General features: G+C 44.3%; 1 protein-coding gene and 4 pseudogenes across 3 annotated transcripts; 3 read left to right on the forward strand and 2 right to left on the reverse strand.

The window, feature by feature from the left end:
* The first annotated feature begins 8,775 nt into the window (after window positions 1–8,775).
* On the forward strand, window positions 8,776–192,038 carry DLG5 (discs large MAGUK scaffold protein 5). Of its 3 annotated transcripts, none has more exons than XM_075535107.1 (32): window positions 8,776–9,157; window positions 81,600–81,668; window positions 96,321–96,483; window positions 99,790–99,933; window positions 100,788–100,971; window positions 117,788–118,047; window positions 121,201–121,513; window positions 127,721–127,905; window positions 129,448–129,573; window positions 134,158–134,290; window positions 134,704–134,831; window positions 136,275–136,450; window positions 136,753–136,856; window positions 150,521–150,613; window positions 152,366–153,382; window positions 154,597–154,720; window positions 155,061–155,205; window positions 157,237–157,349; window positions 158,552–158,641; window positions 159,621–159,771; window positions 166,839–167,001; window positions 167,231–167,364; window positions 168,023–168,169; window positions 171,223–171,406; window positions 172,444–172,592; window positions 173,394–173,564; window positions 174,205–174,401; window positions 185,843–185,986; window positions 186,375–186,502; window positions 187,751–187,860; window positions 188,564–188,673; window positions 190,393–192,038. In XM_075535107.1, the coding sequence occupies exons 1-32, from the start codon at window positions 8,854–8,856 to the stop codon at window positions 190,494–190,496; spliced, it is 5,763 nt and encodes a 1,920-aa protein (XP_075391222.1). In that variant the 5' UTR covers window positions 8,776–8,853; the 3' UTR covers window positions 190,497–192,038. The 3 variants fall into 3 exon arrangements, with proteins under 3 accessions (XP_075391222.1, XP_075391223.1, XP_075391221.1); XM_075535108.1 differs by having other exon boundaries at window positions 99,790–99,897; window positions 159,618–159,771; XM_075535106.1 differs by having other exon boundaries at window positions 8,777–9,157; window positions 159,618–159,771; window positions 190,393–192,037.
* LOC142429521 (cytochrome c pseudogene) lies at window positions 16,803–17,117 on the reverse strand (annotated as a pseudogene).
* LOC142429522 (proteasome subunit alpha type-2 pseudogene) lies at window positions 168,955–169,583 on the forward strand (annotated as a pseudogene).
* Window positions 192,039–197,365: 5,327 nt separating the features above from the next.
* On the forward strand, window positions 197,366–197,750 carry LOC142428584 (activated RNA polymerase II transcriptional coactivator p15 pseudogene; annotated as a pseudogene).
* Window positions 197,751–228,816: 31,066 nt separating this feature from the next.
* Window positions 228,817–229,243, reverse strand: LOC142428585 (nuclear cap-binding protein subunit 2-like; annotated as a pseudogene).
* Between the last annotated feature and the right edge of the window lie 59,115 nt (window positions 229,244–288,358).

Here is a 288,358-nt window from a genome sequence, read left to right on the forward strand (position 1 = left end):
CATATCACTCATTTGGGTGTGCTATTCTGTCCTATTTATCAAATGATGTGAAAAGCTGCCAGTTTCAATTGGGCTAGAACAAGAAAAGGCCCTGCAACAGGTCAGGCTGCCGTGCCAGCTGCTTTGCCACTGGGATCATATGATCCAGCTGACTGGATGGTGCTAGAGGTGTCAGTCATAGATGGAGATGCAGTATGTAGTCTTTGGGAGGCCCCTTTTGGTGACTCACAGCACAGACCCTTGCGACTAGAGTAAAGTTCTGCCATCCTTTGCAGACAATTACTCCCCTTTTGCGAAACAGCTTTTGGCCTATTACTGGGCCTTTGTGGAGACTAAAAACCTCACCACGGGCCACCAAATCACCATGTGGCCTGAGATGCCCATCATGAACTAGGTATTGTCTGATCCACAGAATCATAAAGTTGGACGTGAGCAGCAACACTCCATTGTCAAATGGAAGTCGTATATACAAGATTGGGCTAGGTACAATTAAGCTGCATGAAGAAGTGGCCCAAATGCCTACAGTTTCCACTCCTGTCATGGTACCTTCCTTCTCCCAGTCTGCACCTAAGTCCTCCTGGGGAGTTCCTTATGCTAAGTTGACTGAGGAACAGAAAACTCATGCTTGGTGTACTCATGGCTTTGTTCGATAAGCAGGCACCACTTGATAAGTGGAAATCAGCAGCTCTACAGACCCTCCCTGAAGGACCGTGGTGAAGGGAAATCCTCCCAATGGGCAGAACTTTGAGCAGTGCACCTGGCCATGCAGTTGCCTAGAAGGAGAAATGGCCAATTCATGGGCTGTGGCTAATGGTTTCGCTGGACGGTCAGGTAATTGTAAGGAACATGATGGGAAAATTGGTGATAAAGAGGTTCTTTGCCTGGTGGCGTGACCCAGACCTTCATTCCTGATGGGTCTGGGTCACTAGCAGGGCATGGTAGTACTAAGAGATAGCCTATATGAATCTCTTGGATTCCAGACCAACTTACATCCAGTCCAACTTACCCTGGGTAGTCAGGATCATTCACACCACTCAGTACAGTGACACCCTTTTACCTCTTGATCCAAAGGCATGAGGAGCCCTAAGTGGTGAGGTGGCATTCTTAGCTGCCAATTCAATGGAATCCATGCTGTCTTTCAAGGTGGGAGAGTTCCTTCCTTCTGGACTAGGACCTCCACACCTGAAGCACACAGGGTTGCTGGGACAGGAAGTAAAAATGTTGCAAGTGTATCACTAGGAGTAATAGTGAGTGGTGCCACTCTGGGTTCCACCCCTTGGTTCCTGGACTTATGAATCCTGTGTATTGGCAAAAAACCATCACCACCTGAGGTGCTGGCTGAGGGAAAAGGGAATACAGAATGGGTAGTGGAGAAAGGTAGTTCTACCTATCAGTTACAACCATGTGATCAATTGCAAAGGTGAGGTTTGTGATTCTATTTCTTCTTTATATGTGCTTATTGAATATCTTTGTCTTGTTTGTGTGTAAAATACTAGATACAAATGGTTCAGTGTATTTTCATTTATATGTGTGCTAGGTATATGACATTAGGTGGAAGTATGATTTCACTAATGTCTAGAAATTATATATGGCTAAAGAATTGTGTACAAGTGCCAAGTTGTCAAGGGGTGAACTGTGATAGTTATTTTTGTGTGTGCCAACATGGCACTTGTAGGAACATATGGGTGGAGTTTAGCCAGTCAGTCAGGTTGTAGCTTGATGACCTCTTGGGGGCTTGACTGAGATAAATGGCTTTCGAGGCTGGCCCTTTCTCCTTTCTCCCTGGTGGTTGGACTAGCATGCTGCCTGATTTAGCTGTCTTCCTCAGTTAGCTGCCCTGCCTCTACATGTGTATTGTGTTACCTGGGGGCCGAGCCAACCCATGGACTGTGATGGACCACATCACTGTGGTTGCTGTTCCATGCCATGGTGCTACCCCACCTTGCTGTGTCTGCTGCCTGTGGGCTGACTCCACTTGTCTTGCCACCACTCCAGATGCCACAGCACCTCCTGCCAGCCACTTCTCATTGCTACACCTTGAGACTCCACCTTGACCCATTTTGCTATGCTGCACTATTGGCCTCTGCTCCACCTTGATGCCCATCTTCCTGCTGCCTGCTTCCTTGACTTTGGATCAGCGGCCGGCATGAGTTGGGAGGAACTTTAATAAATTGACTGTCCTATGAAAGTGAGTTGGACTAAGCTATTTGTACAGCTGTGTGAATTAATTTGCTGTTGTATTCCTTTTCACTATATAAACTTATCATATATACATATAAATATATATTCATAAATGTCTTTGCTTCATTTCTTTAGAGAACCCTGCCTAACACACACAGTCCAAAGAATGGTGACCCAACAGAATGCATAAACTATAGAATAATATCATTATTATATCCGGTAGTTACATAATCTGGTGTCAATTTGGGACCTGAGAGGATTAATAGTGAAGGGGTGGAGTCTAGTCAATCTGGAGATAGCCAATGAGACCTCTGGGTAGGTATGACCTTCTCCTGAGAATTCTGGGAACTGCTATATTTTCCTCCTTGGAGGCCGGAGACACTTCTCTCTCTCTCAGCTCAATTCCCTGGGAGATATTGCAGCTGACAAGACACATGAAACTACATTAGTGCCCTGAGCTGGAGAAGCCACATACATGGACCTACCCTGATACAACCAGACCTCTGGAGCCAGAGAAGTCATGTAGAGTCCTCTGCCAGTGCTGAGATGCTTACAACACCAGTGGGTCCAAAGACTTTCTACCCACCGGTCTGTGAGCGTCCTGCATTCGGCGTCATTACAATGTTCCGTGAGTCTGAAGAGGACTTTATAGATTGGTATCAGACATTTGGGCTAATATCGGACTTATGGGCTTGGACTGGCCTGGGATGCTTTCTTAATGTATAATTACCCTTTATATAAAACTCTCTCTTATACACATATATATGAGTTTCTATAGTTGATCTTAGCCAAAAGGCCGAGAAGCAATATATGTGTTTCTTTTTTATAAAATCATTTTATTGGGGGCTTGTACAACTCTTAACACAATCCATATATCTATCCATTATGTCAAGCACATTTGTATATTTGTTGCCATCATCATACTCAAAACATTTGCTTTCTACTTGAGCTTCTGGTATCAGTTCCTCATTTATTCCCCCTCCCTCCCTGACACCCCCTTATGAACCCTTGATAATTTAGAAATTATTATTTTGTCATATCTTATACTGTCTGACGTGTCCCTTCACCCACTTTTCTGTTGTCCATTCCCCAGGGGGGAGGTTATGAGTTTCTATGGATTTGTTTCTCTAGCCTACCTGGACTAACACAATATCACATGCAAGTAAAATTTTGCTGAAGATCATTCAATAATGGTTGTAGGAATACATTGACAGGTAGCTGCCAGAGGTTCAGATGGATTTGGAAGAGAACATAGAACAAAGGGTATCATTGCTGATGTCAGATAGATCTTGGCAGAAAGCAGAGAATTCCAGAAAGATGTTTATTTGTATATCATTTACTATGCCAAGGCATTTGATTATGTGGATCATAACAGACTATGGAGAACCTTGAGAAGAATGGGAATTGCAGAACACTTCATTGTGCTTAGTTCTAATCACCAACCAAATCTGTCTCCAATATTTTTTCCTTCCATTTCTACCATTCTTCCACTCCCTAGATGCTTAGCTAACCCAATTGGTTGAGAGGCGTGTCCTTCACTCACGCCCTGAAGGGCAGACATGATTGAGGAGGTACAGTTGTTGTAAGAGAAGTCTGTGGGCAGCATGGGGAAGCTATTTCAGGTGGGGTAGGAGAAGAGCAGACAACGTGCTTCCATCAACCTAAAACTTTGCTCAGGCATAGAAACCAAGTCATTTCTTTTTTCAAGTTTTATTGGCACCTAATCCACATATACAATTCAATAGTTTAATCGTTCAATCATATCGAGAAGAATTGTACAATCATTACCTTAATCAATTTTAGAACCCCCTACCCCCAAGGTTAAATGGCTTTAAAATGAGTGGTGCAATCACAATCAGTTCTAATGCTCCCTCCCCCTCCCACCTTCCTTGTTTGCTCTCCAAATCCCCGTACACTCCCTATAATCCACTTCCAATCCCTACATCCCCTATAAACCCTTGCACCAGTTATTGCCACTATGCATCCACTCTTTCTGTGATTCACATACTGGGAAATCCAACAGAAACAAAACAAAATAGAAATAAAGTGAAACTAAGACATTTTAGAGTTTATGTTGGATTATGGAAGCCTTATAGAATTTGGTGAGTGTTATGCAGTTCCTAGATGAGACAAACAAATGGGTTTGGCTTCAAGGTTGGATATTGGAATTTACCCAGAGGTACATTAAAAGAAAGGTCTGCAGTTATCAGACACCAAAGAACTAAAAATCATATCAATGGGTGCCCACCTCCCAAATACAATCAATGAAGACAAACGTGTATATAAGCAAATGTGATGAAGAGAGCCGATGGTGCCCAGCTATCAAAAGATATAGCATCTAGGGTCTTAAAGGCTCGAAGATAAACAAGTGGCCATCTAGCTCGGAAGCAACAAAGCCCGCATCGAAGAAACACACCAGCCTATGTGACCACGAGCTGTCGAAGGGATCAGGTACCAAGCATCAAGGAACAAAAAATCATATCATTGAAAATGTGGGTGAGTGGAGACTCAAAGCCTAAAAGTAGCCAACCGGACATCCCTTACTGAAGGGTTTTGGGGAGGAGATGAACCAGGTAGGGTGCAGGGTAGCAACGATGAAACATATAAGTTTCCTCTAGTTCTTAAATACTTCCTCCCCCCCCCCCACTATCATGATCCCACTTCTACCTTACAAATCTGGCTGGATCAGAGGATGTACATAGGTACAGGTAGCAACTGGAAACACAGGGAATCCAGGACAGATGACTCCTCCAGAACCATTGACGAGAGTGGCGATGCCTGGAGGGTGAAGAGAATGTAGGGTAGAAAGGGGGAACCGATTACAAGAATCTATGTATAGCCTCCTTCCTGGGGGAGGGACAGCAGAGAAGAAGGCAGGGGGGTGAGACATCAAACAGTGTAATATATGACAAAATAATAATAATTTATGAATGATGAAGGGTTCATGAGGTAGGGGAGAGTGGGGAGGGAGGGGAAAAATAAGCAGCAGATATTAAGGGCTCAAGTAGAAGGCAAATGTTTTGAAAATGATGATGGCAACAAATGTATATATGTTCTTGACACAATGGATGTATATATGGATTGTGATAAGAATTGTATGAGCCCCCCAAAAAATGATTTAAAAAAAAGGTCTGCTGAGTTACTGAAAATGCATTCATTGAAAACCCTATGCAGGTTGATGTTTTCCATAACAAAGGAAAGGTTCCTCCATCCCTGCTCCTTGGGCCAAAGACAAGTGATGGACTCACCATCTCTGCACTTTCCTTCGTAGATCCCACTAGTCCTTCTCTAGAACCTAGCTTTGCCTGTGATCTCCCACACCCCTTGCCCCTCACTATACAGGTGCCCCAAACAGCTCTAAGAGACTACTCTAGGAGTCATGGCAAGATGGTTTGATTTGAGTTTAAAACTTGAAATCAATTTCTTTTCTGCTGCCGGATGTTAAGTTAACCTGCTAGATTGCAGTGTAGTGTCTTCATAGTCATATCCATTTAACTTATTATTTGATAATAATAATAAAGTTCATTACTCCTTACTTGTTGTTGCTATTATGACTTGGCTTAGACCCACAGTAACTCTGCACAATACAATACAACAACAGGCCCTACGGGCTGCCCAGTCCTGCGCCATCCTCACCATGGTTCCTGTGCCCGAGCCCATTGATGTGCCAATCCATCACGTCCCGGGCCTTCCTTTTGTTCACCATCCCTCCACTTTACCAAACGCGACGTTTCCAGGGCCTGGTCTCTCCTGTCAATATGTCCAAAGTATGTAAGATTAAGTCTTGCCATCCTTACTTCTAACACAGCAGTGGTTCTCAATCTGTGGGTCGAGACCCCTTTGAGGGTTGAACAACCCTTTCACAGGGGCTGCCCAACTCATAACAGTAGCAAAATTACAGTTATGAAGTAGCAATTAAAACAATTTTATGGTTGGGGAGTCACTACAACATGAGGAACTGTATTAACAGGTTGTGACATTAGGCAGGTTGAGAACCTCTGCGATACAGATCGGCTTGTCCTTTCAGCAGTCCATGGTACTTTCAGTATTCTTCTCCAGCACCACAATTCAAATGCAGTCTTCCTCATTCAATGTCTTAATGCACTTTATGACACAAGGTGGGTTGGAAAGAACCCCAGAGAACATGAGTGTATTACTTAAAGATGCAGTACATCTAGTTCTCATTTTAAACAGCGCATGTGTATTAAATGAAAAAAAGTAACTTATGAGTATTTAAGATACAATGTAAGAGTAGAAAAAGGAAAGGCACTCCTGTGGAGCACAGCTCCACTCTGGCATCAGGAGGTCATTATGGGAAGGCATCCGGTCGATCGCAACTTTAAAAATGGAGCCTTTGACCCTCAAATACATCAATGCCCACAGAAACGTTTCAGGAAAAACAAAAGCTGCACGCACCTCGGAGCTTGTCCATGCACCTAAGACCTGACCTTGCACCCTATTTTCAAGATGAGAAAACCAAGACCAACAAGTGATTTCCCTGGGTTTTACCAAGACCAACAAGTGATTTCCCCGGGCTTTCTACATCTGTAAATATTTGCCACCTTAAAAAAGAAAAAAAAGAAAAAGATTTACACTCTCTGGAAACCACACAGGTTAGTTTTACTCTTGTCTGATACTCATCCAGCCCGGATTTACTCTGATGGCAAATATTGGGAGAGAAAGTCAAGAGGTACTTCGGTTCTCTCCTGCTTGACTGCCACAGAGTGAGCGGCCCTATAAGGTAGGGTAGCGCTGCCCCAGTCTTTCTGAGGCTGTAACTGTTGCTGGGCCTTTCTGCTACGCAAAGGGTTACAGTATGGGAAACCCACAGGGGACTCCTGCCCGCAGGGCTCCCTGTGAGTTGGCATGACCCAATGGCAGGGTTTGCTTTTGTGGCACTCTTATGGGAGGAAAAGCCCCGTGAAACTGCTGTCCAGTGCCTAACCACCGTGCAACCAGGGCGCCTCGTGTGCAACCCTCTGAACTGTCTAGTAAACTTCTGTTTTCCTGTTTTTCACTTCTAATCGGACTTCTAAAAAGGTTTAAGTAATGTTATTATTTTTAAAACCTTTCTATTGGTATATAAGTCATAAATTGCACAATCCAATAGTTCAATAATATTAAGAGTTGTACAATCATCACCACAATCAATTTTAGAATATTTACTTCGTTCTTATACGAGTCGTTTTAAGCAGTGTTAAAAAAGATCACTTTTGTGGTTTGTTTTTTGTGCAGAGTAGGGCAAATGATGGTGGTGGCAGTGCCAGAAAAGTATGAGCGACCCCAATGTTTGTCAGTGAGATTTACTCTACTATGGTAGGCAGAGCAATCACTTGGGATTCCGGCTTTGAAGGCTTGTCTTCCAACCCGGGCTTTACTGCTATAACTGAAAGAAAATATTCGTGGGTTTGGTTTTGCAGAGGTTTGATGAGCCTTGTTGAGATCATCAGGAAAGCTGGTTTTCACAGGCTGCCTTCTAAAGCTAGATAGAACCTAGGGTGACATCGAGGGCGGGGGACTCCTCTCTGACGGAAAAGATCAACTAGTTTGGAGAGTCACATCACCTTCTTCCTTATCCAGCAATATTCCCTTACACGCTCCTCCCTCCCCCCATCTAAACCCCTTTAGGATCCGAGACCAATCCATCTCAGAAGGGGGCAAAGGGTCTGGGGGAGATATTGGGAAAGACCCGGATTTACAGAGTCTCCGTTTAGTAGACAACACTGGGAAATTCTCGAAAGAGCTGCTTGCAGGAAGAAACCTCCCATCTTTGAGGGAGGCCGCACTTGGAGATGTTCAAGTTTAGGAGACTCCCTCGACTGTCTCCTGGCTTTATTTTGGAGTTTTCGGGTCCGGAGCCCCTGGAGCGGGGCAGTCTTTTGTTCGCTGGGACCGCGGGAGATCGGGGGCTGGCTGCGAGCCCGGAGGAGGGAGTTGGGTCGTAGGTGGCTTCCCTCAGGGCTCCTGAGCTCCGCAGCCCCCTGCTCCCAGGGCGCCTGGGCCTCCAGGGACCGGAGAGCCAGCGGGCTAAGGCAGCGCGGCCACCGCACGCCCGGGCCAGCGACCGGAAGGCGGGGACCCTCCCCCTCGCCCGTGCCCTTGGACGCCACCTCCCCCCGCCCCGCCCGCTCCCCGGGCGCCCTCGGAGGAACGGACGGGAGAAGGGGGGGCGGGCCGGGGCACCCCAGGCAGCGGCCGCCGACTCCGAACCGGCGTCGTCGGGGGCCCTGCGGAGTTGTGCTGTGCCGGGGCTTTGGCGTGGCGGGGCGAGTTTTGTCCCGCAGCGCGCGCGGAGGGGGAGGGGAGCGTGCCCGGCTGCAGCCGGGCCTCCGGCGCGCCCGGGCCGCCGTCCCCACCTCCTCCGCCTCCTTCTCCTCCTCCTCCTCCTCCGTCTCCTCCTCCTCTTTCAATCCTGCCGCTGCGGCGGCCAACATGGCTGCGCTCGGGAGCCCGGGAGGCGGCCGCCGCTGAGCGCCGCTCCCCTGGCCGCTGCCCAGCCCGCTCGGGCCCCGGCCCGCGGCCGCTTGGGCCCCCGGCGCACGGGCCCCGCGGCCGCGCCTCGCTCCGCGCGCTCGGGGTGCAGCCCGGCCCCGCCGCCCGGCCGGCCGGCCGGAGGCGCAGCGGGCCCCTCGCCGCCGCCCGGCCGCCCCGGAGGCGGGCCGAGCCGCCGCGATGGAGCCGCAGCCGCGAGAGCTGCTCGCCCGCTGCCAGCAGCGCCTGGCCCGAGCCATGACGGAGGTGGAAGCCGTGCTCGGGCTGCTGGAGGCCTCGGGCGCGCTGAGCCCCGGCGAGCGGCGGCGGCTGGACGAGGAGGCGGGCGGCGCCAAGGCGGAGCTCCTGCTCAAGCTGCTCCTGGCCAAGGACCGCGACCACGTCCACGACCTGCGGGCGGCGCTGGAGAAGACGCAGCCTCACCTGCTGCCCATGCTGCACCTGAACAGCGCCGTCGGGCCGCCGCCGCCCGCCGAGGGCGCTGGTGAGTGTCGCCGCCCGGCTGCTCCCACGCCTCTCTGCCGGGCGCCGGGAGAGGCCGCCCGCTTCCTGCCACCCGGGGGAGGGGCGATCTCCGCGTCCCCCACGCACACCTGATCCCCGCCCCTGCCATTCGCGGGGACAATTCTTGGCACAGAAGGTGTCGCACCTCCTTGGTGCCTCAAAAGCAGGTCTGAAAGAGGCCGTCAGAGCCTGTCATCGGATGGGCGCTCTCAGACGTCTGTTAGTCCCCTTTAAAAAGTCACCTTTCGTTATTAGTACTAGTCTTTTCTCTGCCTTCCAGTACATATTTTGTCTTGTGATGTTTTTAGTAATTAGGATTAATACGTATATCCATTCATTCCGTAGTTCAATCACGCCCAGCCGAATTGTACGTGTACCACCCCAGTCAGTTTCCAGACATCCTGTACGGACCCCTTGGCATCATCACCCAGTAATAAATAGCCCTCAATCAAGGCTAGGGTTCACACTCAAAAGCCCTGCCAGCTAGTCAATACTGACGCATAGTGACCCCGTACCACAAGGGAGATACGTATACTCCCGTGTGTTTCTGAGACTAAATCTTTTCTAGTAAGGAGCTTCATTTTTTCCCCTCCGTGGACCTCCAGGTTAGTAGCCCAACATAACCCGCTGCTCCACCTGGACGCCTAGGACTGGTGCTCCTAAATTTGAACCCAGCTACCCCATTTCAGGATCACCTGTGCCTTTTCTGTTTCTGGCTGCTCAGCTCCCTCTAATCAGATGTTTGGCTGCCTATGCACCATGCTTGCTAAGTTTTCTTGGCCTGGAAAGTTGCACTGTACCATGGGGAAATCTTAGTAGCACCTACTGGCTCAGTCCCCCCCCCCCCCCCCATAGGACTGAATTGCTTGAGGAGAGAAGACCAGTGGGCTGGTTCCTATGGGGGGGGGGGTGTCTTTTGGGTGAGTGATTGAGAGTGACATTTGTGGTGAGAATGATCGTGTGTGTGTGTGTGTGTGTGTGTGTGTGTGTGTGTGTGTAACTGCTGGGAGATTAGAACAGTGATAGGCTTAGCCTGGCCTGGTTGGGGGTCCTGTAGCAGCCTACTAAAGGAGGAAGAGATAGACTAGCATTTATTGAACACTTACTGTTTGGCAGGCCCTTTACTTATAATTTCTTTAATTGCTGTTAATACCTTGTGAGCCTTTTTTTTGTGTTTTGCCATCTCAGAGAGGTTTAAAGGCTGAGGAAGTTTTGAACATCAGACTTTAAAAAAATTATTTTAAAAAATCATTTTATTGGGGGCTCGTACAATTCTTATCACCATCCATCCATCCATCCATCCATCCATCCATCCATCCATTGTGTCAAGCACATTTGTGCATTTGTTTCCATCATCATTCTCAAAATATTTTCTTTCTGCTTGAGCCCTTGATATCAGCTCCTAATTTTTCCTCCTCCCTCCCCACTACCTCCTCCCTCATGAACCCTTCATAATTTATAAATTATTATTTTTTTCATGCTACACTGTCTGACCTCTCGCTTCACCCACTGTTCTGTTGTCCATCCTCTAGGGAGGAGTTTATATGTAGATCCTTGTAATCAGTTCCCCCTTTCTACCCCACCTTCCCTCCACCCTCCTGGTATCGCCACTCTCATCTGCCCTGGATTCCCTGTGTTTCCAGTTCCTATCAGGATAGTCTTCTCTGGGATGGTGCTTTGTCAGATGTAGTGAAGGGAAGAGGACAGAGGAAGTCCTCAGCAGGAAACTTTTCTCTTTTCAACTCCATCCACCCATCCATCCACACACTCATCCATCCACCTATCCACCTATCCACCCATCCATCCACCCATCCATCCATCCATCCATCCATCCATCCACCCACCCACCCATACACCCACCCATCCACTCATCCATCCACCCACCCATCCATCCATCCATCCATCCATCCATCCATCCATCCATCCATCCATCCATCCATCCATCCATCCATCCACCCATCCACCCATCCACCCTTCCACCCTTCCACCCATCCACCCATCCACCCACCCATCCATCCATCCACCCATCCATCAGTCCATCCATCCATCCATCCATCCATCCATCCATCCATCCATCCATCCATCCATCCACCCACCTCTACTTACCTACCCACCTACTTATCTATTATCTCTGGATGGCACACTTTGTGCTAAACTAGTAACTTAAAGGTTGGCAATTTGAACCCATCCATCCATGCTGAAGTAGAAATATTTGATCTGCTTTTGTTGCAATTACAGCCAAGAAAACCGTATTGGTCAGTGTTCACTGTAACATAACAGACCTTCAAGAGTCACAATAGACTTGATAGCAGTGGGGTTTTGGTTCATTCTGTCTATCATTTACGTATACATATATTTGCTTTTGTTCTATTCTAGATGTTAGTGTGAAGACTAGTAGTCCTTGATGGAATGTATTTGGGTTAGTGCTAGCTTTAATCTCTGGAGCTGATGGATGAATTGCCATTAGTCCCATTTTTCCATGCCTGGGAGAAAGTGGAGCCTCTTTGACTGGAGTCAGCCCTGACTTCTAAGAAAAGAGTTGAATAGGGTTTAGATTTTACTTCACAGGGCAGTGATTTCAGATCCTAGTTTTACTACAGTGCAGTGTTCTGTGGCTTTGCAGAGGGTTCGGAAATCCTCAGAAAAACAATTTCCAGTTAATACATTAGAAAAAAGGGTAATACTATGTCACGATCAAGATGCTCCATAGAGATTCTTGGGATGTGGGGCGATGTGCTGCACAAGGAAAGAGTGGAGTCTTTGGATCTTGGAAAGGCTGAATTGTTGGGTTGTGGTTTTCCATCTCCCCACTTTAGCTAGAGGACCCTTCTCATGGTGTACGCATTACCAAGCGGAGGAGACCAAACCAAGGAAACCCAGGACTGCATTCTGTCTCCCTCCGCTCGCCAGCAATTTCCATTCTCACACAGCTCTACATCTTTGATACAAGACCTTTGGGGACCTTAGTGAAAGGCTCTTGGAGGATTTTGAGAGGAGAGCCACCTTGCTTCCCCAGAATGCGTAGTGTCAAGAGGAGTCCCTGTCTTGCCATTCCTGTACTTTGGAGGTGGACTATTTCACACCTGTGTAGGACACCGAGTCTCAATGCTCAGCCTTCTGGCTTGCAGTGTGGCTTGCAGGAATCTGTGGTGCTGCAGGACAGTGATGGCTGGAATTCTGCCAATGAGAAATAGACCTGGAAGGTGACAGCCTCTGGGGGAACTGGCAGATGAGTAAGCCAAACCCATCTGAGTATCTCCTGCCCAGTGAGGTCCTTCGATATTTATATCCCACCAAGACCCTGGAGTGTGACGAGAGAGAAACATCCAGTATCACTGTTTTGAGGCGGGGGGCGTGGGGGTGGCTCCCAGATTGATAGTATGTTCAGCATTTTGTATCTTCTCATAAACCTTTTTATTGTGAATTAAGTGAAAATTTCTAAAGCAGATCATCAGTCAGTTCAACAGTCCATACATATTTTGTTTCAACTCATCCATTTCCATCCCTGCAGTGTGTTTATCTCACTTCCTCCCTGTTTCCTGTTTGCATCCCTTCTTCTTTCCTAACCCTCTAAACTTTGTCCTGGTGTAATCGATGCCCTTTTGATCTTAAATAGTTGACGATTCTTAAACAGGGGTAAGTTCAGTTCTAGACCTGAACGGTGAACTTGACTGGCACCATTGTCTCATATACTTTCGTATTTCACTTAATTCTTTTGGAAACCTAAATGAGGGAAGTGAGGTCCATGGGTGTGCAAATAGTTTGCGCTAGAATACTAAATTAAAGGTAGGTAGTTCTGAACTCGGAAGAAAGACTGACAGTCTGTTTCCGTAACGAATATAGACAAAATTACCCTCCGGAGCTGATGGGGCTAGCGTGCGTGCGTGTGTCAGCATTGATTTGATGGCTGTGGTCTTGGTTGGGGGCTTGACTAGGTTAGAGCTGAGCGCTGTTCATTATCTGCATTTAATAGGGTTCTTGGCCCGTTAGCTGTAAGGTGTGTAGCCGGCTAGATGTCAGAGGGAGAAAGACACTGCAGTTGGTAAGTGGAGAACGGATTGATGTTGTCCAGCATTTCTTCAATGCTTGGCTCCCCAGTCAAAGCTCCTGGACACAGCAGTCCAGAGATCATTGGCTCGCTGTGAGTCAGTACCCACTCGATGGCACACAACAGTGACAGCCACATTGGGCAGTTATGTAGCCTCTTCTGGTCCTGACACAGATTTGTGTCCATTTTTGCTCCAGGGAGTTCTGGTGTGATAGTGGTTTTACGCTGGGCTGCTAACCACAAGGTCGGCAGTTTGAAAGTACTAGTCACCTAAGGAGAAAGGTAGAGCTTTTCCCTACTGGAAAGCGTTGCCAGCACGGAAACCCGCTGGGCAGCTTTCCCGTCCTATACTCTCGCTATGAGTCACAATTGACTAGATGGCAGTGAGCTTGCTTTTTTGGGGGGATGGGGGGTGAATTTTGCTCTAGTGGGTCATAGGGAGAGAAGAGAACATCTTTTGGCTCAAGTCTAGCGGTTCCCCAAAGTTGTACCGAAATCTTTTGTGACCTCAGATCCCATGTAGCCTTTTCTTTTTTCTCTTTGCATTATTAATACAACTTGACTGGCCTTGGCCGGGAGGCCCTTCCTGAGTGTCAGGGCCTTCATCGAAAAGGCGGGCGTTCTGCTGCCTGCCTCAGTGTTACTGAGGGCAGCGCGCGTCCTGGAGAAGACTCGAGTGACCCATCAGGGAGTTAAATCTCATCTTTTCCCTAAGAGAGGCTGGTAGTTCCAACTGCTGACTTGGCATTTAGCAACCCATCACGTAGCCCAGGGTGTTCCCGGCTCCTGGAGACATGTTGAGATGGCAGTGTGTGAGATGTACTGCTAATTCCACGCCTCCCGTTTGCCGCTGGGGGGACTGGGCCTCGGGAGAGAGTGTTCCATTTTGTAGTGGATTCATTGAGTTGGACAGTTGAAAGCAGACACCCCCCCTCCCATTTTAAATCTCTGCCTACCCTTCGCCATTCTAATGGCTTTAATTTTAAATATGGAGGTCTTCCCATTTTCCTCCCAAATTGCCCTTCTTAGGGCAAAAGTGGTAGAAGTTGCTGACTGCCCACTGGACTTCTCCCTGTGTGCTCAGAGCCTCACCTGTTCCCTTTGGTGTCCTTCCTCTGGGGCCTCAGTTCTCTTCCTAGATAGAGAGCTAGCTGCCATGTCCTCACCAACGCTAAGAGAATGGAGATAGGAGTGTCTGTCGGAAGCTGAAGCAGGCTCATAGCAGCTCCGAGGTTACGTTTTAGAGTGTTGGAAGAGCTGAATGTGCAGAAGTCGAGAGGGAAGTTTGAGGCTTTAGGCATAACCAGAGCTGATGCTGAGTGGTGATGGGAAGTGTGTTTTTGCTTTACAGTGAGTCGAGAAATTGTTTTGACCCGCTTGAGTCGAAAATGCGTTTTGCATGGGCTCTGGGTGCAGGAGGGCAGGGCAAATGACAAATGAACGCAAAGATAAACTGGAGAACCTAGAAGATTCTGCCGAGAGAGGGAGGAGCTTGACCGTTACTTGGAATTTAAGCATTCTGCTGGAAGTTAACTTGAAAAAATTAGGGTTTTAAAAGAAAGAAAGCTACCACACTTTTTTGGCAGGATGAGTGCATTTGGCTGCTGATTGTCAGGTATGGGCTATTATTATCTTTCCATAACTGGTATTTTATTGATTGTTTTGAGGATCAGTACAAAGACTTTATGAACAATTTGTACACAATTCTTAATATACTTGCCAAAATTATAAAATGGCATGTAGTTATAATTCTTTATAAATTCCAGTGACTTTCCAGCTTTAAATTTGGAGGCAAATTTTCCTTTCCTAAAGTACCAATATCTTCAAATATTGACACTCTTATTACATCATAACGCAATGATAACAACCCTATAGGGTAGGACAGGGTAGAACTGTCCCTATGGTTTTCTGAGACTGTGACTCTTTACACAAGATAAAGCCTCCTCTTTCGTCCCTGCTACATAATAAGTCCCACCAATTCACAATTTAATGTTTTACACGCCAAAATTTTCAACCTTTAACAACCCTTAACAAAATTATCAGGAAAACTGGACTACCACAACCAAGGTTAGAATGTGCCCAAATCTGATAATAGAGCCATGATGTTGGACTGGTTTTAAGACTAAATTTTACTAAAAAGGAGATGGAAACAGAATTTAAGATACTCAAGTCATACAAATGTCTGACCGTGATTCCAAATTGCCATTAAGTGTGTTTTCTTGGGGATACAAATTCCAATATCCCATCTCATGGAATGCTGTGTTGGCATCCAATATAGTCAAATTTTCCCATAATTCAACATCCCATAATTTTCTGGTTGTACCAAAAAAATAAATAACCAGTAAATGATTTCACAAATATGAAAAAAGCAATTACACTCAAAACAAATATAGGAAGTGGGATTTCCACCTTCTTAAAAATGTCTCTAGAGCTACTAAATTTTAGCATTTGCAAAATGCTGTTATGTGCCATTGAGGGAGTTCCAACTCAGTAGCTCTGTGCAACAGGATAAAACATGCGCCCCGCCCCCCCCCCCCCTGCCACTGTGACAGTTGTTACGTTTGAGCCCGTTGTTGCCGCAATGCTGTCAATCCACAATGTCAAGGGTCTTCCTCTTTTCTTCAGCCCTTTTACCAAGCCTGACATCTTTTTCCAAGGCCTGATCTCTCCCCCTAACATGTTCAGAGTACGTGAGACAAAGTCTTGCCATCCTTGCTTCTAAGGAGGATTTGGTTGTTCTTCTTCCATGATGAATTTGTTCTTTTGGGTTTAAATTCTCTTCTCCAGCACTTTAGTACAAATACATCGATTCTTCTTTGGTCTTCCTGATTCAATAGCCAACTTTCGCATGCATATGAGGCGATTGAAAATACCGAGGTCAGGCAAACTTCTTCTTCAAAGTAACCTCCTTGCTTTTCAGCACTATAAAGAGGTCTTGTGCTACACATTTACCCAATGCAGGGCATCCTTTGATCTCAACTGCTGCTTCCATGAACACTGATTGTGGATCAAACCAAAATGTAATCCCTGACAATGTTAATCTTTTGTTTGTTTCTTTTTGTTTTTGGACAGGAAATTTTAATTAGATTAACACATCTAAGAGCCAAAAAGACAAAGTGGCCATGGTCACCTTTATCTTCCACTCTTGCATTTACACAGGCTCATGGACACAGACTGACACAAGTGTGACTTGTTCTCGCCTGTTCCATGAGGCAGTGTAGAGACTTCCCAGTATTCAGATATATGCATGTGTTCAGATATACAAATCTAAGTGGCATTCACCATTTTTGTGAAAAATTCGACGTTACCAATCCATCGTAACCTCCAGAGTCCAGTTACACCTTAGGGAAAAGCAGTGATAACATTAGCTGGAACAGAAATTTCTATAAAAAATTCACAAGTTTGATCAGAGTCATTTAACCACAGCCAATCTTTAATTTAAGACTGACCAAACAAAATATTCTCATCCGTCATTCATGCTCTGATTTCGGTTGTATGAGATCGATTTAAATATGGTACATGTTTTTTAAAAAGTCACAAGACAATCCTATTTTACATTAAAAAAGGCAGTGGCCAACTATGACTCAATTGTAGCTTTCTTGAGATAAGATATCAAGTCTGCACTTTCTCCCTCCTTAATGCTGGCAAAGATCATTTTTGTTCCGGGGATGTACTTCTTGGGATTTTCCACATACTCTATCAGTGTGTCTTCTCCCCAGTATATCTTTGCACTTACTGGGATCTGTGTAAGTGAGTCCAGGGGCTTGGCCATTTTTCTGCCCAAACAAACTATGAAGATTTGGCCCAGTCTTATATTTGCCCACCTTTCCACAGTGTGGCACTGGGCACACTTCTGAACAAAAATCTTCTTGCCCTCCTCAATCTCACCCATCGTGAAGGCACACTCTCGTTGTGTGTCACACAACCGTTACCTTCCAGAGGCCGATGTCCCACTTTAACAACCACCTTCATCCTTTCTCTGTTTATCATGATGGTAACGACTAGTCCAGTTGTGAGAACTGTGTTTTTCTTTAAATTAAGTACTAATCTGTATTGAAGGCTGCAATCCTTGAGCTTCATCAGCATATGCGTCAAGTCCACACTTTCAAGCAAGTTTCTGTCATCTGCATATCCAAGGTTTTTAATTAGCTGTGTTCTCAACATACAGATTGAATAAGTATGGAGAGAGGATACAACCCTGATGTACACCTTTCTTGATTTTCAACCATATCGTATTCCCTTTTTATGTTCCCATGTACAGGTTTTGTATGAGCACAATGGAGTGTTCAGAAATTCCCATTCTTCCCTAGGCGATCCATAGTTTGCTATGATCTGCACAGTCAAATGACTTGGCATGGTCGATAAAGCTTAAGTAAACCTTTTTTTTTAAGTCATGTTACTGGGGGCTCTTATAACTCTTATCACAATCTATACATCCATTCATTGTGTCAGGCACATTTGTATATATGTTGCCATTATCATTTTCAAAACATTTTCTTTCTATCCCCCCATGAACCCTCGATAATTTATAAATTATTTTTTTCATGTCTTACACTGACCGCTGTCTCCCTTCACCCACTTTTCTTTTGCCTGTCCCCCCTGGAAGGGTGTTATATGTCAATCATCGTGACCGGTTCCCCCTTTCTCCCTGACCATCCCCTTACCCTCCTGGTATTGCTACACTCATTCTTGGTCCTCAGGGGCTTATCTTCCCTGGATTCCTTGTGTTTCCAGCTCTGATCTGTACCAGGGTATATCCTCTGGTCGTCTAGCCGGATTTGTAAGATAGAATTGGGGTCATGATTGTGGTGGGGAGGAAACATTAAAGAACTAGAGGAAAGTTATTTTTCATCGATGCTATACTGCAGCCTGACTGGCTCATCTCTTCCTTGTGACCCTTCTGTAAGGGGATGTTCAATTGTCAATAGATGGGTTTGGGTCTCCACTCCACCCTCCCCCTCATTCACATTGATATGATTTCTTGTTCTGGGGCTTTGATGCTTGATACCTGATCCCATTGACACCTCATGATCACATAGACTGGTGTGCTTTTTCCATGTGGGCTTTGTTGCTTCTCAGCTAGATGGCCACTTTTTCTTTCTTCAAGCCTTTAAGACCCCAGATGCTATATCTTTTGGTAGCTGGGGACCATCAGCTTTCTTCACATTTGCTTATGCACCAATTTTTGTCTTTAGTGATTGTGTTGGAAAGGTGAGCATCACAGAATGCCGGGTTACTAGAACCAAGTTCTTGTATTGAGGAATTGAGTAGAGGCCCGATGTATATAAATATATGTACATAGATCTGTTTTCCTATCATTATATATGAACTTTATATATAGATATATGAATGTCCTTTGCCTCCTAGTTCTTTGCTCTATTTCCCTTTATCAAGTAAACATTTTAATGGAATTTTCTACTTTCAGCTAAGATCCATCTTGACATCAATGATATCCCTTGTTCCACATCCTCTTTTGAATTTAGCCTGAAATTTTGGTAGCTCCCTGTCAATGTACTGCTGCAACCGTTGTGGATGATCTTCAGCAAATTTTTTACTTGCATGTGATATTATTCTATAATTTGTACATTCTGTTGGGTCATCTTTCTTTGTAATGAATATAAATATGCATCTCTTCCAGTCAGTTACCCAGATAGCTGTCTTTCAGAGAGTTTGGCATAGGTGAGTTAATGTTCCAGTGCTTCGTCAGTTTGTTGAAACATTTTACTTGGCATTTCTTCAATTCCTTGAGCCTTAATTGTGGCTAAAGCTTTCAGTGTAGCTTGGGCTTCTTCCTTTTGGTACCATTGGTCCTTGCTCACGTGCTGCCTCCTGAAATGGTTGAATGTTGACTAGTTCTTTTCTGTATTCCTTCCCACCCGCTATCGTTTGATGTTTTTTTGCATTGCTCAGTATTTTGTCACAGAATATTTCTATCTTGCAACTTGTGGCTTAACATTTTCTTCAGTATATCCCTTGATATATATACCTTGAGGCTATCCCACCTGAAACTCATGAACATTTCCAGAACAGATTTGATCCCTGAACACTGACAGAAGAACTGGTGGGCTGTAGGATGCATCAAGAGTATCATATACGAAGAAAGTAACAGTTCTTTAAAAAGACAGGAAAGAAAGAAAAGATCCAAATGGGTGTCAGAAGAGACTTGAGCCTTGCTCTTAATCGCAGAATAACGAAGGCAAATGGAATAACTGATGAAGGAAAAGAGCTGAACAGAAAATTTAATACAACAGCCCAAGAGGACACAATAATGTATGATAAAGAAATGTGCCAAGACCTAGAGTTAGAAAATGAAATCAGCATATTTACAAGATACGTGATAGAAATACTGGATTGTAGAAGAAAGGAGATACAGGGCTCGCTGCTAAGCCATGGTAGATAAACCTTAATCAGACTTGGCTTCTTTATCTCCTGCTTCTTCAGTCTGCAGTCTCTTCCTTTCTCCATTTTCATGAGGTAAATCTTTATTTTCTTGGTTAGCCATTTCAGCACGTTTTTTCTTTGCTCTCCTCTTCCCTGTTGCTTATACTTTTTTATGTGAAGATTTATCTTTTACATGCCTTTTTTTCCTTCATCTGTACTTTTGCAGGCATAGGTTTTGTACAGCCTCGTAAAGCAGCAAAACCATTGGCATTCATCGATAGGCGTGTGTATGAAGGAAGTAACCCAATATCAAGAAAGCACCTAGCCCAGGCCAACTTACGTCCATGGGTCTGATGCTAGTCACAGCCCTCCTAGGCCCTGCTGGCCACAGGTCAATGATGTGGACCCGTCAAGAAGATGCCAGGTGTCCCCAGGCTGGCGGGTGTGGGGTAATGTGGATCAAGCTCAGTGGAGTTCTCATGCCCCTCTTGTAGAAAAGGCCACCCCCGCAAAGAGGCATCATCAGACTGTGACCTTATTGATAGGTTGGACCCCCTGAGCCCACACCGACCAGTGGAGAAAGCAGACTTTTGATTGGCAAAGTGGGCGTGTACCTCTTGAACAATCCAGTGTGGGTTATTTATTACTCAATAGCAATTACCTTGGCCTTCTCTCTACTCCCTTCACTTTGTCTTGGAGGGCCAGTGGGGAAAGGAGCAGAAATAAAAGTTATAGGCATTATAGTTTTTCTTTTCTTTCATTTTTTAAACTGTTATTTGAGAGGACTTGGTGGAAGAACTTGACAGTGGTGGCAAAGGGGAGGCTTTTATATTAAGGGCAGATTTGTGCCTTTTGTGTATTCATTCAGGAGGGTCTTAGATATGCAGATACTGACGTGCAAATGCTTTAGCCCTTTCTGCTAACCGAAGTCCTGGTGCTCTGCTTCTAAAGAAGCAGCCATTGAAAACCCTGTGGGGGGTGGGGTTGGGGTGGGGCTAGGGGGGCTGGGGCTGGGGGTGGGGGCTGGGGTGGAATGAATAAATAAAACAGCCACACCTGCATACATAGACAGCAATTTTTTTTCATTACCAATCAATAAATAAAGGCACACCCTCCATAGAAATAAAAGTAAAAATAAATAGATCAAAAGAAAACCCTATAGCAGAGGTTCTCAACCTGTGGGTCGCTGACCCCTTTGGGTGTCGAACGACCCTTTCACAGGGATCGCCTAAGACCATCGGAAAACACATATTTGCTCCTCTATCCTTCTCCAGGCGGGTCTGCCCACATGCAGATACACCCACATACAAAGACCTGGCGTGAAGACTGTTACCCATGCTACACCATGCTTCAAGACAAAATTTCGCTTATTTGTAATTAGAAATGAATATTTCACAATATATAATGACATAGTGTTTTTGTGATTAAACACTATGCTTTAATTATGTTCAATTATAACAATGAAAGTGTATCCTGCATATCAGATATTTACATGACGATTCATAACAGTAGCAAAATGACACTGATGAAGTAGCAGTGCAAATAATGTTGTGGTTGGGGGTCCCCCCACCATGAGGAACTGGATTAAGGGTGGAGGCAGGAGGAAGGTTGAGTTCTACTGTGATTCATGACCTCTCTGTGGATTAGAGTTAACGATGGCAGTTGGTTTGGTGTGGGTTTTAGTATTCATTCAGGACATCTTCATGGCTAGTGATAGAAACGGCTTACACTGGCTTAGGCCAAAGAGGCTTACTGACCTACATTACAGTATTCTAAAACCTTTGGAGGGTGTAGGGAACTGTCTTGTGACCTCTAACTACTTCAAGCTTTTGCTCGGGGCCTGGAACATGGCTGCAGGCCCCTCTGGGCTTTCCTCTTCTTTTTAAACAGTTTTATTGGCATTTCACTCGCACATTGGACAATTCAATAGTTCAGTCATATCAGGAAGAGTCATTACCACAATCAAGTTTTGAACATTTTCTTCCTTGAACTCATTGTTATTAGTGCATTAAAATTTTAAATTGTGGCAAAAATATACACAACATAACATTCTCCAACTCAACAACTTCTACTTGTATAATTCAGTGTCATTGATTCTACTCTTCATGTTATACAACCATTATTGATTTCCCATTCCAAATAATTGTGCCATCATTAACATAAATTCACCATAACATAAATGTAACATGCCCGCTAATCCAAAACTCTTCCTCCTTCACCCACAGTAACCACTGATCAACTTTGGTTTCTTTTTCCAGTATTTTTCTTGATATAAAATTCACTTCCATAGTTAAGTCACTTTTAAAAAGAGTTGTTATACATCATCACAATCAGTCCTAGTGCCACTTGCCCCCTCTCACATTCATGGTGTGCTCCCCAGTTTCCTTCACCCTCCCCACCCCCAGATAAGCCATCACATTAATTATTGTCCCTAGGAGTCTATTCCTTTGTGCTTCATAAACTGGGAAACCTAAAAGAAACAATGAAAAATAAAACCAAAAGGAAACAGATTAAAAAAATGAAGATAAGGGTAAAAAGTAAGAAAGAAAAGACCACCAGCAGTTTTTAAAAAGCCAGAGAAGAAACTTATGTCATGGAACAAGTGAGAAATATTAAGCCTAGAGCAAATTCAGGTTGGCTCAAGAGGGAAGTCACCTGATCGAGTATCATATTATACCACGTTCAAGCTACCATATCAAGTTTATAGTAATCTTTGTCTCATCCGGAAGCTGTTAGAATTCACTGCCTGTGGCTAGAGGGAATCTTCCAGAGGCTTCATCTAATTAGATGCTCTGCAGATGGATTTTGGGCTCCAGTGTTCCCCATAGCCTTCTACATATTGGGGTTTCACGATTTAAGCTCTGATAGTTTCCCTTCATCATATTCAGATCTTGTTATTGTCATCTTTGGAGCACACAGGCTGCTGTGCCGCTTCTATGTGGACTTAGTTGGCACCTTACTCAGATGGCTGCTTGCTTGAATACTAGGGCTTTCTAGTCCATAGCTTGGACCCAAGGAAGGATGGGCTATGCCATCCACTTCAGGCGAGAAGTCTGCATGGATTCTAATTGGTCAGCTTAGGGTCATATACCCACCTGAGGGCTAGGTGCTGTGACCCAGGTTTTGGGTCTTTTTGGACCAACCATTAGGGTGGGCTGTTGGGATGCTGTGATAGGCAATCAGTAGTGGTGGAGTTTTAGAATTGTATAGTAACAATTCTTTAAAAACAAAAGCAAGAGCCATAGCGAGCAGGCACAGACGACAGATGAACGCTCATTACATGTGGTCTCATCCTTGTGGGATGACCTAGTCAGGACAGCAAGTGAGGACATCACGGAGCTGGAGTGGAGGTGAGGAGTAGTGTGGGGTAACCTGTGCACGGTTTTAGATTCAGAGTAAAATATTAGCTCTTCGGAGTTTATCTCCTACTGGACAAAATAATCAGATCAGTGGCTGCTTCCCCAGGCTATTGACAATCAGCTGTGAACAAAACAGAGGGACATTTTGTCAGAGTGGTTAACCCAACCACAAACCAAGCCTACTCCCATTGGCTCAATGATGGCAGGGGCAGACTGGAAGGAACATGTTTGAAAAACCAAAAGATTTCGATTCACCTACTCGTTCATAGGCTTATTGTGAAGATCATAATATGAGGGAGCCTCAAAAAGTTCATGGGAAAATTTAATTTTTTAAAAAAATTAAATTTTCTTTATCTTCATTTTTCCATGAACATTTTGAAGTTTCTTGTATGTAAGCCTTATAGAAACTAGATGCCAGACATGTCAGGTGTTAACCTCACTGCGGTTGTAGATAAATAAGAGTAAAATATATTCTCCATGAAATTTTTACCTGCCCAATTCACTGTTACATTGTTAATGTCTAGAGCATTGTATTGTAGATGTTGGATAAATATGGATTGAATGGCTGAATAGTCAGCTGTATGTATACAGTGTGTTGTGTGTCCCTTTGTAAATCTAGATCCGCTTCAGAAATATGAGGGATCTTCCAAAAGTTCATGGAAAAATGATATTAAATGATGATGGAATTTCACCATGAACTTTTTGAAGTCCCTTTGTACATGACTCAACAGTGGCAGAGGCGTGGCAGAGAAGAAAGGCCTGCTTACGTCCTAGTGCACACCTGGAAGTCGCCGCTGGAAGTATGCCTGTGATGGAGGCAGGTGGTGTGACATTGGATCTACAGTCTCCAAGGTCACCCATTATGCTGCTGGCACCATGAGGCTGGGTGCTAGGGACTATGTGGAGCTATGCCTGCAGTGCCTATTGTAGGTTTGGAGTCTTTCTTTTTTTACACTTGGAATTTGAATGTTAGCTCAGTCACTTGAAAGTGCCCTCGGCGGGATCTGGACTCAGCTGACCTTGGATACGCCCGTAATTAGCTGAGGTTTGGGTGTTTTCAGTTCCACAGTAACACTTGACAAAATTTGATATTGACTGAGGACTTGATCAGTCCTGTGTGAGTCTCAGCATTTTCAAGGTAACAATTGTCCAGAGAAGTATAGCAATTGGGTTGGACTAGAGTTTTGGGGCCTCTTCCAGTTCTGTGCCTGGACGACTATTGTCCACTGTCATGTTAGCATTGAGTAACTTTCATGTTCAGTCTTCCTATTTCTTCAAGAAATAAGCGGAGCAGGAGAAATACTTCTCAGTTTTTTGTTCCGCCTCTTTCAGCCCCCTTTACCTCTTCAGGCCCGGTTGAAGGGGTCTCTTCAGTAATTCTCTGTAAGCCTGGGAGATGAGCTATGCACCCCCAAGCCAGCAAGCCTGGGGTGAGGGTGCTGAGCTGTGCAGCCAGTTGTGAGGCAGGGCTGCTGAGTATTTCCAGCAGACACAAATTTTAATGAGATTAAGCTGGGCAAATTTGATTTTTGTTTTTTTCTGGGGCAGATTGTCTATCTGTGAATCATGTGCCTATATGCTTTTTGAGACAGAATTCTGCTAAAATGCAACAGAAGCATAGCAAACTAAACTGAAGTTTAGGATCTCTCACGTGGCGGTGCATCCTCTACACCTGTAATTCTGACAGGATGGTGAGTAGTTTGACTCGAACCTTTATTCCACGATTTCCTTTCCTTTTCTCTTGTGAACATTATCTATACAACATTGTTTGTTTTTATTTCTTGATTTCCCAAACATATTTTGGAAAGTCCTTTAGACAAAAAAAATTGTGAATTAGGAGAAAGTTTACAGTCTATAATCAGTTTTATATTCAACTCTTCATACACATGTTAATCCATACATTGCGAACTCCTTAATGTTCCATTACTTACCTCACCTCTCTCTGTGTTTCTTGTTTTCATTACTAACCCTCTAGAATTTGTTGTTAGGTAAATGCTACCCTTTTGGGCTTAAGTGGCTCATTATTCCAGACCTGCAGGATGACTAGGGTCCATAGTCTTAGGGGGTCTCTCCAGTCTCCCACTCGACCTAGGGCCTTTTAATAGGATCCTGTCAGAGCAGTTGGTGGTGGTAGCTGGGCACCATCTAGTTCTTCTGTGCTCCGGGTCCTGGAGACTGATGTTTGTGTGGCCATTAGTCCATTGGACGAAATGTTTCCATATGTCTTTTAATTTTCATCTTTCTTTTTCTCTCCAGATTGGGAGAAACATAAGGTGGCTGCTCATGAGTTTTTTATTTTTTAATAAATCATTTTATTGGGGCTCATACAACTCTTATCACAATCCTTACATACATCAATTAAGTAAAGCACCCTTTATACATTCGTTGCCCTCATCATTCTCAAAGTTTGCTCATGAGTTTTTAAGACTTCAGTTGTTATTCACAAAAGCAGGATATAGAAATTGTCTTTTGTGAACTGTGTTATGCCAGTTAACCTTGGTGTCCTCTGATGCTATGGCCCTGATTCCCCAACCCCAGCAACTAATTTCTTCAGCATATTTGGTTATGTCTAAGACATTTTCATAACTTTGCCTCCTGCATGCTATACCACATTCATGGGTATGGGGATATTTATGGAGCGGTGAACACACACATCCAGATATCCTCTATACATGCTTGAGTTTATTCCCACATTCCTTCCACCACCTCTTCAATCGTTGCGATCTTCTCGCACATGATTACTGTACTGTCTCTCTGCCCTGCCTTCATCTTGCCTCTTACACAATATTGCCTTCCCCTTCACCCAACTTAATACTTGTCTCCCTTCTAGATATTGACTTCTCCTCCCTTTCTGCTCCTGGTAACCATAAATAATGTTTCTTTTAGTGTGGAAATTTTTTCTGGACTTTTTATAATAGTAGTCACATACAGGATTTGTCCTTTTGTGATTGACTCAACTTTACTCTGGACTTTAAAGAAAGATTTAGTTTCAGTAATTTTGTCTTGTGACATTTGTATCAGACAGTTAAGGGATGTTCTCCAATTTCCTTGGTATTTTCAGTACTAACATCTTCAATACCAAACACCTTGAGTTATGCAAATGATTTCTCATAACATTCAATGATGGTTTGGTTTTTATTCTTGATTGTAGGATAACTTTCGATGAAGATTATTCTCTCAAAAGACCTACATCAGCATTTGCGAAGGAAACAGCCTCTAAAAACTCATTGATGTGATTTTTGGTGGGATTGTTTGCAACAGGGCTCTGCGATCAAATACATTGGGCAGTGGTGGTTTGGCTAGGTGGTTTTAGCCTCCTGTATTGTGGGACTCTGTAGAGCATTATTGAATGCTTTGGGGCTTCACTCTGAAAGGCTCACTATTGGAGAATTTCCCAAATTTATTGACCATACAATTCTTTTTCATGTGCATCTTGTGACACTACTCCTCTGAGGAATGCATTTTTGAGAAACTTTAGCATCGACGCAGTGAATATCAGTATTTCCCCTCTTTAGTTGTTGTGTGAGTCTGGGTTGACTAGAGAAACAAATCCAGAGACACTCCTATATGGGTAAGAGAGAACTTTATATCAAGAAGTAATTAAGCAGGACTCCCTTTAATTCCCATGGGAGTTTTGAAATTTCCATCTCTCCAACGAGCCCACATAACTGATTTCAGACAACCTTGACCTTAACCAAGCCTAATTCTAAGACCATGTCCAGACTTGGCAACTACTCTCAGCTGGAAAGAAGAGCTGGCCATTCTGCATCACGTGAAAAGGAGTATTTCCTCTGTGCTATTTGAGATCCTTTCCTCCTGTTCGCTTCCATGGCTCTCCCATTATTTAAAAAATAAGGTTTTTGAAATATATCCATTTTCTTCAGAGGAGCCATGACCTGTAACTGCCTACTACATACCAGTACTACCCAGAGATAGAAGATTCATAATCCACTAACGTTATTAATAAAAGTATCTGACACTGAAAGATGAGGCTTTCTACTCCCATAAAGATTTACAATCTGGAGAACCCACAGTTCTACTCTGTCCTACAGGGTTGCTTTCAGCCAGAATTGACTCGATGGCAACGAGTTTTTACATGCCATTTACTCTCTGCCAAGCTATGTCCTAAGCACTTTACATAATATAAATGCAATTCAATTCTCACAACTGTGGCAGTTACATAATTTCAAGTCAACTTGATAAATAAAGTGCAGGTGTGGAGTTTAGCCTGTTAATCAGGTCGCAGCTTGATGACCTCATGTAGAGGCCAAAGATAAATGGCTGGCTGAAGGCTGACCTCTCTCTGCCCTCACCTTCCTGCTTTTGAGTCACTTGGAGAGCTGCCAAAGTCATGCTAGAGACCTGCCAGATCCCTGTGATACTTCCACTGCCATTGGATCCACAAGACTTTGCACCCACCAGTCTGTGATCTTCCTGCATTCTTCATCATTGCGTGAGTCTGAAGAGGGATTTATGGACTGTTATCAGATGTATGTAGTACTGTCAGACTTAGGGACTTGATCTGGATTTGGCTGGGATGTTTTCTTAATATACAATTATGTCTTAATATAAAACTCGTTCCTTTTTTTTAAAAAGAAGTAATTATGCATCAATTAAACATCCCAACTCAGTCCAAATCAAGTCCATAAGTTCGATATTAGCCTATGAATACCTCTTCAGACTCGTGCAACTCATGCTACGAAGCTCACTGCAGGAAGATCACAGGTGGTGGGAGGAAAGTCCTGTGGATATAATGGCAGTGGATACATCTCCATGTGGCTTGTCAACAGGAATGTGAAGCAGAGAGAGAGGCCTATTTCTCTCTTTTTTTCATCCCCCGCTGAGGCCTATCTTTTCTGAGGCAGAATCAAGAGAGAGGAAGTTCTGAGAATCCAGATGAGTAGGCCATGCCCATGACAGGCTAGACTCCACCCTTTTACTCTTAGTATCCTCAGGTTGACACGAGATTATGTAACTACCTCACTTGTTCTTTTCTCTGCCCAAACTCCAGACTTCCCTTTCTTTCAAATACCAGCTGAGATAATCACTTACCATTAGCAAGCTAATATTTGTTATTTTCAAGATGTGTAACCGTGGGCAAGGTGTGTAACTGCCCTGGGCCTCAGATACCCTTATGGAGCTCAATAAGAATAAGTCCGTCTTGGAGATGGTGCAACCACTTCCGGTCTCAGGACCGGCGTAAGCAGGGCTGGGCTGTGGTCCACAGTCAGGGTTTATGGGGGAGACTGGCCTTGGTTGTTTGGCAACTGCAGTTGAACTGGCAGTCTTGTCACTAGTGTCGTGGCCATGTTTTTGTGTTCCTGTCTCCTTTCACCTAATGGAGTCAGCTGTCCTGACAAGCATTTTCAACAATCACAACTAGTGGGTCACAACCACTATTTATTCCACTACCACCTGATCACGAAAGAAATAAAAATATTAAGCCACTTAATATTTCAGAGACAACAGTCAATTTCTATTCATACAAAGAAGAAAGACAGAATGATATAAAGGTGTGAGCAATTCACAGAGCCAAAAGATGTTTTTGATGAAGAAAAGACATCAGAAATACCAGGAAGGAATTCAAGAGAATAATTCTTGGGTACTTTTAACAAATGGAGAAAATGACTTAAGGAGATATGGAAAAAACAACAGGAGAAAAAGCTGTAGAATAACTCAGGAAAATAACATAAGAACGACCTGAAAAAATAAATGAAAAAAATCACAAGCCATAAAAACACCATAAAAACACCAAATAGAAGTCCAGAAGATTAGTGCTATATATATATAGAATAAATCATTTATAAATCAGCTCTTATAGCAATCCAGAATACTAAAACATTAAAATTAGACAAAACTTTGAAAAACAAAGCCGTAGAATTGAAGCAATGAAAGCCAAAGCCAAATTAGTGAACTTGAAGACAAATCTCTTAAGAGCAATATATAGAAAACAACGAATAAAAGAACAAAACAGCCCCACAGTCTAGCTCTGAAGAAGGTCTAAGGGTTATGTGGGACGTGATTGAGAGGAATAACACCTCACTGGCATTCTCCAGCAGGAAGGCACAGAAACCCTACAAAGAAAGTAGTCCAAGAACTGCTGGAAGAAAACTTCCCCATGACCATAAAAGGTGAAAATACCCGTTGAAGAAGCTGAAAGAACTGCACACAGGGCGGCCTCCAGAAGCAAATCACCACAACATACCGCAGTCAGACATTCGAAACTCAAGGACAAGAAAAGAATCCTGACAGTAGCTTTGGGGAAGAAAGAAAAATTACCTATAAAAGGAAACTAATAACAATAAGTTCAAATTTTGCAACAGAAACCATGCAGGTAAGAGGCAACAGAATGATAGATTAAGTTTATCCTTAAGAGAAACTCATTTGTCAGTCAGGGTGCGAGGTAGTACCGATGAAGAGCACAGCTTTCCCCCAGATCCTGGATGCTTCCTCCCCCTAACTACCATGATCCGAATTCTACCTTGCAGGACTGGATAGGGCAGAGGTTGTACACTGGTACATATAGGAGCTGGAGGCACAGGGAATCAGGGTGGATGATACCTTCAGGACCAGGGGTGTGAGGGGCGATACTGGGAGGGTAGAGGGTGAGTGGGTTGGAAAGATGGAACCGATTACAAGGATCTATGAGTGACCTCCTCCCTGGGGGACGGACAACAGAAAAGGGGGTGAAGGGAGATGCTGGACGGGGCAAGATATGACGAAATAATAATTTATAAATTATCAAGGGCCCCTGAGGGAGAGGACGCGGGGAGGGAGGGGAAAAAAGAGGACTTGATGCAAAGGGCTTAAGTGGAGAGCAAATGCTTTGAAAAAGATGAGGGCAAAGAATGTACAGATGTGCTTTCTACAACTGATGTATGTATGGATTGTGATAAGAGTTGTATGAGTCCCTAATAAAATGTTAAAAAAAAAAAAAAAGAGAAACTCAGTCTTCTTAAGTCCCCTTTCTCTCACTCTGGGCAGCCAGGTGAACTCTGCTACATTGTTTTGACCATTTGACAATTGTGAATCTGTGTTTCAAATGTGATGAAAACCTGTCCAGCCAATATTGAGAGAGATGATAACAAAATGGAAAGGAACAATTTTGTTTCATTATTTTTATTAGTTGGAATTTAATACATATATAATTCCATATTTCTTTTCTTTCTTTTTTTTTAAATAATATTTTTGGGACTCTTACAACTTTTTTTTTTAAATTGCAGACATGTGTTTAATGAAAGAACCAAGAATACAGGATTTTAAAAATGTCCTTTTCACTTAGAAAATTATCAGAGGAGTAGACAACTTTAAAGAAAATCTTACAGGTGGAAAAACATTGAAGGTAGAGTGCTAAAGGATATCCTACGTTGAAAACAATTTTTTTGCGGGGAAGCTGGTCTTAAATACCTAAAAATAACAGAAGTCATAAACGTGTTTCACGAAAAGGAGCAAAATATAGAGAAACATATCTGCTAAGCAATTCCAACAGAGAAGGCAATTTGACCATCTGTTAGAAAACAGAAAGAATAAAGAAAACTTTAAAGGGACAGGAGAACAAATGAGCAAATGGAAATGCAAGCCTTTAGGGAAAATCCTAGTGGGGAAGCTAAGGAAGCACAGGGGAGACCCGTTTATGGTGGCAGCTCAAGATCCAAGCTGGGCATGGATACTACAAATAGAATCCATTTTTATTCAATGGGGGAAGAATGTGCTGTATTTGGAGGATGTTAAGAATGAAAAGTTCCACCAGGGGGAAGGGGGGAGCGGGGAGGGAGGGGGAGGGGGAGGGGAAAAAAAGGGAAACCGAGGTGATTCCAGGAACCCAAGTGGAAGGTGAATTTTGAGAATGACGAGTGCAACGAATGTATAAGGGTCCTTTGCTCGATCGATGTATATACGGATTGTGATAAGAGTTGTATGAGCTCCAATAAAAAGATTTATTAATTAAAAAAAAAGAATGAAAAGTTCCAAAAAAATAAAAAGAAAGTTCTCTGTTTGGAGAGAGGCTTGCAAGTTAAGATTTTCATAGTAAGGTAGGAGAACATAAAAAAAGGGAAAGGTTTGAGAATCTTCAAGAAAGAAAATTTTGGAAGCAAGCATACAATAGTGTGAATCAAATAAATGGAAATCTAACCTCAGAGAGCTAGAGGAGTCTTTCTCTATACATCTCTGAAAAGTGAGGACTCACATTGAAGCACATGTTTTCAATGTATGATCTGACACCTATCATGGATGCGAGGCCTTATGCCAGTTAAATCAACTCCCCAGACATTTCCCCTTAATGGTTTTTGCTCACACACCTGAAAAACCTACACTATAGTTTTTTTTTTCTCATACAGACCACAGTTGTTCTCCTTGTTCCAATTGAAACAAAGCTTCTGGGTTGACAACAAAATAACCAATTCATGAGAAATTACAAAATAGTAGGCACAGCAAAATTAAACATAGGTTTGTGAAGCCTGTAGTGGTGTATTTCTGGGAAAATAATATTCAAAGCAACAAAGCAAAGGGTGTTCACTCAAGTGTATTAAACGGCACCCTCTAACCTAGGACCAGAGAATGCAATGAGAATCTACCTCTTTGAGTTCTCTCCAGACACTGCAAAGATTTTAATACGCAAGGAGGGAATTCTCACCAATGCAAACCAAGTTACAATAGTTCTCCAACATCACATCCTGATATAGGGACTTCTGATCAGGGTTCAGGAGCTGCCATTCCTCCCACGTGAACTTTGCAGCCACATCATTGAATGTCAGTGATTCCGGAGCCTTGGTCATTTTCTTTGGTCCTTGGGACACTGCTGGCAACTGGGATGCTCTGTTTGTCTTAACTGTATCAGCTCCAGTGATGCTCACAAATGTCAGTCTGTCATGAGGACATCCCAGAAATAATAATACCCAAACCAGGCACTTGTTCCTTCTTCCTCTAAACTGCTGGTTGGTCAAAATCTGCAGGTTCCCAAAGGTTCCACAGCCCCGCCAGAGCGCAGCATCCTTGTCAAACTCCCGCCTCCGCTCAGGGGCGTCACGGGGACACTCTCTTACAACTCTTATCACAATCCATGCATCCATTCATTGTGTCAAGCACATTTGTACATTTGATGTCATAATCATTCTCAAAATATTTTCTTTCTACTTAAGCTCGTGGTATTAGCTCCTAATTCCCCCCTTTCCTTCCACACAAACCTTTGATAATTTATAAATTATTATTATTTTTTCATGTATTACACTGACTGATGTTTCCCTTCACCCACTTTTCTGTTGTCCGTCACTCAGGGAGGGGGTTTTATGGAGATCCTTGTGATCGGTTCCCTCTTTCTCCCCCACCTTCCCTTTACCCTCCTGGTATTGCTACTCTCATTATTGGTCCTGAGGGGTTTATCTGTCCTGCATTCTCAGTGTTTCCAGTTCTGATCTGTGCCAGTGTACATGCTCTGGTCTAGCCGGATTTGTAAGGAAGAATTGGGATCATGATAGTAGCGGGGAAGAAGCATTAAAGAACTAGAGGGAAGTTGTATATACATTTCATTGGTGCTTCACTGCACCCTGCTGGCTCATCTCCTCCCTGTAACCCTTCTATAAGGGGATGTCCAATTGCCAGTAGATGGGCCTTGGGTCTCCACTCTGCTCTCCCCCTCATTCGTATCAAGGTTCTCAGGAGAACTCAGAACTGGTCACGCTTTTTCCCTGTATGTCATACAGCCTTTTGGGTGGACAGAGAGCCCTGACAAATTGATTCCTAGATTTATGTGCCCATCAAGCCATCATCTCCTCTGTTCTCCATGCCAGACTCTATCCGGTGCTTAGCATCATCCATAAATAACACCCCAGACCACATCGAACACCAAAAGTCTTCCTGGCTAATTGGCCTGCCTTATTCTGGAACTCCAGGAAATGCAGCAAGAAACCAGCCAGCTTCTTGCCACACACCCCACTTCTCAGCTTGCATTTTTGTCATCAGTAGCAGATAGCAAGTGAGTTTTCATTTCTTTTAAACCATTTTAACTAATTAGACTCACCATGCTGTACAACCATCACCAGTAGGCAGATGCTTTACATACAGAAATCTGCAAGAAGAGTGTCAAGGAAGATGGTTTCTACCCCAGGACTGTGCTGTCTCGTTGGAAAGTCCAAAGCGGAATGAGCAGGTATCTTTAGTGTTCACCGGGGGGGCTCACGCTTTTCCAGCATACGGGCTACTTATAAAATGACCAAGTCAAAATGATCTACCAGCTACACAAATGCAAAACATTTAATTATTACACTTATTCATAAGTGCATCGAGAATTCTTTACATGTACAATGTATGTGTATGTTCCTTGCATAACCAAATGAGTCCATATTGCACAACACAATTAACTGTGTACATTTTTTGTCATTGCCTGAGTTTACTCTGATGACTTGCACTGAATGGAATGAGCCAGGGATGCATAGTGCGGACAGTAGCTGCTGACCCCCAGCCTCAAGCAAACTTTCAAATGATCCTCAGTCATGGTGGAACGGTACTGGGACTTAATGATCTTTATGTGGGAAAGGCTGACTCACATCAATAAGTAGAGCTGAGTAATGCAGTCAAGGAGGTAGCATATTTTCTCAAGTTTGGGTGCTTTCCCTCTGTGAGTAAGTTCAGAACTGCTCATGTGCTCTGGACTTCAGCTGAATGTCGGCTTGTAGTGTCAAAATCTCCCATTCGCGTGCAAGTGATATGATTTTGTCTTCTTACTTGGTCCAGCTCTCCTGCTCATTTTCTTACCCTTTCTTACGTTTAAGGGAAAAAACCCCAGGTCTGAAAATTGACAATAACTTAGCTTGTCAGTTTTGTTGCATTTCACACAGTTTTCTGTGCATGTGTTTGACACCGAAGATTGCATCTGATGGGCTGCGCTGTCTATCAATTAAGTGACAGGATTGATGGTAGGCTTACATCTTTTTTTAAAGGCCATGCTATCTACCCACACTGCATTTGCGATCGACTGGTAGACTGCGATCGATGTATTGAGTAACCCTGGTATAGACCATAGACTCCCAAATGCTTTGGCCTTTTACACCCATTTTAGGAAAAAAGAAATTACTCAGTGTTTCTTGGCAATTAAACACTTCTGTACAGTTGTCCACAGTCCAGCATAAAGTGTAGGCATCTGCTTTTACAGCTCCCTCGGGGGTATTATTAGGTACTTTGGGAAGCACTGCACCTTGTGAGGGACAGGCGAGGCAGCTTGGACGTCGAGACACTGAAGGAGAATTACAGCGAGCCTCAGAGAGCTTGGAGCAAGGCAGGGCAGAGGAGGACAGAGGTAGCTCTTACTAGAGACTTGGAGGAAACTTATTCTGTGAATGGGTCTCTGTGTGAGTCTGGTTTTCCGAGTAGCCTGGGAACACCAAAGGTCACCATCCAGGCTTCAGGAGATTCAGATGGGCCTACTAGTGGTTCTCCTGAGAGACTGCTTAAGCCAGAGGCATAGGGTTAATGGTCGCAGTTGGCACAGATGGGAGGGAGGGTAGACTGAGAAGTGTGGATGAAGGCAATGGATGAGGTGAAAGGGTTTGGAGAGATGGGCTGTCCCCCCACCCTCACAGTGCCTGATTAGCCCAAGTGCGGTAGATCGGAAAGCCATTTGATCCCTCCATTTCAGTCTGAGAATGACAGTGGGAGTGGTTGGAAATCTGTGGTTGTGAGTCCTCTGGGGGAGTTAGAGTTGAATTCTGACCTGCTGCTTTTCTCTTTGGGGAGGAGAGGGGAAGTGGTTGAGGAATGAGGTGGTTGAAGGGAATGACTGATCACTGCTGTCTACAGTGTCCCCACGACCATTTCCCATAGCCTCTCCATGCCTCCGACGTCCTCCTTTCTGCTATGGGATTGTGATAGCACAATTTCCCACCAGAGTTCTGTTTTAGGTCAGGAGGTGGTAGTGCAATTCACGTGTTGTGTAGATATTGAGTGTATTGTTTTTGTTTTCATTTACTTTCTTATATGAAAGCAGCCTTCTTGGAGATCATTTACCTGTCTTATTGGTGAGTGAGGGAGGCCAGGTAATGGTAGTCAGTTTAGTAGAATGTTTATGAACCTGGACTTGAGCCAAGGGACTGGGTTCAAATCCTGAATGTGTCACGTACTGTAACCCTAGGCAAGTCATTTGGCCTCTGTGGGGCTCCGTTTCCTCGTTTGTGAAAAGGAGAGGCTATTAGGACCTGGTATTGTAAGGATTAAAAAAGCTAACATTTCTAGAAGTGTTTAGAGCAGTACCTGGCACTTAGTAAGCACAGCTATTATTAGGAAGCTTTGGCTGTTAGTGTTATTTGGCTTTTGTGATGTGATGCACTAAACAGGGACCGTCCTTCCCGATTATCTGGTACTGAGAATCCAAACCGCAGAGCAAGTGTCACTCTGAGAGACACGGACTTTACTATTTAGGGGAAGGTTACTTACAGAGGGGCGGTCCGACTTGTCACCCTATGGCAGCCCACAGGGAAAGGGTTTGGTCCACACAGCCCACCTTCCCCCTCCTCTTCCTGCTAGCAAGCAAAGGCTTTTCTATTGTCCAAGGGAGGGAGGGGGAAGGAGTTTGCGAAGCGAGTGTGCTGGCCTGGGGCTCCCTGGGAACCACTCCTCCAAAGCTGCCCCATCAGCACTGTCCTGCAACGACCTTGGTGATAAGATGTGCTTGGTGGCCTGCTCTGGCATGATGGCGCCTTGAAGGGCATTCTTGGAGAAGGCCAAGGACATAACACGTGGGGGCGATCGTCAGCTCTGAAGACCAGAAATTCACTTTCTTACAGTTTTAGAAACTTAAACATCCAAATGAGGGTCTCAGGTGAACTACTGTTTGGTTACTACCAGCCCAGCCCTCTGGCTGTTTAAGTGTCATTATGAGGTCAGACCACAGCTGTGACTTCTAGAACAAACTCTGTCCGACACTCGGAATGTGGTCACAGACCGGCTGCTTTGAAAGACCCATGGTTCCTGATCTGAGATAAAAGAAGTATGGAAATTGAGAGTAAGCTTTTAGAAACCTTCAGAGCCATTTGACCATCTAGGATTCACTAAAGGATCCCTGGTGGTGTAGTGGTTACAAGTTGAGCTGCAGTCCGCAGGGATGGCAGTTTGGAATCACTCACAGCTCCTCTGGAGAAAGACGAGGCTTTTTACTCCCATAAACAGTTACAGTTTCAGAAACTCACGGGGGCACTACGTGTCAGCATCAACTGGATGGTAGTGAGTGTGGTTTGGGTGACCCGGTGGGGACTGCTTCACGTGGTGCTTCCTCTGTTGAAGAGCCGTCCGTAGTAGGCCATGCGAGGAAAGAGGGACACAAGGCACAGTGGCTCCGAGTGGCTCCATGTGACTGTTGCTTTTTCTGGGAGGACTCTGGCTGGTGGGAGCTGGAGGGTTAGGCACTTTGAGGCCGGTGGATGATGTTTGTGCCCCTATGATAATCCAAGGCAGCAGCTGTCTGTCTCCCTGTTGGAGACTTTGTGTTAATGGGCAATTGCTTCTATTCAGCTGAAGTTCTAATAGGCATGGTTTCTGCATGCATGGTATTCATGTCCTACCACAGCGAGGAGCACGGTACCATTCTGCCAAGTAGACTAGAAAAAAACGAAAAAGTTGGTCAATGATGGCCACTGGTGGGTGCACGATGTGGGAAATCTGAGCCCTGCATTGGTTGCACTGCAACACCTGGCAGGCCAGCAAAGTGCGGTGCCACAGTCCCTCTCCTGGGTGTGGAGAATGCAACTCCAGGATGCCCACTGCAGGCCTATGCAGTAGAGGCAGTTGGGGTGTCCATTTCTGTGAGAGTCAGTGGTGGACGCAGCTGCAGTCCTCAGCATCAGCTACTTGATGGATGTCTATCAGCATAGTGCTGAGTGAAAAAGCCAGGAGAGTGTGATTGATCCCAGTTGCCTTGGCATTGATAGGGACTCAAGGCAGCCCCATGTGTCGGTGGAACTGTCCACCACAGAGTTTTCAGTGGATGATGGTTAGGGAAATCGGTTGCCTGACCTTTCTTCCAAGCTATCTTTGGGTAGACTTAAACTTCCAACATTTAGGTTAACAGCTGAGGGTGTTAGCTGTTCACACTACCTAGGGACTCCAACATAGATAGATAAGTAAATATGAAGCAATACTTATTTTGCAAAAGACACATTAAAAAAGAGTAAACAAACAAATCAGCAAACTAAAAAAAAATAAAGAAGAGTAAACATGGAAGAGTGCTTCCTAATGCGTATAGGGGAGGCGAGTGGGAAGGAAATGGAAGCTATGATAAGACATAAGACCAGAGGGTTCCTCTACTGTTTGGAGTCAGCTCCATTTTCTGCTGTACCCTGAGCACTCAGCTTCTGACCGGGTTATTTCCTGGCTGAGCCTGGCAACCTCAGACTTTGAGCAGGGCTGTTGAAATTCCTGAGGTGGTAGGAAGGGGGTGGGGAGTAATAAAGGACTGGCCATTGCAGTTCAATGAAATAGTGTTGGGAGAAAAGGTGTTTGCAAGGTCCTGTGTGGGTTGTGGGAGCCCTGGTGGTAGAGTGGTTATGCGTGGGGCTGCTGGCCACAAGGGTCAGCAATTTGAAACCCACAGCTAGCTCCGTGGGAGAAAGATGAGGCTTTTTACTCCTGTAGAGTTAGTCTCAGAAACCCACAGAGGCAATTCTACCTTGTCCTAATACACTCTGTTCATAATCAACTCAGTGGCAGTGAGTTTGGTTTTATGTGGGTTGTGTGGAACAAGGCTTGGATAAAAGCATAAATGAACAGTTCTTGCAAAGATCTGCATTCTCTCCTTGACCATGGTGGGTGGTCATCCAGTGTTGTTTGAGCTTATGATCAGACAAACTGGATTATTCAGGAAGATGGACTTTTAGCTTCTGGAAGGTAAAATTCTGCTTGGGTTGAGGACCAACTTTTTAATGACTAGAAACTCTGCTGTTTTGTGAAGGAGGGGGTGGTAGCTCATGCGTGGACGTATTTCAGTAGAACCTCCTAAGGGCAGGCAAAGAACGCTCCCATTTTGCTGGTGATTGAAATGGGAGCCTTCTGCAATTTCTCTTAGTTCTGATTGAACTGGACTTCCAGTCCTGGGGCTTGTTTAAAAAAAGAGGGGGAAAAAGGCTTGTTTAAAAAAAAAAACAAACTTTGTTTACCTTCAAGCCTTTAAGACCCCAGACGCTATATCTTTTGGTAGCCAGGCACCATCAGCTTTCTTTGCCACATTTGCTTATGCACCCATTTGTCTTCAGCAATCTTATCATGGAGGTGAGCACACAATGATATGACCTCGCTCAGAAGCAACAAAGCCCATATGGAAGAAGCACACCAGCCTGTGCGATCAAAAGGTGTCAAAGGTATCAGGTATCAGGCATCATCAGAACAAAAAAATCTTACCATAGTGAATGAAGGGGAGAGTGCAGAGAGGAGACCCAAAGCCCATTTGTACACCACTGGATATCCCCTTACAGAAGGGTCTTGGGGAGGAGACGAGCCAGTCAGGTGCTATGTAGCAACCATGAAAAATACAACTTTCCTCTAGTTCCTAAATCCTCTGCACCCTCCCCTCCCCTCCATCATGATCCTAATTCTACCTTGCAAGTCTGGCTAGACGAGAGGATGTACACTGCTACAGATAGGAGCTGGAGGCACAGGGAATCCAGGGCAGATGATTCCTTCAGGATTAGTGGTGTAAGTGGCGATACTGGGAGGGTAGAGGAAGGGTGGGTTGGAAAGGGGGAACTGACTACAAGGATCTTCATGTGACCTCCTCCCTGGGGGTCGGACAACAGAAAAGTGGATGAAGGGAGACGTAGGACAGGGAAAGATATGACAAAATAATGATTTATAAATTATCAAGGGTTCATGAGGGAGCGGGGAGCTGGGAGGCAGAGGCAAAAATGAAGACCTGATGCCAAAAGCTTAAGGGGAGAGCAAATGTTTTGAGAATGATGAGGGCAATCCATGTACAAACGTGCTTTACACAATTGATGTATTATGTATTGTGATAAGAGTTGTATGAGCCCCTGATAAAACAATTAAAAAAATTAGAGTGAGAAATTAAAAAAAAATGAAGACAATGAAACTAATTAACCAAGAAGGAGAAAACAAAACAAAACAAAAAAGCTTTGTTGAAAAAATTTATTGTATATATAGCCATGTTTATTTTAGAGAATTCAGAAAATAGTCAAACAAAAAGAGCAGATAATTTTACTAATCAGAGAAATATTTTTTTAAAAGGGCTTAAAAAAGATTACTTTTAGGGTGTTCACCAGTATTATGCTGTTGCAGTTTGTGTACCTATGTCCCCTTGACTGACGAGAAAGACCTCCCATTTCCCCGTGTGAGTAGCACCAGAGAATGTCCTCGTGCATATGTGCTGTTCTCTTCGTTTTCCTTTGGAATACATTCCTGGATGGGTCCCAGTTGGATTGAAAGGTGTAGACATTTTTAGGTGGTTGGTACAAATTGCCCAATTGGCTCACTTGGAGTCACCCAATTGGAGTCACCCCCACTTTCTCCGGGGGCAGACTTTGGATTCAGTCTTCAAAATCACTGGAGAAGCTTCCAAAAAATGAAGACCCCTAGACCTCACTCTACTCACTGTTATTAAATCAGTCAACGTTTCCTTCTTCTAAGTTCTGGGGCAGAAATGACCTGGAGGGCCAGAGCTGACCTCTTCTGGCTTCCTATTACCAGGAAGCAGAGGTCAGACACATGGTTCCCCCTCCACGTGCTTCCACCCACCATCTCACTTTACCTCTTCTGACATCAGCTATCCCTCTTCATGTGGGGTTTGATAACTGGGTTTGCAATGGCCATGCCGAACTCATAGACAGTACTCACGACTAGGGTGTGGTTTACCAGGGTAGATATCAGGTTTCCACAAGTCAGGATCAGTAAATAGTAAGGATCCAGTCTTTGTTCCACAGCAGCGCCTCTCCTCAGCCAGGAGGCAAGTCTGGTTCAGCTATGTGGTCCCTTGGCCACTGCCTCTATGGGCCAGGAAGTGAGCCCACTGCTTTGCATTACAGTTTGGTGGTCTGGCCTGTCTCCTTTACTCTGTGCCATGGTCTTTGAGCTGCAGCCTCTGGTGCCTCTGGTCTCAGCCACCACCGCTTTAGGCCCTTTTCCCTGGATGGTTCTGGGGCTTCTCTGTATTCCTGCTTCTGAGCTGGCATATTCTTATATGGAGATGTGGTTTTTCTCTTTCCCTAAGGAAATTAAAGGTTGTGACTTGAGTCATACCCTCAACATCCCACGTTAATACTGTAACAGAACTTATTCAAAAAAAAAAAAGGGATTATAACCACAAACATAGAAGCTAGACCTTGTAATACATCACATAAAGGACTACAGCTAGAAGGGCCATATTAAGTAATAGATTATATCTCAGGTAATGAAAGTGTTTTGGAAATAGAAGTTTTTTACAATATTGTGAATATACTGTGCCACTGAACTAATGTCATTTTACTTCTTTAAATATTTAAGTGTAAGCTTTTTGGTAACATTAGGTATATTTTTTCCACAGTGTGCCAGCATTTTCTTTAATTGTGCCTGGTACTCTAGTTCTCTTTTTTTCTTTTTAAATCGTTTTATTAGGGGCTCATACAGCTCTTATCACAAGCCATGCATACATCAATTGTGTAAAGAACATTTGTACAGTCATTGCCCTCCTCATTCTCAAAACATTTGCTTTCCACCCAAGCCCTTGGCATCAGCTCCTCATTTTCCCCCTCCCTCCCCGCTCTCCCCTCCTTCATGAACCCTTGATAATTTATAAAATATTATTTTATCATATCTTGCCCTGTCCGATGCCTCCCTTCACCCACTTTTCTGTTGTCTGTCCCCCAGGGAGAAGGTCACATGTAGATCCTTGTAATTGGTTCCCCATTTTACAGAGGGAGAGCAAGATTCTGTCACTTTTCCAGAGCCCAAGCTAGTTAGTAATAGATCTAACCCCAGATGGGTGGCAGTCAGAGGGTATACCTCCACCTACTCCTCCCCCTCTCCCCTCCAGAATTAGGCTGAGTGGTAGTGGGAAGTTGAGCAGCTTGTCGGACTTCTGGGTTTGGACATCATCATTACGAGCTGTTGCTGGCAGGTCTTGGTTTCTTGTAAGGATGAACATCTTGACATGAAGCTCTGGTCAGCGATGCGGTATGGAAGGATTGGGTGGTATCATCAGTGTCCCTTGGGAGTGTGTGTGTGTGTGTGTGTGTGTGTGTGTGTGTGTGTGTGTATGTGTGTGTGTGCAGGGTATCAGTTCCATAGTCTCTAAGGAGACAAGTGACATTCCTTCTTAGCTCCTGCCAATCTCAAAGGTTCATGGTTGATGCCTGTCTCATTTTGCCCCTTCCTGCCCTAACTCCTCGAGGACCTGGGTTTTGAGTTGGGATCCCAGGTATCGGGCACATGAGTGCCTCTGGCGTGGAGGCAGGCGCGAGCTGCTGCGTATGAAGTCGAGAACACTGCTGCTCTCTTCTGGGTGGCTGCAGGGGCATGTGTGTGGGCCGATGCAGAGGACATAGGAGTCATCTCAGAGTATGGGTAGGTCTGTGGCCGCCGCAGCTTGATGACCGTGCACTGGAGTGGATGGCAGTGCTCCCTGTGAGGACTGCCCTGCAGTAGGTCTGTCGGTCAGGGTTACACCTCCTGTCAAGTGCTCAGGCAGTCAGCACAGACAGCTGATGATACAGCTGCTTTTGAGCTTTAGACCTTTTTGTGCATCTGGGCAGAAGACGGACCTGAGGACTGCTGCCACATCCTGGGAGCGACTTGCCTCTCTGTGACTTGGGATGATTGATTGTCCGTCACTTCATGGTTTCACAGTTGGCATTTAGTGACCCTGCTCAGCATGGTCGTCTCTTCAAGCTTCTTTACCCTCTCAGGCTTGCTGAAAGCTAGGTTGTGAAGGGCCAGGGGCTGGGCTTCCTCAGGAGTGCAGGCAAGCTCTGACCTGAAGGGACAGCCCAGGCCCAACCTGGTGACTCATCTGTCTTAGGTGCTGGTGCCAAATTTGAAGGTCAGATTAAAAGATAACTACATTGGCAGGAGGGTTGAAACCTTCTCCTGACTTTTCACAATCCACACATCCATCCATTGTGTTGAGCACATATGTACATTTGTTGCCATCATCATTCTCAAAACATTTGCTGTCTACCTCAGCCTTTGGCATCAGCTCCTCATTTTTCCCCTCCCTCCCCACTCCTCTCTCCCTCATGAACCCCTGATAATTTATAAATTATTATTTTGTCATACCTTGCACCATCCCACGTCTCCCTTCACCCACTTCTCCGCTGTCCATCCCCCAGGGAGGAGGTTATATGTAGATCCTTGTAATCTGTTTCCAGTTTTTCCCTCACCTTCCCTCTACCCTTCTGGTATCGCCATTCTCACCACTGGTCCTGAGGTATTCATCTATCCGGATTCCCTGGGTTTCCAGTTCCTATCTATACCAGTGTACATCCTCTGGTCCAGCTGGATTTGTAAGGTAGAATTGGAATCATGATAGGGGAGTGGTGGTGGTGGTGGGGGGGGGGGGAGGGAAGAAGGCATTCAAGAACTAGAGGAAAATTGTATGTTTCATCTTTGCTACAGTGCACCCTGACTGGCTCGTCTCCTCCCTGCAACCCTTCTGCATGGGGATGTCCAATTTCCCATAGATGGACCCTGGGTCCCCACTCCACACTCCCCCTCATTCACAATGCTATGATATTTTTGGTCTTTGATGCCTGATACCTGATCCCTTCGACGCCCGGTGATCTCACAGGCTGCTGCGCTTCTTCCAAGTGGGCTTTGTTGTTTCTCAGTTAGATGGCCGCTTGTTTATCTTCAAGCCTATAGACTCCAGACTATCTTTTGATAGCCGGGCACCAGCAGTTTTCTTCGCCACATTTGCTTATGTCCCCGCTTTGTGTTCAGAGATCGTTTAGGGGACAGGCTGTTGTGCTTCTTCCTTGTGGGTTTTGTTGTTTCTCAGCTAGATGGTCACTATTTTATCTTTAGGCCTTTAAGACCTCAGACGCTATATCTTTTGATAGCCGGGCACCTTCAGATTTCTTCACCACATTTGCTTGTGCACCCGTTGTCTTTAGCGATAGTGCCAGGAAGGCGAAACGCTTATGTCTTACCTGTACCTGTGCATATTCCCTTGTCTAGCCCACAATGAAAGGCAGTACTAGGGTTTTGATAGTGTGGGGTGAGGAATGTTGTGTTTTTCATCTATGCTTTACTGTACCCTGATTGACTTATCCATTCCCTCTGACCCCTCTGTGAGGGGATGTCCCATTTTCTACAGATGGGCTTTGGGTCTCTGCTCTGACTTCACTCGTTCTCAACAATATATTTTTATTTGTTTGTTTGGGGCCTTCTGGTGCATATTCCCTGGTCTCAGAGATACCTCGTGATCGCACAGGCTGGTGTGCTTTTTTCCATGACTTGTTGCTTCTCTGCTATGTGGTCATTTGTTTACCTTTAAGCCTTTATGACCCCAGATGTTATATCTTTTGATAGCCGGACACCATCCGCTTTTCTTCACCACATTTGCTTTTGCACCCATTTTGTCTTCTGTGATTGTCCCAGGAGGGTGAGCATCACAGAATGCCAGGTTGTTAGAACTAAGTGTTTTTGCCTTGAGGGTGGGTATGAGTAGAGGCCCCAAGTCCGTCCACAGCCCCAGTGTATTGCCATAAAATATATGTACAAGGGTCAATACCTCTTTTTATGAATCAGTGTACTAACATGTACACACCTATGCTTATTCCTCTATCTGTATCTTTGTTTCCTGGACCGTTCTTCTGTTTCCTTTCACCTTCCTCCTACCCCACCATCACACTCTCCCTATTTCTACCTCTAAGTAATTCCTCTCAGCTGATTGCTATTGTTCCAGCACCCTCAGGATTTCCATGTACTCCTCGTTGTTGTTGATTTTAACTCTCTAGTTGTTCCCTATCTATGGCATTGTTTGCTCACCGCTCCCTTCCTCCATCCTCTTCTCCCCCCAGTCCCTCTGGGACCATCGGCCCATTGCTTTCTCCTCCAACTTGCTTCCCATGCCTCTTAATTTTCTGGTCTGGCATCAGGCGTGCAGGGGAAGGTAATTCTACCTAGACCCCAACTTGACTCCAGCCTCCATAATAACTCTTTAAACATTAAAAAATGAATATACTATTTAGTGGAACTGAACATTGCTATATCTTTGTATATAAAGTATATGAACTTCCAATTTTAATAAACATTTGTTAACTCAATTGAATATTAGCAGATAACTTAGAGATCTTGATTCTCAAGTTTTATATATATATGTATAACTTCATTTATTTCTTATACTACTAGAACAGCTTGATTGATACGCATGTTAATGAAAGTTGAACTTTTAAGGAAAAAAGACACTCATATATACTTAATCTGATTATCATCAGAAGACCTTGTTATACCAATTAAAATAAAATAGTACACATTGTAGAAGGACTGTCCTATTAAAATGTATAAAGCCATTTGTTAGCAGAGGAAGTTAAAAGGATTTCCAAAGTGGAGCCTGCCTTACTGATGGAGGAAGCCCAGGCGGCCCCTGGGTAGTCGCCATTTTGTCTTAACAGGTCCTTTCTTGTGGTTGTCATTTGGGTATAAGGGCGAGCCCACACATTCAGAAATCACACAGATCACACACATCACCTACATTTTCTTATGCCTAAGGATGCAGTTGGCTATAAACCTCTTAAAAACACTGAAATCCCCTGTTCTCTTTTCTACTTCAGGCTCACAGGAAGACCATTTCAATTTCAGAACAAGCTCAAAGAAACAACAGCATATTTTTCAAGGTCAAGGCAAGAAACACTGATGAAAGCCAGTCAGTCTCACATACACAAAGAAAAAGTAGGGAAGCCCCCAAACCCACACCCTAGACAGATAGACCCTAAGCCCAAAGTGACAGATAGACCCTAAGCCCAGGACCGTTCTCTAATGATGATGGTTCTTTCACCTCTTAGGTCTGGCAGATTCTCACCAGAGAGGCTGAGAAGAAGCAAAATTGCAAGGGATTCTGGTATCCGTCTGCCCTGTCATGGTGAAGAACAGATCTTTTTTTTTTTTTGGTTCCATGTCCCCTCTTTAACGGCCAGGCTGCCGGTTTGTTACCAGACTTCAGGCTCTGTCTCAGCGAGAGAAAGATTTACTTTTGGAAAACTTTGGGACTAGCAAGAGAAGTTTACTTGAAGACTCCTCAAAAGCAAACTCATTTTCATCAAGTTGATGCCGACTCATAGTGACTCTGTAGGACAGGGTAGACTTGCCTGTGAGCTTCCAGGACTGTAACTTGTAATTTTATTTTATTTTTTAAAAATTCAAATCATTTTATTGGGGGCTCATACAACTCTTATCACAATCCATACATACATCAATTATGTCAAGCACATTTGTACATTCATTGCCCTCATCATTCTCAAAACATTTGCACTCCACTTAAGCCCTTGGCATCAGCTCCTCATTTACCCCTCTCCCTTCCTGCTCGTTCCTCCCTCATGAACCCTTGATAATTTATAATTTATTTTGTGATATCTTATGCTGTCCGACATTTCCCTTCACCCACTTTTTTGTTGTCTGTCCCCCAGGGAGGAGGTTATATGTAGATCCTTGTAATTGGTTCCCCCTTTCCATCCCACCTTCCCTCTACCCTCCCAGTATCGCCACTCTTACTAATGATCCTGAGGGATCATCTGCCCTGGATTCCCTGTGTTTCCAGTTCTTATCTGTACCAGTGTACATCCTCTGGTCTAACAAAATTAGTAAGGTGGAATTGGGATTATGATAGTGGGAGGAGGAAGCATTTAAGAACTAGAGGAAAGTTGTATGTTTCACCGTTGCTACACTGCACCCTGACTGGATCTTTCCCTCCCCACGACCCTTCCCTAAGGGGGTGTCCAGTTGCCTACAGGTGGGCTTTGGGTCCCCACCCTGCATTCCCCCTCATTCACAATGATATAATTTTTTTTGTTCTGATGATGCCTGATACCTTCGACACCTCATGATCACACAGGGTGGTGGAAACTTAACTTTTTAAGAGAGTAGAAATCCCTGTTTTCTCCCACAGAGAGGCTAATGGTTTCAAACTGTGGACCTTGAGCCTAACTCATAGGCACCATGCCACCAGAGCCCCCCCTCCCCCCAAGAGATTCCTGGGAAGAAGAAATTGTTAGTAGTCAGCATGGAAGGCCCCATTTTCTCTTGCTTCCCCTTTCCCTGTGCTCTCCACCCGCCATGCTGCTTGGGAGCTTCCATCAGGGTGTCAAGGGATTCTGGAAACTGTCGCTTTCAGATGTTGTCATGGACTCCAAGGATGCAGTATCCAACGGTCCACCTTCCCTCCTTTGCCCTGTCTCATTTCCCCCCAAGAGGTGTGGAGGGCAAGAAATATTGAGATTCACCATGTTGGCTGGTAAGGATGTCTTCCTTCTTGGAGTCTCTAAATAAAATTCTCTGGTAATGCCTATGTCTTCTCAAAGTCCATCTTTCTCTTGGTATTAGAAGAACCTAAATCCCTGTACCAATATTAAAAGATAGAATTGGAATTTACTCATCCATCTTTTGAGACTATTTTATGACGCTTCAGTGAATGATCTTAGCATGAAAAAGTCCTTTAAAATGGTTCTAGAAGAATCATCATTTCAGAAGCTCTGCTTTCAGCCTGCTCAAGCCCTGTTGTTACAGTTCTGTCTGATTTTCTGTCTGTCGCAGTTTTATTGTCCCCTGCTGCTCACATTCCTTTGTATCTTTTCACCTCCCAGACCCACAGTTTATCGAGGAGAGAGAAGTACGAATGCAAACTGGGCGCCTTGGAGCAGAGAGTTTGGAGAGAGGGATTACTATTTTCTCTTCCCATGTGGCTCCGTCCAAGGCTCTTTCTTTGTGGCTGACCTCAGAGCAGGCTGAGCAAATAGGCTACCAGTGCCTTTGGCTCCTAGGAATTCTGTGGAGCCCCCGGCACTTCGTGTTTGCGCTGCTTTTGCTGCTCCTCGACAGCCCGCCCCACCCACTTCTCTCGTATTTGCGTTAGTCACTGTGGACAAAAAGCTCTGGAAACGAAGGAACAAGTTGCAGACTGAGAACGTTTCCACCAGGGAACAAACTTGTTTGTGCAAAACCCTGTCTGACAATTTCCATTTAAATGCAGAAGTTGGTGGGGTGGGTGGAGTGGGCAACCGTCCCCAGGACATATGAAAATTGGTATTTTGTTGGACAGGATACTCATGGTGGCTGGGTGTCTGCACTGTGTCCTACGCCGGAGGCCTGCCTTTTCCAGAAGGAAATTGCTGGTGGGCTGCTGCTGCATGGGCCTGTTGCTCCCTGTGACTCTGAGCCCGCTTCTCTACCCCTAAGGAATCCTCTTTTTCTGAAATATGATGAAATGGACTATGTAATTTCTGGAGATGGCCTAGATGGGGTTACTGCCCGGCCCTTATCTCTGCTGATGGGACATGGGCAATGACTGGTTGCATTAGAACATATCACTGTATTTTTAATGGTCTTTCTAAAGATAACATATTTACACATAGGCTGGAGAATCTAAAGAATTCTGTAAGCATCTTTTTAAAATAGACTTTTCCTCCTGATCACCAAAACAATACAATGCTTATTAAAACGAAGAGATGGCTGTGGTGCCCCTACAGGCTAGAATTGGATTCACAAACAGGGCTTCTCCTTAGAAGCATCTTAAAAGTCCAGGTTCATTGTTACCGGTTCTCCCTTTCACCCCCACCTTCCCCCTCCCCTCCTGGTATGGCTACTCTCAATATTGACCCCGAGGAGTTTATCTGTCCTGTAGTCCCTGTTTTTCCAGCTCTTATCTGTACCCATGTACATGCTCTTGTCTAGCCAGATTTGTGAGGTAGAATTAGGGTCATGATAGTTGTGGGGAGAAAGCATTCAATAGCTAAAGGAAAACTGTATGTTTCGTGAGTGCTATACTGCACCATGACTGGCCCTTCTTCTCCTTGTGAACCTACCTATAACCCCCTCCCAGGAGGATGGACAACAGATACAGGGGTAAAGGGAGATATCGGACAGTGCAAGACATGAAAAAATAATAATAATTTACAAATTATCAAGGGTTCATGAGAGAGGGAGGGGGAAGGAGGGGGAAAATGAGTTGATACTAAGGGCTCAAGCAGAAAGCAAATGTTTTGACAATGATGATGGCAACAATGTGCAAATGTGCTTGACACAATGGATGTATATATGGACTGTGATAAGAGTTGTATGAGCCCCCAATAAAATGATTAAAAAAAAATCCATCCAAGAAAAGCCCAGGACCAGATGGCAGAATTCTCTACCAAGTATTCAGGGAAGAGCTGTTACCAATTTTACAGAGATCATTCAAGAATATAGAAAGAGACAGCAAAGTCCCAAACTCATTTTATGAGCTTTATAACCCTGATATCAGAACCGGGCAAAGACCCCACAAAGACAGACAACTACCGACCAGTATCCCTCTTTAACATAGATGCAAATCTTTCCAATAAAAAATAATTCTGGCCAATAGAATTTAATGACATATCAAAAAATAATTCATTATGACCAAATAGAATTCATATTAGAGATGCAAGCATGGTTCAACATTTAAATAACATTATAATCTATTTACCTAAACAAACAAGACAAAGAATAAGAGCCATATGATCATATCATTAGATGCAGACAAAACACTTGAGAATATTCAACACTCATTTAGGAATAGAAGGAAATTCCTCAACATACCATATATACTCTTGTATAAGCCAAGTTTTTTTAACAATTTATTGGGGCTCATACAATTCTTATCACAGTTCATACATATACATACATCAATTGTATAAAGCACATCTGTACAGTCTTTGCCCTAATCATTTTTTTCTCCTCTTTTCTTTTTTTACATTTTATTAGGGACTCATACTACTCTTATCACCATCCATACATATACATACATCAATTGTATAAAGCACATCCATACATTCCCTGCCCCAATCATTCTCAAGGCATTTGCTCTCCACTTAAGCCCTTGCATCAGGTCCTCTTTTTTTTTCCCTTCCCTCCCCTTTCCCCCCTCCCTCATGTGCCCTTGGTAATTTATACATCGTTATTTTGTCATATCTTGCCCTATCCGGAGTCTCCCTTCCCCCCTTCTCTGCTGTCCCTCTCCCAGGGAAGAGGTCACATGTGGATCCTTGTAATCAGTTCCCCCTTTCCAACCCACTCACCCTCCACTCTCCCAGCATCATCCCTCACACCCTTGGTCCTGAAGGTATCATCCACCCTGGATTCCCTGTACCTCCAGCCCTCATATGTACCAGTGTACAGCCTCTGTCCTATCCAGCCCTGCAAGGTAGAATTTGGATCATGGTAGTTGGGGGGAGGAAGCATCCAGGATCTGGGGGAAAGCTGTGTTCTTCATCGGTACTACCTCACACCCTAATTAACCCATCTCCTCTCCTAAACCCCTCTATGAGGGGATCTCCATTGGCTGACACTTGGGCCTTGGGTCTCCACTCTGCACTTCCCCCTTCATTTAATATGGTATATGTATACATATATACATATACATATATACGTATACACACATATACACATACATACACACATTTATATCTTTTTTTTTTTTTGCATGATGCCTTATACCTGGTACCTTGGCACCTCGTGATCGCACAGGCTGGTGTGCTTCTTCCATGTGGGCTTATTTGCTTCTGAGCTAGATGGCCGCTTGTTCACCTTCAAGCCTTTAAGACCCCAGACGCTATCTCTTTTTTTTATTTTTTATTTTTTTTATTTTAACAATTTATTGGGGCTGATACAATTCTTTTCACAGTTCATACATATACATACATCAATTGTATAAAGCACATCTGTACAGTCTTTGCCCTAATCATTTTTTTCTCTTCTTCTTTTACATTTTATTAGGGACTCAAACAACTCTTACCACAATCCATACATATACATACATCAATTGTATAAAGCACATCCATACATTCCCTGCCCCAATCATTCTCAAGGCATTTGCTCTCCACTTAAGCCCCTTGCATCAGGTCCTCTTTCTCCCCCCCCTCCCTCCCCATTCCCCCCTCCCTCATATGCCCTTGGTAATTTATACATCGTTATTTTGTCATATCTTGCCCTATCCGGAGTCTCCCTTCCCCCCTTCTCTGCTGTCCCTCTCCCAGGGATGAGGTCACATGTGGATCCTTGTAATCAGTTCCCCCTTTCCAACCCACTCACCCTCCACTCTCCCAGCATCTTCCCTCACACTCTTGGTCCTGAAGGTATCATCCACCCTGGATTCCCTGTACCTCCAACCCTCATATGTACCAGTGTACAGCCTCTGTCCTATCCAGCCCTGCAAGGTAGAATTTGGATCATGGTAGTTGGGGGGAGGAAGCATCCAGGATCTGGGGGAAAGCTGTGTTCTTCATCGGTACTACCTCACACCCTAATTAACCCATCTCCTCTCCTAAACCCCTCTATGAGGGGATCTCCATTGGCCGACACTTGGGCCTTGGGTCTCCACTCTGCACTTCCCCCTTCATTTAATATGATATATATATATATACATATATACACATACATATATACATATACACATATATACACATACATACACACACTTATATCTTTTTTTTTTTTTTTTGCATGATGCCTTATACCTGGTCCCTTGGGCACCTCGTGATCGCACTGGCCGGTGTGCTTCTTCCATGTGGGCTTATTTGCTTCTGAGCTAGATGGCCGCTTGTTCACCTTGAAGCCTTTAAGACCCCAGACACTATCTCTTTTGATAGCCGGGCACCATCAGCTTTCTTCACCACATTTGCTTATGCACCCATTTGTCTTCAGCGATCCTATCATGGAGGTGTGCAGTCAATGATATGATTTTTTGTTCTTTGATGCCTGGTAACTGATCCCTTCGGGACCACTCGATCACACAGGCTGGTGTGTTCTTGCATGTGGACTTTGTTGCTTCTGAGCTAGATGGCCGCTTGTTTATCTTCAAGCCTTTAAGACCCCAGTCACTAGCTCTTTTAATAGCCGGGCACCATCAGCTTTCTTAACCACATTTACTTGTTCACCCACAAGCCAAGTTTTTTAATGCAGTTTTTGTGATAAAATTAGGTGCCTCAGCTGATATTCGGGTCGGTTTATACTCGAGTATATATGGGAATAAGGATGATATATAAAAATGTAGTGACCAACATCATGCTCAATGGGGAAAAACGGAATGGCAAGTAGATAAGGATGCCCCTACCACCATTCTTATTCAACATCATGTAGAAAATCTTAACCAGAAGCATTAGACAACAGAAAGAAATCAAGAGACTACAGTTGGGCAAAGGAGAAGTGGAACTCTCACTGTTTGCAGATAAAATGCTTTTATATAGAGAGAACCCCAAAGACTCCACAAAAAAGTTTGTTGGAAAAAAAATGAGGAATTTGGTAAAGTAGCAGGATACAAAATTAGCAACCAAATCAATTGGATTTGATTTACTAGTAAAAAAAGACATCAAGAAAACAGTACCATTTATAATAGCCACATAAAAGAGTAAATATTTAGGAATGAATCTAGCTAAAGAAAAGACCTATACAAAGAAAACGACAGAACATTACAAGAAATCAAAAGAAATACAAATAAAAGAATATCCTATGTTCATGGATCATCAAAATGAAACTTACTGCCACTGATATCAACTCATAGCAACTAGAACAGTGTAGAACCGCCCCTTTGGATTTCTAAGACTGTAACTCTGTATGTAAGTAGAAAGAACATCTTTCTTTCGCTGAGTGGCTGGTAGTTTCTGCCTTGCAGTTAGCAGCCCAATGCATAATCACTATGTCACCAGTGTGTTCATGGATAGGAAAACTTAATATTGTGAAAATGTCAACACTACCTAAAGCAATCAACAAATGCAAAGCAAGTCCATAGAAATCCCAACATCATTGTTTAAAGATGGAAAAACTAATAGCCTATTTTGTGTTGAGAGGGGCGAAGCCCAGAATAAGCAAAGGACTTCTCAAAAAGAACAAAGTACTACTACACAATCATAGTGGTCAAACAGCATGGCACGGATGCCATCATAGATACTAATGGAACAGGATAGAAAACCCAGAAACAAACTTCTACCTACAGGCAGCTAATTAAAAAAATTTTTTAATCGTTTTATTAAGGGCTCATACAACTTTTATCCCAATCCATACATCAATGGTATAAAGCACATTTGTACATTCATTGCCCTCATCATTCTCAAAACATTTGCTCTTCACTTAAGCCCCTGGCATCAGCTCCTCATTTTCCCTCTCCCTCCCTTCCTGCTCCCCACTTCCTCATGAGCCTTTGATAATTTATAAATTATTATTTTGTCATATCTTACACTGTCCAACATCTCCCATCACCCACTTTTCTGTTGTCTGTCTCCTAGGGTGGAGGTCACATGTAGATCCTTGTAATCTGTTCCCCCTGCCTGATACCTGATCCCTTCGACATCTCATGATCGCACAGGTTGGTGTGTTTCTTCCAAGTGGGCTTTTTTGCTTCTGAGCTAGATGGTCGTTTGTTTACCTTCAAGCCTTTAAGACCCCAGATGCTATATCTTTTGATAGCCAGGCATCATCAGCTTTCTTCACCACATTTGCTTATCCACCCACTTTGTCTTGAGCGATTGTGTCAGGAAGGGGAGCATCATAGAATGCCAATTTAATAGAAGAAAGTATTCTTGCATTGAGGGAGTATTTGAGTGGAGGCCTAATGTCCTTCTGCTACTTTAATACTAAACCTATAAATATATGCCCAGAGATCTATTTCCCCATCCTCATATATAAATATATTTACATATGTACATGCCTTTATTTAGACCTCTGTCAATACCCTTTGCCTTGAAGCTCTTTCCTCTATTTCCTTTGACTTTCCTCCTGTCCCACTATCATGCTCAGTCTTCATTTGGGTTTCAGTAATTCCTCTCAGTTACATTACCCTTGATCTTGCCCTACCAGGCCTCCTACACCCTCCTCACCACCGATTTGGATCACTCGTTGTTCCCTTGTCCCTGGATTTGTTAACACCACTACCTTTCCCCCCCACCTCCCCATCTCCCATGTTCCCCCGGAATAGTCAGTCCCTTTGTTTTCTTCTCCTGATTGCTCATTCAGCTTATTTTATTTAGACAGACCTTCAGAAATAATAACATGCACAAAAACAACAGAGCAAAACCAAGCAACAATATATAACAAAACAACGACAACAACAAAGCAATGACAAAAAAAAAAAAACCCAACAAGAAAGAAAAGCTTGTAGTTAGTTCAAGGACTGTTTGTTGGCCTTTATGAGTGTTTTCCAGTCCATTCTGTTGGGGCACCAAACCCTGGCCCCAAACTCCACCTTCAGCATTCCCTGGGGACCTCGCTGCTCCATTCCTTTGTTCTCTTGTCCCCCTCAGTGTTTTGCCTCCATCTGGCGGGATCAGATTGGGTGCAGTTCCCACACTGTGTCTCCAGTGTTGTCTCCTGTAAGGTTATGGGTCTGTGAAGGACGTCGTGTCTCATAGTGGGGCCGGACATGTGGTCCTCTCTGTGGACTGGCTGCTCTGAGTGTGAGCATCGTCTTCAAGGCCTGGTGAGCCAGGATGTGCTCCATTCTCTCCTCTTTCCCCTTCATCTGCTCCCGTGTGCTCCGATCAGATATGTCCCTCTCCCGGAGCTGCAGATTCAGTGCCGTCTTCTGAAATAAATTCTTCTGGGGGAGGGGCAGGTGTAGTCGGGATGGGGCCGGCCCCTCCGATCTCTCCACTGGTTCCTTACTCCATGCTGGCGTGCCGGCAACTAGATTTTGACAAAGGGCCAAAGCGTGTGCTGGAAATTTGGTTCGCCATCTTCAGACGAATGAAGCAGGACCCATGCTGTGCCCGGTGCACCAAAAAGAACTCAAGATAAGATTGGAGACCAAAATGTAAACCTCAGAGCTATAAGGATCATCAGTGAGAAAATTGGGAGCAACTCATGAAAGCAGAAGTCCAGAGATCAAAAGATGTGTTGAATTAGGTAAATCTGCCGCAGAAGACTTCTTTAGAATATTGCAAAGCAAGGAGGTTATGTTCAGGACTAAGGTGTGTCTCCCCTAAGCCATGGGCTTTATGTGCATGTAAAAGGTAGACGTTGGAAAAGAAAGCCTGAAGAAGAATCAGTGCATTTGAATTGTGGTTCTAGAGAATATTGAAAGTACAACGGAATGCTAAAAGAACAAACAGATCTGTGTTGGAGAAAGGGCAGTAGGAGTGATCCTTGGCGGCAAGGATGGCAAGACTTCATCTTGCACACTTTGGACATGTTATCAGGAGAGACCAGTCCCTTGAGAAGGACATTATGCTTGGTAAAGTGGAGGGGCAATGAAATAGAAGCAGACCCTCAATGAGATGGACTGACACAGTGCCTGCATCAATGAGCTCAAGCATGGACATGATTGGGAAGATGGGGCAGGATCACGAGATAACTTGGCTTTGTTGTGCATAGGTTTACTGTGGGCTTGAACCAACTCAATGGTACCAACAACATTACAAGGCATATACCAAATATAATAAGGAAGTACACACAGTGGAAGACAAAATACATTGTTTAGCATCTATTGAAAATAAAACTTATACACCTAAAAGACGTCATCAAAAGAGTAAAGTGAGTTTGGGGAAAAAATCTTAACCAGTGACACAATGAACCAGGGACGAATTATTAAATTTATAGAATTTTGAAAATTGCAATAGGAAAAACAAATAATCCAACTAAAAAGTAGGCAAAGACATGCATAGTCAGTTCAGAAGGGATGGCACTCATGACAAACAAGTGAGGAAATGCTCATTATTAGTAGCCATCCAGGAGATGCAAATCAGAATGGTAGTCAATTAAAATAAAAACAAACCCAAACCAAGCAATGCTGGAGAGGGTGTGGAAAGATTGGAACTCATACACTGCCGGTGGGCTTATAAACATATACAACCATTGTGGAATGCTATGTTGTGGGAAGCTATATGACATTACTTAAAACAACTGGGAAGAGAAATAACATACCACCCAGCAATACCTCTCCTGGGCGTACACCTCAAAGAAGTATGAGAAACCCCAATGCATATTCTCCCCTATTGATTGCATCACAGTTCACAGTAGCAAGAGTCTGGGAACCGTCAGATGCCCATCACTAGCATATTGGTGTGGTAGTTACATGATTTCTGGTCAACTTGAAGCTATAGAAAATTGTAGGGATGGTATCCAACCTGTCAAACAGGTCAGAGCCTGCTGGTGCCTCCTTGTGGGTGTGACTTTCTCATAAGGAGGGCCCTGGGAACCTCGCTCTCTCTCTCTCAGCCTTGTCCTTCCTGCTGGCTCACCCTGATGGCTGCCAGAGCCACCCCCATGGGTTCCATAGGACTGCACTCCCTGCCTGTGGTCGTCCTGCATTCTGCATCATTGCATGTGTCTCAGGAGTCTGAAGAGGGACTTACATGCTAGCATAGGACTATGGACTTGAGTTGGACTGGGATTGGATGTTTTCTTGATAGACAATTACTTCTTGATATAGAGCTCTTTTTTTACACATAGATGTGTGTCACTGGATTTGTTTCTCAAGTCAACATGGCCTAACAAAATTGGATAAAGAAACTGGTGCATACACACAATCTCAAGTCAACATGGCCTAACAAAATTGGATAAAGAAACTGGTGCATACACACAAACCATTATGAAACCATGAGACACGTCATGACATGGATGGACCTGGAAACTATTATGCTGAGTGAAGTTGGTCAATCACAGAAGGACAAATATTGTATGACCCCACCACTGCAAGATAAACACCAAGAAGGCAGATGTCTGTCCACAGGTCATGCAATCTTCTAATACCGTCTCCCAGGCAATGTGACAGTGAGTCTGCCTAGTGCCCATGAACCAGTCACCCCATTCATATGGACATTTTCAAGACCACTTCAAGAGAGGAGGCCTCACTTCAGTTGGGGTCAGTTTCTCAAGATGGGGGCAGAGGAAAAGACCAATCAGTTACTGCCATTCAACATTTTCCTAAGGCCACTCCAAATCAATACACTTCTACGAGCGATAAGTGAACCTTACTGGAAATCCAAGTCCATATGGGGGGTTGGGGGGTGGTGGCTAGGGAGATCGGGTGGAAGGGTGTCCACAGACACGTGTCTTTTTGAGGTTATCACAGTTCTATGACGGATCAACTGGGTGGAGCAACCTGCCCTTGAGATGAAATGTTATGACTATAGTTACATAGAGCTCAAGGGGAGAATACACCCAGTACTCTGTTCCCCGGTGGACACTATTGACTTAGTTTCTAGCCAGCCCTTGGTGACCCCAAAGGTGATCGTTGGCGTTTGGTTTGGATCCCTTGCTTTGAGAGTGTTCAATAAATGGTGGCCTGGGAGTACCATATATTTAGGATTTTAATGCCCTCCTTTTTTGGTAACATATTTATTGGCACCTAATACACATCATACAATTCAATAGTTCAATCATTTAATCATATCAAGATTAAATGATTACCACAATCGATTTTAGAACATTCTCCCCGCATGGTTAAATCATCTTTAAAGTGAGTTGTGTAATCACAATCAGTTGTAGTGTCTCTCACTCTCCTGCTTTTTTATGACGTGCTAATCTTGCAGGCATGATTGTGTCTTTGTGAATGAGTGTTACTGAAAGTTTGCCCTGTTACCAACCCCCATTGTCTGTGTAAATAGTGTCTAGTCACATAAGGGTTTAATTTAAGTCAGTAATTCATGTAATATCAGCTTGAAGCCAGCCTACACTTGTATAATTTATTTTTCTTAACAGTATTTTAAATTATATACTATTGGATAAATTAATGATACTATAAATAGAATTGCTTTATATTCAAGGGGTATTATTTATAATGTTCTCTGTCATATAATGGCAATGTGTCCAAAATGAACCAAGGACATATTTAAACCATAGATATATTGATCAATTTTGGGCCCACACTTAATTCTATCCTCAATCTAAGAGCAATTAGTTCTTTTTTTTTTAATGGCTCTTTTCAGTTTATTGCATGAAGGAGTTACACTAGTTCAAGTTAAAAGTGGACCCCAAATGGTTACATCATACAAGCTGTGAGGTTTTAAACTTGTGACAAGGGACAGAGGGAATTTTTCTACTCATTGCAAGGAAATCCTCACTTAAGCTGCCGTGAGCCACAAGCACTTAAAACCCATGCACCTTCAGCTGGTCGTCCTTAGCCAGTCCAATCTCTACAAGGAACTGGCATATGTTCTTGCGCTGGTCCCCCTGGAGCTGAATCACTTCTCCATATTCTGGATGCTCAATCACAGTACCATTGCAGGCAAATTTCTTCTTAAAGGCCTTCGCTAGCTTCTTTTTGTCGTAGTCATCAGCGATCCCTTGGACAGTGGTCAGGGTCTTCCTGCGGTTGCGCTGTTGAATTCTTATCTGGATATAATCCTCGGTCCCCGCAGGCAGCAGGTCATCACCCTTACTTGCAAAGGGGTGGAAAGAGTGGAGGTTCTGGATAGCGGACATACAATACGATTCCTTTTCCTCGGTGGAAACGGCCTGCGGAAGACGGCGGCTGGAGAAGGCGAGCAGGGGGGACGGAGCGTCGGAAGCGAGGGGCTCGAGGGGGAGGCTGCTGAGTCCTCGGGTGGCGGCTCAGTGACTCTCAATTAGTTCTTATGACATGGCTCTACTTGATACTTTCCCTCATGAAGAGATCATTGAAGAAGATATGGGTGCTATAGCAAAGTGTGTTGAAGAAATCGGGCGGTACCTGGCTATCAGAAAGAATATCATCTGGGGTCTTAAAGGATTATCTTCAAATAAGCAGTCATCTAAGAGAGGTAGCAACTAAGTTCACATGAAGAAGCACTATGTGATCCAAGTATTGTAATTAATAAAACCCAAACCTGAAGGAAGGAATGCTATCAGAGCTTAAAATATGAATACCCCGTTTGCAGGAGTCTGGATGACAATGGAAGCGCCAGATGCACTAAGCCTTTGCTGATTCCCCTCTCATAGTCCAGTGATGTAATTAGCATCGCGACGAGGCAGACAGCTTGTAAAGTGGGTTAGGGCACATGTAGTTGGCCTACAATGTTACACCTTATCATTTGAATTCCGTTTTAGCCCATTTTAAAGTTTCAGTGTTTGCTGCTTTCTAATTAAGGTTTTTCTGTTTTGTTTTGCCATTGTTGTTTTTGTTTCTGGTTTGGGTTTTGTATGACTTTCTGTATATGAAATCTAGGATTGATAAATCTATAGAGAGGGTGACTGGATTAATGATTACCTAGGGGCAGGATGGGGTAGATGGGCTAGTGAGGTAAATGGGGCATTAACAAAACCAAGGAGAAAGATGTTCTGACATTGATTGTGGTGGTGATGCCCAACTCTTCTTACTATGATTGAACTATTAAATTGTATGATATGCAAAATATTTGCCAATAAAATGATTTAACAAAAGATTTCTGCCCGAGTAGTTTTCTTTCGTATGTATGCCATATTTTGTTTCTGCATGTTGATGGACATTAATTGCTTTGATATTTTTAAGTAGTATTATAATGGATGTTGATGTATCAGTCTCTGGAGTCTCTGCTTTCAGGCCATTTGGGTATATACTTTGGAGTGAAACTTCTTGGTCAATTTTAAGAATTCCCAACATTGAGGGCTACCCACTGCCTTTGCGTCCATTCCAACTCAGAACAGTTCTATGCAGGCTTTCTCAGACGAAATCTTCCTGGGAGCAGACAGCCTCATCCTTTCCCTTGCAGTGGCTGGTGGTTTTGAACTACTGACCATACTCTTAGCAGCCCTGCACCTCCCTGACAGTACCATTGCTTCTTAGCTGTGGATAATGGTTCCAATTTACCCACATCCTCACCAACATTTGCTATTTCTTATTTTGTTTTTGCTCTTAAATCTTAGCCATTCTGGTGGAGTGCAGTAGTATCACATTATGGTTTTGATTTGCAATTCTGAGGACTAATGACACAGAGTGTATTTGTTGGCTATGTAAATATTCTCTGATAAAATATCAATTAAATTATTTTTTCCATTTTATGATTGTGTTATTTGTCTTTCTGTTATGTTCTCAAAGTTTTATATATATTGGGATTGCTATATTCTTGTCACATAGATGGTTTTCAAGGATATGTTCCCAGTTAGTAGCTTGTCTTTTGATTTTTTTGCTGAATAAAAGTGCTTTAATGAGGTCCTAGTTTCTTTACACTTTAGATTGCTTATATTATTTATGTTTATCCTTGTATTAGATAATCTATTGTTGAAAGGTAGATTATGCAGCTTTGCCCATGCATGTTTATCTAATTTATGATTTTAGTTGAACATTTAGATTCTTAATCTATTTCCAATTTGTTTTTATGTATGCTTTGAAGCAGGGATCCTGGTTCATATTACAAGGAAATCTGATTTTCTAAGCACCATTTACTGAAAAACTCTGCTTTCAAGTAGACTCAGCATCATAATCCTTGACTATGAACGTGTTTATACTCTGAATTCTATTTTTTTTGTAGAAGTTACTGCTTACATTTATCTCATGCACTGTAAGAACCAAACAATACCAACTCCGTATAAACAGAACAAATCTATGGATTTTTGTATTTGGTCAGACAGAGCCTTGGAGATGTGTCTGTCTGGTGTCTCTCTCTCTTTTCTCTTTGATGAATATGCCCAGTAAAGCTTTGTTTTCCCTTACGACTATAATCAGGTGGTGATGTCCCCCTAGGAAACCATCTTCTTTTCTCTGCATCTTTTTAATCATTTTATTGGGGGCTCATACAACTCTTATCACAATCCTTACATACATCAATTGTGTCAAGCACATTTGTATATTGGTCACCATCATCATTCTCAAAACATTTGCTCTTCAGTTAAGCCCTTGACATCAGCTCCTTATTTTTTCCCCTCGCTCCCTCATGAACCCTTGATAATTTATGTTATTATTTTGTCATGTCTTACACTGTCCGACATCTCCCTTCACTCACTTTTCTGTTGCCCATCTCCCAGGGAGGGGGTTATATGTAGATCCTTGTAATCAGTTCCTCCTTTCCTACCCACCCTCCTTCCACTCTCTTGGTATCACCACTCTCACCACTGGTCCTGAAGGGATCATCTGTCCTGGATTCCCTGTGTTCCCAGTTCCTATCTGTACCAATGTACATCTTCTGGTCTAGCCAGATTTGTAAGGTAGAATTGGGATCATGGTAGTGGGGGGCAGGAGGTTGGGTGGAAGGAAGAATTTAGGAACTAGAGGAAAGTTGTATGTTTCATCGTTGCTACTCTGCACCCTGACTGGCTCGTCTCCTCCCTGTAACCCTTTTGTAAGTGGATGTCCAGTTGCCTACAGATGGGTCTTAGGTCCCCAATCTGTACTCTCCCTCATTCAAAAAAATTGACTTTTGTTCTTTGATGCCTGATACCTGATCCCTTCAATACAACAGGCTGGTGGGCTTTTTCCATGTGGGATTTGTTGCTTCTGAGCTAAATCGGCCGCTTGTTTATCTTCAAGCCTTTAAGACCCCAGATGCTATATCTTTTGATAGCCGGGCACCATCAGCTTTCTCCCCCACATTTGCTTATGCACCCGCTTTGTCTTCAGCTATTGTGTCCGGATGGTGAGCATCATAGAATGCCAGTTTAATACAACAAAGTGTTCTTGCATTGGGGTAGTACTTGAGTGGAGGCCTAATGTCCATCTGCTACCTTAATTCTAAACCTATAAATATATACACAGGGATCTATTTCCCCATCCTCATAAATGAATATATTTACTTATGTACTTGCCTTTATTTAGACCTCTATAAATTCCTTTTGCCTTCTATTTCTTTCCTCTATTTCCTTTTACTTTCCTTTTGCCCTACTATCATGCTCAGCCTTTATTTGGGTTTCAGTAATTCCTCTCGGTTACATTACCCTTGATCGTACCAGGCCTCCGACACACCCTCCCCATCACTGATTTGGATCACTTGTTGTTCCCTTGTCCCTGGGTTTGTTAATACTACTACCTTTCCCCCTACCTCCCCTTCTTCCATGTTCACCAGAACTGTCGGTTCCATTGTTTTCTCCTCCAGATTGTTCATCCAGCCTATTTTATTTAGACAGACCTGTGGAGATAATAACATGCACAAAAACAAGACAGAGCAAAACTATTAAACTAACCAAAACAAAAAGCCAATGACACACACGTACACACAAACCCAACAACAAAAAAGAAAAGCCTGTAGTTAGTTCACGGACTGTGTTTACTGGTCGAGTCAGTTGGGGCACAAGCCCTGGCCCCAAAGTCTCTTTTTGGTATTCCCTGGGCACTCTGTTGCTCTTGTTCCCCTTGTGTTCTGTTGCACACCATTAGTATTTTGCCTCAGTGTGGTGGGATCAGATCAGGCACAATTCCCACACAGTTTCTCCAGTGTTGTCCCTGTAGGGCTAATGGTCAGCGAGGGATGTCGTGTCTCATAGTGGGGCTGGCCATGTGGTCTTCTCTGTGGATTGGCTGCTCTGAGCGGGAATATCATCCTCAAGGCTTGGTGAGCCAGGATGTGTTCCACTCTCTCCTCCTCCCCCTTCATTTGTTTCTGTGTGCTCTGATCAGACATGTTCCTCTCCCTGAGCTGCAGATTCAGTGCTTTCCTCTAAAATAAATTCTTCTGGGCGGAGGGGCGGGTGTCCACATAGTTGGAATTGGGGCCAGCTCCTCAGACCTCTCCATTGGTTCCCTTCTCCATTCCGGTATGATGCATTCACTTCTTGGAGCAGGGGGTTGAAATCTGGTCCCTCTTTCCCTGTGGAGATATAAGCAATACCCTCCCCTTGGGTGAGTTAGTACCCTGTTTGCCCCCACCCATTTAGTCTCAATTCTGTTGCATTAGTATGTGTGTCTGCTATTACACTAGTACTTGGCTTTTTAGAATTAGAAAATATGAGCCCTCCTACCCGGTTTTCTTTTTTCAATCATGTTTCAGCTTTTCAGGGCCTCTTGCTCATTCCATATAAGTTTTCTGAGACGAGATCGGGTGCGTTCAGGGTGGTATGGCCGTAGACTCCATATAAGTTTTATAAAGAATTGGTTTATCTCTGTGAAGAAGGAGAAAGGAATCTTGATTGGGATTGCATTGCACCTATAGATTGGTTTGGGCAAGATACATATCACTAATAATTTTTCTAATCCATATCATAGAACATCTTTTCATTTGTTTAAATCTTTATTATCTTTTCATAGTGTTTTATAGTTCTCCTTGTATGAAGCCTTCTGGTCTTTTGTTAGATTTATTCCTAGACTTTTCATCCTCTTAGATGGTATTGTACACCAATTATTTTGCTAATTTCCCACTCAGGTTTCTCTTCGCTGGTACATGGGAACTATACTGACTTTTGTGTGTTGTCCTAACAAACCTGCAACTGGAAGTTTTCTTGTGGACTCCAGGATTTTCTCTACATAGGATCATATTGTCTCTGAATAGGGGTACATTTACATCTTCTTTTCCAATTTGGATAACTTTTTTTTTTTTGCTTATTGCTCTGATTAGAATTTATACTGACTAGAAGTGGTGGGAATGGAAGCTATCTTTGTCTTGTCCCTGATTTCAAGGGCGAAAGCTTTCAATCTTCCTCCATTAAGCATGTCTGCTATTGGCTTTTATTTATGTCTTAGATTAGAATGAGTGGTTTCTTTTCTATTCCAGTCTTTAAGATTTTCATCAAGAAAGAATATTGGATTTTATCAAAACCTTTTTCTGCATCTCTGTATGTTTGTGTGTGTATATATATATATGAATCACCTTGGAAACAGCTTGCCTACAGTAGATTTATAGAGATGATCATGTGTTTTTTTTCCTCCTCTGGTATATTGATATGATGTATTATGTTGATTATGTTGATTGATTGTCTAATGTTGAACCATCTCTAAATTTCTGTCTTATATGATTCTTTAAATATACTGTTGGATTATTTCTGTTATGTTGTTGAGACTTTTTGCATCTATATTCATAATCCATGTGTTAGCCAGTATGGAGCATGCCCCCATGCTCCATTCTTCTTTTACCCTGTTCTCACACCAAGCATTCCTGTCACAACACACTACTTTTCAATTGGGTTCAGTATCCTTTTGCAGTGGCCACATAGAACTTACAGACAACTCTCAGAATTACGGGCATATTAGGGAAATGAAGAGATCACCACAAGCTAGGATCAGAAAACTGTGAAGGTACTGTCATTGATCCACAACAACACTTTTCCTCAGCCACTAGCCAAGTCTCTAGTCTCGGCCTTTCAGTCACGTGGTCCCTTGGCTTCTCTCTGTGTGTGCCAGGACGCTAGCCTGCTGTTCTACCTCTTAGTCTCATTGTCTTGGCATTGTTCCTATGCTCTGTCTCCTTGGTTTTCTTGACTTGACCTTTGGTCTAGGCTTAACTATTGCTCTGTCTCATGGTCTTTGTGCTACAACCTATGTTGCTTCTAGTCTCAGCCTCCATCACTTCAGACAGAGCTCTCAAACATGCTCCACCGACGGCTCTTCTTCCTTGATTGATGGTCCAAGGATTTCTCTGTTTTTGCTCCTTATAACCAGGAAAGTGGCAGCTAAAACTGACCAATCCCCTCTACTAGTGTCACAGATGCACTGTTTGCTTAATTCCACTCAGTCATTTGGTGGGAGTTACAGAGACATGTATAAGCCAAAAGACAAATTCACTGCCACCAAGTTCATTCCAACTCATCAGGGTAGGCTAGAGCTGCCCCTTTAGCTTTCTGAGACTAAATCTTTATGAGAATAGATAGCCTCATCGTTTTCCTATGGGTTGACTGGTAGATTCAAACTACAGATTTGTGCTTTACTTATAAAAGCAGGGCTCCTGAGACATGATTACAAAAGCCATATTAAGAAATTTCACTTCACCACAGAGTGCTTTCAAAACAAGCAAACAAAACCTCCAGTCAAAACTATGACTTCTAGAGTATCTGTTGGGCTAGTTTAATTCAAGGCACAGAGGTCATATCAGAAGGTTATGACATAAAAAAATTATTTGGAGCTCTGACAGATATAATAATAACCCATAATTCAATTAGATCGAATATAATTGTAAAATTGCTGCCCCCGTCATTTTCAAAACATTTTCTTTCTTTCTTGAACACTTTGATATCAACTTCCTTTTATCTCCTCTCCCACACCCTACCCCCCAAGAACCCTTATTATATATTCTTATTATTGATGTATCTTACACCATCCCATGTATCCATTCACCTACAATTTGTTATTCATTCCCCTCGAGTGGGGTTATACAGCCATAATTGCTATGGGTTCTCCCTTCCCCCCCTCCCCACTTCCTGTACCCTCAGGGAATCATTACTCCCATTACTATTTCTGAAGGGTTTATCTATCTGGGATTTCATTCATTGAGCAGCCTTATTTTTACAAATGAACATATACAAGTCCCACCAGGTTAATGAGATGAAACTAAGCTCTTTATAGTAAGGTGAGGAAACATTAAAGAACTCGAGGATATTTATGTGTTTCACCAGTGCTATACTGCACCCTGGATATAACAACCATTTTGTGTGGCCTTTCTGTGATGGATTGTCCAATTATCTTACAGGTAGGTTTTGGGTTTCCACTTTGTCTACACTCCTTCACGTCAATCTGATTGCTTGTTTTTGAATTTCTGATACCTATACCCGTCGACACCTCATGGTCATACAGGCTGGTTTGCCTCTTCCATGTGGGCTCTGTTCCTTTAATTTCAAACCTTTAAGCTCCCAGATGCTATATCTTTTAATAGCTGGGCACCATCAGCTTTCTTTACACCACATTTGCTTATGCACCTATTTTGTCTTCAGCTATCGTGTTGGGAAGGTGAGTATCATATAACGCCACATTATTTAAACAAACCATTCTAGTACTGAGGTAAAATTTTAGAGGTCCAAAGTCCATCTACTTCCTTATTATATATACACACATACACATATATTTATCTACTTATATATACTCATCTATATACCTATATATAATTAAAAAATCATTTTATTAGGGGTTCATACAACTCCTATCACAATTCATGCATACATCAATTGTATAAAGCACATTTGTACATTCGTTGCCCTCATCACTCTCAAAACATTTGCTCTCCACCCAAGTCCCTGGCATCAGTTCCTCATTTTTTCCCCTCCCTATAATTTTTACTTTCTTATTCTTTGCCCCTTTTCTTTCTTCCTGCCCCACTATCATGTTTGATTCCTCTCATATATTTCAGTTGATCAAACACAACCAGGAGTGCTATACCCTCCTCACCGTTCATTTCAGATCCTTTGCTATTCGCCTGCCCCTGTCGTTATTTACTCATTGCTCCCCTCCCACCTCCTCCTCCCATCCCATGCACCCCCCATCACCTCATCATCAGTCCTATTGCTGTCTCCGGGGTTACTTTTCCTGCCTATCTTATTTAGATAGACACTAATTAAAAAGAAAACCACCAGAGACCATACAAATAGTTATAAGTCTAACTGTTGTCCTGACCCAGAGCAGATGAATGCCCCTCTGCTACATAGTGAGCAGGCCCTATTACCATCCAATCTTGGTTCAGTCTTCTTTTCTTCCAGGGATGCATAAGCCAGGACCCACTTGCCTAACAGCAGTTCTACCCTTTAGTCCTTAGTGTGTGTGTCCGATGGGCGCTCCTTCTACGAGACCCCATTGGGCTTGCAGTCAAGATGGAGTGGTCTAGTGCCCCACCCCCCTGCTCCCTTGGACCTTTAGACTTAGGTTATGACAGCTTTTTATGGGGGATAGCAAGATGGTAATCTTGATTTTCTTTAAGGAAGCAGGATGGTCATGACACATATTATGGAATTTTAACAAAATTGAAAACTATATTGTTGAGAAAAGGCCAAGAAAGATACCTTTTCTCACTAATGTAATTTTCTATTTTGAGGAATTCCGCGCCCCCTCCCCCGCCTTATAATGTATCTACTTGGTCTTTTAGAATAGTAAGAGTGCTTCTGATGAAATTTTGTTGGAAAACCTTATCCTGTAAATTCACCCTACAGCCCTGATTTTGCCACTTCAGATTTCTTTTTCTTCTCATACCTCAAAGAACATTGAAAAAGAACATGGTAAGAGTCCCTTGAAGATGTCAAACTGCCCTTTTGATGAGACGTGACTGGAGGAGCTCATAATGCTTTGCAGAAGCCTCAGTCAAGTGGAGAGCCTGCCTTTGGAAACGATGGAGGCTAGGTTGAGAAACAATAGCCGCACATTGTGATAGCTTTGTTTAATAAAGGCTTCTCTGATTTTAAATCTAGTTGGCTTATAGGGTTACTCAGGTCCTCTCTTCCCTTCTTGATCTTGGCGGCTCTTCTAATACACTAGTCTACTCAAGTCTCCAACTGTCATTGCTGTGCACCTCGTTCTCTCTCCAAGAAGAGCAGTATTTGTTCTATTAATTTAGGTACCTTGATATTGGATACATACATATCTATAGTTGAATTTTATTTATTAATTGACCCTTTTATCACTACAATTATTTCTGGGAAATTTTATACAAAGTCTACTTTTTGATATTAATATAACTCCCCCAGCTCTTTTGATTATTTACACAAAATTTATTTTTCCACCTTTCACTTTCTACCCATTTGCATTCTATGGGTTTTGATGTGTTTTGTGAAACAAAATATAGTTGTTGTTTTTTTTCCATTCTTCCCCACCCTGCATTTGAATACAGCTTTTAATATAATTATATTCAGTATATTTCCTGGTATAAAATGACTTGTAGTATTTTATTGTTTTGTATGTTTTAATCTTTTGTCTTTGCCTTTTAATACTGTTTGTGGTTTGTTGATTTATTATAGTGGGCCTTTCAGCTTTCTTCTTGTGCATGTTTTCATTTATTTTTTAAATGGTTACCATGGATATTGCTTTTACTTGTTTGTACTTCTAATCTTCTAGGGTAAGTTAGTACCAACTTAACTTTAGTAGTATACAAGAAATCCAGTATCTGCCATTCTTCCACCACATGTCTGTCATCTTGTCGCACCGTGGAGGCTTGGTGTTGCTGTAACACTGGAAGTGTTGTTACTGGTGTTTTAAATACCAGCAATATCACCCCAAGTGAACCATAGGTTTCAGTAGAGCCTTGAGACTACAAAAACTACAAAGAAGGACTAGGCTGTCCACTTCTGAGGAATTAGCCACTGAAAACCTCTGGAAGGCATTCGGACATTGTAAGATACTGAAAATCTCATGAATACAAGCAGACTATTGTCAGAATTAGTGCCAGAAGATGAGCCCCTCAGGTCAGAAAGCACTCGAAATATGACAGAGGAAGAGCTGCCTTCTCAAATTAGAGTCTACCACGATGACTCAGATAGTCTAAAGTCAACTTTGGGACCTTTGTTTGCTGATCTGTAATGATTCAAAATGAGAAACAGTTGCAAACATCAATAATTAGAACATGACATGTACAAAGTATGAACCTAGGAAAATCGGACGTTGTATAAAATGAAATGGAAGGCATAAAGATCAACATTCTGAGCATTAACTGGAAATGCGCTGGCATTGCCCATTTTGAGTCTTGTTTGGAGGCTCTGGCAGGGGAACGCAGCTATCCCTATTCCTGTGACGGAAGGACGGTTCTTTATCCGGGAAGGTCGTCCTCTTCAACTGAGCGCATAGCTTTGGGAGGGACACACATGGAGCCAGGGAGGAAGGAAGGGGACACTAGCGTAGCCAGCCAGATCAACCCTGGTGATCAATGACAGAAGTTGCAGCCAGATCGCCCACACATCTGGTATTGGCCATTTTGAATCATGAGCAATGGTATTGTATTCATCATCAGAAGCGACATTTCAGCATATAAAGAAATACCATTAATACAACGATTCGAATTTATGCACCAAGCACTAAAGCTAAGCGATGGTGAATTTGAAGAATTCTACTAATGTCTTCAGTCTGAAGTCGAGCAAACATGAATTCAAGATGCATTGATAATTATTGGCAGTTAGAATGTCAAAGTTGAAAACAAACCAGAAGCATCAGTGTTTTGAAAGTATGGTCTTGCTAGAAGCAAAGCTGGAGATTGCATGATAGAATGTTGCAAGACCCGTGAGTTCACTGCAGCTATCGTTTTTCTACACGGTGGCAATTATACACGTGGCCTTCCACATATGGAATACACAGAAATAAAATGGACTATATCTATGGGAAGACATGGTGGTAAAACTTAATATCAGCAGTTAAAACCAGGCCATGGGTTGACTGTGGAACAGACCAATCATTGATCATTTGCAAGTTCAGGGTGAAGCTAAAGAAAGTAGAAACAAGTCCATGAGAGCCAAATTATGACCTTGAGGATTTCCCATCTGACTTTTGAGAACATGTCAAGAACAGGTTGATTCACTAATTACAGAAGACCTGATTAGCAGTGGGATAACATCAAGATAAACTCCTCGGGACCAATATTGAGAATAGCCATTCCAGAAGGGGAAGGTGGGTGGGTGGGTGGGGGGGAATGGGAACCTATCACAATGACCTACCTATAACCCCCTCTCAGGGTGAGGGACAACAGACAAGGGGGAAAGGGAGGCATCGGACAGTGCAAGACATGAAAAAAAATAATTATAAATTACCAAGGTTTCATGAGGGAGGGAGGGAGAAGGAGGGTAAAATGAGGAGCTGATACTAAGGGCTCAAGTAGAAAGATGTTTTGAAAATATGATGGCAATATATGTACAAATGTGCTCGACACAGTAGATGGATGGATTGTGATAAGACTTATATGAGCCTCCAATAAAATGATTTATAAATAATAATAATAAATGGTACCTGAAGAAAGCAAAAAGTCATTAAAAAGACAAAGATTAAAATGGATGTCAGCAGAGACTCACGCTTGCTCTTAATCATAGAGTAACTGAGGCAAATGGAAGAAATGATGATGTCACAAAGCAGAACAGAACATTTCAAAGGGGGAGCTTGAAAAGACAAAGTCAAATATTATCATGAAATATGCAAAAACCTAGTGTTAAAAACTCAAAAGGAAAAACATACTTAGCATATCTTAAGCTGAAAGAACTGAAGAAAGAAATCTAAGCCTCGAGTTGCATTACTGAAAAGTTATATGGGCAAAATATTGAATGATTCAGGAAGCATCAAGAGAAGATAGCAAGTACACAGAGATACGGTATTAAAAAGGATCTAGTGGACATTCAGTTATTTCAAGAGGTAACATATGGCTAAGAACCATGAAGGAGGTGCAGTTCAGCTACACTGAAAGCACTAGCCAAAAACAAGGTTCTGGGACTTGATGGAGAACCAGTGGAAATGTTTTCACAGGCTGATGCAGTACTGGAAACAGTCACTTGTCTATGCTAGGAAATTTAGAAGACAGCTACTTGGCTAACGAACTAGAAGAGGTCCATATTTATTTATACTCATTCCAAAGAAAGGTGACCCCACTGAATGCTCAAATTATAGAATATAATTAACATCACATGGAAGTAAAAAATTTGCTCAAAATCCAACTGTGGTCCAAGCAGTACATGGGGGAAATTGCTAGAGGTTCAGGCTGGATTCAGAACACAACATGGAACAAGGGATATTATTGCTGACGTCAGATAGCTCTTGGCTGAAAGCAGAGAATGCCAGAAAGATGCTTGATCTCTGGGTTCCATTATCTATTGCAATGGCTACACAAAAGGTCCTTGGGTGGGAGATAGAGACGTTGGCCAAAAGAGTCTTCTCTTGTAGCCCTTGTGCATTTCATACTGAAGATTAACTTTGCCCCCTCCAATCTTTTCTCTTCTTGCTTCTTTCCTTTCTTCTTCCTTTTCCCTTCCTTCCTTTATTCCTTCTTTCTTCACATACCCATAAGGGTTGTAGACCAGCCACTTCATACCTTTATCTTCTCCCGTTTGAATAGGCAGTTTCTGAACTGCCTGTGTGTGACAACTCAGGAGAGAGACCCGTCCCTAAAGACGGATAGCATGCTTGGTAAAGCCAGTGTGGCAATCAAAAAGAGGACGGCCCGCAATGAGATGGATTGACTGTGGCTGCAACCATTGGCTCAGCCAGAACAATCGTCAGGATGGTGCGGGACTGGGCAGTGTTTTGTTCTGGTGTGCACAGGGTCACTATGGGTCAGAACTGGTTTGATGGCACCTAAAAACAACAACCTAGTACTGAGGAGACAAGAATGTTTCTAATTTTGATGAGTCTTATATCTGTGTGGAACTTTGGCCATCTGCATGCAGAAGCACAGTTCAGTTTACAATAGACCAATCATCAAAACTGCAATGGTGTACACCCGCTCACAGAGTCAAACATCTTTCTATTTGGTCAGGTCCCAATCATCTTAGCCCTAGCCATCCACGCTAGGTTAATTGGTACTAGTTACAAGTGTGGGAGTCACACACACTTCCTGACACCTCAGACCAGTTGGCCCTGGGGGCTAATCCATTCCCATATCTCATAGTCACACAGTATTTTAAACACCAGACCAGCCAGTCCCTCCTTTTATCTCTCATCTTTAGCCTTTGGATCATATCGCGGGGTACCGATGGAACAGGTCCAAATCAGCTCTCTTCACTGCTGAATTTCACCCCTCCCCGCTTCCACTAGGTGGATCCAGGTGGTTGCTATAATGAGAGCAGCAAGCTCACCGGCTCCTTTAAACTTTCCACAGACTTTCCTGATTTGATGCAGCCCACGGAAACTGCTAGCTCAATAATTTCAAAAGGCAAACAGTCTTTCTCTGCAAGTCTTCCCTTCAAATGTAAGTCTCCTGTTTTCTGAACTGCTCTGGATGGGGTTCCGGGGTTCTCTTTAAGCCCCTGACTCTACCTTGGCTTCAAAGAAAAAGCTTTTTCTTTTCAGGCAATTCTTATCTTCCCTTTTAGCATATCTAAGGATAGAGTGAAGGCAGACTTACAAGCTCTTATAAGCATGATTAACGTCTTGTAATCATGATTGATTTTCTACACAATACCAGGTAGGAGAAATATTATCAATAATGAAGCCAAACAAAAAATCCTCAAACTATTTAATAATCTCCAAATACTATATTCTCTGCTTCGTCCCTGGACTGTATCTCTTTATGTACAAATGACCTGGGGACTCTGGCAGGATGGTTCCAGAAGGCACTGGCCGCCCATTAATCTTAATTAGCCAAGCTTTATCCCCAGGGCAGTCCAGAGCAGGTTTTTTTTTTCTTTTCTGCTGCAACATATCATTTCTTATATCCATTACAAGTAACAGTAACCCAAACAACCATTCTTGGAACCAGATGTTTTACTTCCCATGGCTTTAGATCTGTCTCTTCAAACCCATGTCTACGAGTCTGGAGCCATTGCAATGGGCCCTACTCCTGACATCAGTTGTCTTGTTTTTATTAATGTTTTCTATTTATTTCGCTACTTGATCTGTAGGTTCTGTTATACATTGCAATGGTTACACCGTGCTTACAAACAAAGGGTTTCTTAGGAAGTTAACAAGTTATAATGCCAGTGAGAAATACTCAGGGTTCAGTTCTTAGAAAATATTACAAATCTTTCAGGTCTGCTAATAAATCCCCAAAGGGGCATACCACTCCACTGTAGGCCTCAAGCCAAAGGTATTCAGCTTAAGCTCCATGGGTCAGCAAGCCTAGCTCCCTGAATTGAGTGCCCAGAGGCAGCCCACCTTCTGCAAGCCAGCCTTCTACAAAACGGCGCTTGCCTTCATCAGTTGATGCTCTGGTTCCTGGTTCGACTGCCGCTTCTCAGATTTTATAGGTATTTTCCATATCCAGGAGGTTCACTGCACAGAAATCCTTAAATCCAGAGGATTCATTCCACTCCTGGTTCTTGCTAGTAATAAGATCCCTCCTCTTGCTTTTAAGATAGCTCATTTTATATGCCCCAGGATGTCACTCCAGGGAATCTGGTTTATAATTACTCACAGGTGAATCCTTTCAGTGTCTTCCCCCACCTTCCTACCAGATCCATGCAATGAAAGGTCATTTTGTGGGAGTTAGAGACTGTCCAGAAGAGCCACATTAAATAATTCACTGCCCCTGCAATGTTTACTTGTGTATGGAAAGCCTGGAGGAGAATGGGAATTCCAGAACACTGTACTCCTGCAGAGCCTGTGCATGGATCAAGAAGCAGCAGTGTGAACAGAGCAGGGGGATACTGCATGGTCTAATACAATGGTTCTCAACCTTACTAATGACGGAACTCTTTCATACAGTTTCTCATGTTGTGGTGACCCCCAAACAGTAAAATTATTTTGTTGCTTCCTCAGAACTGTAATTTTGCTACTGTTATGAATTGGGCAACCCCTGTGGAAGGGTCATTTAACCCCCAAAGGGGTCACGACCCACAGATTGAGAACTGCTAGACTATCAGGAAAGGTGTGCATCAAGGTTGTGTCATCTCACTGTACTTAATCAATCTGTGTTCTAAACGAATAGTCAGCTGCTGGATTATACGAAGACCAACTCTGCATGTGGATTGGCAAAAGTCTTGTACTGCTTCCTGACTGGCTTGCTTGTGACCTTTCTGTAAGGGAATGTCAAATTGTCTACAAATGCACTTTGGGTGTCCACTCCGCACTCCCATTCATTCACATTGATATGACTTTTATTTTCTCTGTCTTTGATGCTTGAGATCTGATCCCATCGACACCTCATGCTTCTTCCATGTGGGCTTTGTTGCTTCTCAGCTAGATGGCAGCTTGTTTATCTTCAAGTCTTTAAGACCCCAGATGCTATATTTTTGATAGCCGAGCACCCTCAGCTTTCTTGACCATATTTACATATGCACCCATGTTGTTTTCAGCGATTGTGTCTGGAAGGTTTTAGAACAAAGTGTTCAGTATGTTGTGAGTCTTTCTATTGTGTATTTCATTTCCGTTATTGCCCCGTCCAGTTGCAATGTTAGGTTTTATATCCTCATTTTGTTCTTGAATTGTCTTCCTCATTTTAACTATTTAAAAAAATATCCTTCCATTTGTTTTCGTTATGTGGTCATCTTTTGATGCGCATTTACTCACTCTGTGATGTTCATTTGAATGGGCCATTGTTTCTCTTTGCTTTCTGTGCCTTGTGGTCTTTTTGTTGGTGCATTAGAATTGTTGAGGGTCTTGATATTCTCCCTTGTCCTCGGTGTTTGCTGTTTTTGCCCATGTACTTTTGGCAAGAAGCTCTTCGGTAAGTAGAGTCTTGAGCATTTGCTTACTGCTTCATTTTCATCTTTTTGATAGCTCTGTCTCCCTCCCTCATTTAATTGGGATTCAAGAATTTCCGGTTTTTCAACTTTCCGAATTTCTTAAACGCATCAGAGAACATGCTGTGGTCACCCTGCCCACCAGTGGGGACTGTGTCTTAGGTGAGAGCCCATGGACTAATCCATCTGTCAGGAGACCTGTAGTGGTTACGTGTGGGCTGCTTACCTCGAGTCAGCAGTTGGAAGCCACCAGCTGCTTTGTACTCTCATAGAGTGACAGTCTCGAAATGCACAGGCAATTCTATCCGGTCCTATAGTGTCACTACAAGTCAAACTTGACTCAATGGCAGAGAGCGTGGCTTTAGAATTTTAGTCAATTTGTCCACCAGGAGGTGAAGTCTCCTCTCTGGTTATGCCCGCCTTCCCTTCTCTGTTTCTACAATCATATTTTCAGGTGGAAAATTCACACCCAGGAAACCCCTGTGAGGGCTGACTGTTGTCCTTTTCCTTCTTGACTTTATGAGAATTACTTACCTATGAAGCCCAGTCAGTATTTCTTGTTTCAAGTGGAGGGGCCGGTATGCCCGAGAAGGACCTTCTGTAGGTGTTTCCGAGCCCCAGGAGCCCTGTGGATTTGGGATACACTTAGGTCCAGGACTTGCTGACTCCGCTGGGACCGTCTGTAGGAGCTCTTGTCAGTACAACAGCAGTAGTTACTGGTTGGGGGAGGTGTAGTCCCACTCTAAACAGATCCCCAGGGAAACCTCGCTTGTTGCTGTCAGGAACTTTCCCTTCTCCACTCAGTATGCTGGTTTGCTAGTCACAGCACCCTCAGTCCGCCGTCCTCGGGAACAGGCAAATTCAAATGAAATGCCTAGGTATGCGCTGTTGATTTCAAAGGCCTGAGCGACAGGCTGGGCACAGGGAGTTGGGCAGATAGACAGGCACGGGCCGTCCGCAGCAACTAAAAGTAGACCTGCAGCCAGCAGCAGAGTCTGGGAAGGGCAGGTCGTAGCAAACTTCATATGGACCTGGGAAGGCCTGTCTTGCTGGTTGTGGAGCAGAAGCTCTCCAGGCAGGAAGTGTGCAGTGAAACCCCAGTTCGCAGCAGCCGGGGGTCCACATGGCCCTTGTCCTTCCTGTCCTTCCTGATGCCTCCATTCTTTTCCCTTTTCATCCCTTCCGAGGCTCTTACAGAAATTCTGATTTACTTCTGTCCTCATACTAGCACCGCCCCGTATTCTGCCCTGTAAAACATACTGAACAGAGCTTACCATGCAGTAGCTGTTGAGTAAGTCCTTGATCCTGACCTCCCATTCCGCTCACTTGTTCAGTGGTTTCCCGTTTGTAGTCGACGACTCTGGGCCGGGCACGCACGTTCTCCAGACCAGGGTGCGCAATACGTCGACCACGACCTACTAGTCCATTGAAAATGCAGTGTGAGTGGATCGCATGGCGTTAAAGAAATAGACGTAAGCCTACCATCAATCCCGTCTTCTGGTCTAGTTGGATTTGTAAGGTAGAATTGGGATCGTGATAGTGGGGGTGGGGGCTGGCGGAAGCATTTAGGAAGTAGAGGAAAGTTGTATGTTTCATCGTTGCTAAACTGCACCCTGACTGGCTTGTCTCCTCCCCGCGGCGCTTCTGTAAGGAGATATATACAGTTGTCTACAGATGAGTCTTGGGTCCCCAATCTGCACTCTCCCTCATTCACAATAATTTGATTTTTTGTTCTTTGATGCCTGATGCCCAATCCCTTTGGTACCTCATGATCACACAGGCCGGTGTGCGTTTTCCATGTATGCTATTTTGCTTCTGAGCTAGATGGCTGCTTGTTTATCTTCAAGCCTTTAAGACCCTGGATGCTATATCTTTTGATAGCCTGGCACCATCAACTTTCTTCACCACATTTGCTTATGCACCCATTTGTCTTCAGTGATCGTGTCGGGAAGGTGAGCATCATGGAATGCCAGTTTAATAGAACAAAGTGTTCTCACGTTGAGGGAGTACTTGAGTGGAAGTTCAATGTCCATCTGCTACCTTAATACGCAACCTATAAATGTATGGACATAGATCTATTTCCCTATCCTCATGTAGAAATATATTTACATATGTACATGCCTTTATTAAGACCTCTATAAATTCCCTTTGCCTCCTAGTTGTTTCCTCTATTTCCTTTTACTTTCCTCTTTTCCCACTGTCATGCTCAGTCTTATTTGGGTTTCAGTAATTCCTCTCAGTTACATTACCCTTGATCACGCCTTACAAGGCCCCCTACACCCTCTTCACCAATTTGGATCACTTGTTGTTCCCTTGTCCCCCGGTTTGTTAACACCACTTCCTTTCCCTCCCCTCCCCCTTTCCCATTCCCCTCAGAACTGTTGGTCCCGTTGTTTTCTCCTCCATGTTGTTCATCCAGACAATCTTATTTAGACAGACCTGTGGAGGTAATAACATGCACAAAAACAAGACAGAGCAAAACAAAGCAACAAAATAAAATAAAATAACAACAACAAAAAGCCAAACAGCAACAACAAAGAAAAGCCTGTTGTTAGTTCAAGGACTGTTTGTTGGCCTTTAGGAGTGTTTTCGGTAGAGTCTGATGGGGGTGCGCAGCCCTGGCCCCAATGTCTATTTGGTATTCCCTGGGGATTCCGTTGCTCTGTTCCCCTTGCTGTTCTGTTGTACACCCTCAGTGTTTTGCCTCAGTGTGGTGGGATCAGATCAGGTGGAATTCCCATATTGTGTGTCCATTGTTGTACCCTGTATAGCTATGGGTCAGTGAGGGATGTCGTGTCTCATGGTGGGGCCGGCCATATGGTCTTCTCTGTGGATTGGCTGCTCTGAGCGGGAATATCATCATCAAGGCTTGGTGGGCCAGGATGTGCTCCACTCTCTCTTCCTCCCCCTTTATTTGCTCCCATGTGCTCTGATCAGACATGCCCTTCTCACTGAGCTGTAGCTTCAGTGCTGTCCTCTGCAATAAATTCTTCTGGCGGGATGGGGAGGTGTCCACGTAGTTGGGATTGGGGCCAGACCTTGAACCTATTTAAAAGGGTCTTTCTGATGAGTCAGTAGTGTTTATCTGATAGGGGTGTTAGAAACATTAAATGAAATAATTCATATAAATAGAGCCTTTTTGATGACAAATGCTTAATAAATGTTGGTTGCTGGTAGTAGAGTGTTAGTAAGTAGTACGGTCAAGAATACCATGAGCCGTAGTAACACTTAAGATACCTAGTAAACCTTGTAGTGTAATCGTAAGTCTTCCTGACTTGTTTCCTTCCCAGGGAAGTTCGGGGGGTAGGTGGAATGCAAGTGTAGTTTATATCAGGAGTCAGAAGGGCTGTGTTTTCTTCATTGGAGCAGCTGGGGCATGCCAGGTCATTTTCTGTGCCCTTGACCACATACACAGATGCTTAGCTTTTCTCCTACTCCACTGCCATTCCTTCTTTGTCTTCTTGGTTTGTTCCTCGCTGTATCTTTCAACTCCAAATGTTAAGGCTTCAGTTCTTGGACTTTTCCTCTGCCTTCCCTATCGCTGTCCCTCCTTGAGGGATCTCTTCGCTTTAAATACTAAGAATACAATTACATTCCTAAATTATGTTTTTGGTCTTGTCTTGCCCTTGAACCTCAAACTCATCCATTCAACTGCATACTTAGCATCTCCATTTGGGTGTTATTAACCCAAATACAAACCCCAATGCCATAGAGGTGATTATGACACATGACTGTGTAAATCTTTATGCAGCAAATAGTCTCATGTTTTTCCCACAGAGTGGCTGGTGGTTTGAACTGCTGACCTTGTGCTTAGCAGTCCAACACTTCCTGACAACACTACCAGGGCTCCTTCCTGGTGTCTCTAGGCTCCTTAAGTGTAACCTGCGTAACTCCCTGATGCTTATTCAGCTATTCTGCCTGTAGGCTTCTCCTCCTGAGTCAACTACCAAGTCTGTGCTTCTTGTTACCAAGCCAAGAACCCCAGTGTCATATTTGAGTTTTCTGTTCTCTTGATTCCATATTTACCCCATGGGTAGATCTTTTCAGCTCTACCTCCCAAATATACCTCTAAATCCAGCCATTTCTCACCAGCTCACTGTTACCACCTGGGCCCAAGCCACCAACAGTATTCCTTGGGATGATTGCAGTTACTGTTCTGATTTCTGCGTTTCTGCCTTCCCCTACCTGTGGTCAGCATCAGCTTAACAGCCAGTAATCCTGTAAAAGTGTAAGTTAGACTGTGTCTTTCCTCTCCTCTAAACCTTCCACCCTTGGAGTAAAGTCCAGTGTCTTCCCGGTGACCCACCAGGGTCTGAGGAACCGTTCTCCTAACTCTGCACCCTCCTACAGTTCACGTTGCCTCCATGCTGTTCCATGAGCTCACCTCAGGGATCTTGCATTTGCTGTTCCACTCCCTGGAACAACCTCCTTCCAGCATTCTGGGTTTCCTTCAAGTCTCTGCTCAGATAATGATTTCCCCATCTCTCTCTCCCCGCACATCATCATCTCCATTTTGCTGGATTCTTCTTCTTCTTTTTTTTAACCCTTATCACCTTGCAAAATTTGTATTTATTGGTTTATTTCACACACACACAGTTGTGTGAATGTCATGAAGGTGAGGAATCTATTTTGTTCAAGGTACATCCCTGGTACCCATAGCAGTGTTGAGTCAGCATTTGGTGGATGATTGGACACTGCCTTCATGGGGCATACTTGCTCATCAAGGGGTGTTGTCTTGTCCAGAGCACTCTGGGTGCTTTGGCTCCTCCTCTGAGGTGGCTAGGGGCTGACTGCCTGTTTAACCCAAGTATAGACAGTTAGGAGCACTGGTTGAGAAAGTAGCGGCAGGGCTAGTAGTTTGCTGAGCCTGTGCTGAGCACTCTGGTTTGCTCTACTTGAATCCACAACTAGTGAGGGAGGCTGGGAATGACTTGACGTTTTTTATAGCTGGACAAAACGGTGGAAGGAGAGAGGAAGAGAAGGAAACAGAGGCGCAGGGCTAATGCCCGGAAAAGACCACTCAGGAGAAGGAGAGGACTGCTGACTCTGGTGAGTGGTGCACCAAAGGACACACAAGTGACACAATGAAAAATTGTGGACCAGTAATAGCTTCTAGAGATTGAGGAAAGGCCGGGCAGTCACCTGCCAGGATCACTTGTGCTCTGTGGAGGCTGTCTCATGTCCTGCCTTCTTGAGGAGGCTGCAGAAAGATTCACTGCCTACTCTGTTTTAGGGCAGTGGTTCTCTGCCTTCCTAATGCCGTGACCTTTTAATACCATTCCTCATGCTGTCGTGACCCCCCCAACATAACATTATTTTCATTGCTACTTCATCACTGTAATTTTGCTACTATTATGAATCGGGTGACCCCTGTGAAAGGGTAATTCGACCCCCAAAGGGGGCGTGACCCCACAGGTTGATAACTGCTATTTTAGGGACTTGACTGGTTTTACATATCTTTTTTCATTTAGTCTACAAGTCAGTTCTAAGACATGGTGACCCAGATATAACAGAGCAATTCTGCACTCTGTAGCGTTTGCAGTGGCAGCATTTTGGAAAGTAGACCAGGCTTTTCTTCCAAAGTACTTCTGGGGGGACTTGAGCCATCAACTTTCTGGTTAGAGCCCAAGTGCATTAGCCCTTTGTCCCACCTACAGATTCCTTAGACCTCATAACCCACCATTATCGCACAGATTGGAAAATGAGGCGCAAGAAGTGTGAGCAACTTGGTCCCAGTCACATAGCTGGTAAGTGCTAAGTTCGAGGCCAGGTGGTTTGGGCCCAGATCCTGAGCTGGCAGGCGTTTGCACAGTTGGTGAGGTACGCGGAACAGTGTGCAAGCAAGGGGGGTGGCCTTGGTGCTGGAACCAGGAGCTACGGTGCTAGGGGCCTTTCAGAGCACTGCTCCTTCCTGTCCATGATGTGTCTGGTTCGTGTACCGTTGTTACCACTTCCTCCCTGGGGTGCCTGTTCCCATTCGTCCTCTTTTCTAACAGCCCGTCCTTGGGTAAATCCTACCCTTTTGATTTTAACTGGGTGCTTATTCTAATCCTGGGGGAGTTGAGTCACAGACCCGAAGGGTTAGGTTACTACGGGCCTATCCGTTTACTCAACCAGTAAGCCTGGTCTTTTTCAAGGTTCCGAGTTCTGGTCCACATGTTTCTCCCACTCTATCTATGTCCTTCTGGTGTGATCGTTTTCAGCGCAATTGCTGGTGGTAGCCAGACATCATCTAGTTCTCCCGTCTTCCGAGTCTGGTGTCCATATGCTGCATTAGGCTAACTGCTTCCTATGTCTTTTGGTTTTCATCCTTATTTCCTCTGCACGGGAGAGGGAGGGAGACCAATAGCTATCCCTTAGATGTCTGCTCACAGCTTTTAAGACTCCAGTTGCTATTCACCAAAGTAGAATGCAGAACATTTTCTTTGTGACCTAGGTTATGCCAGTTGATCTTAGTGGCCTCGAAGACTATGATCCTGAGCCCCTAGACCAGCGCTTCTCAACTTGTGGGTCATGACCCCTTTGGGGGTTGAATGACCCTTTCACAGGGGTCACCCAATTCATAACAGTAGCAAAATTATGGTTATAAAGTAGCAACAAAAATAATGTGATGGTTGGGGGTCAGCACAGCATGAACTGTATAAAGGGTCCCGGCATTACGAAGGCTGAGGACCACTGTCCTAGACCCAGCTGCTTATCCCCTTAAAGTGTTTGATTATGTCTAAATGCTTTCATAACCTCCCCTGCCCCCGTATGGCTTACTCTCTGCAAGGTCAGCACTTTAAAACCACCAGTCACTCCTTTGGAGACAGATGGAGCTTTAATCCTATAAAGAATTATACTCTTGGAAACTCTCAGAGAGCAGTTTTACCCTGTCCTACGGATCGCTGCAGGGAGAAAGAAGGGCCTTTCTACTTCCACGTGGAATTCCAATCTCAGAAATGCACAGGGCCATTCCACCCTGTCCGGCAGGGTCAGGAGTTGGCATGGACTAGATGGCAGTGAGTTTGGTTTGGTTTGGATGCTCTACTGTATTCAGGGATATATTTGGAGCAAAGGCAAATACACATATACAAATATCCTTTCGCAAGTCTCTGTATATTTGTGGGTATATCTCCACGTTCAGTCTCAAAGCTGTTATAAGCCAGTGCACGTGTCCATGGCGGGGTGTATATTGTCTCTCTTACCTGTAACTCTTAAAAACCTCCCAGTAGTATCCCTTAATCATTTTTCACCCACATCTCTCTTATTGTATATTGCCTTCCCCTTCATTCAAGTTCACACTTGTGGTAGCATTGCTTTTTGACTTAACGTCACATGACCAAACATTTTCTAATGCAATTTTTGAGGTGTATACCTTAGTCATTTCAGTGACTTTAATCATGTGCAAACTTAATCCATTATTGTTGCCAAATTTCTGATCACTGTAAATAGAAGTTCACTTCTTTCAAAGTAATGACTACAATAAGAGACTCTTAAAGCCTGCCTCAATCTCACCCTCTAATCTCCAGGGCATAAATGTTGGCCGGGACACTCTTTAACGAGCTGATCAGACTCTCTTTTGTGGCCCCTTCTGTTTCTGAACCACGCAGAACTCACCCAACCTAGGCAGGGGTGGCAGCAGAACCGGTTTTGGTGATGGCAAACCGGAGAGGAGATCTGGTCCACCTGGGGCTGAGTTGCTGGTCTTGGTTCAGGCACTGGTCGTCCTCCTTGTTCACCTTACTGCTGGAGCTCAGCAACTTCAAGAGAAGACCAAGGAGGGGCAGCTTTCCCCAGACACAGCTTCTTGCTGATGTAAGAGCCTCCCCTGCTTAGCTGCAAGGGAAACAGGCTTTTTGTCTGTGGCTGTTTTTAACTTTGGAAATTCAGCAAACCTGTCTTTCCTTCGTCATGTACCAGGAAAGGAGTCCATCTAACAGCAAGAGAGAAGGGGCTTTATTTTAGTGGTCCTGAGTGATTGAGATGGATGTGAATTGGTTTCTTTTCTCTTTTCCTCTTCACGAGGAACCCTGGTGGCATAGTGGGTATGCATCGGACTGCGAACTGAAAGGTTGGCAGCTCAAAACTTCCAGCAGCTCCTCAGGATCAAGATGAGGCTTTCTCCTCCTGTAAACATTTACAGTGTGAGAAACTCACAGGGGCAGTTCTATCTTGTCCTGCGGGGTCGCAACCAGTCAGTTTTGACTCTATGGCAGGGAGTTTGTTTTTTGCTTGGTTTTCCTTTCCACGTGTCTGGCCTGGCACATTGAAATCGTCGTGTGCTGGCACGGAGAGGCACACACCTTGCTGCCTGCACCTTCTCGGCCGGCTCCTTGAATCTGGAGTTCCATCCCTGCTGCAGTGCTTGCTCCCATGGCCCAGGGTGAAAGGATTTAGTAACAAATGATCTTCCCTTCTGCCCCCAGGTTCCACGTACAGTGTCTTGTCTATCATGCCTTCAGACTCCGAGAGTAGTGGTTCCCTCAGCAGCGTGGGTGAGTACCACCATATTACGTTCTGCTCTTGCTGTGCGTGGCAGTAGCCGGGGTTGGGACTGTGGGATATTGGCCTTTATTTGTTAGCTGCTTTACGGGTGCTTTTTCTACTGAGACCATTCACGTTTTCTCACGGCACAGCAAGTATTAGTGGAGGAAGACAAACGCCTGGCTCTGGTGTTTGAAGGGGTGTAGAGAGGCGCATATTTGGCAATTTTCTTACCAGGTCAGCGGGTAAGACTTCCCAGTGAGCCTATTGTACTTCCCCATCCCATCACTGGTCTCGGAGGAACTCTGCGACACCTGTCCATGAGAGTCATCCCCTTTGAGACTCTGCAAGCAGAGAAAGCCACAGGACAGTGTGCTGCCATGGGGACAGAAGTAGCCAGGCTATGGTGAATTGGACATGTGTCTCTGCACATTGGGGCAGAAGCCCATAAAGTGAGATACTGTTATATTTTGACAATATACTTTCAGGAGGGTAAAAATGCTCTCTCAGCCCTCTAGCCGCTCTGTAGCCAGTTCCCTATGTTAAATTTTATGTCTCTAGAATTGGTGGGTAGAGTAAATGCTTAACATACTTGCCTGCTAACTGAAAGGTGGGAGATCAAGTCCACCAAAAGACATCTTGGAAGTCAGGGCCAGATGACTACTTCTGAAAAATCAGCCACTGAAACCCCATGGAGCACAGTCTACTCTGGACACCGGTGGGGTGCTCATAAGTTGGAACTGACTTGAGAATATCTATTTAACACTTCTAAGGTGGTTTCTGTTGTCTTGTTTGGGCCATCAAAGATACCTGCAGTGGTGAGTCCTGGAGTTTTGGGTCAGGAGAGTTTACAGAGTCCAATAACAATCTCCTCTCCCACTCCCCTCCTGGTGTAGACAGATGGGGAAATTGAAATCAGAGAGGGGCAATCTTATTTCTGAGATTCCAGAACTAGCCAGAGCACACCTTTTACCAACACTGAACTGAATTCTTCAAGCATCTAAGACATGATCCCAGAATGATGGACCTTCTGGTCTGTAGGAGGAAACATTTGTGTGGTCCAAACTAGCATTTTCTACTTTTCCATTTATTTCCATCTATTGGAGTGGTTACCCAGAGCTCACAGACAAAATTCATGATTGAAGGGTTGATTAAGGAAGCTAACAGGTTGTAAGGCAAGTGAAAATTGCTTAGGATGGAGTTATTCATCAGGACATGTTGCAAAGTTCTTACAGGGATACCAACAAATGCTTAAAAGACGTACCGTTCAGCTGAAGGTTCAGTTCAAGTCAGTAAGCCCAGATGCCCCATTTAAGTGCCCAGAAGTACCCCCCCCAAAAAAACACTCACACACAGTTTTACATGGATTTAGAAGTCCATGGATTGAGAAGTCCATTTATTGGTCCTCCACTCGAGTGCTCCCTCAATGCAAGAACACTTTGTTCTATTAAACTGGCATTCCATGATGCTCACCTTCCCGACACAGCCACTGAAGACAAAGCGGGCGCATAAGCAAATGTGGTGAAGAAAGCTGATGGTACCCAGCTATCAAAAGATATAGTGTCTGGGGTCTTAAAGGCTTGAAGGTAAACAAGCGTCCATCTAGCTCAGAAGCAACAAAGCCCACATGGAAGAAGTACACCAGCATGTGTGATCATGAGGTGTCGATGGGATCAGTTATCAGGCATCAAGGAACAAAAAATCATATCATTGTGAATGAGGGGGAGTGTGGAGTGAGGACCCAAAGCCCATCTGTAGGCAACTGGACATCCTCTTACAGAAGGATCGTGGGGAGGAGATGAGCCAGTCTGGGTGTAGTATAGCACTGACGAAACGTACAATTTTCCTCTAGTTCTTTAATGCTTCCTTCCCCCACTATCATGATCCCAATTCTACCTTACAAATCTGGCTAGACCACTGGTACAGATAGGAACTGGAAGCAAAGGGAATCCAGGGCAGATGAACCCCTCAGGACCAGTAGTGAGAGTGGCGATACCTGGAGGGTAGAGGGAAGGTGGGGTAGAAAGAGGGGGCTGATTATGAGGATCTACATATAACCTCCTTCCTGGGGAACAGATAACAGAAAAGTGGGTGAAGGGAAACATCGGACAGTGTAAGATATGACAAAATAATAATTTATAAATTATAAAGGGTTCATTGGGTAGGGGACGGGGAAAGAGGGAAACAATGAGGAGCTGATATCAAGGGCTCAAGCAGAAAGCAAATGTTTTGAGACTGATGATGGCAACAAATGTACAAATGTGCTTGACACAATGTATGTATGTGTGGATTGTGATAAGAGTTATACTAGCCACCAATAAAATGATTTAAAAATTGAGAAGTCCATCACTCCGTTCCATGTTCTGGTACCTGGTTCTGCTGCTGCTTCCCTGATGTCACAGTGGCATCCTGGTCCAGGAGGCTCACTGTGCAGGAATCCTAGGCTCTTTCTGGTAATGCGGTCCCTCCTCCTGCCTCTCAGAGGACTTAGAGGACCCCCCCCCCTTTTTTCTTAACAGTTTTATTAGCACATAATCCACATATAAAATCACTCAATCATATCAAGAAGAATTGTACAGTCCTTCCCACAATTTTAGAACTATTTTTTTCATGGTTAAATAATTTTAAAAATAAGTTGTGCAATCACAATCAGATCTAGTGCCCCCTCCCCCTCCCGCCTACAAGGCTTGCTCCCAAGTCCCCTCACGCTCCCTGTCTCCCACTCCTCACCCCCACACTCCTGTAAATGCTGGCGTCAATAGTTTTCTCTGCATCTGCTCGTTCGCTGCTTCACACACTGGAAAGCCCAACAGAAACAATAAACAACAAAGTGGTAAGGATAAAATCATAATAATATAATGATAAAAATGCAAATAATGAGTAAGAAAGTTAAAAAAAACCCACTACTGGTATTTTAAAAGCCAGGGAAGAAATTTTTGTCATGGAACAAGCAAGAAATACTGTGGGGGTACTCCAATAAACCTGGAAATTTTAATCCAAATTATTTTTAAAATTTTACAAAACAACCTTCTCATCTTCAAATGCTCTCCATTACACTTAATCCATTTGTCAAATCTGTGACTCCATTCTTGGAAACATTTTTCAAACTCACCTGGATGGCTAACAGCACCTCCCTCGTTTTTTCCTTCTGTCCTATGCCCTTTCATGTCTCTCTCCATTCTTAGAAACAAAAGGGAAGTTGCACGGAGCAAGGTCAGGTGAGTAAGGTGTGTGAGGCAAGAGATACATGCTGTTTTTTGCCTAAAGCTGGCGCACCGAGATGGCTGTGGGAGCAGGTGCACTGCTGTGGTGGCAAACCCGTCCCCCGTCTGCCCCAAATGAGGCCTTTTTTGTTAGACACTGTGATGCATCCTTTTCAGAACCTCTAAAAAGAAAGCTTGATCAATAGTCCTACCTGGTGGACGGACTCCAAATGCACTGTCCCCTCACATAAAAACCCCAAAAAGCAAATGAGCATCATCTTGATCTCTGATTTTACTTGATGAGTTTTTTGGAGGTGAGGTGATGATGGCGTCTTCCACTGGCTTGATTGGTGTTTGATTTCAGGGTTGTAAGAGCAGCATCACCAGTAATGACCTTGGAAAAAAGTCTGTGTTGCTCAAGAGCTGTTCTTTCAAAGCACAGTGTGTTTATACTCCATGCTCTGTCCTGCTCAGTCAGAACCAGAGGCACCAATTTCACAGCGACCCTTCTCAATCCCAAATTATCCGTTAACATTTGCCGAACGGAGCTCCAAGATAGTCCAGATAACTCCCCCATCTCTTCTATGGTCCGACCTTGGTCTTTGAGCACAAGTGCATGGATTTTGTTGACATTTGCTTCTGCTTGGGCAGTTGATGGATGTCCAGAATGAGGTCTGTCATCAATGGACATTTCACCTGTTGAAACAAGAGAACCGCTCGCACACTTGAGTTTTCCCCGTAGTGCTGTTCTTGTTAGCTGGGTTCAACATCACAACAGTTTTTGTGGCATTTTTCTTGAGCAGGAAACAAAAATTCACAGCCTTATGCTGTTCTCTTACATCGGCCATCATAAAAAACAAGGTTTGAGTGAAACTGCTTTTATGAAAAATTCACTGTGACCAGTGAGAACCTTCCCGGGCACTGCCACTGGGTGCACTAACGCAGAGCAAGTTGCTTGATGCTCACCCCGCGGGAAAATTGTGTACTATGAAAGCTCTGCTGAGCGGAGCTTTTTGCCATTTTGGAGAGGGTACACCCTCCTATTCCAGTTAATAGCCAGGCACCAGCTGCTTTCTTCACCACACTCTGCTGTAGCACCGGTGATTATTTCATAAAGGTGAGTATTGAGCAGGGCAATGTTATCAGAACTGTTCTTGGATTGGGGCTTGAGTTATGTGGGAGCCCAGAATGTATCCACTTGTCCATGGAATTTGCATGAGTCAGGTTTACTTTATCGGTTGTATTAGGACAAAATCAGAACCCCTTAAGACCAATTACAACAACAAAAGCAACCAACCCCAAACAAAACAAAATTAAACAAACTCAAGACAGGAAAACGAACTCTCCATAGAAACAAAAAAGTACAACATTGTCAATCATTGCACTGATAACGTCATCAGCTGTTCCAGTGACCCAGCACTCTGGACACTGTCGGTATAAAGGGTCTACGTGAGGACAGTTCCACCGTGAGCGAAAACACTTGAGCTGTTGCTCTAGGTGTGGTGACCCCCCCCCCCAACCATAACATTTTCGTTGCTACTTCATAACTGTAATTTTGCTACTGTTATGAATCAAGCTACCCCCGTGAAAGAAAGGGTCATTCGACTCCCAAAGGGGTCCTGACCCACAGGTTGAGAACCGCTGCCCTAAGGGGATTGGTGCCAGAGGGAATCTTCTTGGATTAATGCTTCCAAGTTCAGATCTTTGCCCAACAGATCAAAACCTGCATGTCACTGTGAGGGGGACTTGAGGCATGAAACATAGGTTATTCTGGGCCCCTTTTCTTTGGACACCTACCAAACTGGGGGTTCCCCCCATGGCCCAATGACCACCACCTCCACAACCTGGGGTGGCCACTCTCTGCTTCCTCTCCCACCTGAGTTCCCCAGTGCTTAGTCCAAGGGTGCAGGCCACTTTGAGGTAGGGTTCAGTTCATACTGCCAGGCCTCTGTGTTAAGTCCTCCTGGTGTCGTCCCTGGGTTATGTCATGCTCCTGCAAGGTTAGTGTCCAAGGTCATCATGGCGTGGTTCACCAAGAGTAGGATAGAAACATATTTGTAGTGACTCCCCAGGTTAGTGTCTCTTTAGGAGCAAAGAAGCCTTCCCAGCAGCCCCTCGGCACAGAGGTCCCTCTCCTCTTATTAAGCACAGTGGACTGGTGGCACTGGCGCACCTGCTAGCCGTGCAGATTCGTGAGCTCCACTCCCACACCTCGTCCCCGCCAGCCGGAAGGCTGAGAGGAGTTCTGCAGTGTGTGTGTTAGCAGCCCTTTGTGTTGCAGCTGGAGGCTTTTTAACATTTTGTTTTTATTGTGGGTAACTATAATTTTTTGTACACAATTTAACGGCATTCGTTAGATTCCCAATACTGTTCTTCTGTCGCCACAGTTTATTTCCAAAACGTTTTTGGTCACCCTAAACAGAAACTAGTACCCATTATGCAACAACATGCACTCAACTCTCCCCGCCCCCACCCCACCCCACCCCCACTCCTGCATGCAGCCCTGGTAACAACTAATCTACATTGTTCTCGATGTAGTTTTCATTTGCTTCTTTTAGATATTTCACATAAGTGGGATCATACAATGGCCATGTGTTTGCGTGTTTGGCTTCTTTAAGTCAGGATAGTGCTTTCAAGGTTGAATATTGCTGTGCTGCTGAACAGCTCTGATGAATCAGAGAGTTCAGATTGAGTTGAACTAGAAAGAAGGGTTTAATAATCTTCTTCCAAAAACCAGCCAGGGAAAGCCCTGTGGATCATGACAGTTTACAACTGATCCTGGGGCTGGTCCAGGACTAGGTAGCATTGTGTTTGATTGTGCATGGGATAACCGTGAATTAAGGCTAACTTGCCGGCAATTCACCACAACACAATAGTTTGGGATATGCTGTTTATGTCTTATCTGTTCATCCATTGCCGGACATTTGGGTTGTTTCTATCTTTTGCTCTTGTGAATAATGCTGCAATGAGCATTAGATGCCTGCTCTAGTTTGAGATGGATTGGCTGGTCTGACCTAATTCCTGGCCAAGGGCACTAGAATGTGTGATTGGTTTGAACCAGTTTATTGGCGTGCAATGAATGTGAAGTCAGCTTGGGGGCCACTCTAGCGCCTCCTAAAGAAGGCAGAATAAGGGTATGATGACGGGGAATGCCTAATTTTATTCATTTGGCATTCTTCCATGAACTTGATAAAGGCCCAGATCAAGGTCCCTATAATAAAAATATGACCCCTTAAATCTCCATTTGGGGGGGGGCAGTAAGTTATAGGAAACTGAAGAGGAAACTTGCAGATGAAGTCTTGGGGATAGCTTCCCCCCAGAAGCTTAAGCCTGCTGAGCTCAGCTGGTCAGCTGGAAGTCCTCAGGTGGCCTCTCCCATTGTAGACCTGACCTCCAGCTTGGCCCTGCTTACAACTTCACATGACGTTGTTTTTCATCTTAAAGCTGGCATTGGCGTTCTCCTGAGACCTTTTCTGACCTCTTCATCACTAAACGCGCGTGGCTTCCTCGAGGGCTCCCTCCTCGTCACTTCACTCTTCTGGTAGGCTGCCCTCAACCTTACTGGGTAGTGCTAACGTTATCGTTGTTCGGTGCCGTCAAGTCAGTTCTGACTCACAGCCACCCTGTGCGCTACAGGATGAAACACTGCCTGGTCCTGTGCCAGTTCTCACACTTGTTCATTGCAGCCACCGTGTCAATCCACCTTGTCTAGATCACCCTCTTTTTCGCTGCCCCGCAACTTTACTAAGTCCTTCTCCCGGGACTGGTCTCTTCTGACAGCATGTCTAAAGTACGGGAGATGAAATCTCACATCCTTGCCTCTAAGGAGCAGCCTGACTGTACTTCTTCCAAGACAGATCTGTTTGTTCTTTTGGCAGCCCAAGATACTGTAAATATTCAGTGCCCAAGTTTCTTTTTTTTTTTTACATTTCATTAGGGGCTCATACAACTCTTATCACAATCCATACATATACATACATCAATTGTATAAAACACATCTGTACATTCTTTTCCCTAATCATTTTCAAAGCATTTGCTCTCCACTTAAACCCTTTGCATCAGGTCCTCTTCACCCCTCCCCCTCGCCGCTCCCCTCTCCCTCATGAGCCCTTGATAATTTATAGATTGTTATTTTGTCATATCGTGCCCTATCCGGAGTCTCCCTTACCCCCCTTCTCTGCCGTCCCTCTCCCAGGGAGGAGGTTACATGTGGATCCTTGTAATCGGTTCCCCCTTTCCAACTCACTCACCCTCTACTCTCCCAGTATCGCCCCTCACACCCCTGGTCCTGAAGGTATCATCCACCCTGGATTCCCTGTGCCTCCAGCTCCTATGTGCACCAGTGTACAACCTCTGCCCTATCCAGTCCTGCAAGGTAGAATTCGGATCATGGTAGTTGTGGGGAGGAAGCATCCAGGATCTGGGGGAAAGCTGTGTTCTTCATCGGTACTACATCGCACCCTGACTGACCCATCTCCTCTCCTAAACCCCTCTGTGAGGGGATCTCCAAATGGGCTTTGGGTCTCCACTCTGCACTTCCCCCTTCATTCACTATGGTATATATTTTTTTTTGCATGATGCCTTATACCAGGTCCCGTTAGCACCTCGTGATCGCACAGGCTGGTGTGCTTCTTCCATGTGGGCTTGTTGCTTCTGAGCTAGATGGCCGCTTGTTCACCTTCAAGCCTTTAAGACCCGACACTATCTCTTTTGATAGCCAGATACCATCACAGTGCCCAACTTTCACATGCACATGGGAGGTGATTGAAGATACTACGGCTTGGGTCACTTGCAACTAAGTCCTCAAAGTCCCATCTCTGTTTTTCAATGCTTTAAAGAGGCCTCGTGAAGCAGATTCACCCAGAGCAAGGGTCATTGGATCCCTTGACCGCCAAGAGACTGGGCAGTGCAGCTTCCATGAAATACATGTCATTTCAGTCCATTGATGTTTGTCAATTGATATTTTCCCCTCCTCATTCATCCTAATCTAAGTTACCTTTTAATTCTCGTGTCTAGTGAGCTCACCTGGAAAGATGGAGGTCCTCAAGTGGGCTCTCCCATTTTAGGTCCAGCTTGACTCTGCTTACAACTTAACACAACTTTAGTATTCATCGTAAATGTGTACCTTGAAGTGGGGAAGTTTAAAGGAAAAGAGACATTCTTGGGAAACTGTTAGATAAAACTCACTTCCATGAGTTGATTTCAACTCATAGTGACCGCAAAGGACGATGTAGAACCGCTCTAAAGGCCTTCTCAGGCTCTATTAGAGCAGAAAGCCTCATCTTTATCCCGCGGAGCAACTTGTAGGTTTGAACTTCTGATTAGCAGCCCATTGCTTAATCTACTATGTCACGCCTTTCCATTTGTAAAGGGAGACCTAAATTCATGCAGATTGAAGCACTAGGAGCCGTGTCTTACTGAATAGAGAGGTCTTCAGTTTATTGGCAGTTTGAAGAGCTGAAGGACTTCCGAGTGTATCTGGGAAGTGATAAAGTGTGCTCGAAAGTATAGCTTCTGGTTGATGAAAATGTAGTCAGGATGCTCTCTGGATGCCCCGTGCCTCTGACTTTCCCTGGTCTCTCCTGTCGAAGCAGGGCCCCTCTTTGGAAAGACTGTTCTTTCTCATGAAACATACATGCCCAGTGTTCATGGGGAACAAAGTGATACATGGTCCCTAATCTTAATCTAGCCATGGAATGGAGAGAAGTAACCAGCTGATCATTATGCCCCATTTAAAACAAAGGAGCCGGTAGGGTAGCTAAGGGGAACGAGCAATTGATTCTGATGATAGGAATCAGAAAAAGCTTTTTGCACTTGAGTTGCTACAGACAGCAGGAGTGGTGGAATGTAAATGATCACTCTTGTCTGAGCTTTCTTCAGCCCAGCCTGAGTGAGATTCTAGATGAGCAGTTCTCAACCTGTGGGTCGAGACCCCTTTGGGGGTCGAATGACCTGTTCACAGGGGTCGCTGGATTCATAACAGTAGCAAAATTACAGTTGTAAAGTAGCATAAAAATAATGTTATGGTTGGGGGGTCCCCACAACATGATGAACTGTATTAAAGGGTCGCGGCATGAGGAAGGTTGAGAACCTCTGCTCTCGTGGAACGTGTAGGTCTGGGAGATGGGCAAGGCTGCAGTGACTCTGTTCGAGTCCTGATAATTTTCCACATTAGCTCATGTCATTCTAAGTCCTTGGAGGTTACTGAGCCTGAGTCATACACCGACTGACAATGGAGGGTGGCCCCCAGTGGTGGAATCATTTAACAAATGGTTTGCTGCCCTAATCACCCTTATAAGTAAAAAACCCCACAAACCCCTATATCCCCCCAAAATTGTTTATTATTTCAGTGAATAAATAAGAATAAAACTAGAACAATAAAACAATAAAAACAAGTACACAAAACTAGATTATGTTATAAGAAAGTTTTAAAATATTAATGAAAAATATTAAATAATGCCTGACAAAAAACATTGAGCTTTTATTTAAGATATTTCCATGTTGCTTCATGATTGACATCCTCACTTGCAGTGTTCTTCACTTTTATCCACGCACCGTTGGCTGTGTGGCTTCTCCTTAACCAGCTTCTCAATGTAGGAGCCGGAGTCCATTCCTTTAGAGACAGGCCAATTAGACAGCAGTCATTGTGATTGACTTTTCTTTTTTTTCTTAGCGCTCTTCTCCTGGACCATTTTTTGGTGTTTCTTTTCTTCTGAATAATATTCCCTCTTTTATATATTTAAATTTTTATTTTATAGTTGTTTACTTTTGATATATTATGTCCCAAGCTGCCAGCTTTTTACCTTCTTTTTTTTTCTTTTTCTGTATTTCAAACTACTTCCCCCGCTCTCCTTCCCCCTTTCTTCTCTCTTATTTCCGTTCTCACTTAAAAGACACAAGCAGTGGAACAGTACTGAGATCCAAAGGAATGTTTTGAGGGAGTAAAGAGCCTAGAGCTACTAGAAAAGGAAATCAGAAGAATGATGTTCAAATTCTTTCAGCAGATGGAGAAAGAATTGGAGCGGACAACAGTAAACATAGAAAATTGCACCAAATCGATTTTCAGAAGATGAATAATATGAGTTAGGCAACACTATAAAAGACCAGAGCAATAAAATTCGAGAAATGGAAACTCGAATTAGTAAGCTTGGAGACAGATCTCTCAACTCCCAGATAAGAGAACAATTAAAAAAAGAGAGAGAGAGTAAAGGAGAAAGCCTAAGAATTAGCTGGGATACTATAAGAGCAACAATTTACATTTTATTGGGATTCTAGAACAAGAAGAAACAGAAAATCCACAGAGAAAATAGTACAAGAAATGCTGGAAGGAAATGTCTCTAACAGTTTATCAAGAGCAGAAAACAGCACATACCCCAAAGAAAAATACTGCGATGTGTCATCCTCACACCATCCCATATCAAGGACAAGGAGGGAATCTTGAGAACATTAGGGAAAAAGAACAGTCACATACAAAGGAAAGCCAATAAGAATATGTTCAGGAAACCATGTAAGCAGGAAGCAAATGGAAATGTAATACCTCATCATTCCATCTCCCCTTTGACCCATCTTTAGGTTGTTTCAGTTTCTTAAAAATTAGGGAGGAGAATTAGGTGTGGATTAAGCCTCCCGTGAATCCTGTGGGACCACAGACCAGAGATGTGAGTAGCCATGCTGTCAGGGAGAGTGCACTGCAAAGTAGATGATTAGAGATGCAGCTGGGTTACAATTTAACACCGTATTATTTGATCTCCTTTGACCTATTTAAAATTTATTCTAGTTTTTGATATTTTCTGCTTTCTTTTCAATTGAGTTTTTAATCTTGTTTTGTTGTTGTCATGGTTTGTTTGTTTTTGTATGTTTATCTGCATGTGAAATCCAGGATACAAATCCTTGGAGACCGGATGAGGGGTATCTTGAGGACATGGCGGGGAGGGTGAGCACAAGAAAGAAGAAAATGCCCACAGTTGATTGTGATGATGACTGTGCAACTCTTTCATGATTGAACTATTTAATTATGTGATATGTGAATTATATGTCAATAAAACTGATAGAGAGAGAGAGAGAGAAGCAAATGGAGTGATATACAAAAGCCTTAAAGAAAAATTGGCAACCAAGAATCTTATATCCAGTAAAAGTATCCCTCAAATATGGCGTAAAACAAAGGTTTGTACAGATAAGGAGAAATTAAAAGAAATTCATAAAAACAAAACCAATATTGCAAAAAATACTAAGGGACATATAATAGACAACAATAGTAGACAAACCTATGAGTCAACCTGCAAGACACTGCCACCCAGAAATCAACATACTTAAAACCGCAAAAAAGTATAGGAAGAATAAAGAAATGAATACCACAAAAATATACATGCATCGAAATGATGGTGAAAAACTCATCATATCAATAATGACACTAGATATTTTCCCCCTCCCTCCCTGCCATCCCTCCCTCCCTCCCTCCCTCATGAACCCTTGATAATTTTATAAATTATTACTGTTTTGTCATGTCTTACACTGTCCAACATCTCTCTCTACCCACTTTTCTCTCGTCCATACCCCAGGGAGGAGGTTATATGTAGATCCTTGTAATTGGTTCCCCCTTTAAACCCCACCCTCCCGGTATTGCCACTCTCAGCACTGGTCCTGAAGGGATCATCTGTCCTGGATTCGCCGTGTTTCCAGTTGCTATCTGTACCAATGTACATCCTCTGGTTTAGCCGGATTTGTAAGGTAGAATTGGGATCATGATAGTGCGGGGAGGAAGCATTAAAGAACTAGAGGAAAATTGTATGTTTTGTTGGTGCTACACTGCACCCTGACTGGATCGTCTCCTCCCGGAGACCCTTCTGTAAGGGGATGTCCAGTTGCCTACAGATGGGTCTGAGTCCCCAATCTGCACTCCCCCTCATTCCCAATGATTTGATTTTTTTTGTTCTTTGATGCCTGATACGTGAGCCCTTCGACACCTCGTGATCACACAGGCTGGTGTGCTTTTCCCATGTGGGCTTTGTTGCTTCTGAGCTAGAAGGTCGCTTGTTTACCTTCAGCCTTTAAGACCCCAGATGCTATATCTTTTGATAGCCAGCCACCATCAGCTTTTGTCACCATTTCTGCTTATGCACCCATTTGTTTTCAGCGATCCTATCAGGAAGGTGAGCACACAATTATATGATTTTTTGTTCTTTGATGCCTGATACCCGAGGTGTCGATGGGATCAGGTATCAGGCATCTAAGACCCAGAACAAAATCATACCCAATGTGAATGGGGAGAGAGGTGTGGAGTGGAGACCCAAAGCCCATCTGTAGACAGACATCCTCTCTCAGAGGGGTCACAGGGAAAAGATGAGACAGTCAGGGTGCAGTATAGCACCAACGAAACACACAACTTTCCTCTAGTTCTTTGGTGCTTCCTTACCCCCACTCTTATGACCTCAATTCTACCTTACAAATTGGATTAGACCAGAACATGCACACTGCTATACATAAGAGCCCACAACACAGGGAGGTCAGAATAGATAAACCCCTCAGGGCCAATAATGAGAGTAGAGCTACCAGGAGGATTAGGTGAGGGTGTGGGAACAAAAGGGGAATTGATCACAAGAATCAACCTATAACCCCTTCCCAGGAGGACGGACAATGGAAAATGGGTGAGGGGCAATGGAGGACAATGTAAGTTATGTGAAAATAATAATCTATACCTTATTAAGTATTCATGAGGAAGGGCGGGTGGAGGAGGGAAGGGAGTGAAGTGGGGAGTGGTATCGGTCTCAAGTGGGAAGAGAATGTTTTGAAAGTGATGATGGCAGCATATGTGCAAATGTGCTTGACTCCCTGGATGAATGTATGCACTGTGATAAGAGATGTAAGAGCACCCAATAAAAAGTATATAATAATAATAAAAAAGCGAAATATGGATGAATTAAAAACAAAGAGCACAAGAATCTACATATAACCCCCTCCCTGGGGGATAGACAACAAAAAAGTGGGTGAAGGGAGATATTGGACAGTATAAGGTATGACAAAATAATAATTTATGAATTATGAAGGGTTCATGAAAGAAGGGGGAGCGGGGAAGGAGGGGGAAATGAGGAGCTGATATCAGGGCTCAAGTCGAAAGCAAATGTTTTGAGGATGATGATGGCAAGAAATGTACAAATGTGTTTGTTACAATGGATGGATGTATGGATTGTGATAAGAATTGTGCGAGCTCCAATAAAATGATTTTTTTTAAAAGAGCAAGGGTATAAAATCAAATATATGGAATTGAGCAACACATTGCTTAAAAACAACTGGAAAATTGATGAATTAAGGAATGAAAATGAAAATTTTCTTGATTTATATGGAGTAGAGGTTTTTTGTTTTTCCTTAAAGGAGGAAAAACATGTTGTGTAGGTTGTCTAAAACTGACGTACATTACAACTAAAGAACCCTATAATGAAAGACAAATGCAGGATAAATCTATAGACCAAAAAAAAAAAAACAAGGGGGAGAAAGGAAGCAAAGGGAAAGTAGGCTGTATTTTATTTTCTGCCCTTGCCCTTGCCCTTGCCCTTGCCGTCATCTCCACTGAGCCCACTGATCTTGTGAGGACAGAGATTTCAGGGGTACATACTTTACAGAGTTAAATAGAAAAGCGGGCGTATTTTGTTCTTTTTCAGGGCAGTGTGTGAGGCAGTTCTTCCTCTAATGGAAGTTGTGGTTTGTCAGAGTTGTGGGAATGGCAGTTTCTGTTTTTTTATGAGACAGGACACTTTTAGTCCTGGGACAGATGATCAGGACCCACTTTGGCCAGAGGCCAAAGACTTACTTGCATCTTGTGGTGTTCTCCTCCTCTGTGCGTAATTGCCTTAAACCTGCATGTTTTGGCTGGTTTGGCAGGTCCTGCAAGGTAGTTGGAAGGTTTAGATTGGGAGCTTGTGCAGCGTGTCCAGCCTGATTGGGGAGGAAGCGGAAATAGCTTTGGGCTTCAGCTATGGAACAAGCTGTCTATCCCAAGGACTGCTGCGGGGCTCCCCAGGTGCTGTCTACTTTGGCTGGGTATTCTGCTTATACTCAGATGACCTCTCCTGTCCCACCTTCTGGGCAGAAGAATGCCCAGGAGTGAGTGACAGCCTATGTCCAGATCAGATGAAGATAATAAGGGTGAAGGCCAAGGCAATGCCCTTCTAGAGATATCAGAGCTTGGATGGGAATGGAGAGGCTTTGTGCCATAGTCACCTGAAGCAATAACGATGTAGGATGATGGGGGTTAAATGCATGGAAGCTGAAGCCAGACTGTTGGCTTAGGCCTCAGTAGCAGCTCTTCCACGCCGAGACTCAGCGTTCCTTCCCTCTGTGGGAAGGGGCACTAACAGGACCCACCTCACAAGTGGTTGTAGCAGCTGACACAAACCATGGCCCCACATTGCCTGGCACCCCAAAAATGCTGTTTGCATCTGAGTTACATTCTTATCCTCCCTCCAGGTACTACTGGGAAGGCATCATCCCCATCACCCCTCCTCACCGACCAGCAAGTGAATGAGAAGCTGGAGAACCTCTCCATTCAACTGCGGCAGATGACACAAGAGAGGAATGAGCTGCGGAAGCGCCTGGCCTTTTCAACTCACGGGATGACCTTTGACAAAAGGTAGCAGCTCTGACCAGCTTCGCTGTCCAGGCCCAACGGGCAAGGATTATCCTGATAACTAGTGCTACCTCCCGGGCACATTTACCCTTAGCTTTTGAGGGTTGGTGCCCTGTCCCAACCCACCCCAATAGCCCCCAATGCTCCCTTGTACCCATCTTCCATCTAGAAATGCTCACCCCCTGGTGGTCTTAGGCTCAGGGAGTACGGAGTTGCGCTTCCTCCAAGTCAAACCAGAAGGCCATGGCTTTCATTGTGTAGGATTATGAGGTGTGATACATGTGTACCCATGTGTTGGTGTGAGTTCGTGCATGTGAATTCCTGCTTCTGCAACGTGTAGTGTGTACAGTCATGTTAGTATACTTGTGTGTGTCTCATCACACATCTAGAAATGCCCCTGACAGTGGCCCTTCCCATTTACACATGCAGATGATCATTTGGTGGACGGCCTAGGCCAAAACATGAGGGTTTGATCCTGCTTTGACGTACCCTCACTGCATGGTTGGATAACCTTGGGCTTGACCCTTCTCTAGGCCTGTACCTTCCAACCTTGAGAGAATAGACCTTTCTCTTCATTCCCTGTTTATTTCAAATCTCTGCATCTACGTGATACAGTACCCCCATTGATGAGTCATCCATTGGTCTGTGTGCTATGTATGTATGTCACTGTCTCCCAGAAGACCCCGGCCTGCCCCTCTACTGAGTGGCTTTTTGTGTGGTTTGTAAACAAACAAATTGTTCCATTGTCATATGTATTCTACTTGATTTCTTTGTTGTTTTTGAAAAAAAAAATCTTTGACCTCCCTGTTTATAGGGATAAGAGATGGGTACCCGAAAGGTGGCCATCAGTGGGACAGAAGAAGAACCTTTATCCACCTGTAGGATCCAGGAGGACTTTGTAGAGGAAGAGGGATGCAGAAAAGTTTATCCTTCTCATATGATGTTGGCATAGGCCTGAGGGGAGCGGGAAGTGAGTTAATTTCCTTCCCTGTGCCTTGCCTTCAGATTTCTGTGCAATGATGTTGGGACTCCAAAGGCTGATCCTGGAGTTGGTTTCTGTAGAATATGCCCCAATCAGCTGTCACTAGACAGGAAGATAGATGACATAGATGCTTGAGCAGGAGTCGACAAACTGACCAATTTGGCCCACTGCTTGTTTTTATAAAGTTTCATCATTGGAACAGAGCATGCTCCCTCATTTACATCTTGTCTATGACAGCTTTATTGCTACAATGGCAGAGGTGAGTGGTGGCTGCAGATTGTACTAATTGCAAAGCCCAACGGCTTTATTACTTTTCCAGAGAAAGGTTACTAAGCCCTGCTAGGACATGAGTTCTCCAGGGTGAGCATGTACCAGGGTCACCTGGAGGGTTTGGTAAAGCACACGTTACTAGTCATTCTGCCTTACCCATCTTCTGACTCAGTGGGTCATGGCCTGGGACTAAGAAACTTTGTCTTTAGTACGTTCCTGATGCTGCTGACCTGGCACCCCACTTTGAGAAATGTTGCTTCGGGGTAGCGTTCTTAACCTTGACTGCACATTAGGAAAGCTTGGGGTTAGATGACGCCATGTGTGTGCAACGCTCTGAGATCTGGGTTCTGCCCTCAGAGAGGTCACTGTAATCCGTCTGTTTGGTTTGAAGAAAGCTTCGGGAAATACTCCCCCCCCCCAAGGCAGTTTTCATTTACATGCTGTTTCGTGTTACTTTTCTGCTTAATATCTTTTTTTTTAAGAGCTACGAAACCATTTTAATTTTCTTTCTTAGAAAACGGTGTGGCTGGTGCCTAGTCTAAGAGGAAAGAACACTCCTGGCAGTCACTGTTTAGGAGCGACCCAGGCTCTCAGAGCAAGGACCCAATAGAGGGGACATTGGAAGCTACGCGTGTCCCCTTCCCTTCACCATGTCCCTTAGGCCCAATTCAAACCCTCACACACGAGTGCCCACCCTAATCCATATGATGGCTGTACAGTGTGATCTTGTTTCTCTTGTGCCTGACCTCAGTCGAAGGCTCAAGCGTGGTGAGTGTCTCTGCCGGTTGGCCAACTTGGTTTCTTGCATCAAAGACGTCGGGTGGGAGAGGCTGGGAGAGCAGTGCTTTGGGAGGCTAGGGGAGTGTATACGCCTCTGGCTAATGGCAGGTAGGTTTGCCGCCACAAGGCCTCAGTGGAAGCTGGCTGGGGCTTGACCCTAGCCCAGCCGCTGTATCTGCCGGAGCCGGGACCATTTGGAGCCTGTAGCGGGGCTTGGTCTCAGCACAGCCACAGTTTTCCCCTGCCTGCCTCAGGGCAGGGATCGGGCTCAGCTACATGGTTGCTTCTGTTTGCATCTCTGCTCTCTATTCCCACACAGCCTTGGAGGCCTGGGCAGGGGCTTTTTCACGGCAGGGCCACAGCTTGCCGCACCACTTCTGAGCAGGGACTAAACCCAAACCCTTGCAGCTCCACAGGCAGGGATCAGGGTTCAGCTACACTGCGGCTTCTGTTTACATCTCTGCTCTCTGTCCCCCCACTTCTCTGGGGGCTGCTCAGTGGCTTTCTCACGACTTTTCCTGCGGCTCTGCCTCAGGACAGGGAGTAAGCCCTTGCAGCTCCACGGGCAGGGAGTGGGACTCAGCTGAATAGTTGCTTTTGCTTCCCTCGCTTTCCTGTACCCCATGCACAGTCTAAACGGTCTTACTTTTTAATTTTTCCCTTTTTTTTAAGAAGATACTTTTGATGTAAAGTTGAAGGCTTACAAATCATCTTTGGGCAACAGTTTTGGGGGTTCTCTTAGCCTTAGTGCCCCCAGAAAATGTAGATTCCAGGAGACTTTGAGATTTGGTTCTGTACTTTTTTCCTGTGTGAGCATTGGTGTTTCAATGTGTACCCATGATTGAAAATCATTGTTCTAAAGAAGAGGTGAAACTTTACTCCCTGTGGGGGCTGCTGGAGTCTCGCTACAAGTTTATGGGTGGATCTGCTGTGTGTGTGTGTGTGTGCACGCAAGAGTGTGCACACATACTTTCTTGGAAGCTCTTAGTGAGCAAGACTATACCTTTTGCAGCTTGCGTGGTGCATGGGGGCACTCAGGCAACAGAGGCTGCCTTCAGTTTGTGGGTTCTGACTATCTGGGTGAAGGCAGAACATCTGGGTAAGTGAAGCACTCAAGTGATTTGGTTACATAGGAGACCAGTACTTCAAACTGCCGGCCTAGAGTAACCCGGGAATGCCTTGTGGAGATAACGACACGACTCCTCAGTTGAGAGACAGTGATTGTCCATGAGACTACAGAGCTTATGTTCACAGGGCTGTTTTCCTCCGTGGGCCAGGCCCTACCACAGGCTGAATCCTGACTATGAGAGACTGAAGACCCAGTGTGTTCGGGCAATGTCGGACCTCCAGAGCCTCCAGAACCAGCATACCAACACCCTGAAGAGGTGCGAGGAGGTGGCCAAAGAGACTGACTTCTACCAGTGAGTGGGGTCTGCTTCGAAAGGGCTTGCAGTGGCCATTCCGTAATCGCGTTCTGTCCTTTCTCAGCATCTACAGAATGGCTGCTTACCCTCTTGCATCTCTGGACTTGCAGTCAGGGATTCTGGATCTAGTCTTACCTCGGTCACTTAGCAAGTCTTAAGCCTTCAGCAAATGACCTTGTGCCTTTGGGCCTTAGTTTTCAAGTCTAAAATAAGACTAGTAAGTCTTCACAACATAACACCTGCTTTAGAGGCATGGTGGATGTGAAACTGATGTAAAATCTAGGCATTTCTGAAAGTGGATGCTGTCCCCCTCTGGGGGACCTAGAAGGACCCAGGGGAGCTTTGAAAGCAGTACCTACACTTTATCTAGATTATAGGCTATGCAAAAGCTTTTCATTGGCAGGGTGATGCTGAGTAACTTTTTTAAGGGGGTGGTGGTAGGGCAAATTAGTTTGGGAACCTGTCTTGTAGGCAGTGGGCCAGGCAGACTGCTGACTTCTCCCTCACTGTTCAGGGGCTTTGCCGCGGCTCACAGTCTCATGACAAGCAGGTGGGACAGACTCTCTTTCAGGTCAAGGCAACACTTGGAGGGTGTTAGCCTCAGTATTCAGACGTGGCAGGTTTCCCTGAGTTGGAAGCTTATCTCCTTTCCTTGTCCTCTTAGATGTACCTTTGATTATGTCTGATCTTCAAAAGGTAGTTTGGGTTCTGGAATTTGGTTGACGACAGGCTTTGCCCCACCTCTGAGTGCTGATGGTGAATTGTTGATACCTGCGGGGCTGGTGACACCGTTGGGGTGGGGTGGCGGCTGGCTGAGGTTCATCTGTCTGTGTTTGGGGGGGGGGTTTCAGCACGCTCCATAGCCGGCTCCTGAGCGACCAGACCCAGCTGAAGGATGATGTGGACATGCTGAAGCGGGAGAATGGGCAGCTGCTGCGGGAGCGTAACCTGCTGCAGCAGTCATGGGAGGACATGAAGCGGCTCCATGAGGAGGACCAAAAGGAGATTGGTGACCTCCGGGCTCAGCAGCAGCAGGTAGAGCTGGGCGAGGGGCTGGTGGGGATGCAGGCTGGCCCTTCATCCACCCATCCGGATACTCACCTGCCTGCACATCTATCCACTCGCCTACCTCTCAGGGTACTTATCTGTCATCTCTCCATCCTCCACCCATCAGTTGGTTCAGACGATCACTTAGCATGTCTTCCTGTGAGGCACCGGTGAGCAAATCTTCAGCCCTTACTCTCCCGGAGTCTGCAACCCAATGGGGGAGACAAATATTAGTTAGGTAATCACACATACCACTGTGTACTTATGAATACTACAAGGGCTGTCAAGGCTGTGGTCCAAGCTGGTAGAGTGTGTAACACAGGGATTTGACTTAGACTGGTAATTTGCACTTTGTTTCCTGTGCATGGACCAGGAAAGACTATAGAGGGGATGCTCTCTTAATGCCATGAAGGCAATTCTGTTTCCAGTTGCCCTGGAAAGGGAAGAATGTTGGCAGTATTAAAGAACCGTGTCCCCTCCCCCAACAACAACAAAAAACCCTATGAAATCATGGACCTTTTTCTGGGAAGAGTGTAACTGGTTGCTATTCCAGGTTAGTCCCTTTGCTTTAGTCAACTCTTAGTTTACTTTGACTAAACTCACGAGTCACTCAGAATGTGGGCTTGCTGTGAATAATGTTGGACCCGGGGTTAAGCATTCTATAAGACAGGCTTACCAATATCTCAGTCATTCATCCAGCAAGGATTAACTGAAAGCCCTTTTGCACAAAGTGCATGATATATAGTTATGAAGGAAATGTATGTAAGTTCGTTACCTCTTGTAATTTATACTCTAAAACTATCCAGGCTGCCTGGGGGTGCAGAAAGAGCTGGTGACAAGTTCTGAGTGTCTGGGTGCTCTAATAGAAGGTAAAAAAAACAACTTCGATCTGGTCTAGAAGAGTTGGGAGGTCACTACAGTGTCTTCAGAGGACTGCAGCATACGTATTGGTTAAGGCAAGAGCCCCATCCCATCACAGTCACCTGTGGTTCTCCGGAGGTAAAGCAAGATTTTGGGGAACTGTAGTAAATTTGATGGTATGTAACACAGCATTTATCTGATAATTTAGTAAGACGTATCATTTTCTTATTTAAACTTAAGAAACATTTTTTTAACTTGAAGCTATTATGAAAAGTTTTAAGAAGAGTACAAAGAATTTTAAAACAAAATAATAATGTATAAATTATCAAGGGTTCATGAGGGAGAGGGGAGCGGGGAGGGAGGGGAAAATGTGAGAAGCTGATACCAAGGGCTCAAGCAGAAAGCAAATGTCTTGAGAATGATGATGGCAACAGATTTACAAATGTTTTGACATAATGGATGTATGTATGGATTGTGATAAGAGTTGTATGACCCCCCCAATAAAATGGTTAAAAAAAAGAATTTTTACAATTCCCCACGCCATCAGCCAAGCGTAAGTTGCCTTTTGCTGTTATGAATAACAGTGGTAGGACATTATAGAAAGAGAGAGTGATGATGGTGGTGCAATATTCAATAACTGATACTATTGAATTGCACTATGGAAGTTGCTTAATTGGTGAATGTTGTGCTGTATATAGCTTCAGCACACAAAAAACCAGCAAGTTACTAATTTGTTGCCTCATTCTCCCCAAATACTCAGCTATGTGTTTCCTAAAATAAGGTTAGTCTCCCTTAGAACAACCATCTGTCAACCTCAAGAAATAAGCATTCTTACAGTACAACCGTCTAATCATCAGACCACAATAGTTTTCTAGTTGTCTTAATCGTTTCTTTTATAGTAAATGATGCAACGTAGAATAAATTAATGTCATTTCATCTATCTTCTCTTTTCTTGTCTGTTGTTTTGATCCTGCCAATGTTTCACATGATAAATAACTTCAAAAGTCCAATCTCAAAAAAAAAAAGAAGAAATCAGTGTCATGTCCCTTTGTTGTTAGGTGTTGTTGGGTTGCTTCTAGCCTAGTGACACTATTTATAAAACCAAACTCAGTGCCACTGAGTTGATGTCGACTCATAGGGACCCCATGTGGCAGGGTACAACTGCCCCTGTGACTCTCTGAGACTCTTTAAAGTAATGGAAAGCACGCTCTCCTCCAGAGCGGCTGGTAGTTTTGAACTGCTAACCCTGTGGTTAGCAGCTCGACTGGTAACCACTATGCCACTAGGGCTCCTGGCCCTATGTATGAGCTTAAATAAGAATCATTGCTATACATTGATGACTGTGTAACCCCACTCAAGGGGACTGAACAACAGAATTGTATGTGAATGAATATATTGGATGGTGTAAGATATGGCAAAAAAAAAATAAATAAGGGTTCTTGGAGGGGGAAGGAGGGAATAAAGGAGAGCCAATATAAAGGAGTTCAAGAAGAAAGAAAATGTTTTTAAACTCACCGTGGTAGCAGTTTTATAATACTGCTTGATGTGATTGAACTATGGAATGTTATCATATCTGTAAGAACTCCAATAAAATGACAAAAAATAATTATTGCTATATAGTCTTAGGAACTTTTATTCGTAAAATTATAAAAATGTGAAGCTATTGTTTTTCAACATTTTCTCCATGTAGGTCCATAACCTTCTGAAGGCACCTTTCCATCTCGCTTACCCTTTCCTAAAGAATTGTGTGCTTTTCTGTTTCTGTCACATCAAATCACAGTTTTGGCATCCTCAAAGGATGCCATTGTATCCCCTTTAAATCTTGTATTTAGGGAACAAAAAGACATCTATATATATATAGTCAAGATCCGGGCAGTAGGGTGGACGAGCGAATCTTCCCAGTGAAAATTTTCCTTTGATAGACCTTGCTGACCTCAAAGAACAAGCAGGGACACTGTCGTGATGGGGAACCATTTCGTGACATTTTCCTGCCATGTGTAAATTACCATTATGAGAAAATGGAGAACTGCATCCTCATAGAACTACGTCATGACATAACTGCCAAACCACTGAGAAGCATGGCCTAACAAAGTTGACTCATAGCTGAAGCATCACAACCAGTGGAACTCTTGTCTCGTGCCCCGGGTATATGTTGTTAGTGGGCAAGTAGATATTAGATTTCTCACTGCTGTGTATGCGAAATGTTGAATGACAAGATGGTTGATGGGTGAGCAGTAGGCGTATATATCAGAATCCATGGGTTCACACTGATGAGCCCCAATTTCAACTGAGTACTACAGGGTTCATTCTAATGTTCTCTTTCCATTTTTTTTTTAATCTGGAGGCCATTGCCCCATTTATGACTCACAGGAGCACTGAACTATGTCTTGGGATAGACTTACATTGGCAGGAAAAACAGAATGTGGCTGCATATCTATATTGTCGAAGATGGTGATGTTTACTTTTCAGTCTGGATCCAAAATGCTTTTCTCTTTCCATTTATTTATACTTTTTTTTCTTACCCCCTCCCTAATTTTCTTCCTGTACGTCTCCTCCCTCTCCCACTCCTCTGCCTCATCATAGTCTTCAAAGTCTTTTTCTTGGGTGAGAAGACTATTTTTTTCCCCTTTATAAAGTGGCATCATGAAAGACTTGTCTTTATGAGATTGACTAACTTTACTGAGTATAATTTCCTCCAATTTTGTTCATGTCACGAGTGTTTACCCAGCTCTTCATTGTTTTTTTTATTAACAATTTATTGGGGCTCATACAATTCTTATCACAGTTCATACATATACATACATCAATTGTATAAAGCACATCTGTACAGTCTTTGCCCTAATCATTTTTTTCTCCTCTTTTCTTTTTTTACATTTTATTGGGGACTCATACAACTCTTATCACAATCTATACATATACATGCATCAATTGTATAAAGCACATCCATACATTCCCTGCCCCAATCATTCTCAAGGCATTTGCTCTCCACTTAGCTCTTCATTGTTTTTAAGGCTGTACATAGTTTCCATCTTTTTGCTGTTGTAGAGATTGCTAGGATAAACAGTGTGTGCATATATCTGTTCATGTTTGCAAGCAGTTCTTTACTGATTGTTGGCTGACTGGATGTCATCTTTGGTAAATTGTCTGTTCAAATCATCTTGTTCCCCCTATTTTCATTGGGTTATTTGTGTTTTTCTGATTTAGGTGGTATAGTTTTCTATAGATTTTCTGAAATTAGCCCTTTACCTGATAGATCATTACCAATCCCCTCACCCTGAGTTCTCTTTATACTCTTTTGATTAAGTCTTTTGATGTATACAAATCTACTTTTAGAAGGTCTTAGTTCTCTAGTGGGAGTTTTTCTTTATGTTTGATATTTTTGCCTGGTAATTAATTTTTCTTTCTGTTCTGAGATGTTTATCAAATATAAGTTGTTCCTTTTGATAATATCCCACAGAATTGTTAGGATTTCTTCAACTTTAAAAAAACCCCACATTTTTATTTTTTGGTTGTCTTGTATTTTGGACTCAAGAGTTTTGTCTTCAAGATCTATGAATTGTGTTTCCATTGCTTCAGTTCTTTCGAACTATTATCCAGTTACAGTAGTGTTTGCCTTTGAATTTCTATTTGGAGTCCTTGTATTAGTCTGAGGTTTACATTTACTTTATCAGATTGCTCTTATAGTACTTTCCTTAGTTCTACTATTTTGTTTTCCTGTATTTCTTCCAAAGTTTTCCTCTATTCATTGAAAGTGACTAAAGATTATTTTCCTAAACTCACACAGAATATATGAAACATTCTCTTTCTTATATATAAGAATATATAAAACATTATTTTTCACAGCTACATTTATTTCACTCAATTGAGGTTCAGTGTTCTGTTTTCACATGTACATAGTAGTTGACTACTGTCACTGAGATATGGTGTTGTTTGTCTCTGGGCTGCACACGTGCTTTAGATTCTCCAGATTCAAGGGTGGCTAGGTCATTTAGCACTACCTTATGCCTCTTAGGGGCTGGTGGCCAGAAACAGTTATATTCTGCACCTCTCAAGATCCTGGTTTCAACGTCAGCTCGCAAGATTGTAGGAAGTGCAAATATAAATATAAATCAAATAATTTACATGGAGGAGGAGAGAAGACACTGCCTGCTGGAGCTTTATCCACTGACTGTGTATTAGAGCAGGACCCATGATCTGTGTTAAATTACTCCACTCTGGGCCTGGGCCTAATTCCTGGATCTGAAGAGAGATGAGCTTCAATTTCTCCTGTGCTAAGTAAATTTCCCATGATGCAGGTTCACCTAACTTTGCACTCCTCCAGAGCTGGCTCATCCTCTCGATGGTCTGGGGAGGTGTTGCCATAGTCCAGTCCCGGGAGTTCCAGCTGGCTGCCGTCTCCTGTTTGCTGGCAATGCAGTGATTGGGCTGTGACGTTCTCAGCCCCAAGTTGCAGGAACTCATGGATTATCCTGCTTGAGTTTAACCACATTTGCCCCTCCCTAGTATGCAATTCATACCCAAGTACATATGTTGGGGCTGAAAGGGCTAGGGTTCATTATGGTCTTAATTAGGGGGGAGTGTGGAGACAAGTTCCCCCTCTTCTCCTCTGAGGTCCTGAGTGCTGGGGAAGGATCGATCGGCTCTGTAGCCATCCTGTCAGCCATGCACATACTCCACAGCCTTTTTCTTTGTCAGTCGTTTTAGTGGGGGCTCGTATAACTCTGATCACAATCCATACATCCATCTATTGTGTCAAGCACATTTGTACATTTGTTGCCCTCATCATTCTCAAAACATTTGCTTTCTGCTTGAGCCCTTGGTATCAGCTCCTCATTTTTCCTCCCTCCTTACCCGCTACCCCATCCCTCATGAACCCTAGATAATTTATAAATTATTATTATTATTTTGTCATATCTTACACTGTCCGATGTCTCCCTTCACCCACTTTTCTCTTCATCCCCCAGGGAGGGAGTTATATGTAGATCCTTGTAATCAGTTCCCCCTTTCCAACCCACCCTCCCTGCATCCTTCCTCCACCCTCCCAGTATCTTCACTCTCACCACTGGTCCTGAAGGGATCATCTGTCCTGGATTTCCCGTGTTTCCAGTTCCTGTCTGTACCAGTGTACAGCCACTGGTCTGTCCAGATTTGTAAGATGGAATTGGGATCATGATAGTGGGGAAGGAGGAAACATTTAGGAACTAGAGGAAAGTTGTATGTGTCATTGTTGCTGCACTGCACCCTGACTGGCTCGTCTCCTCTCTGCGACCCTTCTGTAAAGGGATGTCCAGTTGCCTGCAGATGGGCTTTGGCTCCCCAATCTGTTCTTTTCATTCACAATGATTTGAATTTTTGTTCTTTGATGCCTGATACCTGATCCCTTTGACACCTTGTGATCACACAGGCTGGTGTGCTTCTTCCATGCGGGCTTTGTTGATTCTGAGCTAGATGGCCACTTGTTTACTTACCTTCAAGCCAGTAGGACCCTAGACACTATATCTTTTGATAGCCGGGCACCATCAGCTTTCTTCACCGTATTTGCTTATGTACACATTTGTCTTCAATGATCGTATTAGGGAGGTGAGCACACAATGATATGATTTTTTTTTGTTTGTTCTTTGATGCCTGATAACTGATCCCTTCGGCACCTCGTGATCACATAGGCTGGTGCGCTTCTTCCATGTGGGCTTTGTTGCTTCTGAGCTAGATGCTGCTTGTTTATCTTCAAGCCTTTAAGACTCCAGATGCTATATCTTTTGATAGCTGGGCACCATCAGCTTTCTTTACCATATTTGCTTATGCACCCGCTTTGTCTTCAGAGATCCTGTTGGGAAGGTGAGCATCATGGAATGCCAGTTTAACAGAACAGAATATTCTTGTCTTGAGAGAGTACTTGAGTGGAGGCCCAACGTCCATCTGCTACCTTAATACTAAATCTATACATACATGCAAATAGGTCTATTTGCCCATCCTCATATATAAATATATTTATCTATGTACATACCTGTATTTAGACCTCTGTAAATGTCCTTTGCCTCAGTTTCATTTTTCTTTCCTCTTGTCCCACTATCATGTTCAGCCTTCATTTGGGTTTCAGTAATGCCTCTCAATTACATTACCCTTGATCGTGCCCTACCAGCCTCCTACACCCTCCTTGCCATCGATTTTGGATCACTTGTTCTTCCCTTGTCCCTGGGTTTGTTAGCACCCACTTCCTTTCACCGAACTCCCCCTCTCCCATATCCCCCTGGAACCATCAGTTCCCTTGTTTTCTCCTTCAAATTGTTGATCCTGCCTATCTTATCTAGATAGACGGCAAATAATGCTTTCAGGAACATTTGTGTACAAGATTTCGCGTCGACTTGCGTTTTCATTTTACGTGGCTATGTATATCCAGGAGTGGGATTCTGTGTCATCTGTTCTGTGTTCAACTTTTTGAGAAATTCCATCCCAACTGTTCTCATTCTTCCAGAGCTTTTAAATGCTTATGCCATGCAGACTACGTATCCAAATCTGGATACTCTCTTCTGCCCTGTAGTCTGCTGTACCTAATGGCTTTCATTGTTAAACTGTTCAGAAAGGGGAAACAAGGCAATTGTTTAGGTCTTACGCCATTGTTATTTTCTGGTTTCAAATTAATAAACATTTTGTAACAAATAGTAAAAGAAACAGACAATACAAAACTTTAAAGAATGGAAGTTCTTACTGTAGTCTCCATTGATTAGTGAACTACCAGTGACGGGTCTGTAGCTTTTATCTGTGCATGTAGAATCTTTTTCACTCATTTATTTACAAAAACTGGAATAATACATTATATTGCTTAAATTATTTTTTGATTAATGTATAAAATACCTATTTCTATTTGTGCATGCCTTACCCTATTTTTAAAAGCATCTTCATTGGCACGTCACCCACGTGTCCAATTTAGTCCTTCAGTCACAGCAAGGTGCATTCCACAGTCACCACCACAATCAGTTTCAGAACATTTTCTTCTCATACTCATTGTAAAGTCAGATCCCGTTTTCCGCATCCTCCCCTGCTACTCCCCTGGCTAGTTACTGGGTTTCATATAGAGAAAATCATACAGTACTAAACAAACATAATACAAAATCATAGAAAACAAGCAAACAAAACCCAACACCGATGCCTAAGCAGAAAAACCTCAATCTAAATGAAAGTAGAAAATATTAAAACCAACTTTAAAATGAGTCAAAAGGGAGCCCCAAATCCACTCTCAGGGTCCCCACTAACCACAGGGTAGGGATGTGAAGAACCTTGCTGTTATTCACAGTAGGATTGTCATGTAAAGTCAGTTATGGCAGATAGAAAGTGTAATAATGGTATCCTCCTTATTTTGAAGTGCTTCAGAATGTTACCTAGAAGCTGTTAGTGGTTGCCTAGGCGATGGAGTGTCAGCCACAAAAAGGAATGAAATCCTATTATATGCAACAGATGGATGAACTTGAAAACGAGTTACTAAGTGTAAAAACAAACAAGCACAGGGAGACACTTACTGTATGATTTCATTTGTATTAATTGTTCAGCAGAGGCTAGTCTTGGAGACGGAAAGCAGGCTGGTGGCTGCCGGGAGCTGGGAGTTGGGAGGAATAGAGAACACTTAATGGCTACAGAGTTTCCAGAAAATGTTCTAGATTTAGATGGAGATGGTTTTGTAGTCTTGTGATGTATTTTAAACCACTTACTTGTTTACTTTAAAGGGGTGAATTGTGTGGTATGTGATTTAGACCTCAAAATAAGAAAGATAGGACTCCTGTGAGCTTCTCATAAAAACCAAGCTGCCCTCAAGCATGAACTTTTGTCAGCTCTTAGTCTCCCATATATCTTAGCATTTAGTTGGCTTTTACAAATAAAAATTCATATAAATGATCACCTGCTGTTTCCTCTCTCTTACTACCCCTTCAAGCGAAAGGTGGAGGTTTTCCTCTCCCACCTCTCCTCCTTTCCATGTTTCTCCTTCCTTTTCTGGGGCTGACCCTCAGAGGGTCACTTGAGTGAATACTGTCTTCAGACCTCACTGCATGAGGAGACCCCACAGCTTCAGGAGAGAAGCTCCCTGGGCTGCCTAGAAGTACCTGCTCTCTCGGGCTACTGCCCACTCTCTCCTCACCTTCACAGCTCTGGCTATGGGAATTCAAGCAGTGTGAAGGTTCGTAGCAGGGGAAGCAGGGAGGGGGTGGGGTGGCCACAGGTTTGTTCCCCAACTGGCCTTCGGGCAAAGGTCTAGCTCCTAAGTCTAGATAAGGTGGGTTTTGGTGCCTGGTTTCATCCACACCTTGGTAACTTGAAGTGGCCCTGTTGAGAAATGGTGCTGTCTGACTTGCTTGTTTACTTAGGAATTTGCGGGGCTCTTGTGTCCCCTGCACGATATATCCCCAAGGAAAGAAGGCAGCATTGAGCGCAGTGTTCGATTACCCAATGGACAAAGTAAACATAGGCCTACTTGTGCTTAGTACTGTATAGTGAACAATTTCATATTTTTCCACCATGTCGTAGATTCTGCTTCTAAGAATGACGGGCCTCTGTCTCTTCCCAGTCCCCAGCATTTTCTTATAGACTCAGCAAAGCTCATTTTCACATTCCCACTCCCTGCCGGGGCTGGAGTGCTCGCTTAGCCAGGTAAGCAAGGGCCTATTGGCGAACAGTTTCACTTATTTCTCACCATATCTAGGGAAATACAAAATCGATCTTTATAAACTAGTAAGCAGACACAAGTAAGTCTGTCCTTAACTTGGTTAGTAGGCAGGCGACTTCTGCTTAGGGAGCGACAATGCCATGGGCCTGGGCCTGGGCCTCTTCCCACCTGAGCGCTCTCCAGTGGAGACAGGTGCTTTGCCTTCTGTGTGGGCGCCGAGAGAGGGCACTAGTTCCATCACAGGGCCCATCAGTCAGAATGTACTATCTCAGCCACCTCTGGGTGCATCCTGGAATGCTCAGGGTTGTAAAGTGGAGGATGTTTGTCCATCTTTTTCTTTTTGAAAAGAGCATACATTCTTTGGTTTAAAAAGAAAGGAAAAAAAAGTTCCAAACAACAGTGAAGTTTCTGCCTGCACATAAGCACCATTGTCACACCCTAAAGGTGCCCAATCTCTATCTTTACCACTTGGGAGAGCTCCTTGTGGATGGTTTTCTTTGCCATATTTAATGCACGTGCAACATCTTATTTTCTGGATCTCCTCTTTTTTACTCATGGGTCTCCTGATAGGAAGGGATGCCTTCTTAATATGAAGGCGCTTCTTTTTTTTTTTTTTTCTTTTTTAAAATTTTTTTAATTTTAACAATTTATTGGGGCTCATACAATTCTTTTCACAGTTCATATATATACATACATCAATTGTATAAAGCACATCTGTACAGTCTTTGCCCTAATCATTTTTTTCTCTTTTCTTCTTTTACATTTTATTAGGGACTCATACAACTCTTACCACAATCCATACATATACATACATCAATTGTATAAAGCACATCCATACATTCCCTGCCCCAATCATTCTCAAGGCATTTGCTCTCCACTTAAGCCCCTTGCATCAGGTCCTCTTTTTTTTCCCCTCCTCCCTCCCCCTTCCCCCCTCCCTCATATGCCCTTGGTAATTTATACATCGTTGTTTTGTCATATCTTGCCCTATCCGGAGTCTCCCTTCCCCCCTTCTCTGCTGTCCCTCTCCCAGGGAAGAGGTCACATGTGGATCCTTGTAATCAGTTCCCCCTTTCCAACCCACTCACCCTCCACTCTCCCAGCATCGTCCCTCACACCCTTGGTCCTGAAGGTATCATCCACCCTGGATTCCCTGTACCTCCAACCCTCATATGCACCAGTGTACAGCCTCTGTCCTATCCAGCCCTGCAAGGTAGAATTCGGATCATGGTAGTTGGGGGGAGGAAGCATCCAGGATCCGGGGGAAAGCTGTGTTCTTCATCGATACTACCTCACACCCTAATTAACCCATCTCCTCTCCTAAACCCCTCTATGAGGGGATCTCCATTGGTCGACACTTGGGCCTATGAAGGCGCTTCTTGATACAAAGTTCTTTCTTGTACACTGTCGTGGGCCAGGTTGTCTAGAGAAACAAACCAGTGTCCCACAGTGAATCAATTAACATGGCCCTCCCCTAGAGAGTTGCAGTCCTGGACCCTCACAGGGCGGCGCAGCGCTGTCCGGTAGGGTCACTGTGAGGTCCATAGCAAGGCGTTTGCTTGCTTTTGACAACAATAGTCTTGTAACGCCCACCAGAACACTGGTGAAACCATGCAAATAAGGTGCAGTGTGGCTCACCATGGGAATTTTGTACCTTGCCAAAAATACAATTAAGGCGCCTGGAACCTTGTGATTGAGGGAATATGCAAATCAGGCACATTAGGACCCTAGCAGAGGAATCCGTCTATTTTGCCTACCTCCAAGATGGGAGTGGGCATGCCATTGGGGCTAGGAATCTCTCAGAGCAGAGGCAGAGTTGTAACAATAGAGATGATGGCTGATGGCGAGAAGTGCTTGGCCATAGCTGTCACAAACAGAGAGATGGTAGTAGAACCAGACGGCGGGGGGTGGGGGTGGGGTGCCCACAGAGCAGGAACGCTGAGTGCGTCCAGCCATGGCGCTTGTTCGGCTGCACGGGGCAGAGTGGAGAGCTTCCGGGCCTTGGGGAATAGGCTGCTCTGGTACCTTCAGGTCAAGCTTATTGGTAGCATGGGACCTCCAGGAGCCTTGTTGGCACAGCTCAGTAGCTTTGCAACATTTGCCTGCGCGTGACAAGCACCATGGCAGCCCAAGAGGCCTGAGGATGTCTGGAGAGAGACCTGCCTACAGGCAAGGCTGAACAGAGACTGTGCACATTGAAGACATGTGTCCTGAGTTATTTATGAACGTGCACGCTTACTTCCCGAATAAGTCTCACATCGACGAGTTCTGCGTAGCTGTTTCAATGACTTTGTAAACACAGCAGAGGAATAGAGTGCCTTGGGCACCAGGGCTCCGGATTGCAATCAACCCTCGGCTGTTAATGTTAACCGTGACTTTCTTCGCCCCTCGGGAGCGTGAGTGAGGTCAGACACCCGGCACGCTCCTGTTATGAATGGTTTTTTTCAAGTTCTCTGATCTTAACTGAAGCCGTGTCCCTGCATTTTCGGAGACTGTCACTTACATGATAAGGACTTCATCTGAGCTCTGCATATAGAGACAAGCTGACGTGGTTGGGGTCAGGGGAGCACTTCTGTGACTATGGGAAAGGATTCCTTAGTTAGCTCCCGGCCTAGGATAACTAGCAAAGGCTAGAAGTTACGAGGGAATAGGTTTCACCTCAGAGTACACAAGACCTTCAGGGTTTTCTGCTGTGGAGCAGTTGGTTGTGGAGGTAATTGTGGCAGAAACAGTGTGGAAGTGATTAGGAAAATATTTAACCAATAAATGAAAAATTTCTTGATCTTCCTAGTTATCAGGAATTCAAGTTTTAAAAATATATATTGACAATAATTGAAACATTCTGATCTGATGAAAACTGAGAGAGGATGTGTTGGTGAATGTAGCCTCAGAACTCTTACCTGAAGCCAATGGGCCTATAAATTGATATAACCTCTTGGTTATTATCTAGTAAATGTGAAAAAATACTGTGATAGGTAGGTATATTGTGCCAACTTGGCCAATAAGAACATGTGGGATTAATAGGTCACAGTTTGATTGGAGGGCAAAGAGATAAATGGTTCGGCAAACCTGCCTCTTTCTCTCTTGCTCTCTGATGATTGGACCAGCATGCAGCTGCCTTAGCTAGTTCTTTGCCTCAACTTGTGAGCTACACTACTCGTGGGACACCCAACCCATGGATTGTATTACTAGACTTGAGGTTCCTTCGAGACCTGTTTCGTCATGCTGCTGGCGAATATATCACTTGAGCTTGGGATTGTTGGATCCTGTCTGCTTGCTAACTATTGGTGACTCGCCCTGCTGTTTGTGGCCTGTGGCGGGACTGCATGTATTGCCCTAGGGAAGACTCAGCTGTCTGCTTCCTTGACCTTGGATACAGCAGCCCTCATGAGTTGAAGGACTTCCAGTACATTAACTGTTTCACGGAAGTGAATTGAACCGAGCCCTCTGTACTGCTGTGTGGACTAATTAGCTGCTGTATGCCTTCATTATATATATATATATATATATGCCTTGTTTTTTTCTCTAAAGAACCCTGTCTAACAAAAGTACAAACCCCAAGACATAGCTAATCTAGGTTTCCACCCCAAAGAAAGAGTTAACACTCATTTGGATTTCAGAAAGTTACATAGGTACAAAGAGACATAAAGTTTTAATACATGTTATAACTTGGTGAACCTTAAACCGAGTGAAATTAGTAGTCATAAAAGGAAAAAAAGTAGTCTGACTTTATTATGCAAAGTATCTAGAGTAAGCAACTGTTTAGTGACCAAAGTTTATTAGTGATTACCAGGAGTGGTCAGTAAAGGGCGGGGTGGTGGTGCAGGATTGCTTAGGTAGGGATCGCGGTGTTTCTGTTAAGGGTGATGGGACATTTAACAATGGACTAGGAATGGCTATACAAAGGACACATGCCATTAATGTTATTAAATTGTACACATAAAACTATTGAAATGGCAGATGTTTTTCCATATTTGTTGTTATCACAGTTGGAAAAAAGGTAAACTAGAAAGTTACAAATGTGTGCGAACAAACATGTACAAAATAGCAGAACAAATGGAGACAGTATGCCCATCAGAAAAGAATAGTACAGTCTTCCTTCTGTCGACCCAGCTAAAGCTCAAAAGCAGCACTGAATAAAAAGAGATGCATCGCCCAATTGTATATAAGTAGTCTGACGCCCTGTGAAAAAATGTGGCGATATAAAGAATGTCGTTCGCAGAAGGCACTTCAGAGTTCCGAAGGAAATGGCGAGAAATGGGCACCGAGTGTGGTGCCCTGAGGGCATTAACAAAAGCAGGGTCACGTTTCCTTAGCAAAGGCCTTGGAACACGTGACAAAATGCTTAAGATTGATCAGAGGTGAGCAGTGGGTACTTAACCTTTGGTTACATTATTTGCTGGCCTTTTCTTGTTGGGAAGCTATTTTGCTTTTTTTTTAGGGAAAATATTTTAAATAGTCAAGGGGGCTGGCTCCGTGGCTTTCTGACTCTTCAGGCTTATAATAAAAAGTGTTTTTGTAAGACAATGAAGATTTAACTAACCATGTAGTCCCCAGGTACTTCTTTTTATATAAGTTTTGTATTTTGATGATCTTGGGAAATCTCCTTGGAAAGAAATGATCCTCTTTTCAAAAAAACAACACAGACAGTTGCTCAGGAGGTGAGTTTTCAAGATTGCTCTAACTTCCTGTGACCCGGGGCCTCATGCCCAGGGTTGGGATGCTCAGCTCCCTCTTGTGCCCCTTCCGTAGTTGTGTTACCAGAGCGGGCCTGGAGGCTTCAGACCTCTTCTCTCAGTTCTTGTCAGGCTTGTAAGAAGAATCCAGGTAAGATACAGGGAAAAGGTTCAAACTGAGCGAGTATGTTTATTAAATGGCTACATCTGACATGATTGAGTGTTTCAGTTAGTCTGAGAGCACACTGCTGGATGGAAATTTTTTTAAATCATTTTATTGGGGGCTCGTACAACCCTTATCACAATCCATCCATTGTGTCAGTACATTTGCACATTGTTGCCACCATCATTGCCAAAACCTTTGCTCTCTGCTTGAGCCCTTATATCAGCTCCTCATCCCCCCTCTGGGTAGAAAATTTCTATAGTGCTGCTGATGGTAGACCTATGATTGGCAGGCTTCTTGTGTACCTCCCCTTTACAGGTAATGTGAACCCAGCCCAAGTTTATGCTGTGACCTTGTGACCTGGCCAGAACGCTGGGGTCAGTTTGGTCATTTTTGGGAGCTGGGTGCATCTCCTGCCCATCTCAGTTCATGCCTTTTATTTTTTCATTCCCCCTCCCTGTGGTGGGAATTCCTTTCTGAAATTCCTTTTGAAACTGTATCTTTTCTGCCCTCCAGCCCTCTTTGTGCTGACAATCTATTGATAAAGGAAATGATGGCTTCACCTCCCTCTTTGCTTCTGTTTTCCCCCTTCCAGCCTTGCCCACGATCTGCCCACCTAGCACAGAGAATGACTGGGGGTGACCCTGCCTCCAGTGTCCCAGCTTCTGGCTTCTTGGGCTGTGAAGATCTTCTGATACTTGAGTCCACACGAATAAGCCAGATAATTCTGGGCTGTGGAGCTGGAAGGGCGAAGTGAACTTTTCCTGTTGAAGCCTGCCTTTCAAATAGGAAACAGAACCCCAGAACTCACCCCAGGTCTCAGATACCCCTGGGTACTCAACAGAAGTCCCTAAGTCACATGACATCATCTTAACTTATCTTCCGGTGTGTATTCCCCCCATTTCTTACCCTAAACAGCACCCCACGAACCTCCCAATCCACGCTCCCTCTGCCTTTGAGTCCATTCTGATGCACAGCTCCCCCATATGGGCTTCTGAGATGTAAAGTTTCATGGGAGTAGACCATCTTCTCCCATGGAGTGGTTAGGGAGTCTTAGTACCTGTAAATCTGACTATACCATTTTCTTGCTAAGCCTCCACTTCAGGGTACAGTCAGCCTGTGAGCCATGAAGCTATAATATACCCACTTCTACATCTTTCGTTGTCCTCTCCCCTTCATTCAGTGGGCGCCACTCACTGCTTTGTCCCTTGGTTTGTCTTTGGAACAAACATCTGCTGACTCCTGCCTCAGGACCTTTGTACTTGCTCTCCGCTGCCTGGCATTCTCTTGGCTGCTGTTCCTTATTATATGCATCAAATGGTTACCCATTGGGTTGCTAACTGCAAGGTCAGCAGTTTGAAACCAGCAGCCCCATTCTCAGGAGAAAGATGAGGCTTTCTACTCCTGTATAGAGTTACAGTCTCAGAAGTGTGCAGGGGCAGTTCTACCCTGTCCTGTACGGTCACTCCAAGTCAGAATCTACTAGATGACAGTGAGTTAGCCCTGGTTGTGTAGTGGTTGCGGTTGCATGTTGGACTTGGATCAGAAATCACCTTTTCAAAGAGGCTTCTCTCTCACAACTTTCCACCTGCTGCTTAAACATCTCTCTAGACCATTCTTGTATTCTGATTTTAATGTTTTTGATAGGCCTTTATCGTGCTTTGAAAGTATGATTTTCTTTCTACCACTAGGATATCAGGTCCTGTTTTGTTCAACATCATCGGCATTTACAGGAGTGTTTTTGTCAGGATCCAGCCATTCCTCTGAGTGATTAGGAGGACACAGGATTCCACATGTAATTGTACTCATGGCTGAGATTTAATAGAGTGACAGGATAGAGCAAGGTCTTTAAAGGGAAAAGATGCAGAGGGTGACATCCAGAAGAAACCAAGAGCCCTCTCCCTGTGGAGTCAGCCAGGGCACTCCTCAGTTCTCCAGTAATACACTTGGTCAATATGTGTGAGGTGTTGCAGTGCTGTCTACCCTGGAAGCCCATAGATTGATACCCAGTGCCTAGGGCTTTATTGGGGGCTGGTCATGTAGGCACCCCTACCGAGCATGTACTGAAATTCCAGGGACCCAGTGTTGAATAAATATATAGTCTAGGCACTACATAGAGTCTAGACACGGTGAGCTACTCTTCTTATTCAGGGAAGGTTGTATATCAGTGGAGGAAATGGTTTGGCCTTGCCTGTAGACTTTCTAAGATGGGACTTTCTGGCATGTTGTGCTCTTTTCTTCACAAGCCTGAGTGTGTGTGTGTGTGTGTGTGTGTGTGTGTGTGTGTGTGTATGTGAGTGAATGACAGAATGACAGAATAAATCAGCCCAGGGTAGCTCAGCACTTGGAGAGTCAGACCAGAGGCTTCCACAGTCCTAGATAGACTAAAGAGTACAAGATCTGCCCCTTCCTCAGCCCCGGGCCTTTGGTGACTGTGACTGTGCTTTCCAGGTGTTGAAGCACAACGGGTCATCGGAGATCCTCAACAAGCTGTATGACACGGCCATGGACAAGCTGGAGGTGGTGAAGAAAGACTATGACGCCCTGCGGAAGCGGTACAGCGAGAAAGTGGCCATGCACAACTCAGACCTGAGCCGCCTGGAGCAGCTGGAGGATGAGAACCAGCGCCTGCAGAAGCAGGCCGAAATGCTCACCCAGCAGAGGGACACGGCCATCCAGCTGCAGCACCAGTGCGCCCTCTCCCTGCGGAGGTAGGCGCCAGAGGGGCTTGCCTGCCGCCTGCTCTTGGAAATGTGTTGGCGAACCTTCTGCTGGGCTCCCTTCTGTGTGGGCTTGTGGTTGTTGACCACAGTCCCAGCCACTTCCAAGGAGTAAAGGAACCACAAGCTTTATAATAATAATGTAAAAAGTCAGGAATGTTCCCAGAAAACATTTTTTGGCCACTCACTTAGTTGGGGTGCTAACTACAAAGTCAGCAGTTGGGAACCACCAGCTGCTTCTCAACAGAAAAACGGGTCTTTCTATTTCCGTAGTTCTAGCCTGTCCTCGAGGGGCACGCGAGCGGGAACCAACCCATGCCGTGAGAGTTTGAATTTGGGTTGCCCACTGCTCCTGTGGTCAAAGGCAGTAAGCAGGCAGCTGTAAAGAGCCCCCGTTTACCTGATAGTTGTGGAGGCTACAAGTCTGCATCAGGGTCTCACCTGTGGAACTGCGTCCCGTGAACTTCTGCTTTCGAGTGTCTGCTAGTTGCCCTGGGTGTTCTTTTATGACTGAATTGTTTTCTATTTTGAGTTTTTGTGTTTTCTTTTTGTTCATACCATGTGTTTTCACAGGGGAGATTTCTTTTTCAGATCAGAAGGCATTTGATACTTCTAATTTCAAATGAGAAGATTTAAAGGCATTATAGGGGACACACATATCCGGAGTGAGCTCTCGTGCTAGGACTACTGCCTCGAGGCGTGTTTCTTCAGACTCACAAAGTTATGCTGGTTCCCTGCAGGGCAGCAGCGCAGACAATGACTGGATCAGCAGTATCCTAAAAACCCGAGAGGCTGAGAATGTTGGGGAGCTTTTAATACTGTTGGTGAATCACTCAAGAACAAAACTCGCTCTCCTTAAGTCACTGCTGCCTCTTGGAAATGCTCTCTGGGTTTCCAAGACTGTAACTGGGAGTCACAAGCCCAGTCTTTCTCCCTCAAAACTGCTGGTGGTTTTGAACTGCTGACCATGTGGATCGCAGCCCAGTGCATAACCACTACACCAGTCCGTACATGTTGTCTGTTTTCTACTGAATATATATCTCTGTGTCTGTTCTGGCATTTTATCTCAGACTAGGTTTAGGATACATACTACATTGGTATGACTTCAACTGATCACATCACATTAATATAGGCCAATATAATCTATCTAGTAGAGCAAGGTAATATCTAAGACCAACTGATTTAATCATATGCCACCGTAGACAGTCCCTGGGTTATGAACATTTGACTTAGGGACAACTCCTATGCGCCCTTTATTGCAGGACCTCAAACTGGGCTTTTCGTGGCTAATGAAGCAAAACAGGATAGACTAGAATCTTTACCATTTGAGTGATTTATCATGGTAACCGGAACAGTAAACACTACTGAAAATTATGGGTTGAAGGCTTATACTGAGAGACTCAAAGAGGCATAGGGAGCCTTTCAGGAACCGGTTGTAAGATGCTGGATTTGTAGTAGAATTGTGGAGAGCTGCCATATTCATTGTGGTGCAGTCAGCCGGCCCCTGTCTTCGAGTGTGATATGCCATCATCTTTGAAGTCCTTCATTAATGTTATATAAAGTTGTTCTCACTTTGAAATGATTGAACCAACCGTACAACAATGAAAACACAAACTCAAACTCACACCCCTGCTGAATCTGATTCCGTGATCCTATAGGACAGAAGAGAATTGTCCCTCCGGGTTTCCCAGGCTCTCTCTCTTTATGGAGCAGGCTGCCACGTTTTGCTCCTGTAGGGTGGCTGGTGAGTTCAAGCCACCTACCTTTCAGGTAGTGGCTGAGAGTACTTTAAGCATGGTATCACAAGGCATCCTTGAATCCTGAAGCAACCACTGCTTGAAACAAATTCTTTTTTTTTTTTTTTTGAAACAAATTCTTTATCACAATCTATTTACTTGCAAACTCAGCGTTTAAATAATTAAAAGGACTTTGAGCCTTTTCTTACACTAAAGCAAACTGATTTGGCCTACTGTTCCCTTTTCAGGAGAGAAAAAAATTAATCAGATAACTTTTTAACAAAACTTTCATACTATAGCCCATAATCCAGAATCAAGTGTAGGTATCTGGATTCTTCCAGCACCCCCTAGGAAAACACTTGAAAAGACTGCACTAAAGTGAGGCTAAATAAGAACCATATGTATCTGTTCTGACTGACCTATACATCCGATTTAAAGACATATTCAGGAATGTATCTTATTCAGAACCCAAAGGGTTACATGTCCTTCTCAACATTAGTTAGACCAGTATTTTCTTCAAACTACTAGGAACCCTGATATAATGGAGTCGAGACATAAAATGAAACATCACAGAAGTTCAGAATATTTCCTTTTCCCCGTATCTAGACCACTCGTGCGTTCCGAGCATCTTGTGCTTTAGATTTCCCACAGCCTTTCTTCTCTGTGTTAGCCTCCACCTAGCAAACAGGGAAGCCCATTGTCTGGGGCATTGTTCTTTCTTCAATGGCATTTGGTGTTAAGATATATAATTTTTTGAAATGTGGTGCCCGCCCTCAAAAGGATGTTGTCAGGAACATTCCTATTGAACAGTAGTTCTCCGAAGTATTCCTCAGCTTCACGTGAAAAAGCTGTTCTCTAGATGAGAAGATTTGGTAAGTGCTGAATCAGACACAGGCAGGTTTCTTAGTTGTGGGATTTGTCAGGGCCTTCATACTAGTATTGTACAGAAGGGTTCTCCAAGAGGGGCCTCAGCAGGTCACTGGTAGAAAACACTTTTTAATGGGACTACTGCCTCATTGGCACCCTAAGGAACACACTTTGAGCCATACTGCTCAGAAAGTGCTTCCTAGCCTGCCACCTCAAAACCTTATTATATGTTTCTGTAAATGAGGTGGTTGAACTAAAAAATTATAATAATTAAAAAATAGAGGATGTAGTCCAGTTGTGGAAGAAATAAGATGTTATTTCTAATGTAGCCGAGGAGATAAAATCCTCAGTTTAATTTGTTGTATTTGTAGGAGGCTGAGAAAATTCTAGGTCCAGGGAGCATGTCCTGTGTGACTTTGCTCTCATGGGAGGACGGGAGAATGACCCCACAGAGCCCTCTTGCTGGACCAGTCAGGACAGTCGAGCAGTCCAGAGCTGATTGGCAGGGCATTGCCTACCCTGCAGTACCTTTCGTCTCCAGGTTCGAAGTGATCCATCATGAGCTGACCAAGGCCACAGCCCAGAACAAGGACCTGCGGTGGGAGATGGAGCTGCTGCAGTCGGAGCTGACAGAGCTGCGGAGTGCACAGGTGAAGACTGCCAAGGAGTCGGAGAAATACAAGGAGGAGCGGGATGCGGTCTACAGCGAGTACAAGCTCATCATGAGTGAGCGGGACCAAGTTATCTCGGAGCTGGACAAGCTGCAGACGGAGGTCGAGCTGGCTGAATCCAAGCTGAAGAGCAGCACGTCAGAAAAGAAGGCTGTCAACGAAGAGATGGAAGCACTGCGGCAGGTAGGCTGGTGGCAGAGGGGCACATAGCCTTGTGGCGTCTCATGAAGTGGGGAGGGAGAAAGAGGCTGTACAATGCATGGTGTTTGGCTTAGGATCCCTCTTAGCTGTAATGCAGTTTTCTCTTTTTAATTATATATTTTATTGGCATATGATTCATATCCTACAATTCAATAGATCAGTCATATCAAGAAGAGTTGTGCAGTCCTCCCCACAGTCAACTTTAGACAGTTTCTTCTTCTTTTTAATCATTTTATTAGGGGCTCATACAACTCTTATCACAATCCATACACGCATCAATTGTGTAAAGCACATTTGTACATTCATTGTCCTCATCATTCTCAAAACATTTGCTCTCCACCTAAGCCCCTGGCATCAGCTCCTTATTTTTCCCCTCCCTCCCCGCTCCCCCCTTCCTCCTGAACCCTTGATAATTTATAAATTATTATTTTGTCATATCTTGTCCTGTCCGGCATCTCCCTTCACCCACTTTTCTGTTGTCTGTCCCCCAGGGAGGAGATCATATGTAGATCCTTGTAATCAGTTCCCCCTTTCCAACCCACCCTCCCTCTACCCTCCCAGTATCACCACTCATACCACTGGTCCTGAAGGGATCATCTGCCCTGGATTCCCTGTGTTTTCAGTTCCTATCTGTACCAGTGTACATCCTCTGGTCTAACCAGATTTGTAAGGTAGAATTGGGATCATGATAGTGGGGGAGGAGGAAGCATTTAGGAACTAGATGAAAGTTGTATGTTTCATTGTTGCTATATCACACCCTGACTGGCTTATCTCCTCCCCAAAGACCCTTCTGTAAGGGGATGTCCGGTGGCCTACAGATGGGCTTTGGGTCTCTACTATGCACTTCCCCACTCATTCACTATGATAGGATTTTTTGTTTTGTTGATGCCTGATACCTGATCCCTTTGACACCTCTTGATCGCACAGGCTGGTGTGCTTCTTCCATATGGGCTTTGTTGCTTCTGAGCTAGATGGACGCTTGTTTACCTTCAAGCCTTTAAGACCCCAGACACTATGTCTTTTGATAGTCGGGCACCACCAGCTTTCTTCACCACATTTGCTTATTCACCCATTTGTCTTCAGCGATTGTGCTGGGAAGGTGAACATCACAGAGTGCCTTGTTAGTAGGACAAATTGTTTTTGTGTTGAGGGAGTCCTTGAGTGGAGGACCAATGTCTATCTGCTAAGGTAGGCCTTTTTTATTAGTGAAGCTAAACCAGTGTTTCCCAAAGTTGGTGACGTTGCACGCTTGGTATCCCTGCAATGATCCATGGGGTGGCGTAAAAGCATAACCCTACTCTTTATCTTGGATTATATGCGAGATTACAAAAGGTTTTCATTGTCAGGGTAATTGTTTTCTCTAAAAAGGGGCAATAAGCCAAATAAGTTTGGGAATCTTTCATATAGTTTAGTTTTAAGACTCCAGGGAATAGTTCTGGCTTAAGGTCTAAGGTGTGACTGACCCAAGCCATGATCTTTTCAGCTGCCTCACATACATGTGAAAGTTAGGCATTGAATAAGGAAGACAGAGAGGAATCATTTGATGTATTTGAATTATGGTACTGGCAAAGAATATTGAAAACACCGTGGATTGCCAAAAGAGCAAATAAACCCATTTTAGAAAACGTACAGCCATAATGCTCTGTGGAGACAAAGATGGTGAAACTTTATCTCACCATGATGTCAAGAGAGACCAGTCCCTGGAGGAGGACATCATGCTTGGTAAAGCAGAGGGGCAGGGAGAAAGAGGAAGGCCCTCGACAAGATGGACGGACACAGTGGCTGCAACAGTGGACTCCACATAAGACTAATTGTGAGAACAGTGCAAGACCGGGCAGTGTTTCACTCTGTTGTATGTGAGGTCGCTATGAGTAAGAACTCACTTGATGGTAGTTAACACAAAGGTTTAAAGATTATCTCGGAGCAATAATGTTAGGGGTCCTTCTACCTTTCATGTCTCCAAAGCAGGGGTCCTCTAACTTTTCAAACAGGGGGCCAGATCACTGTCCCTCGGACCCGTTGGAGGGCCAGAGTATAGTTAAAAAAAAAACTATGAACAAATAACTCTGCACACTGCACATATCTTATTTTGAAGCACAAAATCAAACAGGGCAAAAACACCTGGCAGGCCAGATAAATGGCCTCAGCGGGCCGCATGTGGCCTGTGGGCCCGCAGTTTGAGGACGCCTGATCTAAAGCCTAGAGTTCATGATAATTTAAAATTATTCTGCATTTTATCAATTTTAAAAAAATCATTCATTGTAAATTAGATGACCATTTCAGATCAGATGATCAGTTTTGCATTCTACAACTTGAACAATTTGTCAACTTTACCAATGTGTCTGTCTTCCTTCTTCTTTCCCATGTCCTTTTGGTTTCAGATTGTTTGTCTTCCCAAGCCTACCGCTACCCTAGTACTTCCTCTGCCCTCCTTTCCTCTCCTACCCCGGTAACTGTCAAAGCCTGTTTCTTTTCCTGTGGAATGCCTTGATCTTGATTTTTTTCCTTTTATAACAATGGTCTTATATTTGTCCTTTCGTGATTGAATAACTTCACTCAACATCATGTCTTCCAAATTCATTCATGCCATGAGCTGTTTCACTTATTGAATCACAAAGAGGAAGACCTTGGACCAAGCCGTTGTGAGGATGGTACCAGGCTGTGCAGTCTGGTTCAGTTGTAGACAGTGTCGCTATGAGTTGAAACTGACTTGACTGCACCTAGCAGGAACAACATAATAACAACAGTATTCCATTGTATGCATATACCAAAGATGGTTTATTCATTCTTCCACTGATGGGCGTTTACATTGTTTCCGTCTTCTTGCTGTTGTCAAGAGTGCTGCAGTAAACATGAGTGTGCTTATGTCTACTAGCACTTTGTTCCTTGTTCTCTTAGGGCATACACTGAGCAGAGCAGAGGGATTGCTGGGTCACGCGATCCTTCTATTGCCTGTTGGGTGAGGGAGCAGTATAGCACTTTACACAATGCCTGTGCAGTCCTGCGGGCAGTGTACAAGGGTTCCGCTCGCTCCACACCCTCTCTAGCGCTCTTTGCTTTATGTCTTTGATATTTTAACTTTGGATCAATGCCAGTGTGAGGTGCTGTCTCATTGCTGTTTCGCTTTGCATATCTCAAATGGTTAGTGGTTTAGAGCATTTTTAATGTGTTTATTGGCCACCTGAATGTCTTCTTTGGCGAACCATCTGTTTAATGTCCTCTGCTCATTCTAAAATTTGGTAATTTGTCTTTTTTTTTAATTGAGGTAATGCCGTTTTCCATACATTTTAGGGATTAGTCCCTTTTCTGACATATCATTGCTAAACTTTTCCCCCCAGTCTGTATGTTTCCTTTTTACTCTTTTAATTAAGTATTTTCAGACCCACAAGTTTCTGATTTTTGGAAAGTCCTGGCCATCTCTTTTGTCTTCTTCTGGATGTGTTTCGTCACTGTGTCTGATAGTGTGTGCATGCCTATGTAATAGGGCTTTAAGTTTGTCCTTGTTTTCTTTGTTGTTGCTTCTGGTGATCTTTATGGCTCTCTGGGTTACATGTCTTTAGTCCACCTTTAGTTTGTTTTTGTATATAAAGTAAAATAAGGGTCTTACTTCATTCAAATGCAAATAGAACAAATTTTGCGGCACCATTGTTGAACAAACTCTGCCATTTAATGTATTTCAACTCTTTGTCAAAAAACAGTTGTCTGTAGGAGGATGACTTTTACTTCTGGGTTCTGTATTCTAATTGGTCTCTGTGTCTCGCATTGTATCATTACCAGCTCCTTTGACCCCTGTGACTGCGTGGTAGATTTTGAGGTCAGGTACTGATCTTCTTCTTAAGTAGTGCTTTGCTTATCCTGAGTCCCGTTCCTTTCCATATAAAGTTAGTGATTCATTTTTCTATTTCTTTAGAGAATGAAGGTGGAATCTGAATTGGGATGGCAATATATTTATAGTTGGCTTTGTATAGTATTGACATTTTCATGTTACATCTTCCTAACCATGAACATGGAAAATTTTCCCATTTATTCTCTTTTGGTTTCTAATAGGAGTGTTTTGTAGTTTCATGTGTGCAACTATTCATTTCTCTGGTCATTTTTCCCGTAGTTATTTCATCTTTTGTGTAACTTTCGTAAATGGCACTCTTTCCTTGATTCCCTTTTCAGAGTTTTCTTTGTCAGTATAGGGGCCCAATTGATGTTTGTGTGGCTATCTTGTACCCTGCAGTGTTCCAGCAATTCATTTTTATATTTTGAACTCTGGAGTACTGAATTGTTGGGGGCAATGCTTTAACAAATGAGGAAGAAAGAACAGCCCAAAAGACTGAAAGTGACAGTCATTGACAGAGGGTCGGGGATTGTCTCGTATGGATGAGCTTGGGATAGCGCAGTGAGGCTGTTTGGTTGGGAATTAGACCTTGGAGCAGGCAAAAATTCTCTCGGGGAGGTTTCTGGACAGCACTAAGCAGTGTGAAGAAGAGGTCCAAATTCCCTGAGTGTGGGCTCGTGAGACTTCTGTTGGTATGTGTTCCTTCAGCCTTGGGAGTTGGTGTGTCAGTGCTTCCATTCTTCCTAAGACTGTCTCCTTAACACCAAGCCCAGTTCCAGGGTTTATGCACAGGATATTGGCTGGGCATCAAGTCTGCTGGCAATTGAGACAGAAATCTCTTGGAAGTACAGCAGGAGGAGAGGAGAGGCCCACCACTAACCCTTTAGCAGGGTGCTTCTGGAACTGAAGTCCTTGGCTCTTTCTTCAGTTTGGCTAGCTGCATGGACAGCACCACTCTGAGTCGACCAAAGGCAGCCAGTGATGTGCCCTGGGACCTCCTGGCTCTGAGGCTGGATAGAGAGCTGACCACCCCCCCCACCCCCCCACCCCCCGTGACCTGGGGAGGCTCCTGGAGTTGTTCCCTTGTTGGTTCCAATCCAGCAACTGAAAAACCGGACGGACTGGAGTTGGAATTCTTTTTTTTTTTTTTTTTTTTTAACAATTTATTGGGGCTCATACAATTCTTTTCACAGTTCATATATATACATACATCAATTGTATAAAGCACATCTGTACAGTCTTTGCCCTAATCATTTTTTTCAATTTTCTTCTTTTACATTTTATTAGGGACTCATACAACTCTTACCACAATCCATACATATACATACATCAATTGTATAAAGCACATCCATGGAGTTGGAATTCTTAAAAGAGACATTTGTGGTGTCTTTTTTAATTTCCCTCACATGTTTAAAAAGATGTCATAAATAATTTTATTGGGGGTGCTTACAGCTCTTATAACAATCCATACTTCAATGGAACCAAGCACATTTGTACATATGTTGCTGTCATTATTTTGGAAACATTTTGTTCCTACTTGAACCCTAGGTATCAGTTCCATTTCCCCCTTCCCCTGCACCCTTCCCATCTCGTGAACCCTCGATAACTTACAGGTTATTATTATTTTCATATCTTACACCATCTGCTGTCTCCCTCTCTTACACGTTTTTAAGAACAAAGAATGAATTTTCTATTCATGTGTCTACAGTTCTATTTGAAATTTCCCTCGTGCATTTAATTCTTTAAGATGGTGTTAAGATGCACCTTCATTTCTGCTTTTTCAATAAACAAAGATAAGGAGTACTTCACCACAAAAATACTGATGTATCCTATTTAAAAATGACCCAGTATGCCCAAGTATAAAATCTATTATTATTATTTTTTTAATCTAGTGCTGTAGACAGGGAGGGAAAGTTATTATCTTTCTGTTTCAAGTATAACTGATGTCTGCCCCTATCACTGTATCCCGGCTTCATGCACATAATGGCATTTGATCCGAACAGCTCTTTGAGAGCCGCATTGGGCTCTCGGGAAGGGGTGAACTAGGTAAGTGGCAATCCGAACATGTGACGCGGGTAGCACAGGAGGCAGTCCACCTATGCCACCGAGGCTTACAGTTGAGCAGAGGCGGGACTTGCAGTCCAGGGCTGTGCAGGCTCATGAGTTTGGCTTGCGACCCTAACCTCGCAGTACTCCTGGTCTGACTGTGGATGTGGGGGTGGGGTGCAAAAGGGGTGGCTATGCTGGCATGAATTATGGGTATGAGTTCCTTACTCTCCATCCAGCTCCTCACGCGCGTGGGGAGATAGTTGGGGCCAGAGAACTCTGTAAACAGCCCCTTCGGTTTGTCCCCTCCCCTCCAGATCAAGGACACAGTGGCAGTGGATGCAGGACGAGCCAATAAGGAGGTTGAAATCCTCCGAAAGCAGTGTAAGGCTCTGTGCCAGGAACTGAAGGAAGCTCTCCAGGAGGTGGATGTGGCCAAGTGTCGGCGGGACTGGGCCTTCCAGGAACGGGACAAAATTGTGGCAGAGCGAGACAGTATCCGGTAAAGCCACCTGCACCCTTGGGCCCCCTTTCTGTGGCTTAGGTGGGCTGGTGGTTAGGTCACCTTGTATGCCAGTGTAGACTCCTGGCTTCTGGCTGCTCCCCAGCTCCCCTTCCAGTGTCCCTGTGTCTGTCTCTTCCACGTCTCTGTCTCAGGCTGGCATTTACTCGGTGGAGGGCTTCTGATGAGACTTCCAGCCAGTACTCATTGGGTGCCGACGGTGTGCTGGCACCTCAGATCCCTTGAGCAAGGGGACAGAGGACAGGAATGACTGATACATGCCTGCGATGCCAGTGAGGGCTGGCTGCCTTGGGATCTGGGCCAAATCTAGGGCAGAGCGGTGGGGAAAGTGTTCGTGGCAACCCCAGGGCAGCAGGGAGGAAGGCGCTCACGGGAGCATCCCGGGGCAGGGAAGTGCACGGAAGAGGGCACATAGCCGGTGATCAGACATGGCGGTGGGCCAGGCCACAGCAGGGGTGCCTGCAAGAAGCCCTTGCGGACTGAAGGAACTGCTAGGGACGGTCTCGCCAGAGAAGTCTGCCTGTTGAGCTAGAACTTGAATCACGAGTGGGCATTTTCCAGGTGGAAGCAGGGAAGCGTGTCAAAGGACTGGGGGAACAGAAGGGCAAGCATGGAGTGAGAGTGGCTGGAGGGTGGCATGCACTGGGGAGGTCCTTAGGGAGCGAGGTGGGCAGGGTCCCTGAGTCAGGTTGTGAGAGCGCTAGAGGTATACCCAGGAGTGTGGACTTCGTCCATGCCGGAGTAGAACCAGGAGAGGCTGTCAGGCTACCAGGGGAAGGCAGGCCCTGCAGAGGAGAGGCTGATGTCTAGGGCTGACTAGGAGAGGGAGGTGAGCAGACATGGAGTGGTGAGGCTTGGTAGGTGGAGAGCAGCCTTCCCAGGGAAGCCCTGATGGGCTTAGGGCTTGGTGGGCCCATTTGACCCTTCTTCAGTCTTTTCCTTAGGCTTCACCTTAGGCTGGGCTGTGGTCAACAGATGGGGAGTTGACCGGGGTTGGGGCTGTAGCGATGGAGGCCTAGCCATCTGGGTGTACAGATGACAGTTTGCAATTCCTACTGCCAGGGGCCCAGCCTCTTTTGTAGCCAAGGAGGTCTTGGGGTGCCCCAAACCACCCTCTCCTGCAGATTGTTTGCCCAGAACTCAGCGCTGCAAACCTGGCTCTTGTCTGGGTGCTTCCACTCTAGTGGAGAAGCAGCCCTAGAAAAGACTGCGTCTGGCAGGAATGCAGGGGAGCCCCTCAGCCAGGAGTGGAGATGCGGGAAGTGTCCTGGGCTGGACATTGGCTAGCCAGCACTGGTTGCCCAGTAACCTGCGGGCTGCCGCTGTCCTTCTTGTTCCCCTCTGTCACAGCATGGTTTGGCCTGAGTGCTCTCACCCCAATCGCAAATTTTCCTTCTACCTAGCGCAAGGCAGGGGTTTCTGAGTGTGCGGGGTCACCAGGTTATCCACTGCAGGCCCCTTCATAAGCTCCCCCTTCACCTGTCCCTAGCATGACCTTGCCTTCTGCCTCCTCTCTGCCAGGACACTGTGTGACAACCTGCGGCGGGAGCGGGACCGAGCCGTGAGTGAGTTGGCCGAGGCCCTACGTAGCCTGGACGACACTCGCAAGCAGAAGAATGACGTCAGTCGGGAGCTTAAGGAGCTCAAGTAGGCCCAGAGCACCTGACTGATGATTGATGTGTGCATGGGAGTGGGTGACCCCCTCTTGTCAAGGGGAGGCATCCCTGAAGGTACCAGATTGCTCTCTTTCTGGCCATCTGGCCCAGTCACCGTGTCTTATTCTGTCAGTCACTAGAACGAGCCCGAATGCTTGCTCCATCTTGGATATTCACTAGAAATTCTTAGACCTGGCAGGAGATGGCACTAGCCCTCTGGTTAACACTTGGTGATGGTACCTGCACATGTGAAAAGACACACAGGAAGCTGGGGGGATGCAAGGGACATGTCGGCAATGCATTCATCCCATAGATATTCCTTGAGGACATTCTCTGTGTAGTCAGGCTCAGGAAAGACCCTAGGCAGACAGTGCACCCCCAAGGTGCTCACACCCCACAGGAGGAGACGGCCCAAAGGCAGCGCCACTTGGGAATCAAATGTCAATGGATCTAATTTGCTGTTGTGGCTTATTTATTTGAAAGGCAGCCTTTCTGCCTGTGTTTTTGGAAGAGACTTTGGGGTGTTAGAGAGTCTCTCTTGGTTATAGCATTGCTTCTAGGGGTCATTTAAGACTTGGTGGCTTTAAGCAGTGGGTTGAAAAGACAAAGATTAACATTTAAAATTTGCCATCGGCAGAGCCTCAAATCTGCCAGCATCCTCTAGAACAGGACTTAGCAGTTCAGCCACAGTGACTGTTGTCTGTTCTTTCTGTGCAGTTTTCTAAGCTGGGAAATGGGAGGGCCAGGGAGAACCTGTGCGTGAATGTGAGTGTGTGTCTGCGTTCAGGACTACCATCTCCCTGTTCCTCCTACAGTCAGTAAAGTCCCCCATCCTGTGACAATGGGCTTCCTGATTCGTTAAAACATTCAGAAGCTCTGGGGCTTTTCTTCTCATAGGAAAGTCTCCTAGGGTCGCAGGTCAAATGGCAGCTGAGTTGCTCCCTCAGGGCCCCCCTTAACCCCAGCAAGTGACAGAATGAGATTAAGTAAATCCTGGACCGCCTGCTTCGGGCACCAGAGCAGATTTTGCATTTTACCTGGACAGGGGAGGCCTAACTGGTCAGAAATGTTAGTTCTGTTTTATTGCTTCCGCATATTTGTATCCCCACGTCCTTTCTTCTAAGCTGTCAGGCTTGGGGGAGACTGAAGAGGACCTCTAGGCCCCGGTGACAGGCAGATGCTTACAATGCAGAGCCTGGAATTTCAGGCTGTGGAGCTGAGACAATAGCACGGGGGCCGGGCTATGCCTGACCTTCTCTGGCTTCAGTAAAGATTGAAGTGGTCAAAGATTTCATTCTGCTTGGATCCATAGCCAGTACTCACGGAAGCAGCAGCCAAGTAATTAAACAACACAAAACCTTTACAGCGGTGAAGAGCAAGGATGTCACTTAGAAAACGAAGGCGCCCTTGACCCAGGCCGTGGTCGGTTCAGTCACCTCACGTGCACGTGAAAGTTGGACAGTGAATAAGGAAGGCCCTAGAAGAGGTGATGCGTTTGCGTTATGGAGTTGGTGAAGAACATTGGAGATGCCATGGCCAACAGAACAAACAAACCTGTCTGGAAGAGGTGCCGTCAACCTGTTCCTTGGAAACTTATTAGGAAAAAGTTTTATACAAACTGGCGAAAAAAGGCCAGAGAAGTTGCACTGAGCCATATTTTTTTATCACGTCAACGCCCCTGTGTATCCTTAAAGGGTACCAAGGTATGCTCTATGAGAGTTTAGTTAGGAAAGGAAACGTTATCCTATTGACCACACGACCCTGATTTTGCCCTTTAGATTTCTGTCTGTTCTGAGAACTCAAAGAACACTTAAAAGAAACGTGATCTGAGCCCTTTGAGGACTCCCGCACTGCCATGGGGATCTGGTGCACGTTGATGAGCACCGGGTTTTTCAGGTCAGGAGAGAGATGGGTACCTGCCTCCAGAAGTGCATAGTCCTAGATGGAAGATCTGTTGACAAACAGTAGCTTCCGATTCTGACATTGTTGTTTTAATAAAGCTCTCAATGAATTTGTAGCTATACTTTTGACCTCCCCTCCCGTTAAATCAGTACCAAACCCACTGCCATCTGGTCTAGTACAACTCACGGCGACCATAGAACAGAGTGAAACTGCCTTTGTTGAAACTGTACATCTTTTTTTCCTCTTCCAGTTTTATTGAGACATAATCCACATATGCAATTTAATAGCTAAACCCTATCAAGAATTGCAGTCATTACCACAATTTTTGAACACTTTGCCCCCCATAGTTAAATCGCTTTAAAAAAGTTGTGTAACCACTATTAGTTCTAGTACTCCCTCCCCACTCCCACGTTCATTTTTTGCTCCTGAAATCCGCTCACCATCTCTGTGTCCTACCCACTCCTTACACCCCCCATAAATCCTTGTATCAGTTATTATCTCTGTGCATCCGCTCCTATGTGCTTTGCAAACTGGGAACCCCAACAGAAACAATTAAAAACAAAACCAAGAAATAAAGTAGTAAGGACATAGTAATTATAATATAAAGATGAAAATATACACAATGTGTAAGAAAGAAAAGAGCACCATCAATATTTAAAAAGCCAGGGAAGAAATTTTTGTCATGGAACAAGCAAGAAATACTTGCACCTAGAACAAATTCAGGTTGGCTCAAAAGGGAAGTTCACTGACCAAGTATCAGTGATCTCTGTCTGATACTTAGGCTGCTCAAGACCCTTGCCTGTGGCTAGAGGGGACTTGCCTGTGACTTACTCTGACTTCCACGCTCCTCTGTAGCCTTCCTCCAGTTGGGGTTCACAGTGTGAGCTCTGGGACTTTCCCTTTCCTCATACTTGAATCTTGTACTTGTCATCCGTGGGTCGCACAAGCTGGTGTGCTTCTTCTGTGTGGACTTCGTTGACTCCTCACTTAGATGGCTCGTTCACTCTCCTACAGTAGAGTTTAATTTCACGACACCACTCAGGCAGAGTGATTCCTCCCACGTTCACTCTCCATTTCCTGACCTGTTTTTACTATGTTAACTCCTCAGCCTTTCCATATTAATTTCAGGATGGCCCTGTGTGTATTTACCAACAATCTTGCTGGAATTTGATGAAACTTATGATAAGCCTATATATCAATTTGAGGAGAAATTCTGAATTTCTTTTTCAAACAGTCAAAATCACAATTACAATCTATAGGAAATGAAGAAGCCTTGAGCTGACCTCCAGGTAGTTGGGCAAGAGTTAGAGAGATGGAACCACTGCCTTCAGACGTGCTTGATGATGTGCAGGTAGGAAGACATGAGGCGTTGATGTCGCACGGTAAAAATTCCTCATATTTGTGGAAGACCCGGGTTCCGGCCTGGCCAGTGCAGCCTCATGAACAGCAGCCACTCTCAGGCTTGCATTTGGCTGAATAGGTTTCAGTGGAAATTCTTGACTGAGACTGATGAGGAAGGACTACCAGCAATATCCTTCAGAAAAAACCAGCTATTGAAAACCCTTTGGGACCAGGGAGCAGACACCAAGGAACAAAAACCCTCATGGTGTGACCACCTTCCCCACATAAACGCCGAAGACGAATGTGTGCATAAGCAAGTGTGAAGAAGGCTTTTGAGAGATATAGTGTCTGGGGACTTAAAGGCTTGACAGTAAACAAGCGACCATCTAGCCCAGAAGCAACAAAGCCCACATGGAAGCAGCACACCAACATGTGCGATCATGAAGGGCCGAGGGGACCAGGTTTCAAACAGCAAAGGCATGGGAAAACAAATCATATCGTGAATGAGGAGAGCACGTGATCGGTACCCAATGCCCATCTGTACACAACTGAACATCCCTTGCAGAGGGGTAGTGGGAAGGAGATGAGTCACTCAGGGTTCAGTGTAGCAACAATGAAACTCACAGCCTTCCTCTAGTTCTTAAACGCTTCCTCCCCCCAACTATCATGATCCAAATTCTACCTTGCGGACCTGGTTAGACCAGAGGATGCACAGTGGTACAGATGGGATCTGGAAACACAGGGAATCCAGGTCAGATGAACCTCTCAGGACCAACGAGAGTGGCGATACTGGGAGGGAAGGGGAGTAGAAAACAGGAAGCAATCTTGGGGATCTATGTGTAACCTCTTCTCTGGGGATGGGCAACAGGAAAGTGGGTGAAGGGAGACGCCGGACAGTGTAAGATAAGATAATAATTTATAAATTATCAAGGGTTCTTGAGGGAGTGGGGAGTGAGGGGCAGGGAAAAAATAAAAATGAGCTGATTCTAGGAACCTAAGCGGAAGGCAAATTTTGAGAATGATAAGGGCAACGAATGTATAAGGATGCTTTACTCAGTTGATGTATGAATGGATTGTGATAAGAGTTGTATGAGCCCCAATAAAATGATTAAAAATAAAAAGAAAACCCTTTGGTTCATAGCAGCCCAATCTGGAACTGATCATAGGGAGGGCCCAGCACCAGGCACTGCCAGTCAGGGCCAACTTGGCAGCACCTGACGCACCAGCAGGAGGTCTGAGTTGAAGGACCCTGTGTGGCGCTCAGGGGTGGCCCAGCCGGGCTTACAGCCGTGAAGAGGTAGAAACAGCTGTGTCTTGCTGTTTCTGTTCACAGGGAGCAGATGGAATCCCAGTTGGGAAAGGAGGCCCGGTTCCGGCAGCTGCTGGCCCACAGCTCCCATGACTCAGCCATCGACACGGACTCCATGGAATGGGAAACAGAAGTTGTTGAGTTTGAGAGAGAGACGGTGTGCTGCTTTTGCATTCCACCCCCCTCCCCCATCTCCCCAATGTATAGACTTTGGCCTAGAAATGTGGCCTCCTTGCAATGTCTCTCAGTTTTCTGGGTGCACGTTTGGCACCTCTACTTTGGTCCTGGGGTCTGAATCCATTCTTTCTCACACATATCCTAGTGGGGTTGCAACGGGTGCTGGCCTGTGTCACATGATGGCTGCTGGCACGATACATGAAAGCAAAGGCAGATGTTTGCATGTCCTTAGTGGCCAAGGGATAGCTCACAGCAGTCCATAGACTCCCAGATTGGGGGTCACGTGCCCTTAGACCGAGCAGCTAGACTGCCATCCATGTTGGGGTGAGTGTGTGGAGTTGAGAGCCCAGAGTCTTCAGCGCGGTGTGACAGGTGCTGCTGCTCTCTTTACAGGAGGATGTTGACTTGAAGACGCTTGGGTTTGATATGGCAGAAGGCGTGAACGAGCCCTGTTTCCCAGGGGACTGTGGCATATTTGTCACTAAAGTGGACAAAGGGAGCATTGCTGATGGTCGGCTCAGGTATGTGGCAAGGAGGGAAGATGAGCCTCTTCAACCGGATGCAAACAGGCCCAGGCCCAGCGGGAGCCAGGTGGCAGTTCGGTGTGTACATGCTGGAATCTGAGAGACTGCCTGCTCCTGGCTGAGATCTGAAGGTGCAACTACTAATATTGTTCTGAAAGGAAGCTCCTGCCTGCTGGTCACCCCTGAGTCTGGCTTTCTGCAGGCACCCAGGATGCTGTCTTCTGTAGCTCTGGCTAGAAAAGGGCTCCGGTCATGTCTGTGACACTCCCAAGACGTGCCTGCACTTAATTACTCTTTCTCTCTCCCTCTCCCCTCACTCCCTCCCTCTCTGTCTTTCTTCCTCCCTCCCTCTGAGTTTTTAAAACTTTTTATTGTGAATTAGGTGGGTGTTGATAGATCACCTAGTTGTTTTTTGCGTTAAACACCCTGAACCACTCATCCGCCTCCCCATGGCATCCATATTCCAGCCCCTTCCCCCTCCCCCCGCTTGTCTTCCTCTTCACCCAAGTTAACCCCTAGCTACCCTAGCTACGTCCCTTTCCCCCAGCACCCCTGGTTACCCTCAAAATCTGTTTCTTGATGTTTTTATCTCTTCGTAGTAGTCTCCCAATACATAGGTAAGTGCTTGTAATGAACTAACTTCACTCAGCACGATGCCCTCCAAATCCATCCATGTCATGAAGAGTCTCATCATTATTCCTTAGCAATGCGTAGTATTCCATTGTGTGTATGTTCCAAAGTGTGTCCATTCTGCCACTGATGGAGTTTTAGCTTATTTCTTTCTTCTTGCTGTGGTAGGTGGTGCTCTAATGAACATGGGTGTGCATCTACCTATTTGTCCTGTGTTCCTTGTCTCAGGGGGTGGTTAAATAGCAACTAGAGTCATTGCCAGATAATCCGGTATTTCTATGAGGAAGCATCCTGGTAGCAGTGATAAGACAACTATGAAGGGTTTACTGTTTGCTAAGTGGACTCCTGGGTGGCGCACATATGCTCGCTTGCAAACCAGAAGGTTGCAAGTTTGAGCTCACCCAAAGGTGCTTTGGAAGAAAGGCCTGGTAGTAACCTGCGTCCCCCAAGTCAACGATGGAAAACTGTGAAGCAGTTTTACTCTGAAACCAATGAAGTTGTAATGAGTTGGGATTGACTCATTTGGCAACTGGGAGAAAAATGTGTTAAGTACCACTTTAAGCATTTAATATAAATCATTTTTTAAACACTTCACCGTACCCTACGATGTAGTTATTACCCATTTTGCAGGTGAGGATACTGAGGTTCATAGGGGCTAGTTCAGGGTCACATGGTTATGGAAATGTGACACAGCCTGGAAGAAGAGGTCTTTCTGAGTGTGTCTGGGCTCCTGCTGTCTAACCCTCTGAGACTGGAGGTGCCAGCCGGTCTCACACCTGCATGAGACCAGTGCAGTTTTGCCCTCCTCAGGGTCAACGACTGGCTGCTGAGGATCAATGACGTGGACCTCCTCAACAAGGACAAGAAGCAGGCCATGAAGGCCCTCCTCCATGGGGACGGGGCCATCAACATGGTGGTGCGGCGGAGGAAGTCTCTGGGAAGCAAGGTGGTCACGCCGTTGCACATTAACCTGAGCGGACAGAAAGGTAGCAGGCTGCCAGACGGACAGGGCTCTTTTCAGGAGTATATCCTTCCCCGGATAAGGCATTGCTATCTTAAAATGCCTGTGTGCTTTCCTTGTTAGAGACCATCTGTCCTGCATCTTACTTGTCTGAATGTTAGATTCAGTCCAATAGATTGCACATATATCTGACCCTTCCGATGTTTGGACAGGGTGCACCTGGCTTTTATGAATTATCGACAAAACGAGATGGGGTAACCACAGGGTGGGACCGCTGGGGTGATCGGGGCGGGGCTCGCCATGGCTGCTGCTTGCTTGTGGTTGCAGACAGTGGGATCAGTCTGGAGAACGGAGTGTATGCTGCGGCCGTGGTGCCCGGAAGCCCTGCCTCCAAAGAAGGGTCTCTCGCTGTGGGGGATAGGATCGTTGCGGTAAGTGTCCAGGGTGAGGCCACGTCTGTCTTCTGCAAATGGGCAATTAAATGACATTGGGGCAATTTGGGAAAGTTCCACACTGCGTTTTTATATTCTTCTTGGTCTTAGGCATTGTCACGTGTGATTATTTAAAACGGATTTTGCCCCTCATTAAATGTTTATGCTTTCTGTAGAAAATACTGAAGACATTTAGAGAGGGAAATCTGAAAATCGCTTATACTGATACCTCTGTTAGATAACCTTTAATATTTTTAATATGTTTCTTTCCAGGACTTTATTCTATACCTGCAAGCATCATTAGAACAATATCTATTTATCATATAAATTTTTATCACCTGAGTATACTTTCAAATATTAAAACATGATCTCTATATTTATTTATTTTTTTAATCATTTTACTGGGGGCTTTTACAGCTCTTAAAGCATTTCCTACATCAACAGCATCAAGCCTATTTGTACGTGTGTTGCCGTCATCATTTTCTAAACATTTGCTTTCGATTTGAGCCCTTAGTATCGGCTCCTATTTTTTCCCTCCCTCCCCGCTCCCACCCTTGTGACCCCTTGATAAGTGATAAATTGTTACTGTTTTCCTGTCTTGCACCAACCGCCATCTCTTACTCTTCTTTCTGCTGTTCCCCTCCTGGGTAGCAGGGATTGCATGTTGACAATTGTGATGAGTTCCCCTCCCTCCTCTCCTCCCGTCGCTTCCCCCACCCGCCCATTTCTGTACCCGAGGGGTTATCTGACCCGGATTCCGTGTGTCGGGAGCTCCTTTTTGGGGGAGGTGGTGGGGAGTGTTCTTCTTTTTTTTATTTTTTATTGGAGGCTCGTACAGCTCTTACCACAATCCATCCATCCATCCATGTGTCAAGCACATTTGTACATATGTTGCCATCCTTTTCCAAACATTTTCTTTCTACTTGAGCTCTTGGTATCAGCTCCTCATTTTTTGCCTCCCTCCACTCCCCTCGCCCCCTCATGAACCCTTGATGATTTATAAATTATTATTATCTCTTCATGTCTTACACTGACTGATGCCTCCCCTCACCCACTTTTCTGTTGTCCTTCCCCCTGGGAGGGGGTTATATGTAGATATTTGTGATTGGTTTCCCCTTTTTCCCCCCACATTCCCCTTCCCCTCCTGGTATCGCTACTCTCAGCTACTCTCAGTCCTGAGGGGGTTATCTGTCCTGGATTCCCTGTGTTTCCAGCTCGTATCTGTACCAATATACATGCTCTGATCTAGCCGGGTTTGTAAGAATTTGGGTCCTGATAGTCGGGGGGGAGGAAGCATTCAAGAACTAGAGGAAAGTTGTATGTTTCACCTGGTGCTAGACTTGTCTCTTCTTTGTGACCCTTCTGTAAGGGGATGTCCAGTTGTCTATAGATATGCTCCTATTTGACGCTTTTTGGGTTCTTGTGGAAAATCAGTTGTCTACATGCTGATGGTTTTATTTATGGGTTTTTTATTTTTTTCCGTTGGTCTGAGTATCTGTCTTTATTCCAGTACCACATTGCTTTGACCACCGTATAGTAGGTATTAAAGTTAAGAAGCCAAGCCCCTCCGACTTTGCCCTCCTCCTTAAAATTTTTTTTTTAATTTTTTGATTTTTTTGTCCTGAGGAGTTGTCTGTTAAATCGGGGTTTCTTCCCTCTCCATATGTAATTGGTGGTCAAATTTTCCCATTCTTTGAAGAAGGTTGTTGGTAATTAAATTGGGATAGCATTAAACTTATATAGTGCCTTGATTACGATCGACATCTTCACAATGTTGAGTCTTCTGATCCACGAGGATGGGATTTTCTTCCATGTGTGGAGGTCGCTTTTGGTTTCCTGTAGTAGGGCTCTGTAGTTTTCCATGTATAAGTCGGTTGTTTTTTTGGTTAGATAGATCGCTAGGTATTCCATTTTTTCTTGGCTATTGTGAAGGGTACTGCCTTCTTGATCTCTTCTGTGGTCTTGTCTGATGTATATAGTAAACCAACAGACTTGTGTTGGTTGATCTTGTATCTCACCACGCTTCCGTGTTCCTTTATAGCTGCCAGTACTCGTGCTGTAGAGCTTTTGTAGTTTTCAATGTATAGAATCATGTCATCTGCAATTAGTGATAGTTTCCCCTCCTCCTGCTCTCTCAGACCTTCAGTGTCCTTCTGCTGCCTTATGTTGTTAGCTAGGACTTGTTGACTGTGAACTGTTCAAGCAATGCAAGGTCATAAAGTGGAAAGTGGTCATGTTCCCTTTCTTCCATTGACTCCCGCTCCCAGAGATAATCTCTGGCCGCATTTGGTGGGTGTGCCCCAGACTAAATGCTCAGGGTACACATGCTCATCATACGCGTCACAGGGCTCTGAGTTCTCTTTTTAAAAGTACTAGAGTAGAACCAGACTGGGGTCCTCTGTAGTTTCCCTTCTACCTTGCAGCTCTGGTTCCATGTCAGTACTCATTAGTTTTATTGACCTTGTGGTCTTCTGTTTTTATCACATGTAGCTTAAATCTCACATGTGATGGCTTATAAGTTGTTTCAAATTTTGTCGATGGGAACAGTCCTAAAATCAGTTCCTCCTGTGCATATCCACTTTGGAAACCCTCATGGTGTCCCTGAGAGGCCAGTGGTTTAGTGGTCACATGTTGGGCTGCTAACCACAAGGCCAGCAGTTGGAAACCACCACCTGCTCCTCTGGAGAAAGACAGGCTTTCCACTCCATAAGGAGTCACAGCCTTGGAAACCCCCAGGGCCGGTTCTGTCCTGCCCTACAGAGTTGCTGTGTATCAGAAGTAACTCAATGACAGCGATTTTTAAAAATCATTTTATTAGGGGCTCATACAACTCTTATCGCAATCTATACATACATCAATTGTGTAAAGCACATTTGTACATTCATTGCCCTCATCATTCTCAAAACATTCAACAGTGATTTTTCATGGTTCTCTGCAGAGGAAACTCCTGAAAGTGCTGTGTAAATGTTGGGCCAAAGGGCAGCGATACGTGTGTGTGTTTCCCTTACATAATACTACACAGTGAAAGGTGAGACCGCAGTTTATGTTCTGTCTCAAACATTTGTGTACAAATTGCTTATAACATTCTCCTCATTCCATTCTGGCTGTTTGGTTTCGTTAATCTTGCTTCTTTGATGGCCTCTTACATTCTCATCATCACTTGAAAGTAATTGGTGACCATTTGGTCTCCTATAGGTGATATTGATATATATATTAAGGAGCACATTATTTACCAGTCATATCTGTCATTTCATACTTAATATTGTTAGCTAACTTTTATAAATGAACAAAGTCAGACATTTTTTCGTGGTACAAACAAAATCCCATTCATAACAAAAGAGTGTAAAACCAGTCTTTCTCTAGCCACAAAGGCCCGGCCTACTAACTGGGAAGCCTTTTAAAATGTGTTTTGTTTTATGTTTTATTTATTACTTCAGAAATGTTTAGAATATGTATCTCCAATTTTCTTTCTTCATCCAAATGGGATCAGAACGTCCAGTTGCTAACTTTGCTACTCTGTGTTTAGCAACGTGTTTGGGAGATACTTTATCGTTGCCCGCATCCATCTGCCTAATTCATCTCAGGACCTGCCTGCGGATCTTTAGTGGGGGACGTTCCAGCTATTGAACCTCTTCCCCTCTGATGGGCGCTCAGGATGTCCCTGCCTTTACCGAACACACTGAAGCAACCATTGCAACATCCCTTACTGGGAAGACCCTGGGAATGTGCCCAGGACTGGAGGCTCTGTGTGTTGAGCGTTTCATACAATCTTCTCACTGTACCACAGGGTCATGGCATTTGCACACACAGTCTGTGGGAGGAGGTTGCTTATTGTTTTTACGTCTTCGTGGATGCTTTTCAGACTTTAAGTGAGCTTCTTTGAAAAGCAGTATTACCGTTGTGAAGGAGTTTCAGATATGGAAAATTTAGAAAGGAAAAATCTCAAATTATTCTCCTACTTTATAATAATATTTGCTTTTTAAATTTTGATTTTGAAATGGTCATAGATCCACAGGAAGTTTCAAGAACAGTACAGAGAGGTCCCATGTACCTGTCGCTCAGTTTTTCCCTGTGGTTGCATCCTATATAGTCATCTCATCTAACCAGGAAACTGACATACATGTGGTGGGGTGTGTGTGTGTATAAGTCTAACTCATGTTATCTCATGAATCGTTTCATGTCACTAATCTGTATTACCACAAGATCTCTCTCCTCATCCTTTGTTTACTGTTAAACCCAGTCCTTTATACTCACCATCCCTAACCCCTGGCAGTTACTAATCCGCTCTCTGGTCCTACAAGTTTGTCATGGAGAATCCTGGGTAACGTCAGCAGTTAACACACTTAGCTTTCCAACGGAGTGTTTGCAGGTGTTCGTTCATTCAGAGGCAACTCGGAGAAAGCTCTGACAATCTACTTCTTTTTTAAAAAAAAAACAATTTATTAGGGGCTCATACAACTCTTATCACAATCCATACATTATACATACATCAATTGTATAAAGCACATCTGTACATTCTTTGCCCTAATCATTTTCTTTTTTTTCTCCTCTTTTCTTTTTTTACATTTTATTAGGGACTCATACAACTCTTATCACAATCCATACATATACATACATCAACTGTATAAAGCACATCCATACATTCCCTGCCCCAATCATTCTCAAAGCATTTGCTCTCCACTTAAGCCCTTTGCATCAGGTCCTCTTTTTCTTTCCCCTCCTTCCCCGCTCCCCCCTCCCTCATGTGCCCTTGGTAATTTATACATCGTTATTTTGTCATATCTTGCCCTATCCGGAGTCTCCCTCCCCCCACCCCCTTCTCTGCCATCCCTCTCCCAGGGAGGAGGTCACATGTGGATCCTTGTAATCAGTTCCCCCTTTCCAACCCACTCACCCTCCACTCTCCCAGCATCGCCCCTCAAACCCTTGGTCCTGAAGGTATCATCCACCCTGGATTCCCTGTGCCTCCAGCCCCCATATGCACCAGTGTACAACCTCTGCCCTATCCAGTCCTGCAAGGTAGAATTCGGATCATGGTAATTGGGGGGAGGAAGCATCCAGGATCTGGGGGAAAGCTGTGTTTTTCATCAGAACTACCTCGCACCCTGACTGACCCATCTCCTCTCCTAAACCCCTCTATGAGGGGATCTCCATTGGCTGACACTTGGGCCTTGGGTCTCCACTCTGCACTTCCCCCTTCATTCAATATGGTGTGTATATATACATACACACACACACATATACATATACACACATATATCTTTTTTTTTGCATGATGCCTTATACCTGGTCCCTTTGGCACCTCGTGATCGCACAGGCTGGTGTGCTTCTTCTATGTGGGCTTTTTTGCTTCTGAGCTAGATGGCCGCTTGTTCACCTTCAAGCCTTTAAGACCCCAGACACTTTCTCTTTTGATAGCCGGGCACCATCAGCTTTCTTCACCACATTTGCTTATGCACTCATTTGTCTTCAGTGATCCTATCATGGAGGTGTGCAGCCAATTATATGATTTTTTGTTCTTTGATGCCTGGTAACTGATCCCTTCGGGACCACTCGATCACACAGGCTGGTGTGTTCTTCCATGTGGACTTTGTTGCTTCTGAGCTAGATGGCCGCTTGTTTATCTTCAAGCCTTTAACACGCCAGTCACTATCTCTTTTGATAGCCGGCACCATCAACTTTCTTCACCACATTTACTTGTTCACCTGCTTTGGCTTCAGCAGTTGTGTCGGGAGAGTGAGCATCATAGAGTTCCAATTTAATAAAAGAAAGTATTCAGGCATTGAGGGAGTGTTTGAGTAGAGGCCCAAGGTCTTTCCGCCACCTTAATACTTAACCTATAAATATAGACACATAGATATATTTCCCCATCCTCCTATATATATTTGCATGTACATGTCTTTGTCTAGACCTCCATAAATGCCCTTTGCCTCCTAGCTCTTTCCTCCATCTCCCTTGACTTTCCTCCTGCCCTACTATCATGCTTCGTCACCACCTGGGCTAGAGTATACCTCTTCTCTACGCAACCTTACCCTTGATCATTCCCCACCAGGCCTGCCACTCCCCCCTCTCTACCATTTTGGGTCCCATGTTATTCCCTTGTCCCTGTGTTTGTTAACACCTCTTCCTTACCCCCCCTACCCCCCCACCCCAAGTCCCCCTAGAACTGTCGGTCCCGTTGTTTTTCCTCCAGATAGTTCATCCAGCCTGTCCTATTCAGACAGACCTGTGGAGACACTAACATGTACGAAAACAAGACAGAGGAAAACAAAGCAACAGTATACAACCAGACAACAAAACAACAAAAACAAACCACTGACAAAGAACAAAACAAAACACTTCACAAGAGAAAAGCTTGTAGTTAGTTCAGGGATCATTTGCTGGCCCTTAGGAGCGTTTTCCAGTCCAGTCTGTTGGGGCACCACGCTCTGGCCCCAAAGTCCACTTTCAGCATTCCCAGGGGACCTTGCCACTCCATTCCCTTGCTGTTCCGCTGCACTCCCCCAGTGTTTTGCCTCGGTGTGGTGGGATCAGGTCAGGTGCAATTCCCACCCTGTGTCTCTGGTGCTGTCCCCTGTATCGCCCTTAGTCACTGAGGGGCATCATTTCTCATAGTGGGGCCAGCCATGTTGTTTTCTCTGTGGACTGGCTGCTCTACTCAGGAGACAATCTACTTCTATCAGCCACTTTCTTTCCTTATTTTGATAAATCATTTTATTGGGGCTCATGCAACTCTTATCACAATCCACACATCAATTGTGTAAAGCACACTTACACATTCGTTGCCCTCATCATTCTCAAAACTCGCTTTCCTTTGGGTTCCTAGAATCAGATCCTCCCTCCCTGCTCCCACTCCCTCATGAACCCATGATAATTTATAAATTATTATTTTATCCTACACTGCCCGACGTCTCCCTTTACCCACTTTATGTTGAACACCCCCCAGGGAGGAGGTTATATGTAGATCCTTGTGATCGTTTACCCCTTTCTACCCCCTCTTCCCTCCTGGTATCGGCACTCTCAATGTTGGCCCTGAGGGACTCATCTGTCCTGGATTCCCTGGGGTTCCAGTTCTCATCTGTACCTCTGTGCATCCTCTGGTCTAACCAGGTTTGCAAGGTAGAATTGGGATCATGATAGTGAGGGGGGAGGAAGCGTTTAAGAACTAGAGGAAGGTTGTGAGTTTCATTGTTGCTACACTGAACCCTGAGTGACTCATCTCCTCCCCACTACCTCTCTGCAAGTGATGTCCAGTTGTCTCCAGATGAGCATTGGGTCCCCATCAAGTGCTCCCCTCATTCACGATGACATGATTCCCCTCCCTCCGCCCCCTCCTTTGTTCCTTGAAACCTGGTCCCCTCGGCCCTTCATGATCGCACATGTGGGTGTGCTGCTTCCATGTGGGCTTTGTTGCTAGCATCTGGGCTAGATGGTCGCTTGTTTACTTTCAAGCCTTTGAGACCGCAGACGCTGTATCTCTCAATAGCTGGGCATCATCAGCCTTCTTCACCACACTTACTTATGCACACATTCGTCTTCAGCGTTTATGTGGGGAAGGTGATCACACAATGACTTTGTTCTTTGGTGTCTGTTCCCTGATCCCTTCATCACCTTGTGATCGCACAGGCTTGGTTCTTCTTCTCTGTGGGATTTGTTGCTTCCGAGCTAGATGACTGCTTGTTTGTCTTTAAGCCTTTAAGACTCCAGACGCTATATCTTTTTATAGCCAGACACCATCAGCTTTCTTCACCACGTTTGCTTATGCACACGTTTGTCTTCAGCAATCATGTCGGAAAGGTGGGTATCATGCAATGACTGTTTAGCTGAGCAAGGTGCTATTGTATTAAGGGAGTGCGCATGAGGAGGCCCAATGTCCACCTGCTACCCTACTACTGAACCTATAAATATATGCGCATAGATCTATTTCCCCCATAATCATAAATATATTTACATATGTACATGTCTGTATTTAGGCCTCTACGTATGCCCTTTGCCTTCTATTTCTTTCCTCTGTTTCCTTACACTTTCCTCCTGTCCCACTAACATGTTCAGCCTTCATTCTGGTTTCAGTAATTCCTCTCAGTTACCTTGCCCTTGGTCACTCCCTACCAGTCCTCCCATCCCTCCCTGGCACTGGTTTTGAACCACTCCTTGTTCCCTTGTCCCTGGGTTGGCCAGCACCTCCTCCCTTCCCCTACCTCCCGCACTATCATGTCTTCTCTTATTGCTTGTCCAGCCTATCTTATCTAGATGGACCTGCAGAGATAATAATATGTGCATAAAATTGCTGATGGCGTTGACAGCACCAAACAGAGTGTCACATAGGAACATGGCGAAGATGGCAGCAACACTGACAAGCTAACAAACAAAGAAGCCACTTACCTGCAAAATTTTTTTTTACATTTTATTAGGGGCTCATACAACTCTTATCACAATCCATACATATACATACATCAATTGTATAAAGCACATCTGTACATTCTTTGCCCTAATCAATTTCAAAGCATTTGCTCTCCACTTAAGCCCTTTGCATCAGGTCCTCTTTTTTCCCCCCTCCCTCCCTGCTCCCCCCTCCCTCATGAGCCCTTGATAATTTATAGATTGTTATTTTGTCATATCTTGTCTTATCCAGACTCTCCCCCCGCCTCTCTGCCGTGCGTCTCCCACGGAGGAGGTTACATGTGGATCCTTGTAATGGATCCCCCCTTTCCAACCCACTCCCCCTCTACTCTCCCAGCATCGCCCCTCACACCCCTGGTCCTGAAGGTATCATCCACCCTGGATTCCCTGTGCCTCCAGCTCCTATATGCACCAGTGTACAACCTCTGCTTTATCCAGGCTTGCAAGGTAGAATTCGGATCATGGTAGTTGGGGGGAGGATGCATCCAGGATATGGGAGAAAGCTGTATTCTTCATCGGTACTATATCACACCCTGACTGACCCATCTCCTCTCCTAAACCCCTCTGTGAGGGGATCTCCAGTGGCCGACAAATGGGCTTTAGGTCTCCATTCTGCACTTTACCCTTCATTCACTATGGTATAACACACGCACACACACACACATATATATTTACACACATATATATTTTTTGCATGATGTCTTATACCTGGTCCCTTTAGCACCTCGTGATCGCACAGGCTAGTGTGCTTCTTCCATGTGGGCTTTGTTGCTTCTGAGCTAGATGGCTGCTTGTTCACCTTCAAGCCTTTAAGACCCTAGACACTATCTCTTTTGATAGTCGGGCACCATCAGCTTTCTTTGCCACATTTGCTTATGCACCCGTTTGTCTTCAGTGATCGTATCACGGAGGTATGCAGCCAATGATATGATTTTTGTTCTTTGATGCCTAATAACTGATCCCTTCGGGACCTCGTGATCACACAGGCTGGTGTGTTCTTCCATGTGGGCTTTGTTGCTTCTGAGCTAGATGGCCGCTTGTTTATCTTCAAGCCTTTAAGACGCCAGACACTATCTCTTTTGATAGCCGGGCACCATCAGCTTTCTTCACCACATTTACTTGTTCACCCACTTTGGCTTCAGCAGTTTTGTCAGGAGGGTGAGCATCATAGAGTTCCAATTTAATAAAAGAAAGTATTCATGCATTGAGGGAGTGCTTGAGTAGAGGCCCAATGACCTGCAAAATTTTAAAGAAACAAAGAAAACAAAACAAAAGCCTGTTAATAGTTCCAGTTTTGTTTATTGACCTTTAGGAGTATTTTCCGGATGAGTCTGATGGGGTGCCACATCTTGGCCCCAATGTCCATCCTTTACACTCCTTCGGGGCCTCCTTGCTCTGCTTCCCCCGCCTCTCTATTGCATGCCCCCCGTGTTTTGCCTCAATGTGGTGGGGTCAGCTCAGTCATACATCCCCCACTGTGTCTCTGATGCTGTCCCTTGTAGGACCATGGGTCAGTGCAGGATGTCTCATCTTGCAGTGGGGCCAGCTATTTGGTCCTCTCTGTACATTGGGCCCTTCGAGGCAGGCTATCGTCCTCTGAGCTTGGTGGGCCCAAATGTGCTCCGCTCCGTTTCTCGTCCTTCTTTTGCATCAGCTTCCTTCTGGGTGTGGTAGGTCAGTTCCTTTCCCACACCAGACGATCTATTTTCAGTTTCTGTGGCACTCTCTTCCATGGTGGGGGTCGGGCTGATTCTGATTAGGGCTGGTGTATGGTCCAGTCTTTTTGTGGATTCCTCCACGTGTTACGTTGCCCTCCTGGTTTGGCGCTTCATGGTGGGGTATGTATGCACATTCCAGTTCTGGGGGGACACAATCAATACTCTTCCCCCTGGTTGGGTTAGTGCCCTGTTCCCCCCGTTCCATCAACTCAGTTTCTCCCCATCCTGATTTCTCCCTCTACTTGCCCCCCTTACCCTTCTTTATGTTGGACTCACATGTACCTCCCTAGGTATGGCCTGCCTACCCCCAAGTATCTGTGCTTCCACCCGTTTATTGTGAGATAGGTGTTTATTCTTCTATTCCTGGCGTGCTGATTGTACTTACCTCAGGGGATTCATGTTATACCTGTCCTTTTGAGTTTGGCTTACCTCGCTTAACATGATCCCTTCCAGCTCTTCCCATGAAATGACGTGTTTCATGTGATCGTCTGTACTTTTCATTGCTGCATAGTACTCCATTGTGTGTATGTGCCACAGTTTCCTAATCCACTCATCTATCGATGGAAACTTAGACTGTTTCCAAGTCTTTGCCATTGTGAATTGTGCCGTAATAAACATTGGAGCACAGATGACTGGTTGGGTTTTGTTTGTTGCTTCCACTGGGTATATGCCCAGTAGAGGGATGACTGGATCACAAGGTAGATCAATTTTCATTTTCTTTAAGTATCTCAGATTGCTTTCCACAGTGGCTGTATAAATCTACACAACCACCAGCAGTGGAGGAGGGTTCCTACTTCACCACAGCCCCTCCAATACGTCTTGCTCTCTGATTTTCTGTGATTTGGGCTAGCCTCAGGGGTGTTAGGTGGTATGTCATGGTTGTTTTAATTTGCATTTCTCTTATGGCTCATGACCTGGAACACTTTCTCATATGCTTGTTGGCCATATGGGTCTCCTCCCAGGTGAAAGTTCTTTTCAGTTCTTTTGCTCACTTACTTCTGGGGTTAACTGTTTCCCTCCTTTTGCAGGTCATGATGGTGTTGTGGGTTTTAGTAATGAGCCCTTTGTCTGATGTGTCATTACTAAAAATCCTCTCCCAGTATGTGGGTTGTCTTGTCACCCTCTTGGTGAAGTCTTTCGAGGTGCACAGGTGCTTTATTCTTATTAAATCCCATTTGGCGATTTCCACTTCACCTGTGTGTGTGCCTTTCCCTGTTGCAGTGAGCTTATGAATTCCCTGGGCCAGTGCTCTGAGGTTAGTCCCAAGTCCCTCCTTGATGGTCCTGATGGTTTGAGGTTTAACTTGTAGGTCTGTGATCCACCTTGAGTTTATTCTTGTGTGTGAGGTGAGGCAAACGTCTTGTTTCATCTTTCTACATGTGGATATCCATTATTTCCAGCACCACTTGTTAAAAAGGGCATCTGCTTCCCACTTGATGGTTTTGGGACCCTTGTCAAAGATCAGTTGTCTATATGCTGATGGTTTTATTCTTGGGCTTTCTATTCTTTTCCACTGGTCTGAGTGTCTGTTGTATGCCGTACAACGCTGTTTTGACCACTCCAGTTGTGTAATAGGCATTAAAGTCGGGTAAGGCAAGTCCTCCAACTGTGTCCTTCTTCTTGAGTAGTTCTCTGCTAATTCTGGGTTTCTTCCCTGTCCGTATGAAACTGGTGATCAGTTTTTCCAATTCTTTGAAGAAGGTCGATGGTATTTGAATTGGTATAGCATTGAACTTGTAAAGTGCTTTAGGTAAGATTGTCATCTTTACTATGTTAAGCCTTCCAATCCACGAGCAGGGGATGTTCTTCCAATTGTGGAGGTCGCTTTTGGTTTCCTGTAGTAGGATCTTATAGTTTTCCTTGTATAGGTCTTTAGTTTTCTTTGTTAAATATATTCCTAAGTATTTCAGTTTGTTCTTAGCTACTGTGAAGGGCACCTCCTTCTTAATCCCCTCTTCCACGATCCTGTCCCATGTGTATAGAAAACCTACCGACTTCTGTTTATTGATCTTGTATCCTGCCACTCTTCCATATTCCTCTGTTGCTGTAAGTACTCCAGCTGTGGAGCTTTTGGCGTTTTCAATGTATAGGATCATGTCGTCTGCAAATAGCGATAGTTTCACCTCCTCCTGTCCCATTTGGATCCCTTTGATGTCTTTCCGTTGTCTTGTGTTGTTAGCCAGAACCTCCAAAACAATATTGAATAAAAGTGGAGACATCAGCCACTTTCAACATTGTGAAAATGCCAATACTACCCACATCAATCTATAAATATAATACAATTCTGATCCAGATCGTAGGCTCATTCTTTAAAGAAATGGACAACTGAACCAGAATAAGACCCAGAATAAGTAAAGCAGTACTTAAGAAGACAGAGTTGGAGGCCTTCTATTTCCTGAATCTGTCTGTTATCCAGCTACCACCGTAATTCAACACTGCCTGAAACTAGTACAATGATGGCTATGTGGATGAATGGAACAGAATAACTCACCGCTGCTGAGTCCATTCTGACTCTTAGTGACCCTGTAGGTGGGCAGGAGGCAGAAGTGAAGTAATATTCTAGAGGCAGTCTGCTGTTAACTCGAAGGTTGGAGAAGATAATATTCCTCAAGAGGGAGAAGAGGAAGCAAAGGAAAGGAGCAGAAACAGGACAAGCTACTCAGAGGCTTGATAGTTTAAGTTGTTGAATATAAAATTAATGATCTGAAAGGTAAATCCCCACCTAATTCACATTAAAAGTTTTTTTAATTAGCGATTGAAAACCCTAGAGTACAGTTCTTTTATGACAGACATGGACTTGCCATGAATTGGAAACAACTCCACAATTGTGCTTTTGTTGCTTTCTGATATAAATTGAATCATACAATCTGTGACCTTTTGAGACTGACTTTTTTTCATTCAGCACAATACTCATGCAACCCAACTAGCTTGCTGTGCCTGTCACTAGTTTTGTCCCTGTTCTTTTGCTAGGCAGCGTGCAATGGTCGGGAAGTACCCATTTGTTTACCGTGTCCCACTGCACAGATACTTGGGAAAGATTTGAGCTTGTCGGTGGGGGATATGAGTAGGGAGTTAGAGATCAGGGTTGTGAGATTCTTTGTGGATTCTGATGATGCTTTAGTAAGTTGACAAAGTCTGTATACATCCATGATCTCACATTGTTTGTCCTCATTTCCTTTAAGTTTTTACAGGGAGGAGTAAGGCTTGGAATTAGGGAGTTGTGATCAAGTGTCATATAAGAGGAAACAGCAGGGCTGAGCTGATCCTCCTAGATCCTTGGTTTTAGGGTTCCAGATAGTCAAGCATCTTTCCCCAGAATGGTTAAGAGGAGGTGTATTCATTGGCCTCAGCAGTACCACAGTTAGGCCCTTGCATCTTCGTGAGAAGGGCTCTCTGTCCCACTGCCAGCTCCATATCTAGCATTATACAGACCCCATCTCCTGTCCAACGTAACATGGCAGCTGGACACCCCCATGGCAGAGTGGACCTGTAAGCTCAGGCTTACCTCACTGCCTGTGGCCTTGACCAACTCTCTGTTCACCCTAGATCAATGGCATTGCTCTGGACAACAAGTCTCTGAATGAATGTGAATCTCTGCTGAGGAACTGCCAGGACTCCCTGACCCTCTCTTTGCTGAAGGTAAGCCCTGTTTGAGCCTGGCTTGTCTTGGCTGTCTCGGACGGGCAAAGACCAAGCTTCTGCTCAGCATCACTGGGACCCTTTTGGTTTGCACAGTGGTTTTTACCTTGCAGTAGGATTGCTGGGTCATTATCTGGTAATTCTGTGCGTGAATCTGGACTAAATCCTTGTTTACAAACAAAAGCAGTTATGAAGAAAATCTTGGGATGATCAGGCATATTTGAATATGGACTGGATAATTAATTGATGTTAGGAAATGGTTGCTAATTTCTGTGGTATAATGGTGGTATTGTGGTTACATCAGTTAAAATTGTTGGTGGTAAAGTCAAAATATTTGTAACTTATTTTCAAATGTTCTTTTAAAAAATATATTTTCAAAGTCCTTCAATATAGGTATCTCACTGTCCAATGACTGTGAATTGATTCTAACTCATAAAACCCCTAGACCAACATCAGGCACCTTCAATATAGAAATAGACGGGAAAGAAAACAAGTTGGTAAAACAGTGTTGAATCCAGACAGTGGGTTTATAAGTGTTTTTTGTACTTTTCTACAGTGTAGAAAAGCATTACAATAGGAATTTGGGAAAGATAGGCCCATACATTTCAAATATATTTCAGTCAGCGATATATATATTTTTATTATGTAATAAATAAACAACATACAATTTTACCATTTTAACAATTTTTGAATGTGCTATTCCATGGCATTAATTATGTTTATAATATTGTGCAGCTATCACTGCTATTTGTTTTAAAATTTTTTGTTAAACCTCAAACCACGAATCTGCTTTCTGTCTCTGCATCTGTGTATTCTAGGTAGATCATAAAAGTGGGGTCTGTGATGAGTATCTCTCACTCAGCACGATGGTTCCAAGGTTCAGCCATGTCGTGGCTTGTGTTAGAACTTCGTGCATCTTTATGGCTGAGTATTAGATGCCATTGTGGGGTTAGAGTACCTTTTGATTGTCCCTTCATCAATTGTTAAAATGTGTTTTTTCCGCCTTTTGGATATTAGGAGTGACATTTGGTGTGCAGTTAGAGGTTTTGAGCCCTTGCTTTCAAGTCTCTTTGATAGATCCCTAGAAGTGGAACTGCCACATCACAGGTCATTTAAGGACTCCTGATAGGGTATACATTAGGCTACTAATCAAGGTCAGGGTATTCATTAGGCTGCTAATCAAGGTCAGTATCAGCCACTCATCAGGGGAAAGTCGACACTGTCTGCTCTCATTAAGATCGGCAGTCTTACAAACCCCACATAGGGCTGCCATGGGTTGCCATCGACTCAATGGCAGTTGGCTTGATGTTTCAATTTGTGGTAATTCTCTGTTTATCTTTTTGAGGAACTGCCGAACGGTTATCCAGTGGCCGTCCCATTTCAAATGAAGGGCTCCAACTAAGAGATGTGCTTTTTGATAATGCAGTTTCACTTTATGTTTATTCATTTACTTTTGTTTGAATGTGCAGGACCCCATGCAGGTTACGTCAGAATGTGCTCACATGCTCTTCAAAGTGGCCAAGGCCATGAGCAGAGCCAGTGGGCAGCCTCGCCTGTCAGAAGGAGAGGTGGTGCGTGCACATGTGCGTGTGTGCATGTGTGGGGGTGTGTGTGCACATGTGCGTGTGTGCATGTCTGTCTGTCTGTCAAGGGCAGTATGGCCTGCTCCTGATCACTGCTGTCTACAAGGATGGTATTCCCCGACCTCCTTCGGTCTCACCCTCTCCTACCCCTATGCAACTGTCTGCCTAGGTGTTCCCTCAGAACTCCTCATGGAGTGGCCAGAACATATGTGAAAACCTCAAGGACTCGGAAAAGACCTTGAACCTTCGAATCCACGGCGCGGAGGTGCAGGCTCACAGTAAACGGAACTTGATGCAACATAATAACTCCACACAGACAGACATCTTCTGCCTGGACCGGCTGGAGAGCAGGAAAGAGAATACAGCCCCAGGAGCTAGCAGCTCCTTCCTCAACAAGCCTTTCTCTGGGGGGCCCTTTCAGGTCTCCCCCAAGACCTGCACCAGTGCCTCTGAGCGCAGCCTGAGCTCCTTCCGCTTGGACCCACCTGGGGAGCACGGCCATGGGCTGGTGGAAGCTCGCAGCCGCCGGTCCCTGTTGCCCTTTGAGACAGAGGGGGGTCCCTGTGGGGTGACAGAGGTCCTCTTGGACAAGGCAGAACCCGAGAGCTCTAACAGTGGTGGGACCTGGCCCAAGGCTGTGCTCAGCTCAGTGGTGGAGCCTGAGAAGCTCTCTGTTTACAAGAAGCCAAAGCAAAGGAAGTCCATCTTTGACCCGAATACTTTCAAACGACCTCAGACACCCCCTAGAATCGACTACCTACTTCCGTACTGTGGGCCCACGTATCCCCCACAGGCTCCCAAGAAAGTGGAGCCTTTGACACCCCCAAAACCTCCCAGGAGAAGCAACTCCATTAAGTTCCACCACAGGCTTGAGACCAGTTCTGAGTCCGAGGCCACGCTGGTAGGCAGCTCCCCATCCACCAGTCCTCCAGTGGCCCTGCCACCTGACCTGGACCCTAAGGACCCCATCCCCTCGTCACCCCCTCGCAAGGCCAGAGTCCGCATTGCTTCCAGCTACCACCCAGAAGGGGATGGAGACACCGACCTACCAGCCAAGAAGCCTTGCGATGAGGACCTCACCTTCCAGAGGGTGGATGAGCTGGCCCAGAAGCGCTACCGGCCCAAGTCTGCTCCCGGCTTCCGGCCCATGCTGCCTTCAGTGGCGCCCCCTGTGCAGGGCCTGGAGGTAGGACGCTGCCCTAGTGAGGTGGGGTGAGGGCCTGCTGGTTGCTGCACACAGTAGTTTGCCACCACTAACCAGTGCTTCGCCCTGGCGTCTTTGCTTTTACCTGTGTGGCGAGGCCAATGTGAACCGGCAAAAGAGTTTGGAAAGGGGAATGACAGTCTCCCCTAGAGATTGTCAGAGAGGGGCACTTGAGGGTAGCATTTCATCTGCTTACTCAGCAGGCAGCTTTTGCCCTCTCCCCCAAAGCCTCGTGGGTAGACTGGCCTGGAAGCATGGGGTGAGACACCACTGGCAGGACGCCATGGTTGCCCTGGTGCTTGGTTAGCTTCTCGAAGGGAGACCTGGTCGTGGCCAGAGACAGCATTTCAGGAACTGATTCTCACTGTTCCCAGCAGATGAAGTGTTTGTTACAACTGTGCAAGTTGTGTTGCATTGTTGGGTGTGCCTGAAACACATCTGTGCTCTTACCTTGTTCCAGGTGTTAGCCACCCTTGAAAAGCTAACTCATGACCCCCAGAGGCAGCTCTGCTGCCCGTAGGTTTTCCCCGGCTGGTGGTTTGGTAGATGAGCAGGTCTGTCTTGCAGTCCCCTCTAGTTTGGGGGATTGAAGAACCCTCCTCAGTCGCACAGAAGCATGTAGGCTTTCACTGACAGACGTGTGGTAGTGGCTGTGCATGAGGGACATCAGCCAGAACCAAACTAGCTCTCCTGCATAGAAGATGATAATTTTACCACTGGGCCGCTGACTGCCACCATTTTACACACGTAATCCCATTATTTGAAAGAACAGATTTCCCCCCACCCACCTTCTTTCTAAAGCTTTATTTATTCGGAAATAATTTAAAAAGCTGTTCTTTTTACATGGTGGGATATGCGTTGGGCCAACTACAAGGTCAGCAGTTAACAACCATGAGCCATTCCTCAGGAGAAGGAGAAGGCTTCCTATTCCTCTAAAGAGTTCACAGTCTTGGAAACCCAGAGGTTCCGGTCCCCTCTGGCTTCTAGGGCTGCTCTGAGTCAGAATGGACTCTCCAGCAGGAGTTGGGCTGTGCGGTTTGGGTACCGTCTAAGTGTGCGAAGCAACAGGATGTCTTGCCTCCTCTCCCCACCATCCCCTTGCACATTGGAACGGGAGGGGCTGGAGGAAGTCTGCAGGCAAACATGCCTCCCTCTTTCCTGCTTCCCCACCACTGCCCCTGTTGTTGGTCCCACAGGAACAGAAGTGCGCCCCGGCCAGTGGAGAGCTTGCTCCAGAGTTCCAGGAGTGGTCCCCTTACTCCCCTGTGCATTCCAGCCGGAACAGCAGCCTTGCGCTCTACCCCACCCGGGTGTCTGGGGGTGAGTTAGCGATGCGGGCTGGTGACAAGGTTGGGGTGGACTTTCAGAGCTGCCTATCTCAGGAGAAAGGGGGGCAGCAACTTGAGAAAGTTACTACATGTTCAAGAATTGCTGATCTGCCTGTGACCTTTCATCTGTTGTGCGTCTCTCCCATTCACAGCAGCCCTGGGAAGTAGGCTGGATAGAGAAAGGCTTGATAGCAAATTCGGGGCTAGAGTGCTGGTCTTCTGAGTTCTTTCTCTAAAGATGCTGCTGCATCCTCCCTGAGAAACACGGAGAGTGGCTGCAGGTCGGGCCTGGGGCGCATGTGGGGCCATGTCTTCACCGAGCCCATTTCTAGGCACTGTTCCCCGGAGTATGACCCCGAGCACCACCGTCAGCTCCATCCTGAGGAATCCCATCTACACTGTGCGGAGCCATCGGGTCGGCATCTGCAACTCCTCTTCGATCCCCAGAGAGGGTGGCACCCAGGGTTTGCATCCCAGGTAGGTAAAGTCCTCCCCGCCCCCATCCCCAAGACCTCTGTGGTGTCCCAGTGTGGTTCCTGGCCAGAGATGCTCGTCTAGCTGGGAAAGGACTGGTCAGAGCATCAGAAAGACTGTTGTAAACCCACTGCCATCAAACCAATTCGTGCTCCTAGGGGCTCTCCAAGAGGATAGACTTGCTCTCAAGGGTTTCTGAGATGGTAAATCTTTCCGGAGCTGGCAGCCTCATCTCTCTTTCTGATTGGCTGTGTTAGACCAGGTTGACTAGAGAAACAAATCCAGTGACATGCATGCTTGTATAAGAAGGAGCTTTATATCAGAGAGTAATTGTGTATTAAGAAAACATCCTAGCTCAGTCCAGATCAAGTCCATAAGTCCGATATTAGCCCATAAGTCTGATACTAGCCCATACGTCACTCTTCAGACTCACAGCCACATGCAGTGATGCAGAATGCAGGAAGATCACAGACTAGTGGCTGCAAAGTCGTGTGGATCCAGTGGCAGTGGACCCATCTCCAGGGCTCTGGCTGCCATCAGCATTGTGGCACCATATAGCTTCTCAACAGGAAGGTGAAGCAGAGAGAAAGTGTGGTCCGCTTCCCAGGAGAAAAAGAGAGGACGTTCCCAGAATCCTTATGCTTGGACCACGCCCACAAGGAGGCATCATTAGGCTGTGACCTGATTGATAGGCTAAAATCCACCCCTTCATTCTTTTATCAAGTTGACATGAAAATATGTAACCACAGTAGCCGATGAGTTTGAATGGCCAGCCTTTCAGTTAACAGCCCAATGCTTTCCTCACAGCACCACCCCCCCGCCCCTGACAACTGAAAAGATGTTCTCTGAATTTACCAGCAACCACTGCCATTGAGGGCTCGTGTGCTAAGCACCGTGCCTTTACTTTATAAGTACATCTTGTTCACTTCATGGCCAGCTTATGAGCTAAGCACCTTTGTTGTCTCAAGGAAGCTGAGCTTTGTAGAGGTGATTGGAGCCATTGGTGAAGGTTACTCTTTATTTCATTCATTTAGTTATTTGACAAGTGTTTATTGAACACCTACTATGTGCCATGGTCTATTATAGTTTCAGGACAAAACATTCAAGCTCTTTGCTTCTGTGCTGCTTTGCATTCATTGAGGGCAGGCAAAAGGAAACGTGTGTACAATCATACTATTTGTGGCTGGGCTGATCATAAGTCCGTGAAAAAGGGCGACCATATGGTTGTGACCTGAACGAGGGTGACAAATTAGATTGGGTGGTCAGGGAGGGTTGTGGAGCAGAGAAGATGCTGTGAAGGCCAAAAGGATGGATGCGATCGCACTCAAGGACCTGGGCAGACCTCCCAGGAAGGAAGCTGTAGGTGCCTCCTTTCAAGTGGGCACCGCTCAGTGAGCTCAAACGGAACATTGCAAGGGGTCAGTGATTCAGGAGAAGGTCACAGATTGGAGGGGACAGACAATGTAGGTCGTGATAAAGTGTTGCATATTATCCTGAGCACAGGAGACTTCCACAGGCCTTGAAGCAGAGAGAGATGTCATCTCATTTCACAACTAAAAAAAGACATTGCTAGGATTTAGCCACACCCCACTTATTTGAGCCATCCCTGACTCCTGGTCCTTTAGCTCCCTCCTCTCCAGCCCTGCTGCCCTGCATGAGGCTTACAGGCCTCCACCTCCCCCACCCGGTCCCTGGTGCCCATCCAGCCTCTCTCTGTCACATGTTCTGTGGAGAGGCTCTGTCTCTCTTGTCCACCAGGTTTCAGATCCCCCATTTCCCACTGTGGCAGTGCCTTCATCACCGTGAACCAAGTCTTAGCATCCTGACGTTAGCTGCTCCATTTGTGCTCGTGGTGTGCAAGGCCTTCAGTGGATGCTACCATGAATAAGCGACTAGATGGTGGGGGATTTATCTGTGAACGGCAGGTCTTTGGGGCCTTTCTGCCACCAGCTCTGGGAGTCATTAGTCCCAACTCAGCACAGGACCCACATCTAGCTCCAACCTTTCTCCCAAGCCCTGTCATTTCTCCCCCAGTGTCCAGCATCAAGTACGCCTGAGCTTGGATCTGAGCCACAGAGTCTGCAGCGACTATTCGGAGATGAGAACCTCCCATGGGTCCAACTCCTTGCCTTCTAGTGCCCGCCTTGGTAAGAGCACTGGGGTCCAGCCCTGCATCCTTGTACACACAGCTCCAGGTACCGAGCCCTTTGATCTGAGGCTGGGGCCGGCTTGTTCCCATGGAGGGCTGGGCCCTTTTCAGAGTAGACTCCCCCACACTTTCACTATTTTCTTCATCTCTCCAACTTTCCACAGTGGCCACTGGCTCTTAATGAGTATCCTGAAGGTTGTGTATTGTTCTTCACTTCCAAACATGTAGCCCAGGTGGCGTCTTACAGCTACCTCAGAGAGAGACTGGTGGGACTGTCCCTTCTCTTGGATGACTGTCTTTGTTCTGGGCAGAAAGTGAGAACTGTATTCTTATTCTGGAGGCTTTGTAGTATGCTCAATCACAAAAGATTAAACTACTTCCTTTCTTGTTGCTCCACATTTAAACCCTCCAGGGCAGTGGTTCTCAACCTTCCTAATGCCACGACCCTTTAATACAGCTCCTCATGTTGTGGTAACCCCCCAACTATAGCATTATTTTCTTTTAAAGAGTCTATCACATTTATTAGTTTGGAATGTTTTTGTAATTTGGAAATCAACCAGGATTTCTGATTTAAGGGGGAAATAGCAAGCAGGTGTATTTACAACGTCCCTTGACTTTAAGACCTCAATGAAATGATAGGCCACGCCCCGCTTCTCAAAAGAAAATGCTTCTGCTTTGAGAACAGTGCCAACTCTCCCTCTTCAGCCCATCAGCTAGGTTCAATCCTGTAGTCCGCCACCTCTGCCAGGCTGGGAGTGACAAGCTCTGCCGCAGTTCTCCTCCTGACTGGCTTGACACATGGTTGAATTACAGGGGACCTGAGTGAGCTCCAGCAGAGATGTCCAGGAAGGGACACCTGAAGGGCACTTTCCTACCCAAACAGAAAAGGACGGAGGCCAGAGAGATGTACTGAACACCAGAGACTCTGACCATAACATTATTTCCGTTGCTACTTCATAACTGTAATTTTGCTACTGTTGTGAATCAGGTGACCCCTGTGAAAGGGTTGTTTGACCCCAAAAGGGGTCGCGACCCACAAGTTGAGAACCGCTGCTCTAGGGGATACTTACAAAGCATGACTCTGAATTTCTGCCATACTTAGGTTTCTTTTCCGACGACTCAATTGTGGTGACGGGGTGACAGCCACTGTTTAATCATCTCATGTGGGACCTAACGTTTTGTCTCTCTCTGGAACAACAGGGTCTTCGAGCAACTTGCAGTTTAAGGCAGAACGAATCAAAATCCCATCGACGCCAAGATACCCCCGGTCTGTTGTGGGCTCTGATGGAGGTAGGAATACCTCAGCTTGCCCTGCTCGCCCTCCTGTTGCATTTCAGCTCCACACTGCAGCCCCTTTAGTCAGCCAGCCCCAGCTCGGGGAGGGGAGGGGAGAAAAGCAGGGCCGCTTCCCCCAGCCTCTAAAAGTAGAGAATGCTAGTGAAACTCTTCAGGTGGGAAAGTAATGTAAAGCGGAGAAGTAATTGCTATTCCTTTACATGAAAAAGCCTTGAGCAGTCTGGGGATACCCCAAATCACCTGAAACCTGAAATCCCACCAACATAGAGAGTGCATGACACTTTGAGGCTAGCTTCTGGAGGAAGCGGGACCTCGCTTTCACTGCTATGGGTGTGTGCTGCCTCTTTAGCTGTTCATTGCCAAACGAATGCTGAAAGGCAGTGTCATATTTTGCCTTTTTTGGTTGAAGCGAAAATCCTCTCCTGATTTTCGATGAGCAAAACGAGGTACTGGTGTAGGTCTTACCTAAAAGTGGAGTCGCAAAAAGTTAGGACATCTGCCTATCAAAACTCAGAAGACTATGCGAGAAGTTAGTAGGAAATCTCCGAGCTCTCTTTACTCCGTTGTTCCACAAGCCTTCCGCAACCCTTTTTACACGCAGAGTGAGTGCTAATTAAAATGTGGGTTTGATTTAGTAACCCTGTGTCCAGATTGATTCATCAGCAGTAACAAAGGTACCATATGAATGTAACACATTAACAAGCCAAACCCTGTTAAGGGGAAGAAGGTGTAATAGGAACTCTATACTTTCTGCATGTTTTCTATGAACCTGAAACTGCTGAAAACAGCAGGCTATATATAGATAAAGTCTATCTTTTAAAAAAAGAAAGCTGTGTGGAACTGAGCACTTGAATTGTGTGCATCATTGGGTCGGGGGATCTAGTGTCGGGTTCATATTTGCCTCCCAGCCATGGGCTACTGCAGATCTCTGGTACAAGGTGAAGGCCCATGTGATCCACTACTCTCTCAGCAGGATCCCTGTCCCATTCGGAATGTAGCACGCCTCCTCAGTCACCTCTCAACATCGACACCCTGTCCTCAAGTAGCCAATCCCAGACCTTAGCTTCCACATTGCCTAGAATTGCCATCAACCCTGCATCCCTTGGGGAGTGGAGAAAAGACAGGTGAGTACCACCTGGACAGCATCCTTGTCATGGCCAACTGGTGGCCAATATGTTGGGAAGGGGAAGCAAGGGCTAGGTCAATCTGGTATTGGCCACCTGGCAGTCATGAGTCATGCTCAGGCCTGTGACTAATAAGTCCCAACCTAGCTATTCCAGCCAAGGGAAGGTGGGGTACACGAGATCGAAAGGTAAGCAATAGCGTGGGCTTCTTCTGCTGGGGGCGAAAGGGAGGGGATAAGCCTGCTTGGAGTCTAGAGACCAATTTTATAGTGAGGATGAGGTAGTGACACTATTTACCCTACCTGACGAACCCTTGATAATTTATAAATTATTACTATTCTTTCATGTCTTACACTGACTGATGTCTCCCTTCACCCACTTTTCTGTTGTCCATAACCCAGGGAAGTGGTTATATGTAGATGATTGTGATCTGTTCTCCCTTTCTCCCCCATCTTCCCCTTACCCTCCTGGTAATGCTACTCTCTTGATTGGTCCTGAGGAATTTCTCTGTCCTGGATTCCCTGTGTTTCCAGCTCTCATCTGTACCAATGTACATGCTCTGGTTTAGCCAAATTTGTGAGGTAGAATTGAGATCATGATGCTGGGGGGGAGGAAGCATTAAAAAACTAGAGGAAAGTTGTATGTTTCATCGGTGCTATATTACACCCTGACTGGCTCGTCTTCTCCCTGAAACCTTCTGTGAGAGAAAGTCCATTTTCCTCCAGATGGGCTTTGGGTCTCCACTCTGCACTCCCCTCATGTAGTACAATTAATGGTATTTGATTTTTTGTTTGGGGTCTTTGATGCCTGATACCTCATCCTGTCGTCACCTCGTGATCACACAGGCTGGTGTGCTGCTTCCATGTGGGCTTTGTTGCTTCTGAGCTAGATGGCCACTTGTTTATCTTCAAGCCTTTAAGACCCCAGATGCTATATCTTTTGATAGCTGGACACCATCAGCTTTTTTACCACATTTCCTTATGCACCCGTTTTGTCTTCAGTGATTGTGCTGGGAAGGTGAGCGTCAGAGAATGCCAGGTTAATAGAACAAAGTGTTCTTGCATTAAGGGAGTACTTTAATGGATGCCCAATGTCGATCTCCTACCTTAATACTAAGCCTATAAAATATATGTACTGTATATACTCGAGTATAATATGATCCAAATATCCGCCAAGGCCCTAATTTTACCACAAAAACTGCATAAAAATGTGCTGAAAAACTTGGCTTATACCATATACTTGAGTATAAGCCAAGTTTTTCAGCACATTATTTTTTAAACTGTTTTATTAGGGGCTCATACAACTCTTATCACAATCCATGTATACATCAATTGTGTGTGAAGCACATTTGTACATTCATTGCCCTCATCATTCTCAAAACATTTGCTCTCCACTTAAGCCCCGGCATCAGCTCCTCATTTTTTACCCTTCCTCCCCTCTCCCTCCTCATGAACCCTTGATAATTTATAAATTAGTATTTTGTCATATCTTGTCCTGTCCGACGTCTCCCTTCACCCACTTTTCGGTTGTCCGTCCCCCAGGGAGGAGGTAACATGTAGATCCTTGTAATCAATTCCCCCTTTCCAACCCACCCTCCCTCAATGTTCCCAGTATCGCCACTCACACCATTGGTTCTGAAGGGATCATCTGTCCTGGATTCCCTGTGTTTCTGGTTCCTATCTGTACCAGTGTACATCCTCTGGCTAGCCAGACTTGCAAGGTAGAATTGGGATCCTGATAGTGCGGTGGATGTGGGAAGAAGCATTTAGGAACTAGAGGAAAATTATATTTTTCATCGTTCCTATGTCGCACCCTGTCTGACTCATCTCCTCCCCTAGACCCCTCTGCAAGGGGATCTCCAGTGGCCTATAAATGGGCTTTGAATCTCCACTCCACACTGCCCCCCTCATTCACTACGGCAACATTTTTTGTTTTGATGATGCCTGATACCTGATCCCTTCAACACCTTGTGATCACACAGGCTGGTGTGCTTCTTCCATGTAGGCTTTGTTGCTTCTGAGCTAGATGGACGCTTGTTTACCTTCAAGCCTTTAAGACCCCAGATGCTATATCTTTTGATAGCTGGGCACCTTCAGCTTTCTTCACCATATTTGCTTATTCACCCGCTTCGTCTTCAGCGGTTGTGTCGGGAAGATGCGCATCATAGAATGTCAATTTAATAGAAGAAGGTATTCTTGCATTGAGGGAGTACTTGAGTGGAGGCCCAATGTCCATCTGCTTCCTTAATATTAAACCTATAAATATGTGCACATAAATCTATTTCCCAATCCTCATATATAAATATATTTGCATATATACATGTCTTTATCTAGACTTCTATAAATGCCCTTTGCTTCCCAGCTCTTTCCTCTATTTCCATTGACTTTCCTCCTGTCCCACTATCATGCTCAGTCTCCACCAGGGTTTCAGCAATTCCTCTTTGTTACATTACCCTTGATCATGCCCTACCAGGCCTCCCAAGCCCTCCTCATCACCAATTTGGATCACTTGTTGTTCCCTTGTCCCTGGGTTTGTTAAAACCACTTCCTTTCTCCCCACCGCCCCCTCTCCCATGTCCCCCCAGAACTGTCGGTCACGTTGTTTTCTCCTCCAGATTATTCATCCAGTCTATCTTATTTAGACAGACCTTCAGAGATAATAACATGCACAAAAACAAGGCAGAGAAAAACCAAGCAACAATATAAAACAAAACAACAACAAACCGTTGACAACAAGACAAAAAAAAAAACACAACAAGAAAGAAAAGTTTGTAGTTAGTTCAAGGATTGTTTGTTGGCCTTTAGGAGTGTTTTTTATAGTCCCATCTATTGGGGTACCACGCCCTGGCCCCAAAGTCCACCTTCTGCATTCCCTGGTGACCTCGCTGCTCCATTCCCTTGCTGGTATGTTGCACTCCCTTAGTGTTTGGCCTTGGTGTGGCGGGATCAGATCAAGTGCAATTCCCACACTGTGTCTCCGGTGTTGTCCTCTGTAGAGCTGTGGATCAGTGAGGGACGTCATGTCTCATAGTGGGGCTGGTCATGTGGTCCTCTCTGTGGACTGGCTGCTCTAACTGGGCTCATCGTCCTCAAGGCCTGGTGTCCAGGATGTGCTTTACTCTTTCCTCCCCCTTCATCAGCACCCGTGTGCCCTGATAAGATATGTCCCTCTCCTGGAGCTGCAGATTCAATGCTGTCTTTTGAAATAAATTCTTCTGAGGAGCACATTATTTCTTCTTTTTAAAAAATCATTTTATTGGGGGCTCATACAACTCTTATCTAATCCATACATGCATCAATAGTGTCAAGCACATTTGTATATTCGTTGTCCTCATCATTCTCAAAACATTTGCTCTCCACTTAAGCCCCTGGTATCAGCTCCTCAATTTTCCCCGCCTTCCTACCCATTCCCCCTCCCTCATGAAACCTTGATAATTTATAAATTATTGTTTTGTCATATCTTACACTGTCTGACATTTCCCTTCACCCACTTTTCTGTTGTCCACCCCCCAGGGAGGAGGTTATATGTAGATCCCTGTAATTGTTTCCCCCTTTCTACCCCACCCTCCCTCCACCCTCCTGGTATCGCCATTCTCACTACTGGTCCTGAAGGTATCATCTGTCCTGGATTCCCTGTGTTTCTAGTTCTTATCTGTAACACTGTACATTCTCTGGTCCAGCTAGATTTGTAAGGTAGAATTGGGATCATGATAGTGTGGGGGAGAAAGCATTCAAGAACTAGAGGAAAACTGTTTGCTTCATCATTGCTACACTGCACCCTGACTGGCTTGTCTCCTCCCTGCAACCCTTCTGCAAGGGGATGTCCAATTGCTCACAGAAGGACCCTGGGTCCCCACTCTGCACTCCCCCTCATTCACAATGCTATGATATTTGGTTTCTGATGCCTGATAACCTGATCCCTTTGACGCCTCGTGATCTCCCAGGCTGGTGTTCTTCTCCCTTGTAGGCTTTGTTTTTTCTCAGTTACATGGCCGCTTGTGTACCTTCCAACATATAGGGCCCCAGATGCTGTATCTTTTGATTGCCGGACACCATCAGCTTTCTTCACCACATTTGCTTATGCACCCATTTGCCTTCAGCAATCATATCGGGGAGTTGAGCACACAATGATATGATTTTTTGTTCTTTGATGCCTGATCCTTTCAGCACCTCATGATCACACAGGCTGGTGTGCTTCTTCCATGTGGTGGACTTTTTTTGCTTTGAGCTAGATATCCACTTGTTTGCCTTTAAGACCCCAGACACTATATCTTTTGATAGCCAGGCACCATCAGCTTTCTTCACCACATTTGCTTTTGCATCTGCTCTGTCTTCAGCGATTGTGTCGGGAAGGTGAGCATCATGGAATCCCAGTTTAATAGAACAAAGTGTTCTTGCATTGAGGGAGTACTTGAGTGGAAGCCCAATGTCCTTCTGCTACCTTAATACTCAACCTATAAATATATGTACATAGATTTATTCCCATCCTCATATATATTTATATTTACATATGTACATGCCTTTATTTAGGCCTCTATAAATGCCCTTTGCCTCCTAGTTCTTTCCTCTATTTCCTTTTACTTTCCTCTTGTTCCACTATCATGCTCAGCTTTGAGTTTCAGTAATTCCTCTCAGTTACATTGCCCCTGGTCACACCCTACCAGGCCTCCTACACCCTCCTCATCACTGATTTGGATCACTTGTTGTTCCCTTGTCCCTGAGTTTGTTAACACCACTTTCTCCCCCCCACCCTCCCATGTCCCCCCTGAACTGTCAGTCCTGTTGTTTTCTCTTCTGGATTGCTTATCCCACCTATCTTATCTAGATAGACCTGCAGAGATAATGATATGCCCAAAAACAAGAGATAGCAAAACAAAGCAGCAAAAGAAAGCAAAACCACAATATCAAAAACCAATGACAACAAAAAGAAAAACAAAACAAAACTATAAATCGCTCAAGGTCTGTTTGTTGACCTTTAGGAGTGTTTTCCCAAACAGTGGCTGTTCAGTACCTCTGCTAGATCACTTGAGCTCAAGGCAGAGAAGTCAGCTCAGGAGGTTATGGTGATTGTTTTGGCTTCCATGAGCCAATCTTGGTCGGTTTTCTCAAAGGGTGTAGGATGATCACAGGGTCTTATCATGAAGAATTTTAAAGACAATTGTATGTGTTGGTTAAAAAGGCCAGGAAAGCTGGGCCCAAGAGGTTTCTTCCCAGCATCATGGCAATGCACCTGCTCTTCTGTTGAGGGCAGCCAGGGCTATCATAGGAAAATTCATTTTTACACCTTATCCTACCCGCTCTACTGTCCTGATCGAACACCGATAGATGTCTTTTTGTTCCCAATTTGAGCCCTTTAGGGATGCAAAAATTGACATTTTTATATAATATAAATAGAAGAACACAGAATTCTTCAGAGAAGGGTTAGAGAGATGGATTACCACTTCAGAAGACTGAGACAGTTTTACTTACCCTTGTATATATTTATGTACCATTCATTATTTATTTGTGGTCATTTTACATACATAATCACACCTACTTTATAGTGTTATACTATTTGTCACAGTGCGAATTATGAAGCATGCTTTATAGACCTTTTTGAAAAGTGGCTTTATTTTGAAATAAACTGTGTGTATTATAAAATATTCAAATTATTCAGACATGATTATTATCCCAAGTGTCCCTTCATCTGTATAAATCTATATATAAGCATACATAGAAACATTTGAACAGATTTATTTAAGTGGAATTACTAGCCAGTTGACTTCTCCTTCTGCAGTGTGTCCTCTCCATTTTCCCATGTCATTAAATGTTGCTTCTAGGCCTCGTTTGTAGCAGTTTCATGGCCTTCTGTTGTACGGCTGTGACTGTGTCTTCGTTCTTTGGTCTCTGTGGAGCAGACTGTGGTGGTGGGAAGTGCGACAGAAGATCTGTATTTCATGAGGAATGGAGAGTCCAATGGACAAGCAGGGGTGACCTGAGGCTGGGGCAGTGGCTGCTTCCTGAGGTCTTACAGCTCTGCAGTGGTGTTCTGGTACATGTGACTAGGGCTGCTCTGGCTTTGCTGGGCTCTCGGATGTCATCGGGGTAGCGTAGTCGGAACGGGGAGGATAGTTAGGAAGGTAGGAGAGTTTTAAGAGCACTTTGCTGATCGATGGTGTCCCAGCCAGCCATCAAACTCCTGACCCTGAGTGGTGGGATCCTGGCCTGGGGAGTAGATGCCCTCCACTCAGTGCGGGAGTCCCCCTAACCTAGTGCCGGGGCCGGGGCACCCGAACGGGGGAGATCGGGCTTGCCCTGTTACCCTTCTTCGGCTGTGATTCTGTGTTGGGTTTTTCATGCACTGGAAGAATGTCACTCAGTTGCTTTTCTTTCTGTTACATTTCAAGTATCGTGGCCATCTTCCTTTCCAGAGTTCTCCTCTTCTTTCTAACCTTCACATTCTTCGGTTGTCAGCAACCACAGATCGGCCGAGACCACTTGTGGCTGCCTGGCCCAGGTCCTCCTGAGTGAAGAGTTTGAGGTTGGCCGACAAGCCACGCTCTGCCAATCCCCTGTACTCTGGGGCAGGGTACGTGCCTGCCCTGCCCCCTGTCTAATGGCTTGTGGTTTTGCAATTACTTAATTTCCACACACTTTTGGATCCCGCTGGGCATAAAAAGAACATTGTCTGTTATCTCTCCTTGCGTGAATGTTGCCCCAGAAAGTTTTCATCCGAGTGGGTCTGGAGACCGACCACACTGGGGTTTGTACACTGTGTGTCTCACCCAATGAGGCTCTGAGTATTTCTTCCCAGTGTATATCAATGTGTGTTGCCCGCAGGACCATTCCTTTTGGTCTTTGCGGCTGTCTGCTGGGATCCATTTGGGGGTGCCGTTTTGCGTTGCATGAGGGTGCAGAGATGCGTTTGCGTTTGTCCCAGGAAGGGTTGCGTAATCGTGCTTCCATCTAGCTGTATAGGAACACCCTATGTTCTATGATCTTTTTTTTATAGCCTGGTTGCATGCCATGCTGTAAACTTCTTTTGCCTTTCCCATGGTGTGAGTCCTGAAACCGCTGACCTTGTTCTAGGCCTTACATGGAGGAACCACGCCATGTCAAAGTGCAGAAGGGCTCGGAACCCCTGGGGATCTCCATTGTAGGTGGAGAGAAGGGTGGAATCTATGTCTCCAAGGTGACCAGTGGAAGCATTGCACACCAGGCTGGCCTCGAGTATGGAGACCAGCTACTCGAGGTAAGAGGGAGTGCGACTGCATCATGTTCGTGAACTGGCCCACCTGTCTTGCCCCTCCCCTTCCCTCATTCTTCCCATAGCAAAACAGTGCTCCCTACAACCCTGGGACCTCCATGCCCATACAACCCAGTGTACCCCTAGTCTCTGCCACATCCTTAGGCCTGTTGCCCTAACCAGCCCACCCCTACCCCCTACCACATCACTGAGCCTGCTGTGGGTGTGTCCCCAGTTCAATGGCATCAACCTTCGGAGTGCTACAGAGCAGCAGGCCCGGCTCATCATCGGGCAGCAGTGTGACACCATCACCATCTTGGCCCAGTACAACCCGCACATGTACCAGCTCAGCAACCACTCCCGGTCCAGGTGAACGCCATCTGGGTGGTGGCAGTGGAGGCTGGGGGCTGGGGTTGGGGCGGGAGGCGGGGGAAAGAAGTGGGTGGGCAGAGCATTGCGCACGAGGGGCGTGCTCTGCTGCTAGTGAGAGGAGCTCTGAGGGGCCTGGGTTGAGGCGGCAGACAGAGAGAGGGTCCTGGTGGAGGTGGGAGACGCCGCGGCTACAGGTCTCACACATGGACCAGAGGTAGTCAGGTACTGAGGCCCTGGGTTGGGGATTTGCACCGAGTCGTCAGACATGCACAGAGATGAGACCTGCCCTGCCCCTGCCCCTGCCCCTGCCCAGCCCCTGCCCCTGCCCTACCCTGCCCCACCCTGCCCCTGCCCCTGCCCTGCCCCTGTCCCTGCACTGTGGGTTAAGGGCAGGCATGGCCTGTAGGGCAGCACTGTGTAGCTCAATGGTACAAGATTTACAAACAGAGAAGTCACTGGGATCACCCTGGAGCTCCAGACTTTAGGCCAGAGACCTTTCAGAGGGACTGGACAGGTGGGAGGAAGAGACTAGCAGTTCCTCAGGGAATTCCCTCTCCTCCAGACTTCTGGTCTCTTCCCAGCCCAAACATTGTTTCCGACAGATGAGGGGGAGGCTGTGACGTGCTTCTCTCTCTCTCTCTCTCTCTCTCTCCAGTTCTCACCTGGACCCTGCTAGCAACCATTCCACTCTGCAAGGCAGTGGGGCTGCCACCCCAGAGCATGTGGCTGTCATCAACCCACTGACGGCACAGGATGAGGGCCCCGGGGCCCTTGCAGCCAAGCAGAGCACACCCAGCTCCCGGTTAGTGAGTGAGCGTGAGTTTCCACTGTCTGCCACAGCTGCTGGCTGCCCACACCCCCTACTCACCTCACTTTGTTCTGCTGAGAAAAACTGGGCCTGCTTCAGTGTCCAGAGCTCGTTCCTGCAGTAGATACTTACTGAGCAGCTTCACGAGTCCAGGAACTACAGAGATGGCCTCTTACTGTCAAGGAATTTACCATCGGAGCCTGGAAAAGAGCTGACCGTTTGGGGCCTCGGACCCGAGGGAAAATCTTAGAGAAGAGGTGTGCAGCTAGACTCCGCAGAAGCAGCCCTAGGGTGCAGGATGCGTCTTTGATGAATGCACAGCCCCATACGGACATGGCCAGGGAGAGAGGCCAGGGTACCAGTGCGCAGGCCACAGAGCCTGCCTTCAGGGTCTGTCTGGGTGGTGTCTGGCCAGGGCTGCCTTTCTCTTCCCTTCTCCCTCGTCCGGTTCTCTCTGTTTTCTTTTGTTCACGTATTGATTCGTTCTTTAACCGCCTTCCTTTCCCTACTGGCCCTCCTTTCTCCCCTTCCTGACCTGCCATGAGCTCAGTCCAGGCACGACGGGAAGGCCTCCTCTGGGCTGAGCCTGCGTTTCTACTACTGGTCACCGACCGGGTGCCTTGGCCTCCCAGGGCTCCCCGATTGGAGGGGACAGGTGGAGCTCAAGGACACACAGCACAGAGAATGCTACAGGCCACCAAGAGAACATCTCGGAGGAGTGCAGGATTCTGGTGCACAGGGTCAAGAGTGCTACCCTGAAACATTTGGGTGGAGTGTGCATGTTTGGCTGTCCGGGTAAAGATGGTCTGGCTGCTGTGGCTGGAGGCGCTCCTTCCATGGGAATGAAAGGTGTGCATGGTGTGGTATTAGCAACTGAAAAGACATGCAAATCCTTTCTGTCCGATGAATATAGTGCACACAACGGAACCCATCACAGGCATATAGGCTTGTGTCCAGTGGAATGGCCGTGATGAAAGTGTACATGCACACGGCTCGGCAAGGAGCCCAGCAGGACTACCTGGTTCACCAAGGGCCTGTTCCCAAGCTAGCACAGCTGGTACAGAGAGTAGCCCTTGTCATGCCAGAGCACACTCAGTCGGGCGGCACACAGCCATTGGGGCCTGCCTTTCTCATTCGTGGTTGAAATGAGAGCATGTATTTCAGTCAGATTCATGCCTGGAAAGCCACGCAATGGGGAGAGAAACTCCGTGAACGGGAAGACTTTCCTGGAAAAACGATACAATGAAGACTCGCAACTTGAAGACATCCACGCAGCTATCTTGACCCTGATGGAAAACGTTGAAGGGCAGATGACAGAAGATAATGTAGAAGTTGGAATCTGCACTGAAGCTGGGCTGGGAGGCTGATTCCTTCCGAAGTTAAGGACCGGTTGGCTGCCTTAGAATAATCATGAAGTGACTGAGCATCTGTCTGACATGCTGAAAGTATGTTTGCTTTGGCAGGCTTTTTGCGGACTTATTTCTACACGGTTTAATGGATTCGTGTTTTTAAAATGATACCAATCATAATAAACTGTTAACCCTCCAAACAAACAAACAAACAAACAAAGCATTTGGGTTGGACAAGAGTTGCTCTGTGGAGAGTGGGTTTGGTGGTCAGTTAGGCCAAGGGAACAGCTTTTTGATGGACATCAACAGCAGGCCAGCCCTTCCATATACTCGGGGGAAACATCCTCCTCCCTGATGGGGCCTGGGGACACTCTGGACCTCACTCAGGAGTGGTCAGCGCGTCATTCTTTGAACCAAGGCCAGTCACGCTGGAGCACACCGGCAGTAACGTGGTCATCACAGCCTGACCTCCTGGAGGCACCTTTCTCACTCTCCACCACTGACCCGGTTTCTTTCTTTCTTTGTCTTTTTTATTGTTTTATTACAATCCATACATACATCAATGGTGTACAGCACATCTGTACATTCATTGCCCTCATCATTCTCAAAACATTTGCTCTCCACCTAAGCCCCTGGCATCAGCTCCTTATTTTTTCCCTTCCTTCCTTGCTCCCCCCTCCCTCATGGACCCTTGATAATTTATAAATTATTATTTTTTCATATCTTACCCTGTCCAACATCTCCCTTCACCCACTTTTCTGTTATCCATCCCCCAGGGAGGAGGTCACATGTAGTAGATCCTTGTAATTGGTTCCTCTTTCCACCCCACCTTCCCTCCACTCTCCCAGTTTCGCCACTCATACCACTGGTCCTGAATGGATCATCCATCCTAGATTCCCTGTGTTTCCAGTTCCTATCTGTACCAGTGTACATCCTCTGGTCTAGCCAGATTTGTAAGGTAGAATTGGGATCATGATAGTGGGGGAAGAGGAAGGATTTAGGAACTAGAGGAAAGTTGTATGTTTCATCTTTGCTACATCGCACCCTGACTGGCTCGTTTCCTCCCCGAGACCCTTCTGTAAGGGGATGTCCAATGGCCTACAAATGGGCTTGGGGTATCCACTCAAGTACTCCCCAATGAAAGAATACTTTCTTCTATTAAATTGGCGTTCTATGATGCTCACCTTCCCGACACAACCGCTGAAGACAAAGCGGGCGAATAAGCAAATGAGGCGAAGAAAGCTGATGGTGCCTGGCTATCAAAAGACCCTGTTTCTTTCACTCTCCTTATTTCTCCTTCTAAATTGTAAGTTCCTTGATGGCAAGGGATCATCTCTTTGAAGTTTCTGGTTTGCTGAAGTTACTAAGTAAACATCTGCTGAATGAACATCTGCAAGTCTGGCTTTTCTTAAGTAGAATAAAATGAGAGCAGACCCATCCAAATGGGAAACAGACAGCTTGGGGGTGCGGGGGGCGGGGAAGGTTTGACAATGGGGGCTTTGATTTTGACTGTCATGAACCAATTGCATGAACTTAGCTTTGACCTCTCTTTTCTCTTTTGAACTTATGGATCATGGAACTGTTGTCCTTAGACCTCCTCCAAAGACCCGTTGGAGGGCTAGCCAGGGCCTTCCTTACCTTTCCCTGTCTGACGCCCTCTCAAGGCATGATGGAGGAATTCCTTTTCCTTCTTGACAGGGTCACGGGCGATGCCAGTACGAAGACGTCAGAGCCTCGCATGGTTTTCATCAAAAAGTCTCAGCTGGAGCTCGGAGTACAGCTGTGTGGCGGGAACCTGCATGGGGTGTTTGTGGCCGAGGTAGAGGATGACAGCCCTGCCAGGGGCCCCGATGGCCTTGTGCCAGGGGACCTTATCCTTGAGGTGAGTCCTGAGCTCTGAGCAGGCCAAGCCCTCTCAGCCCCTCACGATGGGCTTCCTGCAACCTGCAGTGGCCCTGGCCGCGTGGGAGCATGGGTCTCACATGGGAGGCCCTATTAGTACTCCGTGGGAGCTTTATAAACCCAGGGTGCTACAGAGACCGTAGACTTCAGAGACGGCAGCACTGGGGATCCTGTGGGAAGCTGCTCTGTTCTTGTGAATAGCAGGACTCGAATTGATGAGGCAGTGACGTCTCCACTGGACCCACTGCTTAGTAAGAGAGGTGCCTTGTTGATACTTAAAGGGACCACATAGTGTCAGCAAGGTGAAGTGGCATGTTTTGAAGATCTCATACCCGGGCTTTCCCTGGGACAACTTCTAGAGGATGTGGTGCTTGGAGAATTGGCACTAGAGGAGACCACATGGGTCTGTTCCCACCTCCAGAGGGGAGACCAGCCAAGGCTCAGTTTAAGGGTGTGTTAGGCTGGGTTGACTAGAGAAACAAGTCCAGAGACACGTATGTGTGAGAGAACCTTAAATCAAGAAGGAATCATATCAAGCAAACCTCTCAGCCCAGTTCAGATCAAGTTCAGAAGTCCGATACTAGCCCGTTAGTCTGATTCTGGTCCCTAAGTCCCTCTTCAGACTCTCACAGCCACATGTAACAAAGCAGAAGGCAGGAAGATCACAGGCCGGTGGGTGCAAAGCCCCGTGGATCCAGTGGCAGTGCCTGCATCACAGGGCTCGCAGGTCTTCGCGTGGCTCACCAGCAGGAAGGTAAAAGCAGAGAGAGAGAGTGTATGACATGCCTCCAGGGATGAAGAGGAAGAGGCCAGCTTCAAAGCCATTTAACTTGGCCTCCAGTCAAGCTGTGACCCGACTGACAGGCTAACTGCCCACATGTTACTATGGGAGCCATGTGGGTACAAAAAGAACATCACAGGGTGGGAGGGTAAGTGTCTTCCTTATCTCTATACTGGGCCCTTGCAGCTGAGACTTGTGTCTGCCCTTCTGATCTTACCTCATTTGTTCCCGGGCAGTATGGCACACTGGACATGCGGAACAAGACAGTAGAGGAAGTGTACATGGAGATGCTGAAGCCCAAGGAAGGCATCCACCTGAAGGTGCAGTACTGCCCCGAGGAGCTTGCCAGGGTCAAGGGCCTGCCTGGGGACGGCTTCTACATCAGGTACCAGAGGCAGACCCAGTGCTAGGGGTGGTGGAGGAGGGGAGCGAGTTTTAGTGGAGATGCTCTTCCTAGTCAGTGCCTCTGTTTTTGCCTCCAAAGGCTGGGTCTATGATAGTCATTATTTGGCCCTCCGATCCCCGAGTTCAGGGCGAGATGTTTGTGATTTGAGGGCTTACAGGACCTGCTACTCTTATTTGGGGCCAGGGCTGAGAACTCTGAGGGCACTAGTACCATTTCCCCCTGGGCTGCCTATGTCTCCTGAGCAGGCGTGCAGAGCCCTCTGCGGACAGGGTGTGAATGGATCTCATGGTACCGAGTGTCCGGAAATATTGTGGGTGTGGGAACAGGCACCAGGCATCTGCTAGGAAGGGCTTGTGGTTTCCTTTACCTTTCCAAAGATCTGGTACCACAAAAGGAATAAGAACCACGAATCAGCTGAGTACCATGAGGCATAATTCCCTGTGTTTGGGGGCAACACGGTCATGGGAGATGGCATAGTTGTAATCAAGTCTGGAGGAACTATGGCCTTTCTCTTAGAAGGGGAAGTCATGGCGATGGTGTTGGGCCAACAGTTTTTTATCTGATGGGGATGAGGCATCCCTTATTTTCGGGACCCCTTGAGGCTCCTGAGATTGAAGGATGTATGTTTCCCATCTGGAAGACAGGCTCCATCCTCTGTACGTCCCAGTCAGATGTAGAGAGCCAGTTCTTGACCTTGGAAGAACAGAAGGCTTGGAGCTGGATATTAGCCCATGGAGGGCAGTGTCTCCTCTGACCTGCTTTGTGCTTTGCCCCACACAGGGCGCTGTATGACCGGTTGGCAGAGGCGGAGCATGAGCTGAGCTTTAAGAAGGATGACATCCTCTATGTTGACGACACCTTACCACAAGGCACAATTGGCTACTGGATGGCCTGGCAGCTTGATGAGAACGCCCAGAAGATCCAGCGTGGGCAGATTCCCAGCAAATACGTGTTCGTGTGCCCCAGGGCTGGGCATGGGCGATGGCAGAGGGGCCTATAGCCATCCCTTAGGATGTGGGCAAATCAAATTCCCTGTCATCAAGTCAGTTCTGACCCGTAGCCAGCCTACAGAAAAGGGTAGACCTGCCCCTGTGGGTTTCCAGGACTGTAACTCCTTATGAAAGTAGGAAACCTCGTTTTCCTTCCTTGGAGCTATCTGGTGGTTTCGAACTGCAGCCCAGTGTGTAACCACCTTACTTTCAGGGCTCCTTTTCCAGGGGAACAGAGAGGACCAGTTCTGCTGTTCATCACTATCTCTGCCTTATCCACTTAACAGAAAATGCTTTTTCAGAAAGTTGCTCTTAGCTTAATCTCCATGTTGTACAGAGCACACTGGCTACGCAGGAAACACAGTGAGGGCCCGCACACGTCAGAGCCGACATTTGTCTTCCCCTGAAGCTTACCCCTCACCCTGTCGACATTGCCCTTCCAGCAGGACTGGGACTGGATTGTGGGCGCCGGGGGAGGGAGCTGTGACGCCTGTGAGCCAGGTTGCGGCAGGCCTGACCGCCCCAGAGCTTGCCCTGCTAGGCAGTGTGGGTGTGGAGATTGTGCCTGTGGCCCTCCCAGCACCTCCACTCTCTGCTCGCAGGATGGACCAAGAATTCTCCAGGAGGCTCAGCATGTGTGAGGTCAAGGATGACAACAGTGCCACCAAGACCCTGTCGGCGGCTGCACGAAGGTCTTTCTTCCGACGGAAGCACAAGCACAAGCGCAGAGGGTCCAAAGATGGGAAGGAGCTCCTCGCCCTGGACACCTTCTCCGGTGACACGCTTCCCCTCTTTGAAGGCAAGTGCCCGCGCTGGCTTGTCTAAGAGGACTACAGCGGCCTCCGTGCAGAGAACTTTCCCACCACTCGAAAGGGCTCGCAGTCTTTCATGCTTCTGTAGCTTTCACCCTCAAGACCTCTGGGCCACTGGCCCCTGAGCCAGCTTAGCCCAGTGTTCAGGCAGCGAGAAGGCAAAAGTGTGCCTCAGCTGAGTGGCCTCTTTAAAAATCTTACCTGGTTGGGTGTCTGCCTGATGGCTCCCACCTACATCTCATGGCCACTGGAATCTTCAGGGAGACTGGGGAATGCATGTTTTATCTGGGCGCATTGGTGGCTCAGTGATACGGATTCTGTTAGGGAGACAGGAGAGTGGGTGGCCAAGCATCATCGAGTCAGTGCTGACTCATAGTAACCTATAGGGCAAGGTAGAACTGCCCCTGTGAGTTTCCAAGACAGCAACTGTTTGCTTGAGTAGAAAGCCCTGCCTTTCTCCTGTGGAGTGGCTGGCATTTTCCAACTTCCGACCGTGTGGGCAGGCATCAGATAGGTGAAAAGCAGTGTCTGATAGTGGTGGTAGCTGTAGTGCGAGTGAAGTGTTCAAGGATGCTTGGTGCATAGCTCTGGCCTTTTCTGTCCTGGCTTCTGTGTTCTGCAAGATGCTTCCAGGGTAGGGAGCGGACCCACAGCCAGAGTTAGTGTGAGGTCAGGTTGGTGGCCCTTTGTAAAGGGTGTGCTTGGCCTGTAAAGTGGGCGGCACCAGCGTTGCTCTTTAACGCTTCAGAGAGGTCTTGTGTTACAGACCTTCCCAGTGCGCTACATCATTAGACAATGCTCCGGTGCTATTCTTAAGGTTTTCCGTGGCCAGTCTCTCAGAAGAAGACTACCTACTCTCCCTTGGTAGGCTGTTCTCAGTCTGGAAACTGCTGAAACCTGTCCCCCATAGATGACCATGCTGGTATTTGAAATTCCAGTGACATAAAATTCAGTATCAGCAAGACGCAAGGCACACAGTACAAGCAACTGACAGATGAGTGGTGGCTGGCAATCACAGTCTCTCCATTTTGCTTTCAAAGTTAAAATATTTGCTATCTGTTTTTTTTTAACAATATTTGCTATCTTGCCCTTCACAGTTTCCCAACCCCTCAGTTAGGTTTAGGCCTCTTTTCTTTTGTTTCCCCTTCACCCGTTCCTTTGATCTTCCCTGCCACATCTCCCTTCTTTGCCTTCCATACATAGCCTCGCCTGTGTCAGAGGTGCATGTCCTAGTATTTGAGAGACTGAGCTTAGCTCTTAAGTGTCGTATTGGACCGTGTAACCCATGAGAGCTGGAACTTGATGGGGCCACTTTGTTTTCCAGGTTTCCCAAGTTTGCCACCTGTGGCGGGATAGTCTGGCCACTTCTCTGTCACTCCTCATAACGAAAAATACTTGTGTTTTCCTCCTCTCACAGGTCCTGCCTTATGCAAGTTCCAGCTTTCACAGTTTTAACTGAATAGTTTAAGGTTATCATTAACTGTATATAACTTTTTGAATTGTTTTATCGTCCTCATAAATTGACTCTTTCATCTTGTTTATTTGTCATTGCATCCGATCAGACTTCTTTTTATGGGTGTTTGCATGGTTCATCTTTTTCCTTTTCACTTTTAACATTTCTGTATCATTATGTTTAATATTTCCTGTTAATGGTAATTGGCGGTTTTGCTTTAAGTTCACTATAATTTAAAAAAATTATTGAGATATAATATTTTTATATGAAAATGCACACAATACAGAAGGGCAGATAGCAGGAGTTTGTGTAATCTGAATACACCCTAAGCAGTCTTTAATTTGAATTAACTTAATCCATTATATAAACCATAATTACTGATTGATTTCTATTTACATTTAAAGTCTTCCTGTTTGTTCTACTGCTTTATGCTTCCTTTTCTTTCCTTTATTGCTTTATTTTGATCAATCAAACATTTTTTATTATCCCACTCCCTCCCTCCCTCCCTCAGCTACTAGTTTTTATTTTATTCTTTTTTTTTTTTTAAATAGTTTTATTAGGGGCTCATACAACTCTTCTCACAATCCATACATACATCAATTGTGTAAAGCACATTTGTACATTCATTGCCCTCATCATTCTCAAAACATTTGCTCTCCACGTAAGCCCCTGGCATCAGCTCCTCATTTTACTCTTATTTTATTCTTTTAGATGTTATAGCAGACATCACAACATGTATCTTTGACTTCACTATTAATATAAATTATTTGATCATTCTCCTAATAATTTTGGAGCACTGGAACATTCTAACTCCATTTCCGCTCCCTCCCAAGTTCTCGTTTTCACAATTTTATTTTTATATGTGTAAAGGGGATTCCAAGAGTTTGTGGAATAGTCTCATTACCTTTAATTCCACTTTTCCACAAGCTTTTTGAAGCCTCCTTGTATTTTACACTCACAGCAGCATTGTCAGTTTGACATTATTCATGTGTTTTTTATTACTCTTCCTCCCTTCTTGAAATGCTGGGTTTCCTTCTGATTTTACGTCCTGCCTAACCATTCAGTGTTTCTTGTCAAGTAGGCTTATTGCTAATGAATTCACTCAGTGTGGAATGCCCATTGCACCATTGTTTTTGCGGAGAGTTTCCCTGAATATAGAATTTTGGAGTGATAGGGAGATTGCTTAAGCACCTTGAAGATGTCATTAACTGCCCTTGGCTTTCATTTTGCTTTAGTGAAGAAATGGCATGAGGGCCATTGGACTTTCTGCAGCTACACAGAAGGAAAGGGACACCCAACCCCGTCAGTCCACGGATGACGCGTGCGCAGCAGTCAGACATGCCTCCGCCCGCTGTTGTTCTTTATCTTACTATGATCCCAACCCTCTGTTCCCCAGCACTGTACTTCTCTGCTGGGTTCTGTTGTCCATTACAGTGACCACATTAGACCTCACAGACAGCACTCATAATGAGGGACTTTGACAGGTCATATACAAGTCAGGATCAGAGACAGGAAGGATACAGTCCAAGCATGACTGTCTGGGTTTGTCGGCGCCTCGGCCACCGATAGATGCCCAGCGGGCAGCACACTTCCAGCCAGCCTCCTGACTCAGCTTTCCTCCTGTGGGTTAGGAAGCCCACTGCTCCACCTCATAGTCTAGCTCAGAGGTTCTCAACTGTGGGTCACGACCCCTTAGGGGGTTGCAGGACCCTTTCACAGGGATCTCCCAATTCATAACAGTGGCAAAATGACAGTGATGAAGTAGCAACGACAATGATGTTATGGTTGGGGGGGTCACCACACCATGAGGAACTGTGAAAGGGTCGCAGCATCGGCTCTTCCCTATGAGGTCATGCTCTTAGCCTTGCTTCCCTGGTGCCTCTTCCTTCTGGCTGGTGGTAGGACTCTCACTCTTCCTTCTGAGATGGTGCAGATGGCAAAGCTGTCTAATTGCCCCGCGTTAGAGCCTTGTACCCCTTGTTTGCATGATCAGATCTCATCGTTCGGTGGGCGTCAAGGACAGTGGATAGAAGAGTCATATCGAGTAATTTCACTTCACTGCCACTACTTTCCAAGGGCTGCTGCAACAACTGGCACACACTGGAAGGGGTAAACAAGTGAAATGAACTCACTAACACTTCTGGAGGCCAGAAGTCCAGAAGCCCAAGTCGCCCGGGAATGAAAGGACCGGGAGAGCTACGCCGCCCCCGAGGTTCCAAGGCAGCATCTGTTCTTGCCTCTTCCAGCTGCTTTGGCTGTGGGAGACATCAGTTATCCATGCTGTTCAATCCTTTTCTCTGAACCGTCTTCAAATCACCTTCTTTTCCATATGTGCCTGTCCCACATATGGCTCTCTGCCTCTCTCTCATAAGGTTCTGTGTGAAGTCATTTAGGGTTTGCTCAGATAATCCAGGATATGTTCCCTCTTATGAAGAATCTTGTCTTAATGTGATCTTTACAACTTTTGTTATATAAGACAGTATTCACAGGTTTGGGGGATTGAGCGGTCACTGTATCTCTGGTGGTCCATTTTTTATGCCTACCCACATATTGTTTGTTTTGAAAAGTTATTTTTCATATTCTTACTGTTAAAAGTACTATGAGGCCTTCCCCTTAAGCTGCTTTTAAAATATTTTTCTATCTTCAGTTTTCAGTAGTTACACTAAGTGATAGGGAAAATCCCACCTTTGACACCAACTGTGCGGTAAGGATCAGCATGAATCCCATCTCTAAACTGCGTGGGGGGGGGGGTGGAGTGGGAAATACGATAAAATGCGGGGTTGGATCCAGGTCTTACCTTCGCTTTTCTTTCTCTTCATCACCAGCCACTCAAGTGACATACTCTTCCACTTTGGCCATTCGAAGCTGGGCGCCTGTGCAGTGACTCTCTGACCCCAGCCACCCAGCGTTAGATAAGAGCCCACAAGTTGAGGCACCTCTTCAGATTGCCAAATAGACAGGTGCCAGCCCTGCCTTGCTGGCTCTCTGTGGCCCTTACAGGTTCATGAATACTGGAATGACTTGCAGTATCCACAGAGAGTAAGGCTACAGATTGATTACAATTTGTGTCTTTTGTGGTACAAATGAAGAGATGGATGACACGAAGTTTGGGAGGGGCTCCAGCCTTTTCTCGTGCATGGTTATCAACCAAGACACTCAGCTGAGCCCCAGAATTGAGAGCCCTCATTGGCCTCACCATATGGCTGTGAAAGATTACATTGTGCTGTTGGGGGCAGTGAACATGGGGCCCCATGTAGTCCCTCTGGGTCTGGTCAACTTCTGCTTCTTAGCCTCATCTCTGGCCCTGCTAGAAAGAAACGAGAACACAGGCCAAACTGTTTGCTGCGAGGTGATTCCAGACCACAGAGCAGCCATGCCGTGATATGTGCGGATACCTTTTGTTGTTCATGCTTATAGGGGATGGAGGTAGGAGCTTTGATTAGTTGGGTGGTGGTCCTTAACATTTCTTATGTCTGTAACTTGATATTTGGGGGTCAAGTCAGAAAATTGGCTCTTCCTTCCATAACCGTCTTCTGTGCTCACCTTACCTCTCTTTCTGTGGTTTAGTTTTTTGTTTGTTTTCTTACTGTCTTAGTTACTTTAGTGCTACTCAAAAAAAAAAAAATCACAAACAGGTGGTTTTAAAGAAGAGAAGTGTATTTTCACAGTTGGGAGGTTCTTGTCATGGTTATTTACCATTGAGTTGATTCAAGTCCTGAATTCAGAGTGTGGTTCTAGGGGACGTTCTTTCTCTGTGTCAGCGTCTAGTAGCCAGCCATCCTTAGTGCTCATGGGCTAGTAGGGCCCCCCGTGGGCCTCAGTCGTCATGTTGTATCTTTCTACTGTGTATTTTCTGTTGTTTTGTAAAGTACAGACGTGATTGGGGTTAGGATCCACCTTACTCTAATATGTCATTACCATTGCAAAAGAAAACTTCATCTCCAAGTAGGATTGCATCCACAGGAACAAGGGCCAAGAATTTAGTATCTATTTTGGGGGAGGCAATTCAATCAGGTGAAACAAAGCTCTGACCCCCACACCCCTTCTGAACACAGGGGAGAAGCAAATTATCTCAATTTTCCATGTCTCTCATATTTTTAAAAATCATTTTATTGGGGACTTGTACAACTCATCACAATCCATACATCCATCCATTGTTTCAAGCACCTTTGTACATATATTGCAATCATTTTCAAAGCATTTTCTTTCTACTTGAGCCCTTGGTATCAGCTCCTCATTTTCCCCCTCCCCTTACCTCCCTCCCTCATGTACCCTTGATAATTTATAAATTATTATTTTTTCATGTCTTGCACTATCCAATATATCCCTTTACCCCCTTGTCTGTTGTCCATCCCCCTGAGAGGAGGTTATAGGTAGGTCATTGTGATCGGTGCCCCCTTCTCCCGCCACCTTCCCCTTACCCTCCTGGTATGGCCACTCTCAATATTGGTCTCGAGGAGTTTATCTGTCCTGTATTCCCTGTGTTTCCAGCTATTTTCTGTACCCATGCACATGCTCTGGTCTAGCCAGATTTGTAAGGTAGAATTAGGGTCATGATAGTGGGGGGAAGGAAGCATTAAAGAGCCAGACAGAGGAAAACTATGTTTCATCGGTGCTGTACTGCACCCTGACTAGCCCATCTTCTCTCCAGGACCCTTTGTAAGGGGATGTCTAATTGCTACAGATTGGCTTTCGGCCTCCTTCATTCACATTATGATTTTTTGTTTTGGGTCTCTGATGCCTGATACCTGATCCATTGACACCTCATGATCACACAGGCTGGTGTGCTTCTTCCATGTGGGCCTCGTTGCTTCTGAGCTTGATGGATGCTTGTTTATCTTCAAGCCTTTAAGACCCCAGATGCTATATCTTTTGATAATTGGGCACCATCAGCTTTTTTCACATTTGCTTATGCACCCGCTTTGTCTTTAGTGATCATGTTGGGAGGGTGAACATCTCAGTGTCGGATTGTTAGAACAAAGTGTTCTTATTTTGAGGGAGTACTTGAGTAGGAGACCCAAAATCCATCTGCTTCCTTATTACTAAACCTAAAAATATATGTACATAGATCTATTTCCCCATCATTATATGTAAATATATTTACATATGTACATGTTTGTATTTAGATCTCTATAAAAGCCCTGTGCCTCCTAGTTCTTTCCTCTATTTCCTTTGACTTTCCTCTTGTCCCACTGTCATGCTCAGCCTTCATTTGGGTTTCAGTAATTCCTCTCGGTTACGTTGCCCTTGCTGAAGCCCTACCAGGCCTCCTACACCCTCGTTGCCATCGCATTGCAGTCACTTGTTCCCTTGTCCCTGTGTTTGTTAACATCTACTTCCTTTCCCTCGCTCCCATGTCCCCCTGTAACTGCCATCCTGCTTTTCTCTCTTCCGGCTTGTTTCTCCTGCCGCTCCCATCCAGATAAACTCTCATATTCTGGTTTAAGTGGTTTCCATCTCTTTTCTTCTCTCCATGCGCCAGTCCAGATAACCTGGTTATCTTGACGTCTTCTTTTATAAATACATTCTTCTTTTGTGTTTCTATATCAAAAACTTTTTTTAAAGCTCTGGAGCATTTTGGTTGTTTGTTTTTAATTGACTTTTATTTTCTGGTGAAAATTTTCATCTTTTCATCTCTTTTCTTTTTCATACTCCTCATACTTAAGACTTTAGTTAGTAACTCTAATAGCTGGGTGTTCCTGAGTTTCTTTGTGTTGTATGAGGGTTGTCTTGGCCCTGCTGTTTGCTAGGCCTGGCAACTCTCATTGGCATGTAGATCTTACATAGAGGAAACCGTCAAGGTCCCAGCTCAGGTGGTGCCATTGTCTATCATCTTAGTAGAGGCGGGGCTGCATCTCCTGTGCCATGGAGACCACGTGCATGGAGGGCATCGCCCTGCTGTGGTCCCACTGAGAACCAGGCTTGTTTCCTCGGATCCCTCTGCTTGGGGAGACTTGATGCTCAGTTTTTCCCCCCAGCACCCTGAGCTATTGTGTATCTTAATGACTAAAACTCCTTGTGTCTTGTTTCTCATAGCTTACACATTTGGCAAATAACTCGTTGGGGAAACCCTTGAGTGTCAGGTTTTGTTCCTTGCCTCTCCTTTCTCTCTAGCACTGCGCCTTCTCACGTCTTGACCGCCTCGTGTCCCTAAGCCCCGTGTCCATCTTGCCTGCCTTGGAGATTGCCAGAAGCTCTGCCAGCACCCTGTCAGCCTTCTAGTTCCTCCCATGGCTCTCGAAGCCTGGTCGTGCTTTGGCGGGGCCCGACGAAAGCTATGGCTCTGATTTCCTTCTCTCCAGATTCTTGGCTTATGAACATCTCTCTGCTGCCTTCAAAAATGGATTTGTCTTTTTGGATCCAGTTGTAATTGTGCTCAGATCATGTTGCATATTTTCCTATTATGCCTGGGAGCAAAAATCCCGACATATTCTTTTTCAAAACCTCAGATGATACTGGTGCACAGTGAGAGTTTTGCATTTTTGCTCTAATTTGTTCTTCCAGCTGCCGTATGTTCTCTGTTAGTCTCGCCCCTTGCCCTCACCTTGGTTCTCCCACATGCGTTTCATATCCTCATGCCACAGGGTACATGAGCGTCCTTGTCCCATTAGGGACCTTTGCACACTTATCTCTGGAGCTTGTGTATCCTTTGTAAGACATTTGTTGCAGTGCAGATTGAGACTTGAAACTCCTGAGACCACTTGACTTCCCTTGCCGTCACTCATCGGCTTGCAGCTGTGATTGGTAAAATGCTCTTGAGCTTTATGATCCTGTAACTGTGAGGACTCCTAACGATGCAGGTTATTCTTAGCCAAAAGGCTGAGAAGCCGTAAAAGCGAATCTTCTAAATCAATACCTCGCAACGTGGAATGTTTAGTAGTCATGGAGAGGAAGTATGACGTAATGTTCTCTGTATCCAAGCAGTGGGTGTTCAGGAGCAAAGGGGCTTAACTAGGGAGTCAACACATGCACATTCCAGAGAGAGCACTCTGAGCCACAGGCCAGCGCAGCGTGGCAGAATGGAATACTGCGTAGAATCGAGTGCCGTGCTGCTCTGTGATGTTTGAAGAGAACACACCCTCATCGTATTTCTGGTGTTTATCATAGGTGAGCAGATTTTAACATTGGTGAAGCAGGACACCACTGATAAAACTCATGTCCACACGGCAGCTGAAAACCCTAAACCTTGGCTTGTTGTGCATTCCTTCCAAAAATCAGGACTTTTTAAAAATGCCGCGGGACGTGGGACAAATTGTTAAAGATCGGGGCGTCTGGTCACCTTGTGAGTATGTAGATATCACCACAAGAAAAGACTGGAAGGTCTACCTTAGCTCCTTACGATGGGTGCGTCGGTGTGGCTGTCAAAGCCGATTTGTGACAGTTAGCAGCTCTGTTCTTACAGGGAGCCCTTTACCAGGAAACTTCCCAGAGAGTACATGGGGATTCTTTCCCAAATTTATCTGACCATTGTTTAAAAGCAGCTCGGCTATGACTCTGGACCTCAGCAAAGGTGTGAGGATACACAGGGCCAAAGGTGCGCTGGGAAATGGAAAGAAAAGATAATGGAATTTGCCCATTGTGAGCAGTCAGCCTCCACACCAAATGGGTCCTAAGGGGCAGTTGTGTAATTGAAGTGTAAATTAAAGAAACGTCAGGCAAGGCATGCAAGGGCTCACCTCTCCATGAAGACTGGAACCAGAGAGAGCGAGCTAATGTATTCCCCAACATGCTTATGTAGTCCGGGGCTAGCAAGGCCCAGTAAGCACATACGTAGCAGGAAGGAGATGTGCCAGAGGCATACGTGTAACAGGAAAGGGAAGTACTAGGAAGTACTGTGGGACAGGAAGGCACATACTTAACAAGGTGGCCCAGTTCAATTTGTAGATTAAAGATGTCTGCTTAACCTTTGCCTTCCCTGAGCTGGCCTGACCTTAGGTGTCCCTGAGCCTTTCCCCAGGGGAACAATCTGTGATCAGTATCAGAAGGGAGTGGGCCACACTTAGGGTGGGGCGGACAATAGAGTCTGCTTGCTCTAGATGGCAGACAACCTTCAGACAGATAACCTTTCAAGTGTGCAGTAAGCAGCCCTGAGCTCGGAAGAAGCATCTTAAGGTTGGCATTCTTATGGGGGGATATTGTAGGGAAGAACTTTTGGTCAGGAGAACGGGACTGGGCTGCATCTCCAGCTCACAAGCGTGAAGGCCTTCCTCCACCAGAGTCTGCCTCCCAGGCTCTTCATCATGAGCACAGGCAATTTGTCTGCATACACTCGCTTCCCGGTTCTCTTTCCCACTGCCCATGAGAATTTTCTTTGAATCCCTCTTGTAGAATTGGACCTGCACCTAGGGCCATGTCATCCTTGTCCTTACAGCCTCATACCTTCTTGCCCCTCTCGTGCTGGTCACACCTTGCTGATATTGACCTGCCTCACAAGCAGTTCTGTACATTCACCCTCTTCTTGCACTGTGCCCCTCACCTGCTGCAGCTACACCCACACCAGTTTCCACTGCACCCCTCCCTCTTTCCCTGAATCTCTTTGTTGCCTAGACTTACCACCTTCCTGAGATGCCCGGCCAGTGGCTTGTGCCAGGTATAGGGAGAAGGTATTGGCGTGCTGTTTGGAGGCACAACATCTGCGTGCAAGGACTCTCACAGTCGTTCGTGGGAGCCAAGGTTTTACTGAAAGTATCATTGGGGAGGTTGGCGTGGCTGCTTTCACTGAGTAGAGCATGGTAGGAAGCTTATTTCTCTCCCACGTAAGAGTCCCTGCTGGTCTCGGGAGGAACTCCATTCAGGGAGTCCCTTAAGAGTTCATTCTTATTCTATCCGTGACTTTGCTTCTTCCTAAGGCTTGTGCTCTTCTGCATGTAAAAGCTCACGGCGCTCTCTCAGTCCTGTCTGTTCCTGTCAAGGGTAGGGCATGAGGGATTAGCATCCCTACCTCTGCTCAGGTCCCACAGGCCACCTGTGTTGCGTGGTGAGGAAATAGTATGGGAGACACATGTGGCCTCCTGTGGCTACACAGAGCAGGAGAGTCCACCTCCACACCAGCCCTAGGCTGGTTGCCACAGGCAGAGGTTAGACATGCCTCCATCCTCCATCCTTTTTACCCATTTCTGACACCAATTCCCACGACACTATTTTTCTACTGGATCGAATCATCTTTAGTGGGATTTATTAGGGATGTTAATAAGCCAGGATTAGAAAATATTCAGGATACAGTCTTTGGTCCACCACAGCACCCCTTCTCAGCCAAGTCTCTCTGGTGCTCAGCCTCTCAGCTGCATTGCCCTTTGGCCTGTGCCTTGTGCTATGGGCCTGAAAGCCTGCCTGCCGTTCCAACGCACGACATCGTTGTCACAGTGGTGGCGACTGCGGTCTCATGGTCTCCACGCTGCAGCCTCTGCCGTCTCTACCACGTCAAACAAGAATCTCTCACGCCCTCTGCTGGTAGCTGTTCTTTCTTGATGGCTCTGGACTCTCTCCTACTTCTGCGATGGCTCGTTCTTATCCCCACCCATCCCCACTCACCGTGTTGCGTGCACCTGATGTGCGTGGTCCCCTCCAATCATTGGTTTGAAGTTACAAAGCAAGTGTACTGAGACACCTAAAGGAGGATTCGAGCAGAAGGCGGTGCTGCACAATGAGCTGAGGCTGCTCAGACCAAGCGTCAATCAGGAAGGGAGGCCACATTGAACTTCAGTATGATTGGGAGTTGGTGCTAGGCCCGAGAGGCCAGGGTGACCCGCTGGCCCGATTTGCCTGGGACATGGGACCTTTGGGCTGAAACTAACAAAAGTCCCAAACAAATGAGACGAGTCGGTCAGCCTGTCTGGCTTAGTTTGTAGCATGGAGGCGGTGGGGTTCCACAGAGGTGGGCGTGGGTGAGCAGGTTAGGGAACGGTGGCTGCCCAGCCGTTGTCCTGCTCGCTGCATCTGGCAAAACCCCGGTGACATTGTGCCCTCCCTCTGCAGAGCCCATCAGCCTGGCGTACCAGCGGGTGCAGAAAGTGGGCTGCACCGCTCTGCGGCCGGTGCTGATCCTGGGGCCCTTGCTGGATGCGGTAAAGGAGATGCTGATGAACGAAGCACCCGGCAAGTTCTGCAGATGCCCTCTTGGTGAGGAGCTCCCCGCTGCCTGTCTGACTGTCTCTCAGTGTCGCCTGTGTGCACTGGCCCGGCCCCAGGGCAGGCCACACCGTGTTTCCCTGTAGAAATGCTGCTCCCCGGGGTTTCTGAGACTGTAAATCCTGGTGGGTGCAGAATGCTTGGCTTTCCTCCCTCCGAGCTGCTGATGGGTTTGAATTGCCCACCTTGAGGTGTGCGCTTAACCTTACATGCCACCAAAGCCCCTCAATGGGACAAGGTGTGGCCCTAGGCCCCTGCTCCTGAGGAGAATTGGTAGCCTGCATTCCCAAAGGCTGCTGGCTACATCCTTCTTCACCTTCAGGAGGGCCAGGCTGCGCTGTGCTGGCTTGGCACTGACTTGTGAGTTTTTGCCTTGCAGAGGTGATGAAGGCCTCCCAGCAAGCCATTGAACGAGGCGTCAAAGACTGCCTCTTCGTTGACTATAAGCGGCGGAGCGGCCACTTCGACGTGACCACGGTGGCTTCCATAAAGGAGATCACAGACAAGGTAGCAGTGCTGTGGCCAGGGCTGCAGACATTGGTTTGCTTAAAGCCTTAGGCCGAGTTGCCTCGGTGTCTGTCTGGCCCTTATGCCCCTGTTCTCCCCTGCATTTCTCAGTCCTCACTGAGCTACTTTCCACCTGAGGGCCACTGCCCTCCCCTCGCCCCCCCGTTGCCTCATTTGCTGTGTGAGCGGAAGCCTTGCTCCTCTGGGCTGCTGCTTCCGTAGCTCGTCGGTGGACTCGTTGGGCAGCAAGAAACACTGTGCACTTGCCACTGACCTCCTCGCAGGGCTCGGAACGCAGCCTGTCCCCAGGACTTCGACACCAGAGGCCCAAGTATGTCTGTTGAGCCCATGGACTGCGTCCACAGTTTGTCGCTTTATTCTGCAGAGAGGGACATAGGCTCCGTCCTCCTGGGGGGTCCATCCCCCTAGAAGAGTGAGAAACGGTTGCTGTGTCTCTCTCTGGAACAGAGCTGACTCTGCAACAGGAAGCCGAGGGTGGGCTGCAGTGTGTCCACTGGGCCTTATCCTCCTTAGGGCTCACTCCTTTTGCTGAGCTGTGGCTCCCTCTGGGCTGCCTCACCCGGGTAGCTTCTTACAGCCTTCGGCACATGTTGCCGGTTGAGTCGGCAGGCCTCCGGTCAGTAGTGGCCCAGGAAGGCCGAAAGCTTGCCGTTGATTGGGCCCCTCAGTGGACCCTCTTTGGGTGTCCATCAGACAGAGGGTCCCTATGGGCATTCACTTGCTCCCTTTATGCCTGGAGGCTCAAGGGACCCAAATCATATTCTAGTCTCAGCTTTGCAAAGACATGCTCCTTTCAGTGACTGCAGCTCCCTCCCACGTCCTCTTGACAAGCTGTGCAGTGTAATGAATACAAGGCAGGTCCTGATAGCTGGGCGAGGGCAGGACAGGCAAGAGTACCCTGCTCAGTCTTGGCTCTCAGTCTGGACTCCTTTACAGCTCAAAGCCAACAGGAAGATGTTTCCCTGGGTACAGTTTCCCCATAGCTTATCGTGTACAGCCTTCAGGAAAGTTTCGTTTTGCTGCCTTGTTCATGGTTAGAACCTTATGTGTTCACGTATGGAGCAGGGACACGCTATATATGATGAGGGACGGGACCCTTTGATGTCGGGATGGGACGTCTTTCCTTGGATAGAGGCTAGGTTACGGTGTTCTCGTAAAAACCCTAGCCCACACGCTCACCACTTGCTCCCCGTCCTCCCGTGCTCACTGCCCTGTCATCTCCCTCAGAACCGGCACTGCCTCCTGGACATCGCACCCCATGCCATCGAGAGGCTCCATAGCATGCACATCTACCCCATCGTCATCTTCATCCACTACAAGAGCGCAAAGCAGATCAAGTAGGTGGCCGACTTCCAGGACTCTTCTGGGGCCTTGGAAGAGGGACTGATGGTTCCGATGGCCCCAAGCAGTAGCGTAGTGGGTGTTGGGGTAGAAGAATGAAGCACATACCTATTAGACTGGAAATAAGCAGCATCTGTGGGACAAGACCTCCCCTCCTCAGCCCCTGACTGTCTGGATGCTGCTAAGCTGCTACAGATCGAGCTAGTCTGCACAGACACCCCCCGGCTCCCCTTCTCGCGCCTCTTAGTTTGGGCCATAGAAGGACACCAAGAACCAGGAGGCCGGGGCTCAGTGCAGCGTAGCCAAGAGCCAGCTGACTTGAGACTTTGAGGCAGGTGTGGTGGCAATCGCTGAGTAAAACAGCACTGTGCTTTCCCTCATTACCCGCGAGGTTCTCTTTCATCTCACCTTCCTGTGTTAACTTCCTACCCTGCAGCGAGGCCAACGGGTGTGTCTGTTCTACGCGGGTGGGCACTGCCACCCATCGACCCCCTCCTGCTCAGCTCTCTTGTTGGAGCCCAGAGCTGCTGTGCTTTTCGAGGGGTGCACACTGAAGCTCCCCACCGCACCTCCCCGCTGCCGCCTGTTACCACACCCACACCGAATAGCCTCATCTGTATGGTGACAAAGGGCAGGATAAGGAGGGTGTAGGCGAGGAAGAGACGAGATGTTCAACCTGGTTCCTGATTATCCCCACAGGGAGCAGAGGGATCCCATCTACCTTCGGGACAAGGTGACCCAGAGGCATTCCAAAGAGCAGTTTGAAACGGCTCAGAAGATTGAACAGGAGTACAGCAGGTACTTCACAGGTAGGTGAGCAGTGGGCGATGGGAGAAGCAACAAGCAGGATGCAGAGGCTTTGCGCAGAAGTCTGTCTTTGAAACAGTGATTGCTGGTTTGAACAGGGTACTTCACAAATGTTTTTTTTTTTTTACGGTTGACTTAATATTTTTGTTGTTAGTTGGGGGGGCGCTTTATAGTTCAGATTATCAATTGTTTTCAATAATTTAAGCTACCTCTGAAATCCCTCATTAGCTTATCCTGCACGCCCACCCATCCCGCTCCTCTCCTGCTTGGATTTCTCTCCTCCCCTTTGTGGATTAGTCTCTTCGCCTTCACTCCGGTTAGCACTTGCCAACCCTCGGCCCATGACTTTCTCTTCCCTCCTTTGCGTTCCCCTCCTTAGTAACCTCCAAATTTGTTCTTTTGGTCTGAAAGTCTATTTCGTTCGTTTGTTTGAAACAATAGTGTGTATTGGCACTTTGCACTGCACACGAGATGTTCTCCTTCACTGGTCACAACAAGACCTGGAGAATTGTGAAGGTAACTGGTTTTAGCATCCAGCCATGACCCAGGATTTTACACTTGGGCTCTTGCCTGCCTCACAGCCCAATCCCTGTGTCGCAGAGCATCAGTGCCCAAACGGAAGTCGGGAACCCTGAGAGTTGGAAGCATGAGTGTCTGTGGTCACACTGTTCTCAGGGAAGGCTGGCATCCCCAAGGGGTGTTGTGAAGAAGATCCAGACTCACCATCCCTGACCTTTGGAGTAAAACAACTCTGGCTCTCATTTCTCCACTGCTGTTTTCCTTTCTGGTTGTCTACCTCTTCCAAGAAACCGATGGAGTCCTGATAGGCCGGTAGTGGGTAAGCACGTGGCTGCTAATTCCGAGGTGGGCTGCTAGACCCTAACCACCTCTCTGTGGGGGAGAGATGGAGCAGTCTGCTTCTGTGAAGACTGCAGCCTTAGAAACCCCACAGGGAAGCTCCACCCTGTCCCATAGGGTCCTCGTGAATCAAAATGGAAAGTAATGGCAATTGGTTTTCCCTAAAAGGAGTCATTTGTAAGAGGTCGTATTGTCAGAGAGAAGTGGTCAGCGATTTTAATTGGAGAGTGTTGTTATCTAAGTATATGCCTCTCATTCATCCCTGGTCAAGGATCAGCAATGTGTCTGTGTGTGTTCATTTCTAATCCTTCACAGATGAGAACTTTTGTCAGACGCATAAAAAAATCAATTCCTAGAGAAGTAAAATTTTAAAACTCAATGATTCCTGCAATGCAAGTCCAGATACTTTTTATTAGCTCCAAACACATGTAACTTTACTAAGTCTCTGTAGCCACCCTTCTAGTTTCCTAAACTCCTTGTTTCGTGTCGACTCCTTTTGCTGATTGGATAGTCACGTTATCCCACCTGCTAATGACTTCCAATGGGCTAGAATTCCCTTATGCGAGACAAGGACAGGTGTCAGGAGGATGTAGGTATGCGGTAGACACGAGTCCAGTTGTGGTCCTCACGTTATGGTGATGAGGATAAATTTGGCCCTGATCCTCATGGGAGCCGTATTTTCAGCATTCTTGGTCGTTGGCTAAAGGGGCGGAGAAGAAGTAGAAGTGGGTACTTCGTGCTTTCTTCCTCCAATTCTGCCAATGGAGGAGTACGGGAGGGCAAGGGATCAGGAGGGCCCGATGTATCAAAATCTGGATCTTGCTCTGTACTAAGTGACTTGTGTGTTTGGGGTTCTTTCCCAGGGGTCGTCCAGGGAGGAGCCCTGCCAAACATCTGCACTCAGATCCTGGCCAAGGTCACTCAAGAACAGAACAAAGTCCTCTGGATCCCGGCCGGCCCATTATAGAGGAGCTCCAGGCTGCGGAGGACTGGCGTGATCCCACCCTCATGAGGCCATGGCCCCATTTGGTTCACTGACCAAAAATAAAGACATGTCTGTACATACACAGAGAGAGGAAAGACCCAGCAAGTACGGACTCAGAAGTTCCCCTCTGGCCGAGGAGGCCCCAGGCCTGGGCCAGCAAACTGCGTTCCTCTCACATCTGTGCCCTCAGATCCAACCAAACAAAAACACAGAGGACTTTCCATCGAGGGCTTGCACACCAGCCAGCCTTTCTTTAGCCAGCCAACCAGAGATGCTGCAAAGAGAACCTTTCTAATCACAAGTTTACATGCCTTTTTTTAAAAAGTATTTGGTTGTTTATGTTTACTTGAACAACTTCCGGTTGTCCATGCCCAGCCCCTGCCTCCTCTGCTCACCCTGCCTGTCACTTGGCATTGCTTTTGTTCCTTGCAGTTCAGCAGCTCTGAAACCTCCTTGTGGGGCTGCTTTGCTCTGAAGGACCACAGCTGTGATTGGGCAGCACCCTCCGGGAAGGATGACGTCATGGTTGCAGATCCTGGGGCCGTGCCTTGATGGGGACACAGCCACGTTCTTCCCCTGTGCGGGAGGGAAGACGGCTTTGTCCGCCATACAGACCCGTATGTCACGCTCGCCCTCCTGTCTCCCGTGTCATCTCATTTTCTCTCCATATGCACTTATGTAAGCGCCGCATCCTGTCCCCCAAGGGCAACAGAGTTCGGCTCCAGGCAGCATATGCCACGGGGTCTTGATAGGTTCTGTAAATCGTGGCAGCCTTTGTCAGTGCCATTTTGCGGGGTCGTTAATTATCTTTACACTTGAGAAGAGTGTCCAGAACGTCCCTGCTTTTTAAGACACCGTTCGTGTTTCCGACTGAGTTGAGAGCCTTCCGGGCGGCGGCCTGGTTTGTGTTGTCTCTGTCAAAAGTAAGTAAGCTGAAAACAAAAGCAGGGCTTCAGGGGTCTGTGTTGCCGCTCTTGTCGCATGCCACACTCTGTGAGGATGAGGTCTTCGTTTGGGGTCTTCAGATGCGGGGGCCGCTACTGAAGAGTCCCGGTGACCCCTCCACCTGCCCTGTACTGAGGTACTGTTCTAGGCCCGGCGTTACTGTGGCCGGCTCTGTGTTTTAATGCTGTTCCTAACATTTCATTTCCCTAGCAGGAAAAGTCTGATTTCACTGTTTCCTTTGCAGTTCTAGGCAGTAGATTGTAGCGTAGCCATGCCTGACGTGTTGTTTTTTTTTAAGGGCTATGTTTTCTTGCCCACTTTTGCAGTCTTCGATGCTACCCTTTGTTTTACAGGCCTGATTTGTCTAGCTCCAGCGACTAAGAAACATGGCAGACTATGTCCTGACCTATTCCTAGATTGCAGATAGCGCGAGACTGTGATGGTACCGGCAGACAGACAGGCACTGTGCTGACAGACGGGGATTTCTGTACTAAAATGTTCATTTGTATCAAACGTTCAACAGACTTTAGTCGGCAACAAATAAAGGTCAATTTCTGTAACTTATTGTGAATGAAGGTGTCTGTGTTGCATATGTTCTCCACTTTCCCTGTTCTGTGTCCCTCTCTGCCCTTAAGAACTCAGCCCCTGCCCTCCGGCACTCACAGGCCATCCAGTCTGCCTGCAGCGGTGGCTGCGCTGCCCAAGGGCAGCAGAGTAATCTCAATGCTCTGGGTGTTTTCACTTCACGAGGGGAAGGTCAAGGCTAGCCTTGGGTCTGGGAACAGCTATCAAAATCAGGCGTTCCACAGCAGGCAGCTTGCCCCTGAATGTTCTAAGGACTTGGAAAGCTGGAAAGAGTGGGAGGCTTCACCTGCCGTCCCAAGGAGGTCCAGGCTGGAGGCTTTCAATGCTTGGAGACTTGGAGGGACACACGGGTAGGATGTACCAGACAACTCGTGGTGCTCTGGTGATGAAGCTGTGGGGCAAATTGGTGTTGGCACCCCTCTGGGGATGCCCTCTGTTCATTTGCAGAGTTGGGGCAGCTCTGGCCATTGACCCTGGGGCATGTGACCCAGAGCTAATCCTTGACCCTTTGCCTAGCTGTGCACACAGCCTGGCCTGTGCCATCCTCAGAGGGGGACTAAGGGGGTGTTCCCTCGATTTTAAGTTAACCTCCTGGCAAATGAGGGGAGGGAAGTGTCTGATTGTTTTAAGAACCATTTCTTTGAAAGAACTCATTTGTGATAAAAAATAAAACCATGCTAAACTTACAGCATTACCAATAATTTAATCATTTGCTTGGGACTTTTCTGTACTTCCTGTAGTGAATATCTAGGTTTTCAATGATAACTACAAGGAAGCAGACTGACTTTTAAAAGAGACCTTTAAAGTCACTGAAATTACAGACCATGTACTTTTGGATGCATCTTGGTGTTGAAGGCAGCCCCTGGGGCTCTTTGAGTACCAAGGGACACTAGGACCTTGGAGAGGCTTGTAATCATAGCGGGGGATGGGGGGTGTTCTTTGATACTCCAGCCAAATGATCTCTCTCTGAGTCAATGTCTGCCCTACCAGACGTAGATGGTTCTTAATGCCAAGAGGCAGATCTCCCTTTTAGCCCTAGCCACAGACCTTGGACTAGTTGCACTCTGTGGGCCTCGGGTTTTGCCTTTGCATTCATTTACTTTACAGACAGGATTTGGAGTATGTGAGTAATTTACTACTTCCCGTCTGCTTTTCAGTTTCTAAAATTATTTTGTTTTTGCCTCTTCTGATTGTGTGTGTGTGTGTGTGTGTGTGTGTGTGTGTGTACTGTGTTTACCCTGGTACCTCAGTACTAAAGTGCTCAGCTATCAACTAAAAAGTAAGTTAGAAACCACTAGCCGTTCCACAGGGAGAAGATGGGAATCAGTTCTGCTCTGCTGGGTAGAGGTGTTATGATTTGGAATGGACTCCATGACAGTGGTTTTTTAAGAGAAACAAATTGAAGTTTATAAATCACTTTGCTTCTTAAGCCAGAAGAAAAGTATATCTTTTGATATTTGCTCTCATCTTGGAGGAGATGAACATGCAGACCTCCCTGTCCAGTCTCCTGTGTGTCAGTCAGGGTCCAGCTAGAAAAGCAGAACCAATAGCAACCAGCACACTGTAAGCATCTTTACAAGGAATTCGCTTACATGGTTACGGGTGCCGGCTAAATACGTCTGAACCCAGTGGGCTGGAGGTCAAACTAGAGATCACAGGGAGGCTGGAACCTGCTGCTCAGGCTGAAGCCATTGTCCACAGGCGGGTAAGTGAAGGCCACCAGGGAGAGGGAGCAACCAGAGACCGCCAGCTGGGAATGCTCTTAAAAGGAGAACCGCTTCTACTGCTGGAAGCTTTAGCTTTGAGAACTGAATCATTTCCACTTTCAGAAATTGAGTCAGGCCCACCCTGGTTGTCTAGGAAACTCAGTATTTCCGTAATTGTCTACCACTTGTCATTGGTCATATGGTAGTGGCTTGTGTGTTGCTGTGCTGCTGTAAGGTACGCCACCAGTATTTGAAATGCCAGCACGGTCACCCAAGGTGAACATGTTTCAGCAGAACTTCCAGATTAAGAACTATGAGGAAGCATTAGGTGGTCCTCTGCTGAGGAACTAGCCACTGAAAACCTTATGTACAGAATAGAAACATTATCAGATACTGGAAACTTTATGGGGGAAAAAAGCAGAACATTTTTGGAGATAGTTCCAGAAGATGATCCACTCAGATTGGAAGGCATTTACAATATGACTGAGGAAGCGCTGCCTTCTTAAAGTAGAGTTGACCACAATGACATGGGTGGAGTAGCCTGTGGAAGTAAAGCCTTTGGGACTTTCTTTGCTGTTATGGCATAATCAAATAAGAAGAAACCTCAGCAAACATCAATTGATAATTGGAATTTGAATCTAGGAAAATTGGAAGTTCCTAATATGTAAGTCAGGTTGAAACAAGAAAATGAAAACAAGTCCTTGATAACTAAAATATGACCTTGAGTCTGCCCCACCTGGATTTCAAGAACATCTCAAGAACAGAGATTTGATGCATTGAACAGTTATGACAGAACATCTGATGAACTGTGGAAGAACATAGCAGCATACATAAAGAAAGCAAAGTGCCATTACACAGAGAAAAAACATCTCTGTGGCTGTCAGAAGAGGCTCAGAAACTTCCTCTTAATCATAAGGCACTTAGAAGACATGATGAAGTGAAAAAGCTAAACAGAATTCAAAGGGCAACTCAAGAAGACAAAGTGAAATATGATGTAATGTACCAAGATCTAGTCTTAGAGAAAAGGAAGATGATGCTCAGCATATCTTAAACTGAAATTATCTATAACTCGAGTTGCAATATTGAAAGATTATATGGGTAAAATATTGAATAATGCTGGAAGTATAAAAAGAATATAGAAAGAATTCACAGAGTCACTCCGCTATAAAGAACTAGTTGATATTCCACCCTTTCAGGAGGTAGCATGCAAACAACAGTCAAAGGTACTGAAGCAAGTTCAGGCTGCACTGAAAGCATCGACCAAAAATAAGGCTCTAGAATGCATGGAATACAACTTGAAGTGTTTCAACAAGTTCATGAAGCACTGATAGCATTCACTCATCTATGCCAGGAAATATGGAAGACAGCTACTTGGCCAACTGACCGGAAGAGATCCATATTTGCACCCATTCCAAAGAAAGATGACCCAACAGAATGCCCCAAATTATACAATATCAGTAATGTCATATCCAAGTACAATTTTTTATGAGAATGCTGATTATATTTTTATATATCCTTTTATTTAGAACTCATACAACTCTTATCACAATCCATACATACATCAATTGTGTAAAGCACATTTGTACATTCATTGCCCTCATCGTTCTCAAAACATTTGCTCTGCACCTAAGCTCCTGGCATCAGCTTCTCTTTTTCCCCTCCCTCCCCTCTCCCCACTCCCTCATAAACTCTTGATAATTTATAAATTATTATTTTGTCATATCTTGCCCTGTCCAATGTCTCCCTTCACCCACTTTTCTGTTGTCTGTCCCCCAGGGAGGAGGTCACATGTAAATCCTTGTAATCGGTTCCCCCTTTCCAACCTACCCTCCCTCCACCCTCCCAGTATCGCCACTCACACCACTGGTCCTGAAGGGATCATTCACCCTGGATTCCTTGTGTTTCCAGTTCCTATCTGTACCAGTGTACATCCTCTGGTCTAGCCAGACTTGCAAGGGAGAATTGGGACCATGATAGTGGGTGGGAAGGAAGCATTTAGGAACTAGAGGAAAGTTGTATTTCTCATCGTTGCCATATCACACCCTGACTGGCTCATCTCCTCCCTGAGACCCTTCTGTAAGGGGATGTCCAGTGGCCTACAAATGGGCTTTGGGCCTCCACTCGCATTCCCCCCCTCATTCACAATGATATGATTTTTTGTTCTGATACCTGATCCCTTCGACACCTGGTGATCGCACAGGCTGGTGTGCTTCTTCCATGTGGGCTTTGTTGCTTCTCAGCTAGATGGCCACTTGTTTACCTTCAGGCCTTTGAGATTTCAGACGCTATATCTTTTGATAGCCAGGCACCATCAGCTTTTTTTACCACATCTACTTATTACACCCATTTGAAAGTACAATTAAAAATAATAATTTTATTGGGGGCTCATACAACTCTTATTAGAATCCATACATCCATCTGTTGTGTCAAGCACATTTGTACATTAGTTGCCATTATCATTCTCAAAACATTTGCTTTCTACTTGAGCCCTTGGTATCAGCTCATTTCCTCCTCGACCCACCCCTGAACCCCCTGCCTCACAAACCCTTAATAATTTATAAGTTATTATTTTTTCATGTCTTACACTGACCGATGCCTCCCTTTACCCACTTTTGTGTTGTCCGTCCCCCAGGGAGGGGGTTATATGTAGATCATTGTCATCAGTTCCCCCTTTCTCCCTAACTTTCCCCTTCCCCTCCTGGTATTGCTACTCTCATTATTTATTCTGAGGGCTTTATCTGCCCTGGATTCCCTGTGTTTCCAGCTCTTATGTGTACCAGTGTACATGCTCTGGTCTAGCTGGATTTGTAAGGTAGAACTGGGATCATGATAGTGGTGTTGGTGTTGGGGGGTGGGGGGAGGAAGCACTAAAGAACTGGAGGAAAGTTGTATGTTTCATTGGTGCTATACTGCACCCTGACTGGCTTGTCTCCTCCCTGCAACCCTCCTGTGCAAGTACAATTTTGGCTGAAGATCACCCAACAATGATTACAACAACAAGCGATATTGTTGATGTCAGATGGATCTCGGCAGAAAGCAAAGAACACCAGAAAGATGTTTACTTGTGCTTTATTGACTATGTCAAGTCATTGGACTGTGATTTATAACAAACTGGATAGCCTTGAGAAGAACGGGAATCCCAGAAGACGACGTTACGCTCACGCAAATAGCGAGGTAGTTGAACACATTGAGGGCAGCACTGGATGGTTTGAAAATAGGAAAGGTACGTATCAGAGTTGCATCCTCTCACCATACTTATTCAGTCTGCTGAGCAAAAGTCAAGGAAAGCTGGACTTTATGAAGACGGAGGCATCAGGACTGGAGGAAAACTTAAGGTGCTAAACACAGACGACAGACCTTTGCTTGCTGAAAATGAAGACTAACAGCATTGGTGGAAAAAGGTCAAAAATTGCAGACTTCAGTATGGATTACAACTCAATTTAAAGAAAACCAAAATCCTCACAACTGGATCAATAGGTAGCATCATGGTAAATGGAGAAAAGATTGAAGTTTTTAAGGATTTTTTTTCTTGCTTGGTTCCACAATCAATAATCATGGCAGCAGGTCAGTCATGAGTAAGCAAGCAGGAGACCGTTGGGCGGCACGGACAGAGTGATGCCCAAATCAGAGGAGCTTATTTCTTCAAGCTCAGGGGCAGGGATTCTGATGGTGAAGTCAACAAAAGTAAAGAGGAAAAGCAGGCAGCTCTAGAGAAACCTGTAGATGTTAAAGACTGGAGAAACTTCCAGAGCCAGACCAGCAGCAACAGAGACGATAACATGTTCCAGGTTGCGGAAATGCAGTATGTCAGTGTTCGGGACTTCAAAGAGAATATTGGTTGGATCAAGAAGGTGAAATGAAACCAGGAAGAAAGGGTATTTCTTTAAATCCTGAGCAGTGGAGCCAGCTGAAGGAACCTACTACTGACCTTAATCACGCAGTAAGAAAACTAAAATACGAGCCATATCCAACCTGTGCTGTTCTTGTCATTTTAACGTGACTTTTTACTGTGCCCTTTATTTTCCTACTGTAGTTTTCCAAGTTAGTGCAGAACAATTTCCAAGACACTTTTTATAAAATATATGCATTATTAAAAATGTTCCAAGTGAAGCTAATTGTCAACTTTATTAAGGTGGATTGCTTATGCCCACCACCTAGTATGAAATAAAGTAAAATAATACAAAAAAATCAGGAAGCAGCAGTCAGGAAATCAAAGAATGCATTGCATTGGGAAAATCTGCTGCACAAGAGCTCTGTAACGTGTTGAAAAGAAAGGATATTACCTTGAGGACTAAGGTGCACTGCACATAGGCCATGATATTTTCAATCACCTCATATTTTTTGTGAAAGTTTGGACGTTGAATAAGGAAGACCAAAGACAAATTGAAGCATTTGAATTAATGGTGCTGGCAAAGCATATTGAAAGTACCTTGGATAGCCAAAAGAACAAGCAAATCTGCCTCGGAAGAAGTACAACCAGAATGCTTCTTAGAAGCCAGGATGATGAGACTTTGACTCATGTACTTCGGTCATGTTGTCAAGAGAGACCAGTCCCTGGACAAGGACATCATGTTTCATAAAGTAGCAGAACAAGTGAAAAAAGAAGACCGTCAACAAGATGGACTGACACCATGGCTACATCGATGGACTGAGTTTTTTCTTCAGTTCTTTGAACATGAGAGACATCTCTTCTACACCTAGCTTACTGTTTCAATAACTGGGAATCGTACCCTCACCAAATTGCCACCTCAAAAAGAAAGCCATCACAATGGCTTTATTAACAACCTCCTACACTAGTTCCCCAGGATCAGACAGATTAAATTGTTTGGTTTTTTTTTTTGGTAGACATCATTTAATGTTATAGAAACTTTTATGCAGAGTTTACAGTTTAAACATAAGTATACCAAGGCTTTGGACATTTGTGGTAAATGGTCTAAATCCTTGTCCTGTTGCTTATTTCCAGAGCCCTGGTGGTGGTGTCCTTACACATTATGCTGAAATCCATAAGGCTGAACTGCAGTCTGCAGTCGAAACACCATCCACTCCAAGAACGACAGATGGGCCTTTCTACTCCCGTAGAGAGTCTCAGAAACTCAGAGGAATTTCTACCCGACCCTATCGGGTCACTAGGAGTCAGCGTCAATCCAGGGGAAGCAAGTTTTGAATTTGTGTTTCTTTTAGAGTTGCCCTATCTGACCTCTCTCAGATGATTTTCCCCAAGGGTATCTTTGGAGCATTTACTACCTTTTCAAAGGGAGTAAACCATCTAAACTTCTTTACTATTCTCCCATACAATTCTAAGAGTGGACAGAGATACTGAGAACTGGGACTTTGATGGGAGCAAGTGGTGTCTGGAGGACAGTGGTACCCACCTTTAGACCTAATGCTGAGGGCACAGGGGAAGCGGCAGGCAGGGCCTGAGTGCCAGAGACATAGCCGCGCTCTCAGGTGTAGCTCAGAGCATATAATTATTCCAAACACAAAACGGAAATGACTGTTAGTGCTGCTAGTTCACTATGGAAACAGACATGATACATTTAAAATTGCAAGGTATTTTGCTGAAAATTCAGGTCGGTTGCTAATAATTAGGGTGAATATAATATAGGTTTAACTTTGCATTTTACATGAGGCCTAGTGACCATATGTTTACATTTTTTGAGGATTAAAACTTATTTAATTCATTTAAATACTTTTATTGGGGGCTCTTACATCTCATCACAATCCAATATTTACCTTTTTGTGTATGAAATATATAAAATGTTTACTTTCATTTCCACTTAATTCCCCTGTTCTTAAAACTAATTTATTTTATAAAGTAACACAAAGGTCAGATTAAACAGGATTCTGCAGGATGCTACTACTTATGGCAACCTAAAATTGTGGTGAAGAGTTTTTTTTTTAATTCTTAATACTTGAGGATCAGAAGACAAATTCCCTATTTCAGGTTACAATCCAGGTAGTTAGGCCCTTAAAAATTCAGGAATGGGGGGAAAAATGGGGACTATGATGTGGGAAATACTGAAAGAAAAGGTTTGGGGTTCTTTGCTGTGGTTTCAGGTGAGCCCCACAGAACAGGTGAAGTCCTATTTATAGGCCCACGTTCAAGCAGATGGCTGGAGAAGGCGTTACAAGTGCTGTGACGGTGTGAACCTCTCTCGGAAAGGACTTGCTGATCAGACTCCCTGGAGCTGCTTTTTATTTCCCTTTACAGTAAAGAGAGAGAGAGAGAGAAAATGTACACCCTAAGATTCACTTTTCAACTCTTTAACTTAGAAAGATACCCATTTCTATCCATTTCTTTACCTCTCTCACAATCTATTCAAAGGCACTGAGTAAGTGATCACTGCTTTAGCAGCCTCTGTTAGTCCGAGTTGAGAGAAAAATTCAGAGACACTCATGGGTATAAGAAAGCTTTATGTACAAGAGCAATTGAATATTGAGAAAACATCCCAGCCCGGTCCAGATCAAGTCCTTAAGTCCGGTATTAAACCCTATGTCCAATACTAGTCTTCGGACTCAGACAACACATGCAATAATGCTGAATGTCAGAAGATGACAGGCCAGTGGGTGGAAAATCTTATGGATCTAGTGGCAGTGGAAACATCTCAGCGCTTGTGTGGGTCTCCACGTGGCTCTTCCAGCTCCAGGGCTTTGGCTCTATCAGTGTGGCTCCATCTGACTTGTCAACAGGAATGCCTCCCAGGGAGAGTGTGTTTGTCCAGTGAACTATTGATCTGATTGTGACCTGATTGACAGGCTAGACTCCACCCATTCCTCAAGTTGACAGTAGATTATGTAACTGTCACAGAGCCCTAGTGGCTATGTCCTTTATGGGTTGGGCTTTTAACCTCGTTTGGTAGGTGGTTCAAACCCACCAGCTGCACTGTGGGAGTAAGATGAGGCCATGTGCTCCCACAAAGACTGAAAATCTTAGAAAGCATATATTAAGTTACTATGAGTTGAACAGGAGTCCTGGCCGTGTAGTGGGTTTTTCTTTAGGCTGCTAGCCACGATGTCAGCCGTGTGATTCATCCAGTGGCCTTGCCGAGAAAGATGATGCTCTCTGCTCCCGTGAAAACTTACAGCCTCAGAAACCCAGAAGGACAGTTCTGCCATGAATCGAAATGAACTCAATGGCATTGTTTGCTCTTTTGGATGAGTCAGAATCAACTCAATGGCACTGGGTTGGTTATCACTTCTTTAAGAAGTCCTGGTAACGTCAGGGCAGTGAATTGCCAAACTACCAGCCATTTTGCTGGAGAAATGTGAGGCTGACTGTTTCGGTAAAGATTCTCGTTCTTGGATCCCTATAGCATTGCTATGGATCAGAAAGTCAACTTTTCGGCAGTGGGTCTGGTTACTGGTGCCAGACAGGATGCATATGCATCCCTATTCCTGGTTTCTCGTGAGGAGTGTTACACAGTTGTTTTTGTTTTTGTATCTTAAGTTGTTTTGTTTTTGTTTTTCACACAACTCAAGATACCGTGGGGTTTTGGGTTTGTTTTCTAATATCATAGGCATTATTGTGGTGGCAAAGGAAGCTCTAAGAGTTGAGTCCTAAAGCCCCAGGCCAATAATCTTGTTGTTAGGTGCCAACAAGTCGGTTCCACCTCCTCGCAAGCACATGTACAACAGAACAAAACAGCTCAGTCCTGTGCCCTCCTCACCATTGTTATGTTTGCGCCCATTGGTGCAGCCGTTCTGCAAACATCTCCTTCTTCTTTGAACTCCCTTCTTCAGGGACTGATCGCTCCAGAAAACGTGGCCAAAGGGTACGAGGCAAAGTCTTGCCAAACTTGCTTCTCAGGAGCATTGCGGTTGTACTTCTTCAAGATGGATGTGTTTGCTCTTTGGGCGGTCCATTGTGCTGTCAGTATTCTTCACTAGCAACATAGTTCAAATGCATTGTTTCTTCACCGGTGAGCCTTATTGAGTGCCCAGCTTTCACGTGCATGTGAAGCGATGGAGAAGACCATGGAGTGGGTCAGCTGCACTTTTTTTTTTTAAACGTTTTATTAGGGGCTCATACAACTCTTATCACAATCCATACATATACATACATCAATTGTATAAAGTACATCTGTAATTCTTTGTCCTAATCATTTTCTTTTCTTTTTTTTTCCTTTTCTTTTTTTACATTTTATTAGGGACTCATACAACTCTTATCACAATCCATACATATACATACATCAATTGTATAAAGCACATCCATACATTCCCTGCCCCAATCGTTCTCAAAGCATTTGCTCTCCACTTAAGCCCTTTGCATCAGGTCCTCTTTTTTTCCCCCCTTCCTCCCCGCACCCCCTTCCCTCAGGTGCCCTTGGTAATTTATACATAGTTATTTTGTCATATCTTGCCCTATCCGGAGTCTCCCTTCCCCCCCTTCTCTGCTGTCCCTCTCCCAGGGAGGAGGTCACATGTGGATCCTTGTAATCAGTTCCCCCTTTCCAACCCACTCACCCTCCACTCTCCCAGCATTGCCCCTCACTCCCTTGGTCCTGAAGGTATCATCCACCCAAGATTCCCTGTGCCTCTAGCCCTCATATGTACCAGTGTACAACCTCTGCCCTATCCAGCCCTGCAAGGTAGAATTCGGATCATGGTAGATGGGGGTAGGGAGCATCCAGGATCTGGGGGAAAGCTGTGTTCTTCATCGGTACTACCTCGCACCCTGACTGACCCATCTCCTCTCCTAAACCCCTCTATGAGGGGATCTCCAGTGGCCGACACTTGGGCCTTGGGTCTCCACTCTGCACTTCTCCCTTCATCTAATATGGTATATATATATATACATATACATATATATACACACACATACACACACTTATATCTTTTTTTTTTTTGCATGATGCCTTATACCTGGTCCCTTTGGCACCTCGTGATCGCACTGGCTGGTGTGCTTCCTCCATGTGGGCTTTTTTGCTTCTGAGCTAGATGGCTGCTTGTTCACCTTCGAGCCTTTAGGATCCCAGACACTATCTCTTTTGATAGCCGAGCACCATCTGATTTCTTCGCCACATTTGCTTATGCACCCATTTGTCTTCAGCGATCCTATCATGGAGGTGCAGCTGCACTTTTTCCTCAAGGTCAGCATCATTTCTTTCCAACCCTTTCAAAGAGGCCTTATTTGGAAGAGTTAGCAGTACAGTGCAACTTTTGACCTCTTGACTGCAGCTTCCGTGAGCTTTGATTGTGGATCCAGGCAAGATGAGATCCTTGACAACTTCAAATCTTCTCTCCATGTATCATTATGCTGCCTGTTGATTCAGTTGTATTGGGGCTTTCTTTAACCTTGAGTTGCTATCCCTACTGAAGGCTGTAATCCTTTATCTTCATCATTAAGTGGATCAGAGGTAAAGACACACAGCTAAGAGAGAGAACCAAGCTTTGAAAAGCCAGGACGATATTGCATACAGAGTCCTGGGCTCTATCTGTTATACCATGTTGTCTCATAAATAGAAACTTCTGCTATTGTCTCCCTTTTGGGTTGTTTTATCTTTGGTTTCCCTGAGGCTGCTTTATCTCTTTGTGTATAATTTTGGAGCAGTTGATCAGGACATCAGATCAATAAGGTAATTTCTTGGCAGGATGAAAAATGACAAGGGACTAATGTCCTGGGACCAAGTAACTCCCTCACTGCTATCAGATGAGAATGAATCCCACACAATTCACTGCTCTCTTTCTGATGCAGGTTTCCACTAAATGCTTTTGTCAAAGTCATGTGTTAACATTCTAACTGCAGGAGAGTCTGGAGGAACAAATTTAAGGCTTCTAGATTGAGAAGACAAGACTTCTTAATGTGAAAATGTTCCCAGATAGAGGAAGTGTGTTCCAATGCTGCTGCTGCTGTTAGTTGCCATCGAGTCAGCTCTGACCTATAGCGAATCTATGCCCAACGGAACAAAACACTGCACGGCCCGCACCGTCCTCACAATTGCTTCCATGCCTGAACCCTTTGTTGAAGCCACTGTGTCAATTCATCTCATCATGGGTCTTCCTCTCCCCCCCACCCCCCAGTTTATCAGATACGAGATCCTTCTCTAGGGATTGATCTCTCCTGACAATATGTACACAGTCTATGAGGCAAAGTCTTGCCATCTTTGCCTCCGAGGAGCACTCTGGCCAATACAGACCTGCGTGTTCCTTTAGCAGTCCGTGGTGCTTTCAATACTCTGCTCCGACGTCACAACTCAAATGCCTCGGCTTTTCTGTGGTCTTTTTTGTTCAATGTCCAACTTTCACGGGCATCTGATGGCTTGAATGAGACACACCTTAGTTCTCCAAGTAGTGTCCTGGCTCTTTAACGACTATCTGCCAGTTTGTCATACTGAAGAGGTACTCTTCCAGCCTCTTGCTGTGAGCCTACAGGCGATGTCACTGATATTTCAATGCCAGCAGGGTCACCAGATTGAGTAGGGGTCAGTGGGGCTTCCAGACTAAGAAGAGACAACGAAGAAGGACTCAGCTCCCCACTTCTGAGGAAGAAGCCACTGAAAACCTTAAGCAGCGTTTTAAAGCTTTGTCAGATACTGAAAAGATGTTAAGCATTTCACATGTCACAGATGTACACTACAAATCAAAAGGCTCCCAAAGAGGAGAATAAATGATGACTTGTTCATAAGATTCTTACATAGCCATTTTATAAACTTATTTTGAAGTATATTTAATCACATGGAAAATGATCAGAGTGTTACTGGAAAATGAAACAAAGCCATATGTATATCCAGGTTGGTCTCAACTTTTTCAAGTATACATAGAAGGAAAAGCCTTGAACTTAACACAGAGGTACCATTCTGGTCTTCAGAGAAGGAATAATAAGTAATCCATTTCCAAGCCTGGATTAGACATACACGAAGTTTATTGGCAGATCCTGTGAAAGCTCTAGGGGAAGGGAGCAGGAGGTTAGCAAGCCTTCAGACTAGAGGCAGGTCTGATTTTGCAGAGGGCTAAAGGAGCAGAAAACGGAATAGGAAGGGCCTTAGGCTGCAGTGCAGTTCTGTGAAAATCAACTTGTCCAGGAGACCCCGAGCAAAGCTTGCTCTTTAGAAGCATGCTGCCTTTGGCAGGAATGAATTGACGCTACTGCCTCTGCAGTGTGCGCTCAGAAGTGGGCAGCCCGGGACGCTGCTGTTCTAGGCAGCCCGGGAAGCCGCTGTTCTAGGCAGCCCGGGAAGTGCTGTTCTAGGCAGCCCGGGAAGTGCTGTTCTAGGCAGCCCGGGAAGCCACTGTTCTAGGCAGCCCGGGAAGCCACTGTTCTAGGCAGCCGGGACGCTGCTGTTCTAGGCAGCCCGGGAAGCTGCTGTTCTAGGCAGCCCGGGAAGCCGCTGTTTTAGGCAGCCTGGGAAGTGCTGTTCTAGGCAGCCCGGGACGCTGCTGTTCTAGGCAGCCCGGGAAGCCACTGTTCTAGGCAGCCGGGACGCTGCTGGTCCTGGGCCCCGTGGTGACCTTCAGCAGGCTCCCTTGAAGGAGGTCCGTGTGTTGCTCTTCCACAGCTGCTACCACCTGTTGGTACTACTGAAGCAGTGCTCTTTGAATTCAAAAGTATTTTATATCCAATAATGTTTTGCTGCTCTTTGAAGTCCTTGGTTACTGGAAAAGGTCACACACATAAGTAATACACCTAATTTAGAAAGGTACGGCCAACAGTCAAGTCAAGAGCTGATTCCTCTTTGTCCTTCACTGTGAACCCTTCCACATGCACCCTGCTCACCCTCTTAGGAAGGAACTCGACTTTTCCAGTCATTTCTTCTTTGCTCTTGGTAATGGCTTTACCAGGTAAATTTGTTTTCTTGTCTTCTATCAAAATTCAGTTTGTAACTCCATTCTAAACTTTTGCCTTAAGAGGGCTGTGGAGGGAGACTGATGAAACACTAAAACCCATTTTCTTTCTAGTGTTACACAATTTTCAGCACTAAGTTTTGGTGCTTTGTAGTGGGAGTGGGGTGGGTGATGGGGACGGTAAGGGGATCTCGGAGTGAATGGTGGGGACTGGAGCGGGGAGGGGGCACTAGAATGGATTGAGATTGCTTACCTCACCATGGAGGTGATTTAACCACGGGAGGGGAAATGTTCTAAACAAATTGATGTAGGTTGATTGTAAAATTTTCCTTGATCTGATTCAATGATCGAACTATTGAATTATACAATATATAAACTACTTGCAGGTAAAATGGTTGAGAAAAACAAGTTTTGGTGCTTTCAACAAATGAGGGTAATTACACAGAAAGTCAGCCCATTTGTGTGGGAACTTCAGTTGTTATGGTTCTGATTTTAATTATCTAAAATTGTGTTCACTCCATGACACGATCTATATCTGCTAAAGTTTTACTCTTCTTTCAGCATAGCTCAAGCGGCAGTATGTAGGTTCTGGGGATTGCAAACTTCTACAGGCTTCTCAGAAATTCTGGGACATGCCAGATCCTAAAATGAAAAGTGGAGATTTTCTAGGCTTCCAAATTATGAATACAGAGATAAAGTGACTGGCCCACAGACTTGCCCGAGCTCGAATAACAGTCTGACCTGGTGGAACCAACTTGTGCCCAAGACACAGCTCTTCCTTATTCTCGGAAGGGCCGTGTCTCTGCCTTGGGTTGTCAAACTCCCGTGTGCACAGCTGTCATATTCAGAGGAAGCAGTAACAAGAATAACAGTGCTTGACCCTTCCCATGTGCCCGGCATGCCTTTAAGTACTTTACATACAAGGGACATCCAAACACAAACATAATTTTTTTTTTTGAGAAACTGCTTTTATGAAAAAAATTCACTGTGACCAGAGAACCTTCCCAGGTGATGTCACTAGGTGCACTAACTCAGAGTGAGTTGCTTGATGCCCGCCTCACAGGGAAAAATATGTACTATGGCTCATATATTAACTTAATCTTCATTTAAACTCTATTTGGTAGGCACTGTTTTCCCCAGTTACAGACAGGAAAACTGAGGCACAAAAAAGAAGCCATTCCCCTAGTATGTTTGTCAGACCTAGACCTGGGCAACTGGGCCAGACCCTGGGGATTGAGGGATGGGCAGATCAATGCCTGGAGGAGCAAACAAGTATAATGATCTAGCAAGTGACAGCTATACTGAGGAAGAGAGCACCAGAGGAAAAGGGAAACCAACTGGGGCATGGCCTCAGCCAGGCTCAGGAAAGCATGGCCGTGGAAGTGTTGCCCTGATGGAAGGAAGCCTTCAGAGAAAGGGCAACTGCCTTTCTAGTACTTCTCCGTGCTCTGCCCACCAGGCCTGCGGGCATTCTGAACAGTTCCTGTGCTGACTGCTAAGGCCCGAGGCTGCCAATCTTGTCCATGTCCCTTCCAACACGGAGGCAGGAATTGGCAAGGGAACAGCTCCAAATGGGGATATGGGACTTTTTACTGCAAGGTGATCCTATGCACGAGTACTCACAGTTCCATTAGTGGTTACAAAGAGATACTCCTGTTCGCGGAGACGGGACCAGAGAGACTTCACTTCTCTCACATACTTTTGGCCGCTCACCAAGCACAATTACCCTGCCAGCCCTGAGTGGGTGGAAAGGGGAGGGCATCCATTTCCATCATAGATGGTGTTGAGTGAAGTTCTGAGAAGCTCCTTAAAATAAAATTTTGTTTAAGGAATTATTTTCAAGAAAAAGAAATTAAGGACAGAAGAAACTGCTAGAATCATATCTATAATGAACTGTCTAATACAGTGGGCATGTCCTAAAAATGCTTTATCAACAAAGCTGCCATTGTACTGCAGCAAGTGTACAAGTTCAAATGTACGGTTGCTTCTGTGTGTAGGTGGGAGCCCAAGTCAGAGATCTCTGTTTTCTTAACTGTTTTCTTTCTTAGCTTTTCATAAAAGCTCCCTGGAGGAGAGGCTGGTTTAGGGGTGCCTCCCTGGAAAGCTCAGGTTCCTTGGATTTGTCCTTAGGTTCTAGATCTTTGCATCCCAGGAAATGTCATGAATGGGAGCAGAGGCAGACGTGGGAGGTAAGGCTAGAGGATCAAACAGAGCAGCTGAGCACAGCCCGAATCACAGTAACCCGTTATAAACAGAACAGGGATCAGCACCTTCAAGAGCACCATCCTCCTGGTGGGCAAGAATGCCTTTCCCTGTTCAGGATCAAGAGTCGACAGCAATGATCCAGAGAAGAAGCAGAAGCAGAAAAGGTGCAGCACTGCGACTGGTCAGGTTCTTGGTTTTCTCATCAGGAGGCTAGGGAAACGACGAGCAACCTCGGGGGGGGAGGGGGGTCTGGGTCCCAGGAAGGCCCTAGAAGAAAGGCTGTATCTGCTGACTAATTTGAAAAGCAGAAGGTCGGAGCAGATTTAAACCAATGTCAAGTGTGCTGTCAGATTGAACTCATAGAGCAGAGGTAAGACAGCAATCAAATTCCGAGTCTGCAGCTGTCCTCAAGACTCCCACAATCTGGGACCAACCCAGGAATGTTTCAGTGCAGCGGTTCTCAACCTGTGGGTCGCGGCCCCTTTGGGGACTGAACGACCCTCTCACAGGGGTTGCACGATTCACAACAGTAGCAAAATGACTGTGATGAAGTATCAATGAAAATAATGTTATGGTTGGGGTCACCACCACATGAGGAACTGTCTGAAAGGGTCGCGTCATTAGGAAGGCTGAGAACCGCTGCTCTAGTAGCTGCTCCATCGGAGAACCGTGAGACTTGGCTTCCATGAACACTTACCTTGCTGGAAACCCTGAGCTGTAATCGACTCCGTGGGAGTGTTCGTTTGCTTTTGGTTGACATTATGTGGCCACGTGCTTGAATAATTATTTGAAAGCCTATGTTTGTTTGTTTTTTCCTACGTTTGATTTTATTTAAAAATCATTTTATTGGGGCTCATGCAACTCTTTTTATAATCCGTACATACATCATTTGTGTCCAGCACATTTGTACATATGTTGCCATCATCATTCTCAAAACACCCACTCTCCACCTGAGCCCCTGGCATCAGCTCCTCATTTTCTCCCCCTTCCCCGCTCCCTCATGAACCCTTGATAATTTATAAATAATGATTATTTTATCATATTTTACACCATCCAATGTCTTCCTCACCCAGTTCTCTGCTGTCCGTCCTCTAGGGAGGAGGTTACATGTAGACCTTGTCATCTGTTTCCCGTTTCTCCTTCACCCTCCCTCCACCTTCCTGATATCACCACTCTCACCACTGTTCCTGAGAGGCTCATCTGTCCTGGATTCCCCACATTTCCAGTTCCTATCCGTGTCAGTGTACATCTCCCGGTCAGGTCAAGCTGGTTATGTAAGGTAGAATTGGGATCATGATAGTGGGGGGGGGGGGGGGCGGGGGGGTGGGAAGAAGCATTCAAGAACCAGAGGAAAATTGTATGTTTCATCGTTGCTACACTACACTCTGACTGGTTCGTCACCTCCCCACAACCCTTCTGCATATGTTTTGCAGGGGGATGGGAGTCTGTGTTTTTCTATGTATCCTTTAAATTTTTAAGGTGAAATTAGTGTAAACTTTCCTGTTTTAAAGTGTATAATTCAGTGTATAATTCACCTAGCACATTCATAATATATTGCCACCATCTAGTTCCAAAACATTTTCGGCACCGTCAAAGAATTTTCAGTACCCCGTATTCACTAACCAGTCACTCTCCACAGTCAGTTTTCCCCAGTCTCTGATAATCACTAGTCTGTTCTCTGCCTGGATTTTTGTATTTTGGATATTTCATGTAAAGGGAAGTATATACAATGTGATGAGGCCTGGTGGAATAGTGGTTACATATTGGGCTGCTAATTCCAAGGGCAGTAGTTCGAAATCACCAGCTACTCTATGGGAGAAAAAAGGCACTTTCTAGTCCTGTTAAGAGTTAGCCTTGGAAACCCAATGACACTTCTATCCTGTCCTGTAGGGGTGCTATGAGTTGAGACTAACTGGATGGCAGTGATTTTTGTTGTTTATTTGGGAGAGTCCCGGTGGCATAATGCTTCAGCTCTCAGCTGTGCACTGAAAGGTGGGCGGCTCATACCCATGAATTGCCCCTCAGATGAGGGTGTGCAGTCCACTTCTGTGAAACTAAGGCCCAGAGGAGATGGCATGGCCCTGGAGTCATCGTTGTTCTTTCTAAATTTTAAATAATCTTATTGGGAGCTCTTGCAGACATCGTAACAACCCATAGTTCAATCTCATCAAGCAGCTTGTCCAATCGCGACCACAACGAGTCTCAATGCATTTTCTTTCTTCTTGAGCTCCTTGATATCAGCCCCATGTACCCCCCCCCTAACACCCACCACATAGGAACTCTCATTTCCCCCCCCCCTCTAACACCCACCACATAGGAACTCTCATTTCCCCTCCCCTACACTTGTTTTTACATAGCTTTAAAATTTTATTTTAATTTTTATAAATCAGTTTTTAAAATCATTTTATTAGGGGCTCATACAACTCATCACAATCCATACATACAACATTTGTGTAAAGCACCCTTATACATTTGTTGCCCTCATCTTTCTCAAAAGATTTGCTCTCCACCTAAGCCCCTGGCATCAGCTCCTCATTTTTCCCTCTTTCCCCACTCCCCGCTCCCTCATGAACCCTTGATAATTTATAAATTATTTTGTCATATCTTGTACTGTCTGATGTCTCCCTTCAACCACTTTTCTGTTGTCCGTTCCCCAGGGAGGAGGTTATATGTAGATCCTTGTAATCGGTCCCCCCTTCCAATCCATCCTCCCTCCACCCTCCCAGTATCACCACTCACACCACTGGATCATCCACCCTGGATTCCCTGTGTTTCTAGTTCCTATCTGTACCAGTGTGTTTTTAATCCCTCCCTGAAGAAGAACTTTTGAAGTTGTGGAAAGAAAGCAACAGCTTCAGTTCTAGACCGCCTTCTGACAAAAGCAAACAATTGTCAAAGGCACTAGAGGGAGAAAGTGACAAAAAGAGGTGTACAGGGAAGCTGGAGGGGGTGGATTCTGTCCCTCCCTGGCAGGATCTTCCCTAACCAGGTCCCAGCCTCTAGGGCACGGGTAAGCACATAACACCCTCCCCTTCTCCCGATCTGTTCGAGTCCGCTCCCCCAGCATAATTGGGGAAATATTGACCTTAACCAGGAGGCTACACAGGCCTTCCAGTCCCAGGTCCTGACTCACTCATTGAATGCCAGCGGGATTGCCTCCCAGGGTCTGGTTGGACCTCTTGGGAGTTGGATTGCGGCAGAGTTTCATCAGAGCTTTGAAAAGACTGACCATCTTCAAGCGAGTGGAGAATCAAGAGGGCATGGATTAGGGAAGAAAGTCAGCTCAGTAGTGAGTGAGCATTGCTCCGTGGGCTCAGGATTCAAAAGGCTAACACCTGCCTGCACACAAGCCCAGGCCCAAATAATCATTGGGTCCAACACTGACATCCAGGCCCCAAAGGAGATAGTTTTGGTGACCGCTATTCCAATTAGTTGTTTCTCTCCCTCAACATGCTGGTTTGATCAATAATTTCTAGGTACCCCCTCGTGACTTTGGAACCAGCCTCAAAATCAGGACTTTGATGGAGCCCATATTTGTTTGCTGACTTATTAAGTCTATAAATGAATACATTCACCTAAATTACCACACAATGAAATAGAAAATCTCAAGTCTATCACATGAGAAGAAATATATCAAGTCATTAAAAAAAATCCCAACATCAAGAAGTCCTGGTCCAGATAGTTTCATTGGGAATTCTATCAAACATTTAGAAAAGACTTAATACCAATTTTATATCAATGATTCCACAATATACAAATAGACAATATACTACCAAACTCATTTTATGAAGCAGCTATAACTCGAAACCAAGCAAAGACATCACTAGAATAGAAAATTATAGACCAATATCTGTAATGAATATAGACACCAAAATGCTCAGAACTATAACCAATACCTTAGACATTTAATTTTTGATAAAGGACTGAAATACATTAAGTGAGGAAGAGTAAATGGTCCTGGAAAAACCGGATCTTCACCTGCACCCAAATGAAGCAGGACCCATACCTCACACTGTGATAGATTTTCCGTGCTTGCGTGACCCCTGGAAGAACATGTGGGCTGAGGTTAGCCTGTCAATAAGCATGCAGCTTCATTGGAGGGCAACTGAGATATAAGGCTTTCTGAAGCTGCCTCTCCCCTCCCCCTCCTCTTTCTCCCTGGTGATTGGACCAGCATGCTGTTGCCTGAGCTAGTCCTTTGCCTCAACTGTGCACCACTGGAGCTTGAGGCTGCTTTGCTGTGCTGCTGAGCTACTGGCCTGTGCTGCACATTGACGTCTCATCTTCCTGCTGTTGCTGCCCCACCCCCTGCCATGTCTGCTGCCTGGGGCCAGATTCCAGTCTGCTCCCTTGACCTTGGACCAGAGGCCTTGTGAATTGAAGGACCTGCAGTATATTATGTCCCATGAAGGTAAGTTGAACTGATCCCTCTGGACCGCTGTGTGGACTAATTAGCTGTTGTATTCCTTCTCGTTATATAAACCTATCCTTATATAATTATAAGTGTCTTGATTTTTTTTCCGAGAGAACCCTGCCTAACACACACACCATGTACAAAAACAAACTCAAGATGGATCAATGACCTAAATTTAAACCGCACAATTAGATAGACCATCAATGAAAATATAGGGATGAAAAAATAAATAAATAAATAAATAAATAAAAGAAAATATAGGGATGAACAGGAATAAACACACTACTAAACATAATGAAATATATTCACACTTTAAAAGACAAAATAAGGAAAAGGTGAACAATATGCATAAATAGATTGGGGATTTCAGCAGAGTGGGAAACATTAAAGAATCAAATGGGAATACTAGAAATAAAAAACATGTCAGGGATGAAGGATTACTTTGACAAGCTCTATGGAAAATTGTGTACAGATAAGGAAAATCACTGAGCTTAAAGAAAAGGCAATTAGAAAAGATCTAAATTAAAACAGAGAGAAAAATAATACTAGATAACTTCAATTGAAAAGTCAAGAAAAGGAGAGAATCAAGGAAATATTTGAAGAGCTAATGGCCAACAATTTTCCAAATTAAAAACAACTAGCAATAGATTCAAACTATTCTAACAATTCAGAAGACACTGGAATAACATCTTTAAAGTACTGACTGAAAGAAAACAAAAATGCCAACCCAGAATTCTATGAGATATAAAGACTTCTTTAGTATAGATATCTCAAAGTAGACTTGCCTTTTTAATAAATAAACTTGTATTAATTTCCTAAAATATTTTGGAATAAATCCTATAGCCACCCTCATTGGGGTAGGCCATGGTTGGTATCCACAAATGGGAGAGGAAGAGATTTTAGACTGCTATTCTATAAGATGACTACACTGGAAGCACCTGAGGGTTACAGCCTTATGTTATTTATGGTATAGATATCTAAGGTCAGAGCTGTTTTAATGTAATGACTATTTGCGTCACCATTCTGTGTCACATGTGTCTAAGCCTGTGCCATTTGCTTACAAGGTTTTTTAATTTTAATACATCATTTTATTGGGGGTTCTTATAACCCTTTATCACAATCCATATATCCATCCATTGTGTCAAGCACATTTGTTGCCATCATCATTCTCAAGACATTTGCTTTCTACTTGAGCCTTTGGTATCAACTCCTCATTTTTTTCCCTCCCTTCCCAACCCTCCCTCCTTCATGAACCCTTGATGATTTATAAATATTTTTCCATGTCTTTCATTGACCAATAGCTCCCTTCACTCACTTTTCTGTTGTCCATCCTCCTGGGAGGGGTTTATAGTTAGATTATTGTGATCGGCTCTCCCTTTCCCGCCCCCCCCCCTTCCACTCCTGGTATGGCTACCCTCAATGTTGGTCCTGAGGGGTTTAACTGTCCTGGATTCCTGTGCTCCCAGGTCTTATCTGTATCCATGTACATGCTCTCAACTAGTCGGATTTGTAGGGTAGAATTTAAGTCACGATTGTGGTAGGGAGGAACCATTTAAGAACTGGAGGAAAGTTGTATGTTTCATCGGTGCTATACTACACCTTGACTGGCTCATCCCTTCCGTGTGACCATTCTGTAAGGGGATGTCCAGTTGCCTACAGATGGGCTTTGGGTCTCCACTCTGCACTCCCTCTCAATCATAATGATAAGATTTTTTGTTCTTTGATGTTTGATTCCTGATCCTATCGACACCTCATGACCACACAGGCTGGTGTGCTTCTTTCATGTGGGCTTTCTTTCTTCTCAGCTAGATGGCTGCTTGTTTATCTTCAAGCCTTTAAGACCCCAGATGCTTTATCTTTTGATAGCCAGGCACCATCAGCTTTCTTCACCACATTTGCTTATGCACCCATTTGCCTTTAGCTATTGTGTCAGGAAGGTGAGCCTCATGGAATGCCAGATTATTAGAGCAAAGTGTTTTTGCATTGAGGAAGTGCTTGAGTAGAGGCCCAATGTCCATCTGCTACCTTAATTCTAAACCTATGAATATATACACAGAGATCTAGTCCAGGGATACATATGGTAGCTAACTAAAAAGGAGAGGGCAAAAAAAGGACATGGATAGCTGGGGACCGACCAGGGCACTAACCCACCGAAGGGGAAGGTATTGCTTGTATCTCCACAGGGAAAGAGGGACCAGACTTCAACCCGGTGCTCCAGGCCATGAATGCAACATACTGGCATGAAGCAAGGAACCAATAGAGAGGTATGAGGGGCCAGCCCCAATCCCAACTATATGGACAGACCCTCTTCCCACAGAAGAATTCATTTGAGAGGCCAACACTGAAGCTACAGCTCAGGGACAGGGACATGTCTGATCAGAGCACACAGGAGCAAACAAAGAGAGAGTGGAGCACATCCTGACTCACCAAGCCCTAAGGATCATATTCCTGCTCAGAGCAGCCAATGCACAGAGGACCGTGGGACTAGGCCCACCACGAGACACGACATCCCTCACTGACCCATAGTGTTATGTCAGACAACATTGCAGACACAGTGTGGGAATTGTGCCCAATCTGGCCCCACCACACCAAGGCAAAAGCACCAAGGGTGTGCAACAGAACAGCAAGGGGAGCAGAGCAATAAATTCACCAGGGAATATAAAAATATAGACTTTGGGGCCAGGGCATGACACCCCATCAGACTCGACTAGAAAACACTCCTAAAGGTCAACAAACAGACCTGCAACTATTTATAGGCTTTTCCTTTTTTTTCATCGTTTTGTTCTCTTTTGTTGCTTTGTTTTGCTCTGTCTTGTTTTTTGTTCACACTATTATCTCTGCATGTCTATCTAGATAAGATAGGAGGGATAAAAAATCTGGAGGAAAAGAACAACAGGACCAGGATTCCAGGGGGACATGGGAAACAGGGAGGTGGGGGAAAGGAAGTGGGTGTGAACAAACCCAGGGACAAGGGAACAATAAGTGATCTAAAATTGATGGTGAGGAGGGTGTAGGAGGCCTGGTAGGGCTTGATCAAGGGTAATGTAACCAAGAGGAATTACTGAAACCCAAATGAAGGCTGAACATTATAGTGGGACAAGAGGAAAGTCAAAGGAAATAGAGGAAAGAACAAGGAGGCAAAGGGCATTTATAGAGGTCTAAATACAGGCATGTGTATATGTAAATATATTTATATATGATTATGGGGAAATAGATCTATGTGCATATATTTATAGGTTTAGTATTAAGGTAGCAGGTGGACATTGGGCCTTTACTCAAGTACTTACTCAATGCAAGAACACTTTGTTTTATTAAACTGGCATTCCATGATGCTCACCTTTCCGACACGATCACTGAAGACAAATGCATAAGTAAATGTGGTTAAGAAAGCTGATGGTGCCCAGCTATCAAAAGACATAGCATCTGGGGTCTTAAAGGCTTGAAGATAAACAAGCGGCCATCTAGCTGAGAAGCAACAAAGCCCAGATGGAAGAATCCCACCAGTCTGTGTGATCATGAGGTGTCGATAGGATCAGGTATCAAAGACCCAGAACAAAACAACATATACCCGAAATTGCGAATGAAGGGGAGTACAGAGTGGAGACCCAAAGCCCATCTGTAGGCAACTGGACATCCCCTTACAGAAGGGTCTCAGGGAGAAGATGAGTGAGTCAGGGTGCAGTGTAGCACTGATGAAACATACAACTTTCCTCTAGTTCCTAAATGCTTCCTCCCCTCCTCCAATCCAATATCATGACCCAAATCTTTACAAATCTGGCTAGACCAGAGGATGTACACTGGTACAGATAGGAACTGGAAACACAGGGAACCCAGGACAGATAACCCCCTCAGGACCAATAATGAGCGTAACCATACCAGGAGGATAAAGAGAAGGTGCAGGGAGAAAGGGGGTACTGATCCTAATGATCTAACTATAACCTCCTCCCAGGGGGATGGACAACCAAAAAGTGGGTGCAGGGAGACATTGGCTATGTAAGACATGAAAAAAAAACAATTTATGAATTATCAAGGGTTCATGAGGGAGGGGGAGTGGAAGGAGGGAAAAAATGAGAAGCTGATACCAAGGGCTCAAGTAGAAAGCAATTGTGTTGAGAATGACGATGGCAACAAATGCACTTGACACAGTGGATGGATGGATTGTGATAAGAATTGTATGAGCCCCTAATAAAAAAAATTTTTTTTAAGTGGGTCTTATAAAAAAGTGGGTCTTGGATTTAAGCAAAACCAACAATCTTGGACTAGCTCAAGATTAGAACCATTTAAGACTTGGTGGGCACTTGTTAATAAATCAGCTAATGGAGAGGCTTGGCTGGTGACAGGCAGTTGACTGGTTGGTGTCCACACCCTGGATTTGAAGGACAATTGTGACTGGTTCTGGGCATCGGGCCTGAGGAGCAACTGCAACTGGTTGTAGAAAGACAAATGTGATCACCAGCTAAGATGCCAGCCACTGGCCCCAGAAGGATTTTAATTCAGGGTTGGGCCTGCCACTGAACAGTAAATTCATATATATAATACTTATCTTCTCAAATTTGGATGCTCCCAAGTATGTCCCTTCTCCACAGTTGGGTATCAGGGGACAAAATAGTGATCTTTTAAGGGTTGCAGTTGACTTTTCAGCACGATGACGAAGAGGAGAGATATCGAACCTTGAGGTACCTATCTTTTTGCTTTAGATATTTACTTATAAGGGAAATAGTTTCACAGTCCCAACTGGGGCAATAATAAGCTCCAGGGTCGCTGCACTCTCAGGTTCATTGACTATGTGACCAAGGGCTGTGAGAAACAGAAACGTTTCTCCCAAGTTGTCTTCCCCATATATATGCCAAACCTGGCTGCTTGCTACACCTGGCGAATGACTACACTTGGAGGTCAGTGAAAGTAGGACAGAGGTTATTCTCCCTAAGGGTGATCAGCCAATTGTATATCCCCCTCCTATTGCTTATATTGTCTATTGTCCAGCCCCTTCCTGTGACGTGCGTGGTTACCTGTAATCACGCCCCCTAAGGAGATATAAGCCTTGGTTAAGTAAGCGTTTGACGGGAATAAATCGACCCACCTCACCTCACTCTCTCCAGTTCTCTCCACATGGACCACCAAGCGGGGCTGAGGTGAGCATGCTACCATGAAATGTGTCTGACTCCATTATTTCAATCTCTCTTCTATCTCTCCTTACTCTCTCTGACTTTATTATAATCTTTATATATCTCAACCATACAATTACACCTATCAAACCCATGATTAGTTGTGGGGGGCTGGCCTTTCCCGCACAAAGGGTAAATGTAAATCCCAGTTCTCTAGAGATTTTTCTTTAAAATCATGTGCCCACACCCATGGTCATGGAGGTTCACAAGGCACATTGGGAATTTGCTAGGTGTCAAAAAAGGCCAGCACTGGGCTCTGGTATTTACCCGGGGGAGCAATGGGGTACAGAGATCCATTTGAAAGCGAAGGCACTGGGATTTCTGCTGCCAAGTCAAATTAAGATCTATGTGGCTAGTTGCACCTACAGTAACTGTCCACAAAAATGTGTGTGTGTGTGTGTGGGGGGAGACTTGTCAACAGCTGCCTACAGCCCAATGTACACACGTAAAAAACATTATTTTGGAGAACAAGACAATCTTAATTTCAGAGGTTGGTCCGCATATTTGGTGGCATGCCATCCTGCTTCAGGTGGTGCAGGCTTCAGATGAGAATGGTGAATTCATAGGGTGACGCAGTGGTGGGCCTGGTGAGGATAATGGTGAAAGGTCCCTTCCACCACGGGGTGAGTCCAGTAGCATCTGTTTCCTGGCTGGAATGGATGCAGGGGATCAGAGGTGCTTGGGGGAACAGCCTGGAACACCTGGTACTGGGCTGCTTGGAGTGTCTGCCAAAACGTAAGTCCTGTTTGGTTATTAATTTCAGCTTGGTTTAGGTCTTGAACCTTAGGAAATAAAGGGGGTGGTCTGCCAAACAATTTCATATGGGATAAAACCATTTTTGTATGGAGTACATCTTGCTCTTAGTAAGGCGAAGGGCAGTAACGATGGCCAAACTTCCCTTGTTTCTAATGTAAACCTAGACAAGGTTTCCTTTAAGGTTCTGTTTATTCTTTTAACCTGTCCTGAGCTTTGGGGCCTATCAGCATAGTGTAATTTTTACTTGACCTCCAAGTTTCTTAAGATTTGTGGAAAAGCTGGGCCATTATCAGACCCTATTGATTGGTCATCATGCATAGGGATTAAAATTTTATTTGATTTGAGAACTTTGACATTGATTTTTGCTTCCTTTTCTCTGAGGCAGATCAGTTACTGTGTTCTGCATTGAGCCATGTCCCTTTCACAGTGGTGGCTGGGATTCTGCTTTCACGGGTGGGATCAGTCAGTCAGTCATCCTTTGGAAAAGAAGTATGCATTTCAGCTGGAGAGAGCTAAACCCTCTGTTTAACTCCATGGTATGATCCCAGAAACTTAAAAAATACCAGCAACACTACTAAAGGAATGTTACTGAATTCTAAAATGAATGATCATCTTCTGTGTGAAGAGAATGTCTCCTATAAGATATATGGACCATGTTATAAGCTTTCAGTGTAATAAGACTTCCTTAATATATCTTACAGCAAGGTGAATGTATAATATGTCAGTTTGGATAGCTCTTATTTTGAGTACATAATATGGTGTGGATCCCTTATAATGGCACAGATTCTTCAAGTAATAAATGTTAGATGAATTTGAAAAGTATACAGAATGTGTCTTCATTCAGTTTAATAATAATTTCTCCATTATTTTCCCCAGTGGTATATAGAAGAAGGATGTTTGTGAACCCCCTCACTTGCACTCAAAGATTTGTTGTAAACATTATTTTGCCTAAAATAATTGTGATGCTTTCATTTCTTTTTGATACTTTCTAAAAGAAATATTTTATAGGCCCTATTTCACAACAACATTTTCAACTATGTAACAATGGTTATGAAACTGGACAGGAATTGGCAACTCTTTTATAAATTTGTCAATTATGTATAAATCTCTTCTAACAGATAAACTTATCTTAACCTAAAAAAATAAAAAAGAGTTACAGTCTAGGAAACGCACAGGGGCAGTTCTCCTCTGTTCTGTAAGGGTCGCTGTGAGTCCGAATTGGCGTGGTGGCAGACCGTTTATGATCATTTCAAATGCCAAGTCCCTAACTCCTCTACCCACCAAAGGCTAGGGTAGCTGGGAATAGAAGTCGTTGGTTTAAAAAAGTTATATTTCTTACTCTGTTTTCAGTGAACTGATACTATAAGTTTTTAATAAACCTACTAATGGATATTGACGCAACTAAAGTTTCAAAACTCACAAATACAGTGAATGAAACTGCAGTGATGAGTGCAAAATAATGTAGTCTATGGAAGTCTAGTTTACGCATGCACGTTCTAAAAGGTATAATGTAGAGTTCTGTGAAATGTTCAATATGACCACAGAGTGTACCTTCAAGTGGCTCCCTTCACTCTGATTGGCTCTCATTATAGTTGCAAAACTTTTTTTCACTAACCAAAATTATTTTTTTTATTAAAAAATAATGTATTGGGGGCTTATAACAATCCACACCTCAATTGTATCAAGCATATTTGTACCTATGTTGCCATCATCATTTTCTCAACATTTACTTTCTATTGTTTCCCTCCCTCCACACTTCCCACCCTGGTGACCCCTCGAGAAATTATAAATTATTATTATTTTCACATCCTCCGCTGTCTCCCTTTCCCCACAGTTTCTGTTGTTCATCCCCCTTGGGGTGTGTGTGTATGGTTATATGTTGATCATTGCAACCAGACCCCTTTCCTGCTCTCCTCTTCCCACCTTACTCCCACCCACCTGGTATCACCATATTGCCGTTCCCATTTCTGTTCCTGAAGGGCTCATCTGACTTGGATTCGGCATGTCTTGAGCTCTTATCTGTACCGGTGCACATGCTTCAGTTTACCCAGAACTGAAAGGGAGGACTGGGGTCATGATAGTGGGGGATAAAGAAGCCTTAAAAACCAGAGGAATATTGTGTGTTACATTGGTGCTATACTGTGCCCTGGTTGACTCATCCCTTCCTTGTGACTCTCTGTGAGGGGATGTCCCATTGTCTACAGATGGGTTTTGGGTCTCTGCTCTGACCCTCCTTATTTTCAATAATATATTTTTTGTTTGTTTTGGGTCTTCTGGTGCCTGTTACCTGATTCCATTGGCCCTCATAATTACACAGGCTGGAGTGTTTCTTCCATGTGGGTTGTGGCTTCTTTGCTAGACGACTGCTTGTTTAACCTCATGCCTTTAAGACCCCAGACACTATATCTTTTGCTAGCTGGGCACCATCAACTTTCTTCACTACATTTGCTTGTGTACCCATTTTGTCTTCAGTGATTGTGCTGGGAGGGTGAGCATCATGGAATACTAGGTTGTTAGAACAAAGTATTGTTGTTGTGTGAGGGATGGCTTGAATAGAGGCACAAAGTCTGTCCACTACCTCAATGTATTGCCATGTACATAGGCCAATACCTCTATTTTTATGAATTAATATATTTACATATGTACACACCTATGTTTACACCTCTATCCATAGCTTTGCTTCCTAGACCTTTCCTGTTTCCTGTTACCTTCCTTATGTCCCATGATCACACTCACCCTTCTTCTGCCTCTTAGTCATTCCTTTCAGCTAGATTACTGTTGCTCCAGCACCCCCAGGATCTCTATGTCCTCCTCATTGTTGATTTTTATTCCCTAGTTGTTCCCCTGTACATGGTGTTGTTTGCTCACCACTCCCTTAACCTACCTCCTCTTCCCTGAAAGTCCCACCGGAACTGTCAGTCTCATTGCTTTCTCCTGGGGCTTGCTTCCCATGCCTGTCTTATATAGGTAGGCAAAGCAACAATAACAGACAAAACAAAAGACAGAATAAAGAAAGAAAAAAAACCTAGCCCCCGAGAATGCATACATAATTCCAAGTCTGTCTGTTGATCTTTATGAATATCTATCTCTTCACTGGTCCTAGGGGTTCCCGCTAACTGCCCCTCCCAGCCTGAAGTCTATTTTGGGGGCTCCTTGGGGCTCATGTGGCTTTGTTTTACTCCTGTTGCTGATCTGTTATGTTCCCTTCTTGGTTCGCCCCAGTGTGGGGGGTAAAATTTTTTTTTTAATTAACTATTTTCCCCTGACATTGGGTAACACTTTTTATTATTTATTATGACATCATTTTATTGAGGGCTCTTACAAATATTATAATAATCCATATTTAAATTAGATAAAGCATAATTGTACAACTGTAGCCATCAGCTTTTTCAAAACATTTTTTCTTCTTGAACTCCTGGATATTTGCTCCCCTTTAACCCTTCCTTCCCCCTTATGATCCCAGGAACCCTTATTATTATATCTTCTTATATATTTTTTCCATATATTATCCCACCCAATGTATCCTTTCACCCAGTTCTGTTATTTGTTCCCCTCAAGTCGGGTTATATAGTCATTGTAGCTATCAGTTCCCTCTTCCTCCCCCTCTCTTCCAGAATCCTCATTGAATCCGTACTCTTATCACTATTTTTGAAGGATTTATCTATTTTGGATTTCATGCATCAAATGGACTTAATTATACAAATGAACACACACACAGGTAAAGCTAATACTTTAATAGTAAGGGGAGGAAATATTAAAGAACTAGAGGATAGTTATGTGTTTTATCCGTGTTATACTGCACCCTGGATATATCATCCTTTTCATGTGGCCCTTCTGTGAAGGATTGTCCAATTGTCTTACAGGTAGGATTTGGGTCTCCATGCTATCTATGCTTCTTCGCATCAATTTGAGTGCTTATTTTTAAGACCCCAGATGCTATGTCTTTTGATAGCTGGGCACCACCAGCTTATGTAACCACATTTGCTTATGTAACTATTTTGTCTTCAGAGATCGTTTTGGGAAGGTGAGTATCATACATTGACACATTATTAGAACAAGTTGTTCTTGTTCGGAGGTAAGATTTAAGTAGAGACCCAAAATCCAGCTGCTTCCTTGTTGTATTGACATATATATTTACATAGAATAAATTTATATATTTACATATATACAAATTTATATTTATACCTGTACATATAATTATTACTTATTTGTATTCTCCTATTTTTCTTTCCTCCTGCCACACTATAATGTTTATCAATCGTTCACAAGGGTAGCACTTTCTTGCCTGGTAACTTTTTATTTGATGCCTTACATTTTGAAACATGTTTAGCTGAGCTATATATTGTTGCTTTTAAGAGTGTTCAACTTAGTTCTGGTAGGCAGGTAAGATACACAAAGTTTATCTCACTCCATTGGAATCTTATTTTTTAAGTTTTTTAAGGGCAGTTCAGGATTAACTTTACCCTAGTTTTATTTTAGTCACACTATTAAGACATGGACCTTCAAAGTTTTGTGCTAAAGATGTCACGTATTCAACAAACTCTCTCCTCTCTGTCTTATTCCCAGTCCTCTGTGAGTTATAATTTCAGAGTTATCCAGAAAATTCTCTTTCCCTGGTAAACATTTTTGTTCAACCTCAATGAGTTTTTGTTTGTTTGTTTTGCAAAGCAAAAGTTTCAAGTTTTGACTAAGTCAAGTTATGAAGTCCTATTGCTGATTTTCTTCTTCTATGCAGTGTGCTTTTGGTATCATGTCTAGGAAATCTTTACCAAGCCTTAGGTCCCAAAGATTTTCTTTTATGCTATCTTCTACAAATTTTGTAGTTTTACCCTTTATATCTAAGTCTGATTCATTTTGAGTTAATTTTTGAATGAAATGTTAGCTTTTTGTCAAGGTCCATTTGTTGCCTGTGGATGTTGTGATAGTTACATAATCTTGTGTCAACTTAAGGGTATTACGAGTGGAGTCTAGCCTGTCAATCCGGTCACAGCCTGATGATGCCTCCTTTTGGGCATGGCCTTCTCATGAGGACTCTAGGAACTCCCGCCCCCCCCCCCCTCTCTGTTTCACCTGCTGTTGAGGAGTCACACTCTGAGAGCTGAAGGAGCCACGTGGGGACTTGTGACAGGATTGAGATGCTTCTACTGCCACAGGATCCACGAGATGTTGTACCCAGTGGCCTGTGATCTTCCTGCATTTTGCATCATTGCATGTGCTGAATGAGTCTGAAGAGGAATTCGTGGGCTAATATTAGACTAATGAACTAATATCGTACTTATGGACTTGATCTAGAATAAGCTGGGATGTTTTATAGCTGCATAATTACTTCTTGATATAAAATTCTCTCTTATACATAGATGAGTGTCAATGAATTTGTTTCTCTAGTCAACCCAGACTAACACAATGTTCAATTACTACTTCAGCACCACTTGTGGAAAAGGATATTCTTCCTTCATTGAATTGCTTTTGTATCATTGTAAAAAATTAGTTGGTAATACTTGTATGGACTATTTTTGTGTCTTCTACTTTGATTCATTGGTGTGTGTCTGATAGCCACCAATACCACAGTCTTGATAACTGTAGCTTTGTCTCCTATCCAAGTTCTAACCAGGCCCATCCCTACTTAGCTTCTGAGATCAGATGAGATTGGGCGCATTCAGGGTGGTATGGCCATAGACTGTAGTTTTGTAGTAAGTATTAAAATTGGGAGAGTGATTCCTATTTTAGTCTTTAGTTTCAAAAATGTTTTAGCTATTGTGATTCATTTTCTTTTCCATATAAGTTTTTGAATATTTTCTTTATATCTGCAAAAATAGCTTGCTGGAATTTTGTTAGAAATTCTTTTTTATTCTTGCCCTAAACTATTTCATTGGGAGCTAAGACAGATATAATACCATTCATTCCATAGTTCAATCACATCAAGCAGTATTGTACAATTGCTACCACAATCAGTTTCAAAACATTTTCTTCCTTCTTGAACTCCTTGATATCAGCTCCTTTTCAACACCCCTACCACCTCCCAAACCATACCCCTCAGGAACACATATTCTATTTGTTGTCTCAATAGGTTCATCAAGGAATGATAAGAAACATGTCTATAGGTGCTTCAAGTGTTCACAGAACATTTTCTTTTCTTTTTTTTTCCACAGAACATTTTCAGTGTCGTTCAATTTCATTTTCCATCAACTTTTTAAAGATGTTTCACATTAGTTTTGGGATAATTGACTCTTTATGCTGTTGAATATTCTAATCTGTGAGCATGTTTTGTCTCTCCTACAAAAATGGAGAGGTGGTGTCTGACTTCTAACTGAATCACCATTGGTGAAAAGGTGATTCCTATGAAGTCGAGGTTAAAGTATTTCTCTATAATCTTTTCCCTAATTCTGATGCTGCCTGTTTCTCTCACAGTACTCTACTTCTCTGCTGGGTTTGATAATCATTGAGATGGCCACACAGAGCTTAGTTGCAATTCTCACAATTATGAGGTTTCTTGGAAGTGCTAGCATGCAATTTAGGATAGGGAAAGACTCAAGATACAGTTCTTCAGTCAGGCCAGTTTCTTGCCTGTGCCTCAGACAAGTCTGTGGTAGTTACATAATATGATGTCAATTTGAGAATTAAGCATGTAGGGGTGAAGTCTAGCCTGTCAATCAGGATTTAGCCAACGAGTCCTCTGTGTGGGCGTTGCCTTCTCTGGAGGATTCTGGGAACTGCTGTGTGTCCTCCTTGGAGGCAGGAGATACTCTGCTCACTCCTGAGAGATGCTCTACTGACAAGACACATGGCGCTACGCTGATAGATCCTGTGCCCTGGGGACTGGAGGGGCCATGTGGAGACCCCTGCCATTGCTGAAATGCTTCAACCACCACTGCATCCACAAGACTTTGCACCCACTGGCCTGTGATCTTCCTGCATTGGCATCATTACATGTGTTTTGTGAGTCTGAAGAGGGCTTTACAGATTGGTGTTGGACATATGGGCTAATATCAGACTTATGGACTTGATCTGGACTGGACTGGGATGTTTTCTCAATATTCAACTGCTCTTATTTATAAAGCTTTGTCTTACACACCCATGAATGTCTATGAATTCGTTTCTCTAGTCGACTCCAAACTAACACAAAGTCTCTCTCTGGTCACAGTCCCTTCAGATTTCTTAGTTTGACCCGAAATCTACCATGCTTGGACAATTTTTAGAAAGCTCATTAACTCTACCAGTAAGTAGCCAGACACACTCAGTTTGGTCAGTAAACTTTGGCATGAAGGTGTTCAGCCTCTTCAGTTCCAGCTTAAAAGTGTATCTTAGTGAAACAGTCTTGGAGATTCTCCAATCTATCCCAGCCCAGAGGTCAAACTGCAATCCAGTTTCAGGGCTCCTTTAGCTTCTCCAGGGGGGTAAAGGTGAATCATGTAGGTGAGGTTTTGAAAGACTTTTTGAAGTGGAAAGGGTCCTAGACAACTGGTCCTACACAGTTCCTAGACACTACTGATGATTTATTAAGGAAGTTAAGAAAACTCAGAATGAAATTACTCAGGCAAGACAGCTTCTTCTCAGCTGTGCCTACAGACAAGCCTCTCTGGTCTCTGACCTCTTAGTCACATGACTTGTTGGTTTCTGCCCTATTCTTGCAATGCTACAAAGCTGGCTTTGGGCTGCCAATGAATGCAGTGGCCAAAGGTAGGCCACTCTGTCACAAGTCTCAGCCTGAGGCTCCTAGCTCTAATTTCATGGATTAGTAAATCTAACTCCTCTGCGCCTGGAGAGATCCAGCCTCTTGCCAGAGGACAGTTGTACTTGCTCTGTAGCCTGGGAAGTCCCCCACTACGTTTCATGCTTCAGTTCTTGATTCCGCAGCTGCCAGTGCACCCCTATTACTTCTTTGGTGCCATGGTTTTCTGCTGGATCAAGGAAGTTTAATGTATAGGAATCCTCAGGTTTCAAAGGTCCCCCCACGGCCGACTCTATCTTTCTGCAATCTCCTTCCTACTTCCGAGATTGCTCAATTTATACCCAGCAGAATGGAAATCACACCACAGTTAACAATCACGCACGGCTAAATCATATCGTCCTATCCTTTTCTCCTCCACCTTCTGTTATTCAGATCCACTAGGGAGACGTTATTTTGTGGGGGTTCAAAAGACGATGATTCAAAACACCATGTGAAGCCCCTGGCCTGCAGGAGGAGTTACAAAATTCAGAAAAGCTGTTGTACTCAAAGTTAAGGCTCATTGCAGGGAAAAGATACAGAATAAATTCAGTTAAAAATCACATAGGGGTGAGTCCAAGAGAACCCAGGTATGAACTTCCAGTTGTTCTTTCCCAGTGAAGCCATACGGACAATGCTTCGTTCTTTTACTAATGTGACAACATGCGCGAACCATTACCAACCCGAGGGGTTCATCAGATAACTTCTCCATACCTGTACGACTGACTTCTGCAGCCAGTCTCCAGATTCACCCCAGAAGTAATGCTGCCCAATTTAGTGTCAGGGATCCTTTCTATTCTGGAGGCACCTAAAGGTGAATCCCATAGGTGAAGGTTAAGAAAGGATATCACTCCCTTCTTCAACACAGAACATCTTCCAACCAGAACAGCTCTCTCAGCTGCCCTCTGCCATACACAGTCCTCTCTGCCATGTTAGTAGTTTCCCCCTCCTGTACTAGCAGACCTCTTTGGCAAGGCGTCAGACCCATCTCGGCTGTGCATGCTGCTTCTCACGTACATGACCCTTTGGGCCATGGGTTCTTACACATACTTAACATTTAGAAGGTTATTTCCTCATCCATACACATTTTACCAGTTCAAGTCAGTCCTTAATACTTTGTCCATCAGTGGGGCAAAATTCCTCTCGGATAACGTCACCCAGGTACCAGCCACTCAGATCTGCTGTAATTATCTGTCTGACTTGGCCAGGTTTTCCAACTGGTATTACTTCAGATTCACTTCTTCTAGCATCTAGGAGCCTTGGCACAAGAGTTCATATATCTTGGAAAGAGAGATGCCAAGCCACAAAAATATCACCCAGAAGCAGAAGCTAAAAAGAGATAATAACTTTTCTCTAGAGACAATACAGAAAGTCTTTCTCTAGAGCCAGCACCCTGAATTTGGAATTCTAGCATCCTAAACTGTGACGAAACAAGTTTGTGTTTGTTAACACAATCCATGTTTAGTAGTTCTTGCTACCAGTATTAGATAACTAAGACATTAATATTCCTATGTATAAGTATACCAAAAATTGTCTGTTAAAGTACTGATTAGCTGGATCAGATTGCGTGTATGTTTTATTTGATAAGAAACAATTAGTTTTTCCAAAATGGTTGTTTTAACATCTTTTATTGTGAATTAAGTGATGTTTACATTTCAGATAACCAGTTTTGTACTCAACAAGGTGAACTATTTATCAAATGTCACAATAGCTTTTCCTACCTCACCTCTCTTGAGTTCTTGTCTCCCTCGTGTGGATCACGACCTTACCTTTCACCTATGTTAGTACCTATTGCTTTACCTTCTTTACCATGCCCTTCCCCACCTTGGTAACCTCCAGTCTGATGCCTTTGGCATGAAGGTCTTTGTCTTTTCCCTCTTTATAACAGTGGTCTCATACAATATTTGTGATGTGACTGAGATGGACTAATGTCACTAAACATAATGCTCTCTGGGTAGATCCATACATTAGGTGCTTTGTGGTTTTATCAATGTATATATAGACACCAAAATTTCTTTATTCATTCTTCTATTTATGGACGTTTAGGTTGTTTCCATCTACTTGCTGTGATGGACAGTGCTGCCATGAACATGGGTGTGCATATGGCTACGATTCTTACTTCTTTAGATTATATACCTAGTGGAAGGATTCCTGGGTCATATGGCATTTCTGCTCCCAGTGGCAATCCCTCTGCCCCCTCTCCAACATTTGTTGTTTTCTTTTTTTATTTTGGCTGCCATCTTGAAGTTCTTTTTTGGTATTCGAGGAACAAATTTTTACTACTAGTATAAAAGCATCGTGGTAATATGAGTGCGATAGTTTATTGTGCCAGCCTGACTGATAAACACAAGTGGGATTAATTGAAGGGCTGAGAGATAAATGGCTCAGTGCCTTTCATGTCTCTCGCTCTTTAATCATTGGACCAGCATGCGGCTGCCTTGCTCATTCTGTGCCTCAATTTAAAGGGTACACTACCTGTGGGATGCCTAGCCTGTGGACTGTGTCGCTGTAAGTTGAGGTCCCTTTAAGTCCACATAATTGGAATGTTCATCTCTGGAGCTGGGGACCGACAGTTGGTGACAGTTGGTGACCTGCCTTGCTGTTAGCTGCCAGTGTATATATATATATAGCCCAGCTCTCTCTACAGAGAAGGAACTGATGGCCCTCAAGACTTAACTGTTCATTTTTATTATATATCAATCAATCTATATATAATTCAACAGTTAATTTTTTGTGATATATATAAAATCACTATCAATCTGGTTTTGTCTCTCTAGAGAACCCTGTCTAACACAATGAGACATGGGCAGGATTCTTAAGACTAAAATTGAAGACATTCTTTGGATTTCTGTCCTTTAATAATTTTTGGTTCTTTTAATAATTTTCAGAGAGGAAATCCACAAAGATGCTTCCAGCTCAGTAACAGACAAAGAGAACTTGGTGAAATTGGGCTGCTTTGCAGACCTTGGGCACCGCTCTTCCTCAGGGTCAACCGGTCGGAGGAGTGGCGTGTTCCCAGGTGGGCTTTGTACCAGTTTCCTTAGCTACCTCTCCCAGCATCACAGTCCTGCCGGTGCTCCTCCCAGACCTGGCCCCCGAGCGCCCTCGGCCGTAAAGCTTGCGTCCCAGTCTGTTTGAGTCATCCAGGCGTCCAGACAAGTTCCATTTAGGTATCGCATGGCATTTTCTGCTTCTGATCTTGAGTAGTATTCCAGAAAGAGGAATCCACAGGCCGTTTTCTTCACTGTATCCAGGCCCATGATGCTTTTCTTTATGTCACCACTTTGCGAAGAGTTCATAGATTTGTTTTTCAGTGGTGTAAGAGGAAAGGTTTCCAACATAGAGAACACAGCTTGTCTTCAGTAATTTCTCTTACTCCTCCTCATCACCCCAGAAGTGTTGTCCGGGTATTCGGTTAGCTCTACGCATAAGTCGCTACGCTGCACCTTCTGGAGGCCCCCGGACATCACGCAAAGACGTGAACTAAGGCACCTAGACTCCGGGGAACCTGAGAAGGCTAGGGCGGCAGCAGTGGTGGCAGAACTCTACAAGTTCAATTTTTTAAGTTACTTCTTTTGTGTTCTTTGTGGCAAGTCTTTGCCTCTTTCAAGGTCATATAAGATTTTTCTCCTATGTTTGCTTTGAGAAGTTATGTGGTTCGTATTTTATATTTATATTTCTGACCCATCTAGTTAATTTTTACCTAAGGTGTTAAAAGAAGAGACTCATATTGAGATTCCACGCATAAATACCCACAGCCAGTTTTCCCAATAACAACAGTTGAAAAGACCATCATTTCTCCATTTAATTATCTTGTTACAACTGTATAAAATCTCTATTGATCTTTTATGGGTTCATCTCATTTGCCTATTCTCTATCATCACATCAGTACCAAACTGTCTTGATTACTATAACCTCAATTTAAGTCTTGAGCTCATTTAATTTGTCTGCCTATGTTATTCTTAAACAAACAAACAGACAGAAAAACAAAAAACCCAACAGTCTTAGCTTCTCTGTCTGTAATTGGAAGGGTACTTGGAGTTCCAAAGCACATGCAGTGACAGCTAGCTCCATCTCCACTTCTCATCAGAGTTAAAAACTGTTCTTGTGATCATAAGGCTCTGTTGTATTTAAAACCAATGAACTATGAATTTTTAGGTAGTTTCTTACCAATCTTAGCAGTTGTATCATTCTATGCCATTTAACCCCTTCTAAATGTGGCCTGAACCTCTGGCAGTTCCCTGTCAATGTTCTGCTGCAACCACTGTTGGACGATCTTCAGCAAGATTTTGCTTGCATGTGATACCAATGATATTGTTCTATAGTGTGATTACTCTGTTGGGTCACATTTCTTTGGAATGGGCACTAACATGGATCAAGTCAGTTGGCCAAGTAGCTGTCTTCCATATTTTCTGACATAGATGAGAGCTTTCAGTGCTTCATCAGCTTGTTGAAACATTTCATTTGGTATGCTGTCAATTCCTGGAGCCTTGCTCTTTGACTGATGTTTTTAATGCAGCTTGAACTTCCTTCACCAACAATTTTTTCATTTTAAAATATGCTCAATGTGTTCTTCCCTTTTGGTGTCTATCTAGGTCTTTGGACATTTCATTATAATATTTATCCTTGTCTTCTGAGGGTACCCTTTAAAATTTTCTATTTAGCTCTTTGACTTCATCCTTTCTTCAATTTTCTTGAGCTGCTCTATGATTAAGAGCAAGTTTCAGAGTTTCTGCTGACAGCCACTTTGATCCTTTGTGTTCTGTCTTTGAAGTGACCTTTTACTTTCTTCGTGAATGAGGCACAGACAGGATTCAGAAGAGGATGTGGAACAAGGGATATGATTGCTGATGTTCCACGAATCTTGGCTCAAAGCACAGAATACTATAAAGATGTCTACTTGTGTTTTATTGGCTATGCCAAGACATTTTGCTCTGTGGACTATAATGAATTATGGATAGCCTTGAGAAGAATGGGAATTCCAGAACACTTGATTGCACTCATGATGAACTTGGACATGAATCAAGAGACAGTTGTGAGAACAGAACAAGGGAATATTGCATGGTTTAAAATAAAGACAGGTGTTTGACAGGGTCGGATCCTCTCACCATACTTATTTAATCTGTGTGCTAAGTAAATCATCAGAGAAGCTGACTTATATGAAGAAGAATGTGGCAACAGGATTGAAGGAAGGCTTATTAACAACCTGCAATATGCAGATAACACAACCTTAGTTGCTGAAAGTGAGGAGGACTTGGGACACTTGCTGGTGAAGATCAAGGATTGATCCTTCAGTATGGATTTAGACTCAATGTAAAGAAGATCAAAATCCTCACAATTGGACCAATAGGTAACATCATCATAAATGGAGAAAAGGTTGAAGTTGTCAAGGATTTTGTCTTGCTTGGATCCACAATCAGTGTTCATGGAAGCAGCAGTTAAGAGATTAAGAGAAGAGTTATATTAGGCAAATCTGCTGCATGAGACCTCTTTAGGGCAATGAAAAGCAAGGATGCTACTTTGAAGACTAAGCTGCACCGGACCCAAGTCATGGTATTTTCCATGGCCTCTTACGCATGTGAAAGTCAGACATTGAATAAAGAAGACCATTGGAGAACGCATGCATTTGAATGGCAGCGTTGGAGGAGAATATTGAAAGTGCCACGGACTGCTTACGGGGCAAACAAATCTGTCTTGGAAGAAGTGCAGTCAGAGTGCTCCTTAGAGGCCAGGATCACGAGACTTCATTTTACAGACTTTGGACATCTTGTCAGGAGAGGGCCATCATGTTTGGTAAAGTGAGGGGCAGTGAAAAAGAGGAAGACCCTCAGGGAGACAGAGTAACCCAGTGGCCGAGTTGATGGGCTTAAACTTAAGAACAAGTGAGAGTGGCACGGGACTGGGCGGTGTTTCATTCTGTTGTACATAGGCTTGCAATGACTCGGAACTGAGTTGACAGCACCTAAAAACAACAACACGCCCCATGGCCAAACGAGCTTATTGAATGTTCTTCAGAAAGGTTATGTTTCAGATTTTGCGTTTTTACTAACTTGTTTCTGAAAAGTTGTTACTGCAAAATATCTTTCATGTTCCTCTTCTTTTCATAAGTCAAAGCATAATCTCTGTTAGAACTCCAACAATTGATACGGAGAAGGAATTTAAACTCACTTCAGAGTCAGCATGTTTGTCAGAGAAACTGCTGCTGAATTTGGTTCCAGGCCCACATTGGCTTAAGAGGAGGAAATATATTAAAATGAGGGCTAAAGGACATTATATATGAGATTAGACATACTACTTGGTGAAATAGGCATAAATTGTATTTACTGATTTTCTTTCTAATTCTAAAACAGGTAGTATTTTTGTTTTTTGTTGCAGTGGATATGTGATTGATTATCCTCCTTGGGCTATCTCAAGCAAGGATATAAACCTAGCTAATTGATCTAGCTATGTGTTTCCTAAGTCAATTTAATAGCAAATGTGGTCCCTGGATGGATAATCTGATAGTCTAATGATAGCAGAAATGTTCTTTTCATAGGAGAAGAGCTGTTAAAAGGAGCCAGACATATTTTCTTAAGATGTATCTTTTTTTTTTTCACAGCATGCCACTATTTTATTGTCTTTTGGGGGGGAAATTGTATTTTTCATTTCCAAAAGCTCTTTGTTATTCTGTGATCATTCTTCTGTTGTAGCATTCCTTTGGGTAGATAAAACTTCTCTCTGATAAAAATCTTGTTTCTGAAGGTCTCTTATCTGGTTTCTATTTTTAAGTCGTATGATTTGCGTGGTGTTATTTCTTTGCTGGTGGGGATTGTCCTCACACATCTGGTCACCCTCGTGCTCATTCACATGAAAGGTTGGCTGGAGACGCAAACTGGCTGTTTTTCTGGCAGCCATCATAGTGCTCAGAGTAATCACAAAGGCGAAAATAATATATTTTCATTCCGAAAGTCCACAGATTTTATTTAATTCTTCCTCCACCGCCATTGAGTTAATGTTGACTCATTGTGACCCCCATGTTTCTCAGACTGTAACTGTTTACAGCCATAGAAGGCCAAGTGTTTCCCCCTTAGAGCTCCCGGTACCTTTGAACATGCTGATGGCAGCCCAACACATAACTGCTACACCAGGAGGCCTCCTTGGCTACGTTAAGAATTACCTGAGTTAACCCTTGTGTTAAGTGCTGTGGAGAGAAAGAGACAAGGCTTCTGGCATCAACAAACGTAACTCATTGGTCAACTTAAATAGTCCCATTTAAAATTCCAAAAAAAACCTTTCTATATAACATGAAGTTAGAGATACTTTTAGTGTAGTAATAACAAGGATTTGGGCGTGAAGGAGGTTTAACTTAGTACTGCAGGGTACAAGGCAAGTACAGTGAAAATATCACAATGGAAGTGATGCTTGAGCCTAAACTTGAAGGAGGCACTTAGGTGGTGCAGTGGTTAACAAGCTTGGCTGCTAACCAAACATGTTAGAGAGGCTTAATCAATTAGGCACCTCAGAAGAGAGCACTGGTGATGTACTTAAACATATCTGCCCTGTATCCCCAAAATAAGACAGTGTCTTATATTAATTTTTGCTCCCAAAGATGTGCTAGGTCTTATTTTTAGGGTATGTCTTATTTTTCCATGAAGAATACAGTACATATTTATTGTTGTATTAAAAGAGACCTCGTACTTCCTGTCTGCTCTGGCTGTGCTGCGGCCAACAGTGAGCTGCGCGGTAGCGCCCACCGCTACGGTCCAGAGTCCAGAGTTATGGTAGCTTTGGGGGCCTTATTTTCAGGGGGGATGCCTGATATTTCAGCAAGAGGCAAGCTGTAAGTAGGTCTTATTTTCGGGGGATGTCTTACTTTTGGGGAAACGATATCAGCAATTAAAAACCTGATGAGACAGTTTTATGGCACACAGGGGTTTGCAATGAGTTAGTACTAACTCCACAGCAGTGGTTTTAAAATTGTTGTTTCCACTTGAAAATTTTGTGAGAGAAGGATAAGGTTGGTCCAAGTAGAAGATACAAGGAAACTAACAGAAGCATGCAAGTACACAATGTGTTTAGGGAGAATCATGAATAAAAATGTGTAAGAAATGTCTCAGCCTTATGTAAAAATATTTATCATACAACAGAGATGAAAAAGAATGAAGACTACTCCAAAAACCTCCATCATTTCTAAGTAGCAGGAAGTGGACAGTTTTCCAGAAAATCATTTTGGTGGCTGTGTGGAAGATAGAGTGCAGCGATATGGGAGAGAGAGAGAGAGAGAGAGAGAGAGAGAGAGAGAGAGAGAGAGAGAGAGAGAGAGAGAGAGATGGAAGATTGAATGACAAATCATAAATGGAGAAGACAGAACTTTGTGATTTGAATCAAGACAAGTATTAGGCAGCATCAAGATATGAAGATGATTCTGAGGTTTCTGGGAGCACATTGCTAACGCTCCAGTGAAGCGAGACTCCTGCTACCTAGGACAACAGAGCAGGCCTCAAAAGAGTCCTCCCAAGAAATGGCCCTGACTCTTCAGGGAGTATGGCCATCACATTGGAAGATTTCCTCAATAACTACCAGAGAGGTTCCACTAGAAGAGATATCCTGCTTTTTCTGGCAGCAAGGAACTCAACTCAAAAGCTAAATTGACACGCGTTTTTAAAGTGGGAAGGCAGTAGTGCCTGCTGACAGACACCCCTTTACCACTGACCAGTGGCATGAGCCACTTCTGTGAGTACCACTCCTCCCTGCACAGCCATTTATCCAGGCCCCTCAGGGGCCCTCATGATGTAGTGGTTAAGCCATGGGCTTCATTTCACAAGACCCACGATTCAAAGACACCTGCAGCTTATCAGGAGAAAGACAGAGGTTTTCACTCTGATACATAGTTACGGACTCAGAAATCTATAGGGCCAGTTCTCCCCTGTCCTATAGGGTCACTGTGAGTCACCATTTCCCCTCCTTCTTTTCCTGCTTTGTTCTCTAGTGCCCTCCCACCTGCCCCCTACCACATGCCTCCCCTTCCTTCCCCAATCCACCCCCCCCAATTATCAAAGGATCATGGATTCCTATCCACAAGGAGGTTTAATTTCTTATTTTCTTCAGCCTTTGTACTTTTATTCAATTATATTATGCTTATTCTTTTATCCAGTCCTCTCTTACTAACTCCTCCAGTGTCTCTTTCAAGAAAACCCACTCTCCTGAGAATGTGCATTTCCTCCAAAGCAAAGCTGGCAGGCCTGTAGATTCCAGTACACCCACCCAAACAAAACTTTATTCCGCTCCCTCTCTTTGCTCTGCGTGCACAGACAGGCCCACATTCACACAGGGCCCACACCCCAAACATACACGATCTTTGATCTCCCTTGTCCCTCCTTTCCCTGCACATCAACCTATTATCTTCTTCTGCTCTCTCTTTTTCCTTCTGAAATATATTTCCATGAAATTTATTAATTCCAATTACCTCTCTAAAATATATTTTTCAATTATTTAAAAAATTTGTTGCCCTATCCAGATAGCTGCTTATTATTACTATCATGACTTTTGTTTTAGTCTCTCTCCCCTTCCCTTCCCTTCCCTTCCCTTCCTTTCCCTCACTTCCCAATTTCTCCATTTCACAACCATATGTTTGTCAGCTCCTTTTGGACCTCTCCCATGCCACCATACAGAGCCAATTGACTCTACATGACCTAGCAGCTCACACGCCACTAATAGGTGTTCCATGGTGGGGAAATAGCAGTCAAGCACCAACCAGAACTCACTGCCATTGGTTACATGCTGACTCATAATGGTCCTATAGGACAGAATAGAATTGCCTCTGTGAATTTCCAAGATTGTAACTGTTTAACTCCCACATAGTCCCCCAAATTAAGAAAAAAATACAACAAAACAACAACTGAAAATCATCCAAACCCAACTGAATACTCTGAAGATGAGGCCCTCCCAGAAAAAACATTTGGTACAATGATGTTCAGAACCTGTCAAGAAATGTGGGGAACATTAATGAGAAAAATGAAAGAAAAAAATCCTTAAACTAAAAGGAATTCCAGACGATAAACAATTAGATAACAAAATTAGGCAACCTAGTAAATGAACTGAGGAATAGAATGGTAGAAAAGGAAAAGAGAATCAGTGACTGTGGCAGTTACATAATCTGGTGTCAATTTGGGACTTTAGAAAAATAAATGTGAAGGGGTGGAGTCTAGTCTGTCAATTGGGTCATAGCCAATGAGGCCTCTATGTGGGCATGGCCTTCTCTGGAGGATTCTGGGAACTCCTGTATTTTACTTCTTGGAGTCGGGAAACACACTGTCTTTCTGCTCACTCCCTGGGAGATGCTCTACTGACAAGACACATGCTGTTACACTGATATAGCTGGTGCCCTGGGAGCTGGAAAAGCCATGTGGAGACCCCTGCTAGTGCTGAGAGGTTTACAACGCCATTGGACCCACAAGACTTCCCACCCACTGGCCTGTGATCTTCCTGCATTCAGTCATTGCATCTGTTTCATGAGTCTGAAGAGGACTTTATAGATTGGTATCAGACATATGGGCTAATATTGGATTTACGGATTTGCTCTGGACTAGGCTGGTATGTTTTCTGAATATTCAATTGCTCTTGTATATAAAGTTCTTTCTTATACACATATGAGTGTCTCTGGATTTGTTTCTCTAGTCTACCCAGACTAACACAGTGACTTTGAAGATAATCATTTTGATTATAATTTACAAGAGAACAAATCAACAAAAAAAGCAAAGAAATCAGAAGATAGCCTGAGAATGATGTGGGATAATATCAAGAGGCAGAATTTATGGCTCATCAGGAGTCTGGAGAATTAAGAAACAATAAAATCGACAGAGAAAATAGTATAAGAAATCATGGTGCAAAAGTTCTCCACTATCAAAAAGGAGACAACAACATTCCAAGAATCTGAGAGAACCACAAAAGGATAGATTCTCAAAGAAAAATATGACATAACATTGTAAAATTCTCCAATTTCAAAGAAAAAGAGAATCCTGAGGGCAGATGGAGAAAATATAACACTCATCTACAAAGGAAAACCAATAAGGATAAGCTAACTTCTCAGCACAAACTACTCAGGCAAGAATACAATGAAGTAAAATATACAAAACACTGAAGAAAAAAAAAGCCTGCCAACCAAGAAGCTTATCTCCAGCAAAATTTACCTGAACTATGAGGGAGAAATAAAGATACTTCCACACAGACAGGGGAGAACTAAAGGACTCATTAAAAATAAGACCAACAGCTGGGAGAGTGGGGGGTGAGTGGGTTGGAAAGGGGGAACTGATTACAAGGATCCACATGTGACCTCTTCCCTGGGAGAGGGACAGCAGAGAAGGGGGGAAGGGAGACTCTGGATAGGGCAAGATATGACAAAATAACGATGTATAAATTACCAAGGGCACATGAGGGAGGGGGGCAAGGGGAGGGAGGGGAAAAAAAAAGAGGACCTGATGCAAGGGGCTTAAGTGGAGAGCAAATGCCTTGAGAATGATTGGGGCAGGGAATGTATGGATGTGCTTTATACAATTGATGTATGTATATGTATGGATTGTGATAAGGGTTGTATGAGTCCCTAATAAAATGTAAAAAAAGGAAAAAAAATAAGACCAACATTACAAAAAGTATTAACTAGATCGCTGTGGACAGAGAATCAACAACAGCAGACAGATTTGAGTGCATCAGACAGGAAAAAACCACCCAGGAAACATTACAATGAAAGCACCACTCAAAACAACACAGAAACCGAGGAGGAATAAAGACATCCCCCCTACACACACACACACACACACACACACACACACACACACACGAAACCACATTGGGGGTGGGCGCAGGGGGAGAAGAGCTAAACAACACAATCAACCAGCTTGACTTGCTAGACATATACAGAACACTCTACCCCCAAACAGCATAATATACAATATTTTCCAGAGCACAGAATACATACTCTAGAATAGATAACACGTCAGGTAGTTAGTTTATTGTGCCAACCTGGCTGATAAACACATGTGGGATTAATTGAAGGAGGGAGAGATAAGTGACTCAGCGAGCCTGACCTTTCTTGTCTCTTGCTCTTTGATCATCGGACCAGTGTGCAGCTGCCTTGCTTGTTCTGTGCCTCAATTTGCAAGCTACACTACCTGTGGGATACCTAACTCGTGGGCTCTGTTGCTGTAATTTGAGGTTCCTTCAAGACCTGCTTCACCACACAATTGGAATTTACATCTCTTGAGCTGGGGACTGTCAGACCCTGTCATCTGGCTGACTGTTGGTGACCTGCCTTGCTGTTTGCTGCCTGTGCCTGGATAGCCTGAATTTCTCTACAGAGGACTACCCAGAAGCCCTCAAGATTTGAAGGACTGCCAGTGTCTCATGGGAGTGAGTTTCACTGAGCCATTTGTACTGCTTTATAATTTAACTATTTCTAGTGTTGTATATCTATCTATCTGCATATATATATATAATTATTAGCAATCTGGTTTTGTCTCTCGAGAGAACCCTGTCTAACACAATATGTTAGACCAAGACACACCTCTACAATTGAAAAACATTGGGATCCTACAACCCATCTTCTCAGATCACAATGTTACAAAACAGGAAGTCAACAACAGAAAGAACAGGAGACTAAACACATGGAGATTAAACAATATGTTTCTTTAAAACAACTGGCTAATTGATGAAAGGAGGAATGAAATTAAAAAATTATTTGAAACAAATTAAAATAAAAACACAACATAACAAAACCTTTGGAACACAGCAAAAACAGTTATCAGCAGGCAATGAACACAAGTGGAAAAAAAAGAGGAGAAATCCAAAATCAACACCTTAATGCAGCACACCTAACAACTAGAACAAGGGCAACTACATAAACCTTCCAACACGAGAAAAAAAATATTCAAGTGGAAATAAACTGAAGAAGAGGAAAACAATGGAAAAATCAACGAGAAAAGAAGTTGATTTCTTGAAAGAACAAATTCACAATCTGCTGGCAAATTTAACCAAGGAAAACAGAGAATATGCAAATATGTAAAATTAGAGATGAAAGGGTGACACCACAACAGATACAAATGAAATAAAAAGAATGATAACAGTACTATGAAAGACTTTACTCCAACAATTCTGATAACCTGGAAGAAATGGGAAACTAGAAATACACCATCTATACAAATGAACACAGACAGATGTAGAAAATATGAACAGGTGTTGAAAACAGATGATCAAATAAATGCAGAAGGTCATCAATAAATTTCCAACTAAGATAAACCCAGGACCAGATGACTTCAAAGGGGAATTCTACCAAGCATTCAGGGAAGAGCTTACATCAATTCTACACAGAATATTCCAGAATATAGAAAGCCAGTAAATTCAAAACTTGTTCTATTCAGCCAGCATTATCCTGATACCAAAATGAGGCAAAGACCCCACAGGAGAGGGAGAGAGGATGCAACATACTGGCATGAAGCAGCAAACCACAGAGAGGCCTGTGGGGCTGGCCCCAATCCCAACTGCATGGACCACCCCTACCCCCACCCCAGAAGAATGTACTTCAGAGGACAGCAGTGAAGCTGCAGCTCAGGGAGAGGGGTTTTTCTAATCAGGGGCAAATGAAGAAGATCGGAGAAAATGGACCACTTCCTGACCCATCAAGTCCTGAGGATGATATTCCAGCTCGGAGGAGCCAATGCACAGAAAGGACCACAGGGCCGGCCCCACCACGAGACACAACATCTCTCACTGGCCTATAGCACTACCGAGGACAACACTGGAGACACAGTGTGCCTGATCTGACCCCATTACATTGGGGTGAAACACTAAGGACGGGCAACAGCACAGCAAGGGGGACAAAGCAATGTCCCAGGAATACCAAAAATAGACTTTGGGACCAAGGCTTACTACCCCACCATCACACTCAACTGGAAAACACTCAGAAAGGTCAATAAGACCTGGAATTATTTATAGGCTTTTCTTTTTGTGCTGTTATTTTTTTGTTTTGGTGGTTTTGTTTTCTTTTGTTGTTATGTTTTGCTTTATTTTTGTGCTCATTATTGTCATTGCATGTCTATCTAGATGAGACAGATGGGATAAACAATCTGGAGGAGAAAATGGGACCGATGGTTCTGGGGGGACACAAGAGAGGGGGAGGTGGGGGAAAGAAAGGGAGTTCCAACAAACCCAGAGACAAAGGAACAACAAGTGATCTAAAATTGATGGCAAGGAGGGCATAGGATGCCTGGTGGGGCTTGATCAAGGGCAATGTAGCCAAGAGGAATTATCAAAACATGAATGAAGGCTGAACATGATAGTAGAACAAGAGGAAAGTAAAAGGAAATAGAGGAAAGAACAAGGAGACAAATCACATTCATAGAGGTTTGAAGACAGTAGAAATAGATCAATGTACATATATTTATTTGTTAAGTAGTAAAGTAGCAGACAGACATTGGGCTTCCACTCAAGTACTCCCTCAACGCAAGAACACTTTGTTCTAATAAACCAGCATTCTGTGATGCTCACCTTTCCTGACACTATCGCTGAAGACAAACGTGTGCATAAGCAAATGTGGTGAAGAAAGCTGATCTGGGTTCTTACAGGCTTGACGACACACAAGCTGAGAGGCAACAAAGTCCACATGGAAGAAGCACACCAGCCTGTGTGATCATGAGGAGTCAAAATGATAGAGTATCAGGCATCAAAGATCCGAAACAAAAAAATCATATTGATGTGAATGAGGGGGAGTGTGGAGTGGAGACCTAAAGCCCATCTGTAGACAATTGAACATCCCCTTACAGAAGGGTCACAAGGAAGAGATGAGCCAGTTAGGGTGCAGTATAGCACCGATGAAACACACAACTTTCCTCTAGTTCTTTAATACTTCCTCCCCCCACTCCTCACTGTAATGACCCAATTCTAACTTACAAATCCAGCTAGATCAGAGCATGTACACAGGTACAGACAAGAGCTCACAATACAGGGCATCCAGGACAGATAAACTCCTCAGGACCAGTAATTAGAGTAGCGATACCAGGAAGGTAAGCGTAAGGTGGAGGGAGAAAGGAGGAACCGATCACAAAGATCTACATATAACCCCCACCTCCAGGGGACAGACAACAGAAAAGTGGGTAAAGGGAGATTGTGGTTGGTGTAAGACATGAAAACAATAGCAATTTATAATTTATCAAGGGATCATGATGGAGGGTGTGCAGGGGGAGGGAGGGGAAAATTAGCTGAAACCAAGGGCTCAAGTAGAAAGAAAATATTTTCTTAAATGATGATGGCAACATAGTACAGATGTGCTTGACACAATGGATATATGTATGAATTATGATAGTATATGTGAGAGTTTCCAATAAAACAATTAAAAAACCAAACCAAACCAAAACAAACAGAAAACCACAGACCGATATTCTCAACAAAAATTCTCAACAAAATCTTGGCCAATAGAATACAATATATTAAAAAGAAAAAAATCATCCTAACCTACTTGGATTCAAATCAGGGTGTGGAGACAGTTCAACATTTGAAAAACAATCTTGTAACTCACCACATAAATAAGACAAAAAATAAGAACCACGTGCTCATACCATCGAAAACGCATTGGACATTTTCTAACCCCCATTGATAATAAAATAGGAATAGATGGGGAAATTCCTCAACCTATATGATTTTCATATGTGAAAATCTGGATGTCATCAGCATCAGGGGGCTGTGGGCTGTTGGGGCTCCTGGCCAGGGCGGCTGCGGTGCCGTCTTTTGCCCCAGGTGTTAAGGAGGCAAGGGTGGGGCCCAGTGGACTACAGGAACATCCTGGAATCTGAGGAACTGGAGCCTGGGAGGCTTCTGCTGGAGCCCCCTGCCTGAAGAGGAGTCACCCCGACCCCAAGCATCTCTCAGAGCTCTAGGCCCTGGACCTGGTTTGGGAGCTGGGACTGGTGGAGGGTGACCTTGAGGACAGGGCCATTGAGGACATGGAGCTGGAAGTGATCAAAGCTTGAGTCAGGGAGAAGGAAGAAGAAGACCCATAACAAAAGAATTGGAGCTGGTCATTAAGAAACCACCAAGAAAAGCCCAGGGCCAGACAGCTTCACAGTGGAATTCTACCAAATATTCAAAGAAGATGTGACACCAATACTACACAAGCTCTTCAAGAACATAGAAAAAGACAGCAAACTCCCAAACACATTCTGTGAAGCCAGCTTAACACTGATACCCAAAGTAGGCAAAGTCCCCACAAAGACCAATATCCCTCATGAACATAGATGCTAAAATCTTCAACAAAATAGAATAACGCAATATATAATATTGGTCAATAGAATACAGCAACATATAAGAAATTCATTATGACCAAATGGGATTCATTCCAGTTATGCAGGGATGGTTCAATATTTGACAAACAATCCACATAATCTGCCACATAAATAAGAAGCACGTGATCATCTCAATCAATGCAGAAAAGGGTTTTGACAATATTCGACACCCATTTATGTTCAAAATACTCAACAAAATAGGATTAGAATAGAGATTCCGATAACAAAATAAAAGTCATATGTGCCAGAAATTTTAGCTAGAGCTATCAGAAAACAAAAAGAAATCAAGAGAATAAAAATAGGCAAAGAAGAAGTGCAACTACTGCTATTTGCAGATGATATGGTCCCGTATATAGAAAATCCAAAAGTCTCCACAAAAAGAGTGGAGGAAACAATTGAGGAATTTGGAAAGGTGGCAGAATACAAAGTTAATAACCTGAAATCAATTGGATTCCTGTATGCAAGTGAAGAGAGCTACGAAAAGGACATGAAGAGATCAATTACCACACAAAAGATGAAGTACTTAGGAATAAACTTAACTAAAGAAACTAAAGACCTATATAGAGAAAACTACAGATCATCACTATAAGAAACTAAGGACCTAGATAAATGGAAGAATAGTCCATGCTCATTGATAGGCAGACTTAATATTGAGAAAATGACAATACTATCTAAAGCAATATACAAATGTAATGCAATACCAATCCAAATTCCAAATAAATTATTTAGGGAAATGGAAAAACTACTAATTTCATACAGGCAGGCAAAAGACACAGAATAAGCAAAGAACTTCTTAAAAAGCTGAACCAAGTAGGAAGCCTAGCACTGCCTGACCTAAAAAACTACTAAATAGTCACTGAAGTCAAAACAGCCTGGTACTGGTACAGTGAGAGATACATAGACATATGGAGCAGAACAGAAAACCAAACATAAATGCATCAGCCTACATGCATCTAATCTTTAACAAAGAGCCTCCTAGAAATATCCAATAGGAGAAAGACAACCTCTTCAACAAATGGTGTTGGACAAATTGAATTTATATATGCAGAAGAATGAAACAAGACCTATACCTTTCCCCATGCACAAAAATGAAACCAAGATGGATTAAAAACCTAAATGTAAACCCCAAAGCTCTCAGGATCATCAATGAGAAAGCTGAGACAAACTTAAGGGCCCTATTGCAGGGCATACATAGACTAGCAACAATGGAGGAGACACAAGAGCAGAAGACAAGAGAGATCATTGGAATATCCTGAAGTTACATCATTTATGCACATCAAAAGACTTTATCAGGATAGTGAAAAGAGAGCCCACAGATTGGGAAACATTTTTAAAAACCGTTTTATTAGGGGCTCATACAACTCTTATCACAATCCACACATACATCAATTGTGTAAAGCACATCGGTACATTCATTGCCCTCATCATTCTCAAAACATTTGCTCTCCACTTAAGCCCCTGGCATCACTCCTCATTTCTTCCCCTTCCTCCCCCTTCCCCCTCCCTCATGAGCCCTTGATAATTTATAAATTATTATTTTGTCATATCTTTCCCTGTCCAACGTCTCCCTTCACCCACTTTTCTGTTGTCCGGCCCCCAAGGAGGAAGTCACATGTAGATCCTTGTAATCGGTTCCCTCTTTTCAACCTGCTCTCCTTCTACCCTCTCAGTATAGCCATTCACACCACTAGTCCTGAAGGGATCATCTGCCCTGTATTCCCTGTGTTTCCAGTTCCTATCTGTACCAGTGTAGATCCTCTGGTCTAGCCAGACTTGCAAGGTAGAATTCGGATCATGATAGTGATGGTGGTGGGGGAAGTGGGGTGGGGGTGGGGTGGGGGAGGAAGCATTTAGGAACTAGAGGAAAGTTGTAATTTTCATCGTTGCTACATCACACCTTGACTGTCTCGTCTCCTCCCTTAGACCCCTCTGCAAAGGGATCTCCAGTGGCCAACAAATAGGCTTTGGGGCTCCATTCTGCACTACCTGCTTCATTCACTATGCTAAGATTTTTTTGTTATGATGATGCCTTATACTTGATCCTTTTGACACCTCGTGATTGCACAGGCTGGTGTGCTTCTTCCACGTGGGTTTTGTTGCTTCTGAGCTAGATGGCCACTTGTTTACCCTCAAGCCTTTAAGACTCCAGACGCTCTTTTGATAGCCGGGCACCATCAGCTTTCTTCACCACATTTGCTTATGCACCCGCTTTGTCTTCAGCGATTGTGTCAGGAAGGTGAGCATCATAGAATGCCAATTTAATAGAAGAAAGCATTCTTGTATTCTTGCATTGAGGGAGAACTTGAGTAGAGGCCCAATTTCCTTCTGCTACCTTAATGCTAAATATAGGCACATAGATCTATTTCATATAAATATAGATCATATAAATATAGATCTATTTCATATAAATATAGGCACATAGATTTATTTCCCCATCCATATATATATATTTGCATATGTCCATGTCTTTATCTAGACCTCTATAAATGCCCTTTGTCCCCCAGCTCTTTCCTCTATTTCCCTTGACTTTTCTCCTGTTCCACCAGAGTTTCAGCAGTACCCCTTCATTACATTACCCTTGATCATGCCCTACCAGGCCTCCCACACCCACCTCACCACCAATTTGAATCACTTGTTGTTCCCTTGTTTGGATCACTTGTTGTTCCCTGGGTTTGTTAACACCACTTCCTTTTCCCCCACCTCCCCCTATCCCATGTTCCCCCGTAACTGTCGGTCCCATTGTTTTCTCCTCCAGATTGTTCATCCAGCCTATCTTATTTAAACAGACCTGAGGAGATAATAACATGCACAATAACAAGACAGAGCAAAACCAAGCAACAATATACAACAATAACAACAAACCACTGATAAAGAACAAAACAAAACTCAACAAGAAAGAAAAGCTTGTAGTTAGTTCAATGATCATTTGTTGGCCTTTAGGAGTGTTTTCCAGTCCAGGCTGTTGGGGCACCATGCCCTGGCCCCAAAGTCCACCTTCAGCATTACTTGGGGACCTTGCCATTCCATTCCCTTGCTGTTCTGTTGCACTCACCCAGTGCTTTGCCTTGGTGTGGCAGGATCATATTGGGCGCAATTTCCACACTGTGTCTCCGGTGCTGTCCCCCACAGGACCATGGGTCAGTGAGGGACATCATGTCTCATAGTGGGGCTGGCCATGTGGTCCTCTCTGTGGACTGGCTGCTCTACTGGTAGGCCAGGATATGCTCCACTCTCTCCTACTCCCCCTTCATCTGTTCCCATGTGCTCCGATCAGATATGTCCCTCTCCTGGAGCTGTAGATTCAATCCTTTGAAATAAATTCTTCTGGGGGGAGGGGCAGGTGTCCCTGGGTACTGAGGCCACCTCCCAGACCTCTCCAATGGTTCCCTACTCCATGCCGGAATGTTGCATTTACACTTTGCGGCACTGGGTTGAAGTCTGGTCCCTCTTTCCATGTGGAGATATAAACAATACCCACCCATTGGGTGGGTTAGTGCCCCGTGCCCTCACTACCCATTTCTTCCTTATTTTCATTTTTTTTAACCAAGGGCACATCAAACAAAAGGCTAATTATCAAAATATACAGAAATCTACAATAGCTCAATAACAAGAGACTCAATTTCAAGAAATGGGAAATAATATGAACAGACAGTTCACCAAAAATGAAGTACAGATGGCTAATAAACACATGAAAAAATACTCATGTTTGCTAGCCATCAGGAAGATGCAAATTAAAACTACAGTGGGATACCACTTCATACCTACAATGCTAGCCCAAACTAAAACAACAACAACACAACAACAAAAACCTAGAAAACAACAAATGCTGGAGAGCATGTGGGCTGATTAGAATTTGTATACATTGTTGGTAGACTTGTAGATACATAGAGAAACTGTGGGAAACACTATGGCAATACTTAAAGCAACTGGGAATTGAAATCCCATATACCACTGCTAGGAATATACCCTGAAGAAATGAGATACAATACAAGTGGAGGTATGCTGTGCCTGTTCACAGCAGCACGGTTCACAATAACAAGAAACTGAATGCAGTCCAAATGCCCAACACAGGAAGAATGGATAAAGAAACGGTGGCACATACACAATGGGGTACTATGCATCGCTAAAAACAGTGATGAAAGCATCAAACATTGTATGACATAGGAGTATCTGGAAGCCATTATTCTGAGTGAAGTAAGTCAATTACAAAAAGACAAGTATTGTATAAGCCCACTACTATAAGGAGCCGAAAAATCAAGTCAAGAAAAGGGGAGAGGAGCAGCTACATTTCGAAGAAGTCACTGAGAGTTCTGTTAGTGAGTATGGTGGGTGACTGGGGAGAAGTAACCTCACGTTGAGAAGGGATGCCAAACAATGAATGCAGGGAACCTAGGGGTGGGGGGGAAGGGGTGGACTAGATTTTGTGTTCCTGGATAGACACTATGGATATGTTTCTACCCAACTCTCAGTGAAACATGACGTGGACTAAAAGCACCATGATCTTGAATACTGACCTTGAGGACAACCTGACATAACTCAGGGGTGACACCAGAAGGACTTACCATAAAGGCTGGGCAGAATGAACTGACCCAGGCCTCAAAGTTACCTGCAGCCTTGGACTGGGGTAGTCGGATAGAAGAGAAAGCAGAGAGTGGCTGCCTGGATTTGTGGAAGTGGTGGTCATTGGACATTGGGGAACTCCTGGATTTGTGGGTGTCCAATAGAAAGGGACCCAGGATCACCACATACCTAGTACCTTGATGACCCCTTCTCAATGACATGACATGTTTTGATCTATTGAGTAGGAGTTTGAACTTGGAAGAAGTGATCCAGGAAGTTTCCTCCTGGCACCACTCCCCACACTTAGGATAAAGATGGAGCAGTGTGGAATAATCACACCTGGGTGGTGGCTCACAGTGGGACTGTACCTGCACAGACTCCTCATACACCCAGTGTCCAGAGTGCTGTGGATTGACTGGAACAATTAATGATGTTACAAGTGCAAACGCCTACCCAAGGGGAATGATTGACAATGTTTTTCTGTTTTGATGGGGTTGTGTTTCCCTGCCTTTAGTTTGTTTTTGTTGTCTCTTGTTGTCTGCTAGTTGATTTGTTGCTGTTGTGGGGGTAGTTGATCTTACGGGGTTTTCAATTTGCATAATACACCACCAAAATAAACCTGAGTCATGCATAACCTACGGACAAGCAGATGAAATCTGGCTCCCCCTTAACTCTAGCCCCAATCCAAGAACAATTCGTTGTGATGACATGGCCCTGCTAGATACTCACCTTTGTGAAGTGATCACTGAAATAAGGCAATTGTGGTGAAGAAAGCAGATGGTACCCAGTTATCAATTGGAATAGTGTCTGGGGTCTTAAAGGCTTGTATTCAAACAAACAGCCCTCTAAGTGAGGAGTCAACTAAGTCCACATGGAAAAACACACCACCTTGTGTGACCCAAAGACAACAATAACAAAGTTCAAATATGACAAAGGGAAAAGTATCGGAGCCTAAATTGCGGACACCCACTTTGTAGAAGGCCTATAAACCCATCTGAAGAGTGTCTAGCCTGATTAAGCTGCTGGCAGATCCCCACAAGATTCTTCTAGGTCCAAGGATTTCTTGCTTGTTCCATGACAAAAATTCCTTCCCTGGCCTTTAAAATATTCATGGTGGTCTTTTCTTTCTGACCCACTATTTGTACTTTTACCTTTGTATTATTATTATTTTATCCATAGCACTTTGTTTTTTCCCCTATTTTTTCCTGTTTCTGTTGGGTTTTCCAGTTTGCAAGGCACAAAAGGAGTAGAGGCATAGAGCTAAGTGGTGAGAGTGGTAATACCAGGAGGGTGGAGGGAAGGTGGGGTAGAAAGGGGAAACTGATTACAAGGATCTACATATAACCTCCTTCCTGGGGGGATGGATAACAATAAAGTAGGTGAAGGGAGATGCTGGGCAGTGTAAGATATGATAAAATAATAGTAATTTATAAATTATCAAGGTTTCATGAGGGATGGAGGTGTGGGGAGGGTGGGGAAAAATGAGGAGCTGATTCCAAGGGCTCAAGTGGAAAGCAAATATTTTGAGAATGATGAGGGCAACAAGTGTACGAATGTGCTTGACACAATGGATGTCTATGTGGATTGCAATAAGAGTTGTATGAGCCCCCATTAAAATGATTTAAATAATAATAAAAATAATTGATGCGAGGATTTGTAGGGGAGATAAGGGCAGGATGCTGGAGATAGGGAGGGTGAGGGTGAGGGGAGCAAAAACCATGTAGGCGGATAGGGAGCATGCTCAAGATCTGGATGGTGATTGCGCAACTCATTTTAAAAGTGATTTAACGATGGGGTGCAGGGGCGGGTGTTCTAAAACTGATTGTGGTAATAGTTGTACAACTCTTCTTGCTATGATCAAACTGTTGAATTGTGTGATATGTGGATTAACTAGCAATAAACGGTTAAAAATAAATAAAGAACAAAATACAAGCAGGAAAAAAATGTGGGCAAAGGACATGAACAGAGAGTTCATCAGATAAGACACTCAAATGGCTAACAGACATGAGGAAATGCTCATGATCATGAGCCATCAGGAGATGCAATTCTTACACCCACAATAGTAGCAAAATTAAAAACAAAAAAATGACAAAGCAATTAAACAAATAAAACAGTACCATAAATGCTGGAAAGGATGTGAAGAAATTGGATGTATGTGAGCATACACAACTGGTTGGATCATAAACCTGTACAATCGTTGACAGCAATATGGTGCTGTCTGAAACAGCTGGGAGTAGAAATACCATGCTGTTGGGTGTGATCGAGTTGGTTCCTACCTATAGAGACCGTATACACAACAGAACCAAACACTGCATTGTCCTGTGCCATCCTCACAATCAGTCCTATGCTTTAGCCCATTGATGCTGTCATTGTGTCACTTCATCTCCTTGAGGAACTTCCTCTTTTTATTGCCATTCCACTTTACTAAGCATAATGTCCTTCTCCAGGGATTGGTCTCTTCTGACAATATGTCCAAAATACATACAATTAAGTCTTGTCATTCTTCCCCCAAGGAGTACTCTGTCATACTTCTTCCAAGACAGATTTGTTTGTCCTCCAACATCACAAGTTAAATGCATTGATTATTTTATGGTCTTCTTTATTCAATGTCCAACTTTCACATGCATGAGTGTAAATTGAAGTGTCCTGGAATTCCCATTCTTCTCAAGGTTATTTATAGTCAAATGCCTTGGCATAGTCAATAAAACATAAATAAACATCTTTCTGGTATTCTGTGCTTTAAGCCAAGATCTATGTGACATCAGCAATCACATCCCTTATTCCACATCCTCTTCTGGATTCAGCCTGAACTTTTGGCAGTTCCCGGTAAACATATTGCTGCAAGCATTGTTGGGTGATCTTCAGCCATTTTTTACTTGCATTCCATATCTATGATAATGTTCTATAGTTTGAGCATTCTGTTGGGTCACATTTCTTTGGAATGGGCACAAAGATGGATCTCTTTTAGTCAGTTGGCCAACTAGCTGTCTTCCAAATTTCTTGGTATAGACAAGTGAGTGCCTCCATTGGAGCCTTATTTTGGGGTAATGCTTCCAATGCAGCTTGAACTTCTTCCTCCAGCACCATTGGTTCTTGCTCATCTGCTCCTTCCTGAAATGGTGGGCTGTCGACTAGTTCTTTTCAGGTGCAGTGCCTCTGTGTATTCTTTCCATCTTCTTTTAATGCTTCTTGAATAATTCAATATTTTGTCCACAGAATCTTTCCAGATGTCAACTTGAGGCTTGGATTTTTTCCAGCTCTTTCAGTTCCAGATGTGCAGAGCATGTTCCTCCCTTTTGGCATTCTAATTTTAGGTCTTTGCACATTTCACTATGATATTTGTCTTCGTCTCCTTAAGCTGCCCTTGAAATGTTTTATTCAGCTCTTTGGCTTCATCCTTTCTTTTGCTTGAGTTACTTTATGATTGAGCAAGTTTGAGTCTCTTCTGACATCCACTTTAATCTTTTCTTTTTCCCTGTCTTTTAAAGGACCTTTTGCTTACTTTATGTACGACACTCTTACTTAATGTACGATGCTCTTACTTCATGTATGACGTTCTTACTTTATGTACGATGCTCTTACTTTATGTACAACACTCTTACTTCATGTACGATGCTCTCAGTGTCCTCCTATAGTTCATCATGGCTTCTGTTGTAAGTGTTCAATGTGTCAAATTTATTCTTGAGATGGTCTGAAACTCAAGGATAGACTTACAGTTGTTTTTTGGCTCTGTGGACTTATTTTATTTTTTTCTGTTTTATCCTGAACGTACATATGAGTAATTGATGATCTGTTCCACAATCAGCCCCTGACCTACTTTCAGTTGCTGATATTGAGCTTCTCTGTTATTTCTTTTCTACATACGTTCCAAGAAAACCAGAGAAATAACAGAAAGAGACATATGCTTCCCCATGTCCACAATGACAAGAAGCTGGAAACAACCTAAATTTCTATCAGTTGAGAAAGGGATAAAGAAATGATAGTTCATACACAAAATGGAATACTATACATCACTAAAAAGTGGTGCTGAAACCAAGAAACACTATGGCAGGGGCCAGCAAACTGCAGCTCTATAGCTATATGCAGCTATTTTAGTACATACATGTGGTTCTAAAATGAAATGAAAAAATTAAAAGTATATTTTTCAGATAATGGTGATTTCATTTGAAAAAATATATTGATGGCTCTTGAATTTCTCAATTGCTGTGAGGGACAGGATTGGCTCTTCTGTCTCAAAAGTTTGCAAATCCCTGCTTTATGGCATGGATTAAACCCACCCATTATGTTGAGTGAAATTATTCGATCACAAAGGGATACTATTGTATGAGCCCACTACTATAGGGATAAAATCAAGACAAAGACAGACTCCAGCACCCAAAACATGTAGAATCCTAACACATGTGATATTCTCTACTCAATAATACTATATCACTGACTACAACAATATAGTAATAGAATATCTCTAAGCCCTAGGGTGATGATTTAAGATGAACTACAGTAAAATGACAATGATATCCCCAAAATTAAATTAGGGCCTTATAGGTACAACAGTTAAAGAATGGATTCTGAGCTATCTCTTGATTGTAGCCTTAATATAAAAACAATTATTTCTTACAATATGGCCCATTTTCTCTGCAGGTCTGTCTAAATAATATAGGCTGGATGAACAAGCTGGAGGAAAAACAACAGGACCGATAGTTCCAGGGGGAAATGGGATAGGGGGAGATGGGGGGTAAGGAAGTGGTGGTAACAAACCCAGGGACAAGGGAACAGCAAGTGATCCAAATTGGTGGTGAGGTGGGTGTGGCAGGCCTGGTAGGGCATGATCGAGGGTAATGTAATGAAGAGGTATTGCTGAAACCCAGGTGGGGAAGGAGCATGATAGTGGGACAGGAGGAAAGTAAAGGGAAATAGAGGAAAGAGCTGGGAGGTAAAGGGCATTTATAGAGGTCTAGACAAAGACATGTACATGCAAATATATATATGAGGATGGGGAAATAGATCTATGTGCCTATATTTATAGGTTTAGTATTAAAGTGGCGGAAGGACATTGGGCCTCTACTAAAGTACCCCCTCAATGCAAGAATACTTTCTTTTATTAAATTGGCATTCTATGACGCTCACCCTCCCGACACAACCACTGAAGACAAAGCGGGTGCATAAGCAAATGTGGTGAAGAAAGCTGGCGGTGCCCGGCTAGCAAAAGAGATAATGTCTGGGGGTCTTCAAGGCTTGAAGATAAACAAGTGGCCATCTAGCTCAGAAGCAACAAAGCCCACATGGAAGAAGTACACCAGCCTGTGTGATCACGAGGTGTTGAAGGGATCAAGTATAAGGCATCATCAGAAAAAAAAGATCTTACCATAGTGAATGAAAGGGGGAAGTGCAGAGTGAAGACCAAAAGCCCATTTGTCAGCCACTGGAGATCCCCATGCAGGGGGTTCTAGGGGAGGAGATGAGTAAGGGTACAGTGTAGCACCAATGAAGAATACAACTTTCCTCTAGTTCCTAAATTCTCCCACCCCTCACTCCGCCCCACTATCATGATCTGAATTCTACCTTGCAAGTCTGGATAGAGCAGAGGATGTACACTGGTGCAGATAGGAGCTGGAGGCACAGGGAATCCAGGGCGGATGATACCTTCAGGACCAGGGGTGTGAGTGGCGATACTGGGAGGGTAGAGGGAGAGTGGGTTGGAAAAATGGAACCGATTTCAAGGATCTACATGTGACCTCCTCCCTGGGGGATGGACAACAGAAAAGGGGGAGAAGGGAGACGTTGGACAGGGCAAGATATGACAAGATAATAATTTATAAATTATCAAGGGCTCACGAGGGAGGGGGGAGCGGGGAGGGAGAGGAAAAAAAGATGACCTGATATTAAGGGCTTAAGTGGAGAGCAAATGCTTTGAAAATGATGAGGGCAATGAATGTACAGATGTGCTTTACACAATTGATGTATGTATGGATTGTGACAAGAGTTGTATGAGCCCCTAATAAAACGTTTAAAAATTAAAAAAAAAAAACTATCTCATGTAGAAAAAACAAAAAACAATATGGCCCTGTTTGATACTTGTCCCCATGAAGAGATCACTGAAGACATGGGTACCATAGCAAAATGTGGTGACGAAATAGATGACGCCAGGCTATCATGAAAAATAGCGCTTGGGGTCTTAACAGCTATTTCAAAACAAGCAGACATCTACATGAGGAGTCAGTTAAATCCACATGGAAGAAGCATGCCAACCTGTTTTAGCCAAAGATAACAAATAATAAGATCCAACCCTGAAAAGGGGAACAGAACTAGTGCACAAATCCCGAGTACCCAGACTGCAGAAAACTAGAGATGGAGCTGGTAACTCAAAATCCCTTTACAGGGTTACTCCCTGGGATGAGCCTCTGATGGATCCCCAATGCACGTTGACTAAAAATGGCGGTCACATGGTGAGCATTGTAAAGGCGATTTCTGCAAATCCACTCAGACCAGAACATAACGTACTGGTCTTTTTATCTCCTTATGAACTCAATGCAAATTTATTCTAAGCTTTTAATGTTCTTTTCTTTCTATTAGATTGAAATCACTTCCTTTTTTAATGGCTATTGTTGATGGATCTTTGCCTGGTGTCTGCCTTAGTCTTTTATAGTTATCTACATAGGGAAACTGAGTTAGAAGGAAATATGATAATAGTAACAAGATTGATGATTACCTGGAAACATGAAGAGAGGGAGGGAAATGGGAAATCCACATGACTGTATACCAGAAAGGAAAAAAAGTTCCAAAGTTGATTATGACAATGATTACACAGTCCTTATTGATACGATAAAACCATTAAATTGTATGATATGTTAATTTTAACAATAAAAAAACAACCAAGAAAGACAGTTCAGGCTCTAGAGCTGCATAAAGCCTGAGCCATTCTTCCTGCTAAGCCTCTTTCTCCACGTCTTCCCAAAAGGTAAAATGGATTTGTTTCTGTAGTATTTGAACACCCCTCTGTTTGTGTGTCTTTTCATCATACTACATTGCTAGTTCTTTGGTGCTTTCTTCCCCCTACTATCATGACCTCAATTCTACCTTACAAATCAGACTAGATCAGAACATGCACACTGTTACAGATAAGAGCCCACAACACAGGGAATTCAAAATAGATAAACCCCTCAGGACCAACAATGAGAGTCGAGATATCAGGAGGATTAGGGGAAGGTGGGGAGAGAAAGGGGGAATCAATCAATCACAATGATCAATCTAGAACCCCCTTCCAGGGGGTCAAACAATGGAAAAGTGGGTGAGGAGTGATGGAGGATGATGTAAGATATGAAAATAATAATCTAAAACTTATCAAGGGCTCATGAGGGAGGGTGGATGGGGGAGGGAGAGGGAAGAAATGGGGAGCTGATATTGGGGCCTCTAGTGGGAAGAGAATGCTTTGTAAATGATGGCAGCATATGTGCAAATGTGCTTGACACAATAGATGAATGTATGTATTGTGATAAGAGATGTAAGAGCCCCCAATAAAAGTATTTTTTAAAAGAATGCTCTCTGACCATTTTTGGCTTCATGCCTCCAGATCAAGAGTCAAAGAAGGCTACTATTATACTGAGTGGTGTGCTTGATGCTGATTAACAAGGGGAAATTGGATTAATATTGAATAATGATGGTAAAGAAGAATCTGTCAGGAATCCAGGAGATTCCTTAGGTTGTTTCTTAGTATCACCATGTCCTGTGACTAAAGGCAATAGAAATGTACAGCGCTTAATTCTGGCATGAGGAGTCCAGACTCTTCAGGAATGAAGGTCTGGGTCACTCTACCAGCTGAGATACTCACCGAGGCAAAGGAAATACAGAATGGGTAGTGGAGGAAGGTAGTTATAAATTCCTGTTAGGACGATGTGACCAGCTATAGAAACAAAGACTGCAATTGTTACGTATAATTCCTATTTGTATGTATGCATCATATATTTTTGGCTTGTGTATAAAGCATATAAGATAAATTTATAAATGTAAGATGGAAATGGGATGGTGTGTTTTCATTTGCATGCATGTTAGTTGTATCTTATTAACTGAAAGTATGATGTTATCATGGTCTTTGGTGATTATGTGTGGTTAGAGTTGTGTACAGCTGTCAAGGTGACAAGGTTAACAATTATGTGAACTAGACTCCTGGGTAAAGGTAGGGGTAGAGCCTATCCATCAATCAGGTCATAGTCTTATGATACCTACCTAACAGTGTGGCCTTCTGCATAAGAGAAGACTGAGCATATCTGAAATCCTTTTGCCCTTTGTCTTCTGCTGCAGTTGGATCTTACATCTGGTTCAGCCACCAGCAGACTACTGATGGTAGATTCACTTGGCTAACTTCAGATCCATTTACCTCTGCATTTGCCAGCTAATACACACCCTCACCTACTTCCTGCTCATCGGCTTCCACAGCTACACAAGTCAGAGGACGCTGACTTAAACTGGACTGAATTTACCTATGTCTACAATTGTGGAAGCCATTTCTTGATATAAGTTTTTTCCATAGACAAACACACAAGTGTCACTAGTTTTGCTTCTCTAGAGAACATATCCTAACACACGAGCTATATTTCATCCTAAGGCTGTAGTCTTTATCATCAGGAAGTATTCCAGCAAGTGGACTTTTATCATCTGTATACCTCAGCTTTGATTTTCAGAAATAGAATACAAATCTAGACAGCTGAAGAAAAAAAATACTGGGAGAAGAGGAAGCTCGTGGGATTAAGGAAAAGCTGAAGATTGAGGCTCAGGCTGTAGTGATTTCAGGAGTAGGGACCCCTCGAGCTCTCTCCCTTACTTCCCTATGCAGGTGATCAGGTGCTGATTGTGTTCAACATTGTGGCCTGAGTGAAACTTTAGCGCTGATATGATATGGAACCCTTTTAGCAATAAAATTTTGGTTGCCTTTATCAGGTTGGCTCCTTCTGATAGACACCCTGTTTATAACAGAACAAAATGTTGCCTGATTCTGCTCCATCCTCACAGCTGATGCCATGTTGGAGCTCCCCATTGCAGCCACTGTGTCAATTCTCCTAGTTAAGTGTCTTTTTCTCCTTCTCTGCTCTATTTCAGCAAGCATGACGTCTGCTCTAGGGAGGGATCTCTCCTGATAATCTGCTCCAATTACGTGGCATTCTGGCTGCACTTCTTCCAAGATGGCTGTGTTGTCTTTTGGCAGTGCCCAGTACCTTCAGTAGTCATTATTCAAGTGCACCGATTCTTCTTCTACCTTCCTTAGTCAATGTCCAACCTTCACATGCCTATGAGGCACCTGAAAAGACCCAGGCTATGGCCAGGTCCACCTTACTCCTCAAAGTAACATCCTTGCTTTTCAAGACTTTAAAAAGGCCTCATGCGCAGATTTACCCAATGCAATGCGTCATTTGATCTCTTGCTGCTTCCATGAGTATTGATTGTAGATCTAAGCAAGACGAAATCTTAAAAAGGTTCAGTCTTTTCTCCATTTATCATCATGTTCCCAAGCCATCAATCATGATTTTGTCAATGCTTCCTTTGTGCTCCATGTCCTGTTTTAGTGACCATGCTTCATTACATCTTTGGACAGCATTATGGCCTCATGCTAGTGCTCTCCTACATCCAGATATATTGTCTATGTCTTGTCTTTGTGCCGTTCAAGGCTTTAATAGATTGTGTTTCATTTTAGGGAGTATAATTTTCTTTCCTAGACTAAGGAGGAAGGTGTTCTTGACACAGGTTCTGGTACTTCCACTCACCTCATAATCGTATGAAAATTGGACAATGAATGGGGAAGAACAGAAAATAATTGATGTCTGTGAATTTTGGTGTTAGAAAAGATACTGACTGTACCATTTCCAGGAAAACGATCGACTCTGTCTGCTACCTGGTGGGAAACATGACTGCTCACAGTTCTCACTACTGGAGAAAAGTTTTTACTCCTAGGTTCCAAGTAGAATTAAAGAGAAAACTCAGGTATAAAAGTCACAGTTCAGGGAGAGGGGAGCAGGGAGGGAGGGGGAAAATGAGGAACTGATGCCAAGGGCTCAAGTAGAAAGCAAATGTTTTGAGAATGAGGATGGTGACATATTTACAAATGTGCTTGATACAATGGATGTATGTATGGATTGTGATAGGCATTGGATGAGCTCCCAGTAAAATGATCAAAGACAATCACAGTTCATAATCATTTCTATCCTAGCTTTGCCAATACTACCTATGTGATCTCGGAAAAATCATTTTACCTTTCTGAGGAGCAGGTTTTATATTTGAGAACTGAGGATAAAAAGACTTTCCAGACCAGAGTCTAGTGGTTGGAAGCAGAGATTCCTGGTCCAGATGTCCAAGCTCCAATCTGTTTTACTTCTTATAATAGGTAATTTTATGTGTCAGCTTTGCTAAATTATGGTGCCCAATTGTTTGGTCAGGTACTATTATAGACTCTGTTATGAACCCATTACATATAATTTAATCGGATGGCCTTGTCTTTATCACTGGTACTGCTACAGCAGAAATACCTCAGTGGAAGGCTCTAGCAAACAATACTTTCCCCAAAGTTTAGGATACTAGGAGTCCAAATTCAGAGCCTCAAGGGAGTCTTGCTCTTTCTGCTATCTCTGGAGGAAGCTCTTTGTCTCTCCAATCTTTGGTTCCTGCTTCCTTAGAGGTCTCTATGTGACTTGGTATAAATTTTCCCCCATCTCTGTGCATATTTCAAAAGATATTTATTCAAAAAACACTCCATCTTAATCCTGTTTCATTAACATAACAAAGTTTTCCCATTCCAAATGAGATTACAACCATAGGCATTGGTAAGGATTTATAACACATATTTTGGAGGGCACAATTCAATCCATACATAAATGGGCATCCTGCAAGCAGCTGAAGGCCTTAAAAGCCAAAAGAGAGTTTCCCTACCATTGAAACTGCCTCCAGAATATTGTCGGCATGTTATTTTGCCCAAACTCCCTCACTCTTCAGTCTTCTTGTTCCCTGGTCTATCTTGGGGCATAAGTATGGAAGAATCTCCCACCTCTTACCCGACCTGTTTTGGACTTGCCAGCCATCCCAGTATCCCAATCCCATGTGCTAATTTCTTAAAATGAATTTCCTTCTCTCTCTCTCTCCACACTCATGGATATGTAAAAAAAATATTGCCACTTGGTTTCCAGTTTACTTTTATTTTTTAAACATTTTATTAGGGACTCATACGACTCTTATCACAATCCATACATATACATACATCAATTGTATAAAGCACATCTGCACATTCTTTGCCCTAATCATTCTCAAAGCATTTGCTCTCCACTTAAGCCCCTTGCATCAGGTCCTCGTTTTTTTTCCCTCTCCCTCCCCGCTCCCCCATCCCTCATGAGCCCTTGGTAATCCACAGATTGTTATTTTGTCATATCTTTCCCTATCTGGAGTCTCCCTTCCCGGTTTCCAGTTTATACACGCACAAGTTCATTCCAAACAAAACATATTTAAACATGTTTTTGCAATTAGCGGATGGCTACAGGCAAGTTCTTTTAGTATTACACCCATCTCAGTCTCCTGTGGGCACCTTCGAAACAGAAAGGGGTTCCTGAGAGGGATCTGCTGGACCAGTTAAATTCAAGGCAGAAAGATCAATTCAGAAGGCAAATGTTTTGGGGACCTCAAAGGAGTAATCTTGACAGATTTTCTCCAAGGTCACAGGATGATCATGGGGGTCCTACTCAGAATATTGTGCTACGATAATTGAAAACTGCATTAGTGAGAAAAGTCCAGGAAATTTGAACCAAGAAGTTGTTTCCCAACAGAAAAGTGGAGGAAGGGAGACAGCAGTCAGTGTGAGACATGAAAAAAAATTAAAATAAATTATAAAGGGTTCATGAGGAAGGGAGGGTGGAGAAGGGGAGTGGGTGTGAGCTGATACCAAGGACTCCAGTAGAAAGAAAATATTTTGAAAATGATGATGGCAACATATGTGCAAATGGGACTGGAACAATGGATGTATGTATGGATGGTGATAAGAGCAGAAAGAGCCCCCAATAAACTGATTAAAGAAAAAGAAAGAAGTTGTTTCCATCACAACAATTACCTGATTATTGGGTAATAATCACTGTCTTATGAGAATTTTATTGGGAAACCTTATTCTTAAAGCCTTGATCTTGTCCCTTCAGACTTTTATTTGTTCCCCACACTCAGAGGAGCGTGATTTGAGTCCCCAGGATGCCATAACTGATGTTTTGACCTGGTGTAAATCAGGGGTGCAGAATTCTTTGTGGGAAGGGTGGGAGAGATGGAAACATCATCTTCAGAAGTGTAGACCCTTAGATGGAGGATGTATCTAGAAATAATAGCTTACTATTCTGATATTTCTATTTATTAAAGTTTCTGTGAGATTGTGGGAATAATTTTTGCCTTACCCTGTATATACCTTACTGGTTTGATGTCTCCCCAAACCCTGACTAAGATAGTAATGAGCGGTGAGACAGGGACAGTCCTGCGGCTTCAGGATGTTCACTCTCTCCATTGCTAAAGGCCCCTTCTTGTAAGGTTGTTGTGAGCATTCGGTGACTTAATATGTATAAAGAGCGCAAGAGTGCACGATGTAAGTACTTGCTTGTATTACTTGGTACTTCTATAGCCCTTGATGACAATTCTATAGGGTCTCTTTCTAGCTGCAGCTTAATAACATCTGCTGGGGCCACTCTCTTCTTTTCTCTGTTACTCAAGAACGGGAGTGAAAACTGAGAGGGATTTTGTTACAGGGATGAAATGGAATCTATTCAAATCTATATTTAAAAACAGCACCCCAGAGCTTTGATTCCCCATTATTAACAGGTTGTTTTAAAGAATAAAACAGTAGATTCCTTGTGTTGAGCACCTAGTATGTGGCAGGCGGTATGTCAAATGGTCCACATCCATTATTTTATTTAAGCTTCACTGTAGGGCAATGAGGCAGGTTTCTTTCTTTCTTCTTTATTTTTAATAAATCATTTTATTGGGGACTCTTATAGCTCTTATAACAATGCATATATCAATTGTATCAAGCACATTTGTTGCTTTTTATTTCCAAATAATTTCCAAAGCATTTTCTTTCTATTTGAGCCCTTGAATCACCTCCTGTTTTCCCCCTCCTTCCCCCACCCTCCCACTCCCATGAAACCTTGATAATTTATAAATTACTTTAATTTTCATATTGTATACCATCAACTGTCTCCCTTCACCCATGTTTCTGTTGTTCATGCCCCTGGGACGGGGTGACGAGGTGTACGTTGATCATTGCGATCAGTTCCTCCTTTCTCCCCCCACCTTCCCCCTACCCTCATGGTATCGCTACTCTCATGATTAGTCCTGAGGGGTTATCTGTCCTGGATTCCCTGTGTTGCTTGCAGGCTCCTATAGGTACCACTGTCCATGCTCTGGTCTAGCCAGGTTTGCAAGATAGAACTGGGGTCATGATAGTGGGGGGAAGGAAGCATTAAAGAACTAGAGGAATGCTGTATGTTTTATTGATGCTCCGCACCCTGGCTGACTGGTCCCTTCCTTGTGACCCTATGGTGAGGGAAAATCCAATTGTCTATAAATGGGATTCAGGTCTCCATTTGTATCAAATGGTTGTCTGTTTGGGGTCTTCTGATGCCTGATACTTGATCCCATCCACACCTCGTGATCACACGGGTTGGTGTGTCTTCCATGCGGGCTTTGTTGCTTCCCTGCTAGGTGGCCGCTTGTTTAGCTTCAAGAGGCGAGGGTTCTCAGCCTGCCTATACAGAGTCAGGGGAGACGAGTCCCCGGAAAAGGACATTATGCTTGACAAACTATAAGGGCAAGCAAAAAGAGGAAGCCCCTTGATGAAATGGGTCCACAGAGAGGCTTCAAGAAAGTGCTCAAACATAACATTGTGAGAAGGGCGCATCACTGGTGGTGCTTCATTCTGGTGTCTACAGTTGCTTTGGGTCGGAAATCACTTAACAACAACAGCAAAAACAAACGACTAAGGGAATGGGCTTCCGAGAAGAAACATAACTGGCTAGAGATCATGCACCTGCCCTGTAGAGGAATTCAGGTCTGTGCAGCTGCAAAGCCCGGACGGCCCGCTTTTTTTCCGGCCGGAGACTGAGCTAGGTATAGCCTGGAGATGCTGCCCTGTGGGTGCCAAGCCAGGGCATCCTGGAGGTCACAGCCATGCTGCCCTCCTCCCACGACTCAGGCTACCTGCGTATGCGTGCTTGGCCAAAGCTTTGCGTGTCCATGCACGTCACTATATTCCTTTGGTCTGATTCATTTCCCCAAAGAACACGATAAGCACCTAGTTGTGGCGTTGTGCCTTGGGTCTTTGTTCTCTCACATTCTGCACAGGACAAGGCAAACAAGGGCTTGGACTTTGGCGATTCCAGGGAGATGGTGCAGGTGGAGTATATCAGTTCCCAGGCTCACCAGGAGGTGGCACCAGTTTGTAGGCGAAGTCTGATTCTGAAGCTGCCCACTAGCGGGGGAGTTTATCAACTCTGTCTCAAGTCTTTTCAGGCCTTCCCCTGGAGAAGCAACTGACGTTCCCACTGGGGTAGTGGCAAGGAGAGATTCCCTCAGGTGAGGAGCAAGAGTAGCAGAGAAAAAAGTCAGTTTTTAAACCTTGATGAAAGTGCAACCAGGGCCTCTATGAATGCTCTTTGCCTCTATTTCTTTTTACTTTCCTCTTGTCCCATTAACATGCATAGCCTTCATTTGGGTTTCAGTAATTCCTCTCAGTTTCATTACCCTTGATCAAGCCCTACACCCTCCTCGCCACCGATTTTGGATCACTTGTTCCCTTGTCCCTGGGTTTGTTAAAAACCACTTTTTTTCCCCACCTCCCCCTCTCCCATGTGACCCCAGAACTGTCAGTCCCGTTGTTTCTCCTCCAGATTGTTTATCCAGCCTATCTTATCTAGATAGACCTGCGGAGGGCATTTATAGAGGTCTAAATACAGGCATGTATATATGTAAATGTAGTTATATATGAGAATGGGGAAATAGATCTATGTGCATATATTTATACGTTTAGTATTAAGGGAGCAGAAAGACATTGGGTCTCCACTCGAGTACTCCCTCAATGCAAGAACACTTTGTTCTATTAAACTGGCATTCCATGATGCTCACCTTCCCAACACGATTGCTGAAGACAAATGGGTGCATAAGCAAATGTGGTGAAGAAATCTGATGGTACCTGGCTATGAAAAGATATAGCGTCTGGAAAAGATATAGCATCTGGGGTCTTAAATGCATGAAGATAAACAAATGCCCACCTAGCTCAGAAGCAACAAAGCCCTCATGGAAGAAGCACACCAGCTGGTGTGATCACAAGGTGTTGATGGGATCAGGCATCAAAGAATAAAAAATCATATCATTGTGAATGAGGGGGAGTGCAGATTGGGGACCCAAAGCCCATCTATAGGCAACTGGACACCCCCTTACAAAAGGGTTGCAGGGAGGAGATGAGCCAGTCAGGGTGCAGTATAGCAATGATGAAACATATGACTTTCCTCTATTTCCTAAATGCTTCCTCCCCATAACTACTATGATCCCAGTTCTACCTTAAAAATCTGGCTAGACCAGAGGCTGTACACTGGTATAGATAGGAAGTGGAAACACAGGGAATCCAGGACAGATAAACCCCTCAGGACCAGTGGTGAGAGTCGCAATACCAGGAGATTGGAGGGAAGGTGGGGCAGAAAGAGGGAACCAATTACAAGGATCTACATATAACCTCCTCCCTGGGGGAAGGACTACAGAAAAGTGGGTGAAGGGAGACATCCGACAGTGTAAGACATGACAAAATAATAATAATGTATAATTATTAAGGGTTCATGAGGGAGGGGGAAGTGGGGAGAGAGGGAAAAATAAGGAGCTGATATTAAGGGCTCAAGCAGAAAGCAAATGTTTTGAGAATGATGATGGCAACAAATACACAAATGTGCTTGACACATGGATGGATGGATGGATTGTGATCAGAGTGGGATGAGCCCCCAATAAAATGATTTAAAAACAAAAAAAATTATAAACTTTCAAAATTAAAGCACTTTTAAAAATTGGAAGAAAAAAAGTGCCCTGATGGAGTGTCCTCTGATTTTCTGAGGAAAATCCGGACAGCCTTGAAGTCCCAGCACTCATGGAGCTAAACCTATGGGCTGACAGAAGCTTTCCTGGTCTCTGAAATCTATGAGCACCGCATCCATCCGAGCATGGCTCATAAGAAATTATGTGGTGGCCTGGGTCTAATTGTGGGGAGTAGATGGATGTGTTTGCGTGGTAGGGGTTGTGAGTGTTGAGTGGTGTAGGGAGAGACACTTGGACACAGGCTGACAGTTATGCAGTAACTCAACTTTCGATTTTGAACATAATCTTCACATTAGCGAGTAGACGAGGGACCACCCCCACAAAAAATAAAAAAGAAAGAAAGAAAATGGAAAATGTTCAGCTGGGTGGAGCTTTCCTAGTACACATTGTTCCTGCTAGGCGAGCACCGAGCCCCTCGCTCTGAGTTAGTGCACCCAGGGCACCGCCGGGAGGGTCTCTCTGGTCACGCAGGGCAGCTTTTGTTTTCATGAAAACAGTTTCACTTGAACCTCGTTTTTTTTGGGATGGCCAATTTAAGAGAACAGCATGTGACTGTGAAATTTTATTTTCTGCTCTGGAAAAATGCCGCAGAAACTGTTATGATGTTGAACACAGCTCACAAACACAGTGCTATGGGGGGTAAACGCAAGTGTACTAGTGGTTTTCTCATTTCAAAAGAAGCGAAATGTCGATTGATGGCCAACTTTGTTCTGGACATCCATCAACTTACTAAACGGATGAAAAAGTCAACTTGTCATGCATTTGGAGTTTGTTCTACCAGGTCAGACTGTTAATCAAGCTTTCTATTTAGAGATTCTGAAAAGATCGTATATCAGCGTGTGAAAAAAAAAAAAAGAAAAATCCCCTGCTCTATGGCAGATGGGAGACTGATTTTACCACCTTTCAATGCACCTGCTTACGCAGCCATCTCAGTGTGCCAGTTTGCAGCAATAAACAGCATGACTCTGTTGCCCCACGCACCTTATTCACCTGACCCCTCCCTCTCCAAGTGACTTCTTTTTATTTCTGCAAATGAAGAGGGACACGAAAGGATGGTGAGTTGTCAATGTAGAAGAGGTAAAGAAAAATAAAAAACATGAAGGAGCTGCTGTCTGCCATCCAAAGAGATGAGTTTGGAAAGTGTTTCCACACAACATTCCTCTTGTTTTTTGAGGCTTCCTCACCCCCCAGTATCATCACCCAGTCCTGCCTTTCAGTTCTGGTTACACCAGAGCATGTGCATGGGTACAGATAAGAGCTCACGATGCACAGAATCCAGGTCTGATTAACCCCCACAGGAACAGAAATGGGAGTAGCGATACCAGGAGGCAGAGGAAAGGTGGGGAGAGGGGGGAGGATGGGGAACCAATTGCAATGACAGACTCATAACCACCCCCACCTCCCACCCCTTGAGGGATGAACAACAGGAACATGGGTGAAAGGAGACAGCAGTTGGTGTAAGATATGAAAAAAATGTATAATTTATCAAGGGGTCACGAGGGTGGGGCGGCATGGAGAGAGAGGTAAAAAGAGGAGCTGATACCACAGGCTCAAATAGAAAGTAAATGTTTAGGAAATGATGGTCACAACATGTGTACAAATATGCTTGATACAATTGATGTTATTAGAGCTGTAAGAGCTCCCAATAAAGTGATTTAAAATAATACTGGATTTTTCTAATAAAAGTAACCTAGGGAAACACTGAACAACCCCACCTTGAAAGCTTGATATTATTTGTGTATGATTTCCTAATAACTCTGTATCTCAATTTAGCAAAGCTTGAAATTAAGATAGTACATGCAGGAACTTATATTGATTACATCAAAGAGAGGAGATGTAAAACACCTAGAAAAATTTTTCCAAGAATGGAATCATAGATTTGACAAATGTATTAAGTGTAATGGAGAGTACTTTGAAGGTGATAAGATTGTTTTTTAAAAAACATTCAAATACATGTCTTTAATGTATTTAGGGGGGAAAAAAATCTAGGTTTTCTGTACCCCTTCCTTGTGATAAGAGAATTGTTTTCCTGACAGAACAAACTACAGTAAAATCAACGACTTCACATTCTAAGTATTAAGTAAGGTGGCCCATAAATTATTTTCCCCATCAATTTTGCAAGCTAGATATATATTTTCATGTTCTATTGCTAGAGCTCTCAGAAAATGGAAGTGTCTGGGCCAGTGAAGACCCTAGTTAGTCTACCACCCTCTGCTGCCCTGGTTCAGTCCGCAAATGGAGGCTTGAGACCCACAGCTATTTCCCTAACGTACTCACCCTTGGAACTCAAACTGTTTAACTTCGTCTGTAAATGGATAATGATATCAGCTCCAACAGCCTTTCTAGCTCTTTCTTTTAAAAATAGTAAAATATAGAGCATCCTCAGTGAGGTGAGCTATCTGACTGTATCCATTCATTCACTCATTTGTTCCAGATTGATCGAGCACTGTGGCGAACCAGGCCCCATGCCAGGGACTGAAGACAGAGCCAAGAACCCAAACGACACTGTCTACTGCTGCTGCGGGGCTTAAAGTTTGGGGGGAGCAATGGAGAAAGTAGTTACCACATTGTATGACAATTACCCCAGTGGGAATGCACACATGACAAGGCTCTAACCTAGCCTAGTGCAGAGGGTGGGGGGTTTTCCTGGAGGGAAAGGCATTTAACCTGAGATATGATGATTCTATACAAACCTGGATAAATCCCCCATGCTCCCCAATGTATCACAAAAAACCCCAGTTAGTAGTCTGGGGAGAGACATCTTCAGTATGTGTTAGAGAGGCTCAGGTAAGTTGATGATTGGTGATGAAGGTAAGAGAGGATCTGGCAGTACCCTAGGAGACCCAAGTACCGTGATTCTTTGTCACTTATTCCCCATTTCAGAGAATGTGCATTGGGATCATTTGATTGGCTTTTGTAAACAAGCACACCAGCCCCTTGCCTTGTGATGGAAATCCTTTGCCTCAAGGATTAGCCAGAAGGATACAAAACATTGATCTAGCCCCAGGATCCTGAAGGTTTCAGAAACACTCTGATTCAACCAAGTGTCATCAAGCACTCCTGCCAGCCCAAACCTAGTCTGATGTCCATTTATTCTGTCTCAATGTTGTCTTTGGTTAATAACTGTTATCATTAGTTAATAAAAGTCGGTGTTCCCCACATTTTCTTTCTCTTTGCAATATTTCCTCTCTTCCCTCTGTCCCCTACAAGAAAAGTATAAATAGCAACTATTTAATGAGCACACACTCTGCACCGCATACTGTTGTATCTGAACATGCTGTGTGATAGCATCCCATAATAACCAGAGCCTCTTTAGCCACGTGACATATAGGCTATAGGAGGTTAAGTAATTTGCCCCAGTGAAAACCTACCCAGTGGTTCATACTGTTAAGAAATGATAGACATCGGTTTCAAGGCCAAGTCTGGTTTGGACTGTGTCCCACAACATCACAAGAGAATCCGGGGTTTTGTTTTCAGTGTATTTGTCGGATGTGGCCCATGCTGCTCACGTTACTTCAGGAGGCCGGCAAGTCCTCATTTGGTTCTTCCCTGCTCTAGTCTTCCTGCCTGATAAACCTTGGGCAACCCACATGCTCTCGAGAAAGTTTCACAGAAGACAAAAATGATAATGGAGTCTCTAAAGTGAACCAGCGATGTGCATAAACATAGATATATGAATGGGCTTTGGGTGGGCTCACACTTGATTCTAGACCCCGTTTGAAAACAATTCATTCTTAGGATTTGTTCCTGCTTGATGCTCACCCTTAATCCGGAAGATAAGCGTGCTGTAGCACAAGGTGGTGAAGAAACTAGGTGGTGCCTGGGTATCAGAAAGAATAGTGACTGGGACCTGAAAGGCTTGTCTTAAAATAAGCAGTCATCTAAGTGAGGTTCCAATTAAGTGAAAATGGAAGACGCCCACCTGCCTATGTGATCCAAGGATCATACATCATGAAATCCAAGTCTGAAGGCGGGAATGGTATCAGAACTTACATTGTGACCCTCTGGTTTCCAGAAGACTACGGATGATAGCGAAAGCCCAGCTCCATGTTTCAGGTCCACACATGCATTAAGCCTCCAGTGTCCACACCCACAACAGCTTATTCTAAGTGGCATAGTAATGTTCATAGGTATCACAAATGAAATAGAGCTAGTCTTGCAATATTTATTGATCCATTCCATAAACTCATTATACTTTTGATGAAATACTCCATTTTTATTCTCTTGCATTTACCGGTATTACTTCAGTAAACAAACATAATATAAAGAGAAAACATTTGAAATATTAATGAAAAATTATTAAATAATATCTGACCACAAATCCCCCCTAAAACAATAAACCTGTTCAGATATTTCCATGTTGCTTTCTGATTCCAGCCTCACTTGCAATCTTCTTCACTCGTATCTGGGCATCATTGGCTGTGTGATTTATTCTTAACCATCTGTCCACTGTCGGAGCAGGACCCCAGTCCTTCAGAGGTAGGCCAAGCAGACACCAGTTTGTGTGGTTGACATATCAGAAATGGGCCGCTGCTCTTCTCTGCATGTATTAGTTCATCTTTGAAAAACTCCCTTCCCCTTCTGCTGCACTTACAAGCAATTGTTATGACAGTATTCTTAGCTCTTTGAACACACTCAGGAGTTGGATAATTCAGTGTTGACACAAAGCTGAAACAAACGACAGCATGTCACCTTCTGGCTGTTTGGCATGTTTTCGAAATGATAAAATGTCCATTTTAACCTAACTGCGTCTGCAAGGGTATTCACAGCCCTGGTCAATGATTAGAGAGGATAAACCAGTGGCTGAATCCATATGTATTTCCCTTTCCACGCCCCACCTTTTTTAAAAACCAGAAACAACTTTAACATGAGTTCAATGGGAGATCAAATGTTCAGTTATTACACTTTAACCTATTTTAAAACTCGTGTAATCTAGGTCTGTGCACCCCTTTTATTGTTTTTATTTAAGTATTAACTGTATGAAGTAATTAACTGTCTTTTGGTATACTGTCTTCTTCTGCCACTTGTGCAGTGAACCGGCAGTTAAATTACTGGAATCCCACCACTGGATAGGACTCTCTGAGAAAGCAAGAAAGCTGTTATGGTCCTTTACTTGGATGCCTAGATCCGGGGCATGATGGCTAGAGGTCTGCCATCCTTGGGAAGTGGCTTCCATCTTCAAGGTCACTTTATAAGGATGGCAGAGCAAAAGACCGGAAGATCAAGGGTCTCTGATGACTTCAATATGCAACCACACCAGCTTAGACTACCTTTGACTTATTTTATATAAGATAATTAGCCTTTAGTTTACTTACGTCGATGGACTTGAAAAACTATACATGCCTATGCACAGTAAAAAATTGACATCTAAAAGTTGCTATATGCAGGAGCTTCAAAAAACTTGAGGGGAAATGGAATTAAAACTTAATGGAATTTTTCCACAAACTTTTTGAAGTACTTTTGTCAATTTAAATAATAGTCAAAATTGTAATTCTGACTTATTGATACTATAAAAATTCAAACATTGCCATATCACTTATTAAACTATGTTTGAAGAGATTTTCAGGTCTCCAGGAATATGGAAGCAGATAACAAGCATGGGAAGATCTTAGCAACTGCCAATCGGTTCCACTAGCAGGGATATCCTGTACTTATTAGTAGCAAGAACCTTAGAAGCTTAATAAACACATGCGCCCATGGAAGGCCTTCAAAATACTTCAACCATATCCTCTCATAGTTGAAAACAGGAATAAATAGTCTACAATAATAGTGGGGGGTTTCAACACATCACTCTCAAGAAAAGAGATAATCAGGAAAGAAACTCACTAAAGAAACAGAAGAGACAAACATCACAATCAACCAACTCAAACCCAGACATATACAGAGCACTCAACAGCAGTGTACATTCTTCTCCAGGGCTTACTTGAGAATAGATCACATGTTAGGCGACAAGGAAAACTTCACAAATAAAAAAATACTGAGATCCTATAATCCATTTTCTCAGGTCACAATGCTATAAAACTGGAAATTAACAATAGGAAAAATGGGACCATAAATACAAACACATGGAGTCTGAACAACACACTATTTAAAAATGACTGTGTAATAGATCAAATAAAGGAAGAAATTAAGAAATACCTTGCAACAATTAAGAATGAAAACATAGCAAACTACAGGAAAGCAGTTATCAGAGGACAACAGATAGCAATGAATGCACACATGAAAAGAGAGGAGAAATCCAATCTCCAAAAACAAGGGAAATGACATCAAATTTCCAACAACTGAAGAAAATAAAGATTACGGCAGAAATAAACTAACTAGAAAACAGAAAAATAATGGAAAAAATCCATAAGACAAGAAGTTGGGTTTTTTTTTTTTTGGAAAAAATAACAAAAGTGACAAACTTCTAACAAACTTAACCAAGGCAGAGATAAAAAAGATGAAAATATCTACTTGGAGCTGAAAAGAAGATGTCACAACATATCCAAATAAATAAAATGAACAATAAAACAGTATTCTTAAAGACTAAAGTACTATTATCAGCAAATTTGATGATCTGGAAGAAATGGACAAATATTTAGAACTACATAATCTACCCGACTTAACACAGATGGATATAGAAAATATGAACAGACCCATAACAAATGAGGACATAGAGAAACAAGGTCATCCAACTTCCGACCCAGGAAAGCCTGGGACCAGATGTTAACCGGGGAATTCTACCAAGTATTCAGGAAAGAGCTGTCACCAATTCTACTCAGATTATTCCAGAATACAGCATCAGCAAACTCCCAAGCTCCTTCTACGATGACAGTCTTACCTTGATACCCAAACCAGGCAAAGATTTCACAAAGACAGAAAACTGCAGACCCAAAACTTCTCAACAAAATCCTGGCTAATCAAATCCACAACATAGCAAGAAAAAAAAAATCATGTCTGTGTTAGGCAGGGTTCTCTAGAGAAACAAAATCAGAACACCTGTGATTATATGTATATAAAAGGATAGGTTTTTTCCCCTCCCCTTACCCCTCCCCCCGCCCAAAGCATGGAGGATAGGTTTATATAATGAGAAGAAATACAACTGCTAATTAGTCCATACAGCAGTACAGAGGGCTCAGTTCAACTCACTTTCATGAGACAGTTAATATACCGAAGGTCCTTCAACTCATGCAGGCTAATGGTCCAGGGCCAAGGAAGCAGGTAGCAGAATCTGCCCTCAGGCAAGATGAGCAGTTCTGTCACAGGCAGCAGACACGGCAGGGCGGCATAGCAGAAAGATGAGACATTGTAGGGGAGCAGAGGCCAATAGCTCAGCAGCTTAATGAAGCATGTCCAGATGGACCACAGCTCTGGTGATGGGCAACAGCATCCATGGATCGGCTTGGCCCACAGGCAGCAGGCACACAGTTGGACTAGCTGGTCCTTTGAGGCAGCAATGTGTTGGTCCAATCACCAGGAAGAAAGAGAGAGGGAGGCTGGCCTCAGAAAGCCGTTTATCTCAGTTGCCCTCCAATCAAGCATTGACCTGATTGACAGGATAAACTCCACCCACATATTCCTACAGAAACCATGTCAGCACGGAAAATCGAAGTATCACAATGGCCAAGTGGGATTCATACCAGGGATACAATGATGGTTCCATATTTAAAAACAATCCATGTAATCCACCACATAAACAAGACAAAGAATAAGAACCACAAGACTGGTTTGCATTCTTAATTCAGGCTTTCTGTTTCTGTTGGCAGAGATGTCAGTGGGCTGGGGTTGAGTAGGGAGGCAGTGATACTACTTTTGAAGGGTCGTCCAGTAAGGTACTGCCCCAGCAGACATTATCTAGCCAGGGCCACCTGGGCTGGTGGTTCTCATCTTGTAGTTAGGATGACAGGATATCCTAATTAAACTGAGCTGGATAGGGAAAGCTGTAAGCTATTTCTGGCTTAAAACTCTGGAAACAAGGAAGGGCGTTAACACCTTTTTCCTGACCATTTTTCTTTTAAGGCCCAAGAAAGAAAAAGCAAATCCAATGCTCAGAAAATATACCTATATTCACATCTTTCCCCCAGGCCAGAGCCTGTCACCCCCAACTAGTGGGATAAGAAGGATACTGTGTACTGACAAGTATCCTTTTAGATGGGCCCAAATTTTGAGGACTCTGGAGCTGGTGGGGAAGGACCATAATTGACCCATCCTGGCTGAGAGACAGGTCAGAACTGGAGAGGAGGTGGGAGGAGGATTCCAGAGTTCTGCATCGAGGATAAATGTCACAATATCAGGCTAAAGAAGCTTTTCTGAACCATCAAAGCAGTTGGGAAGCTCCTCTAATCCAGCAGGGGATATTTCCATGTAAAGTTTCCTGCTACCTTCCTGCTGTGTGTACAGATTAGCAACAAAACCTCAAATGCTGGTGATCATCAGAAAGAGGAAGAGGGGCCAATTGAGGACCCTGCAAGCGGATGGGATGCAGAACACAGCTGAGGAAGATGAGCAATTGCTAGAGGCAGCGGGGTTCCTAACATTGATAGGCAGGAAGCAGGACTGGACTGGAACTAGAATGGAATGGAATGGATGGAAAGGATTCTAGGGATTTGAGGGAACCCAGACATTCCTGAAAATGCTTATTGGAAGGGCCCCAAACAGGCAGGACATGCAATCTCCTTACGTACCAGATCTGGAAATAGGAGAAAGCTCTTTTCTGCTCATTGGGCAAGATAATGTCAATGTGAGTGAGTGCGTGAGTGAGTGTGTGCTTGCGTGCGTGCGTGAGTGAGTGCATGCGTGAGTGAGTGCGTGCGTGTGAGTGTGTGTATGTGCGTGCGTGAGTGAGGTGCGTGCGTGCGTGAGGTGCGTGCGTGCGTGAGAGAGTATGTGTGTATGTGAGTGAGTGCGTGAGTATGTGCGTGCGTGCGAGAGTGCGTGCGTGAGTGAGAGTATGTGTGTGTATGTGTGTGAGTGAGTGCCTGCGTGAGTATGTGTGTGAGTGAGTGCATGCGTGAGTGCGTGGAGAGAGTATGTGTGTGTGAGTATGTGTGTGAGTGCGTGAGTGCGTGTGTGAGTGAGTGAGTGCGTGAGTGACTGCGTGCGTGCATGAGTGCGTGAGTGAGTGACTGTGCGTGCGTGCGTGAGTGAGTGTGCGTGCGTGCGTGAGTGATTGAGTATGTGTGTGTAGGGACTGACCTAGGACCCTCAAAGAAATTTTTTTCTCAGAGGCTTATACAGAAAAAGGATGTCTGAGAGGTCTGGGTTTTTTTTGGTGGGGGAGGTCGAGAGGTTCAGCCTCTCCTTTTGGGGCCCCTCATTTCTCACATACAAGACTGACTTACGCTTACAAGACCTAGTCTCCCTGGCCCTTTTGCCTTCTACAATCAGTTAGTCATTACAACCATTTTTAAAAATGTGACAGTGAGATAAACGCTTTCCCTCCAGTTATCAAGAAACTGTAACCAAACTTGAATTCAGAATTTTTATTGGGTAAAATAGACCCCCTAGAGTTGGAGAACTCATCAGCTTTTAGGTTTGGGTGGGTAATGTCACAGCTTAGATAGTCAAATCCCTTCAATTCAACAAGGTACATGAGAAAAGCCAATTTTGGCTAAGGGTGGTAGTTAGAGATAATGACAATATTTATTTTTAATAAATGACTGTATTACCCAGGAAGTTGGTTCTCTATTATTAGAATAAACAAGAGGAGACTAGACAGGCAAATGGCAGGAAGTGTGTGCACGTGTATGTGCTTGTGTGTTTGTGTGTGTTCTAAAGAAGGAGTGTGGTAGGCATTCAAACCATGATTGTGGGTTTGGTCTAGACTGGGGTTTTATCTTCAAATAAAATCTACCAGATTTTTTACATCTGTGACTGTCAGGTAAGCCTTGTACTAAAAACCACAGGTCAGCGATTCAAATTCCTGAATCTCTTTGTGGGAGACAGTGGAGGCTGACTGCTCTCCGAAAGATTGACACTGTCTGAGACCCTCTGTAGTGTTAGTATGATCAGCATCGACTCAATGGCAATGGGTTAATTAAGTTAAATCACTTATATATAAGGTTTTAAAAATTCGCTCTTGGAAAAAAGAGGAACTGACACCAAGAGCTGAAGTAGAAAGAAGATGTTTTGAAAATAATGATGGCAACATATGTACAAATATGCTAGATACAATTGATGTATGGATTGTTATAAAAGCTGTAAGAGCCCCCAATAAAATGATTTATTTTAAAAAATCACTCCTTCTACATATAACCCCCTCTCTAGGGGACAGACAACAGAAAAGTGGGTGAAGGGAGACATTGGATAGTGTAAGACATGAAAAAAAACCTTATAAATTATCAAGGATGAGGGAGGGAGGGGGAAAATGAGGAGCTGTTACCAAGGGCTTAAGTAGAAAGAAAATGTTTTGAGAATGATGATGGCAAGAAATGTACAAATGTGCTTGACACATGGATGTATGTGCGGATTATGATAAGAGTGGTATGAGCCCCAAATAAAATTTTTAAAATGTAAAAGTGATAAAAAGGAAAAAAAGTGAAAAAAATGACTCAGATAAAACTGAGTCAATATATTTTCGAAGAAAGTTTTAAATCAATGCTATAAAGGAAAACCAGAATCGTGTATTGTAAATAGAGGCTAACCCTTAAAACCAAACCCCCAAATAAAATAATATTATCAGAGCCCCTGGATAGTGCAAATAGTTCACATGCTCCACTGGCAGTCTGAGTTCACTCAGAGGCATATCAGTCAAAAGGCCTGATAATCTATTTCTGAAAAATCACAGACAATAAAAAGCCTCCAGAATACAGCTTTACGTTGACACACATGGGATTTCCAAAGGTCAAAGTCAACTCAATGGTAAGCTGTTTTTTAGTATTAAATCATAAATAGGGACAAGTACCTGCCTATTTGACTTAGAGATACTTGTTACCAAGCATGGCTAACAGAGTGAGAGTGGGTGAAATTGAAGGTGGAAAGCTTTATTTTGGTTGATCAAGTAAGGAGCAAGCTAGGATTAGAGTTGCCAATGCAAACTTTTGAGAAAAAAATTTGTAGTTTTTTGTTTTTGTTTAATAACTCATTTAATTGGGGGTTCTTACAGTTCTTAGAGCAATCCATACCTCAATTGTGTCAGACACATTTGTACATACGTTGCCATCATTATTTTCAAAACATTTTCTTTCTGCTTGAGCCCTTGGTATGAGCTCCTCTTTTTTCCCCTCTCTCCCCCACCCGCTCACCATCAAGGATACCTGATAAATTATAAATTATTTTTATTTTCATGTCTTACACCGTCCACTGTCTCTTTCTGTCTATGTTTCTGCTATTCATTTCCCTGGGCTTGGGATTATATGTCAGTCATTTTAATCAGTTCCGCATTTCTCCCCCAACCCTCATGGTATCGCAACTCCCAGTACTGTTCCTAAGGGCTTATCTGTCCTGGATTCCATGTGTCTTATCTGTACCAGTGCACATGTTCGGTCTAGCTGGATTTGTAAGGTAGAACTGGGGTCATGATAGAGGGGAGGAGAAAGCATTAAAGAACAAGAGGAATGTTGTGTTTTCTGTTGGCTTTTTTTTGGTTTTCTACCTTACACATCTGGCTAGGCCAGAGGATATACATTGGTGCAGATAGGAACTGGAAACACAGGGAATCCAGGACAGATGATCCCTTCAGGACCAGTGCTGAGAATGACGATACTGGGAGGGTGGAGGGTGGGGTGGAAAGGGGGAACCGATTGCAAGGATCTATATATAACCTTCTCCCTGGGGGATGGACAGCAGAAAAGTGGGTAAAGGTAGATGTTGGACAGTGTAAGATATGACAAAGTAATAATAATTTATAAATTATTAAGGGTTCATGAGGGAGGAGGGAGCCACTAGGGAAGGGGAAAATGAGGAGTTGATACCAAGGGCTCAAGCAGAAAGCAAATGTTTTGAGAATGATGATGGCAACAAATGTACAAATGTGCTTGATACAATGTCTGTATGTATGGATTGTGATAAGAGTTGTATGAACCTCCAGTAAAATGATAAAAAAAACTTAAAAAAATTTTATTTTAAGCACTTTTATTGTGACATAATCTACATGTCATAAAATCCAATAGACCAGTCATATCAAGAAGAGTTGTACAATCATTGTCAATATCAATTTCAGAACATTTTCTTCTTTCTTGTACTCATTATTAGCTTTTCCATTGGTTTTAAGCTGCACCTTGCTGACTCATTACTTCTTTATGACCCTACTGTGAGGGAATGTCCAATTGTCTAGAGATGGGCTGTGGGTCTCCTCTCGGACCCCCATCATCTGCATCAAAATATTTGTTTGTTTTGGGCCTTCTGATGATGGATACCTGATCCTGTTGACACCTCAGTGTCACAGGCTGGTGTACTTCTTTTATGTGGGTTTGTTCCTTCTGAGCTAGGTGGACATTTGTTTAAGTTCAAGTCTTTAAGGCCCCAGATGCTATATCTTTTAATAGCCAGGCACCATCATCTTTCTTCACCACATTTGCTTATGGTCCCATTTTGACTTCAACCATCATTTTGGGAAAATGAGCATCACAGCATGCCAGGTTATTAGACCAAAGTATTCTTGTGTTGAGGGAGTACTTGAGTGGTGTAGCAGTTATATGATCTATCAATTTGTGAAGGGGTAGAGTCTAGCCTGTCAATCAAGTAAAAACCTATGAGGCCTCTGTGTGGGTATGGCCTTCTGAGGATTCTTGGAACTCTTATATTTCTCCCTGGAGGTGAAACAGACACTTTCTCTATTTAATCTTCCTCCTGACAAGCCAGAGGGAGCTACACTGATAGAGCCATAGCACTGGAGCTGGAGGAGTCACGTGGAGACCCAAGCCAGCTCTGAGATGCTTCCACCACCACTGAATCCACAAGATTTTCCACCCACTGCCTGTGATCTTCCCGCATTCGGCATCATTGCAAGTGGTGTGTGAGTCTGAGGATGACTTCATAGACTGGTGTTGGACATATGGGCCAATATTGGATTTATGGACTTTATTTGGACTGTGCTGGGATATTTTCTTAAGATCCAATTGCTCTTTTATATAAAGCTCTTTCTTATAAACAAATGAGTGTCTATGAATTTGTTTCCCTAGTATACCCAGACTAACAACTAATGTTGGATTTATGGGCTTGGACAGCACTGGGTTGGGATGCTTTATAATGTACACTTACCCTTTATATCTATAACTCTCTCATAAAATATGGGTGTTCATAAATTTTGTTTCTCTAGTCTACCTAGACTAACACCGTTAAGTATAGCCCTAGATATTTCAATTTGTGCTTTGCTATTGTGAAGAGTACTACCTTTTTGATCCCCTCTTCTGATAGACTTCAGTTTATTGATCTTGTATCCCGACACTCTGCCATATTCCAATATCACTCCTCTTGTGGAGCTTTTGGGGTTTTCCATATATAAAAGCATTATCTGTGAATAATGATAATTTCACCTCTTCTTCCTCTAGATGAATAACTTTGATGTCTTTCCTTTGCCTTCTGCTGTTAGCTAGGACCTCCAGTATGATGTTAAATAGAAGTGAGGATAAGGGGCATCCTTGTCTGGTGCCCTTTTTCAGTGGGATTGTTTTCATCTTTCCCCTTTGATGACCACGTTGGCTTTTCATATATAGCTTGTATTATATAGAGAATTTTCCTTCCATTCCTATAATCTTGAGTGTCTTAAACATGAATGGGTGTTGGATGTTTTCAAATTCTTTTTCTGTGTCTATTGATATTATCATGTGGCTTTTTCCTTTTTCTTATCAATGTGATGAATAATGTGGATGGGCTTTTGGATGTTGAGCATCCCCACAGCCCTGGAATGAATCCCACGTGGTCATGGTGAATGATTGGTTTTATCAACTTTTGTATCATAATGCCAGGATTTTGTTAAGGATTTTTGCATTGATGTTCATTAGAAATATAGTTCTATAGTTCTCAATTCTTGTGGGATCATTGCCCACTTTAGTTATCAGTATAATGCTGTGTTAGCTTCATAGAAAGAGTTTGGGCGTTTGCCATCTTTTTCTATGCTGTAGAAGAACTTGTGGAGGATTAGTGTCCGTTCTTCCGTGAATGCTTGGTAGAAATCTTCTGTGAAGTTGTTTGGCCCAAGGTATTTTTTAGTTGGCATTTCCTTGATAAACTTGTCTATTTCCTCTATTTCTATGAGTCTGTTGAGGTTCTTGACGTCTGGGATAGCCTAGGGAGGGATTGTTTTTCCAAGTATTTCACCATGTCTTTCAAGTTGTTGAATTCATTAGAGTACAGACCTTTATAGTACTGTGTAATTAGCCTTTTAATCTCATTATAATCTTTTGTAATTTCCCATATTTCATCCTTCATCCTGACTATCGATATTTGTTCCTTTCCTTCTTTAGTTAGGTTTACCAGCAGGATTCTGTTTATCCTTTCAAAGAACTAGATTTTTGCTGCGTAGATTTTTTTTTGCATTGTTTTCCAACTCATTTGTTTTTCCCTAATTTTTATTATTTCTTTTCTTTGACTATTAGTAGGACTGCCCTGTTGACTCCACTCTAATTACTGGAGGTTTGGTGCCAGTGTATCAATCATAAGTCTATCTTCCTTTTACATATGTGAATTTATTGCAATCAAACTTACTCTAATAATTGATTTTGCTGTGTTCCAAAGGTTTGGCTACATCATATTCTCATTCTCATTCATTTCTAAACTTCCAGATTTCATCTCAGATATGGGTCAATACCCTCTAATTTTGCAGGAGAGAGTTATTCATCCTCCAATTGTTTGCCCTTGTTTTCTTAATCCTCCTTTTGTTGATTTCCAGCCTTATGGCAAGTGGTCTGAGAAGGAAGTCTGAGTGACCTCTATGTGCTTGAATTGACATAGGCTTGATTGGTGGCTCAGTATGTGGTTTATCTTTGAGTATGTGCCATGTGGACTTTAAAAGAATGTGATTTTTAAATTTTTGCATTTGGATGGAGAGCTCTGAAAATGTTTATCAGGTCAAGTAACCCAATTGTAGAGTTTACTTCTGTATCTTTCTTGATGAGTGTCTTTCCCTGTGATCTATCTTTCTCAGAGGGTTGTGTATTAAAGTCACCTAATATGATTGTGATTTCTTTTTTCATAATTTGGAGTGTTTAATTGACAAATTTCATGGGTTTCTTATTGGGTGCATACATGTTTATTATGCTCAATGGTTCTTGGTCTACTGACCCCTTGAGCATTATATAGTTCCCCTCCTTATCTCTTGTTATGGCTTGCACATTGACATCAATTTTTTCAGGGATTAGAATTGCAACACCTGTTGTTTTTAAATTGTTTGCTTGGTATATTTTTCTCCAGCCTTTGTTTCTCAGGGTATTTCTATCTGCAAGTGTGAGATGTGTCTCTTTTAGGCAGCAGATCGATTGGTTGTGTTTTCTAAGCTAGTCCGCTAGTCTCTGTGTTTTAATGGGTGAGTTCAGTCCATTGATATTCAGATTTACACCATCCACCAGTGGACTCCGTGATGTCATATTGTACCTTTTATGTTTGGTGTTTTCCTACCTCCCTTCTTGTCAGTGCATTGTGAGAATGAGTGTGTGGTTCATTCTTGCTGTCTTTTCACCATTGAGCCAATTTTATCTTGTGGTTTGTTTTCAATGTTTTACCTCTGAGTGGAGTTGCTCTATGTGGTAGTATGTTAGTCTGGGTAAACTAGGGAAACAAATCCACAGAAATTCATATGTATAAGAGAGAGTTTTATATAAAGGGTAAGAGTACATTAAGGAAGCATCACAACCCAGTCCTGTCCAAGCCCGTAAGTTCAACATTAGCTCGTATGTCCGACACTGATCTATAACATCCTCCCCAATCTCACAAAACACTTGCAATGATGCCAACTGCAGGAGGAAAGCCGAATCAGTGAGAGTGTAAGCATCTCAGCACTGGCAGGGGTTTCCACATGGCTTTTTCAGCACCCATGAGTGCATCAGGCTAGGTCCATGTGTCTTCTCCTCAGGGATGTCTTGCAGGAAGTGACCCTTGCCAGCTGACGCAGGGAACTGGCTAAGGCAGCTGCACCCTGATGATCAGAAAGCAAGAGACTCAAGAAATGTAAAGGTGAGGCTCACTGAGCCATTTATCACCTTTCCCTTCAATTAACCCCACATGTGTTTATTGGCCAGCTTGGCACAATAAATCTTAACTATCTCAGACAGTCTCCTATTTGTGCTTCGTTAGTGTACTTCTTCTGACCACACTGAGTTGACAGGATTTTTTATACAGCTGGGTTTCTTTTAAGGTATTCTTTGAGTTTTACCTTGTCCAGAAAGACTCCTATCTATCTTGATAGAAATTTTGGCTGAATAGAGGATTCTTGGGCTTGGATTGTTTTCTTACAATTTTCAGAAGATGTTATTCTACTCTTTCCTCTTCTTCATGATGTCTGCTGATCAGTCTGAGCACATTCTTATTTGGGTACCTTTATAGATAACTACTTCCCTCCCCGCCCCCACTAGCTGCTCTCGTGATTTTCTCTTTTCCCTCAAATTTGATTGGTTTAATAATTATATGCCTTGGCAAATTGTTTCTTGGATTCAGTTTAGCAGGTGTCCTCTCTGCTTCCTGGATGGTTGCCTGATTCTCACTCATTAAGTTGGGGACATTTTTGCTGGGAATTCCTGCACTATTTTTGCTGCTGGCTTCTTTGTTATGTCTTGTTCCAGTAGTCCAATTATTCTAATATTGTTTGTCTTCATAGCATCTGACATCATTCTCCGGTTTTCTTCTGTTGCTTTGATTATCTTGTTTGACTCTCTTTCCTGTTTGTGAAGTCTGCCTGGTTATCCTCAAGGTCACTGGTACCATTCTTAACTTCTAATCTGTGTGTGGAGCCTGTTAACCTGTGATTTGTTTTTGTTACCTTGTCCCTTAACTGTATTTCCCTTTGGTGCTTTTCCCTTAACTCTTGTATTTCCCTTTGATGTGTGGTCTTTATCTCCTCTCTTATTTCACCCATTTGCTGTGATGCTTCCATCATATCCTGTTTGGCTTCAAGCAGCATTATCAAGATTTCTTTCTGTGGCAACTCAGCTTCTGCTTGATTTATACATGTCACTCGATTCAGGACTTCCTCTGACAAAGTGTTCCATTTCCCCAGAGTTTTTGTTGAGGCTGTTAAGGCACTTTGTTGTCTTTATGTCATTTTGGCGGAGCATGGTGCCATTTTTCAGGGAGTCAGAGAGCCCTGGGCTCTCATTGTAAGGCTGTTAAGAATGCTTCCGCAAGTTTTCTATATCTAACTGTGCTGAGGGTTTGAGCTACTTCTTTAACTGCCTTATATTTTACTCTCCTTAGATAGCCAGGATTCTCTATTTAGAGGGAAGGTCTGGGGGCCCTCTCAGGCTCATGGGTGGGGTGGTTGCAGGCAGTGGGTGTAGCTCCACGCATGGGGGATGCCAGGTAACGGTGGTTAGCAGCCCTGCTGCAATGGGATAGGGTGCTGGGCGAAGGTGCGGAAAGCCCACTGGTGCTGGTGGAGGTGTTGGGCTACCACAGAAAAAGCCTCACTGCCATGGGCGGAGGTGCTTGGCCAAGGTGGGGAGGGTCTGGTTGCCATGGGAGGGGGTTCCAGGCAGCATCAGGCAAAGGCCCACTGTCGCAGTATGGGGTGCTGGGCAATGGAGTGGGCAAGTGCCACAGCTGCAGGTGAGGGCGCCCTGTGGTGGTGGGAGGAGAGGAGCTGCTGCTGCCACAGGTGCCTAATTTTCCTCCAGGTGGAGTGGGGACAGGGTCCAGTCATCGCTGCTGGGGCTGTGTGTGGGTGGCAGGAGCGACCTGAGTTTGGTATTGGAGTCCTCTACCATGTGAGGAGATGGGGGCCTCAGGATAAGGGAGCAGCTCATGGTGGAGAGTACCACGGGTGGACAGACCCTGTGTGGGGGTCCACATGTGGTTGTTGAGGACTCAGTAGGGCATCTGGCTAGCTTCGGGTGAGGCAATCAGGCTGAGGAGGGCAGGTGATGAATGGCAGGTGGTGGCTATGACGCGGTCCAGAGTAGCACCACCTTCTCGGGTCAGGGAATCCTTGGGACCAGGTCATAGATCCCTAGGGCTTCAGAGTGAGGCTAGATTGGGGGGGCATGGGGTGTGTGTGTGGGGGGTCACCTCCTGGACCAAGGATGTACTCTAGGATGTTGTGGGAGTCTTTCCACTTACCTGAATCCCCTCATTCTCCTGGAAATCTGGTTCACTGACTGCCATGGAGCTCCCAATATGGGCTGCTTACCTGGCTCTTGCTGGAACCTCTGATTTTCAACACACACACGAAATAAAATGAGGGGACTATGAATATGTAACTAATGTGCCAGGGATGTTCATGAATGTGCATTAGGGAAGGTTTATGATTCTTGACCAGGAAATGGTTTATTAGACCTTTTCCATCCAAATATTGTCTGAGTTGGTATGTTGACACCTTTTCAATAACTTTTTGTTCCTTAATTACAGCTCTTTTGTTCTAGCATCAACTGTAGTTTGCGACTCTATTTTTGCACATGCTTGGCAGGCCAGATCTGGTTATAACCAAAATGTACTTACTATAACCAATATTTGCCTGCTTTGGTGGGATACTTTCCTGGGAGGAAAGTGCTTAGAAGAAACAGCCTGTCAAGAAGGAAAGAGAGATTAATTATAGGATATGCATATATGTCAATGTCCTATAATATTTCATATCTTAAGGGTAGGTTCATTGGGAAAGCTGTGGAGTTACAGTAACAAAAGGCTAAGGAGAGTGGAGAGGGGTCTCATAATAAAGACACATCAGCTCCAAAGAAGACTTTTCTCCTTAAGTTGATTAGAGGGATTGGAAATGAGTGCAAGTGGGATGATCTCCTCATGCCCATCTGGGCACCTCTCCCAGTCACTTTACTTTCAGTTATTTCCTTCCCAACCTCCCAGCAAGGCATTTGGGGGCAATTTCTGGGTTACTTTTCAGCTCCAACAGTCCTTCCAGCTTTGTGGTTATAGGAGTCTTTCCTTCCTCCAGGTTTCATCAGATGTGAGCTTCCATCAGCTGATCACTCAGAGAGGAGGATGCAGTCAGTGCTGGCCGATGCCCTTTGCCTGCTCTCTGGAAAATTCCAGCTGGGAGGTTTCCACAGAGAATCTCCCTCTTCTTCCCATCATCCCCACTACAGAGTCTGGCTGTGCTGAGAGCTTCCTGTAGGATGAGTGTTGGTTTGAAAATTAGAATGCCATTAAAAGATTACAGTTTGCCTCCTTACTCAGATCTTGGAGATGGAGCCTCTCCTTAATTGATTTAGTTCAGGGACACTTTCCAAAGAAGAGGGTGGGGAGCCAATTTATCATGCAGCGTGGGATAGAGAAGTCAGTTTAATATCAGACTGTGTTTATAACTTAAAGAAGTTCATTGGAATGTTTTTACCAGCAGGCAGTTGGCAGGGGTGGTGGTAGTGTTAATCAGAGCACCAACTGGCTTAAAGTAAGTTCACCACTTGAAAATGAGGCCGAAGGAATGTAAGGTAAACTAACAGGTAATTATGTACTTTGCACAGGAAGTGTTTATATAAAGAATCCTTTAAATTGGAATTCCTTGGTGAAGTTAAAGTACAATTTTGTTTTCTTATCTAGAATAGGAAGATGCACAGAGATAAATATTTATTAGTGGTTAGCAGGGAGTTGAGGGTGAGGAAAATTGGGAGTTACCACTTAAGAAGTACTGATTTTTATTATTAGGGTGATTGGTACAGCAATGGATAAAATCATGAAAAGTTATCTACCACCATTTGGCTTATTGTTAGCCAAGCACAAAAGGATAAATACAATATGAGTGTGCTGAGGGAAGCTTAAAAATGCAAAAGGGGCATATGGAAAAAGCTACTGTATACATACATTCCTGGAGTGAGGTCCAGGTAGTATGGCAGGGGCCAGACCAAATCAAGGCATACATATGGTAGTCAACTAAAAAGGAGGGATGAGAAAGACATGGGTAGTAGGGAACAGGGCACTAACCCACCCACGGGGAAGGTGTTGTTTATATCTCCACAAGGAAAGAGAAACCAGACTTCAACCTCATGCCCCCAAGAGGTGAATGCAATATACTAGCATGAGGCAGGGAACCAATAGAGAGGTCTGAGGGGCCATCCCCAGTCCCAACTTCATGTACAGCCCCCATCCTCCAAGAAGAATTCACTTCAGAAGATAGCACTGAAGCTATAACTCAGGCAGAGGGACATGTCTGATCAGACCACACAGAAGCGAACAAGGGAAGGAAAAGAGAGAGTGGAGCACATCCTGGCCCACCAAGCCCTGAGGACAATATTCTTGCTCAGAGCAGCCTAAGCACAAAGAGAACCATAGGGCTAGCCCCACCACAAGACACAAAGTCCTTCACTGACCCATAGTGCTACAGCAGAAAACACTGCAGACACACTGCAGGGATTGTGTCCGATATGACCCCACCACACCGAGGAGAAACCCTAAGGGCGTGAAACAGAAGAGACAGCAAGAGGAGCAGAGCAATGAAGTCCCTGAAGAATATAAAAAGATACTGTGGGGCCAGGGTGTGGCACCCCACCAGATTGGACTGGAAAACACTCCTAAAGGTCAACAAAGAGACCTGGAACTATTTATAGCAGCAGTTCTCAACCTGTGGGTTGTGATTCCTTTGGGGGTCCAATGACCCTTTCACAGAGATAGTCCAAACCATCAGAAAACACATATTTCCCATGCTTTTAGAAACCGAGACACTGCTCCTCTATCTGTCTCCAGGCAGGTCTATCCACATGCAGATAATGCCCACATTATACTGGCGTGATAATACCTGGCATGAAGACTGTTACCCATGCTACACAACAAAACTTCATTTATTTCTAATTAGAAATAAATATTTCACAATATATAATTACACATTGTTTTTGTGATTAATCACTATACTTTAATTACATTCAATTTGAAACAATGAAAATACATCCTGAATATCATTTACATGATGATTCGTAACAGTAGCAAAATTACAGTTATGAAGTAGCAGCGAAAATAGTTTTAAGGTTGGGGTCACCACAACGTGAGGAATTCTATTAAAGGGTTGGGCATTAGGAAGGTTGAGAACCACTGATTTATAGGCTTTTCTCTTTTTTTGTTGTTGTCATTGTTTTGTTTTCTTTTGTTGCTTTGTTTTATTCTGTCTTGCTTTTGTGCATATTGTCTCTGCATGTCTATTGAGATAAGATAGGTGGGATAAACAATCTGGAGGAGAAAACAACAGGACTGATGGTTCCAGGGGGACATGGGAGAGGGTGTGTTTTGTGTCAATTTGTGCCTCCTGTGGATTTGTGTCCTTCCCTATTTCTGATAGCCTATGTATTCCCTGCACCAAAGTTTTCAGGGTTGTCCCAAATTGCTCATTGGTTTTCCTAATAGTTTGGGGTTTTACCTCAAGGTCTGTGATCTACCGTGAGTTTATTCTTGTTCATAGAGTGAAATAAGGGTCTTGCTTCATTTTTCTGCAGGCAGATATCCATTTTTTCCAGCACCACTTGTTGAAGAGGGCATTGCTTCCCATTTGTATTTTGGGGGCCCTTATAAATTTCAATTGTCTGTATGCTGATGATTTTATTTCTGGATGTTCAGTTATTTTCTATTGGTCTGAGTATCTGTCATTATACAAATAACATGTGGGTTTGACCACTGTGGCTGTATACTATGTGCTAAAGTCAGGTAAAGCGAGCCCTCCCACTGTGTCCTTCTTCCTGAGGAGTTCTCTGCTAATTCTGGGCTTCTTCCCTCTCCATATGAAGTTGGTAATCAGTTTTTCCATTTCTTTGAAGAAGGATGATGGTATTCGTATCGGGAGGGGATTAAACTTATACAGTGCCTTGGGCAGAACTGACATCTTTACTATAGTGAGTCTTCCAATCCACGAGCATGGGATATTCTTCCATTTGTTAAGGCCACTCTTGGTTTCTTGTAATAGTGTTCTGTAGTTTTCCTCATATATATCTTTTATTCTTATTGTCAGGTATATCCCTAGATAGTTCTATTTGTGCTTGGCTATTGTGAAGGTATCACCTTTTTAATCTCCTTTTCTGTGGTTTTATCCAATGTGTATAACAGTCTGATGGACCTCTGTTTGTTGATCTTGTATCCTGCCACTCTGCCATATTCCTCTTCAATATATATATTTCTGAAGGCAGTGTTTCCACCCTTTCCTGAAGAATTCTACACTCTTTACTACATACCATGTCAAAACAGTGAAGTTGGCAATGTCAAGAAACTAAACCGTGTTCCTTTAAATCTTCTTTGCATTTTAATAGCAAAATGAAGTCTTATAAGGGGCCAAATCAGGACTGTATGGTGAATAGGTTAAGGGTTCCCAATAACATTCTCCTAGTACAGCCCTTACTTCTTATGTTAGTCTAGGTAGACTAGAGAAACAAATTGATAAGCACACATATGTGTATAAGAAAGAGCTTTAAATAAAAGAGCAATTGAATATTTAGAAAACATTCCAGCCCAGTCCAGATCAAGTCATAAGTCTGATATTAGCCCATATGTTTGATACCAATCTACAAATTCCTCTTCAGACTCATGCAATGATTGTGAATACAGGAAGATCATAGGCCAGTAGGTGGATACTCTTGTGGATCCAGTGATCGTAGAAGCATCTCAGTGCTGGCGTGGGTCTCCACATGGCTACTCCAGGTCCAGGGCTCTTGCTGCTATCAGCATAGCCCCATGTGTCTTATCAGTAGAGAGTGTCTCAGGGAGTGAGCCTGCGCCCTCCCGCCAGGGAGCTATTTATCTCCTAAGTACTTCCAAATGAGGTCATCAAGCTGCAACCTGAGTGACAGGCTGCAGTCCATCCCTTCACTCTTAATCCTTTCAAATTGACAACAGATTACATAACTTCCATACTTCTCTCAAAGACTGAGTTAGTGGATCATCATGATGGAAAACCATTCCTCAGTGCAACTTTCCTGGTCTCCTCAGCTATATAGTTTTCATATTCTAAAAACTTTGTTCTAGTAGCTCCCTAGTATTGTTCTTTGTCCACTGAGAAAATCTATCAAGATTACCCCTTTAGAATTTGCAAATACAGTTGTCATAATCTTTGGACTTTATCTCTTTGTCTTGGATTTTACTGGCTCAGGAGGTCCCCTCAAAAGTCACTGTTTGCATGGAACCTTATTTTTTATTTTTAAAGGTAACATAATGAGACTAAAAGGAGCCATGGTAGGGTGAGTGGGTTGGAAAGGGGGAACTGATTACAAGGATCCACACGTGACCTCCTCCCTGGGAGATGGATGGCAGAGCAGGTGGGGGGTGGGGGGGAGGGAGACTCCGGATAGGGAAAGATATGACAAAATAACAATGTATAAATTACCAAGGGCACACGAGGGAGGGAGGAGTGGGGAGGGAGGGTAAAAAAAAAGAGGACCTGATGCAAAGGGCTTAAGTGGAGAGCAAATGCTTTGAGAATGATTGGGGCAGGGAATGTGAGGATGTGCTTTATACAATTGATGTGTGTATATGTATGGATTGTGATAAGAGTTGTATGAGCCCCTAATAAAATGTTTTTTAAAAAAAGGAACCATGGTTGTACAGTGGTAACATGTTGGACTGCTAACCTCAAGGTCTGCCATTCAAAACCACCAGCCATTCCTTTGGAGAAAATTTAGGGTTTCTATTGCTGTAAAGAATTACAGTATCTGAAGCCCATTGCACTATAAAAGGTCACTGTGTGTTGCAATCAACCCAATGGCAGTGAGAGTGAGAATGAGAGGGCTTGTATGCAGAGTTATGTTTAAACACATTTTGTTTAGAATAAATTCACATGTGTATGAACTGGAACTCTAATGGCAATACTCATTGATTTACCTTTATTGAAAAATGCACAAAGACAGAAAGTAAGGTAGTGATTGTGGGAGAAGGGACACAAGGGATGTTGAGGGATGGATCAAAAAACCACACCCAAACTCACTTCTGTTATGCTGTTGCCAACTCATAGAAACTCCGTAGGACAGGGTAGAACTGCCTCTGTGAGTTTTTAAAACTCTCACCCTTAAAAAAAATAATTTTATTCAGAACTCATATAATACTTATCACAATCCATACATACATCAATTGTGTACAGCACACTTCTACATTTGTTGCCCTCATTATTCTCAAAACATTTGCTTTCCTCTTGGGCTCTTAGAATCAGCTCATTTTTCAGTTTTCCCTCTCCCTCCCTGCTCCCCTCTTCCTCATGGACCCTTGATAATTTACAAATTATTATCTTAGCATAGCTTACACTGCCTGACGTCTCCCTTCACCCACTTTTCTGATGTCCATCCTCCAGGGAGGAGGTTATATGTAGATCCTTGTAATTGGTTCTCCCTTTCTACCCCACCTTCCCTCCACCCTCTTGGTATCCTCACTCTTACCATTGGTCCTGAGGGGTTCATCTGTCTGGGATATCCTGTGTTTCCAGTTCCTATCTGCACCATTGTACATCCTCTGGTCTAATGAGGTTTGTAAGGTATAATTGGGATCATGATAGTGGGAGGGGGCAGGGCGGGGAGTAAGCATTTAAGAACTAGAGGAAAGTTGTGTTTCATTGTTGCTACACTGGACCCTGAGTGACTTGTCTACTCACCACTACCGCTCTGAAAGGGATGTCCAGTGCCTGCATGTGGGCATTGGGTCCCCAACCCACAGACCCCCTCATTCACAATTGTATCATTTTTTGTTCATTGGTGCTTGATACCTGGTCCCTTTGACCCCTCATGATCACACAGACTGGTGTGCTTCTTCCCTGTGGGCTTTGTTGCTTCTTTGCTAGATGGCTGCTTGTTTACCTTCAAGCATTTAAATCCTCAGACGCTATATCTTTTGATAGTTGGGCACCATCAGCTTTCTTCACCACATTTGCTTATGAAGACATTTGTCTTCAGCGATCATGTCAGGAAGGTGGGTATCATGGAATGTGCATTTAGTCGAGCAAAGTGTCCTTGTATTGAGGGAGTACGTGAGCGGAAGCCCCATGTCCAACTGCTACTCTACTACTCAACTTAAAATATGTACAGATAGATCTATTTCCCCATCATCATATATAATTATATTTACATACGTACATGCCTGTATTTAAGCCTCTATGTATTCCCTTTATACCCTACTTCTTTTGCTTTCCTCTTGTCTCATTATCTTGCTCAACCTTCATTTGGGTTTTAGTAATTCTTCTTGGTTACATTACCCTTGATAACTCCCTACCAGTTCTCCCACCCCCTCCATAAAAACAAGGCAATGACGGCAGCTACAACAAACAAACAAACAAACAAAAAAGCCAATGACACCCAAAATCTAAAAGAAGGAAAAAAGAAAGAAAAGCCTGTTAATAGTTCAAGGTCTGTTTGTTGATCTTTAGGAGTGTTTTCTGGTTGAGTCTGATGGAGTGTCACACCCTCGTCCCAAAGTCTCTTTTTTGATACTCCCTCGGGACTTCCTTGTCCTGCTCCCCTTGCTGTTGTATTGCTCGCCTTTAGTGTTTTACCTCGGTGTGGTGGGTGAACTCGGTCACACATCCCACACTGTCTCCAGTGTTGTCCCATGTAGGGCTATAGGTCAGTGCAGGATGTCGCATCTCACAGTGGGGTCAGCCATATGGTC

The sequence above is a fragment of the Tenrec ecaudatus genome, chromosome 16, assembly GCF_050624435.1.
Source record: "Tenrec ecaudatus isolate mTenEca1 chromosome 16, mTenEca1.hap1, whole genome shotgun sequence".
Classification (NCBI taxonomy): Eukaryota; Metazoa; Chordata; class Mammalia; order Afrosoricida; family Tenrecidae; genus Tenrec; species Tenrec ecaudatus.

What these genes read in the sequence shown, in the direction of transcription:
- DLG5 (XM_075535106.1), top strand. Translation starts at nt 8,854, where the DNA reads ATGGAGCCGCAGCCGCGAGAGCTGCTCGCCCGCTGCCAGCAGCGCCTG. An exon ending in CCCCTGTGCAGGGCCTGGAG is followed by an intron (nt 153,383 to 154,596) that starts GTAGGACGCTGC and finishes TTGGTCCCACAG; the next exon opens with GAACAGAAGTGCGCCCCGGC. An exon ending in CAGAGCACACCCAGCTCCCG is followed by an intron (nt 168,170 to 171,222) that starts GTTAGTGAGTGA and finishes CCTTCTTGACAG; the next exon opens with GGTCACGGGCGATGCCAGTA.